Source organism: Esox lucius, chromosome 10 (genome assembly GCF_011004845.1).
Source record: "Esox lucius isolate fEsoLuc1 chromosome 10, fEsoLuc1.pri, whole genome shotgun sequence".
Taxonomy (NCBI): Eukaryota; Metazoa; Chordata; class Actinopteri; order Esociformes; family Esocidae; genus Esox; species Esox lucius.
In genome coordinates this window covers 28,948,962-29,192,754 of record NC_047578.1, presented here as the reverse complement: position 1 = coordinate 29,192,754, position 243,793 = coordinate 28,948,962, and the positions used below count along the sequence as shown (strand labels likewise).

The following is a 243,793-nucleotide window of genomic DNA, read 5'->3' as shown; positions in this document are numbered from 1 at the left end:
CTGTCAAACTGTTGTGAGCATTAAAGCAAGATATTGAATGTATGTGGCATAAGCTGAAACGGAAAGTTGCAAGTAGAAAACAGGAAATCTTATTTAGGTTGTTGCTGGGGTGGAAGAGTAGACTAAGCCTGTGTGTCAGACTAACAGGAAACAGAGGGGGACAGATTAATAACACACACATAGTCTGGGCAGGGGTGAATTAAGAATAGACAAGACAGAAACCACAAAGGGCAAGATGCACGTACACATACAAGGTAAAGAACATAACAGGACCAATGGCACACATGCTAGGCTACCACCACCCCCGCTTTTTAGGCGTATTGGTAGTATAAATAATACTTGTGTTACTGCTGAGGTTTAGACATTGTGGGGCGGCACTCTGTCTCCAGAAGCTTCTTTAATAAATGGATGATACGGAATTGGTAATTGACCTGACTCCTTTTCATCAAACCAACTCGGGGAAGTGTTAGACTTCCGACAATTTTGGGGGCTCGTCCGGGATGGAATAAGGAGAAGGAATTCGACTCAGTCCAGTTGACCTATACGGGACTCACAGGTTCCAGCACCGGTGCATCATAAAGGTAAGCAGAGCCTGTTATATCTAAATCTGCTTATTGGCTGTGAACTAAATTGTGAACCTGTGGACAATCAGTCGGGTGAACAGCACGAGGAGATAGGGACACCTCGAACATAACGGGTGAGTTAGCATCTCACACAACAGATAAACACTATTAAGGAAATAAATAAATAAGCAAATGTACTGACAGCCATAGGCAGGATGGACCCAACTCAGAAAGAAAAGGGACAGATAGAAGAAAAATTGTGACAGGTGTTAAGCGAGGCAGGGTCAAGGATGGATGAAAGGAGACCATTGCATGTCATTTTGTGGAATAAAGAAAGGGATTGTGCCAAGCATCGAGATAGAGTTAGGGACAAGAGGGAAAATGCAAATTTGGTCAAGAGAGGGAGATATAAAGATGAGGAGAAGGCTTGGGAAAAGGACAGAAAAGAATGGTGTATGTTAGCAGTGTGGTGTCAGGGAATAGAACATCTGAACAAGGAGAAAAAGGAGGAGAAACTTAGGGAGGAGAGGAAGGAAGGAGAGAGACCCCCCGCCGTATGAGAACGACTAGTGCACCACCAGTACCACTGTATCCAGTGCTGCGCTTAGAGGAGGAAACGTTGTGCCTAGACGCAGAGGATAACAGCGAGCCAGAAGCCCAGTCGACAGGAAAGAAAGAAAAGAGGAAGTTGAGTAGACCAACACAGTCAGAGATCGAGACAGACACAGAGGAGGAAGTGAAACCATTTAAGGCAAGGGCAGAGAGAGAGTGCGGGATGTATGAGAAGAGCAAGAAGACAAAGAAAATAGCGGGTAAAAGACAGGGAGGAAAACAGAGGGTAGATCTGGAGGAACAAGATGAGATGAAGGGAGCCAAGAGAAAGTCAGACAGCAGTAAAGGTTGGCTGGACGGGGATACGGGATCTGGGTCTGACGGGGAGGCGACGGTGAGAAGGACTAAAAGCAAAAAGAAAAGGGGAAACTGGGCACAAAAGAGAAGGATAGTGCTCACAGGGAAAGCAATAGGGAGATGGACTGACTCAGATGAAAACACCGACTCGGACAGTGGTAGAGACTTGGGGCAGGGAGTCGTAGATGTAGACCCTCAGCCGCGTTCGCCCCCACCAGAACAAAAACTACACAATGACGCAGTAGAATCGTCTCAAAAGACTGAAAATAAAATGTACACACGATCACAAGCAGAAAAAGGGGAAGGTAGCGGCGCTGGGTTACAGATGCCTCTCTTTAGAGTGGGAGGCGGTGAAGCACGGTATAAACCACTGGAGCTGGGAGACGTACTGGCAAATTACCCCCAATGGGACAGGGATGTGGACTATGGTTGGCACAATTTGACAAACTCACAGCCGGTCAAACATTCGCATTGGGGGACTGGAGGGCAGTAGCCGCCCGAGCCATGTCCGCCCAGGCTATGACTGAGATAGAAAAAGGGGCCGCCACTAGGCGGAACACTGACGACACTGGTCGGGCGCATAGCCGCAGCCTTGAGGGAACGATTCCCCTTACCAGCTGGGGCCCCGGTACCTAAGATACCCTGGGAAAAAATAGACAGTATCTGGAAGCATGTAAAGAGACATGGACCAAACATACAGGGCACCATCCGGGGAAGAGAGGTCTGCAGCAGGAGTGGTTTATAAGGGCGGTGTTAGAGGGACTTCCAGAGAAAATAAGAGGCAATGATTGCAAATCCTGACTTGCTGGGGAGTGAATCACACGTATGGGAAAGACATGTAGTGCATCATTTACAGAGGGCTAAAGATGAGGAGACAGAGAAAGACAAACAGATACAGGAACTGAGAGAGAACCTGTTGCGCTTACAGCTGGGTGAAGCCAAAGTGAGATTCAGGAGAACCTGACACACCCGATTTATACCCTGTTCCCCCATGGGCACCCCAACCTCACGGTGGCCGGGGGGCATTCACCGCGCCCTATCGACCAGGGACTCCGAGGGGAGGTTACGATAGGGGGAGGAGGCGGGGTAGAGGCAGAGGGGCTCCAGGACCCCAAGTCTCATACGGAGCCTGTTTTACATGTGGGGCCCGAACCACTGGTCCAGGGAGTGCCAACAGAATGCCGGAAGAGGCAGAGGATACCCAAACCAAGGGGCAGCGCCAGTCCCCAACCCACACGCCGTCCCACCACCAAGTGCGCTTGGCCAGTACTCACTCTCTTATGAGGGAGGGTGGGACCAGGAATGACAGTCCACAGGGAGGGGAGGGGACAGCAGGGGAAAAGGCAGACCCGATGCTGTCCCTGAACGTCGACGGGAAGGCGTTTCCCTTTTTAGTCGACACAGGTGCCACTTTTTCCACCATCACCGTACTTTCCTCCGCCAGATCCCCCTCATGTAACCCTATCGACAGGGCGACGATGAGTATAGAGAGGGGTTTGGGGATGCAGTGTGTGGGGACACGTGGCAGATTGGGTCTAAATTCAAATATGTAGGCCCTGAAGGGGTAGCGGCAGATGTACAGTTGACTAACGAGCAGGAACAGTGGTACATGATGGCAGAGGAGTCCGTCCCGCGTGTGTCACTGGCCCTGCATCCTAAACACCAAGCGAAAGACCTGGGGCCCATGGTTAATAGGGAGGTCGAATGCACTGATTAGACACCCACTCAGGCGCCAAACGTATGGTACTCACCCAGCTGTAAGACATATTGGTTAGCGGCACCAGGGAGCCATTAGCAAATGAACTTCGTGACATCTTATCTTTCACACATAGGGGGCAGCAATGGCGATACACGAGACTACCACAGGGGTTCGCGCTTTCCCCTGGCATATTCAACCAGGTACTGAGAGAAGCGCTGCAGGGATGCTCGCTGCCGACAGGGGTAACTTTGGTCCAATAGGTAGACGATCTGCTGCTCCAACGGCACCTGCATCCACGCCACAATGACGGTCCTCACAAGACTGGCTGAGAAAGGGTTCAAGGTGTCAAAAGAAAAGCTACAGTTGGTAGCAGGTCTCCTATCTGGGCAGAGTAATCTCACAGAAGGGAGTGGGGCTTTCACCAGCACACCGCACAACCATTCTCCACCATCCCAAACCCACTACTGCTCAGGAAATGCTGTAATTCCTGGGGCTCACGGGGTACAGCCGCAATTACATCCCAAACTACTCAGGGCTCACACAGCCTCTCAGAGCGCCTGTTAAAGAGCAGGGAATGCGTAAACTTAAAGCCACACTCAACTGGACTTGCCCGGCCGATCAGGCCTTCATTCTGCTGAAACGACAACTAGCGACCGCAGCCGATCTGGCATTTCCCGACTACACAAAACCCTTTTTTCTAGATGTCTCTGAAACAGGACAAGAAATGAACTGGGTCCTGTTTCAGAAAAAAAGGGGGAGATAGGAACATCCTCATGTACATAAGCAAAGGACTTGACAAAACCGAAAAAAGGCACCACACCTGCACACAGCACGCCGCGGGGGTGGCGAGACTCATTCAGAAATGTGCACATTTAGTGATGGGACATCAACTTCAGGTACTCACAACACAGTGTAGTGGCGTATGTAAACTCACAGATGTTCACCATGACTTCCCTCAGGCAACAACACCTAAGCAAAATTCTCGGGGCTCCAAATTTGACTTTCACACACAAGGGGATAAACATGGCAGACCGGATGGGGACGAGGCTGCCACCATGAGTGCGCGCAAGCGGTAGTGAGGGAGAGTAAGACACGAACTGATCTGGAGGCAGAACCCCTCCCAGGGGCAGAGGACCTCTTCACTGATGGGTGCTGTTTCAGACACGAACAAGATTGGCTGAGAGCGCCGTTTGCGGTAGTAAAACTAACACCAGAGGGTCTAGTCACAGTCAAAGCAGAGACTCCAAGGACTGCAGTCAGCCCAGAGAGCAGAAGTGAGAGCAGTGATAGAGGCACTCAGGCAGGCCAAGGGGAAGCGAGTAAACATCTACAAAGATTCGGCATATGCGGTAGGCGCGGCGCACGTGGAGCTAGGACAGTGGTTAAAAGCCGGGTTTAGAATAGCAGGGGACAAACCAATTAAACACGAGGCTGAGATAGCCGAGGCCCTGGAGCTGCCCGAAAAGGTAACAATCATAAAATGTAAGGGACACGATACTTCAAATAGCGTAGTGGCTCAGGGAAAGCAAGCGGCAGACACAGCAGCAAAACAGGCAGCAGGGTACACTCCGCGAGTGATAATGGTAAGTGCAGAAGAGGAAGTGGGGTTGGGAGAAGGCCCTGAGAGAGACGAGCTAGTGAGACATCAAAAGGGGGCGTCCCCACAGGAGAAAACAATTTGGCAACAGAGAGGAGCAAAAGAAACACGAGGGCTCTGGAGAGGGCCAGACGGTAGAGTAATACTTCCACCAGCCATGCGGGGAGACAAGTTTGCAGAGGCCCATGGGTTAGGACATATGGGGCAGGCGCAGATGCTAAGAAATCTGTGCCACTGGTGGCACCCATTTATGGTAGACATGGTACGCAACTACACTAAGACATGCACCATCTGCACACACCACAATCCAAAACCAACGATTAAACCTGAGATGGGGGCGTTCCCCATGATGACGAAACCTGGACAAGAGATAGTGATAGATTAAACGGACATGGGGGATCCAGTACGGGGTTGCCGGTATCTATTGGTGTGTGTGGATGTGTTCACAGGGTGGCCAGAGGCCTGGCCGGCAAGAAAGGAGGACAGCCAGACAGTAATCAAGTGTTTAATAAACCAGTACATTCCCAGACACGGCTTCCCAGAAAAAATAATGTCAGACAACAGGACTCACTTTAAGAATAGTGACTTACAGAAGGTAGAGAGCTTATTGGGCCTAAAACATGCTTTTGGCACAGTATACCACCCACAGTCCCAGGGAAGGGTAGAAAGGATTAACCAAAATTTTAAAAACAAGTTGGCTAAGAACCTACACCTGCTAGACCAGGACCTGCCCAAGGCGGAGTGGGTGCTGCTGAAGGTCATCAAGCGAAAGTGGTCGGAGCCAAGGTGGACGGGTCCTCATCAAGTGGTGGAGAGAACGAGCCATGCGGTCCGCCTGAGGGGCAAGAGAGACGTGGTACCATTGGAGCCAGTGCACACCAGCGCAGGAGCCAGGGAGGTCGCTGACAGACCTCATCCAGACCCGGAAGGGGGAGCTTGCTCTAGTGTGGACGGAAGGAGGACCAAAACCAGCCGGACCGGTGCCCAGAGTGGACCCCAGGATACTGCGGGACTACGAGCGAGAGAAGGAGACAATGGACAGCTCCAGGGGAATAGACTTTTAGGGGAAGGAACTGAAGAATACGATTAGCTATTTTGGAAGCATGCGTTTCAGATATTAGGAAGTGGATGAAAGAGAATTTCTTGCTCTTAAACTCAAATAAAACAGAAATGCTCCTTTTAGGACCCAAAAAACAGAGCGTTGCTAGCAGATCTCAAGAGTTGCTTATTTTCATCTTCGAAACATCGCAAAAATTTGAAACTTTCTATCAAAAACTGATGCAGAAAAATTAATCCACGCTTTCGTTACTTCTAGATTAGATTACTGCAATGCTCTTCTCTCGGGTTATCCAGACAAATTAATAAATAAACTTCAATTAGTGCTGCACACGGCTGCTAGAATCCTAACTAGAACAAAAAAATTTGAACACATTACTCCTGTCCTGGCGTCCTTACATTGGCTGCCTGTTAGGGTTAGGGCTGATTTTAAGGTTTTACTCTTAACCTATAAATCAATACATGGACTTGCTCCTACTTACCTTGCTGAAATGATCCAGCCATACATACCTACACGTAACCTAAGATCGCAAGATGCAGGCCTTTTAATTGTACCTAGAATTTCTGAACAAACAGTTGGCGGCAGGGCCTTTTCTCATAGAGCTCCAGTCCTGTGGAATGATCTGCCAATTAAGGTTAGAAATGCAAACTCAGTGCAAACTTTCAAGTGTCTACTAAAAACTCATCTCTACAGCACGGTTTATAATTAGGTGTAGCCTGGCCCGGGGGCGTGAAGGTGACCGGTAGGCTTGATACTGTCCACCCTTGCTGTCTTGCCAGCTGGGCTCTCGTCGCCACTGGGATGCCCTCCCTCCAATGCCTTTCGGGGGAAGAGTCACTGGCTTGTTGTTGACTCTCTGTTGCGCACTTGTGCAATTGGGCTGTACGCCGCTAGCAATACTCGGCCCTCATTCAGGGGGGTTGCGGTTGGTGGGTGTCCCTTTGGTTGATGCCTGGCAATGTAGTTGGATTGATTTCCTGCCTGTTGGGCCCTGTCCGGGGCCTCCCCCGGGTAGGGCCACAGTGTCACCGGACCCCCCCGTCTCAGTTCCAAGGTGTTACGCTGCTATATTATTTTGCTGGGGGATATGAGGGATGTACTACTAACTTTTCTCAGTTTCCTCCAGTTTTAAATTTTAGAAGGAGATGAGGTCCTGGTCCACACCTGCGGATTACCTGGTTTGGGGGGCCCGTTGCTGTCCCTGTCCTTGTCCACCTGGTCATACTTCTGACCTAGTCTAAATTCAAATAGACTCTGGATTTAGCCCAGAGAAATGTATTTATTATTCCAATTGGACTCTTAATATCTCACCCGGCACAGCCAGAAGAGGACTGGTCACCCCTCTGAGCCTGGGTCCTCTCTAGGTTTCTTCCTAAAGTTCGACCTTAGGGAGTTTTTCCTAGCCACTGAAATTCAACACTACTGTTGTTTGCTCCTTGGGGTTTAAGGCCGGGTGTCTCTGTAAAGCACTTTGTGACAACTGCTGTTGTAAAAAGGGCTTTATAAATAAATTTGATTGATTGATTGATTGAATACTGTAACAAAAGGGGGAATAGGACACCGAGTGGCTCCTACCATTCGTACCAAGATGATAGGGTTACAGAGAATGGTCTGGGGAGATGATGATAGAATGAAGTAGTACATGGGCGTTGGTGGAATAATGATAAGTGTTTTGTATGTTGCTACAGGTTTCCCAGGTTGGCATCGGGTCTCCACTCCCCCAGCGAAGAGGTTCGCGACCCCACCTGAGGACACCTGCTTGAGGAAATTTGGGGGCATTGATTTGGACTATGTCAAGGGGTCGCATACGAGCTTTCTGGGATAGACAACCCGCTGGAGGAATGGATAACCTCGATGTTCGGCCAGTGGAAAGGTTTGATTAATGTCTGTTCTTTTAACCAGAAGCTTGTAAACATGAAGTAACGTTTTTCAAGGGTGCCTGATTTACATGTGTTGTAAAAAACAGCAAAAAGTGGATATGGAATATTTTGTGACAAGGTTAAGAGTAAATTTCTTTTTATGTGTGTGTAGTTTTCAACCTGTTTTTTTATTATAAAGAAAGTCTCTGAGATTTTCTTTATAATTAGCCTAAATAATATGAGAGTAGTTTATTGTCTTGTCATTATGCAGCTATAATTTGGAATTGGTAAGCCTACAGCCTACTTTTTTACTTTACTTTAAACACATCACACTACAAATAAAATACGTAAAAAGTATTGGTATTGGCAATACCAGCCTGGGTATCACTTGGTATCGGATCGAATAGGAATTAAGTGGTATCGCACATCACTAACGTGTTCCTCAAACCTAGCATAGCATAGCAACCACTTTGAAACAACCATGTGTGGCTAACTTTGGGCTTGCATCATATTACAGTAGCTATTAGTACAGTAGCTATATAACCAACAGAATCACAACAAATTTATATATTGAATAATATATTTTTCAAAGTGAACCTACATAGTACAGTGCAATATAGCTAGTGTTGAAGTCTAACACTTCCCGAGTTGGTTTGTTGGAAAGGAGAATAAAACACCAGGAGTCAGGTCAATTACCGTACCGTGTATTCCGTTTATTACAGAAGCTTCTGGAGACAGAGTGTCGCCGTACAATGTCTGAAATGCAACAGTCACATCAGCATTATTTATACTTCAAACACACCTAAAAGTGGGGGGGTTGAATATGCCAAGTATGTGTGCCATTGGTCCAGTTTATGTTCTATACCTTATATGTGTAAATGCAGTACAAGCATCCTCTTGCCCTTTGTGGTTTCTGTCTTGTCTGTGAGACTGTGTGTGTGTCGTTAACCTGTTTCCTGTTTTTGTCAAAGACAGGCTGTCTGCTCTCCTAAGACTTCCTGTTTTCTGTTTTCAGTTTCCACTTATGATACAGACATCTAATATTTTGCTTCATTGGTCACAACAGTTCAACAACTTATTCAATCAATATATCTACAAAGCGTCATCTTTGCACTTTGTGGTTTCTGTCTTGTCTATTCTTAATTCAGCCCTGTCCAGAATGTGTGTGCTCAATGCTCACAACAGTTTAACAGCTTATACAGTCAATATATCCACAATTGCTTGTATTTAGCCAAGTTAGTCTGTGTCGCTTGTATACCATGAAGACTCTCCCCTTGCCATGATTTGTGTTTATTTTATCATTTAAATTGCTATTGCACCAGCTTTATTTAATTAATGTCCGTGGCGCACAGAGGCTGAAGGAGAGATGACCGCAAATCGGGCATAACACCACGGCGGGCGCAAGCCCTGGGGTAGTAGAGGCCAGATGCACGTCGGCATTAGCTGGCCGTAACGCACCGCCGTGTGCGTAGCACGACCGTGCTGCACCCATTAATTAAGCCGATCCTAATGTACACCGATAAAACTACGATGTCGCAAAAACTACAAGTTCACAAAATGAGCAAATACCACTCAAAAAGTTGATATAGTGTATTCTTTTTGAGTGCTATTTTACTTGATCTTAATACCGGTATCGGTTGTATGCTTGTTTCAAGCTTGTCTTACCTTACCAGTGCAGTACCGTAGGGTACTTCTACTAGCCAGAACTGAAATACCTGACTAACTAACCAGCCAGCTAATTACAAACTAATGAAATAAGTTTTTTTAATTAAATCAGCCATAACATAATTGTTATTGACAAAAGATTAAAGTCGAAACATCAATATCACGTTTTAATAATCCTTACCTTTTCAGGCTATCAAACAAATGCCAGCCTCCACATGGAAAACGGTAGTAGATCAGGTGGCAGTTGGATTTAAAAAATGTAGGTGTGGTTATTGTCAGTGTCAATATTACAGAAACACCCAGAATTAACAAAGTCACTGAGATGAATGTAGCACTTACAGTGTTGCCAACTTAGCGACTTTGTCGCTAGATTTAGCAACTTTTCAGACCCCCTTAGTGACTTTTTTTCAAAAAAAGCAACTAGCGACAAATCTAGCGACTTTTTGTGGTGTTATTGGAGGCTTTTTCTTACTCTTCTCAAAGAGCAGCGGGTGCTGCCGTGGGCTCCTCCCCCATCTGAAAGCACTCACAGGCGGCCCAGTCCTCGCACAGCAGTTCCTCCGAGCTGCAGTCAGAGCAGGAGATGTTAACTCCTCCGCGACCAGACTGAAAATGATTTGCACATGTGGGAAGCCCCTGCTGGCTTTTCCCGTCCATAATGTAAAATGTAAATGTTCTTTGTCTAAAATAAATCACTGCAATTTTCTTAATCCATGACCATGATGATATCTCCCCTTGTGTGTCGCTCTAAATGTTTATTTAGACTTTTGATTTTGACTTAAATAGCGCCCCCTTTTTTGATTTGTTCTTTTGCTCAGGTGATTATTTCTTATACATGGACATCATTTGTAAATACGCATGTATATTATTTTCCCCAACGAGAATTTTGTATGATAAATGGAAAAAAAAAATCCATTCATGTTAATGGGAAATTATGCATATTAGGCGATGACGTCATTTAGGACAGCCAATAGTGTCTTTCCTTACTGAGGAGTTGGCAACACTGAGCACTCACTGTGTTACTTTACAACCCTAATGTGTTATTGCAACACTGCGCCGGTCACTTCAACACTGACACTGTATTTTCAACACCTGTGATTTTGCTGTGTGTGCTAAGCATACCCAAGAAGACTCAAGGCTGTAATCGCTGCATAGGTGCTAAAATAAGTTACTGAGTTAAGGGGTGTGAATACTTAGTAAATGTTTCACATTTTTTATAATTTTTTTAAATAAAAATAAGCAAAAATATAGCCAGATAAAAAAATATATAGTATTTTGAACTAGCAGCAATCTGGGTAGTATTATTGAACATTTAGATATGGCAAGTATGGTAGTAAAATACATAAAAATGTAAAATAGCATACATTTTGAAAGAGTAGGATGGGGAGTATGAACAGTATGGTAGAAGTATTGAGTATTATAGATACATATGAGTGTAAATATGCTTATGAATGGTACATGCAAGGCAATATTCTAATGCCCATTAAAAGTACCTGAAAGGGCATCCGGAAAGTACATGTGTGTGATCAGTATGTTCGTGGATCAGTGTTGCTGGTTGAGGAGCCTTATGGCCTGAGAGAAAAAACAGTTTTTGAGTCTAGAGGTGCGTGCTCCAATGCTCTGGTAGCATCTATCAGACGGCAGCCTGGATGGCTGTGATCTTTGATAATGTTCCATGCTTTCCTCAGGCATTGTGTATGGTAGATGCCTTGCATGGAGGAGAGATGGAAGCCGATGATGTGCTCTGCATACTGTACCACCCTCTGGAGGGACTTGCGGTCAGCAGCAGAGCAGCTGTCGTACCAGGCAGTAATGCAGCCTGAGAGGATGCTTTCAGTGGTGCACCTGTAGAAGTTGGTGAGATTTCTTGAGCCTCCTCAGGAAGTATATTTCAGGGCTGCGTATGAATGAGGAGCAGGAGACGTGGAGTCGTTTAGAAACAACGTTTTATACATTTTAAATGCGGAAACACTGACTTGCTCTCACAAACGGTGAGACAATAACACACAAAGACAGGGGATGCAGAGGGAACGTATATACTGGGGGGAGTGAAGAGAATGAGGACCAGGTGCACTAAACAAGACAACAGGTGAAATGAATGAATGAGATGGGCGGTGGTGTTAGAAGACCAGTGACATCGACCTCTGGAGCCTGCCTGCTGTAGGGGGAGGAGAGCCAGCAGAGGGCGCAGTCGTCACAGTATAGTTGTTTTTGGGCAGTTTTCACTGCGGAGTTCGCTTGTCTGGACCAAGTAAGGTAATCTTTGATGAGAAATTTGAATATGGATTTATAGGTTGTTGTCCTGGCACTATGTAGCCAGGTTCTTTACCTCCTCTCTATAAGCGGTCTCATCATTGTCAGAGATGAGACCCAGGATGGTAGGAGCATCTGCAAATTTGAGGATGATGTTGGAGCTGTGTGTGGCCATGCAGTCATGCATGAACAGGGAGTACAGGAAGGGACTGAGTACACAGCCCTGTGGGGCACAAGTGCTCTGGGTCAGTGTAGAGGAGGTGAGGTTGCCCATTCTCACCACCTGGGGTCTGCCCACCAGGAAGTCCAGAATCCAATTTCAGAGGGAGGTGTTAAGTCCCATGGTCCTGAGCTTAGGAACAAGCTTGCCAGGCACAGTAGTGTTGAATGCAGAGCTGTAGTCCACAAACAGCATCCTTACATATGTGTTGCCTTTTTCCAAGTGGGAGAGGGCGGTGTGTGTTGTCAGGGCGATGGCAATGTCTATAGATCTGTTGGGGCGGTATGTAAATTGAAAGGGGTCCAAGATGTCAGGAAGGGTTGAGGAGATGAGAGTTCTGACCAGCTGTTTCGAAGCACTTCATGATGGTGGAGGGCAGCGCTACAGGGCAGTAATTGTTCAGGCAGGTGATGGATGGTTTCTTCGGTACAGGGACAATGGTTGTCTGTTTGAAACAGGAGGGGACTACAGACAGATAGGGAGAGGTTGAATATGGTGAAAACATTTGCTTGTTGGTCAGTGCACCCCTGTGGACACAGCCTGGACTTTTTTAATAAGTGACCTCACATCAGCCATGGTTAGGGAGACAGTGAAGTCGTCCAGGTCCTCAGAAAGCCTCACTGAAGGAATTGTGTTGATCACCTCAAACCGTGCATAGAAGGTGTTGAGCTCATCAGGGAGCGAGGCGGCGGTACGAGCAACATTGCTGTTTCTCCCTTTGTATTCTGTGATGTGTCGCAGTCCTCCCCAAAGGTGTCTGGGGTCAGAGCTATGGTAGTTTGACTCTAACTTCTCTTTTTCCATCCAGATGGGGTGAGAGTAGAAGCAGCCAGAATCGTCAGGCAGCAACTTGATCTGTAACACAACAAGGAGGACTTTGGATAGGGACAGCAACGAATCATTCAGGCCTGGTAGTCCTGAGGCGCAGTCCAAGGGCTCATGTCCTCATATGTTTAAACAAAACAGGACACAAGTAAGAGAGAGCATTCCTTGGATTCACAAGCAGACTGACCCAACTTCTCCCCAGCCACAATAATATAGCAGCGTAAAAACTGAGGGCGGAGACGAGGGTCTAGTGACACTAACCCCTGACAGGGCCCATCAAGCAGGAAGTAACTCCACCCACTGACAAAACTATGACCAACAAAATATTGACCAAACTGCTGAATCACCAGTTTGTTTTGGATATATGAATTAGAAGGAAATTGAACATTCTGGAATGTATGTGAGCAGAAGGGTCATTTCCATAAATAGCAATAAGTTTAACATTCCATTTAAAATTTGTTGATATAATATCACAAAAGTAAAGCAATATTTCCAATTACAAGTAGGCTACTGTTCTAAAGTTAAAATTATCACAGCACAATGGCTGCAAAACATATGAAAAAGCTCTCCTATATTGTCATCTGGGTTTAGAAGGGGGGCACGGAGAGGCCGGCACATGGGAAGGTGTCAAGGTGTGCACTGCCCACCCTGCACCCCCTTCCCACTCAGCCTTCCTGCACTCCTTTTTTCTCTGTTACTGTGACCCCAGTCTGTTTCCTGTTGTGTACGGTGGTTGCCAGTTAACAATGGCACACCTCCAATGGAGAGTTTTCTGAAATAGTGATTTCCCGAAGATGGACGGAGCACTCAGTGAATGGTGCTCAGCTTAGAGGGCTAACAGCCCCAAAGCCAGCACAAAGCTTAGACACAACACTGGCCAACTGCTCCCTAATGCAGCACTAACCACAACCTCCTCTAAACTGTGTCCAGGTTACCCTACATTTTGTTAGGGTGTTTACAGATCTTCCTTTCCTTGAGTACAGAGGATTTCCTTATCTTACTAGTATTGTGGAGGCACTGGCAATGTCCAACTGCTATACTGACGAGACATCTTCTTTAAACCCCCCCAAACCCCTGCCAAAAGCCCAGTCATTATGACTGGTAATTTCATCCGTGTTGGTCACTCTTATTTAATTCAAACAGGGTGCAATGGAATTCTAGAACAAATCCAGTCAAATGGAATAAGTCTAGAGAAGCCAGCTGGCCATTTAGTAACCAGATAGCATAATAGCATGATAATAGGTCTTTCCAGTATATTAAAAGCCAGAAAATGGAATAGAAAATACCAATTTGACAAAATGTTCCTCCACACATTTAACATTTCTGCAATGTAAGTGTTTCGGTACTCCACCGAGGGGATGGCTATCATCTTTGTGTCAAGACGTTTCAAATAGTGTTTAAAGTATCAAATACATGCATCAGTCGGCCCCTTTTTTTATTTTTCTCATTCACAACCTTACAAAAACAGACCTGACCTCGCAATAATAATTCTCAGTTTTCTGTAAAATCCCATTATGATAATTATTACACTCTTGTTTAATTTTCTCCAGTGCTCTTAGTCTCAACAGACCAAAGACTTGTGCCCTCTATGATCATCTTTCATTCTATTGAACGTAACTATTGAGTGGGCTTACAGTAGCTTGTGTATCATGCACTTACCTGTGTAAATTTTTCACAACATAGGCAGATAATTCTGCTTTTGATTGATTTGAATGTCAGTCTAAAAAACAATGTCATAATGTCAGACTGACAAAAACTAACAAGCATGTTATTAGGTGAAAAAGACCCCCAAGCTGAATCACAGCGCAACAAAGATAACCTTGACATCAACATCTCTCTAGTTATTGAGTTATGCTAGAAGTATTGCCATTTTCCAGGTAACAAAGGATAGGCATTTTTTTTCTACTACAGTACTAAAGTGAAAACATGGAGAAAAAAGCAGAGGTTTCCATACATTATAGAGCCATCGGACCATCACATTCATCATTGGGTTACAGACCCTCCACAGTGTTTCCATGTACACTCAATGGGGGAAATTGATAACACATTGTCTTCTTAGTGAACAGCTCAGGTTTCTTTGAATACACCTTTCTACATGATATTTTATGCTTGTGTAACAACCTCTCCAAAGATATAAAGCAGAATACACTGTTATTAATGCTTGAGCACATGAGATTTCAGTTTATCCAGTCATCCACTTCTATTTACTGTATATTCAGAATATATGATATATTTTCCTGCTTTTACCTGAAATGTGTACTCTAAAAATACTTCTAAAAATACTTACTAATTAGAATCAGTGTCAGAATTTTCCAGGATTAAGTCTTTCTCGCCACCGTGTGGTCAAAATGTATTCTCCATCTGCAGAAAATTGCATGCTGGGGCAGACTGGGGCTGGGGCGGTATGTTGCCTAGCGGTTAAGGCATCTGACCAAAACCACTTGATGAAATCCAGAGCAGACAAGGGGGAAAATTATTTGTTGGGTCCCTGAGCAATGCAGTTAACCCAAAGTTCTGCCTGCCTCTCAACGTGGCAGGTTCCTGCAAGTCTCCAATTTAACATGGGTTGGTTCAAATGCGGAAGTCAAATATCATATATAACATGTGTGCAAACAATTATCCCCTCTCCTGTTAACAAAAACTATTCAGAAGTGTTTCAAAGTTCTGTAAGAAAATCACAATGAAAATGCCACTTTTGTAGTTTCATGAGCTTTACAGAGAATCTTTAAACAATCATAATGCATTAAACAATATTTTATAAAATGTCAGTTTATTGACATATAATCAAAAGTAATACATTATAGTTATACTGTTATAAATTGCAGTCTGTGGCACAACATCCACAATAGATTAAACTTATATAGAATAACATCATACAAACACATTGTAATTGGGATCAAGTAAGCAACTTAGAAAATCCTTAATATTAAAGTGACACAACATGTCCATACCTCGTTTATAAAAAAACACAACAGCCCTGTCTGCCTCTTACAGCATTGCCATATACATTGGTCACAAAATCTGATCTATTCATTATTATTCAGGACATACAGGGAGGATTTACCTGAGCTCAGCACAAATGGGACCCAAAAATCTAGCAAGATTTCCTGTATAAAAACATACATCATTGTACAGACAAACAATTAAGGAAATAAGAATGATGATAGATATATTCCATTGTGTTTGGACTAACAATTTCTACCAATACAAACTCGCGTGGCAAGAATGATAAAACTCATTCCTCCAAATTATCAGGTATCCAGCAGTAAGAAAGTCAGTTTAAATTTCCAACAAATATATATGTTATTGTCAGAGGACGCAAAACCAATGCCTAAATAAAAAAAAAAATCTTTGAGTTTGAGAATATTGTATTATCAGTTCCCTCAAATGTAAGGACCCAAAGTGGCATAGTTTGAGACATGGATTAAGGTAAATTACGGTTACAACACAGAGTTATTTATAATGAGGACTAGCAGGCTTTACAGAAGCTCACAGACAATAACTAAAAAGAGAGGCTTGAATGTGTGAACACTTCTCAATTGTGCTGTGTTACAGACTATGTGGTCTCTTCAATTAATATTCTTACACAAAATATATAAATTCAAGCACCTTCAATGACCAATATGTCCATTTTCAAAAACCTTCAAGGCATTGATTTGTTTTTCTCAAATTCACAAACATTCAAGGATCTGTGGGAACGCTGTTAGAGGAAGTAGATCCCCTGTGATCAAACTCCTAGCTCAGGAGATTAGGCAAGTAAAAGACAGAACATACTAGCGGATCTATCTAATCCTGTGAATGACATCCAGAGCAATAAGAGATATTTACCAAAACAATCAAACAATGGCACAGAAAAGCAAACTGCCATGAATAGCAAACAGCAGCAAATATAAAGACATCCCTACGGCCTATCTTATAGAAATGTATTGAGCTGATTTATTAATGAATTCTACAAATGTATAGGGGAGTAGAGAATTACTAGTTTAGTATTGGGCTGATTGGAAAGGTACTGAACCTGTTTTCAGAAAAGTAGGAAGAATACAAGATATTTTAATGGTGTCATAATTAGGAGGGACAAGACAAACTTTCACTGATCTTGTGTTAGTGTCTTTTTGTCTCTATTTGCAAATATAATAAACTGTTCCTATGTTAAAGAGTATTTTCATCTGTCTTACCTACCTTAGAAACAGTACCAATCAGTGAATTTCTACTACACCTACTACATTGTATTCAAGGTTTTGAATCAACCGCTGACTCAAAACCACAGAGAGCTATTTTCATATTAGGAACAAATCATGAATGATATTCAAATACAATACTCAGCTTTTAGAAATGTAAAAGCTATTGTACAAAGGGAGGATATCTAAAGGCCATGTGCTGTTGTTCCTAGAAAACATGTTTTTTACATTTCACACTGTTGCAAAATGTACCAAATTTTGGTTTCTGCAAATTTTTCCTAGGTACAGTAAAGAGTCAGGACACAGTAGTAAAATGCTGCATGTGATTAATTTTGTATTTACAGTCCTTTGAAATCAGGACACAGAATTGTCAACCAAAAATTATATCGTCACAGTAGAATCTCTATTTAGTATAATAACAGTGAATTAAAAATATCCAGAACTTCATAGAAAAAGTTAAATGCAGAAGCTATAGTCATCAAGTTATAAAAAAAAGTGTGACTTGAAGCCAATCGGTTAGAGGTGTGTTAAAACAGAAGCCAAATTGACCCAGAGACTTCCTGTCAAAAGGTAATTTGTTTAGTTTTCACTCCTTTCTGTTGAGCCTTTTCAAGTATTCCCAAAACAGAGTGACATAAAGGCATGCACTACTCTTTAAATATTTTGCTGTTAGTGGCCCCTCAACATCTTTAAGCTCCCAGTCCATCCATGTTATTGTATTTGTTTTTAATAAACTGCCCAGGGACAGCGGTTTAGCCGGCTGGCTAAAACCGGCACTTTTACTGACATGTTGATTAATGTGCAGTGTACCTGTAAAAATGTAATCTCTGTGGGACAGTTTAATAAAACAGTTTTGAAAAGAGAGATTGGAAAAGAGATAGTGTAATAGAGCAGGGTCAAAGTGCAAGTAGGAAAGCACTTAAAAATGGCTCATGAGGACAGTTTGGAGTAGCTTGGTGGTGAGAACTTGCGTTTCAAGTATTTGATGATGTAGAGAGGAAGACAGCTGATCACGGTCATTGCAGTCACCTTCCACAGGAATGCCGGTGTCGTAATGAAGGCCAAATCTGTGAGGCAATAAAGAAAAAAACATTAGAAACATTAGAGCATACAATTTATGCACAAACATATGCTGGATGTATTATAGGACTTAGGTCTTGGGGTACCCTTTGTTTTGACTATTCAAACTACTGTGAGGTGATGATCATGGATGGAGCTTTGGTAGAGAGGTCTGGAAAGGCACACCAGGGATTGGAATGGGAAAACAAAAATGAAATAGCAGGCAGACATGACATGCTCCATTTGTCACATGAGGTAGGTCAGAAAAAAAAGCTCTCTGAAGGAACTCAAAAAAGGAAGAGCAGGCAAAGCGAGGTGAAAAACAAAGATTGCTCAATCAATTGATCGATCAACAGTGGCAAGGAAAGAGTTGAAAGGAGTCGGAAGAATAGGAAGGTAGGTGGTTTCATAATGCTGCACGTGCCCACCTACCCAGAAAAGCTCCAAAAGACACCCTGCCTATGCCTGTCCCAAGGCCACATACAGTTGCAAAATGAGAAGAAAAGCAATAGAGACAATGTGAGAAGAAAAAAAAAAACAGGGAGAAAAGGAATACAGAAGAGAGCGGGGGGTGGGGGGGGCAGACACAAGACAAAGCACAGATCTACAAAGTGTATTCAGGTTAAATCATAAATGCTTACTCAACAGACTAGAGTAAAACACAATTTTGGACAAAGGTAAACTGTTCATCAACATAAAAAATATTTTTACCCAACACTTATAAGCATGACAGCAAACACGGCATTCTACTTTTTATACAAACATATGTATTTTCTTTTTAGGGGACCCCGGCCCCATTTAGAGCATGTGCTTACCAAAGTACTCGTTGAGGAAGGCAAGTGAGGCCACGTAGCATCCCAGACTTAGGAACTCAGCTAGAACCATGAGCCAATGCCAGGTACGGATGTTGAGCGCCACCATGAGCAGCTCGGTCAGAATCAGAGCAGTGAAGGAGATAGCCACCACGTGCACAAACTCAGACTCAAACAACAGCAGGGCACCATACATCAGGATGCCACCTGGGGGCGCCACAGACAATGTTTTTATAAATCTTTTTACTTTCAGCAAATCTGATTGTAGTGAGACATGAGATACAGCCATAAATGGAATTAACTAGTAGATTAAGGCCTTTGCTTTAGAACGTTTACTATGAAACATTTTCATTAAGGATAGTAAGAATCAGAGGCAAGCATGGTATGTATACAGTGGAAGACAGAGGATGAGTGCAGAAAAACAGGACTTGTACCCCCATCACCAGGGGACTTGTGTGGTCTGGAACTTAAACTGCTAAGCCATACAGCTTTGATACATTTCTTAAAAGTCTGATCCCCAAATGCTTGCTGAAACTCTGCTATTCAAAGTATGTTCACTGAGACATCAGACTGGTCTGGCGCATCTATAAGGATTATCTATTAGGATTAAGGCAAACGGACACAATGTGTCCTAGTGTACGTATCTCAACCCACCCATGTAAACCTGTAGCTTGATTATCTCAACTAGTCAATGGGGGTGACTATTGTATTTTGATAGCCTTTCATTGAATCTTAACGTGCTGCAAATTGAGCTTAATAGCCTATAACTGATTGCATAATTGCCCTTTTCCATAGTGTGTATACAGTGCATTCCTGGGAGTTAAATTCTGTAATAAATTAAAACAGACGATCATGGCCTGAAATGTTTTGTCCCCTCTCATAACTCCCGTTATTCCACTGGACTTTGGTATTAGACCTTTAATTAAAAAAATGAAAGCTGTCAGGAAGTTACGCATCAGTAGGAACACAGACCTTTCTGAAATGCGCTACACGGCTTAGCGATTACAGAAATATCGATTTACTGGATGGACAAAAGCCTGCGTGTAACTGCGGATGACGCTCGAAACCTAAGCTACTGAGAAACGGGACTGCCTGAGACTAGCGGAGGGAGCCAGAGGGTCTAAAGTACTGCACAGAAAAAAATTATAAAATCCAAATCCATGCCTGGATAAACTGTCTGTAGTAAAAGTGGATTAACCCACTACATCCTGCGTTGTTTAGATTGCTTTTGGAAGAGCCGCCATACCATCCATATTGGAGAAAAAGTGTAAATGTCCGCCTGATCAACACCTGTTTGAATACACATGCGCTATTCAAACATTACTGTGCTAAAGAAATCTAACTTAGGAAAGCAACAGTCAGTTCTCTTACCTTGGTAAATACTGATTAGCACCCATATGAGGAATGTCTTAAAAGACAAGGAACGACCCTATGCATAGAGAACAAGAAAGAAAATTGCAAACATAAAATCCTGTTTCGAACTTTCGAAATTCACTTTAGCTACTACCACAAAGGCTAATGCAAATACCCCCAATATAAATCAATTTTCCACCTGTCTAGCATAAGATATGTCATCATTGTACCTTGGTGAGGTCTTTGTAAAGCTCAGGGTATAGTAGGGCCATCTCTGGCTTTACATCCTGGTCCAGCACCAGGGAAAACACAGGAAACATAGTGTAAATGGTAGAATACCTGAACAGAATGGAATAACAAAAAGAGTTCAAGAGTGAGGATTTCACCTTGTCAAAATAAAATGTATGCAAATTCTGTACGCTCAAAACAATGGAAACAGAGCCACCTACCCAACCATAAGGAAACCCTGGTACAAAGGGACTGATGCAAAGTAGAATATTGAGGAAAACACTGCCTGCAAAGACACAAAGTAGATTTAATTTGACTCCTGTGAAGCTCACTTAGTAAGATCATGGCACCTTTAAGGCCAATATGGTTCTGTAAATCGCTGCGGATTAGATTTAACACATTAGATTGAGCTCTTTCATATTTAGCTGTGCTAACGTCAGGTGTCTCTGTTACCTGCATGGTGGAGATGATCATGCCTCGGTGCATGACAAACTGTCCTAGGGCTGCCGAGCGCTTATAGCTGTTTCTGCCGTGCACCATGAGCAGACGGCCGATGTGTTTAAACTGTGTGATGGAGAAATCTGCAGCCAGGGACGCCTGCTTCCCTTCCTACATGGAGAGAGTATATGAGCAACATTTTATTTTAGGGACCAGATATCAGACTACTATGTCAATGCAATTACCGACTGCTAAGGAAAAAATATAATATGGTCACGTAACATTGCGTACTCAAACTATTAATTTTACTTATGTTGCTACTTGGGGTAGACAACTTCTGACTGGTACTGTATATAAAGTTGTGCTCATAAGTTTGCATACCATGGCAGAAATTGTGAAATGTTGGCATTGATTTAGAAAATATGACTGATCATGCAAAAAATGTATTATTATTATTAAGGATAGTGATTATATGAAGCCATTTATTATCACATAGTTGTTTGGCTCCTTTTTAAATCATAATGATAACAGAAATCACCCAAACGGCCCTGAGCAAAAGTTCACATACCCTTGAATGTTTGGCCTTGTTACAGACACACAAGGTGACACACACAGTGAAAATGGCAATTAAAGGTGAATTTCCCACACCTGTGGCTTTTTAAATTGCAATTAGTGTCTGTGTATAAATAGTCAATGAGTTTGTTAGCTCTCATGTGGATGCACTGAGCAGGCTAGATACTGAGCCATGGGGAGCAGAAAATAACTGTCAAAAGGCATGCATAACAAGTTAATGGAACTTTATAAAGATGGAAAAGGATATAACAAGATTTCCAAAGCCTTGCAAATGCCAGTCAGTACTGTTCAATCACTTAATAAGTGGAAAATTCAAGGATGTCTTGATACCAAGCCAAGGTCAGGCAGACCAAGAAAGATTTCAGCCAAAACTGCCAGAAGAATTGTTCAGGATAGAAAGAAAAACCCACAGGTAACCTCAGGAGAAATACAGGCTGCACTGGAAAAAGGTGGTGTGGTTGTTTCAAGGACCACAATACAATGATACTTGAACCAAAATTAGCTGCATGGTCAAGTTGCCAGAAACAAGCCTTTACTGCAACAATGCTACAAAAAAGCCTGGTTACAATATGCCCGACAACACCTTGACACACCTCACAGCTTCTGGCATATTGTAATTTGGAGTGATGAGACAAAAATATAGCTTTATGGTCACATCCATAAGCGCTATGTTTGGAGAAGGGTCAACAAGGCCTATAGTGAACAGAATACCATCCCCACTGTGAAGCTTGGTGGTGGCTCACTGATATTTTGGGGGTGTGTGAGCCCTAAAGGCACAGGGAATCTTGTGAAAATTGATGGCAAGATGAATGCAGCATGTTATCAGAAAATACTGGCAAACAATTTGCATTATTCTGCACGAAAGCTGCACATGGGACGTTCTTGGACTTTCCAGCACGACAATGACCCTAAGCTCAAGGCCAAGTTGACCCCCCAGTGGTTACAGCAGAAAAATGTGAAGGTTCTGGAGTGGCCATCAAAGTTTCCTGACATTAATATTATCGAAACACTCTGTGGAGATCTCTAATGTGCAACTCATGCAAGACAACCAAAGAATTTTGAGCACAACTGTACAATGGGTACAAGATAACGGGATATCTTGGGATACACTTCTATTTATAGTTGATATTATGGTGATACTGTAACTTTGTACATCTGAATGCAGGGAGACGAGTTTGAGTATAGTATAGTGCAGCTGTTTAGATTACAGTTAGGAGATGGTTCCATGTAGTCAGTATGGTCTTAATAGGTCTCTGTGGGACAGAAGAGTGATTTAGATTGTGTACCTTTCCTTCAATGCCGATGCCACAGTCTGCTGCCTGGATCATACTGACATCGTTACCTCCATCACCTTTGAGAGACCAGAGGATCAGACCACTTAATAACAACGAGCAGAATGCCAATAAGCCTTTTGCTTCAGGATTTGTTTTTAATGATTACCATCTTGTGGACTTATTATGAACCGTCTTATACTGGGTCTACCGGTCTGTGGTGGGTTTTTGTACAGTAACCATTTATCACAGCTATGTACAGTAACCATTTATCACAGCTATCATTAAATCAGCATACATATGTACATTATAAACCAGTTGGTCCGAATCCCTGAATGCTGATTGGCTGATAGCTGTGGTAGAACTAAAGAAATACCCTTGGAAGAGGAGTTGTGTTCAAACTTTAGACTGGTTCTGTATATATAAAAAAAATATTGTAGAAAGATGCCAATGAGAACTATTGAGGACTGCATATCTGTCGATATCCCCACATCTCTATCTATAAAAAATGTGGAATTCCCTATACACAGACCATTTTGGCATTTTGAAATTCATAAAAGGGCCGACAGTTTGTGTACGCATCTACCCCAGGTTGCACTAGGAGGGCTCACCTATGGCACATGTCCTGTTGTCCGTGTGCTGCTTGAGCAGGTGGACTATCTGGGCCTTCTGAGTGGGGGAGCAGCGGCAGCAGACCACCGCCGGACACTGACATGCCAGCTCCACAAACTCATGCTCATAGTATCGAAGACACACCTGTGGGATGAGAAGATATGTAATTTAGTGTCAAACACATTTTGCATAATGAAGCATAGTTACAATTAAGGCTGCCCAACCCTGTGTGGGTTTACTGTCCAACCTGAGTGTGACTAACCTTATGTAGATTTCCGTCCAGCTAATTATTATAATGAGAAGTCCTAGTACCTTAGCTCTCCACGAACAGGGTTGGCTAGCCCTGATCAAAGGTTTTGAAATGTTTTTAGTCGTATCAAAATTGTAACTGCTTTCTAGCTCTATTTGCTGTTTTTCTAGATTCAAACCCAGAACATGAGGGACTGTTTGGCAGCATCTACAGTAGGATCTCCTTTGAGAGGATTGAGAGAAGCATATTGTACTTTATTACCTCCAAAGAGTCTCCAGAGATGACCAGAGCACAGTCGTGTTTCCTTCTGAAGGCGTTGAGCTCCAGATGGGCCTCTCCTCTGTTGGAGACCTGCTCAAGAGCCAGGCAATATAATTAGTGGAAGGACATTTACAATACCATTTCCTAATCCCTTTAACATGCATCAAGGATTGTGATCTTCACATTAAAGTGCGAGGAGCGTACCGGTCGGAAGACATGAATATCTTGGCTTCTAGACACCAAATGGGAGCTTTTGGCGATACATGTGGCCGTCTCTAACTTATCCCCAGTCAGCATCCAAATCTGAAGAGAATGCCAAAAGAAAAAACAGAATCAACGCAGAATATCTGCAAAGTCATGGAAAAGACTAGCTCACAAATACAGTAGGTTAGAGACAGTGCCTTTTTTTCACAGCTTACATTTATACCTTAGAGGGGAAATCGTGATATAAACACAGCAAACAGAGAAGTATGTCCACAATTTCAGTAAAACCCCAATAGGATAGTGTTCACCTTGATGCCAGCATTTCTGAGGAGCTCAAGCGTGGGCCTCACGTCAGCCTGTAGCTGGTCCTCCACTCCTGTGAGACACAGCAGCTCCAACTCCCTCTCCAGACTCTCTACCACCGCTGACACCTTCATGGCCCGGTCGTGAATACTCAGCTTGGCTTGGTTGTACCGGTTCTATTAGGAAGAGTGGGGTAGAAGATAGTCAGCAAGGGAATGAGAGATGAGGAGGTAAGGCCACTTAAAGTTGGTTCATCAGTTAGTGGATTCAAATTCTTCAAACATTAAATACAAAAACACTTTGGTTGAAGTAACCAAAGATGTCTTCAGCTATGAAGAAGAAAAACAAATGTCTTATTCAACTGGATCAGATTACAGAAAAAGAACCATGCTCCACTCAGAAATGTGAAGCTTTCAATAAAGCTTTCCCACTTTTGACACCAATAGGGTCCTTTCTGACAATCCAGCTGGCAACTCTCCACATTCAAAGCAATGAAATTTGTTAAACACCTAACACTTAAAACACATAATAAAAGAGAGGGAGAAAGAAATACAGAGAAGCAAATAGTCATTGCAAGAGATTGAATCTCAACAAACCATGGCAGTGAATGTGGCATTTCAGTGTGGGGTGTAATCTTTCTGATGGGATATTAATGTGTTTAACTCTCTAAATATCAAATGCCAGTTCTCATTAGGGTAGTGATGTTAACCCAGGTGTCCTGGCTAAACTTCCAACCCGGCCATATTCCCATTATATTAATCTAATCATCATCATTCTTAGTGATAATGTGTGTGGTGTGGGTTCAGGCACCCAGGTACTGTAGGTACTACATATTGTTGTTAAGATGAGTTTACTCCAATAATATGGAAAGTGTCCTGAGCAACTAAGATAGTAGAAAGGCTCTACATCAAACAAATTCAGGAGAAGAATGAGACATTCAGCTTGGCATTAGATTAACACAATGTTTTCATTTGTACCTCAAAGTCTGTATACTGCTCCTCTGACAGGGACTTCTTGGCCACCACCAGCGTCCTCAGACCTTCTCGGGCCATATTTCCGCACTAACAAAAAAAAAAGATTTTTAATCAGTAATGACATTTGCAGGGATGACTATCTACTCAATCTATACTTAGGTCAGGCACAGCCATTACAGTATTACCATATTACAGAATGTTTCATTATAAAAATACACTTCAAATACACTTCAAATAATTAGAGAGAACAAACACGGCATAAAGTAGCTTAACCACACTGTATAGAGGACAAGCCCAAATAATTTAATCTAATACAATGTCAGATGAATGAGAACAAAGCGAACACTAGTGAACCAATAACAACTAAAATCAATGATGAATAATGCTGCCTGGGGGGAAAGTTTGGAGGACACAATCAAACCCACAGACGGCGGTTTATTTTTCTTATGAAACGCCAGCGATCTGAAACTGACGCGCTGATTGCTTATTGACATTGTACCCATATAACACTGCTGCTTGGACAGTCAGCAGGATATTACGATCAATGGAACATCATTAACACCATTGTTAGGAATATGACATGCCGCCTGGGTTCCCAGTAACACTCTACTCCCTCTGTAGTGTACTAGTTTTAACCAGGGCTTCAGTCTAAATGAAAAAAACAGCGATTTGGATTCTGGATGCTGAATGGATGAAATGTTCTGGATTAGCCAACACAGGCGAACAGAGTGCACTTGATAGGGACTAGGGTGCAATTGGGGACAACCATGCCTCCTAGGAAATGAATCCACTTTATCTAGGTCATTAATTAAATCAAAAACAGCCTCTAGTCCTAAATGACTCAATATTGCCAATACAATTATGAACATACAGCATTGCGCAGCCAGTCGTCAGTGGGCCTGTTGATCCTGTGATGAATGAATAGCCTGGTTAACAATAGAGGTAATTAGCCTGCGTGTTTCTTCGATTCAGTATATTCATATAACACCCGGTCAGGATGGAAATCTCACCTCCTCCTCCAGCCAATCGTTGTACTGCACAATACTCGCCATGGCAACGTCAGCACCCTTCATGTAAAATGTGATTTCACCGGAGGTCTCCTCCTAGAGCAAAATATGAATATTTTTGTTGAACTATGAAAGGCATTCTAATGCCATATCACGCCGACACAAAATCTGGATTCAAATACAATTTGAAATGTAACAAATATGGTTTGTGTTAGCATGCCCAGATGGGGTTTACATCCTTTTCAGTGTTCTATTAATTACAGGTGCTGGTTATAAAATTAGAATATCGTCAAAAAGTTGATTTATTTCAGTAATTCCATTCAAAAAGTGAAACTTGTATATTATATTCATTCACCTGTATATTCTGACAGGACCATTCAATTAAATTCACACAGCTTAATAATTTGAAATGGCAATACAATCCTATACATGTACTGCTGCAAGCATGTGTTTAAATCCAGCCCATTGCTCTTTTAGCAAACTCATATACATTTTTTCCAACTCAATCCAACTAAAGCATAAGGTCCCATAAACACTCCTAAAACCTACAATAATCCAGGTCTGAATAAAACAAACCAAGAATTGTTGTTGACTAAGTCCATACCCTAATGATGATGCCCATCCTCTTGCTCTCGGAGGTGAAGGGAAAGATCTGCAGAATGTAATAGGTGAGGATTTGTCCTGCCGGTGTCTTCAGCTGCAGGGAGGTCAGGTCCCTGTTAACTAGAGTCAGCCCGACACTCTCTGTCCATTGTACCAGGGCCACCTAGGAGAAGGTGACAGTCAGGTTGGGCACACACCTAGAATGGGAAAACCCATTCTTTTGCAACTCTCACTAGGGGCTAGCTGTTGTGTGTTGCTGTTGAGGGTTCAGAGGTCAACGTGGAGGGGGGGGGGGCGGTTCTGTGCTTGTGTTTAAAAGGTCAACCCAGTGTTCCATTTCCTGAACTCCTGGAATCAAAATGAAGGAAACCCACAGGAAAGTAACTGGACCATTGTGAAGTATTCTTCACAGCTGAGATGAGTCCAATGAGACAAAGTAGGAGGTTGTTGGCCTCATATTAACAAAAGGACTATTTACTATAACTCAATAGCTTTAATTATTGCACAATTAAAGGTCTTTGCAGACTATTGATTTGTACTGACGGTATTGGGTTTAAGAAGAGGCTATGCTTAGGATGTGCTTTATTAATATAAGCAATATGGTCAATACACATTAGTTAAGGGATGTATCAAAGCACTTCATGTTATGTTGTGCATAACAACACCCCTTAGCTGCAGTACATCAGCAGTCGGTGGACCCAAGGTGCCTTTTTGCAGTCATAACCTGGTTACTAATAATATTTGATAGGCATATTGTCATACCGGTTGTATACATTCGTATATACATACAGTAGCATGGCATTCAGCCAATCATTATTGGGGTTTATTACTTAGAACAGGTGATTTCTAAGTGAGGCATGCATCCCCAGGGGTGTGCCAGAGAGCTTTACGAGAGTTGTGCAAGAAATTGGAAAGCAGTCATCTATATTTAAAATATAGAGAATTATAACAAATAAAACAGTAAAGCCCAAGTCAAACTGTTCTCTAATAATGAAAACCAATCATATCAATGGGTTGATAAATGTTATATACACACACAACCGTTAAAAGGTTTGGGGTCACTTTTAAATTACCTTGTTTTCAATGGAAACATACATGAAATCAGTTTGAATAGGAGATATAGCAAAATTAATAGGACAGTCACTGACAAGTTTAGAAATAATGATTTTTAATTGAAATAATAATTGTGTTCTTCAAACTTTGCTTTGGTCAAAGAATCATTTGCAGCAATTACAGCCTTGCAGACCTTTGGATTCTAGTTGTCAATTTGTAGGGGTAATCTGAAGAGATTTCACAACCATGCTGAAGCACCTCCACAAATTGGATTGGCTTGATGAGAACTTCTTATGAACCTTACAGTCAAGCTGCTCTCAAAACAGTTGAATAGGGTTGAGATCTGGTGACTGTACTGGCCAATCCATTATAGACAAGACCAGCTGACTTCCCTAAATAGTTCTTGGAAAGTTTGGAGCTGTGCCTTGGGTCATTATCCTGTTGTAGGAGGAAATTGGCCCAGATCAAGCACTGTCCACAGGGTATGGCATGGTGCTGCAAAATGAATTGATAGCCTTCCTTCTTCAAGTGTACAAATCTCCCACTTCACCACCACCAAAGCACCCCCAGACCATCACACTGCATCCACCATACTTGACAGATTTGATTGTGACGTTGAGACTGGTGTTCTGAGGGTACTATTTAATGAAGCTTTGAGACGTTTGTTTCTCAAACTAGACAATCTAATGTATTTGTCCTCTTGCTCAGTTGTGCACCAGGGCCTCCCACTCCTCTTTCTATTCTAGTTAGAGCCAGTTTGCGCAGTTCTGTTAAGGGAGTAGTACACAGCGTTGTACGAGATCTTCAGTTTTTTGGCAAATTCTCACATTGGAATAGCCTTCATTTCTCAGAATGACTAGACTGACGAGTTTCAGTAGAAAGTTATTTGTTTCTGGACATTTTGAGCATGTAATCAAACCCCCAGTTGCTGATGCTCCAGATACTCAGCAAGTCTAAAGGCCAGTTTTATTGCTTCTTTAATGCTAACATAATTGCAAAAGGGTCAATCAATTAGCCTTTTAAAATGATGAACTTGGATTAGAAAACGCAACATGCCATTGGAACACAGGACTGATGGTTGCTAATAATGTGCCTCTGTATATATTCCATTAATCAGACGTTTCCAGCTACAGTAATGATTTACAACTTTAACAATGTCTACAGTATATTGTATTTCTGATCAATTTGATGCATTTTTATTGTCAAAAAACTTTTGAACATAAGGGTATATATTTTTCTGGTTTTGATACTGTCTGCACAGTGGAACACTGACATTTTCACTGGCTTGTAACATTACAGTTGCTGGCCTCTAGATAGTGCAAGGATATACAGTTCTCTTATCAGCAGCAGAGTTGGGGAGTAAAGGATTACAAGTAATCTGCGGATTACAGAAAAAACGTAACTGTAATCAATTAAATTAATCTCATCTCATCTTCATCCGCTTATCCGGTATCGGGTCGCGGGGACAGCAGCTCCAGCAGGGGACCCCAAAGTTCCCTTTCCCGAGCCACATTTGCCAGCTCTGACTGGGGGATCCCGAGGCATTCCCAGGCCAGTGTCGAAATATAATCTCTCCACCTAGTCCTGGGCCTACCCCGAGGTCTCCTCCCAGCTGGACGTGCCTCCCCAGGGAGACGTCCTGGGGGCATCCTTACCAGATGCCCGAACCACCTCAACTGGCTCCTTTCGATGCACCTTTCGATCAGTTAAATTACCAACTAAAATATTGTAATCAGATTACAGAGATATTTGAAAAATATATGATTACTTCATTTGAAAAAGAATAGGTGCGTGAAATCATTTTGACACCTTGCATGTTTGATTTTTTAAATGTTTTAAAAACAGTCATTTAACCGCGTGCCTCACGGTACATTCACACTATTCTCGATGGGAGCGATGGCTCAATTCATTTCAATGAGGGGAAGCTTGGCGAGCGAGTGGCTTGCGGGGCGATGCATGGGATCCGTGAGAGGCGAAGAAAAGGTTCAGATTTTTCAACTTCATGCAAATCAACCCGCACCTATCGCTGGGGACTCACCAATCACGGGATTTTGTATATGTGGTTGTGAAATTCTCTCCGTGCATTTAAGAGAATGAACGGAACAGATTTTGCAGTCTTTTTAAAAGATGGATGAAAAATTGAACAAGTTTTAGTAGCAGTGATGGGAGCTATACGATTGCACGCTATTTTCCTACAGAGACGCAAACAAAACAAAATGCAGCATGGAGACAGGTGGCCGATATAATTCTGGTGTCAATATTAGATACGTTAGCTGATTGGTGGCTACCTAATTGTAGCAATCTGGTTTGCTAGCTAGCATTGCAGGATGTAAGAATTACATCAATGAGGCATCAATTGAGTAGAGACATATACAATATATTTTTTTATTAAAATACGTTTTTATTCCAATTTTAACCATTGTAATAATCCGACGTTCCTTCATACTAATGTGCTATTCTCAAACCTTAATACACACCTTACTTGGTGTTCTGATGCTAGTTCGCCCACAGACAACCACAAGTAAGCTACAGGCGAAGCACAAATTTCGCAAATAGTGTGAATGCACAGTCAGTTGTGTGTGTGATCATCATGCGCGTAAATGTGGGCGCGCAGAAACAGATTAGTGACGGATGAAGCGCTAGTTTAATTTTCTCTGGTTTTGGTTGGTTGGATAGCTGGAAAAACACTAAGACAATATAAGTCCACCCATATAAAATGTGACTCAGTTATCTACTACACGCATCTTTCTCAGAACAATGATAGGCGATAGGCCTGGTGTTATATATTTTGAAAGTTTCAAGTTTTATTTGTCAAAGGCACCGAACAACACCGCAAGGAAGAGTTGCACCGAACAACTCAGAAAGGGATTGTTCAGAAGATTAGGCAACTATTTGTTAGATAGGTGTAACATGGCGCTGCCTTCAAGATAAAACATTCTAAGTAATTGATCACAATATTTGAGGAGAAAGGGTGTTGCGAAGCACTCTGCCAAAGGAAGATTATTTGCATTTGACGCAGCCACCTCAACTCTGTCCATACAGGTAAGCCATGTGATTCTGTTTGCTATGCATCTCAGAAAATTGTTGTTAACCCCCAAAAAAGAAAAAAATTCTCAATGAGCTTAAACATCTTAAATGTAATATAGCCTTTATACAAGAAAGCCACCTATCAGATTCTGAACATATGAAACTTAAAAGGTCAAGGCAAAGTATATTTTTCATCTCATGGTTTAGGGAGAAGACGTGGGGTGGCAATATTATTGCACAGTTCGCTGCAGTTTTGTTTACATTCAGAAATTACTGATAAAGAGGGGAGATTTATTTTGGTGAATGGGTCCATATGTGGTGTGACTGTCTCTATGCTGAATATCTACGCTCCAAATGAAAGCAATCCTACATTTCTTAAGAACATTTGTGAAATGATTATAGAAAAAGCTAAAGGAATCATTTTGATTGGAGGTGATTTTAACTGCATTTTGTCAAATAGTATGGATAAAAACCCACCATCTCTTGCCACGTCTTCAGGGGCAAGTAGGATTCTAAAGCAAATGATGGAAGACTTGGGTCTGATCGATGCATGGAGACATATACACCCAAGAGACCGGGATTACACATTTTACTCAAACCCACACTCCTCATATTCCAGGATTGATTATTTGTTTGTTGCTAAAAATGAATCTTACAGAGTCCTGGATTGTAAAATACATAGCATAACCTTAAGTGATCATGCCCCAGTAAGTTTGATTTGGGATTTGGGTAGATGTTATAGTCCAAGTCTATGGCGCCTAAATGTGTCACTTCTAAACGATAATGCATTTAAAGATCATATAAAGGCGGAATTGGCCCAATACCTTCACTTTAATGACACGAGTGAGACGTCACCAGTGATCTTGTGGGAGGCGTCTAAGGTAGTTTTGAGGGTAAAGATAATCTCATTTGCATCAACTAAGGCAAGACTTAGAGAAGCCAAACGTAAAGAACTTGAAGAAAAAATTAAACAGTTAGAACAGGGACATAAGAGTCAACTATCTACAAACAATTTAACTCAGCTTAATGAAGCCAGGAGAGCTTTGGGAGATCTGCTCACTGAACACAGAGAAATTTAAGATTCTTAAAACAGCGCTATTATGAGCATGGGAGTAGAGCTAGTAAATATTAGCATTCCAACTTAAAAAACAGATGAGCCTAACAGTTGTACAGAAAATTAAAAAAAACGACTCCGATAAACCCTTTCTGTATAAACCGGGTGAGATATCGGGAGCTTTTGCCACTTTCTATAAGAAATAGTACTCGAATATGGACATATGCACAGAATTTGAAAAAATGTATGCCTACTTAGATGGCATAAACCTGCCAAAGCTAGCAGAGGAAGATTCACAAGCTATAGATCGACCCATTACAAGAGAAGAAATTGTGGAAACAATTAAGGGGTTAAAAAACAGCAAATGTCCGGGCTCGGATGGATACTGTAACAAATTTTATAAAGCCTTTGTAGAAGACATAAGCCCTATGTTAGAGAAAGCTTATGCTTTTGCCCTTAGTATAGAACCCCTTGCACAATTAATAAGAGATAGCACAGATATTAGTGGTATTGAGGTGGAGTGGGACATGGAACATAGGTTGTCGCTATACGTAGACGATGTAATTGTGTATATCTCAGATCCCACAAAGACTATCCCAAATTTAATGAAATGTACTGAGACTTTTGGATTTTACACAGGTTACAAAGTAAATGTGACTAAGACAGAAGCACTCCCCATGAACAATTACGTTACCCCGCAGATAAAATCTGCTTTCTCATTTAGATGGCCCAGGGAGGGTATTAGATATTTGGGAATAAATATACCCCCTGACCTTAGCTTATATCAAAGTAACTACATAAAATTAATAGATAAAATTAAGCAAGATTTTAACCGCTGGAATACACTTCCCCTTAATTTAATAGGCAGGGTGGAAGCTGTTAGGATGGATTTTCTCCCAAGGCTCCTCTTTCTTTTTCAAACTCTACCAATATGGCAGGGTAGGTGACCCAGAGTCAGATATAAAGTCTTACAACTGACAAAAACTAAAGGGGGTCTAGGCGTACCCAACTTAAAGCATTACTGGTTAGCGTCCAAATTACGTGCAATGATAGTGTGGTTATCAGATGACACTAGTACAAGGTAGCTCAGTATAGAAAAAAGTTGCAGTCCGGATATGCCTTTGTCGGTGATCCCCTTTAATGGGATTAAGTCCACCAGAGATATTTTGGGAGAATGGTCGAACACAACTTGTGTAGCTTGGAAGGAAATAAAACAAATGTTTAAGTTAACAGGCGATCTCTCCGTTTTGAGTTCAATTATTTACATTAGAAATGTTCTTCCATTGAGACTTGAAGTAGGATTCAAAAACTGGAAACTTTTGAATCTTCATTATGTACACCAATTATTTAGTAAAAACATTCGATCAACTGAGAACAGGTTTTAAATTACCAAAAACGGTATCTACAATTGAGGAGTTTCATACTGAAGCACCCAAACTGGAATAGATTAATAAAAGCCCTCCCTTTTAGAACAATATTTTTAAAATTCAGGGTGGAGAACATGAGGAAACCAATAACCAATGTTTATAAAATCCTTGCTACAATGACAAAAGATAATTCATTTTATGTGAAAGACAAGTGGATTAGGGAGCTACGGCTCAAAATAAGTGAAGAAGTTTGGTTGGAGATATGTACTCAGGCTCACAAAGTCACGAACGCCAATTTGTGGAAGGAATTTCTATGGAAAATAACAGTTGGAGGGGGTGTGGAGAGACAAGGGCTACTCACTCTCATATTTTTTGGCAATGCCCAATGTTGGATAACTTTTGGAAATCCATATTTACATATATTAATAAAGTAATGAATGTTGAACTGATAAGAGATCCTCTGGTAGCAATTCTAGGGGTGAAACCGGTTGGGGTACACAGTAGGAAAAATATGTATTTATTACAGATATTACTGATAGCAGCAAAGAAAGCAATTACAATAAAGTGGCTTAAAAATGAGTCGCCAAACCAAGCTGACATGGCTAATAATTGAGAAATATTTACAATACGGAAAAAATTACATATTCGCTGAGATTACAGACGGAAGTTTTTGTTGAAAGATGGGCACCATTGATGACGGTGATGGAAGATCGTTAGAACTAACTCTGGTTATATTTCCATCCATCCATCATCTTCCGCTTATCCAGGGCTAGGTCGCGGGGGCAGCAGTCTAAGCAGGGATGCCCAGACTTCCCTCTCCCCAGACACTTCCTCTAGCTCTTCCGGGGGGACACCGAGGCGTTCCCAGGCCAGCCGGGAGACATAGTCCCTCCAGCGTCTCCTAGGTCTTCCCCGGGGTCTCCTCCCGGTGGGACGGGACCGGAACACCTTCCCAGGAAGGCGTTCCGGAGGCATCCGAGACAGATGCCCAAGCCACCTCAGCTGACCCCTCTCGATGTGGAGGAGCAGCGGCTCTACTCTGAACTCCTCCCGGGTGACCGAGCTTCTCACCCTATCTCTAAGGGATCGCCACCCTGAGGAGAAAGCTCATTTCGGCCGCCTGTTTCCGGGATCTTGTCCATAGGTGAGAGTAGGAACGTAGATTGACTGGTAAATCGAGAGCTTCACCTTGCGGCTCAGCTCTTTCTTCACCACGACAGACCGATACATCGACTGCATTACTGCAGAAGCTGCACCGATCCGTCTGTCAATCTCCCGTTCCATCCTTCCCTCACTTGTGAACAAGACCCCTAGATACTTAAACTCCTCCACTTGAAGCAGGCACTCTCCACCAACCTGAAGTGGCCAAGCCACCCTTTTCCGACTGAGGACCATGGCCTCGGATTTGGAGGTACTGATTTTCATCCCCACCGCTTCACACTCGGCTGCAAACCGTCCCAGTGCATGCTGAAGGTCCTGGTTAGAAGGGGCCAACACGACAACATCATCTGCAAAGGGCAGAGACGAAATTGTGTGGTCCCCAAACCTGACACCCTCCGGCCCCTGGCTGCGCCTAGAAATTCTGTCCATAAAAATTACGAACAGAACCGGCGACAAAGGGCAGCCCTGCCGGAGTCCAACATGCACTGGGAACAAGTCTGACTTACTGCCGGCAATGCGGACCAAGCTCCTGCTTCGATTGTACAGGGACCTGACAGCCCTTAGCAAAGGACCCAGGACCCCATATTCCCGAAGCACCCTCCACAAGATGCCGTGAGGGACACAGTCGAATGCCTTCTCCAAATCCACAAAACACATGTGGATTGGTTGGGCAAACTCCCATGAACCCTCCAACACCCCGTAGAGGGTATAGAGCTGGTCCAGTGTTCCACGGCCTGGACGAAAACCACACTGTTCCTACTGAATCCGAGGTTCTACTATCGGCCGTATTCTCCTCTCCAGAACCCTGGCATAGACTTTCCCGGGGAGGCTGAGAAGTGTGATCCCCCTATAGTTGGAACACACCCTCCGGTCCCCCTTCTTAAAAAGAGGGACCACCACCCCGGTCTGCCATCCCAGATGCACTGTCCCCGACCGCCACGCGATGTTGCACAGGCGTGTCAACCAAGACAGCCCCACAACATCCAGAGACTTGAGGTACTCAGGGCGGATCTCATCCACCCCCGGTGCCTTGCCACCGAGGAGTTTCTTGACCACCTCTGTGACTTCAGCTCGGGTAATGGACGAGTCCACCTCTGAGCCCTCCTCCTCTGCTTCCTCAATGGAAGACGTGACAGCGGGATTGAGGAGATCCTCGAAGTACTCCTTCCACCGCCCGACGACATCCTCAGTTGAGGTCAACACCTGCCCACCTCTTCTGTAAACAGCGTTGGTAGGGCACTGTTTCCCTCTCCTGAGGCGCCGGATGGTTTGCCAGAATCTCTTCGAGGCCAGCCGATAGTCCTTCTCCATGGACTCACCGAACTCCTCCCAGGCCCGAGTTTTTGCCTCCACAACCACCCGGGCTGCAGCCCGCTTGGCCTGTCGGTACCCGTCAGCTGCCTCAGGAGTCCCACAAGCCAACCAGGCCTGTTAGGACTCCTTCTTCAGCTTGACAGCATCCCTTACTTCCGGTGTCCACCACCGGGTTCGGGGATTGCCACCTCGACAGGCACCGGAGACCTTACGGCCACAGCTCCGAGCGGCCGCTTCGACAATGGCGGTGGAGAACATGGTCCACTCGGACTCAATATCTCCAGCCTCCCTCGGGATCCAGTCGAAGCTCTGCCGGAGGTGGGAGTTAAAGATCTCTCTGACAGGAGACTCGGCCAGACGTTCCCAGCAGACCCTTACAGTACGCTTGGGCCTGCCGAGTCTGTCCAGCTTCCTCCCCCGCCATCGGATCCAACTCACCACCAGGTGGTGATCAGTTGACAGCTCCGCCCTTTTCTTCACCCGAGTGTCCAAAACATACGGCCGCAGGTCAGATGAGATGATGACAAAGTCGATCATCGACCTGCGGCCTAGGGTGTCCTGGTGCCACGTGCACTGATGGACACCCTTATGCTTGAACATGGTGTTCGTTATGGACAAACTGTGACTAGCACAGAAGTCCTATAACTGAACACCGTTCGGGTTCAGATCAGGGGGGCCGTTCCTCCCAATCACGCTCCTGGTTATATTTGTCAGGGGAATTTGTATGCAACCCATGTTTAGTTTTAAGCTGTTATTTGTTTTGTTCATATTGTTTACTTTAAATTATGTTAATAATTTTTTATTTATTCTTTTCCTTGTACCTCTAGACATATTCTTCTGTGGACTTGATCATACACGTAAGAATATGTGAATGTTACAGTCCCCTGTAAAAGATACTGTTTCTGTGTGGAAGTAATTGCTGTAAAAGGAAATCTGAAGAATATTAAAAATAAAATAAAAAAAAGAAAATAACCAACAATTAACATGCAAAAGAAACCGCCTCCTATACAGCAGGAAGAAACCTTCTGTCTCCAACCCCCTGTTGTCCTAGACTAGGTTAGGACAATAGAATGTTAATTACTGTAACCTTGTAAAGATTTCAAATCTGTATGCAAGAATCTGTTGATCTGTGACCAAAAATGACCCCAAGGGGGGGCAGAGTTTAGAACATGTCCTTCCTCATTGGACAGCGAAGAAACCAACGAGATTCGTCCAACATGTCACCATGCCAACGAAGAGCCAATAAGGATGGTTTTTACTTATGAGAATGAAAAGTAACCGCCCTTGGGGCTAGAGGAATAAAACCGATTGAAAAACTTAGATCTGGGCGAATAGATGTGGAGACCTAAGGTTTAAAACAACTATTTACAGGCCCGCTGCAGCGTAATTCATGTATTTTGACTTTTTATTAATAAATCTTTGTTAAATCTTCATTCGGACCATAGCCTCTCCTTCTTCAGAGATTCTGATACATGTAAATTCTCTACATTACCATTGGCTGCTGACGACATTGACTTTAAGCTAAGAGTGCAGGTGTATAATCACAGTTAATTTCTTTCATTTACGTTTTGAAAATCGTTCGCTGGTTGCCCTATTAATCACAGGTTACCTTCTCGCGGGTAAAACTTACATGTGTGCGGGTGTTCACGATTGCTAACGTGCATATGCCTGCCTGGGGTTTCTGCAATGTTGGTGGTCATGGAGCAAAACATCAGACTATTGCAGATTGAGTGTACGCGCGAAAAGCTACGGATATCCTGATTTGTATACAATAATGTCAATACCCTTTTCGGGAAATTGCCATTTATTTTTCAACAGTGTTTTGAAGCAATAGAAAACATGAATACAACACAACAGAATAGGTTAACACATCCTTAGATTTTGGGTTATATTCAGATAAAAAGTCAGATTCTAAAAGAACAAGTGTAAGTGGATTAATTGTAATGATTGAATATCTGACGGACCTTGTGTGTGAAATGTAGAGATGTAGTCCAATTATTTTGAAGCAGAATGCAATGGTTTAGGAACCCTTTCCAAAGGGTACATAAGCCATAAGGTATAATGCAAATTCCATTTTTGGCCAGCTATGCAAACTCTAACATTGATTGATCCCACAAAAGGTGTTGAATTGGTTATAGGCAATTCCTATTTGTTTTCTAATGCTTTTCTAAAAGTAATTCAGAGTAATCAGATTAAGTTACTGAATTTGAGTAATCAAAAAATTACATTACTGATTACAAATGTGGACAGATAACTTGTAACTGTAACGGAATTCATTTAAATAGTAACCTACCTAACCCTGATCAGCAGGACTGATGATCAAAACATGTTATTACTGTATGTATAGCTTCAATATAGGGACCTTAGCAGTCGTACGGACCAAGATTTATCAGGAGGCAGGCAGGTCAGGGTAAATGGTTGATTAATTTACTCAGCGCTGGTGATGATAAATGCAGCCTACAATACTTAAATATTTACAAAGTTATTGTAGATGTCATACGCTCTGTATATAAACATTTTGCTTAAAAAGAAAATGCCTCAAAACTGAAAATTTGATTTTAAGAAAAAAATTACATTCGTACAAACTGGCAGGAGACAGAGCGCAATAGCGGAGAGTCATGGCTAGACCTTCTTAGCAATAAGCCAGTTCATTATTTTGCTGTTCACTGGCCTAGTACACAAACTGATTATTTAGCAACCAAGGATCAATGGCTTATATTTATTTTGTAATGCTGTTAATTTGTGAATTTAGTTGGGTCAGTTGGGAATCTCACAATTGACAGCACCAAGCTAATGATCAAATAGCTTATTGTTGATATGGATTTCAATGTAGTTTTCAATAAACAGCAGGCCATGCCTCTCGCAATGTTTAAAAAGCTGTTTGTATTTTTCGCATTTTGCATTTTGCACAGAAAACAGCCTCTACTTGACAGATCCTAACTAACAAAGCTAACAGTATCATAATAAACAAAGGCAACCTTTTGTTTGTGTGCGTGTACATGTTGATAACCTCAACCACAGCTTCATGAAACAACCTACATGTCCATGCTCACTGTGCCAAAAAGAAGTACTATTTGTGGTTTTAGAAACTGGTTATAAAACAGTGTGTTGAACAATCAGAGCATGCTTTTCATTTAACAGCAGAGTTCAGTATACTGTTGTGAGGCGGTGCTTCACTTTCCTTGATACAAATCAACATCCTGAATCATCCAGTGTAATATTGATAGATGGCTGCCTTAAAAATACTGTGGATACAATGCTCTACTGTAGACACATTATCTCTGGTGTTGACCGTGTTCATTCACAAACACAGGAGTGTTTTTCAGCTATTTCTTTCTCCCTTCTCTCCTAAGCAGGAACTCATGCTCCCCCACCCGCCCCTAAAGGAGCATTCAGCTGCACACGACTCAATACTCCATGGGACCATTTTCAATTTGCTCACTCAAAAAGGTTGTTATTATACTCCTAACCTACAAATTGGAACTTCCTGGTAATACCCCATTATTTCTTCTGAGGTCCTGCGCCAGAGCAGGCTATATTTGCTTAGCCCACATCTGAGGATCATTATCACAGGGTGCACGTTTGGCGTGTACATGAGCGGACACATGGACGCGCACACCCTGTACGCCTAGGTTATTATAGATGTTTTATACTGGTTTTATTTACCATTGATTTTTATTCGTAATTCCCCTTATCATTGCGATCTCAGACCTGATTATTTTCAGTTTAAGGTATTTCCGTAACTACGTTTCTTGTGACACCACTGTTTTAACAGCGGGGCAGTACAATAAGTTCACTGTACCAACACAAGCACACACACACAGTCTAGATCTAAAAGCTACCTCCTTTTAGAGGGGGAGAGATCTACCTTATCAGCTCCACGGGATCCGTGTCACATTTGAGTCAAGTGTATGTGCATTGTGTGTTACATAAATAATGTAAGAGACTACCCTTGACTACTTCACGGCACTGGCAGGCCATTTTCAAATACTCAATCAATAAGTTCAATAGCAGTTCCAACATATGTAGTGACCAACGCTGCAGCTTTGCCTTTAAAATTACCAGCAGCTAAATCTTTCATGATGACAATGGCTCTGTAACAGCTCAATTATTACACCACATCAATACCAACAAGAACTTGGGAATAAATGAAGAGCATTTGTCCAATCTGTCATTGATTTATAGTGGCTGGTATTCAAAAACACTGACCCCGTAATACTGAAGCTATCACATGGAAACATTTTGCGGTTTTATTTGGTTGCCTACTGTAAGGGACTTGTACAGTGGGGAGAACAAGTATTTGATACACTGCCGATTTTGCAGGTTTTCCTACTTACAAAGCATGTAGAAGTCTGTCATTTTTACCATAGGTACACTTCAACTGTGAGAGACAAAAATCCAGAAAATAACATTTTATGATTTTTAAATAATTAATATGCATTTTATTGCATGACATAAGTATTTGATGACCTACCAACCAGTAAGAATTCCGGCTCTCACAGACACTTAGTTTTTCTTTAAGAAGCACTCCTGTTCTCCACTCATTACTTGCATTAACTGCACCTGTTTGAACTCGTTACCTGTATAAAAGACACCTGTCCACACACTCAATCAAACAAACAGACAGACTCCAACCTCTTCACTATGGCCAAGACCAGAGAGCTGTGTAAGGACATCAGGGATGAAATTGTAGACCTGCACAAGGCTGGGATGGGCTACAGGACAATAGGCAAGCAGCTTCAAGATGATGGTCAATCTCCCTCGGTCAGGGGCTCCATGCAAGATCTCACCTCTAGGGGCATCAATGATAATGAGGAAGGTGAGGGATCAGCCCAGAACTACACGGCAGGACCTGGTCAATGACCTGAAGAGAACTGGGACCACAGTCCCAAAGAAAACCATTAGTAACACACCGTCATGGATTAAAATCCTGCAGCACACGCAAGGTCCCCCTGATCAAGCCAGCGCATGTCCAGACCCGTCTGAAGTTTGCCAATGACCATCTGGATGATCCAGAGGAGGAATGGGAGAAGGTCATGTGGTCTGATGACACAAAAATAAACTCCACACGATTTGTTTGGAGGAAGAAGAAGGATGAGTACAACCCCAAGAACACCACCCTGACTGTGAATCATGTAGGTGAAAACATAATTCTTTGGGGATGCTTTTCTGCAAAGGGGACTGGACGTCTGCACTGTATTGAGGGGAGGATGGATGGGGCCATGTATCGCAAGATCTTGGCCAATGACCTCCTTCCCTCAGTAAGAGCATTGAAGATGGGTCGTGGCTGGGTCTTCCAGCATGGCAACGACCCGAAACACACAGCCAGGGCAACTAAGGAATGGCTCCGTAAGAAGCATCTCAAGGTCCTGGAGTGGCCTAGGCAGTCTCCATACCTGAACACAATAGAAAGTCTTTGGAGGGAGCTGAAAGTCTGTATTGCCCAGCAACAGCCCCGAAACCTGAAGGATCTGGAGAAGGTCTGTATGGAGGAGTGGGCCAAAATCCCTGCTGCAGTGTGTGCAAACCTGGTCAAGAACTACAGGAAACGTATGATCTCTGTAATTGCAAACAAAGGTTTCTCTACCAAATATTAAGTTCTGCTTTTCTGATGTATCAAATACTTATGTCATGCAATAAAATGCAAATTAATTACTTAAAAATCTTACAATGTTATTTTCTAGATTTTTGTTATAGATTCCCTCACTCACAGTTGAAGAGTACCTATGATAAAAAATACAGACTTTTACATGCTTTGTAAGTGGGAAAACCTGCAAAATCGGCAGTGTATTAAATACTTGTTCTCCCCACTATATATGCAAGTTATAATACAAAAACTGCTTGCTCTTCTAAATGGAAATAACTTGGGGTATACAGATATCTGTATGAATCACATTGAACATTCTAAGAATATTTCCTTGGATGGTCCAAGATGGCACTGTATTCCCTACAGGTCAAAAGTAGTGCATAGTTTGCTGTCTGGGACGCTTACTGACTCTGACAGAGGGCCCTGTTCACAGCCTGTTTGGCCAGCGCTTTGGCTGACTCCTGACCTCTGGGCCGGCCAACTTCATCTCCCTGATGACGCCTCATTACATTAGTGGGGAGGCGGAGACTGCCAGACAATTAAATATGGCCCACGTAGTTCTATGCTGACTGGGCTCTGAGACTGCTGAGAGAGAGTAAGTGGGGGTAGAGGGGAGAGAGAAAATAAAAAAGCACAGAGTGAGAGGGAGAGTGAGGAGAGGTATAGGAGAGATAGAGACAGAAAGAGGGGGAGAGAGAGACAAAGGAGGGAGCTATGCAAGAGATACAGAGAAAAAGCAAGAGAGACAGAAAAGGTTTCTGAAAAATAATAGGGGGAGTAGGGGGAGGGGGAAACGAGGGATATACAGAATGAGAATGACATGAAAAAGAGATGGAGAGGAAATGAGAGAGGTAGATGAGGGTGGGTGGGGGGTAGCGATACTGAACAACCACAGACCCCATCTCATCGTCTCAGACAGAACATTTTATATTGATCAGTTGAAGCAGTGAGAGACAACCGATGGAGATAGAGCAAAGTGTGAAGGGAAATAAATAAATATACACATCAACGTGGAACAGGACAGACTAACATGAAGGCAATAAAAGACTACACAAAAAGAAAACCCCAGATGTATGTTTTGAAGGAGAAATAGCAGTATCATTACTGAACCGTACTGCACACTAAAATACACATTTTACTAAAATAATTCATACTGTATTACACTAAACATAGGCAATCACTGTATATAAATATTTACTGAAATATAAACTCTTATTCGTGAAAAGATCTGCCCTGCTCTGGATAAAAGCGCCTGCTAAATTACCAAAATGTAAAATGTATTGTAAAATGCTGTTTGGGAGGATGGCGCATTCATTTAGAAATAGGCTGAATTCTCAGAGAGAAGATTTGACCAGGGTTAGTGCTTGTCCCTAACTTAAACCCCAACCTTGACCCCTACCCTGTTTATAATGTAAACATCAACCTTGTTCCCATACCGTGTGTTACTTTAACACTTTACCGTTTTAAATGTAAACTTCAACTGAGTGACTTGAGTCGAAATGTAAGCTCCACTGAGTCAACCAATCACAATAATTGGAAGTTCTGACTCCAGTAAGTAAAACTCAACTACTATTGGCAAAGCCTAAACTATGTTAAATCCCTTTTAAGGCTGATTGTAGAAAATAAATGTTCTAGTCTACTCCATTTGAACAACTACCGCCTATGTGCACATTAACCTTAATGTTAATTGTTGCATTTCAAACTAACCCTTTCCAAGTCACAGGCAGCCCATAGTCCTGTACTATTGCGAGTGGTTGGGTTTCTCTTCTGTTTTCAAGCAGCCATTTTAACTCTGACCAGGCCAAAGTAATTACAACAGATCAAAATCAGATCAAAATTAACTATTGTTTAACTTTTCCAGCTGTACCCAATCAGAAGACTCAGAAATTGCAAAAAGTATTGAACTGTAGGTTTGGTGAAACACTGATCTAGGTGATGGGTTTGAAAGTTGCATAGCCCAATGTAAATTTTACAAAACAAAACTAGTGTGTTTCATGGATGAAAACCACTCCAACGGCTGTAAACACCAGGTACGACATGAACGATTAGCAGTCCTTTGTTATGTAGTGACTATCTGTTAAAACATAATTACGGCAAATTATTATCCACATCCATCTCTCCCCGTTCCCTGTCTATTTAATATTTATTAGGGATACTTTTTGATTTCTCTCATAACAGCAGCCATACTCCCATCCGTTAGGGCCTCTAAATTATGGGGTAAACAGTGCCTGATATTCATAAATGCATCAACTCTAGATTGACAGTGAAACAGAGGAAGTTGGCGCCCCAGGACTGTCATTTGGCTCAGTTTCACTCCAGATTCTTACTTCAATTAGAGCTATAAATTCCAAAGGACACAAACACTGTTGATTAAAATAGCTCAACAATCCAATTTTGTGACTAAGTTTACCATGGCGACCTGGAATGGCCATTTTGACAAACAACAAATTTAGTGTTGAGGACAGACATCAGAGAGGTCCTGTGTCATATTTAGTGGGTACTGAAAGGAATAAAACGGTTGTGAACCAGTCCAATAAGAAAAGTATGCTGTGGTATTCCACTGATAAATGTTTTGCTATGGGGTGCCTTATGAACACATCATTTTGATGCTGGAGCTGACCTCGTCAGGGCTAGAGGCCTGGTAGGTGCGGTTGTCATCGCTGAAGTCCTGGTCGGCTTCAGCGGCAGCAGACTCGGTCTCTCCGTTTACACCGCGGGACTCGTAGACAGGCGTGACATTGTGACACAGTGCGATGGCCTTCACCGCCTCGTGGATGCGGCTGCTGACACTCTTACGGACCTTGGGCGCTGCCGCCTTGGGGGCAGTGGTAGGCTTGGGCTTTCCTGGGAGGGCAGAGCCAGTGCCACTGTTGGAGTGCTGGGTTTGGGAGCTTGGCTGTGAAGACAATGTAAACCTTTTATTAATGTTAAAGGGAGTGTTGACATTAAATTATTTTAAAATATAGAATCCCAGATTTTCATGTTTGAATTAAGACCATTGCTAGAGTTGACAGGTGAAAACGAGCCCCTTTCAAATGCTGCAATCCATCTGTCAAATTTTACTAGGTGGCTGTTATCTACAGTATTTGCAAGCATGCAAAAAATCCTGACCAAACCATAACTGAGGTGTTAAAATACGCAGCAGTGAAGTGAGAGATTAAACCCTCCCTTTTCTTGGGGTACAATTCACTTGACACAGTTACAAGCTGAATGACAGGGTGGCAGGGAAATGCTGTTTTTCCATCTTTATCATGTCATATCAGGTTTTGGTGGGTTTTATGTCTTCTGTCCCTGACAACGCCCATCAATTCCTCTCAGAGGCATCTCACCGGGCAAGCACACTTGTGCCAGCTGGAATTGAGAGGGTTGAATTGGTCTACTAGAACATATGATTTTGCTGGAGATGGACTGCCAAATGACAACCCTTCAGCAAGTCTTCAACAGAGTTGTCGCTTCACAATACCACACAAAACTTCAAAGCTACCTGTATGTTTCATCTCGCTCCCATCTCTTTCAGATTACCCATAGCTGCGTTTACATCAGCCAAGCCTAAGAGTGCAGGCAGATTGTTCCATCCTAAGCACAGCTGTTTCAGAGATGGCCCAAGCCTGTCCCTTGTGCATTCAGATAGAAAACAACCACCTAAAGAGGGAAAGTTTTTTCCCCTGTACACCAGTATAGCGCCTACAGACTCAGCCTGAATTAACAATGAAAAAGGGCCAAGAAGGACAAATTGTCAAGAGATTTGTTGCACTTAGTGACTCTTTACGAGAAGTCGTGAACTCTCACGATCCCATGAAAGTCAGTAAAGCCAAGAAATCAATAGCTAATCATTCTACAGGTTTATTCCCCAGAACATCAGGATGGCGTTTGCATGCATTTCCTGAGGCTTTTTGAATTATAATAATAATAATACATGGGATTTATATAGCGCTTTTCAATGACCCAAAGACGCTTTACAAAAACAAGCAAAACAAAGAACACTGAGAAATAAAATATACAACAACAAAGGGGCTATGGGAAGGCTTGTTTAAACAGAAATGGCTTAAGGCGGAGTCGGAAGGTGTTAAGAGAGTCAGAGTCAAGGATGGATTGTGGCAGTGAGTTCCAGAGCCGGGGAGCAACCCTGGAAAATGCCCTATCACCAAAGCTCCGTAGCTTGGATCTGGGGATGATGAGGTGGCCTGCTGTACAAGAGCGGAGTGAGCGTGAAGGTTGATAGTGTTGAAGAAGGTCCGAGAGGTAGGGGGGAGCAAGTTTGTGGAGGGCTTTGTAAGTCAGGAGGAGTATTTTGTATTCAATGCGCTGTTTGACAGGGAGCCAGTGAAGCTCACAGAGGATGGGGGTGATGTGCTGCCAGGACTTTGAATGAGTAAGAAGCCTCGCAGCAGAGTTTTGAACCATTTGGAGCTTATGGAGGTATGAGGAGTTGATGCCGGACAAGAGGGAGTTACAATAGTCAAGACGGGAGGAGATGAATGCATGAATCAGAGTTTCAGCTGCAGGTGGGGGGAGGGAGGATTTGAGTTTTGCAATGTTACGAAGATGAAAGAAAGATGATTTGACAGTATGTTTAATGTGTTGCTCGAAACAGAGGGTGGAGTCAAGGATGACCCCAAGGTTGCGAGCACAGGGGGAAGGAGAAACTACAGTGTTGTCAATGGTGAGAGAGAATGTGCCAGTTTTACTAAGGGTGGATTTGGTGCCAATGAGAAGAAGTTCTGTTTTTTCACTGTTGAGTTTGAGGAAGTTGTGATGCATCCATTTTTTTATTTCAGAGAGACATGATTCAATATGGGCCAGAGGTGGGTTGGTGAGAGATTTGGTGCTGAGATAAATCTGTGTGTCATCAGCGTAGCAGTGGAAATTAAGGTTGAAGTGGCGGAGGATCTGACCAAGGGGGAGGATGTAAATAATGAAGAGTAAGGGACCCAGAACAGAGCCCTGGGGGACCCCCTGCGTGACTGTAGATATTTCAGATTTTTGGTGACTGAGGGAGATGTAATGGGTTCGATTTGTGAGGTAGGTTTGCAGCCAGGAGAGTGCGGTTCCCTCAACACCCAGACCCCTGAGCCTGGTGAGGAGGATCTGGTGGCTCACGGTGTCAAATGCGGCACTCAGATCCAGGAGAATCAGGATGTTGAGGGAACCAGCATCAGCAGAGATGAGGAGGTCATTGACAACTTTGAGTAGTGCAGTCTCTGTGCTGTGGAGTGGGCGGAAACCAGACTGGAGGGGTTCAAACAGGTCATTGTTAAGCAGGTGTTGTTGGAGTTGAGAGGCAACCGTCCTTTCCAGGGTTTTGGCAAGGAAGGGGAGGTTGGATATCGGGCGGAAATTGTTCAGGATGGTGGTATCTAGTCCAGGCTTCTTTAAGATGGGAGTGACAGCAGCAGTTTTATAGATGGACGGGACAATGCCATGGGTGAGGGATAGGTTAATGATGCGTGTGATGTAGGGACAGAGTGCAGGCAGGCAGGCTTTAATGAGAGAGGCTGGAATGGGATCAAGGGAACAGGAAGTTGTTTTGGACGAGAGTATAATTTTGGTGATATAGTCAGAGTCAATGGGGGAAAATGTATGAAGGTGAGTGCGAAGGACAGGCGGTGGACAGAGTGAGTAATCAGCGGTTGGAGAAAGGGAACAGGGAAACTGACCTAACAGTGATGCATTGATTTTTTTGATTTTGTCTTTGAAGAATGAAAGGAAAGTGCTGGCAGGGAGAGTATGTGAGGTATGGTTGTTATGGCGAGGCTGAAGTAGCTTGTTGACTGTTGAGAATAAGGTATGTGAGTTCATATTAGAGCTACTGATAATGTTGCAGAAGTAGGAGGACCGAGCAGTACTGAGGGCATCTCTGTATGTAGAGAAGTGATGTTTGTATGCTTCGGTGTGAATAGTGAGCCCCGTTGATCTAGCCAGGCGTTCCAGGCGTCTGCCAACCTGCTTCAGAGAACGGAGCTCAGGAGTAAACCAGGGAGATGAGGTGGTGAATGAAACATGCTTAGCTCTAAGTGGTGCCAGAGTGTTAAGGGAGGAAGAGAGAGCGCTGTTGAACTGATTTGCCAGATCATCAGGGTTGTTGGGAGCATGTTCCAGGGGTAGTGCAGAGCAAATGGCAGTGGAGAGATGGAGAGGGTCGACAGCTTTGATATTACGGAAGGAGATTAGACGCTTATCAGTGTTGTGGGGTATTTTGGAGGAGAAAGAAAAATGTAAAATCTTGTGATCAGACAGGGGGAAAACAGAAGGGGAAATATCTGAGAGGTTAAGGCCGACAGAGCAGACAAGGTCGAGTGTGTGGCCCTTAATGTGAGTGGGGAAATGGACGTGCTGGGTGAATTATGTGAACCATTTAGGAAAACAGAGAGTGTGAGTTCGACAGGTGGAGGAGGATCGCTCACCTGTGCGTACGACTGCAATATGTGGCTTTGGATCTCATCCATGGTGTCTGTTCCATAGGACACTGTCCCCAGGTGCAGCCGCTTGAAGATCATCTCATTCTGTGTCAGAGTGCCTACAGTTCACAAAGCAGAAATACATGTGACCAGCATTAGTTAAAGGCAAACGACAAGTTCACGAGCAAGTGTCTTTTCACAGGCACACAATTCCCACACTACCCAAAGAGACGTTTTCATGGATACGTGCATTATGTGTGGCAAGAGTGTGATGTGTAATTTTTAACAAGATGACCTCACCATTCTAATACAGACTTAGTCTTTCTTAAATTCTTAATCATTCTTAATTGTGACACTTAAGCTTATTAACTATCCTCCAATCTTCCAAGAACAAACACTTAAGGATATGGCAGTGGTCATCCTAGTAACTAAGTGGTTATTTTGAGATAGTGTAAAGCTGATGTTTGGCTTTGGCATGATAGCATAACTACCATGTACCGTCATGGGACCTGAATGTGTGGTTGTGGCTTATCTCTTAGCCCCCTAATTACATTATCCATATAGACTCCCAGTCCTTTCTGACCAACCCGACAAGGCATATAAAAGAGACTGAGCGTCCCAACTAAAAACAATTGAAAAAGGAGGCGGCTGGCCTCGTTTAATGGATGCTACTTGCCAGAATGTGTATTGATAGAGCATAAACCTGATTAGGGGGGAGACTACCGTCCAATAACATTATGGGGCCCGCAAGGTTATCCCATTCAAATGGATTGATTGTTTTTTTTGCTTTTTCCATGTGATCAACTGGGATAAATAGGTAAGGCTGCCTAATCTATTCCTACTCTGCCCAGTAAGACAAAGAGGTATGTCAAGGCCACCCCAAGAGTTTATCACTTTGAGACATGGGTTTGATTCCTGTAGAGGATGTTCATTTGTTGTAAAAGAATTGGAGGCCAAACAAATTTAGAATAACCAAAAGATAAATAAACTAATAAGGAAATCTCCAATGGCTATGTTGACCAATGGCTATGCTTTCCTCGTACCTGTTTTGTCTGTCAGCAGGTATACCAAGCGGCCCAGCTCTTCAGGGATAGTACTGGTCCGTACCACTGTGCCAGGGATGTTCTCATCTTTCATGATCATCCAACCATAGGCCGACTTCCCCATGTCCAGATTGACACGCAAACTGTGCATACAAATAACAGGCCAAGTTAAAGAGCGAGTAAAGCTAAAGACGTGTTAAGCAAATACAGTCAAATCAAAATCACAATGATTCAACTTCAAAATGTCAACCAAAAAAAGTTAATCCAACTTTGTACAATGACATGAATGTCATGCATCCATTAAAAGTGTGAGTCCATCTTGGGTGTAGGAGCAGTACCTGATTGGGATGATGTAGGAGAAGAGCACAATGAAGCGGAACAGGTTGCGGAACCAGGGGCCTACAAATCCCTGCAGCGCTACCATGACGACAGCCAGGACCACCTGAGCCAGAAATAGAGCTTTTGTGAGGCGGTTTAGCTCCAGGTCCAGGAGACCCACCTGTGGGGAAGAGAAAACTGGGGTCAGAGGTTGAAAGGTTAGGTCACGCTGAGTGCAGAGCCACAGGTTACAAAGACAGACTAGATAAGTGTGGTTAACTTTATGAATGCTTGGAGATTAAATACTGTCATGTATGTCTAGAGACAACAGGTGCTAGCCTATGCATGTACAGGGAGGGAAAACATTATTTGATCCCCTGCTGATTTTGTACATTTGCCTACTTACAAAGAAATGATCAGTCTATAATTTTAATGGTAGATTTATTTGAACTGTGAGAGACAGAATAACAACAAAAAAATCCAGAAAAACGCATGCGTCAACAATTTTATAAATTGATTTGCATTTTAATGAGTGAAATAAGTATTTGATCCCCTCTCAATCAGAAAGATTTCTGGCTCCCAGGTGTCTTTTATACAGGTAACAAACGAAGATTAGGAGCCCTCCCTTTAAGACTGTGCTCCTAATCTCTGTTTGTTACCTGTATAAGACACCTGTACACAGAAGCAATCAATCAGATTCTAAATTATCCACCATGGCCAAGACCAAAGAGCTGTCCAAGGATGTCAGGGACAAGATTGTAGACCAACACAAGGCGGGAATGGGTTACAAGACAGTTGGTGCGATAATTCACAAAAGGAAGAAACTCAAAACAACTGTCAATCTCCTTCGGTCTGGGGCTCAATGCAAGATCTCACCTCATGGAGTCGCAATGATCATGAGAACAGTGAGGAATCAGCCCAGAACTACACGGGAGGATCTTGTCAATGATCTCAAGGCAGCTGGGACCTTAATCACCAAGAAAAGAACTGGTAACACACTACGGCGTGAAGGACTGAAATCCTGCAGAGCCCGCAAGGTCCCCCTGCTCAAGAAAGCACATGTACAGGCCCGTCTGAAGTTTGCCAATGAACATCTGAATGATTCAGAAGAGAACTGGATGAAAGTGTTCTGGTCAGATGAGACCAAAAGCTCTTTGGCATCAATTCAAATCGCTGTGTTTGTAGGAGGAGGAATGCTGCCTATGAACCTAAGAACACCATCAAACATGGAGGTGGAAACATTATGCTTTGGCTGTGTTTTTCTGCTAAGGGGACAAGACAACTTCACAGCATCAAAGGGACGATGGACGGGGCCATGTACCATCAAATCTTGGGTGAGAACCTCCTTCCCCCAGCCAGGGCATTGAAAATGGGTCGTGGATGGGTATTCCAGCATGACAAGGACCCAAAACATACGGCCAAGACAACAAAGGAGCGGCTCAAGAAGAAGCACTTTAAGGTCCTGGAGTAGCCTAGCCAGTCTCCAGACCTTAATCCCATAGAAAATGAAAAGGTTCAAGTTGCCAAACGTCAGCCTCAAACCTTAATGACTTGGAGAAGATCTGCAAAGAGGAGTGGGACAAAATCCTGGTGGCCAACTACCAGGATTTTGCAAACCTGGTGGCCAACTACAAGAAACATCTGACCTCTGTGATTGCCAACAAGGGTTTTGCCACCAAGTACTAAGTCATGTTTTCCAGAGGGGTTGAATACTTATTTCACTCATTAAAATGCAAATCTATTTATAAAATGTTTTTCTCAATTTATTTGTTGTTATTCTGTCTCTCACAGTTCAAATAAACCAACCTTTAAAATAACAGACTGATAATTTTTTTGTCAGTGGTCAAACATACAAAATCAGCAGGGGATCAAATAATTTTTTCCTTCACTGTATAAACCCAACTTAGAAAACATATGAAGCTTCAAATTCTCACTTTCAAGTTTGTTTTTCCATTAATTTCCATGGCCAAGTTGTGCAGAATGTAAAATAACATAGGAATTGAAATTTGTGTTGGACAGTATTTGGAATTGACTATAGTAACAAACATTTTGAATTTTAAAGGTTACCCAGTGTTATTACATTGTAGGTTAATAATCAAAGGAAAGTCTCAACTGGGGTTTTTAAATCATGAAATATACTTTGTATGACTGCCAAACATCTCTGTTGAATGTCAAACTAGTTTGGTGGCACTTCCTGGTTAACCATAAACCTCCTTGAATACCACGAATAAGAGCATATTCCCAAATTGAAATGAGGTTTCCTTCAGAAAGTCTGAAATGTTGTTGTATTTTTCAAGTGCGTCGCTCAGCCAATGTGGGAAAATAAAAAAAAATAATTAAAAAAGAGGAGCCCTACCCCTTTCTGGCAGAGCTTGCAGCAAAGCCCCGAACACAGAGGTCTTTCATCTGCATATGGTGCTTACAAAAACAGCAAAACATAACATCTCCTAAATAAAGGAACTTGGTTTGAAAAGGGCTGGGGGTGAATTCCAGTGCTGCTAAGCCCCTACCAGACCCATTCCCCAGAGAACTGGGAGCACTGAGGGACCAGTGAGTGATTTATCAGCTGTAGTTAAACCCCAATGTAGAGGGGGGTTGAAATATCCTCCCTACATGGTTCATGCTTGAGCTATTGAGAAAAATAGGGGGTTTGGGTGGATAAAAATGAAGAAAAATTAAGACACAGTGCATGCCTGAAAAGCAAGGGATCCTCTTCTGCTCAGACAATGGACCGGCCAACATTTTCAGAGGCTCGTTGTGGATCAGATGAAGTCATTATTCATTCAAGGAGTGGGGTGGGAGGACTCAATTTCCTCAACCTAAAGATGCTATCATTGAATAAAAGTGCATATTTTCTCTCTATTCATTCTGGACCCATTAAAACTGAAAGGAATGATTTAATCTGGCTTCAGTGCTTGCATTTTCTGTGTTGGTGTGAAATTTGATAAAGAATTACTGCCTAGGGACATGCATAGTCATTAAGCGAAAACCAAAGTATCCTAACACTATGACCAAGGCTAAAAGGACATATTATATACGTATATTCAGTAACGTCCCACGTGATTGGACTTAAAAGTAAAGGGAAAAATCCCAATTTGCAGGGAAAGAATTTCAGCATTTATCATGGTGAGGGACTAAAAGAAACATACAAAGTTTTATTGACAAGTTTGAATGAGGAATATACAGAGGGGAAATTTCCCAAATGACATGTTGTTCTTCAAAGTCAGTATAACAACTCCAAGACAGAGAGTGAAGCATACACCTGACGTCCTGTCAGCAGCAGATCAAGTGCAGGCTTGTGTCACAACAGATTATATGATGCCAAAACCTTCTTTTGACTTTAGCCGTGCTATATCGACTTTCTACCCAGTCCTGGTTTCCATTATTGGCACTTCTGACATCATCCCCTTGAAATATTGAATTTCTCTCAGCCGGAGCTTACAAAAAAAAAACATTGGGCCTTGCTGTTCGAACGGCAACATCAGCTTTCTTATTAAAAGGTACTTGTGTCAAAAAATGTTTCACGGTGAGGAGTTGGTGTCAACCAACAAAAGGGTTTAATCGTGGAAGTGTCGTTGAGGCAATAAATCTTTTAAGTGAGATATCTGGATACAAGCCAGTGCAAGCAAGAGATATTTATTTCACTGTGACCATAAAAGTGCTAGACAGTGGAATCTTATCAATAGCCCTCTATCAGTTGACCCACATATCTAATCAGAATATCTTGGGGATGAAATATTTTATTTAGAAACACATTAATCTCCTCGTTCTGGGGACAAAAACACTTAATTGGGATTCTGCAGGATAAACGTTGTGCTGAAAATTTCATTTAAATCCTAAGTTGGTTCATTTCCCTCTAGGTTAATTAGCATGGCTTTGACCTTAAACATTGACAAGTCCAGCTTTATCTAGAAAAAATATGACCAAAAAACACTCCATTGTGATTGATTAGTGATTATAATGTAGCGCAATGGAGACTGGAGTTCTGGGGCTCAAATTGCTGTGCACATAACATAGTAATACAAAATATGAGCAATTTGTAGTAACTTAGTTCTGTTAATATTACCCATCCCCTGTGTCTCTCACACAAAAGAACACACAAATATTTCAAACTTCTTTCTGCCTGTGAGAAAAACAAAACAAATGCACCTTATTCTTGGGGGAGGATGTGTTTAGTACACTCCTGGTCTCCTTGCCTGTGTAGATCACCACCCCTATCACGGTGCCTGCCAAACAGAAGAAAGAAAGTAAAGTAATGCTGCTTGTTAACTGGACCACAAACGCATATTTAAGACTCATCTCTGTCAAGGAAGACAGACTGGGATGGGAAGTCGCACAATAATGCAGACCAGAGGGAGTGGAGCAATACGTTCTCTGCAGCCACTTAGCCCAATACACAGGGCTTTAATGCGTCAGGCTCCTGGGTCCTGGACCTTTCTACTGGAAGCAGCTCATAAAAGCTGATCGATACTGCACAATTATTATTAGCAAATTTATTAAGGCGGTCTTATTACAGAAGATGAATGGGCCATTAATAATAAATTAGCTTAACATTAGCAACGGCAAGCCTTTTTGACCCCCAGTATCGGCTAGTGCCGAACGCCATTTGGCATCATTAGCATGATCATTCTCCTCCGCAGCATCACCATCCAACCGAAGCATCAGTTCATCTGCTAGGTCGTCATCAAACTATACACAAGTCTAAAAAATTATGAATTACAGAATTTGCTTGTTTTAAATGGTTAATGAATTTGAAAAAGACAAACATGTGTTTGTATTGAAGGTCTCATCATACCAAAAACACTACTAAAAAAAGAATACATAGAACGATTATTTCTAAGAACACAGGCTATAGTATTTAAATTAGTTCATTAGGCCCTACAAATGTACAAAATGAAAATTACACAACACTTAAATGATTCAAAGATAAACCCATTAGAACTGAGTTTTCATTTAGATCTAATTTTGATGATGTACAAGCTGGATTAAGAGACATTATCGACTAGTCAAAGGATATACACAATCAAAGGATATACACATTAATAGCTTACATAGGCCTAAAGCATGGTTGCTTGATAAACACAATACATTTCAAAGAATGGACAACACATAGGGTACAGCCTATTCGTATAAATAAAATTGATAAAGTTGATCAAATTAATTTTATTTGTAGATTTTCTCCCAAAAGGGAACCGAGGCTTTTCGTCATGTCGAGGTGATTAATATAATGAGGAATCAAGTGAAATTATCTTGTTTAAGCATTATGCCCAAACATTGGCCACTTGCTGTCACTCTCTGGTGTTCGTCTAATGGCACACTGTTAATTATGAAGTGCTCTAGCTTTGACCAGACTCCTAATGTACCACCCCGGTCAAAAGTACTGAACGACAGAATGAATATAATGCCATGTGGGGAACAGATTAAACCAAACATTCACTGGGTGGCTGCTCAGGGAACCTGGCAGTTTCCTAAGCAAAACATGGCATCGCACTTTCCTCAGATTTCATCATCCATTGTCGGATTAAAATGGAGGAGTCTCTCGACCGGGCCGGCATGACTGACCCACCCTGGCCTCACTGCTCTCTCTGGGGAGTTTCACCCACTCAAACATGCCCTGGAGGTTTGTGATTAGTTGAGTCGATGGAGCTGATGTCCCTACATTCAAATCCCTCCATTTTAAATGTAATTCTATAAGTGTTATAGTAGGGTTAGTGTTAAGGTGGGTGTCAAGGTTTAGGGTTGAATGTAGGGACAAGAACTAACCCTTAAATTGTTTGCTTAGAGCAAGGCCATTCCAATTTGGTCCTGGAGGGCAGGTATAGATTTTTGCTTCTACCTAGTAGTTAATTGTATTCAAATGGTGTCCTGGGTCTGAATCAGTTCTTTATTATAAAGAAAGGATGAAAAACAAAAGTATTTCGGCACTTCCGGACAGAAGTTGAAGAGCACTGACTGAGCATGTTTCAAATGCAAGCTTCAGCCCCTTTTTAATGAGTCAAGCAATCACATTAACTTCTACCTTCAGCTCAGATGAACGCTGAAGTCCTGTTTGAGTAGGTGAAACTCCAATGTACCAGATTGACTGGGAAGCGTAGCTCTGCCGTGGACATTTCAAAGGCCTACTAGCCACTACATGGCTTAAAGCATTCCCTTACGAGCATGAGTCCAAGATGTTGATCTTCCATGATCTTCTTCTCCAATGATTACAAAGTTAACATAATGGGGCATCACATTTCCTACCTAGAGTCCTTCGTATAGAGGTAGTTAGTACTCTCATACATTGTCAAGCTTAATTCAGTTACTTTTCATGCCCAATATCTATCACCTCCATCCTTCTCTACAACGTGTGTTTGAATTTCCCATCCAGAGATCGACAAATGTAGAGTAAAAGAATGATCAAAGGATGATTTACAGTAGTCTACAAGCATTATGAAATTGACTATTTGATAAAATATAGAAAAGTAACTTGTTTTGTATGATGTGGGCTCATGCAATTTTGCATCTCGCTTGAACTTTTAACTTGAACTGCCTCACAGTCAGCACACATCTTTGGAGGTTTGTGTGAGCAGGACCGGCAAACACAACGGTTGCACTGCAAACAGTACTCATTGGTCGCCGTCGGTTCATTTCTTATTTTGTGTGAGTAGGCTCAGGCATTGGCAGTGGGGGCTCAATATTGGAATCACATGAAGACCTGCCATCTGACATGTCAATTTCGGGACCTATTTCTGATCCTCCAACTGACTCCATCTCATCTGAATTTTGTAGCATCTGCAATGCTGTCAGGGCGTCAAATCTTCAGGTTTAGTTACCCATTGTGATCTGAATGCTGTAAATTGTGTCTGTGTTGTGTCTGACTTGCTCAGAGAGTTCAGATTCTATATAGTTTCTACCCTCATCATCATTCTTCATCATTACACTTAAATCACATGCATCGGTGTGTCTGCGTTTCTTACTTTATTGCCCATTCATCCATTGATGTCATTGCGATTCTATTGCTATTCATTAGATTCGATTACATTTGGTTCTGGAGGTAGACATGAACAAGTAACAACTAAAAAAGAATGAAAACAACATGTTCCTCTTTCTGTCCTAATAAAACTGTTTTATAAAACCTTTTCAAGTGTTTCCTAATAAAACAGTAACATCTAATAATACGTTTGTTGGATGGGAATTTGTGATTGGTAAAAAACATCATTGGTATTTCGTTTCATGAATAATTATGTAGCCTAATGCATTTTTTAAATCTTAATAATGGCCTAATTAAGTTTTTGAATGGTCATGGAAATCTTGTAGGAGTTATTAGAAAAAGACAAGGTCAAAACGAATAGGCCATGTGTATGGCACGTCATTGCAGGTCTGTCCCGGGGGTTGTAGTGGGGACATCGAGATTATTTATACGCCACTGCATAGCTCTGGTTCCCTAGATTACTGGCATATAATATTTTTCGGTAACATTTAATTTAAAGGCCTTGTGCATAACGCATTATACAGCATTATACATGTACTCATAATGCAATATAATACAGTAATAATGAATTATAAGCATAGTTATTGACACTCGTAAAGACTCATGAAGATTTGTGATGTATACAAATACACATAATGCATTATATGTTTAATTATAATGAACTATAATGGACAGAAGCATAGTGCTTCACAATAACTGGGAAATAGAGCAAAACCTTGGTAATCAAAACTATGGTGAGCAAAACCGTGGCGTTACCAGCCACAGACAGAGACTAAATGCTATCCTTCTGACGAAAGTCGAGAAGAGTTTTGTGGTGGACCGTTGCCCTGGATATGAGGAAAAACTGAGTGCGTAGATCAGTGTGTGTGTGTGTGTGTGTGTGTATGTTGGGTAGACTCATTAGGTAGACTAAACGCAAACACCTAAACCCTATGTACCCCTGTATATCTGAGATGATCCAATACTTAATGTGAAGAGTTAAATCCAGCCTTCCCGAAATCAAGGTATATTAGTGGAATGTTTACACCTATTGAATCCTTGAAGACCTCCAAAGTGCATAGGGTGTAGGGCTTAGGGGTCTGTTTGGGATTGGGGGGTGAGTGAGTGACAGCGAAAGAAGAGTGAGTTACTATGAAGGGGAAAGGAGGTATGAGTTTGTGTGGTAAAAGGTCAGGCCAATGGGTAGACACTTTGCAGATCAGTGGTATGGAGAAGATGGCTGAGAGGGAGCATCAAACACTTACTCAGAGACAACTGTGCCATGTGGCACAGGAGATATTAATATGCTCAGACATTTCACCTGTGGTTTAATCGCCCATTTTTAAACACCAGGTCTACATAACACTTGCAACAGGGGATGCGAAACAGAAATACAGTTGACCCATCTTGGCCTTCAACAGTTTTTAGATAATTTACCATACAGCTTTACTTACCAGATGCCACAACAGTGCTGGCCCAAAGAGTGTTCTCTATATTCAAACTCTCATGGATCTGTGGGTCACTGTCTTCCTGCAAATAGGAAATGACAAAATTTTAACTCACTAATTCAACAATGCCAATGTTAGTTTAGGGTAATAGCTGACCACCCATACTCTAGAACACAGAGCTATTCATCACGGTTCATTTCCACAAGCACCTGGCATCATTGGTCTGAGTCACAAAGGCCTTCTGCCTTATCGATACTTTCACTAGATGAGGCGATATAGAGGCTCCTTTCTAACAGAATGAGGGGGAAGGATGCAGATGAGATTTCAGCTATGTTAGGCCCCCAGAGGGCTCTTTTTTTTTTTTAGAATGGTTGTGCCTTACCCCTTTTCCAAACCCACCCACCCAACCTTCTCCCATCTGATCTTTCTTAAAAAGTCGTATGAGGGGGAAAATACGTGTCAGGAGTGCCATTGCAGCGCTACAGTTTCAGCTCAAATTACCAGACTGATATGATAATTATGACAACCAAAAGACCACATCCTGTCAATCTGCTAAAAAAATAAGGGAAGCGGTGCATTAAAAAATAAAATGTCAGGTTGGTCGTATCACAACCGCTTTGACATTGACATAATTTCTCACGTTGGTTCTCAGAGTCCAACAGCAGAACATGGAAATACACACAAAGCACAATATACGTCTCAAGGAAAGAAAAGGATAAGCAACCCTCGTAAATAGGTAGGCATACTTAAGGGGGGGGTCTGTGGGAACGGCCGCTACTAAAAGTGCACGTTTATGCAAAAGGAAAGGCTGCAGAGCTGAGCGGAGTATGAATGAGTGGGAGGAAGTGCTCGCTCACTGAGTCTGGTGTGTGGCCAAGAGTGAAGGCGATACACAAAGCCCCTCTTTGTCGGGGCTGTCCTCTCTGTGGGGGCTGTGCTAATCTGCTATTAATAAAAGAAAATTGCCAGGGAGGGGACCGGTAGAGTAGTGAAGGGGAGGACCTGCTTGTGATGTCAGCACTCGGCACAGTGCCTCCTGGAGCTTCTGCTGCTGCTGCTCAAAGGAACTTCATTGGCGCCATTTGTCAATGTAGAATATCACTTAGCGTTAATCGGGCATCGTTTCGTCTTTACATTATGTTCCTCACCCATTGATTTAGACAGGAGGATGACAGCGAGCCACTTACTCTTGTGAAGTTTCCCTCAAAGCTATGGATGTCCAACTGGGGCTTCTGAGCATAGACGTAAGCGTTTATTGAGAACAGGTCCTGAGAGAAAAGGAGAAATTGCAGATATATGAAGGAAGAGTAGAACTTTCACTTCAGACTGATTTCCACTAACGATAGATAATCTAAAGGCACAACGTCTGAGGTGTTGGAAAATCAGTAATTTTACCAGAAATACCACAAGAGATAAAACATTGGTGAGCAGATGATCATGTCAGTGAGGAGGTGTGCATGTGTTAGTAAATTGTTAATGATATTAGTGATTAGCAGTCCACTAACGCTGGATAGCAGGTCTACTGCAGTTTGACAAGGATATCAGAATGTAAACTTGATGGAAATATGTGGTAGCCAGAATATTAATCACTCAAAAAAACAAAACAAGACAAAAATGACAGATTTATAACCTTGTTAAATTACATTAGGCTTCTTGTCAAAGATTTTAAGTAGACTAGTAGAACTTAGACCTAGTCTAAATTTTTGACTTAAGTAGATTTTAGTAAACTAAAACAACTATAAATTGCAGTAAATCCCAAAACTTTAAAAATGTAACACAGTAAACAAACATTTCAGACAAACACTTCTCTCCCTCTCCTCAAGTGCAAACCCTCTTGTATCAACCTCTATTTCAGCAGTGTGACCTGTGGCAGCCTGTGCCGCTTGCAGAACATAATTAATTAAATTATACAGCCAGGCTGCATCGAAGCATCAGGTACCCTCAGATGTGCTCACATAGCGCTCTTAGGGTGAGAAACTGACAGAGAGGTAAAGATTATCTTACTCATCCACAGTGGAGCACTTTTGACAGAAGTAGAAAGGCCTTCCACTGATGATACACAGCCAGGCACAATGTGCACAGTGTACGGGCAATATATTGTGATTTTTCAATAATCTGTAACTTAACTATAACTGTGACACAATAAGGCAAACTTATTTTGCCACTATGGGACAGTACCAAAATAGATCTATTGTTTCTGTTTTGTCTTGGCATAGTCTGCACATGTACAACTGCTCGATTCCCCATAATCTAAGAAACTTTTTTTGGTGGCCAGAATTCTGTACAACAATTTAAACTGGAAAGCTCTCAGAGACACATCACTAGTAGTTGTATATACTACTCCATACATTTGGTGCCATGGGATTGGAATAAAAAGATTTTCCCAAACGTTTTTAATATTGTATAGTGTCGCAGTCAGACTTTTTGTAGCAATAAGGAAGAGAAACATTTTATGTTAAGTCTGATTTAACCATCCATGCTCATGCGAGATTAATTGCTTTCTAGAGTTTTAATATTCTTTCTACATTTGTCTGGTATGGCTGCAATGAGTTGATTATACCTGCGATGGGCCTGTCTTACTAGTCTGCTTTGAATTCAGATATAATTTTGGTATAATGGACTGATTTGTGACTGATTCAAAGCTCTGATATTCATTAGTTTGAACTCACCCATTTCTTATTCATTATAAAAATATATGTTTGTTTTATTTGCTATGGCTTACCATTCCAGATAAAATCAAATATTATTTTTTCACAGGACTCTCCCGGTGTAGGGAGTGTCATATAAAAAATTGGGAACTGGGACAGTATGAGTGAGTTGACAAGGGTAACCTTGCCATAAATAGTTAGATCCAAGGATTTAATATGTGATCCATCTTTGTATTGAACCTGTCAAAGTTACAAGAAACAAAATTTTCAATATTTTTGGGAATATGTAGACTAAGGACATCCACATCCCTATTGGTCCATTTGATTGTAAGTCTACATGGAAGTGTAAAAGGAGTATCCTTTGATCCAGTAATAAACACTTTCTTTGGTTACTACATGATTCTGTATTATTTCATAGTTGTCATCACTATTATTATATAAAGACAATATATAAAAAGTACAACTAAAGAAATACCCTTGATTAAGGGTATATTAAGGTGATTAAGGTGTATCTAAAGTCCATATTTGTATCCTACATTAGTGATCTGGTTAAACAACAACAATACTGAAAGAGATTGTATTAGCCCTTGTGCAACATCAATTCAACTCACTCTTAATAAGACAGGAAACACAACTCCCTATCCAGTCAAGGGGGACGTGTTCTTCCTGTTCAAAGTCATTCATTCATAACACATGGGACCAATAAAGAGGTCCAACCGGCTCAATAGACCTCATCAAATTTACTAAACATGCATTGGTTAACAACTATACAGATCCGCTTGAAAAGTGTGCTAAAATTCTCTTGATGTTTCAATGATCTCACAGCCTACTATAAATAATTTGCTTACAGTAAGCAAGGAGGATGAGTTTAACAATATTATAAAGGGTAAAAAAAAAAAAAAAAAACACTACCATGATTAGCATTTTTCACCAGCAACAAAACCTTATCGGGTGACGCAATCATCCAGACGACTTGCTGAAACTTAAAGTAGTGATGGAAAAACAATCCTAAATGTTTAGTATCACCTAATCCCAGAGGAATAATCGACTGGAATACTAGGGTGTGCGGCTGTCACAGGAAATGTTTAACACAGCAGAGACATTTCTGGTGACACAAAACAGTTTCCATATTATAATGACATTTTCTCAGTTACAAAAGTCACCTGAAAACAGGTTTATTGCACATACCCCCAGAGCAGGAAGTCTTTGTGTGCAAACAACTGCAACTTTCAACTTCCAGTCGGTCTCTCCATCTAATTGGTCTGTCCTTATGAAACATGAACCTAGAAAATAATTAGTCATATTTAAATCAGTCTTAAATATTTTTTCGAGGATAAACTTACATAGGTTTAGGACAGCACCTCAGATAAAAGCAATGTATTAGTGAAACAAAATGCATACACTTCATAAGTTCTTATTGTAACAGTATTAAGCGTTAATACAGTTCATGACCAATACAGTATGGCTGCCTTCAACATGTGTGCACAACACAATATAGAGCTGTGAGAAAACTACTGAGCCGCCCACAGGAGCCCAATAAATGCTTAGCGGTCATGAACTGTATTGAGTCAAAGTAATATTCCATATTAATCCGACAGATGAGGGTGGCTATATGACAAGAGGGGCTAAAGGGCAGCTTCATTGTGGTCTAGGGGGGGCTTAAGTATGATGGAAAACATCGCTGAGGATGATTAATGTCTCCTTCCCCCCTGGCGGTATGGACTGCGCTCACCACAGAGGTGTTATGAGGGCATAAAGAGATCAGTGCTCCTTACGAGGGCATTGTGGTACACAGGAGATTGATGGAAGTGATGTCTGAAACCTTCATGTCTCCTGCTACCTCTCAGGGAGGAGTCTGAGATCTGATGGGACCATTGATTAATTGGTATTTACATCATCAGTCACTGGAGGAGTCCAGGGTTATCATTTACCCACCCCAGCCAATCAGCTGATGGTAGAGGACACAGGAGTCAGAACTTGCTCTGTTTTACAATACAGTAAAATCTGGTGTGGCTGATGTTGAGCATTGCCTCACATTTGTATTTAAAGGTGGAGGTAATGACTGTTCTGTTGCCTATAACTGCCAAATATGTACGATTTTGGTTAATACTACTTTGAGTATGCATTTGTATTAGGTGTGTACAGCATATTGACTAATCAGGGCCAAATCGTGCTACTTTAACTGTGAGAAAAAAGTAAAGTAGCAGGACAGGATGACTTAATTCTGCGTTTGAGTTTTGCATTTGAAAATTGAAATGCTAAATCCAATAAAATGAATCACCATACGAATAACTAGAAAAATATTTTTTTATAATCATGTATAAAATACAATATCTATACATTTTACACTTTCTTAAAAAAAGTAGTTTCCACATAAATGAGGCATAGGAGTAAAAAAAAAAAAAAAAAACTGTTGTAGAATGTGCCAAGTAAAGAACCAAAGTGTTGACAGTTTTTTTTAATTTCTTATTTTTCTGAGAAATTATTCATTTTGATCGTTTAAATACTGTTGATTAGAAGTGTCTGACGTCTTGATTTCAGCGTTTACATCAACAAATGTTGCATTTTCTAATAAAATGGAGACTTGATATTCACTGTATTTACATACATGGCCCTGCACACCTAATTGCAAGGTTAATTTTACCCAGATAATTGTGCATTTATTCCATGTGGTTATTAATATAAAAAAAAATTACCAAATACTTTTCTATTTACTTCAATCTGCAGTTTAGGAAATGGGCCATTAACGAAGCACATTTTGATAGATTAGAAAAAAATATTGACTATGAAACTTTGTAGTGGTAAGATAATGTTACACTTTATTATATAACTCAGGTAACATAGTTATGCAAGAACATAATACAGATGAGTTATTGTGCTTTGGGAGTATATGTCTTGCTTTTTCCATGAGAGCCCACTCACCAGCTTTCTCAGATGTCCTCAGAAATATCATATCTGCAGGGATCCTTTGATTCTGCAACAAAACATATGCACAGTATAGTTACATTAATACAGATGAGAAGAATTAAACAGTCCACCTAGGTCATTGACTGAGCACAGTATATGAGTGTCAAAATATTAGTGAGAGCAGTAACAGTAGTCCTGGGATATTCCTGAATAATTGTACAAGGTCACTTCCTTGACCAGGCAGTTAGAGTGATCCAGGCATATGAATCACACAGGGCTATGTGATACTCCAAGGCAAAGTGAATATAGACAACTACAACATAGCTCACACAAATAACCCAGAGACAAGATCTAAAGGAGACATACCTTTTCAACAATGATGAGGTCACCCACTTGTATGTCAGAACTCGTCACTTGAACTTTGCCTGAAAGAAAAAGAACAGATCCAACATGAGACTTTACTCTAAATGGATGGAAAGGGTGCGATTTCTAATGTTTATCTGTTAATGTATTCTTTATAGGCACTTCAACTGTTCATTGACTATTGTTTTTAAACACATACTGTTTGTTTAAACAGTGGTGAAATAAAAGGCATGTAGTGATCTTTGGTCCTTGAAAACAATGCTGAATCTTAAAACCACAGGCCTATTTTGCCTATCATATTCTTCTTTCTTTCACTGAATTTCCAAGAGATTTAGGGATGCACCGACACCACAAGTACTTATATTTGGGTATTTGCTGATACCGAGAACCGACACCAAGTACTCAAAGCTGCACAAGGTAGGATTTTTTTAGTAAGCCATGCAGTTAATTGATGCTAATTGTGGTGGAAGTAAACTTCATAAAAAATGTTATTCAGTTTAACACAAACTTGGCGTGATGTTAACGCATGACAACATTATCTAAGGTTGAGATGCAATTTTATGACAAGTTAGTGTGTCCCAATCGGTCCCAATACTGGCATAAAGTGTCCGAAATGCACTTTTTGTCTCACCTGCCAAGGTGACTGGTAGATGAAAAAAATGTACTGGCCAAAATATTTTCCTTTTCGTGTCATGAATACATTAATTTCAGTACATTTCATTGAGATAATAAGGTATTTTTTTAATACAAACATATTATTTCCAATGACAAATTAGTTGTTTCTGCTTTTAACTTTAGCATACTGGCCACACACACAACAACTCGTCACCACAGCCTCAGCATCATACTGTAGCAGCCTCATGAATCTCCAAACCTCCAATACTCACAAAACTTTATTTTTCTATGTGATGCTATAAACATGTTTTTTTTATGTATTGCGATAACGGCATCCCTTTACACCAGTCTCTCTTCCTTGTCAACTTAGAATCATTTGACAATACTTATTTAACATCATTCTCTACTAACCTAATTACTCTCCCTCAATTAATCATTCTTTAAAACTGTTCATGAATCGCGTCCCAAATGTATAACACAATCCCTCTCCGAACCTAATTAGCAAAAGCAAATTAACAATAACCTAAAAAAACTCAGATTATCTTTATATTAGAAAGGTTCTCTACATTAACTTACTTAAGCTCTAACCACTTCTGAATGTGCTTCACCTTATATTAATTACCTTATATAATGTATTATTTAAAAAGTAATTTGTTAAATTTATATTATACCCTACATAGTATTTCCTTTGAAAATATAAACAATATACACAACCCATCGCAGGCTTTTATCTTGGAGGCAAAACACGAAAATCTGAAGACTTCTTGTTGCTGCCGAATGTATGTAACGTTTCACCGCAGACTTTAATTTTGAAGTCAAAATACGAAAACCGGAGGTCTCATTGCTGCTGCCGCATCTCTAGCGCCGCCTGCATGAAGCTAATCTGTTGCTAACTGTTGCTATCGAGCTGTGAAGGTGCGAATACAGACACAGCGAGTTACTTTGTTCTTACCTAACTAGCTAGTTTGATACACTGAACGTTGTTTCTCTGCTCTGATGCCCGTGCAATAGTAAACTGTGCACGATTCATTGAATATTTTCATATTCGGCTCTTTTATCTTTTCTGCCCTCGGACTGTCTCTGGACATTTTATTTCGCTTCTCCAGTGTTGGAGTTAGCTGTTGTTGAGGTTCTGCAAAATGTTAGATGTTTTTGTGCTTATGCGCTGCTAGCATTAGCATACTAATTGAATTATGTGTTGTGTCGGTGCAGAGAGGATCGGGCGGCAGTCGAAGGCGGGGGCCTAGACGACCCGATCCCTGGACACGGAAACTAGCTCTAGGGACGTGGAATGTCACCTCGCTGGCGGGGAAGGAGCCTGAGATCTTGCGTGAGGTTGAGAGGTTCCGACTAGAGGTAGTCGGGATCACCTCTACGCACGGCTTGGGCTCTGGAACCACACTCCTTGAGAGAGGATGGACTCTTCACCACTCTGGAGTTGCCCATGGTGAGAGGCGGCGGGCTGGTGTGGGTTTGCTTATAGCTCCCCAGCTCTGCCACCATGTGTTGGAGTTTACCCCGGTGAACGAGAGGGTCGTTTCCCTGCGCCTACGGGTCAGGGATAGGTCTCTCACTGTTGTTTGTGCCTACGGGCCGAACGGCAGTGCAGAGTACCCGACCTTCTTGGAGTCTCTGGGAGGGGTGCTGGAAAGTGCTCCGACTGGGGACTCTATCGTTCTACTGGGGGACTTCAACGCCCACGTGGGCAACGACAGTGACACCTGAAGGGGTGTGATTGGGAGGAACGGCCCCCCTGATCTGAACCCGAGCGGTGTTCAGTTATTGGACTTCTGTGCTAGTCACAGTTTGTCCATAACGAACACCATGTTCAAGCATAAGGGTGTCCATCAGTGCACATGGCACCAGGACACCCTAGGCCGCAGGTCGATGATCGACTTTGTTGTCGTTTCATCTGACCTGCGGCCGTATGTCTTGGACACTCGGGTGAAGAGAGGGGCGGAGCTGTCAACTGATCACCACCTGGTGGTGAGTTGGATCCGATGGCGGGGGAGGAAGCTGGACAGACTCGGCAGGCCCAAGCGTACTGTAAGGGTCTGCTGGGAACGTCTGGCCGAGTCTCCTGTCAGAGAGATCTTTAACTCCCACCTCCGGCAGAGCTTCGACTGGATCCCGAGGGAGGCTGGAGATATTGAGTCCGAGTGGACCATGTTCTCCACCGCCATTGTCGAAGCGGCCGCTCTGAGCTGTGGCCGCAAGGTCTCCGGTGCCTGTCGAGGCGGCTCAGGAGAGGGAAACAGTGCCCTACCAACTCTGTTTACAGTAGAGGTGGGCAGCTGTTGACCTCAACTGGGGATGTCGTCGGGCGGTGGAAGGAGTACTTCGAGGATCTCCTCAATCCCGCAGTCACGTCTTCCATTGAGGAAGCAGAGGATGATGGCTCAGAGGTGGACTCGTCCATCACCCGGGCTGAAGTCACTGAGGTGGTTAAGAAACTCCTCGGTGGCAAGGCACCGGGGGTGGATGAGATCTGCCCTGAGCACCTCAAGTCTCTGGATGTTGTGGGGCTGTCTTGGTTGACACGCCTGTGCAACATCGCGTGGCGGTCGGGGACAGTGCCTTTGGGATGGCAGACCGGGGTGGTGGTCCCTCTTTTTAAGAAGGGGGACCGGAGGGTGTGTTCCAACTATAGGGGGATCACACTTCTCAGCCTCCCCGGGAAAGTCTATGCCAGGGTTCTGGAGAGGAGAATACGGCCGATAGTAGAACCTCGGATTCAGGAGGAACAGTGTGGTTTTCGTCCGGGCCGTGGAACACTGGACCAGCTCTATACCCTCTACGGCGTGTTGGAGGGTTCATGGGAGTTTGTCCAACCAGTCCACATGTGTTTTGTGGATTTGGAGAAGGCATTCGACTGTGTCCCTCGCAGAGTCCTGTGGAGGGTGCTTCGGGAATATGGGGTCCTGGGTCCTTTGCTAAGGGCTGTCAGGTCCCTATACGACCGAAGCAGGAGCTTGGTCCGCATTGCCAGCAGTAAGTCAGACTTGTTCCCAGTGCATGTTGGACTCCGGCAGGGCTGCCCTTTGTCACCGGTTCTGTTCATAATTTTTATGGACAGAATTTCTAGGCGCAGCCAGGGGCCGGAGGGTGTCAGGTTTGGGGACCACACAATTTCGTCTTTGCTCTTTGCGGATGTTGTCGTGTTGGCCCCTTCAGACCAGGACCTTCAGCATGCGCTGGGACGGTTTGCAGCCGAGTGTGAATCGGTGGGGATGAGAATCCGTACCTCCAAATCCGAGGCCATGGTCCTCAGTCGGAAAAGGGTGGCTTGCCCACTTCAGGTTGGTGGTGAGTGCTTGCCTCAAGTGGAGGAGTTTAAGTATCTAGGGATCTTGTTCACGAGTGAGGGAAGGATGGAACGGGAGATTGACAGATGGATCGGTGCAGCTTCTGCAGTAATGCAGTCGATGTATCGGTCTGTCGTGGTGAAGAAAGAGCTGAGCCTCAAGGCGAAGCTCTTGATTTACCGGTCAATCTACGTTCCTACTCTCACCTATGGTTATGAGCTTTGGGTCATGACCGAAAGGACAAGATCCCGGATACAGGCGGCCGAAATGAGCTTTCTCCGCAGGGTGGCTGGGCGATCCCTTAGAGATGAGAAGGGTGAGAAGCTCGGTCACCCGGGAGGAGCTTGGAGCAGAGCCGCTGCTCCTCCACATCGAGAGGGGTCAGCTGAGGTGGCTTGGGCATCTGTTTCGGGCATCTGTTCCTGGGAAGGTGTTCCGGTCCCGTCCCACCGGGAGGAGACCCCGGGGAAGACCTAGGACACGCTGAAGGGACTATGTCTCCCGGCTGGCCTGGGAACGCCTCGGTGTCCCCCCGGAAGAGCTGGAGGAAGTGTCTGGGGAGAGGGAAGTCTGGGCATCTCTGCTTAGACTGCCGGCCCCGGATGAAGCGGAAGAAGATGAATGAATGAATGAATGTTGTGTCCATACCTGCCAACACTCCCGTTTTTCTCGGGTTTCTCCCGTTTTTTAGCCGTATCTCCCAGACCCCTCCCGGGTTGTTATTTCTCCTGGGAAACTCCCGTAATTTGCATGGCCCAAACTCCTTTATAAATACCAATATGTTTGTTTTAATGTTGACCAGTTGCCAGATCTTGCATGAAAAGCATCCTATCCACACACCATAAACTTTTCAACACGTTAGTCACCTCAACCTGTAAACCTATAACCCAGTTGCGCAGTTGATCTCTGCGCAAGCTTCACGGAAAGTTCAGACCCGAAAGCGAGCGATAATAATGGCAGGTGAAGGCGTTGTTCCCGCAAATAAATAAAAATATGGCTGTAAATTTCAACAGTGTTGGACACAACAATTTACATGCATTTTACTGAGTCATATTGACAACCTCCACGCTTTTTGTAAGGTTTGCCGCATTTATTTTAATGTAGCGCACGGTGGTAAAAATGACATTACCCAGCAGAATAAAACACAGCGGCACCATCACACAGAAGAGGCAGACAAGGACACACGATTTCTTCCTTCATCATGAAAGGACAGACAGATCATGAATATTGCAAAGTAAATAATACTTACACCCCCCCCCCCCAAATCTACCGGACTTTGAAAACTAAATGTTGGCAGGTATGGGTGTGTCTAATAATGTTTGACCAAATTGCATGTAATCAATTAGTGTTTTCCCTTTCTTCGTCTTGACAATTTAGCAGAGCAGAGCTTGCACTTTACTTGTCATTGCTGAAATCTCCATCGTCTCGCTCTACCAATCAGTTCTATATTCTATACTTGCCTCCAGAGGCGACACAACCATTGAGTTTCACTTAATGTTTCATAGTAATATGCCGTTACCACGTCATATTTCTATGAATACAAGTACATGAGCCCGGTATCGGTGCATCCCCTAAAGAGATTGTTTACTTGCCCCACGCAAATATAAAACCATTCAGTTTTGATTCAAGGTCTGAGGTATTGACTAACACCAGATCACTCAAATATACATTCAATACCCCTTTTCAACTCTCTGGCTTGCTCACACTCATACATATACACAAACACACGTATACACAACCATCACATACACTAGGAGATCTTGGATCATAATGTCCTGGAGATTTTAAAATAAAAATATATGCAGTTACACCTAGACAATGGACTTTTCTTCCCTGTGTATGTTATTCTGTAATTGCATGGGGCAGGCCGATGTACAATGTGAATCATCATCTGAGCATCATGTGACCAATCAAAAGTGAGTAGAGAAGACAGAAATGTCTTCTAAGAGTTACAGCATTATCTTTAACAATAACGAAAAAAGAAAACATGTACCTCGCACTGTGAGCTTGCTGTAAAGTTGAGAGTTCATCTCCTTGTCCCTCTGGTACCGTCGGACCTCATCCACAGCCTCCCGCACCATTGTAACAGCCAACACAAAGCCCTGGGCGGCAGAAAAAAGCAAAACACATAGTTGACATTTATTACTCATCATAAGCACTGTAATACAAATCATACGAGTGTTAACAGAAAGGAAAGCACTTATCCCCCAAAAATTGTTTTACCAGAGGTGCCCAGTAGGTGTACAAGTAGCCTATTTTTAGGGCTGGCAGAAACTGGGAGCAGGCCACCACTAGAAAGTACAGGTTCAGGAAGAATTTAAACTGCTGGTAAAGAACCTGAGAAAAAGCAGAAAGAGGGCAATTTCAGCATTATGGATGGCCTCAAAGGAATTACTTAAAGGATAAAAGAAAATTTCAGTGTTAGATGGCCGATGGTCTTGTTTTCAAAAAACAGTTATGCCTGCATTGCATTATATTGAGAACAAAGCTTTTTCTTTTTAGATGTGAGGCCTAAAATAAAACATTTTGCGCTAATGGTGAAACAGCTAATTCAGTGGATTTCATGTAAATGAACATTAGGGGTACTTCAGGGGTTTTCTGGGCTGAGCAAAATTATTTTGGTTGGTTAGGAATGCCTAAACTAACTGATCACAGTGACAATAACAATAAAAAAAAATACTTATTGATGCATTATTTGACAAAATGTACACATTTGAGCCATTATGACAAAGAAAGAGGTATCAGCACAGTAAATTTGAAACAAGTGTGTCATTGGCAGCTTGTTGTAGTTACAACATGTTTTTTAAGAAAGAAATCTCCAACGAAGAGTTGATTTGCATATTATGTGGTGGGCTACTTGTGCGTGTTGAGTTTGTTTACATATGAGCAGTACCTGTAAGATAAAAACTTAACACATTTTTAAGTATTAATAACCATTAACATATCACAAGCACATGTCAGTGAAAAGTTTAGGAAGTGTCCAGAATATAAAATGTATTTATTTGTATTTTACAGGAAATGTTTTTAATGATCAGTTGCAATAATATGTACTTAAAATGTTTGCATATAATGAATTACATCAAAAAAAATTTTAATACTAAAAAATATCCCAAATATATATTTTTTAACACTAAATAAGTCATGGTTTGGTACGATTTCAGTACAGTGGAAAAAGACAAGCCAAACATAACATTTCTTTTAATTTATTACAAATCTTCAAACTTTGCCCACTCCCACTGTAGTTAAAGCTGCACTAGGGAGGATTTTTCAGTAAAATCTGTTATGCACTAATACCAGATAGAGAATGAAGTTCAGAATAATAATATGAAAAATACAATTACCCGTTCCAAAAACAAAGCGCTAACTCGGAGTGCAATGTTATTGTACCGAACCGAACGTCCTGTACTGAACGGCATGGTACGGATGCATGTACCGTTACACCCCTAGAGATGGGTATATTTGGTACATCCATGAGCTTGAAGTGTACAATTGTTTATTATGACCAGTCCTGACCGCATTGCCCATGCATAACCGGGGCTGACAAATTGTGTTTTCCAGAGATGCCATTCTGCACCCCACTGTTGTACTGTGCCGCTATATGCCTGTAAGATTGCATGATACTCACTAATCTCCTTTACCCACTCTCCAAGCTGTTTTACCCTAGCACAGAGATAACAATGTTTTTAGTGTGTTGCATCTTTCTTGGTACCCTAACCAGGGTTAACATTAGCCGCCAAATGCCTGCTTTTCGCCGGTTTCACGTGTTGTTGTTCAGCAGATGAAAATATCAACGGTGAAAATGTCCGGTGGGAAATATGCTAAATGAATAAATATATTAATAGCATATTAAATAGCCTAATATTGTGTGACCTATATGATCTGTTGCCAAGAAAACAGCAAGCCACCGCTCGCTCTTACAGTAAGATATTACTCAGTGTTTGGTCATGTGACCAAGCGTGGCGCGAGATTCAAAAGCCGCACACACTGGCAGCAACTCCAGCAGATGACTCCGAAATGTTGAAGACGAAGCAGACATCCCCGGGCCGGTTTAAAATGATGCAACTGATGCCAGAGGAAAGCATAGTTATTTGAAATAGCCTAGTTATTTGAAATAGTCCTCCTTACGTAGCAAAAAGTGTTTCAACATTTAATATGCAATGGGACACCATATACACTCCTCAAAAAAATTAAGGAAACACAATCATCACAGTATAACACCAAGTCATTTAAACTTCAGGGTTATACATCTGTCCAGTTAGGAAGCACAAACAATTGTGAATCAATGAAACCTGTTTTGGTGCAAGTAAAACTGAAAACAGGTGCACTGGAGAGGCAAAAGCTAGACATCCCCCAAAAAGGGAAGGGTTCTGCAGGTGACTGATTCTTCTCTAATTTTGCATTTTGCTAGTGTCCTTGTCACTAGCGGTACCTGTAGCCCATTCAGGTTGCACAGGCAGTCCATCTCCTCCAGGATGGCACATCCATATGTGCTGTCGCAAGAAGGTTTGATGTGTCTCCCAGTACAGTCTCAAGAGCATGGAGGAGATACCAGGAGACAGGCCGTTACACATGGAAAGCTGGACAGGGCTGTAGAAGAGAATCAATCAAGCAGCAGGACTGGTATCAACTCCTTTGTGCGAGGAGGAACAGGAGGCGCACTGCTAAAGCCCTACAAAATGACCTCCAGCGGGCTACTGGTGTGCATGTTTCTGGCCAAACTGTAAGAAACAAACTCCATGAGGTTGGCATGAGGGCCTGACATCCTCTAGTGGTACCTGTGCTCACAGCCTAGCACCATACTGCTTGACTGGCATTCGCCAGAGAACATCAGAATTGGCAGGCCCACCATTGGCGCACATTTTCTTCACAGATGAGAGCAGGTTCACACTGTGCACATATCCCATATGTTAAAGAGCCTGGAGACACCGTGGTGAATGTTATGCTGCTTGCGACATCATCCAGCATGACCGGTTTGGAAGTGAGTCAGTGATGGTTTGTAGAGGCATTTCCTTGGAGTGCCACACAGACCTCCATGTGCTGGCCAACGGTACCCAGACTGCAGTTAGGTACAAGGATGAAATCCTCAGACCCATGGTCAGATCTTGGTCTGTTGGTGCAGTGGGCCCTGTATTCCTCCATTGCAGGACAATGGCTGGACTCATGTGGCCCGATTGTGTAGGCAGTTCCTGGACGATGAAGGCATTGATGCCGCTGACTGGCCCTCACATTCCCCAAATCTGAACCCAATTCAGAACCTCTGGGACGTTATATATCGGTGCCACCACTACTGACTGTCCAGGAGCTCACTGATGCCCTGATGCAGGTCTGGGAGGAGACCTGCATCCAGGACACTATCCTCCGTCTCATCAGGAGCATGCCCAGATGTTGTCGGGAGTGCATACAGGCACGTGGGGGCCATACACACTACGGAGTCACATTATGAGTTGCCGTGATGAAATTCACACGTTATTTCAATTGTTTACTTTGACTTTCAGTTTGAGTTTGAATCCAGCCCTCAATCGGTTGGTGATTTTGGTTTCCATTGACCGTTGTAAATTCCCAACGAATTACACAGTGTACAGTAAAGATTTTGAACTTTACATATATTTCGTTCATCAAGACCTGATGTGTGATTTAAGTGTTCCCTTAATTTTTTTGAGCAGTGTATTTATATCCATACATTTTAATGAGCATTATCAAGTTAGGAAATATGTTTGGAAATAAACATATTGCAATATTAGTCCAAATATTTTATACACGCTTGAGTGTTTTTTCCTTTGGTCGATCATAGTTGATGCGACAAATAAGTGACTGAAATGCATTTATCTATTAAATAATCATGTTGCAAAATCAAGCTACATTATGGTGCACTGCAAAACAAATTTAAACTAGATTTAAACATAATGAGATTTAGAAGCAAACGAGTTTCAGTAAATGATCTGCGCCTGTAACTTTCCGCAGAGTTGTCAAACGCTCTGACATCCTATGGAAATGGACATAATTTGCATTGTATTTGTTGAGACGTTTCTAGCATTGGCCTCAAAATCCCTTTTCAGATTGGAAACATGAGGTTTGGTATCAAAATATGGTGTAAAAAGATTGTTACCTATAAAAATGATTGCAATCTGGCTCAAATAATTTTGATCAGGCAATAATGTAATATTTGCGACAGCCCTAGTTGTAGCCTACATGCTCAGTTTGCAAAGATTGGGAAGAGTCCATTTGGCTCATTAATTTAAATAAATTTAAACATTTGTTGGATCAGCGTTTGTGTTTTATTGCTGCTAAAATGTAGGCTTTTATATGGCTATTTAAAACATACAGCTCTGGAAAGAATTACGAGACCACTGCAAAATTATCAGTTTCTCTGTTTTTCTCAATTCATAGGTATGTGTTTGAGTAAAATGAACAGTTTTGTTTTATTCTATAAAAATACTGACAACATTACTCCCAAATTCCAATTAAAAATACTGTAATTTAGAGTATTTATTTGTAGAGAATAATAACTGTTCAAAATAAACAAAAAATCTGCATGTTTTCAGACCTCAAATAATGACAAGTAAATAAATGCATTTTTCAACAACAAAATACTGTTCTAACTTGGGAAGAGTTCAGAAATCAATATTTGGTGGAATAATCCTCTCCTGGTACACATATTCTATTAGCTCGGCTTTGTTTGATGGCTTGTGACCATCAATCTTCCTCTTGATCAAATTCCAGAGAATTTCAATGGGGTTCAGGTCTGGAGATTGGGCTGGTCATGACAGGTTCTTGATCTGGTGGTCCTCCATCCACACCTTGATTGACCTGGCTGTGTGGCATGGAGCATTGTCCTGCTGGAAAAAACTATTCTCAGAGTTGGGGAACATTTTCAGAGCAGAAGGAAGCAGGTGTTGTTCCAGGATAACCTTGTACTTGGCTTGATTCATGATTCCGTCACAAAGACAAATCTGTCCAATTCCAGCCTTGCATCCCCAGATCATCACTGATCCTCCACCAAATGTCACAGTAGGTGTGAGACACTGTGGCTTGTAGGCCTCTTGTGATGGTAAATTCAGTACAGAAGTACAGAGACAAAATTATCTTGGCATATTTAACAGTTTATTTGCAAATAGAGGGACGCGTCAAACGCTTACAAAAATAATAATCCAAGGACTCCCTGAAGTAGATACATGAACAGTTCGTATTTATTACAGTTAAAAGGGGTGTGGTAAGATGCTGCCCATATGTCTTGTCAATAAAACACATTCCTTAAGTTCTGTCAATACCTAGGGCTTCACACAAGGGGCAAGTTGTCCTACCCCACATGGGTAACCTCTTGAACTCTAAAGAGCTCTTACAGCATCCGGACAGACAATAGATGCCCTGAGGAGTTATACAGATGCGCAGATTAATGAGTAACCTTATAATCTACTGATACCAGCCAATGATGCCCCCTAGGCAAATATCAGATCCCCCTCTACTACATTCCTTTTCTCATCCAAACATGGGGACTCAGTACCTTTAACTAGCAACCCATTTATATATGTATAGGATCAGTTCAAGAATTTCTCTCCAGGTCTCGGTCTAACCAGTTGTTGGGCAAAGCTGAACATTGACTTGTCAGAGAGGATGAGCATTACTCCATTCCTCTATCATCCAATACCTATGTTCTTTTGCAAACTTCAGCCAGGCTTGTTTGCTTCTCATTGATGAAGGGCTTTTTTCTAGCTTTGCACGACTTCAGCCCTGCTCCTAGGAGCCTGTTTCGAACCATCCTCGCCAGGGCACTTCACCCCAGCTGCTGTTTGCCATTCTTTTTGTTGGTGACTTGATGTCATCCTACAGTTGTTGAGAGACATTCAATGAGTGAGTTGACTGTCATCTTGGTGAGTGGACAGTTTTCGCCCTTTGCCAGTCTGTAGCTTTGTTGACCTTGTTCTTATGAGCCGCCGTCTTTGAAATTTTCATGATGGAAGCAACCTGATGCTCACTGTAACCCTCTGCCAGTAAAGACAGAATTGAACCCTTCTTTTCCTCACTCACAGCTGTACTTTTCAACCTTTTTGCTGAATAGTTATTTTTTATTCAAATTACCTTTGAGGTACTACTTGCACTATTTTGCCATCCAATCAGTTCTATTGCAAGAAGATAGTGATGACCACAGCAGTGGTTTTTATACTTTTCCTTGTTAAATTAGATTTGGTTCAGGTAATCAGTACCTCATTACGGAAAATGAGGTGTGCCTGTTTTGGAATTTAAGAGACACTGGAATGGAATGGCTGCCATACATGTAGAGATGCTGATTCATGAAAAATTAGGAGTGGTCTCTTAATTTTTTCCATAGCTGTATGTCCGGTATCTGTTCTATGTGGCCAGAATTATGGAATTTTAATTATCATTATGGCCGTCAAAAACAAAAGTCTAGCGTAAACTCTGAACCCAATACATTGTTGTGCTTGATTAGTTTTGGAGGGTGGCAGTTTAAAATACTAGAACCATTACATCTTCCACGGACAATCACACCACATACAGATTCACTTAAGTCACTTTTTTACCCCATTCTAAAATTCAGGCAAGCAACGGCTGCAATTGACATTCATGAATGGTGTTGAGGTTCTAAACAACTGGCCACACAGTGTATTGAAATTGTATGCATCCTGAACTGAAGTCAATTATCAGATGACACCTCTCATAATTTGCCAAAAGGTAGACTTATAGGTTAAGCTAACATACAATCCTGTCTGTAAACTAACCCCAGGCACAAAGGTGAAGAAGTTGTACTTCTGGTTTTTGAAGCCATTGTTGGGGTATTTCTCCTCACACTTCTCCGGATGGCCAAGCCACACTGTCCGGGCCTTGAGCTCCTTCCTCCTCCGACATGTACGAGTCAAGCAGTCACAGCAGCTGAAGGACAGAAGAAAATAGATTTCAAATACATTTACAGTGAAAAGCATGCAACATTTATCAGAAATTATCCTTATACTTATTCGGTAAGTAAAATTACAGAACAAAAAGGTTTTCCAGCCAGGTAATCCATTAAAATGAAAGAGCAAGAATTACTTATCTTAAGAAATATAATTAGAAGTACATACACCCCAAACAAGGATTTTGTTTTCATAACTTTAACGAGAAGAAAAACCTAGATGACACGCTTTTATCAGAGAGCCTTTCTCAGGGCTGCCTATTAAAGGCCTGAAGTGTGAAGGCTATGGAAGAAAAAAAAACAGGTCTGGTGACCTACCAAAGGTAGCTGTGTAATGTTGACAGGTACATTTACCAATGAAGAAACCTCTAGCTATTGGTATAAGTCAGGTTTGCAAATTCAGTAGGGAAATGCAGTAAGGTTGCCAAAATTCTATTAACTATACAAACGTATTTGATAAATGTAAATGTGGTTATTCAAGGTAGAAATCTAATTGGACTAATTTGAAGGTTGTTATATTATTTTGGGTGGGGGCTCAAGAAATTGTTCCTCTAAAAGAATTGGGCGCATAGGAATTCTGTCAGAAAAATCATAGGTTCCCCAATGAAAATTAATACCTCTTCATTAAACAATTACATTTTTGTCTGCATGGTGCAGACTAATACAAATTCAGAAGTTCTCCCAGAGTAAACAAGGCCTCTCATCATCTATAGCACTTGTTGAAGAGAAATACTGTGGTGGTCCAGCCCACTTGGCTAATGAATGTCACTTAATTAGATCTACCAGGATGCTTAGACATAATTTTATAAAAGCTCTTCAGGTACTTTAAATGAATTCAAATGGTTAGAAGCTCTTCAGGGCAGATTCCCACCTGAATTTTCTGGCAGACAGTTTTCATTGTGAGCCCAGTCATGTCGCCACTTAAGACCCACAAATATGCAAAAAAATAATAATTGCACTGTAATAATTGCAAAGATTGCCTAACCTTCAGGTTTTTTGTGTGTTATAATTGGCACCTATAATTTTCTTTACTGCAATTTAAACTCCTGTGCCACCTCTGAAGGTCAAGTGCAAGCTTTTCTCGATAAGTTGACCTCCCTCTAACCCATCTGATGAACAGAATTTAATGGTAGAGCCAAATACTCCCACAATAAAGATTGTAATGTTTTTTTAAACCGCTCAAATATATTAACCTTTTCCCTGTATTTATGTTTGATTGGGTTTGCAATAAAGGTATGTTGCATGGTTGCTATGACTATGCATCCGAGTGATATGGGTTTTTGGTGGCAACAATGTGAATTAAATTTTTTTTGTATTTTCAAGAATGAATTGTGTTGCTATATATTATTGTAGATATTTTAATTATAGGGCAGGAAAAAGCCTGGTTTAAGGTTATTAGCTGCAAGCTTGAAGTTTCCTGATTTCCGATAAATACAACAAATGGCTAGATGGCTGATGTATCTTTCTAGACAGCTAACTAGCCATTGCTAATTAACAGTGCCCTATGCAGCATTTTCCATTTAAAATAACCAATAATAACCCATACCTAATATCAGTTAACATTAAAAAAAACATCTCTGGCAGAGTGTCAAGACTGACACTATTCTCAGTGCAATGGTTACAAGTAAAATGTAGAAGGCTGCGTCGTTCGTAGGTGTGTACTTCCTTGAAGGTGTGTGTGGTGTAAGCCAGTGACAAGCTTTGTTTGGGTTCATGTAGCCTTCACTGAATGTCCAAGAAACAAAAATATACAGAAGCCACGCAAGCATAAGACAAACTAGGGTACATTTTGCACTTGATGGTGAGAGCTGAAGTTTGTGTGAATTGTGATGCCGAGTTGGCTACCTTTCTAATTAGGATACATCACCTCATTTAGCTAGTTGGTTAGATAGTCAAGGAAATCCATGTGTAAGTTACAAGATTGATGATGACAGAGAAACAATTATACAACAAAGAAATCATTCAATGTTCTTGTTTATTCTATCTGTATCAGTGAAGATGTAGTGTAATGAGAAATGTCTGTTGAGGAAGATTGGAAGGGTAGTCAACGAAGAGGTGCGTCTTTCCTCGCCAAGTCTCCAACACACCCTTGGTGATGTTATTCAGGAGTCCTGCATAACATTTGCTTCTCTAAAGATCTGGCCCCACCAAATCTCTAACAGACCCTTGGTGATGTTAATCAGTGTCCTGGGCAACATTTGCTTCTCCAAAGATCTGGATCACCAGGTGTGGGCCATTAGCCCCACCCTCCTGTGCTCATCTGGAGACATGTGAAACACTGAGCAAACTGGAGTGGACATTTATCTGTAGTGTTTGGTTATTCCCTGTTTATTCCCTGCTTTATGGTTTAGGGTTATGGTTCAAACTTCACAAGAACATTGTAGAAATGATTGTCTTTGTCAGACAACAACTGGCAGCAACGCCCTGTCCATTCGATAATTTTGCATTGATTAAGTGGGACAGTTCCTGTCCTTTCTGTTCATTGTGTTTACCAAGGAAAAGTAATGCTAATGACAATTTGGAGGAGTGTTTTAGATGTAGGATTTTGGATAAATAGCCATGTCTCCAAAAATGTATGGCAGTTTGTCATCGTCAAAGAGACCTCCCGACATGTTGTGTTGTACTCATATTCAGGAGTCTATCTTTAACAGAAGCTCCTAGCACACCTTCGGGCTCTAATGTCTTAATAATTATAGTATAATTGGTAGACTGTTAGGCTATAAAGGAGGACGATGAATCGTGTTGATGTGTAAAAACAATTTTATTGTAACTTTATTACTTGATTGGAATAAATTGTATTACTTTGGAATTTAGATTACTGTGATATTGCTTGTTCATAATTTACTTTCTGTTAGACCCAGGTACACACGCCATTTTACTTTGTGGTTCGTGTTAAACGACCTACACAATATGATCGCTTATGATAACTGATTTAGGCACATACACATATGTAAATCGAAGTGACCAGACTGATCAACTCGAAGTTCCGGGTTGCTACACAGACCCTTGTCTTCTGGACTTGACTGATGAGGAGCATTGAGGATAACGTAGGCCGTGAAACATATGATCTTTAACATTTTTGGCTTGTGACGAAAGATTATCTACCTTCTCTAAGAACTTCCAGCACATCATGGTCATTTATGATTGCATATGTTTACATCTTTAAACATTTATATTTCATTTATCACTAAGGTTACGTTCCCTTGCACTAATTTCCCTAGACATCCCCCGGTAACCTTCTATTGGTAAAATTTCCAACCACTCTCCCTTTTACCCCCTTACTACAAAGATAACTTTTAGTAAGGTTTCTCCAAAGTCTTTGGTCGGGACAATAAGGCTAACAAGCTAAGTTGAGTCTGAGCAGAGATTCCATTTCTTGCGGGAAATGTGTTACAACCTGGTATTCTCTGCAAAATGTTAGGAAAAATGAACATGCATTGTGGGTTGTTTGATTAAACCTTATGCACAAGTGAATATTGCTCAGAAGAAGCAATTATATTGCTTTTTAGCAAAATATTGCCTTGTGCAAACTGGTTGAAGCGCGCATATTATTGTTCCAGCTAGCGCTAGCTAGCACGATTATGGTTTCATGTTCGCTAGATTGCCATGAACGAGTCTCTGAAATATGGAAATGCATCTAACGCAATAGATAGCCCAGATGATGTTTTGAATTATTTAGCTGTTTACTTTGTTAATTCTGTGTTCCGTTGTTATAGAATGAGCCCATCAACTTTAACACAATTTAAAACAAATGTCTGAGTTCATTGTTCACTGCTTCAGACTGGTCAGTATGCTCGTAGTTAGTAATGTCAATGTCAGATCCTAGTGTAGTTCTAGAACCGATATACAACTCAATACTGATAGGTGGCGTTAAGTTGCATAGTGCACCTTTAACGTTAGCCATTAAATGTAAATAACTGATGTGATGCATAGGGACGATAGACAATCTTAGTACTAATCGCAATGGAAATTACTCACTATTATGATATTGTGACAAAATTCCATAATTGTGAATCAGGGTAATTCTCACATGAGTGACATGAAAAAGTTCTGCCAGTCACTGGAGCTTCCCTGACTGCTTGTTTTATTTTACAAGTGGAGTGCACATCTCATCTCACATTGCACTACGCCACTAAGCATCGTCTGCAGTGTATGGTCAATGAAGCCAAATGGTAAATAGAAGAATATTATGAATTACAATTAAAATCTAAATACATTTCTTAAATGTCGTCATGAGTTGGGTTTGTATTTTAATGATATAAAAAATAAATACATTTTCCAATTCCTTTACAACAGTACTAGTCTAACCACGACACTTAGTAGTCTACAAAAAAGCTTCTGATCACGTCTCCACTTCCCGCTATATGCAAATACCTGTCCACTCAATTACCGCTGAAAATACCTGTAAGCAGTTGTTTAAGCTCAACAATGTTGAGCTGTGTAAGGACATCAGGGATAAAATTGTAGACATGCACAAGGCTGGGATGGGCTACAGGACAATAGGCAAGCAGCTTGGTGAGAAGGCAACAACTGTTGGTGCAATTATTAGAAAATGGGAGAAGTTCAAGATGATGGTCAATCTCCCTCGGTCTGGGGCTCCATGCAAGATCTCAGCTCGTGGGGTATCAATGATCATGAGAAAGGTGAGGGATCAGCCCAGAACTACACGGCAGGACCTGGTCAATGACCTGAAGAGAGCTGGGACCACAGTCTCAAAGAAAAAAACATTAGTAACACACAACGCCGTCATGGATTAAAATCCTGCAGCGCACGCAAGGTCCCTCTGCTCAAGCCAGCGCATGTCCAGGCCCATCTGAAGTTTGCCAATGACCATCTGGATGATCCAGAGGAGGAATGGGAGAAGGTCATGTTTGGAGGAAGAAGGATGAGTACAACCCCAAGAACACCATCCCAACCTTGAAGCATGGAGGTGGAAACCTCGTTCTTTGGGGATGTTTTTCTGCAAAGGGGACAAGACGACTGCACCATATTGAGGGGAGGATGGGTGGGGCCATGTATTGCGAGATCTTGACCAACAACCGCCTTCCCTCAGTAAGAGCATGGAAAATGGAGCGTGGCTGGGTCTTCCAGCATGACAACGACACGAAACACACAGCCAGGGCAACTAAGGAGTGGCTCCGTAAGAAGCATCTCATGGTCCTGGAGTGGCCTAGCCAGTCTCCAGAACTGAACCCAATAGAAAATCTTCAGAGGGAGCTAAAAGCCCGTATTGCCCAGCGACAGCCTCGAAACCTGAAGGATCTGGAGAAGGTCCGTATGGAGGAGTGGGCCAAAATCCCTGCTGCAGTGTGTGCAAACCTGGTCAAGAACTACAAGAAACGTATGATCTCTGTAATTGCAAACAAAGGTATCTGTACCAAATATTAAGTTTTTTATGATTTTCTGATGTATCAAATACTTATGTCATGCAATAAAATGCTAATTAATTACTTAAAGATCATACCATGTGATTTTCTGGATTTTTGTTTTAGATTCCGTTACTCACAGTTGAAGAGTACCTATGATAGAAATTACAGACTTCTTCATACTTTGTAAGTGGGAAAACCTGCAAAATCGGCTATGTATCAAATACTTGTTCTCCCCACTGTACATTATACATGCATCTCCTTCGATTATCTAATTATAATTTTGTTTATATTGTAGGCTAATTGTTAAAGCTTTCCAACTGAAAGTGACAGGAGAAGACAAATAAGCTAGAATATAATTTGCGCGGGCCAAAATAACATTGACTATCTGCATGATCTGCACAATATATGAGGCGCACTACATAACTGAATAAAGTTATTATGAAGAATCGACACATCAGATGGATAGCTAATAAGGCACATAAAATGCGCACAGAAGTGCATATCACACAGGTCAATAACGGTAAGAAATTACATCTATTTTCACAACTGATCTTCAGAGGAGTGACCTGAAAAAGATATTTCCAGTCACCAAAATGTTCCTGACTAGCGGTTTTATTTAACAGGTAGGGTGCATATCTCACTAATTGTATTGATTAGCCTCGATTTTATAAAAAAAAAAAAAATAATAACTTTTCCAAACTTTCCATTGCAAGAATGTAATCTTAAATACGAAAAGACCCATTATTTCCATGAGGCTATTATTAGTCTCTTCCCTGAGGATGCGCAAGAATAAATGTCTTACAACCTCGTGAATGTGCTTCACTGTCCGCCAAGAAAGTGTCCTGAGGTCGAGATCTTCTTGGGATCACAAAATAAATATCCCTGCCGAACTGTATCAGTGACATTTTTATCCTATACCCAAAACATCCATCTAAAATGTTGTAAAATCAATACACAATCTGACTGATATCTAAAGTCGGCCATATCCGATCCGAATGAGGGATAATGAGATGCATGCAGAAAAAATCTGTTAAACTGCAAATTAATGAAAATATGAATAGGATATATGTGTAATAATGTATCTCTTTCTAATTATATTTTTGTTTATATTGTAGGCTAATTGTTAAAGCTTTCATACTGAAAATGACAAGACGATAAAAAGCATATCATTTGCATGGGCCAAAATAACACTGTCAATCTGCATGATTTAGGCTTACTATAACATAGCTACTGAAGGTTGTATCCCGCAAAATGTTTGTCTATCTGGAACAAAACAATTTGTTTTGATTGTGACGAGAATCGAACGCGGGACCAATTGCTTGCAGGTCCACATCTCTAACCACTACGCTATTTAACAAGGCTGGCTCACTCAGTAAGAGACACTCAGTCTTCTTGGCCGGCTCCGATTACGTGGTCCGGCAAAAAGAAAGGATGTTACCCAATTTTTCAAAAAGGAAGTTGGGTGTAGTCCATGAATGGTGGAAATTAACATGCAAGTTTAGTCCATAGTGAAATAGGCCACATATTCAGCTTCAGGCTTAACAGCCCTGTCAGCCCATTCCCATAACCCAGCCCTACTCCCAAATGAAGGAGTTGAGCAGCATTGTGTTGAATTACATGTCAAGTTAATAACTGCAGGGGTTCCATGGGAATTTTTATATTATGAAGAAAAATGATTAAATCCTTTTCAATTATAAGAATTAAACAATAATTATTTTCCATATACTGATCATTATATGAAACAAACACAGCCTTTAGTCTGTACTGAATGCTGGACAGTTTCGTATAGGGGGTATCGGTCTTGAATTATATAGTGAATTCCACTGTATTGTATCTTGCTGATCCTTCTGTGCCCCTGGGTGGGGCCTGATGTGATGTATTTTCATGGGGCCCAAAAACCCTGGTGCTGCAACGACTGTGCCCTCTGCTGCCTCTCCTCCCCCTGCAGTCGGCAGGCTCCGGCGGTCAACGTCACCGGCCTTCTCACACCAACGCCCATCTCATCAGTTAATTTCACCTGTTGTCTTGTTTAGCGCAGCTGGTCCTCATTCACAATCATTCCCCCCGTATATATGTTCTCTCTGCTTCCCTGGTCTTTGTGTGTTGTTGTCTCACTGTTGTGAGCAATGTTTGCGCTTGCTGTCATTAAAGACGCTCCCTGACTCGACTCCACGTTTCCTGCTCCTCATTTTTTAAGCCTGACAGATTAACACACCGTAAACTAATGTGGAGCACAGAGGAGACGAAGGTGAGGCTGGTGTTGCGGATTTAGTGAAAGAACACAGAGCCACGCCGGCCAGCCTAGGTGCCGCGATGGACAGCGTCTTAAAAACAGTGCAGTACCTAGAGCTGACCAGCAGAGCCCAGCAACACCGGCCGTGTTGCGGCCACCCCAGGCTGTGCCGCCCAGTGTGAGGGCGATGCACATCCCGCTTCCCCACGATTATGACGGGACAGCGGACCGCTACCAGGGTTTCCTGCTGCAGGCCGACAATGCACTCAGGGCGATCCATCCTGCGCCGCCAGACGCCCAGAAGATCTCCTCGCTCATCTCCTGCCTCTCCAGGAAAGCCCTGTAGTGGGCCACCGGCGTATGGACCACCGAGGGTCCCATCCAGGGCAGCTACGCTGAGTTCATCCGCCACTTCCGAGCCGTGTTCGACCATCCACACTAGGGGAGAGAGACGTGTGAACGGCTTTTCCATCTGCAGCAGGGGACGAGATCGACGCTGGAGTTCGCACTGGAGGTCCGGACCCTGGCAGCGGGGTCTGGGTGGAACAAGTGAGCTCTCATCAACCACTACCGGTGCAGCCTCCGCAAGGAAGTCTGGAGGGAGTTGGCATGTCGGGACACGACCCTCTCCTTTGACCAGCTGGTGGACCTGTCTATCAGTCTCAACAATCTGCTGGCTGCCCGAGGACGTCCAGGAAGAGGCCCGCCCGTTCCACCCCAACAACTGGTCACCGCCGTCCCCGGGCAGAGGTCAGGGTGGACAGGTGTGGGGTGCCTCCGGAAAGAGACAAGGCCGTTCCGCTGCACCACACTACTCCTCCTTCCCTGAGTCGAGAGGCGCCAGGCACAGCACTTTCGCATCACCCCAAGTAGCTCATTCCCATTCACCCCTTGCCTCTCCCCTCTCCCTATGCACCGTTCCTGTTGAGTTCCCCGGTTTTCCGTTGCTTTCCCAGTGTAAGGTCCTGGTTGATTCGGGCGCTGCTGGGAATTTCATTGATAACATATTGATATACATGGCTACCCGCGCTGAGCATGTTTTGTTGGTGCGCAGAGTGCTTGTTAGACTGTTGGAGCATGACCTGTACATGAAGGCCGAAAAGTCCTTCCTGGGGTATTGTTTTTCTAGCACAGGTGTGGCTATGGAGGAGCATCACATTGACATTGTGCGTGATTGGCCGACCCGAGTACGGTTAAGGGACTGCAACAATTCTTAGGCTTCTCGAATTACTACCGGAGGTTTATCTGGGGCTTTAGCCAGGTCGCGGCTCCGATCACCTCCCTTCTGAAAGGTGGGGCGACCCGGTTGCGATGGACCGCGGAGGCGGAGCGGCCTTTGTGGAACTTAAACATAGTTTCACCACCGCTCTGGTCCTGGCCCATACCGACCCGTCGCTCCAGTTTATCGTGGAGGTGGACGCGTTCGACTGTGGGCTCTGTGCCGTCCTTTCCCCAGAGCCAGACGGAGTCGTAACACGTTTATTCTCGCAGAAGCACAGTGTGGCGGAGCAGAATTACGACGTGGGTGATCGCAAGCTATTGGCCATGGTTAGAGCCCTGTCAGTGTGGCGGCACTGGTAAGAGGGGGCCAAACCCCCTTTCCTCGTCTGGACGGACCACCGCAACCTGGAGGTCATGCGGGAAGCGAAGAGGCTGACCCCTCGCCAGGCAAGATGGGCTATGTTCTTCACCCGGTTTGTTTGTTGTTTTCACTCCTATATACAGGCCGGGGATCAAGAACGTCAGGGTAGACGCTCGTTAGCATGACTCGGAGGAGAGGCCAGTGGATGATGCTGCTGGCGTCGTGCATCGTGGCACTGGTGGTGTGGAAATTGGACGCGGACATCATTTGAGCGCAGCGTGACGAGCCCTCTCCACCCACATGCCCCGAGGGTCACGCGTATGTGCCGGCGTCTGTCCGTGACCGGCTCATCTACTGGGCCCATACATCTCCCTCCTCCGGTCATCCTAGTATCAGGCCCTGGCCGGTAAGTAGTGGTGGCCCGCCTTAGCTAAGGACGTGAGGGTGTATGTCTCATCCTGCTCGGTGTGCGCCCAGAGTAAGGCACCCCGACACCTGCCAATGGGTAAGTTGCACTCCTTGCCCATTCCACAACGACCATGGTCCCACCTTTCTATAGATTTCCTTACCGATCTCCCCCCTTCACAGGGCCATACCACCATCCTGGTCGTTGTGGACCGGTTCTCGAAGTCCTGCCGCCTCTTCCCTCTGACCGGCCTTTCCACTGCCCTACAGACCGCGGTTGCTCTGTTTTCACAAGTCTTCCAGCACTATTGGGTTCCCAGTTCATGTCCAGGGTTTGAAAAGCGTTCATGCAGCACATGGGGGTCTCATTTACCCTGACCTCGGGCTTCCATCCCCAGTCCAATGGGCAGGTGTGTAGGGTGTCAACCAGGAAGTGGGCAGGTTCCTTCAGTCGTACTGCCAGGACCAGCCGGGGGAGTGGGCGGAGTTCCTGCTATGGGCGGAATACACCCTGAACTCCCTCCACCATTCCTCCACGGGGATGTCGCCATTCCAGTGCGATCTGGGATACCAGCCGGTCCTGGCACCCTGGACCCAGAGCCAGACCGATATCCCTGCTGTAGATGACTGGTTCCGGCGGGCGGCAGGCACGTGGGAGGCTCGCTGTCCGCCGCCTGAAAACCTACGTTGACCGCCACTGCAGGGAGGCCCCAGTGGCTCTCGACCAGGGTCTTGCCCATCCGCCAGCCCTGCTGGAAGCTGAGCCTGTGGTTTGTGGGGCCCTTTAAAGTCCTGAGGAAGGTCAACTAGGTAACATATCGGTTGCACCTTCCCCCTGACTACCTTTTCAACCCCTTGTTTCATGTGTCTTTCCTCAGGCCGGTGGTGGCTGGTCCCCTTCTGGGGTGTGAGTTGCAGGAGGTCACATTTTGTGAACTAAAATCCATAGCTAGTCAGCTATCTAATTTCACCATATTATGGTTTATTTGTCAATTTGAACGTCTTTAGTGGGTGGTTCTACTGCTGAAAAAGCATCTACAGGTAGTTACGATATGAGCTCATTTAACCCATGCATGAATTCTTATTACTAATTGCAGATGGTCTCCAAACAACAAATTATTCATCCTGGTGTGTATATACAAATGCTGGTGATAGTAAATCACCAGCATCTGTATATACACATGGGTAACAAATTGGGTGAAAAACCTGAATAAATGAATGGAGGAACATAAATGCAGATGTTTATAAAGGCAATTAAGCAATTAACATCCTATTATGCTGTGACATATAAAAATGATGACCATGCCTAACTGACCTTGGATCAAGATAGAAAGATGAAAAGATGTACACCAATCAGCCATAACATTATGACCACTAAAAGGTGAAGTGAATAACACTGATAATTTTGTTATCATGGCAGTGGGTGGGATGTATTAGGCAGCAAGTGAACATTCTGTCCTCAAAGTTGATGTGTTAGAAGCAGGAAAAATGGGCAAGCGTAAGGATCTGAGCTACTTTGACATGGGTCAAATTGGGATGGCTAAACATGCAGCCCATGTTTACAAATCTGCCGTCAGGCAGAAGGTACAGTAGTATTCAGTCCAGAACAAACAGGCTACGGGACAGCTTCTTTCCTCAGGCTGTAAGGCTGCTCAATTCTGAAACCCCTCCACGTCACTTTAATACTGTTACTTTTTAACTTTTAACTACACTGTCGGGAGTAGGAAAACCAAGCATTACATTGCCATAATTTGTTATTGCAAATTACAAAAAAACCTTTTGAACCTTTGAACACTGAACCTTGTGGGGTGTTCCCGGTCTGCTGTGGTCAGTACCTATCAAAAGTGGTCCAAGGAAGGAAAAGCAGTGAACCGGAAACAGGGTCATGGGCTCATTGATGCACGTGGGGTGTGAAGGCTGGCCCATGTGGTCCGATCTAACAGATGAGTTACTGTAGTTCACGTTGCTGAAAAAGTTAATACTGTACTGATAGAAAGGTGTCAGAACACACAGTGTATCGCAGTTTGTTGTGTATGGGGCTGTGTAAGAAGAAGGTGGCCTGGTCTGATGAATCGTTTCCTTTTACATCACGTGGTTGGCCGGGTGTGTGTGCGCGTCGCTTACCCAGAGAACACATGGCACCAGAATGCACTATGGAAAGGACGCAACCTGGCGGAGGCAGTGTGATGCTTTGGGCAATGTTCTTCTGGGACACCTTGGGTCCTGCCATTCATGTGGATGTTACTTTGACACTCACCACCTACCTAAGCATTGTTGCAGACCATGGCAACATTATTCCCTGATGGCTTTCAGCAGGATAATGTGCCTGCCACAAAGCAAAAATGGTTCAGGAATGGTTTGAGGAACACAACTGAGTTCAAGGTGTTGATTTGGCCTCCAAATTCGCCAGATCTCAATCCAATTGAGCATCTGTGGGATGTGCTGGACAAACAGGTCCAATCCATGGAGGCCCCACCTCGCAACTTACAGAACTTAAAGGATCTGCCGCTAACATTTTGGTGCCATATACCACAGCACACCTTCAGAGGTTTAGTGGAGTCCATGCCTTGACAGGTCAGGGCTGTTTTGGCACCCTGATTGAGAGAACACTGCACATTTTCATTCCTTTCCAAAAAAGTTGAATAGGAAAGTTTTGAGTGAGGAACAGAAGCGTTCAATTTGCAGTGGTCTCTTAATTTTAACCCTTCTCTGTTCCTTACTCAAAACTTTCCCTTTTGACTTTTTTAGAAAGGAAAGAAAAAGTTGCAGTGGTCTCTTAATTTTCTCCGGAGCTGTATATAGAAGTATATAGTATATTGTAATGTTTTGACAATAAATACTGCGGCTATGGGCAGTAGAACACACATAGCTTAGAATTAAGTCTAGTTTAGCTAGGGCATTGTGGTTGCGATGGGGGATGGGTGTAAACACCACCAGCTCAGACTCCAATGCATGCAAGTTCAAATCATGAGAGATGCACAATGATTTTTCAGACCTTACCCCTAACCTTACCTTACCCACACTGAAAGCGTTATCTAACTTTAAAGAACTCCAATGCGTGCGAGTTTGAATCACAAAAGGGATATATTTTTCTTACTGTATGTACTGTTCATACATTAGCATGTGTTCATATGCAGGGACTTAAAATTAGCTATGTCATGTACAACCTGCAATGAGATCACATTGGCTTATAAGATAAAGAAATAATGATTCTACAAATGTTATACCAAGGGCTAGGTGTTAGAAAAGTTTTTGCCCAACTTGAAAGTGAATCAGCCGACTGCATGCAAACTAAACATAGCTGGCATCAATGCATTATTAGCATTTGTTTTATTTATATATGGTTTATAAAATCATGTAATGGTCATTTGCCATTTGAGCAATCAGGATCATGGTTAAACTATGAATTTTATTTTAATGAAGGAACATCAGATCCACACTAAGTGATAGAACAATCATGCGCAGATGAGGTATAAGGCTTTACATACATTATAACACACATCCAGGAATTCTGAAACATTGTTTTCGAGAACTGCAGACACAAAACATTAAAAATTATAGTCTTGGTGACACCTTGACATGCACTTTATTGTAAGAAATGTGCTATATAAATATTGGTTGACTTGAGAGCCTACTCAATATTCTGTTAAAAACAAAAAAACAGACTCTTAAATTGTCTGAACATGCTTGTGAATTAGTGTGTCTATATCATGTTGTATTATTGAAGGTTGTAATGGTTTAGATTAGAAGCTGCATTTATAGAGTACTTCCAAATAGCCTATTGTTAAAATGTACAGTACTAAAGTGTGAAGGGAACTAAACTCTGACACAAGGGGGGACAAGAGAAGGTCTGGCCTCATGGTGGTGTACACCGTCATGCTGATTGCTTTGGCATTTACACTCTTTAAGCACATTGGCAAAACACAAAACAAAATAAATCAACTTTGGGAGGAAAAAAAGAAATGTGTGCGTTGGCTTCTATGTAACCTCACTCCATGAGCCACAGTTCAGATTCATAAAACAGATTATTTGCTCAAATGAATACTATTTAAATAATAGGCCATTTAAATGAGCAGGGCTTATTCTGCGTGAATTATTTGTGGTTTATAATCCTCGGCTAAGCATACATAAAAATACTGGAAAGCATTAAACTAGTCAGCTGTAAAAAATCCGATTTGTTCATTAGGTAAAAGATCAATAGAGAGCTTAGGCTGGAGATGCAGCCCTGATAACCAAATGACTCTGAAAATGAAATATCTTATAAAATGCATCCTATATCAAATTCATACATAAACATTTCTAAAAGTTCTTTGTTTAGTATAAAAATATCCCTCTCCCATTTGTGAACAAACCCAATTACAGTTTGTTGACAAATATTTCAGTCCCACATATTATTTGGTAAATGGTATTTTAGGTAGAGGACAAATGAATCATTAGCCGGATAAGCTACGGTTTATTGTTTGACCTCAAAGTATTTTTGGACTGATGGTGCGCAACGAGGAACTCAACCAAAAACATCCCCTTCTGTTCACTTCATGCACAGCTACTAGTGCGTCAGAAATCCAAACTGAACCTCTCTGGCATAAAATACACACATTCAAATACAGAAATATTTTCCATCTCCCTCTTCTCACACAGGCACACAAACAGACACAGACACAAACAAAACTCACCACATCAATGAAACTCCAAAATTTAAACTTTTAATTAATCAGCTGCACTACACTACTCCCAGAACTTTGGTAATCTCCCTACCTATGGACCGATACAGACTATCTAGATGGAACATATACATCTGTAAATCAGTGTTTTTTAAATCTGTAAAACAGCCCATGGGTAAAACTGTTACAGTCAACTTGGGCTGCATGACATGGACAAATATTATATTGCATATTTTGCTTGACATTGCGGTTGTGATTTGACTTGCGATATGAGAAACAACAATTAACAGGTCCATTTGATGTGATATAGAGCACATCCTTGGCTAGGCTAAATAATGTGACTGGCTGTGTTATTTCTTCATGTCTCCGTGAGCACTTCTCATATGGAGTTATGCTTGCAAAAGAAGGGATTTGTGTGGTGCGACCGTACCTCTGCCTCAGCTCCAAAATAAAAATATTGAGTAAAATATTCAAAGTAGTGTTGGAAGTATTTTGTCTGTACATGTAAAAAATTATGAATACAGACGATCCACTTTTGGGAGTGTTTACGAATACAGTTAAGTAAAACATAAGTAGGCTCCCAAGGCAAACAGGTCCTAGGCGACGGGTCAGACTAAGAGCGGTTCAAAACCATTTAATGACGGAAAACATTTTGAGTACTGTGACGTCGCCCGGTATGGCACAGCCAGGGCCCCACCCTGGAGCCAGGCCCGGGGTTGGGGCTCGTATGAGAGCGCCTGGTGGCCGGGCCTTTACACATGGGGTCCGGCCGAGCTCAGCCAGAAGGAGCGATGTGGGGCCGCCTTCCCGTGGGCTCAACACCTGCAGGCAGTCGAAGGCGGGGGTCTCGACAACCCGATCCCTGGACACAGAAACTAGTTCTAAGGACAGAATTTCTAGGCGCAGCCAGGGGCCGGAGGGTGTCAGGTTTGGGGACCACACGATTTCATCTCTGGTCTTTGCAGATGATGTTGTCGTGTTGGCCCCTTCAAACCAGGACCTTCAGCATGCACTGGGACGGTTTGCAGCCGAGTGTGAAGCGGTGGGGATGAAAATCAGTACCTCTAAATCCGAGGCCATGGTCCTCAGTCGGAAAAGGGTGGCTTGCCCACTTCAGGTTGGTGGAGAGTGCCTGCCTCAAGTGGAGGAGTTTAAGTGTCTAGGGGTCTTGTTCACGAGTGAGGGAATGATGGAACGGGAGATTGACAGACAAATCGGTGCAGCTTCTGCAGTAATGCGGGCGATGTATCGGTCTGTTGTGGTGAAGAAAGAGCTGAGCCACAAGGCGAAGCTCACGATTTACCGGTCAATCTACGTTCCTACTCTCACCAATGGTCATGAGCTTTGGGTCATGAACGAAAGGACAATATCCCGGACACAGGCGGCCGAAATGAGCTTTCTCCGCAGGGGGTCAGCTGAGGTGGCTTGGGCATCTGTTCCGGATGCCTCCTGAACGCCTTCCCGGGAAGGTGTTCTGGGCCCGTCCCGCCGGGAGGAGACCCCGGGGAAGACCTAGGACACGCTGGAGGGACTATATCTCCCAGCTGGCCTGGGAACGCCTCGGTGTCCCCCCGGAAGAGCTGGAGGAAGTGTCTAGGGAGAGGGAAGTCTGGGCCTCTCTGCTTAGACTGGTGCCCCCGCGACCCGGCCCCGGATAAGCGGAAGAAGATGGATGGATTGATAAGTAGGCTACAGCATAAAACAAAGACTTTTAATAATTTCACCTCTCATTAGTTAAAAATTTTTTCAAGAGGGATGATCCACTTCTGAGAATGTTTATAGCCTGTAGGCTACATTTTTCTAAAGCATAAAGGGTAATTTCTTTGTTAGGCCATTTTCTTCAGTGCACTAGAGGCGGTTTCCAATTTTGCTACAGACAAATAAATCCAGCCCAAACCATTATTTACAGGTATGACTGGGCATATCTAGAGTTACATTTCATCTTTTCTAATATGGTCATTAAAATAGTCGTCCTGCACCCCGGTCACAAAACAGTTCCCTGCCCCTGATTAATCAGGATGGTTTGGCTGGTTTGGGCTGGGTTTGTGATGTATTTTTGGTTCCCTTCCAGACTTCTTTGCCATACATTATTCATACATTCAAGTCCCTATGGCGCTGTCTTAGGTGTAGAAATAAGTTTGTTGTGTTGCCGCGTCTTGTTCCAACGACCATCTTAAAGGTTTTGCATATTACATTAATTTGTGACATCTCTCTGGAACCCGAAATATTCCCAAACAACAGAAGATTGATTATTTTTCAGGACCAAATCATCCCAAGTCTCTATCACATTGTCCTCTGGGTTCATTTTCATCATCAATCCTCTTCCTCTCCCTAACAGCACACCCTATTCCACATAATTATTTCGCAGTATGCTCTATGCCATCTTCAACTGTTCTGAGTGGTTAACTTTTGCTGTTCAGTGTGCTTGCACAGGTAATACATAATCTCCCCGACCTGCAAGTGTTATTATGTTATAGGGTTGTGGCTATTACTTTCATTAGTTATAAGGCCATCAGGGAATTGGGATATTTTAAGAATACTTGGGATGAGGGACAGACGTAATCAGAACAATGTACTGTAAAGTTTTATTGACCAATTTGTGACATACAGCTGGACATTTGAATTGTAAATTTTCACTGTCTTAAAATAGCAAAACATAGGGGAAGACATAGGGAAAGAATGCTTGTAGATATATTTTGACAAAAATGTATTGTGCTGTTCACTTGTCAGTCTCCAATATTTTTAATAATCTGAATTACTATGTTTAAGTAGGCAAATGGATTCTAAAATCAAGTCCAATAAACTCTACAAATATGAATATAGTGAGGATGGCACCCCAGTACATTGTTTTTAAATTTAGTGTAAAAATTGCAGTTTTCTGCGGTTTAGAAATTGCATGTTCAAACCACAATTTTATTATGATTTTGATTAATCATACAACCCTATTGTCAATTTATAATGGCCCTTGGATCAATCCTTATCAACAAAAGAAATCAGATCAAATAAATCCTACATCAAGTGCCAAAATGCACTCTCATTCAATTATTTAAAATGTGAGAATTGTCACCCATTAAGTGCTGACAAACAAGATCACCCAACACACCACTGACAGCCATTCTGTCCGGTCTTTTGGCCCTTTCAACGCAGATCAGATTGCACTGCCTGATAAAGCAATGTGTAGCTTGTGCTAAACATAGCCTATAGGACACCAGCAGCTGCCTTGCTCTGCAATTACCCAAAACAGCTAATAGAAAGTGAAATGAGTTTGTAGCAGTTTTCTTTGAGTGATATCTTCAACCACGTCAGTGTACTAAATTTGTTTCAGTAAAAAGTAAGGATAAAATAGTAATTGAAATATAATTCCCAATATGGATGTACAAGCATTACATTGGTGTAAGCATCAGCTGTGTTAGCCAAACCTGGACGTAGCACAACAATTTCTGGTTCCCACCTACCTGCCACAGAGGATTTTCCAGCCCCCTATGAGGAACCAGCACAAGCCCCTCCGTCTCTGGTTGACCCTAGCACGGGGCAGAGTGTGGTAGTCACTCTCGTCGTTCTCAAAACCTTCCTCGGACATCATCAGTGGCATCTCGTCCAAGTTAGTGGGTTCATCTTCTAAAGAATATCTGGAAAAGAAGAACAGTGTACTGTTAACAAGCTAGTCGCAAGTTACTCAATGTCAAGCAAGCACCAATCTGAACAAACCTGTGAACAAATTGACAGAAGAGATCTAATAGCAAAAAAAAATTGTTAAATTCAACAGGAATTCATTAGAAAAATGTAGAACGTGAAGAGCAAAAATTAATGAGGCAAAACAAGGGCAGCAACTTCCAGACAGTTGTTTATCCAGACAACAACAAAGGCCTATCGGGTTGTTGGATCTGTATTGATTGCAACCTTACAGCAGGGTAACTTGAACATTTGTCAGTTGGTTTCAATGTTTCACTACCACTCTGATGAACAACACAGGCTAAATTCATTCATTTGCTGACACAATGCTCCTACTTTATTGCATTACAATGATTCTGTTGGGCCACATTTTTCAAAGGTCAAATAGAAGTCTAGAATCAAAATCCAGGCAGGTATGGACCACAGCGTATCAATGCATGTTAACTTTTTCTACTCTGAAAGCTTTTTTAAGAACACCAACCCAGAAACATTGCCAAATAAAGTTAGTGATTTCTACATTAAAAAAAAACTTTCATGATTATCCATTACCTGTCACTAACACACCTGAAATAGCTTTATTCAATATGGCAGAATTCAAGAATTCGTTAATTATTACAATTTTAGAATAGGATACCAACAGTGATAACATTTTTAACAATCAAATGTATTCATTTTTAGTTCTTGTCTACCTTTTGAATTATTAGGACATACAGCGGCGACATGATCTGTAAATGTGCCAGAACCAGCAATGCAACCCTCCCTATCATGAACGAATCTAGCTTACTTCTTATAGACAAATGTCAGAATTCATAATGATAACTAAACAGCCTTGTCCAAAAAAATAATCATGTTGCATGCAGATTTGTTTTGTCTTAATCAATGGTCCCATCAGGTAGACAGATTTTAAATGTGTCCTAGCCCATTCATGGAATACTGTACATGTTCCCATACTCACTAAAAGCTCTCTACAGCGGCATACCTTACAGAGTGCATTCATTTTATTAATTTGTTGTACCCTTGGGGTCTTGTCTTATTATTTAGAGCAGGTCTACTAAAGTACCCAGTACAAGAAAGCAGCCTCACAATCTTAGTTGACCAAACATTACAGAATAGATTTAATTACACATTGCATTTTGCATTCCCCCTGCCTTATCATTACATGGGTCTACAGCTCTCCACAGCCAAATTGTGGTGGATAGTACAATGATACTGGTTTGGTCCCATGATGTAATCATATTCACCAACACTAAACAGGAAAGTAGAATAGCCTCTCCCCTGATAAACTGTAAATGTAATGTTGTTGTCTGTGATTGTTACTGTATAGGAAAGCATAAGCTTTCCCATAAGTGGTGTATTTGTTAGTGGCATGAATGGCAACTACGGGTTGCTGCACCAGCAATGGGGGACAAAGCTAGAGGATTTAAAAGAACACAACGTACATGTTCAATACATATGGGAGTGTGAGTGGAATCAGCTTAAAAACACATCCGCAGATGTCAAAGCTTTCTTGAAGACCTTTGATGCTCCAGAGTGCCTTGATCCTCAGGATGCTCTTTTTGGCGGTCGTACCAACACAAGTCATTTGAAGTTTACGGCTCGAGAAGGGGAGACAATTCAGTATAACAATGTCTGTAGTCTTTACCCATTCTGCAACAAGACGAAGACTTATCAGATTAGGCATCCAGACAATCTTTCGAGATTTCAAACCGCTAGACACCTACTTTGGTATTGTTAAGGCTACGGTGTGTCCACCGAAAGGCCTTTATCACCCCGTTTTACCGCGCAGGGTCGGCGGTAAGCTGTTCTTTCCCTTGGGTAGATTATGTGCAGAGTCTGAAAACCAGGTAACTGATTGTTCACCTACTGATTCAGAAAGATCTTTAACTGGTACTTGGGTTTCTATTGAGCTGGTTAAAACTGTTGAGGAAGGTTATCGCATTGTGAAAATATTTGAAGGCTGGGATTTCATGAGAACATTCCTGAAGCGCAAGCAGGAAGCTAGCGGCTTCCCGCCATCTGTGGTTGACGATGAGGCTGAAGCCCAGTATATCTGTGAATATCATGAAAAGGAGGGTGTGCAGCTTGACAAGGAAAAAAATGTTGTAAACAGTGCTAGGCGATCTTTGGCTAAATTAGCAATGAATAGTCTTTGGGGTAAGAAGGGTGAGCGGAATAACCTTATCAACACAATGCAAATTACAGATCCGGAGGAGTTTAGCCACTACCTTTTTTCCAGTGAAATAGAAGTTGGTTATTTCTCTTTCATCACTGTTGCGATGGTACAGTGGCGTTACACAAAACAGACACCAATCAAACCACGTAACGGCAACATTTTTATTGCCTTGTTCACAACTGCTTACGCTAGACTCGAGTTGTATTCACTCTTGGAGAAGTTGGATAGACGTGTACTCTACACAGACACTGATTCCGTGATCTTTGTCACATGCCATGGGGATTGGGTGCCCCCACTGGGGCCATTCTTGGGTGACTTGACCGATGAGTTACCGGATGGTGACAGCATCGCTCAATTTTTAGTGGCGGGCCAGAGACATACGGTTACAAAACCGTTAAAGGTCTGACCTGTCCCAAAGCAAAAGGCATTACGCTCAACAGCTACAACACAACCATTGTTTACTTGGAGACGCTAGCTGGTTGACAACTTTGTACGGGGCGAGGGTGGTGATGATGATCACGTCCTTGCTAATGCAGACAATTACTAGAGATAAAAGAACATTCACATTGAAAAACCGAGTGGTGTCTAAGCATTTCAGAGTTGTGTACAACAAGCGTATACTGCTCCCTGATTACAGCACAAGGCCTTATGGCTACTAAACCACATTCTAGGATGGATAGCGGTTTTGACCCGTGACTTCAACACCCGTTCAGCTGTGTCATTAGTGGGCCCAGTAACTCAGGTAAAACATATTTTGTGAAGATGTTGTATAATGCTGACGTTGTTTTCTCCAAAGAAATTCAAAATATTGTGTGGGTTTATTCATGTTGGCAACCACTGTATGACGAAATGTTGAAGGTGAGGGAGATTGCTTTTATAGGACTACCAAAGTCCTTCTATAAAGTGTGATAACAACCTTTTTATTATTGACGATTTGATGAAAAGTGCATCAGAGAGTTTGGAGATGGAGAGTTTTCACACAATATTCACACCACCGTAACCTGGGTGCAATATACCTTGTCCAAAATACGTTTGTTAAAGGCAAATCTAGTAGAACTATTAACTTGAACACAAACTACCACATCTTGTTTAAAAACCCCAGCGACAATCAGCAGATTAGTATTTTAGCAGACAGACCGGGGTATATCTTTCTCGATTGTTCATGGAGAGTTTTAAAGATGCAACACATCCGCCTTTTGGTTATTTACTTCTCGACTTTAAAGCTACAACACCAGAAGACTACTCTCTGAGAACGGGGTTATTTTCAGGGGATTGGCCTGTCGTGTACGTTCCTAAGAAAGTTTGATTATGTCTAAACGCTGGGCAGAGGGGTGCCCAGGAGCAGGGTTGAAAAACACTGCATTAGAGGCTGACCTTGTTCAAAATGTGTAAATTAGTACAGAGTGGTCTACTGCTTTAGAAAATAAAGCACTAAAATGCAATACAATTTCCATAGTACCGATAATCGAACTATAGATTAGAATCTGCTTATTTGCAATATATAATCAAGCCTGCATAAGCAGAGCCGGCCTAGAAGAGCGAATGTCTCCTATTGACTGACTAACTGAGTGACAGACTACCCCTTGCTAAATAGCGTTGTGGTGACAGAAGCAGACTATGGCGCAAAAGGTCCCGAGTTTGACTCCAGTCACTGTCAGAACACATTATGCCTGAGGATTTGTTCACTGGCTACACGATTCTCATCTTTTCACTTGATGAAAAAGTCAGTTATCGTCACTTATATTCATAGTTATATATCAATGTCAATAATGAATAGCAAATAAGGTGTTAAAACAGCCAGTGGAACCTGAGGATTTGTTCTGGATAGACAAAAACTTCACTGGCTACATCCTTCAGTAGCTATGTTATAGGAAGCCTAAAATAAAACTTTTTACTGTTATATTGTGACTATTTCTAGTGGATTTTCAAATTATGTTCAGGATTTGTTCAGAATAGGCAAAAACTTTGCTAGCTACACGATTCTCTCGTCTTTTCACTTGACGAAAAAGTCAGTTGTCACCTATATTGATAGTTATTGTATCAAGGTCATTCACAAATGGCTAATAAGTTGTTAAAACGGCCAGTGGCAAAAGCCATAAAGTTCATAGATGCGTTTGTGATGGAGGTAAACTTAATATGAAACAGTCAGTTTAGCGCACTATTAGTAGTTAATATAGGACATATTGTCACTTTTTGATGATTGACTGACAGTAGGCGGGACATTTGGGTTGGGGGTGGGACTTCCGTTTTGGTAGGTGGGACTACCTGTGTGACGCATGTTCCGGGGTGGGACTACCGGTGTGACGCATGTTCCGGAGTGGGACTACCTGTGTGACGCATGTTCCGGGGTGGGACTACCGGTGTGACGCATGTTCCGGGGTGGGACTACCGGTGTGACGCATGTTCCGGGGTGGGACTACCGGTGTGACGCATGTTCCGGGGTGGGACTACCGGTGTGACGCATGTTCCGGGGTGGGACTACCGGTGTGACGCATGTTCCGGAGTGGGACTACCTGTGTGACGCATGTTCCGGGGTGGGACTACCGGTGTGACGCATGTTCCGGGGTGGGACTACCGGTGTGACGCATGTTCCGGGGTGGGACTACCGGTGTGACGCATGTTCCGGGGTGGGACTACCGGTGTGACGCATGTTCCGGGGTGGGACTACCGGTGTGACGCATGTTCCGGGGTGGGACTACCGGTGTGACGCATGTTCCGGGGTGGGACTACCGGTGTGACGTATGGTAAGGGTTGTAAATTCCTGTATGCATGTCTAGGGGGGATAAAATATGTTATGGGGGTGCGGTTTGTAATTTATGGTGGTTTTGATGTTTAACAATAGGGCGCCAGTGTTCAGGAATGTTGAATTCCTAAGGCACAAGATGTTATGATATGTAGTGTGATGTTTGCTGTTCAACAAAAGAGACTTCCGGGTTTTGCAGCATGAAATGAATTCAGATTTTTGTATGCCGTATTATAGACTTATGTTGTTTTAAGCAAAGATTAATGGCAATATTGAGATAGACATTTGCAAGGGTATGTATGCGGATGAGTTTGTCCTTAATAGTTTAAATAAATTTACACAATGTCGCTGCAAAGACGTGATAACTAACGATTTCAACACAGCCTGGGTTGGAAAACGTTTTGGACCTTCAGACATTGGTAAGTCTTAACATTTAGAAATCATCAGCTTTAACTACCTGTATCACTAGGTCTTCTGTTAACCCACTTTTTATTTCAGCATCACTGTCAGTTTGACTGTACGGTTGTGATTTTATGCAACGTTGTGGACAAATGCTTCTTGTGTAGGTGTAAACTTTCACAAACAATTTCAGTGGTGTTCTAAAATTTTATTAACATTATGACAGTCTCCATATAGCTGAATCTTTGTGGAGCGGGGTGACTTTGGAGACTATTACAACACCATAATGGCTTCAGTTACGGAACCCCCTACCTTGTGGCTGCACAGCGTCAGAGTTGGTTTTATAGTTACCCCCATTACACAATACTTGAAAGCTGAAGGTAATACATCTCTACAGTCAACTATGATGTATGTAAATGTATGTTTGAGTTAGAATAATATTTTAACCTGTAAGTGAATCATTATTTACACGTTTAGAGAAATGGAGAAAGATGGCGCTAACAGACCAGACACTGAACAACCATCAATTTCAATACATATCGAACAGATCGTACCTAACAGAAGTGCACATAGTGATACCTCCAAAGATAATACTCACAATATGGCGAAAAGACTCTGCATGTCGGCACCAGGGTCACCCCATCAAGAGGTACAAAACTGTCAATCTACAGATCACACAACAGCAAATCAATACATTGTTGCACAGCGATACAGACATTACTCCAAAGATGCAAAGTTTGTTAGCCTGAGATTATTAGCCCACATTTTTTGAACGATCTAGTTGACTCTCCTCCAAGCTCTCTGACGCATACTCATTACAACAACCCAGTTGATTTCAAAAGGTTCAGATCTTTAACACAGACTGGTTACGTCCCTTGGTTCTAATGTGTGTGAGCGTGCAATAGAGTGGGCGTGCAATAGAGTGGGCGGGTTGTTGGCTTGTGCGTGTCCCTCAGGTAGTATCCAGAGGTGCCTGATTGGAGTCCATTTCCTACCAGCATTCCAACACATCGATTAGCCCTCCCTTTCATCATTGAGTCCTCCTGGCACACTCTCTCAGCTGCCAATCAGTGTTGCCCAGCCGCTCTACAAAATGTCAACTGATTCCATGCCACGAGCGCTCTCTAGGTCTGTGTTCTGTGTAGTCTGTGCCGGAGTAGTCATTTGCACTCATATGTGGAGAGTGTTCCTTTGTGTGTTGCGGCTCCAAAGTATCCCTGGTCTGTATTTTGTAAATGTTAGTTAATATTTTTGTTACTTTTTTTCCCCTTTGTTATCCCAGGGGAAACGCGGAAGACATTTTGGGAGTGTCTAGTCAGATGCCCATGTATAGATGTCTACTGTTTAAAGACACTAGGTAAGACCTGGGTGGGCCACCCCCAGTTTTTGTTTAGTTAGGATTAGGGAGGAGAGATATTTTCTTTGGTTCCACCCAGCCCCTTTTCTCCTCTTTTTTTAGTTCTTCCTGTCCGTATGGTTAATAAACCAGTTTGAATGGCTCACTGTGGCCCATCGTCCCTTTTACTGCACCAGCTGCACTGCACCCTCCTAACCTCATTGAGAGCACCCACACCACAGGGTGTTATGGTTCACTCGAAAGAGCTTACATAACAACCGTGATGGTGATATTAGAGTGACACAACTTAACCAATTTGACAATGTGGAATTACGGCAGTCTGTAAATTATTTTGGTGATGATGATTTTGGTGCGTTTTATGCACGCATTATGTGAGGTTTGGATACTTTGATTGTTAGAGCTTCAGGCTTTGTACATGCTGGTTTAGCCTTAGATGTTTGTGTGACATTCACGGATATCGTCCAGTTTGAACAAATGACAGTGCCCGGATCATAAGCGGATATGTTATTCCGACTTTTGTTATCATAAAGATTTGAAGTTCCACAAAGGTGCAGGTTGTTGGGTTAGCAGGTGTGAGCACAATCTGGTAATCTGTGTTGATTGTGGTTATCAATATATCATTAATACCACCAACAATAAAGTTCACAAGTGTATGATCTGTCTGTTGAAATGAATCATCAATCATAAAACCCTCTTTGACGATTGAGACAATAGCCAATCCAGTGAACGATAAACACACTGCAAATTTTGTGTGTGCAATAAACTTTGATAGTGTTCAGCCAGAGATGCATGTGTCACTGCTTTTTTCCAAAAGTATAGGCAACCAAAATATACTGACTTCACCTTTATAGCACACAGCTCGAAAGGAACACCTTGTTAACAGTGGTATTGGCACAACACTTATTGCTAATTTTTACAGTCAGCACATTCAATCAGAGGCACATTGATTGTCATTGTTTCCTACCAATGAAGTTGGTGGCTTTGACATGTGCTATGGGTTTTAAGGATTCGTAAAAGGATACTTTCCTTACAAGTTTAACATCAAGGAGAATGAGAACTATGCTGGCCCCCAGCCAGAACCACATTACTACGGTGTGAATACCATGATGGCTAAAGAAAGAGTTTTTGCAAAGATACAAAATGGTTTCCACAGACAACTTTGTCATGAAGAACCGTTTAACGAGTTTCTCTTGAAAGAGGATATCGATATAACAGGGCCGATCATTTCTAATGTTGTACTACTCGCTGAATAGGCAGCCCATTTCATAAGTCCTTTGTTGTTATCTGTTGCCGGGTCTGTAACCTCCATGTGGTCTGTGGTGTCCTTGAAAAACCGGATGAAAATTGTGTCTTTATCCTGTTAGTTATGTGGCAGAAAAAGTCAATTTCAGCCTAAAATTATGTACCCAAATCTAAATGCTTGTAGCTCATGACCTGAATATAGTAGAAACATATTTGTGGTTCCATTTGAAAGGAGACACTCTGTAGTTTGTAGGAATTCTAAATGAATGCAGGGAAGTATAACACATTAGATTTGTCAGAAGATAACATTCGTAAAAAAACAAAATTCCTCATGTTTGAATTGGAGTGGGGAAGGCCAAACATGGATTATGAACCTGGAAGAACTTTCCACTTGATCCACTAGATGTCTGCAGGATCTGGGTAAAGTTTTATGGCCATTTGATGTAAAATTCAGTGATCTACATACTCATTTGGAAAGCAAGGCCAAATTAGGAATTTTCAAGTTCATACCTACACATAACAGTCCAAAGGTGATTAAAATAAGGGTTACACACTCCCAGCAATGTTATACATGATGGAAAATTAGCTTCCCTTCATATAGGTACTAACAGGAGGCGCGACAAGGAGGCGGATCCAATTATCTAACATCATATGTTAGATCACCACATATGATGTTAGATCATATGTGGTATCTATGCCTCCTTACACACATAGATAGTAACCAAACAGTTGGCAGGAGTAGAAAGGAAAAGGAATAGGAGAAAGAAGAGGGAGACTTCTGGGAAAGCTCTAAAATGGCCAGCCAGATGATGGCGTCACAGAGAGGGTCAATCTAGTTAGAGCTAAACTTTCTTACTTTAAATGAAAGTAAGACAGAGATTCTTGTGTGTGGACGAGGTAACTTGCTGGGTGATCCTCTTGGTACCTTAGGCCCTGTAGCCTCTTATAGTAGACCGTTTGTTAAGAACCTTGGTTTTATCTTTGATAGCCCCTTCAAACTCAATAAGCAAATTTATCTAGTAGTTAAATCTTGCTTCTTTCAGCTAAGACTTTTGGCAAAGGTTAAGGTCTATCTTCCTCTGAGGGATTTTAAGAAAGTTATCCATGCATTTATTACATCTCAGCTGGATTACTGTAATTCCTTGTACCTGGGGGTAGATGTGAAAACCCTAAATCTACTCCAGTTAGTACAAAATGCCACCGCTCGACTTTTAACCACTATAAGAAAACGGGAGCACATAATCTTGGCTTCACGTTCTGGAACTTTTTTAGGAATTTTTTTAGGAATTTTTAAGGATTAAAAATGGATTGGCCCCTTTATATCTATCTATCTGAACTTTTACATCGTCATTCTCCAGCCCGAGCACTGCTGAAGTATCACTTTCACAATTCAGAATGCTCTCTATAACAGCTCTGTAGGGGTATGTGTTGCTGCTCAGACTAATTAAACGAACACCCAAGGAGACATCTACTTGTGAAAATAGGGTGGCTATCGGGTAGTTGATAACACCAACACATGCTCCGGCATCGATATTAATTCTGTCCGGTTTAATGACTTTTACACGTAGGTACAGCAAAGTACTGCTCAGATCAATATAATCTTCACCATTTCCAGCAATAAAGAACTCCAGAGGTGCTGCATCTGATATTGCCGATAGGGTTGATATTTCAACAAATGTATTTTTCTCAATAGATATCTGTGTGAAAGAAACTGTGAATAAATCCAACTCACCAGACCTATGATGTGCCATCTTTCAGATTTTTGCTGATTTGAAAATCTGTAAACATTTTATAAATACAGTCTACATCCACAGCTTCATTACTCAGCAATCTTAACACACAAACATTTGTTTTATACATAAACACACATAACAGGTGACCAATTTTAAAGTCTTTGTTGTCAGCATTTAAAAATATAAAAAATGTATATATAAAGTTGTTTAGAGCATTTGTTTCAACACTGTTTGACACCAATTACGGCCAATCATCAGATGTGTTCCTGACCATTTCCATATGCTTGTTCAGATTATTAAAATGCTTTATACTGACATGGTGTTGGTTATTAAAAAGGTCTACAACCATCAAATCCACTTGACAGCTTTGTGCATCAACTGTTTGATCGCTAAAGCCACATAGAATTTTAGATACACGAAGTTACCCATCCTTAGACAGCAGTCTATTTGTTTTCATCGCACCAAGATTCAACTGCGTTGTATACAGTTTCTGCATTACATTTATCCATGTATTCATCCCTATTTTCACTCGGTCTCTGTGTGATGTATGGCTCCGACTTAGGTTTGTGCAGAAAGTTCTTAGCTGCCATGTGAACTTCGGTCAGCGGTGCTTGAAAACCAGATGCATTTAAAGCCTTGACCAGTACGTTTCAGTCCCGGTGATAAAACTGTCTCCAGAATGTCATCATAGTGGGTCTCAAAAAAATAATGGGGTGGATCGAGACAAGAATGTCTTCTCTGGGTCGGGTGCTCCACTTCACATCAGATGCATGCTTTGTGGAGATTGGCCGCAACGATGTGTTCCAGGATCAAAACCAAATGTTGCTTTGATGATCATTAAAACCTGCGGTGCAAGGCTTTTGTCCGTTTTGTGATTTCCTTGTCAGCATTTCAAAGGTATGATAGAGTAAGAGGTCCTAGCTGAGCACCAAGCCGGTCAATGGTAGTTTCTTGGTGGGTATAACGGTGGAAATCAAGCTGTAGGGTCCGGGGTACCATAGCAGGGTTCAGCGTTGTCATCCAAGGCGTTACACAGCCAGTCCTCAGCCTTGGATTCTTCAAACTCCGATTGGTTGTATTCTTGGGACATGTTTCGTAAAGTCGGCCGGCTGCTTGATAGTCACAGGCAGTCTGTCGGTTTTTATGCAGTGCTGAGGAATATGTTCGCTTAAGGCAGGGCTTCAGCCTAGTTTGAATGACCAACACCTGGGTTCTGTGTAGTTAAAATACACCGAACATGCCAGCCACCTACGGCGTTGTAAAAACATGAAAGGTACCACCCCCTGGTTATAGATTGGTTGTACATACTTAGAACTTGTCGTAACATCGATTGCCAGTGGGATTAAACATTCCAGAACCCTGGCGCCCTTTTGTTGAACATTAAACAACACACTACATATCATAACATCTTATGCCATGGGAATTTAACATTCCTGAATCCTGGAGCCCTATTGTTAAACATCAAAGCCACCATAAATTACAAACCGAACACCCCCAACACCATTTTTCATCCACCCAGACATGCATACATCATACAGGAATTTACAACCCCTCCCATACATCACAGAGGAAGTCCCACCCAGAACATAAGTCACACCGGAAGTCCCACCCAGAACATAAGTCACACCGGAAGTCTCACCCCTGCATACGTCAGACAGGAAGTCAATCATCCAAAAGTGAAACAATATGTCCAATGTTAACTACTAATGCTTGACAACATATTCAAACTCAGCATAATGTTAATGCGTGACAAAATTATCTAATGTTGAAATGCTATACCAACTCCCCACAGATATATAGCTCTGTGGTGTAGTGGTTAAAGACACAGCTTCTTGTGGGGGGAAACCCGGGTTCGAATCCAGGGTGGACAACCACGATCATTGCTTTTTACTGCAGGCCGGCAGAACTAGACTTGTCTGGTTTCTTGTTTAAAAAACACCAGGGCCTCTAAATATGAACACAAACATATATAAAATAAATCAAATTTGATTCATGCAGTTTAAGAAATTATCAATATAGTTTGTCACTAGTGAAATAAATGTGTATCAGATTTGTAAATGAAAAACATTGTTTGCTGCTTCCAGCTATTAGGAATTATTCACTATTTCTGTTTTAATTGGTTTGCTAGTGACAGTAGCTAAATAGTTTAATCATTGCAATGTGGCTCCTTTATACGAAACATATTTCATGTCATCCACAGTTAGCTTTTCTCTATCAATAAATTGTCATTCATTGGGACCATGCAATTTCTGAAATTGGGACCATGCAATTTCTTATTGTTGCGTATGTAATCAGTTTCTTTGCTAGCAGCATTTGATGGCCAGAAGAAAAAAATCGTTAAGTTACATTTCCCTTTGTACATATTGACTAAATACTCTGGCTGAAAGTACTATTATATTTTTTTCACAATTGCCAAAACATTAAATGTTTCTATGAACATTATACAAAGTTTCTGACTGAAGTCCTTTTGCTCTAACTAAAAAGCATTGGGGGAAAAATACAGTCCAAACATTTTGTTCTGTGATATTTTTATGTTGTTGCCAAACCTTGTATTACTTTTCCCATAGGTATTATAATTATCTATATCCTGATGAAAGGATCATAATACATTTTCTACTTTAAAGGCTGCAACAGGCACCCATTTTCACATAGGCACTGAAATATTGACTTTTGCTCCAGACCTCTACAGACTCACCATTTTGACTTGCTGTAGTTCGATAAAAAATTCCCTGATTAAAAATTCCTGTTAAATAAAAACCTCAATATCCGTAATAACATAAAACATCAAGTATCACAATAATATTGCATTCTGGCATTTGTGATTGTGTTCTCCCAGTCAATTCCCAACCTTAATAATAACAAAACAAGCTGTAATTAAGCTTTTATTACTACCTCAAAATACGCAAATATTACTAAAACAATAATTTAAGATGTAATTGTGCTGTTGTTTGAATCTGTAAAATACAACAGCATTACATTCAGCTGCAGGCCTAAAGGGTTTTAGTGCAAAGTTCAAGGCCAACCTGTCATCTACAGTAGCATTTAAAAGCATTTTCAGCTTTAAAGAGCAGTTTAATATGCCATGGGAGAAGCTACTACCCATCTTAATGTTCTTGCTCAATGGAATAGTCCAACATTTCCATCAAAAATATTGTAAATGCGCACAAATAACATAGCATGCCAAAACTGTATCATGGAACTAATTCTGTATGGAAAGGCACTGATGGTGACATTGTGGACTTGCCTACTTGGAAAAGATTGGTAATTATTAAATGTAGGCACATCGTAAGCTTTGTTATTATATTCATTAAAAAAAAAAATCTATAACAGATATTTTCACAACCTCACAAAATGCTGAATACCTAGGGCTGGGCGATAAATCAATATACAGTGGGAGAACAAGTATTTGATACACTGCAGATTTTGCCGGTTTTCCCACTTACAAAGCATGTAGAAGTCTGTAATTTTTATCATAATCTAAAACAAAAATCCTTAACAAATCAAATTGTATGATTATTAAGTAATTAAATTGGCATTTTATTGCATTTATTGGATGCCCCACAAGGGGAGATCATGTATGGAGCCCCAGACCGAGGGAGATTGAACGTCATCTTGAACCTCTTCCATTTTCGAATAATTGCGTCAACAGTTGTTGCCTTCTCACCAAGCTGCTTGCCTATTGTCCTGTAGCCCATTCGAGCCTTGTGCAGGTCTACAATTTTATCCCTGATGTCTTTACACAGCTTTCTGGTCTTGGCCATTGTGGGGAGGTTGGAGTCATTTTGATTGAGTGTGCGGACAGGTGTCTTTTATACAGGTTACGAGTTCAAACAGGTGCAGTTAATACAGGTAATGAGTGGAGAACAGGAGGGCTTCTTAAAGAAAAACTAACAGGTCTGTGAGAAACGGAATTCTTACTAGTTGGTGGGTGATCTAATACTCATGCAAATGTATTATTTAAAAATCATACAATGTGATTCAGATTCCATCACTCACAGTTGAAGTGTACCTATGATAAAAATTACAGACCTCTACATGCTTTGTAAGTAGGAAAACCTGCAACATCGGCAGTGTATCAAATACTTGTTCTCCCGTCTGTCGGTCTTAAAAAATACACAATTTCAATGATAAACATGTAACCAATAATTATAAAATCCTAATTTTGTGGAGTAAAAACTTGAAATGGTGGAAGATCAATGAAAGAAACTTCCCCAGAATAAGCCATCTGGCAAAGTGGTCTCTTTGCATTCCTACCACCAGTTCGCCTTTTAGAGCAAATCTTTAGCACAGCTGGCAACATTGTTACCTGCCACAGGTCGGCCTTAAAACCAAAGGCAGTGGACAGACTAGTCTTTCTTGCCCGAAACCTCTAGTGCAATATGCAGGAGGAGTTAGTGGAATAATTTATTTTGTGTTCTACCTCATGTCCTATAATGTTAAAAACTAGCAATGGCTGTGATTCAAACCACACACCACACAGTTTTTTAATTGCCTTATTGAATTGGTTATGTTTAATATTCTGTGAATTGCACTAAAATAATCTCAGAGGTTAACCACCTTTGGGACAAGTAAATGTTTTTGGGATGTGCTAGATTACTTAATTCAAGTCAATAACTATTGAAAATTCAAATTTGCTCCGTATATCGTGATAATTATCAATACTGAATGATTTGAGAAAAATGATAGTGATAAATGTTTCTGCCATATCACCCAGCCCTATGAATACCCAAGGCTTGAAAGACTGACAAAGACTTGTCAAAGATGACAATGAGTAAAAGTACGAAATAACATGTTTGCAGTTCAAACCACCCACAGCTAATCAAAGTGCCTCAAAAAGCAATCAGGTTGCTGTCCCAAGCCTAGATTTACCAATGCTTCTTTTCTATCAGCATCTCATCTGAGGAGCCAGCACCTCAATCAATGGAGAGGTATTTATGAAGCTGCGTCTTGAAACCGCATACCATAGAGCAGGGGTCGGCAGGTAACTTTGGCCGCGGGCCAATTTTTTTTTTAGCCAGTACATGGCGGGCCAGCTACACAGAGTAGGCCTATGGATTCAAATTAAATCTCTAGTCTAAAAAAAAACTAAAATTAAATTAAAATAAAAAAATATAGTAAGCTACAATATTTACTGTGATGTGAATAATACATTTGTAGCTTACAATATTTTGACAGTGATCGGCTTCTTTTGAACAAGGGGCCTTTAATTCCATGTCACCCACCTCATCACATGATATGTGTTGTATATGTGTTGTTACAAATAATTAGCGTGCAGAGTGAAGTTAGCTAGGATAAAATGTCTTTGTCCAAAAATCTTAAGAGGAAAGTTGATGACGAAAATAGAGTATTTAAAGAGGAATGGAAAGAGTTTTGCGTTCATTTTACCGGATTTCAAAAATGCAAAGCCAGTGTGTCTGATTTGCAAAGAAGTTGTCGCTGTTTGCAAAGAATATAACATAAGACGGCACCACGAGACAAAGCATGGAAGCTTCAAGGCTGCATATCCACTTCAATCAGAGGCAAGAAAGCGCAAAATTGAAGCGCTGGCACAAGGTTATGCTCAGGGCAGCAGGATCCTAATGCGGAGTTTCACATCGCAACAAAAAGCGACAAGTGCGTCTCTCAAAGCGTCTTGGTTGCTCGCACGAAACAACAGGCCTTTCACCGACGCAGAGCTTTTTAAAGAAGTCATGGTTGCAGTGTTGGAGGAATTGGCTGTCAACAAGTCCATGGATGGAATCATTGCCTCTGTCAAACAGGTGCCCCTTTCTGCAAGGACCGCTACCCGCCGCATAGAGGCGTTGTCTGATGCTGTGCAGGGAGTCGTTATCAGTGATCTCAAAAGACTAATTACTTCTCCTTAGCGGTAGACGAGAGCACTGACAACACAGATGTTGCACAGATGTTGCACAGATGTTGCCCAGATGTGTGTCTTTGTCAGGTATTTTGATGGGAAGCAGTTTAGGGAAGATTTGCTGTCTCTTATTCCTTTGGAGGGGAACACCACTGGAGATATTATATTCACTGAACTGTCAAAAGTGTTTGAACGGCATTCATTGTCATTTGAGAAAGTCAACCTACTCGTGACAGACGGGGCTCCTGCTATGGTGGGTAAACACAGAGGTTTGGTGAGCAGGTTGAAAGAGATCGCCCCCCAAATGCATGGGCTGCATTGTCTTATCCACCAGAGTGTACTTTGTGCAAAGCTCAGTGGTGAGCTGAAGGCAGTTATGGATAAAGTAATGCGTGTCATCAATTTTGTCAGGGGTACATCAAGCACCCAGCACCGGCTTTTCCGGCAGCTTGTGGCAGATTCAGAGGAGGCCACCCACGACGATCTGCTGCTGCACAATGATGTGCGCTGGCTAAGCAAGGGCAAAGCGTTAGACCGCTTCTGTGCGCTACTGGGTGAGGTGAAGGCATTCCTTATATCTAGCAAGAGTAAGACAGCAGCAGATCACCTTGTCTTTCTGGAGGATGAGAAGTTCATGTCCAATGTTGCATTTTTAACTGACATATTTGGCCATTTAAACAATCTTAACATGCAGCTACAGGGAAAAGACAAAACCATCGTGGACATGGTTGAAAGGCTCCAAGCATTCACCGTCAAGCTGGGGTTGTTAGAGTCCGACATATCAACTGGCAGGCTTCTACATTTTAGTACACTAAAAACACAGGCAAGACGAGTGACTGGACTGATGGGAGACTTCATCAAGCAACTCCGAGCCAACTTCTCTTCTAGGTTGGAGGACTTTTCCGTCCCGAATGAAGTAATTGCTTTTGTGCGTGACCCTCTCACAACCCGACCTAGCGGAGAATTCTCCACCCTGGTCAAAACAATCCTCCCATCATTGGATGAGGCTAAATTTGAGATGGAGTTAATTGATTTCCAAACAACCTCTCTGATCAAAGATGCATTCAGATCTGCAGAGTCCCTGAGTGCCTTTTGGGTGGCATGCTCAGAGGAGTACAGCACAATCAAGAACCTTGCGTTGTATGTGTTGACAATGTTCCCTTCCACCTATACCTGCGAGTCTGCCTTCTCATCAATGAATGCAATAAAGACGTATGAGAGGAATCGACTGACACACACAAACCTTGAGAACTGCCTGCGGATATCAGTAACAAATGTAACACCAGACATCCGAAGCATTGTAGCGAATGAAAGAGGGCAGTTTTCACATTAAGTGAGTACCTTATCAATAGCAACTTATATTTTATTGTCAGATTGCAGTTTGAATGTCACTAAAATGGTTCTGAAATATTATTCTTCATGTCGTTTCAGGTGGCTAGACCTCTGTAGCCTACCTGGACCACCCGTTGTGTTGTCCGTAATCCATGTTCTATCCATATTTATTCCGAAGTTTTGTTTCTGTTCATGTGTGTCGCGCCGTGGCCAAAATATGTGCTACTGTTAAGCTGTTGTTGCCACACTTAGGCTACGACGCTACGTGTCTTATTCGACCACATTTTTTTTTTTGTATTAGTATCCAATCTTTCGTCAAGCAACATTTCAGATTACATTAAAAATTGCTACAAAAAAATGTTTGTTCTGCAGTTTTTTTTGTCTGTATGCGCCCGCAGTAGGCATAGCCTATATTCGTGTAATCATGTGTATCATTTTTAATTGTTTAAAATAAAAATAAGATGATAAAATTATTTCCTGAACTAAAAGGAAAAAACCCAGAATAACTCGTTCATTTATTTTTCACTTTTTATTATTTAAATTTAGTTTTTTTCGTTTTTCTTTATTTAAATTCTGTTTTGTCTTTATTTAAACTTTATTTTTCTATAGGCCTATTTAAATTTAGTTTTTAAATTTTTCTTTATATAGCTATATTCCGTTTTGTCTTTATTTAAATTTAATTTTTCTTGTCCATAGTTGTTTCTTTTTATTAAAATTTGTTTCTTATTTATTTAAATCTACCATTTCATTTACCCGTTTCAGTAATTTGTTAGTCAGAAAAATAATAGATTACCTTATTAAACGTATTGCTTAAGAAGTTAACAGACGCGCCACAGTTAACAGTGCAAGCGGTAAGCAGATTTTTGATCTGAGCACACAATCAGAAAATGGGAAAACGATTAGTTCAGGAAATAAATAATGGAGAGTCCTTTTTCATTTTTTTATTTTTGGTTTTAACAAAATAAAAACGATTGAAGGAATGATACACAGGGCCTATTTGTAAACCGTTATTGTGAAATTAAAATAGGCTGATAAAAAAAAAAAAAAAAAAAAAACCGGACTTCCAAAATAATCTGGCGGGCCAGAAAATATTACTGGCGGGCCAGTCTTGGCCCGCGGGCCGCCTGTTGCCGACCCCTGCCATAGAGAGTAAAGGCCAAATCAAACGACACACATACTCACATATATGCGGCAGACGGAATGAATGAGTATGAGGGGTGATTTGTGCATTTAATAGGCCTAGGGAAGCTACTGATATGACTCACCGAGTCAATTAACGCCTGAACAGCGCCTTAAAATAACATCTTAAATTAACACAGTCCATCAATGGAGATGCGTTTTTTCTTACAGACGACATGCCCACAACACACAAACACGACACGAACACGCGACGCCAATGTTAAGATGACACGTAAATGGCCTACAGACTATGGAAGGTCAAGTGAGTCAAAAACATTTGTTTGTGAAGGCATAACCGTTATTTTTTGCTCAGAGTAATGGGACAGGTTCAAAGTTCAAACCCATGCCTCAGCAGTACATGTGCACTGGAGGAAGTGGCCTAGACTGCAGGAGCATCTTCGGCCACACAGTCTGGGGAGGTAGCAGATCCAGTGGAGTAACAACCCTTACACTTCTTAACCTAGTCATAGTAAAAAGCAGTGAATAAAGTAAAGTACTCTGGAAGTACTTTTACCACCTCTAGTTAAAAGGCTACAGTAACCTGTGTTCTATACACAAGCATCTTATTGTATTGCATCTCCCTTGACTTTTACATTGCGGTCCGAGACAACTTCAGTATTGGTTGTTTGTTATTTTTGTGTGTTATCAATCCAACAGGCAACTTTACAGAGACACTCCTTCATTAAGACTACAAGCTGTTGGCTTTCACTGACTTAAAGTATCGTATAAATGTTTGCACATTGTTTAGGAATGACAATTTTGATGATGGCAAAAACATAACATTTTAACTTTGGTATGTATAGAAATGTTTAATGGTGAACGAGTGCCATTTTCTTGCCACTAAATTACTTTTTCAAGTGTTTTTTCCTCAGATTTAGAGAGAACATATACCCTCTTGCCATGAAGACCCTCTTTTCTCTTGACATCTGAAGATGTACAGCCGACAGAATTAAGTCTCAGGATAAAGATGCCAAAAGGTTGTTCTTACATATCAACACATGGGAACTGCTTCTAATGTGTTTAATATTCAGGAGCAATGCACAGAGAGAGCTGGCCCCTATTTCAGGAATACTTTATTCTGGAACTGTTTACTTGACAATATTAAGAATTGTATTAACATCTCAAAACAGTATAACAACAAGACACTGCCTTGACTATTTACATCATAGACCCCTATGCCTGTTAGTTGATTCTAATGATTTCATTATGTTCCAATGCCCATAGTTGTGAAGACAGTGTTGATTCTGTGTGGCCCATGCATTCCTGCTAAAAATCAGAAGTAGTTGTGTGGGTCATTAAATACACTGTCATGAGATTTAAGTGAGCGGTCTCTTGTTTGGAAAAGATTGGGAAATGGAAGAGCTTCTCTGGTTCAATGTCACTGAGAAGAAACCTCTGCAAAGTTGTTGTTCACCATTCAATGGGCCAATGACTCATGTATGTCCGGTAAGTTGGCTTGTGTGATGATCCTCCTGACTTGTAGAATAATGTATATGAAAATGTTTGCCCAGGGTTCTGTCCTTCAACCCCAGAGATGTGTGAGGAAGCCTAATAGATCCATAATTGGATGCGACATGGTCTCTGTAAACGCAGGCAACATATATTTATGTAATTGATTAATTAGGTGCCATTTCTATACCTAAGGAATATTTGTTGTTGTTAATAAGTGTTGTTTGTAATACATTTGAAAATGAAATGCATGCGTGTGATTTGAGAATACTTACTTTAGAACAATGCGTTGGAGATGATGTACTGTACACTAACAGCTGAGTCAGACCAACTAAACTGGGATGTCAAACATGGCACAAACTGATAGCAAGAGAGTACAGATAGGGACAACATTAGGGAAGAGAGGTCACGTGACTGTCAGGGAAAAAACTTGCTTCACTGAATTCTAAAACAAGCTGCTTTTTGCTGGATGTTTAGTTACCAGGGCATACACACAACCATGTTCCCTAAAACCATATAACATGGGTACTATTGCAACCACAAAGTAAACCAAAATAAAGCCACTGTGAGGTACTTGGCTTCACAACTAAGGCATAACCGTTATCTAGCTAGCTAAAGCCAGCTTTACCTAGTTCATGAATGTAACAGACACTAAATTTAACACAGAAAGTTCTGCACAACACCTAAAACCAGTGTATGCATTTGACACAGCCTGTTAGCATTCAAGTAAGAGCAAATTAGACAATCTAGCTACTTGATTATAAAAAGATTACAGCTACTTACAGTAACCATCAAGCTAGCGAGCTAACCAGTTGTAGTTAGAAAAAAGTTGCTGCCGTTTAATTTAGAGATTCAGAGTGAAAACGTAATTTTAGCTTCCTTAGACATTACTAACACCGCATCTAGCTAGTAATACACAGCACTAAAACAATCTTATTACATGGTGTAAGCCAAAGTCATAAGAAAATGTCCAACGTACTTACAGATAGTGCAGTTTAGCCAGCAGTTTTACTTGGTGTTGTTCTCCTAAGCGGTTGAAATCTAGCCATGTGATTGATGCAAAATCCAAATAAGGTATTGAAACCAAACAGACGTTAATAACCGCGTTAAGTGCTACTAAAAGCCGTAAATTACGGCGCTTACTGACACCAACAACCGCGTCCCAAACGCCGTGTAGAACAGGAAAACAGCGTTTTGGACAGCGACATGAGTGAGTGAAGACGCCGTAAATGACGGCGCTTATCGTAGCACTTGGACGGCGCCACAAACGCCATTTTACAACAGCGAAAATGTCGTTTTGGACGACGGTTTACTGGGGGAACGGCGTATTTTGCGTGTCGTCATGTCACTTGGCCTTCCATACCGCAACGGCGTCAGTGCGCTTAAAATTAGAAACCAAGTATTTTTTTATCTCGCGTATACGCGCGTATCTCTTGCTCAAATTAGCTGAGATATATATAGCACAGAAAATACTGAGTGTGCCCTAAAAAGTAAGGAAATAGCTTGGCGTGAATTTTCTTCATGACTCCCCCGGTCATCTCATTTATTTTTGGTTGCATATGTAGTTAGTAAATTTGAGCTAGCTTGTGTGCATTCATCAGCTAGCTTGATAGTAGTAGCCATTTCAAGTAGAAAGTATAAATGTAAGAATCCAATCAGTACAATAGGCTGTAGTTGAGCTTTTATATTAATACATTGAAGACAATTTAGTTAACATTACCCCTGTTGAAAGCTAACTAATCATCAAGTTATTTTTGTATTACAAATAGTCAAACACTCACTTTTACCCACAGCGCTTGACTTCGGATAAAATAATTGTAGGAACGGATAAATCGCACATTGGACTGTTATTGAAAATGTACATGTTAATACTGCATGCCCTGAAAAGGGAACCGGAACGCTGTTTGCCTAGAGTTAAAAGGCACAAGTCAACCACTGCTTATCCATTATAAATACTTTTCACCACGAATTCCAACAAGTTCCTAGCAAGGTGTCAATATAGCTAAATAAACTAAGAAGAACGTTTGCAGAAGTGGCGCGCCTAATGTGAATTGACCACTTAAAAATTACGTGTGCAATAATGACGCCGTTGACGTTCGCCTGTCGTGTGACATTCTGCAGTGCACATACAGCACTTTCAGCTTAGCTGGTCTTGGAGAAGCAATGCAAGCAAACTACAGGGGTTGTAGCTCTTTTTAAAAGAATCTGATTGAGATACAGATGTGAACGGTCTATAATGAACATTGGGGTTCATGAGCAAGGACATCAATCGTCTAGTCACTCACTTCATTCACTTCCTACTATATGACTCACTGTGACACTCACCCAATCCAAACCACGAGACCGGGTAAAAACGGAAAACACTTTGCCTCAGTATTTTTAACACTGGGGAACATGGAATTATGAGCATTATACACTAATATAGCCAACCGTGAAAAAAATAACCAGCATTTTACAAGCAATGAGCAAGTTCTTGAAATACTCCATTTATTGCGCTTGATAGACACAGCTGTTCTGTTTCGCAAAGGGATCCTACATTTTAGCTAGTAATTTATTAAATTAAAAAAGCTTCGTTGAATTACTGAGTAGGGCAATTGTCAAAACAGCTTACTAGCTATTTACTGTGGCTATGAAACAAGCTTAATTCTTTGTGACTACCATTAGAAACACCCTACGTTACATGTACCCTGTTATTGCGAGAGGCTAGCTCGAGACACATAACCACCATTACTACAACGTACACAAACTACTTATATACAAAAAAGATATACCTTCCCGTTAGACAAAAGCTGAACTTCTTTGTATCATACCTGTAACATCTTGCAGCGTTGTAATGAGCTATTTTCTTCGAGTTCTTTCTCACCGTGTTTAACGGGATGCTGTCAGCCATCTTGGCTGGATTGTACACATCATGACGTCACTGTCAGTAGCACGACGTTGACTGAGTAAAAGGTAATACGGATAAAAGTAGCTGAATTTATGATTTCTCATTAACGTCAGTTCGTTTCGTGCAATGCTTAAACAAATCGCTAGTAGCTGCCAGTAGAAGTCATGGAAAAAGCACCCCTTCTCATACATTGCCAAGTAGTCTTGCGGTCTTCACATATGGACCAAATCTTTTTTACAACAGTATTAGCCTGCATTGGATACACTATATCTAGATACCGTAAGCAACATTGTAAATTTTCAATCGATAAATACCCCAAAACGTTTAATAACAATATACACAAAAACATTTAGCAAACTTCCTTGGCTTTTTTCACATTTTATTGTGTTACAAAATTTTATTTTAAAGGATTTAAGTAGGAGTTTTTGCCACTGATCAACACAGAATCGTTCCATAATGACAAAGTCAAAAATACAGTCTGAAACATTTTCTAAATTAATGACAAATACAAAACAGAAAATAACTGATTGCATTCATTATTCAAACTGGGTTTGGTGTTTTGAGAAGAAAATGTAGGGGGTATTTCAGATAGCAGGGTTAACATACTCTGAGTTTATATCAAAGCTGTGTGGACTGACACTGAGCTGTCAAACTCAGAGATGATGGTTTCATAAGAGGTGGTAACGAATAGTTAAATCAACTCTGATTTAAGTTAACCCTAAGTAAAGCAAGTGCACTAGGAGATAAAAAGCCCTAAACAATGGAACACAGATAACATGATTCACCATGGCAACAGGAAAAACAATGCTTGAACCCCTTACTTCTCCCTAGTGGAGTTGGAAATATTAATGAATGCATATGCAGAATATGAATATTCAAGAAAACAAGCAATACAGTTGCAGCAGCAAAATGATATAAGCTTTTGTGGAAGAAGATTGCTGACCAAGTCAATGCATGAGTATTAATTGAAAAGTTTAATCTTGAGTGTTCCACTCATTAAACCTTGATATAATGTGTGTGTGTGTGTGTGTGGGTGTAATATTTATGCAGTTGCAACCCAACAGTCAAAAAATAAATAAATACATATACTTTAACAGGAAAAGCATAATTTCAGTACAAGCAATTATGATGTTGTTTAGCCTGCCTTACAGAATGAAATAGCCTTCAGTGGCTACATTCATCATGTTATAATTAAGTAGTAAGTGAAATGTTCTAAACAAAAGGGCCTACATAAGAGGTTTGTCATTCAAATTAATGATATATGGTACATTCATGCTTTTGCCAGTGTTAGCTCAGTGATGCCCACCCATTCATCCTAGATACAAATTGGCGCACATATTTTCTTGTAGTGGTACTATTCATTGTTGGCCATTGCAGGGACGCCTTGTCGGTCACCAGTGAGGTGCCACCCAGGAGGTAGTAGCGAAGCCTGTCTCTGGGTTGCAGCCACCATTTCACCAGGCGGTGCAATTGGCCAACCAGGCCGCCACCAGATGAAGTCCCAGCCATGCCAGAATCTCCTCTTTGAGCCGGGTGTAATTGTGGGCCTCCCAAAGAGGTTAGGCATAGTAGGAATGCTGGGTCTCTCCTGGTCAGGAACGGCCTCAAAATGCAAGCCCACTCTGCTGGCTTCCAGGGATGCTGATGGGATTAGCACCTGGTCCATCACCAGTGTGAAGTGCAGCACCAGGATGTAGTAGCCCCAGGTTGTAGACGTCGTGTAGCCTCTTGAAGTCATTACAGATCCGGAGAGAGCCATCGGCTTTTGTATCACTACAATTGGATTGGATAATGGGCTGAGGGAGTCTTTGATAATGTGAAGTTCCCTCATTTTGGCAACCACTGCTTTTTGGTGTGTTTAAGGGATTATGTAAGGGTGCAGGCAGACCACATCTGCACAGAGCCAGGGGTTGTGGTCCTCTAGCACCATTATTCCTGAAGCTGGGCAAAAACAGTGGAGAAGGACAAGAACATGTCCACCAGCTCCCAAAGTTCCTGCTTTTGATGAGGGATGAAGTCCTATCACATAGTCTCTTCTTCCCGGGCGATGGCAGTGAGAGCACTGATTGATTGATAAAATTTACTAGTCAGATTACTTGATTGTCAGGCAGTCCCACTTCTAGCCCAGCCCTAATCTCTCAATTCTCCCTCTAAGTCACTAGCAGGGATGCAGTTTGTCAAGAGTTGCCCACCTCAGCCCAGCAATCTTGAATATTCTTACTACTATTCTCTGCCAATCTTGGCATGTTCTCCCTTCTCTCTGAAAACATCCAACATTCTCCAAGTACTTGCTCTTCACTGGACCTCTGTGTCCAGTGTGCCCTCCCTCAACGGGAGTGAGACACTGATAGGATGCCCTCCATAAGTATTGGGATGTCACCTTTTATTTTAGTCAGTTTCAACACATTTGACCAAATATGAATAACAGCACAGTGTTTTATGTGAGCATATACACTAAACAAAATTATAAACACAACTCTTTGGTTTTTGCCCCCATATTAATTATCTCGGCAAAGGAGAAGTGCTCACTAACACAGATTTAGACAGATTTGTGAACAATATTTGAGATAAATAGGCCTTTTGTGTACATAGAGAAAGTCTTAGATCTTTGAGTTCAGCTCATGATAAATGGGGGCAAAAACAAAAGTTTTGCGCTTATAATTTTGTTCAGTGTATATTGGGATATTTGGCTCACAGGTGTTTCTGGTTGATCTAGGGGCCACAAACACAAAACATGTTAAGGCTAAATGTAGCTTCCAGTTAGCTTATTTAGGAGAAACCCTTAAAAGAAATGGGTATGTCAGTCCTAATTTTAGGACTCATACATTTTTGGTCTGAGTGTATTTCATAAAGCATTTCAGATCTGTGAAAAGTTAGGGGCAGTCAAGAGGACTCCTAATTCAATAAGAGAAATCACAAACAATCCTAAAATGGCTGCTGCCGGCAATCCGCCCTCATAATCACGTCAACATTTCTGAAACATTTTATGATACTGAGCTTTTAAAAAGTTGTCATCTAAATTATAGTAGAGCTAATTAGGGATGCAGTCACTTCACCAACAAACAGGAATAACCCAATGGAGATTAAGTTGCAACAACTCTACGCAACTTGACCACAGGGAAAATGCAGCTATGCATCACAAACTACATGTATCTCAATCATCTGTCAACAGAATAATACGTCAAACAATAAATGCCCTCTCCAGACCTCACATCGTCTAACAAATCATACAGTTTCCTCTTGATGTTCGCCAATTACAAAGAATCAAAGCCAACTTCATAGCTGGACCACCCAGTCTAGTTGGAGCTATAGATGGGACACTTAATTGCCCAAATTATCGCATCATCAAAAGATGAAAAGGCATTTGTTTACGAGCTGCCAGACATGTCTGAGCCTGACAATTAGCTGAAGATATACTTGACTAGTCAGTATATAATTCTTGGTTTCATGTTTAATCAGTGACAGTCAATCTTTATTTTAATATGGCAACATGACACCTACAGCATTGCTATGATGAATTCACTGAGATCTGAGCTTGTTCATGGAGCACAATATCATCCATAGCAACGGGTCAACCCAGCCCTTTCTCTTAGCTTAATATTTCTCCCCATTCAAAAAACGTAGTAAAAGTTGGTCTTAGCAGCTTTGTGAATAGATTTTAAGAGGAAACTCTTAGCTAGAAACCGACTGCTGTTTGGGAGGCTTTAAAGTGGTAGGATGAAATGTTTTGTGAATACAGCCCCAGGTGTTTTCTGAAAGAAAATAATATATCAATTAGAACTATAGTTTTGTCTGAAGAACAAGTCAGTTTAAAGAGCATGTGTATCCAGATTAACAGATCTGGAATAAGAGGACCTAAAAACGTAATTTTTTAGGACATTTGGTGAAGACACATAGAAAAGTCCTTTAAATCCACTTATTAACAGTGAGATGTCTGGAACGAAATCTCCATTATTCTATCTAGGAGTCCTTGGTATTTTGGATAGGACAATGACGTGTGGACGGAATCCAACAGTTGGGCATAGCCAATTTAACAGTTTGGAATGTCCTGAAAAAGAAACAAAATGCTAGTGTCTTTAGCAATCGGCAAAAGCCATGTCGGCCAGCAAAACAACAGCAGTTGATGACAGTAGAATGATAAGAGTTTTGAAAAACAACCATAAAATAAGTGAAATTCAATCAATCAATAAAATGTATTTATAAAGCTCCTTTTACTTCAGCAATTGTTACCAAGTACTTTTACAAAACACCCAGTCCGAAACCCCAAGGAGCAAGCAACAACAATGTTGTGAAATCACCAACAATCTCTTGAATGCTGGTCAAGAAATGTTTCAAGGCAGATGACATCGGCAGCAGGATTACAAAGGCTAGACTACAAGATGCAAACCTCTGATCTGTACCAAAATCGGAAAGGCCAGATTTGAATTAGTTAAAAAGATTAGATTAGATTCAACTTTATTGTTATTGAACAGTGCAAGTGCAGTGCAACAAACTGCAGTTTGCGTCTAACCAGAAGTGCAAATAGAGGAGTGCAGAAAAATTTACATATGGCAATTTTAAATGTGCAGTGGAATATTCACAAATTTACAGAAAATGTACAGGTATTAAGTGTAATGTATGTACAAGTGAGAGAAATAGTAGTGGCAATTCTAAATGACATTCTGAATTTGCAAACGAGGCAAATGGAAGTAGTAAGGTAGCATGTGCAAATGAAATGCAGGGATAGCAGCAGTGAGGATCCCGAGGTAGACTTGTGTGTAACAATTGAAAATGCAAGTACAGTGGCGGGAGAAAGTTGATTTTCTGAATGCAGTGTGTTGGAGGATTTATTTAGAAAATGAATACAAGGTTCCAGTAAGGGCTAGACAGGAGACTTGGTTAAAATCCAGAAACAATGTCGGTAACAGGAAATCCAGGAAAAATGGCTAAGGTATAAAACAACAAAGGCTGGGTAAAGTCAAGAACAAGGAGGCTAAAGTATTTTACATGGGGAAATCTAGGTAGGCTAATATGTGTTTTTGTTGGAAAACTGCAAACAATACCTCTGAGAACTGAGAATGGGCACTTAATAAATAGGTGCGCAAAACGAGGAACAGGTGGATTCAATAACACAAATTAAACCAAAACAAGCATACAAAACCTATAATGTCAGAAACTATGGAAAAATAACCAACCCGTAAAGATCTTCAAACAAACAAAAACAAAATGTCACTTAATGAATAAACAAATCCCCAAAATAACAGGTACAAACAAAATTATAACAAAGACACAATCCCATTCAAGACCTCACACATATAAATAAAAAATGTTTAATTAATAATACATAGATATAAAAACAAGTAGTCCATCATAAAATAAAAGTAAGATTGCACCTCAGGTGAAGTCAGACAAAATTGCATTGTTACTGTTTAGCTTCTGTAGAGTGCAGAACGTCTTCATAAAAAATGGAGGCGGGGTGGAGTTAGGTGGTTTTGCTGACAGTTTAGGATCCAATGGAGTTATGAGGTTCAGTTACAAGTTTTTAAAACCCACAGACAGACGTGAGGGGTGACCAATAGCGTTGATTTAGGGTTAAAAATGAAAAAGAAAAAATATGGAGTTACGAGGTTTCCGCCCAACAGCGACAATGTTTCTGCCCAACAGCGATGTAATCCGTTGCAGTTACAAGTTATCTGTCCTCATTTGAAATCAGTAACGTAACTTTTTGATACTCAAACTCAGTAACGTAATCTGAAAAAATAACTTTTAGATTACTTTAATATTAAGTGGCATTAGAAGGCAAATAGGAATAGCCTATTGAACACCTTTTGCGGGATCAATCAGTGTTAATGTTTACATAGCTGGCCAAAAACTGAATTAGAATTATACTTCATGGGTTATGTACAGTGCCTATGGAAAGGGTTTCTAAACAATAGCTGTCTACTCCAATATGATTGGGCTATATCTCTACATTACATGCTAAAAGTCTGTCAGATATTCAGTCATTCCAATTAATCCAAAAACCATTGATCTTCCAGAATCTGACTTTTCATCTAAACATAACCCAAAATCAAAGGCTGTGTTAGCCTATTCTGTTATTTGCATTTCATTTATGTTTTTTATTTATTCAAAACAACATTGATCAAGAAATCAGGCCATCCTAGTTAAGCCGGCCTGCAATTAAAAGTGAAACATTTTGCTGGATTCGAACCCAGGTCACCCACATAAGAGGGAGTGTCTATAAGCACTATGCCACAGTGCTATGCATTTGCCCATGGTTGGTATACACATGAACATCATGCCAAGATTGAACATTTCGCTAGACAAGCATTGTGTTAAACTGATTAACGTTTCTTATTAAGTTTACCTCCACCACAAATAGCATCTATGAACTGTATGACTTTTGCCACTGGCCATTTTAAAAGCTTATTAGCCATTTGTGAATCACATTGATACAATAACTATCAATATAAGTGACGATAACTGACTTTTTTGTCAAGTGAGAAGACAAAAGAATCGTGTAGCCAGTGATTATTTCTGGTTGATATTACGGCCAGTGGCAAAAGTCATACAGTTCATAGAGACTTTATACTTTATATACATGCACTGTTATGTGTGAGCATTCCTGTAAAAGTGACTACTGTGGCATTTCAAAAAAATGGCCAGAGGGGCTGCCATTCTTTAAGGGATATTTTGTATTCAAGCTGCCTAGAACATCGTCATACATTCTATGGCAAGGATACCTGAAAGCTGATTATCTTGTCAATACACAGTGCTCACCACAAGTGTTAAAATTTTGTTTTTTGCTTTAAAAAGTAATAGAAAAATCATCATGTGTGTTTTGTAAATTGTCAAACAGCATTTGGATTAAAAGAGAGCGCAGGTGGGACTTATCTTTTTTTTAAAGGATGGATCCTTCCTTTTGAGAGCCTTGTTGAGCTCTGGGGGAAACTCACAGAGAAAGAAAACAGCTGGGCATGGTTGCCCCACACATGGCTGTTGATGTCCTTCATCTCATCTCATCTTCATCCGCTTATCCGGTATCAGGTCGTGGGGGCAGCAGCTCCAGCAGGGGACCCCAAACTTCCCTTTCCCGAACAACATTTGCCAGCTCTCACTGGGGGATCCCGAGGCGTTCCCAGGCCAGTGTGGAAATATAATCTCTCCACCTAGTCCTGGGCCTACCCCGAGGTCTCCTCCCAGCTGGACGTGCCTGGAACATTTCCCTAGGGAAACGTCCTGGGGGCATCCTTACCAGATGCCCAAACCACCTCAACTGGCTCCTTTCGATGCAAAGGAGCAGCGGCTCTACTCCGAGTTCCTCACGGATGGCTCAGCTTCTCACCCTATCCCTAAGGGAGAAGCCAGCCACCCTTCTGAGAAAACCCATTTCAGCTGCTTGTACTCGCGATCTTGTTCTGTCGGTCATGACCCAGCCTTCATGACCATAGGTGAGGGTAGGAACGAAAATTGACCGGTATATCGAGAGCTTTGCCTTCTGGCTCAGCTCTCTTTTCGTCACAACGGTGCGGTAAAACGAATGCAATACCGCCCCCTCTGCTCCGATTCTCCGGCCAATCTCCCGCTCCATTGTCCCCTCACTCGCAAACAAGACCCAGAGATACTTGAACTCCTTTACTTGGAGTGCCTCCTCCGGGTAGGGAATGAGGAGTTACCCCATCAGTTTCCTGCTGAGAACCATGGCCTCAGGTTTAGAGGTGCTAATACTCATCCCAACCGCTTCGCACTCGGCTGCGAACCGCTCCAGTGCTGAAGATCATAGACCGATGATGCCATCAGGACCACATCATCCGCAAAAAGCAGCGATGAGATCCCCAGCCCACCGAACTGCAACCCCTCCCCACCCCGACTACGCCTCGATATCCTGTCCATAAAACTTACAAACAGGATTTGTGACAAAGCGCAGCCCTGGCAGAGGCCAACCCCCACCTGGGACTTACTACAGAGAAACCGAACACAGCTCCCACTTTGGACGTACAGGGTTTGGATAGCCCTCACAAGGGACCTCCTCACCCCATACTCCCGCAGCACCTCCCACAGTATCTCTCGGGGGACCCGGTCATACGCCTTCTCCAAATCCACAAAACACATGTAGACTGGATGGGCATATTCCCAGGCCCCCTCCAGGATCCTTGCAAGAGTAAAGAGCTGGTCGTTTGTTCCGCGACCAGGACGGAATCCGCATTGTTCCTCTTCAATCTGAGGTTCGACTATCTGCTGAACCCTCCTTTCCAGTACCTTTGAGTAGACTTTCCCAGGGAGGCTGAGAAGTGTGATACCCCTGTAATTGGCACACACCCTCTGGTCCCCCTTTTTGAACAGGGGAACCAACACCCCGGTCCGCCACTCCTTAGGCACTTTCCTCGACTCCCAGGCAATGTTGAATAGGCGAGTCATCCAAGACATCCCCTCCACACCCAAAGCTTTCAACATTTCTGGACGGATCTCGTCAATCCCCAGTGTGACTTCTGCCATGGAGATTGATGATGCGTCCCCATCAGCCTCCAGCTCTGCCTCCACTATAGAGGGCGTGTTAGTGGGATTTAGGAGTTCCTCAAAGTGTTCCTTCCATCGCCCAATTACCTCCTCTGTTGAGGTCAACAGTATCCCATCCTTACTGTACACAGCTTGGATAGTTCCCTGTTTTCCCCTCCTGAGGTGGCGGACGTTTTTCCAGAAACACCTTGGTGCCGACCGAAAGTCCTTCTCCATGGCTTCCCCAAACTCCTCTCACACCCGCTGTTTTGCCTCTTTCACAGCAGAGGTCGCAGCCCTTCGGATCTGTCGGTACACTACAACCGTCTCTGGAGTCCTCCGGGATAACATATCCCGGAAGGCCTCCTTCTTCAGTCGGACGGCTTCCCTGACCACCGGTGTCCACCAGGGTGTTTGAGGGTTACCGCCCCTTGATGCACCTAAGACCTTTAGACCACAGCTCCCCGCCGCAGCTTCAGCAATGGAGGCTTTGAACATCGACCACTCAGGTTCAATGCCCCCAACCTCCACAGGGATGTCAGAAAAGCTCTGCCGGAGGTGTGAGTTGAAGATCTTTCAGACGGGGGCCTCCTCCAGACGTTCTCAGTTCACCTGCACTACCCGTTTGGGTTTTCCCGGTCTGTCCAGAGTCTTCCCCCACCCCCTGACCCAACTCACCACCAGATGGTGATCAGTTGACAGCTCCGCCCCTCTCTTAACCCGAGTGTCCAAAACATGCAGTCTCAGGTCCGATGACACGATCACAAAATCATTCATCGACCTTCGGCCTAGGGTGCCACGTACACTTATGAGCATCCTTATGAGCATCCTTATGAGCAGGGTAACTCCTCCTCTTCCTCATTTGTGTTGATGTCCTTGTCTGTTTAAAAAAAAGTTACATATTTTTTAAACATTTGACATCATTACTTTTTTCTTCCATTTTAAGACCACTGTACTTACTCATGGGGCTTGAACCTCATAGGGCACTTGAGCTTCCTGTCTGTGGATAGGGATACCCTTTATTAATTTTAGATATCCCAGAGTTCAGCCTTGACTGTAAAGGATTGTTTAATGTCAGAAATGTTTTATATTTGTGCTTTGAATTTTTTAAAGATATTTTATATTGACTTTTATTTTGAAAGCAGCTTTGTTGCCTACTGAATTTGGCGCAGATATACAGCTCTGGAAAAAATTAAGAGACCACTCATAATTTTTCTTAAATCAGCATCTCTACATGTATGGCAGCCATTCCATTACAGTTTCTGTTAAATTCCAACACACGCACACCTCATTTTACTTAATGAGGTACTGATTAGGTGATTACCAGAACCAAATCTAATTTTATGAGGAAAAGTAAAAACCACTGCTGTAGTCATCACTATCCTCTTGCAATAGGACCAACTGGATGGCAGAAACAGTGCAAGTAGTACCTCAAAGGTTATTTGAATAAAAAAATAACTATTCAGCATGACAAAAGAGTTGAGCTTTGAGTGAGGAAAAGAATGATTCATTTCTGGCTTTACTGGCAGAGGGATACATTGAGCGCCAGGTTGCTTCCAACCTGAAAATGTCAAAGGCGGCAGTTCATAAGAACAAGGTCAAACAACAGACATTGGGGACAACAAAGCTACTGACTGGCAGAGGGAGAAAACGACTGACCGAGATGACCGTTAACTCATTCAAATGTCACTCAACAACCGTAGGATGACATCAAGTGACCAACAAAAAGATTGGCAAACAGCAGCTGGGGTGAAGTGCACAGTGAGGACGGTTTGAAACAAGTTCCTAGGGGCAGGGCTAAAGTCGTGCAAAGCAAAAAAAAAGCCCTTCATCAATGAGAAGAGCAAACAAGAGCCAGTTGGTAGTTTACAAAAGTCCATAAGGATTAGACCGTAGAGGAGTGGAGTAAGGTCATCTTCTCTGACGAGTCAAATTTTCAGCTTTTCCCACCTGATTGTCTAATGGTTAGACGGAGATCTGGAGAGGCCTACAAGCCACAGTGTCTCACATTCACTGTGAAATTTGGTGGAGGATCGGTGATGATTTGGGGATGCTTCATCAAGGCTGGAATCGGAAAGCTTTGTCTTTGTGAAGGACGCATGAATCAAGCCAATGTCAGTTTCGATATGGGCCTTACAGGCCCAGCAAAGTCTCTCCATCAATTTGCTGTTCTGCAATACAGATGGAAAACACAATCTTTTTAAAAGGTACAATACATTTTTTATTCATTCATTATTTACATCCCCCTCCATGAACTGCCACCTTAACGTGGTGGAGGGGTTTGAGTACCGAGTGACCCTAGGAGCTATGTTGTCTGGGGCTATATGCCCCTGGTAGGGTCTCCCAAGGCAAACAGGTCCTAGGCAACGGGTCAGACTAAGAGCGGTTCAAAACACCCCTTAATGATGAAAAAATTTTTGAGTTCCGTGACGTCGCCCGGTATGGCACAGCTGGGGCCCCACCCTGGAGCCAGGCCAGGGGTTGGGGCTCGCACGCGAACGCCTGGTGGCCAGGCCTTTCTCCCTGGGGCCCGGCCGGGCATAGCCCGAAGGAGCGACGTGGGGCTGCCTTCCCGTGGGCTCACCACCCACAGGAGGGACCATAAGGGGTCGGTGCGGAGAGGATCGGGCGGCAGTCGAAGGCATGGGCCTAGACAACCCGATCCCTGGACACGGAAACTAGCTCTACGGACGTGGAACGTCACCTCGCTAGCGGGGAAGGAGCCTGAGATCGTGCGTGAGGTTGAGAGGTTCCGACTAGAGGTAGTCGGGATCACCTCTACGTACGGCTTGGGCTCTGGAACCACACTCCTTGAGAGAGGATGGACTCTTCACCACTCTGGAGTTGCCCATGGTGAGAGGCGGCGGGCTGGTGTGGGTTTGCTTATAGCTCCCCAGCTCTGCCGCCATGTGTTGGAGTTTACCCCAGTGAACGAGAGGGTCGTTTCCCTGCACCTACGGGTCTGGGATAGGTCTCTCACTGTTGTTTGTGCCTACGGGCCGAACGGCAGTGCAGAGTACCCGACCTACTTGGAGTCTCTGGGAGGGGTGCTGGAAAGTGCTCCGACTGGGGACTATATCGTTCTACTGGGGGACTTCAACGCCCACGTGGGCAACGACAGTGACACCTGGAGGGGCGTGATTGGAAGGAACGGCCCCCCTGATCTGAACCCGAGCGGTGTTCAGTTATTGGACTTCTGTGCTAGTCACAGTTTGTCCATAACGAACACCATGTTCGAGCATAAGGGTGTCCATCAGTGCACGTGGCACCAGGACACCCTAGGCCGCAGGTCGATGATCGACTTTGTTGTCGTTTCATCTGACCTGCGGCCGTATGTCTTGGACACTCGGGTGAAGAGAGGGGCAGAGCTGGACAGACTCGGCAGGCCAAAGCATACAGTAAGGGTCTGCTGGGAACGTCTGGCCAAGTCTCCTGTCAGAGAGATCTTTAACTCCCACCTCCGGCAGAGCTTCGACTGGATCCCGAGGGAGGCTGGAGATATTGAGTCCGTGTGGACCATGTTCTCCACCGCCATTGTCGAAGCGGCCGTTCGGAGCTGTGGCCATAAGGTCTCCGGTGCCTGTCGAGGCGGCAATCCCCGAACCCGGTGGTGGACACCGGAAGTAAGGGATGCCGTCAAGCTGAAGAAGGAGTCCTATCAGGCCTGGTTGGCTTGTGAGACTCCTGAGGCAGCTGACGGGTACCGACAGGCCAAGCGGACTGCTGCCCGGGTGGTTGTGGAGGCAAAAACTCGGGCCTGGGAGGAGTTCGGTGAGGCCATGGAGTAGGACTATCGGCTGGCCTCGAAGAGATTCTGGCAAACCGTCCGGCGCCTCAGGAGAGGGAAACAGTGCCCTACAAACGCTGTTTACAGTAGAGGTGTGCAGCTGTTGACCTCAACTGGGGATGTCGTCGGGCGGTGGAAGGAGTACTTCGAGGATCTCCTCAATCCCGCCGTCACGTCTTCCATTGAGGAAGCAGAGGATGAGGGCTCAGAGGTGGACTCGTCCATCACCCAGGCTGAAGTCACTGAGGTGGTCAAGAAACTCCTCGGTGGCAAGGCACCGGGGGTGGATGAGATCTGCCCTGAGTACCTCAAGTCTCTGGATGTTGTGGGGCTGTCTTGGTTGACACGCCTGTGCAACATCACGTGGTGGTCGGGGACAGTGCCTCTGGGATGGCAGACCGGGGTGGTGGTCCCTCTTTTTAAGAAGGGTGACCAGAGGGTGTGTTCCAACTATAGGGGGATCACACTTCTCAGCCTCCCCGGGAAAGTCTATGCCAGGGTTCTGGAGAGGAGAATACGGCCGATGGTAGAACCTCGGATTCAGGAGGAACAGTGTGGTTTTCGTCCAGGCCGTGGAACACTGGGCCAGCTCTATACCCTCTACGGGGTGTTGGAGGGTTCATGGGAGTTTTCCCAACCAGTCCACATGTGTTTTGTGGATTTGGAGAAGGCATTTGACTGTGTCCCTCGTGGCATCCTGTGGAGAGTGCTTCGGGAATATGGAGTCCTGGGTCCTTTGCTAAGGGCTGTCAGGTCCCTGTACGACCGAAGCAGGAGCTTGATCCGCATTGCCGGCAGCAAGTCAGACTTGTTCCCAGTGCATGTTGGACTCCGGCAGGGCTGCCCTTTGTCGCCAGTTCTGTTCGTAATTTTTATGGACAGAATTTCTAGGCGCAGCCAGGGGCCGGAGGGTGTCAGGTTTGGGGACCACACGATTTCGTCTCTGCTCTTTGCGGATGATGTTGTCGTGTTGGCCCCTTCAAACCAGGGCCTTCAGCATGCACTGGGACGGTTTGCAGCCAAGTGTGAAGCGGTGGGGATGAAAATCAGTACCTCCAAATCCGAGGCCATGGTCCTCAGTTGGAAAAGGGTGGCTTGCCCACTTCAGGTTGGTGGAGAGTGCCTGCCTCAAGTGGAGGAGTTTAAGTATCTAGGGGTCTTATTCACGAGTGAGGGAAGGATGGAACGGGAGATTAACAGACGGATCGGTGCAGCTTCTGCAGTAATGCAGTCGATGTATCGATCTGTCGTGGTGAAGATTTACTGGTCAATCTACGTTCCTACTCTCACCTATGGTCATGAGCTTTGGGTCATGACCGAAAGGACAAGATCCCGGATACAGGCGGCCGAAATGAGCTTTCTCCGTAGGTTGGCTGGGCGATCCCTTAGAGATAGGGTGAGAAGCTCGGTCACCCGGGAGGAGCTCAGAGTAGAGCCGCTGCTCCTCCACATCGAGAGGGGTCAGCTGAGGTGGCTTGGGCATCTGTTTCGGATGCCTCCGGAACGCCTTCCTGGGAAGGTGTTCCGGTCCCGTCCCACCGGGAGGAGACCCCGGGGAAGACCTAGGACACGCTGGAGGGACTTTGTCTCCCGGCTGGCCTGGGAACGCCTCAGTGTCCCCCCAGAAGAGCTGGAGGAAGTGTCTGGGGAGAGGGAAGTCTGGGCATCCCTGCTTAGACTGCTGCCCCCACAACCCGGCCCCGGATAAGTGGAAGATGATGGATGGATGGATGGCATTTCCAAATCTTCAATTACCCACTTTTCTACCATTGTTTTCTGTGAATAAAGGAGCATACACACAAATTTGTTGCACATCATTTCATTGAATGACTATTACTATAACTAAGTGGCACTATATATTGTGGTGAGCTTGCAAGAAAGAATTGCAGCATTAGACACAGACTGGTATTTTATGCAATTCCTGTGTTCCTTACACCGCACAACCCCAGGAAAAGTCATACTTCATTATACAATTCAACAAGGAACATGAACTCCGGCCATGTAAGGCTCGGTCATGGTTACCACATTTTTATTTACTTGCACTGTCCCAATCCCCTGAACACAAACAACATGACTTCAATAACCACATTTATTAACTAGAATAACTAAACATGAACACTGTAGGTGTAGGACGGCCCTTAGGACGGCTACAATATTTTTGGACCAAGTCTTAGTAACTCGATCTTTTATCTCTTAACAGTGCTGCTGAACAGACATCCCATTCACTATTCCTCTCTGACTTAGCTGAACTACTCACCATTGTTGCATCACTCCCCTCTCGCCTTCTCCTGCTTGGCGACATGAATATTCACTTTGACTCACCTAGCCCCAAACTTACCTACGATTTCATCGCTGTCCTGGATTGTTTTAATTGTATCCAACATGTTAATATCAAAGGTCTCATACTTGATCTCGTCTGCTCCGTTGGCCTTACCATTACCCATATAACTCTATCTTCATTTCCGTTGTCTGACCACAAGAACATTTCTCATTTTCTTCCACGTACCACACAACACTGACAAGCGTGTAATCTCCTTCCGTAACATCAAAACTGTTGACCCTCTCCAATTATCAGACGCCATCTGCTCTGATCTTCCGATTGATTCCACCCTCAAATCACCTGAAGAACAAGCTAACTATCTCAACACTGCTATGTCTGTCTCCTTCAACTCTCTGGCACCACTAAAAACTTTCTTTCATCTCCTCATCCCCCTGGTTTACACCTGAGCTCTGAACCATGAAGCAAGTTGGTAGTCGCCTTGAATGCTGAGTGAGAAAATCGGGGCTCACTGTTCACACTGAGCCTACAAATACTACCTTTCAGCTTACAGAGACTCCCTCAGTGCTGCTAGGTCCTCCTACATCTCAAACAAAATCAACAGCTCCTGTATGGACTCCTGGACCCTTTTCTCTACTGCCAGCAAACTACTTCAGTCTTGCAACGACTCACTCTCTAGCCCCTCCATTAAACTTGCCAACTCTTTTTTGCAGTTTTTAAAAGATAAAATAACAACAATAAACTCCTCACTATCTAATAAGTCAACCACAGCCCCCCACTACTGTTAACCTCCATATTTTTCCACCTTCTGCTCAGGACTCTCACCTCTCCTCATTCAGTCCGATTGATTCCCCTTACATCACAAAACGCATAATGACATCCAAAAATACAACCTGCTCTCTCGATCATCTTCCCACAGTCCTGCTTAAAGCCTCCTCATCTGCTCTCTGTCCACACATCACAAGCATACCTCTCCCTCACCAACGCAATGTCCCCTCCTGCTACAAAGCTGCTGCATCCTAAAGAAACCTTGACTAGACAACACCATCCTTAACAATTTCCGCCCCATCTCCAACCTCCCCTTCCTGGCAAAAACTATTGAAAGAATTGTTGCCTCACAGCTCCAAGCCAGCTCTAAGCCTAAAAAATTATCTATATGAGCCTCTTCAGTCTGGTTTCCGGCCAATCCATATCCCAGAAATTGCACTCCTCAAAGTCTTTAATGACCTTCTCCTCTGCTGATGCCGGTTCCCTCAACATCCTGATTCTCCTCGACCTGAGTGCTGCCTTTGACACCGTTAACTACCAGATTCTGCTCACCGGGCTCAAGGGGCTGGGTGGTGGAGGAACTGCACTCGCCTGGCTCAATTCATATCTCACTAACCAAACCCATTTCATCCAACTCGAAGGCCTAAACTCAGATTCAGCCACAGTCACTCAAGGTGTCCCCCAGGGCCCAGTACTTGGTCCCCTACACTTCATCATCTACATCCTTCCCCTTGGTCAAATCCTCAGTGATTTCAACCTTAACTTCCACTGTTATGCTGATGATACACAAATATATCTAGCCACCAAGTCTCTCAGCAACCCACCTCTGACCCATATTGAATCCTGCCTGACTGCAATAAAAGGACAACTTCCTCAAACTAAACAGCGACAAAACAGAACTCATACTCATTGGAACCAAATCCACCCTCAACAAAACTGTCACTTTCAATCTCAGCATCAATGACACCGTTGTTTCTCCATCCCCCCACGCATGTAACCTTGGCATCATTCTGGACTCTCCTTTGATCTGCACGTCAAACAGACTGTAAAATCTTAATTCTTCCATCTTCGAAACATCGCCAACCTCAGACCTTCCCTCTCCCGTCCTGCTGCTGAAACCCTAATCCATGCATTCATAACCTCACATCTTGACTACTGCACCTCCCTACTTACCGGCATCAAATCTACACCCCCCACCCATAAGCTCCAAATGGTTCAAAACTCTGCACCAAGTCCCGGCAGCATGTCACCCCATCCTCTGTGAGTTACCAAAGTCTTGCAAAAATGGCAAATCCACGGACTGTGCTCTGGAGAAGGAAGGTCAGTGACCAAAATAAATGTGCTTTCAGAGGTACATGTCTTCTTGATAAGAAATTATAATAAAGTGAATATATGAATTGTAATAGTTGTATAGATACAATGGGGAGAACAAGTATTTGATACACTGCCGATTTTGGTATTTCTACTTACAAAGCATGTAGAGGTCTGTCATTTTTATCATAGGTACACTTCAACTGTGAGAGACGGAATCTAAAACAAAAATCCAGAAAACCACATTGAATGATATTTAAGTAATTAATTTGCATTTTATTGCATGACACAAGTATTTGATCACTTACTAACCAGTAAGAATTCCGGCTCTCACAGACCAGTTAGTTTTTCTTTAAGAAGCACTCCTGTTCTCCACTCATTACCTGTGTTAACTGCACCTGTTTGAACTCGTTACCTGTATAAAAGACACCTGTCCACACACTCAATCAAACAGACTCCAACCTCTCCACAATGGCCAAGACCAGAGAGCTGTGTAAGGACATCAGGGATAAAATTGTAGACCTGCACAAGGCTGGGATGGGCTACAGGACAATAGGCAAGCAGCTTGGTGAGAAGGCAACAACTGTTGGCGCAATTATTAGAAAATGGAAGTAGTTCAAGATGACGGTCAATCTCCCTCGGTCTGGGGCTCCATGCAAGATCTCACCTCGTGGGACATCAATGATCATGAGGAAGGTGAGGGATCAGCCCAGAACTACACAGCAGGACCTGGTCAATGACCTGAAGAGAGCTGGGACCACAGTCTCAAAGAAAACCATTAGTAACACACTACGCAGTCATGGATTAAAATCATTCAGCACACCCAATGTCCCCCTGCTCAAGCCAGCGCATGTCCAGGCCCGTCTGAAGTTTGTCAATGACCATCTTGATGATCCCGAGGAGTAATGGGAGAAGGTCATTTGGTCTGATGAGACAAAAATAGAGCATTTTGGTCTAAACTCCACTCGCCGTGTTTGGAGGAAGAAGAAGGATGAGTACAACCCCAAGAACACCATCCCAACTGTGAAGCATGGAGGTGGAAACATCATTCTTTGGGGATGCTTTTCTGCAAAGGGGGACAGGACGACTGCACCGTATTGAGGGGAGGATGGATGGGGCCATGTATCGCAAGATCTTGGCCAACAACCTCCTTCCCTCAGTAAGAGCATTGAAGATGAGTCGTGGCTGGGTCTTCCAGCATGACAATGACCCGAAACACACAGCCAGGGCAACTAAGGGGTGGCTCCGTCAGAAGCATCTCAAGGTCCTGGAGTGGCATAGCCAGTCTCCAGACCTGAACCCAATAGAAAATCTTTGGAGGGAGCTGAAAGTCTGTATTGCCCAGCGACAGCCCCGAAACCTGAAGGATCTGGAGAAGGTCTGAATGGAGGAGTGGACCAAAATCCCTGCTGCAGTGTGTGCAAACCTGGTCAAGAACTACAGGAAACGTATGATCTCTGTAATTGCAAAGGATTCTGTACCAAATATTAAGTTCTGCTTTTCTGATGTATCAAATATACTTAAGTCATGCAATAAAATGCTAATTAATTACTTAAAAACCATACTTACTCCACTGATTTTGTGGATTTCGTCACTCACAGTTGAAGAGTACCTATGATAAAAATTACACACATCTACATGCTTTGTAAGTGGGAAAACCTGCAAAATCGGCAGTGTATCAAATACTCCCCACTGTACATATATTTTTGCTTTTAAAATATAGTGTACCTTTGAGAGGGTAGGTAACACACCACACTTGTTTGTAGATCTCCATCTCATATAGACAATGAGCTAAATATGTATTGCAAAGATGGATATGCAATTGTTTTTAGAGGTACCTGGATAGGAACTTACAATAGGAACTTGTTGTAAAACTCATCTATATATCAAAAATTAAGATAAATAATGGGGAAAATGAGAGTTGTAAATTTATTAGGACAGGTAAAGGAACATAGCAAACTTTTTTGTATATCTCTAGCTGATATGGGTTTTGAGATATTAGAAAATTGCAGTTTAGAATGAGAAATTAAAGTAGAAGGAAAAACACCAATTATAAGGGGGGAATTTGGACAAGGAACATAAGTGACGATAGTATACATTGATTTAGAGCAAATATGTATGTTGGATAATATCATCATCTGTAAAGTGATTTAGGTTTAGACTGTTTGAGTTTAGTATAAACAAATAACATATTTTATTTAATTGTAAATATGGAGAAAAAAATTAAAGTTGACACAAAGAAAGAAAATGTCTAAAGAATGATTTCTGCCGAATGCACTTTCAAGACGGTCCCTTTAGCTTCATCCACATAATACTCCTCCTTTGAAAATGACGCAAAATCGTTGTTTAAAAACGGAACGAAACCAACAATCCAAAGAGTGTACCTTTCTCTCTACCTCCACCTGATTCCATATACATCGATTTTACCTTTTTAGGACATTTATGGGGAAAGCTATTAAGAAGCAAACTCTGAATATCAAAAATCTTCAGCTTAGAATCTATATCTTTCATACAATACTAATCAAAGAAAGCCAATGGGTTTTCTTGGTCTCTAAATATTCTTGATTTTGTAAGAGAACCTCTCACTATACCTGCACCAAGCTCCACGGGATATTCTGAGAATGGTGACGCCATTTTCAATACAGATTTGTTTGGTCAGTAAGTGATGCTTGCATACGTGTCCATCTGTTATCTCGAATATAACATGCTCAGGAGCAGGTTAGGTGTGCAGCACATGTTACCATGGCGATGTAACCCGGTAGCCAGTGAACCACCATTGTGACACTGACAACCCAAGTTAGTTCGCTTGCAAGTTAGTTCGCTCTGCAATAAATGTTTTAAGATAATGTAAAACAAAAATAATCTAATAGATATTCCCCATGTAGACTCCTCATATTCACTTTAGACGATTTCAATACTATTCCCCACCATAAACCATCCTAGACTACCATAAACCATCTTGGATCAGTTTTCATATTTAAGGGAAGTGGAAGAGGGGAGAATTTGTGTTATTGTTTACATTAAGTCTTGTAAATGCTAGAGGCATCATTCTATACAGTGCCCTTTTTAGCTCGGTCACAATCGATTGGGAGTGTCTTCAGGTCTCCCAACAAATGTGCAATTGGATTCAAGTCTTGGCTGTGGCTGGGCCACTCTAGGACCTTCACAAACTTTTCTTGAAGCCATTCTAGTGTTGTTTTGGCAGTGTGCTTTGGGTTGTTAACCAAAAATCAAAACAGCAGCTTTTTTGTTTAAATTAACACCCTGGTTGACAGATTGCCTCCAATGGTATCTACTATTAGTGTAGCATGTTTGATACTTTCATCAAGACAAAGCACTATTATTTAATGTTTCCAATGGACAATTTAATTATATTGTTTTCCCCCTTACTGATCCTATGATCCTGTTGCTGTCGAGCTCCCATAACATGATGCTGCCACGTCAATACCTAAATACTGTGTTTTATTGTATTTGACCCAGACCTGTGGTTCTGAAAGTTCATTTCTTTTGCATATTTACTAACAGTAAAGCTTAAAAGACAGTATTACTTAATGGATGCATTTGATAGATTTTTGTACCCTTTTTTCCACTTTTGTCCATTAATGTTAATTTGATAGTCTTACTGTGACAGCAGCATATTATGGTTTTTATTGACATGGAATGAGGTGTCTTTCAAGATCTAAAAGGATATGAAAGGAACTAACGTGATGTAAAAAGTGAGAGGAAAAACTACCCAAGTATTTAAAACCTAACCCTTTGTTGGAGTCAAATTTTTCAATGTGAAAATGATACCAACAGCTCCAAAATCAGAGACTTATATATTAAAGTGAAAATATTGCTGTTCATTTAATATTGTAAACCAAAAATACATTAATCGTAAGAATACTCTTGATTATAACAATTTTGTTTACATTGGTTTCAATGAATTTGGAACATTTTATAAAATTGTAGTTTGTGTTTGTGTTCATTATGTTTTGACATTAAGTCTAAAACATCCTACAATATAGGAAGACAGCACAAGAGCTGTGTGGACTGTTACTGTGCCCTGTATTTATTTAGGCATGAAATATTGTGAACTACATGATATACATTCATCAGAAATTTCTGTCTGTTTTGCTTGAATGAGAGGTCAGAAACAGTCTTTTTAGGCCATCCTGCCCAAATGCGCTAGAAAAATAGCGTCTTTGTACTCTTCATGCAGAAAAGAGGCAAATTTCTCTGGTACAAAGTGTGATCATACTATTATAAGGAATAGTATTTAGGAAGACAGAATACATCTAATTAATTTATGAAATTATTCTCTATCCTTAGGATTGCATAATTTGTTTACATGATCTCAAACCTATTCAATTGTAAGAGGCAGTAAAGAGAACAAACACATTTTGTTTTTGTCCTAATCAACTGTTGTGTTCCTTCCAGGATGGTAAGTAAATGAATGACACTTTTGTAACTTCTAGCACACCATTTGGAAATATGTGAGACCTTATGAAAAAATGTGTGTTTTCACTAGCTAGCAGCATTTGGGCAATTGATTATTGATTATATGGTTATTCTCTTTCCATGTGTATATTACACTTTCCCCTTTTTCTGTAATATTGCATGTGTCTAGTAAGCACCACAAAATGCATCATGGAAAAAGTCAAACAATTTGTTATTGTTGGTGTATTAACTGTAAAATAAAACTATAATGAATTGCTATAGTTCTATCAATTAATAAAACATTTTCATCAGTATATAATACAATATAGAAACAAATAAATCAATCAATCATTTATTCTCTACATTGTTTGGATAATCTATTAATATAATCTACGAATCAGTTTATTTCAATTGATCCCAATCTCTTTATTTTCTTCAAATGACATAGAAAAGTGTCTGTGAACTCCAAGGTCCATAGCTGTCTTTTCCAGAGTGGTCATTGATGGGCTTCCCCTTGTGCTGACTCTGTCCATGCCTGCTGTCATGGCATGAAGCTGTGGAATTTCCCTGTTCTGGATTACTGAGATCTCATTGTTCTTAATTGCCAGACCATTGGTAATAGCTGCTGCATAGCGGTTCCAGAACCCTGGGTCCAAATTCATAGCCCTTGCCGTCAGGTCCTTCTGAAACATCTCCCCAAATCTCATCGCAGCCTCCCCACCCAGCAAGGCCATAGGGTTCTCCACTGATAAACGCCTGCCTCTTCTGGCTGGTGCGTTGTTCCACATGTGAGTGCCCATATGCACCTTAATGAGGGAGAGGGGGAAGAAATAAAACAAATCCATTACAGTTATTCATAGTTTTCTACAATTATTTCATCAACAGGTACTGAGTATTTTCTGTGAATAGGTAACAAATAAAGTAATTTCAATCCATAAGAATTGTGCCCATTTAGTACCTTCAGGTTTCCCTTAGTAGTGAATGCCCTGCCACAGATGGAGCAGCCAAATGGTTTCTCGCCGGTGTGTGTCCGCTCATGGATTTGTAGGGCACTGGCTGAAGAGAAGTTCTTTCCACATGAGTGGCAGTTGTGCTGCTTGGTGGTTCGTCGAGGTTGAGATGGCCCAAGCAAAGAGGCAATACCTGGACTCACCAGAGTAAATGGATTTTGCGGCCCCTCGTTGAAGTTCATTGGATGATGATTGTGCCCATTCATTTCAGATTTGATCATGCTCGGCGCAGTGCTGGTAACAAGGGCAGGAATGCTTTGGCTGGTACCTAAAAAAATTGATAAAGGGATGTTTTAAAGTTTAAACCCCCAGGAGTTGATAGTCTCACCCGCGAGACAGCTTGGGTGTTATTATGGTAGAAGCTTCCTGTTCTTTCACTGCATTGGACAGGCTCTTTCAAATCCGCAGAAGTACATGTACTGAAATGCATATTAATAGGAAAAGCAGTGTTTGATCAGAGTATGAAGATACAGTAAAGACAAAATACAGATTTATTTTTTTACATCAGCATTTCCGCTACAAACAACTAAGCTGAATTCTCAGAAAGCAGAAAGTGGCAGATATAAGGTAATGTTTTGGGCTGAGACTTTCACAAGTTGTGGGACATAAGAACGCATTCTGTGAAATACTTTTTTCCAAAGTTTAAAAGTGAAAAAAGTCAGAACTACAAAGTAATATACATGATATACTCTCTAGTTGCGTTTCAGAAATGGGCTGTTCTGAAATACAACGCACACAAAATGCAGAATCTAGAGATGTGGTCAAACATTGCTAGAATAAAAGAAAAATATTGTAACTCTAGGATTTCGTAAATGCACTTCATGTATATACAGCTCCGGAAAAAATTAAGAGACTACTGCACCTTTTTCTTTCCTTTCCAAAAACGTTGAAAAGGAAGGTTTTGAGTGAGGAACAGAAGGGTTAAAATTAAGAGACCACTGCAAATTGAACGGTTCTGTTCCTCACTCAAAACTTTCCTTTTCAATGTTTCTGGAAATGAAAGAAAGAGGTGCAGTGGTCTCTTAATTTTTTCCGGAGCTGTAGATTCTTGATCTGTTGAGAGATCAAAATGTTACGTACGGTATGGATTTTTCAATGCATTTGTATGCACCACTGAGGTAAAGACACATTTTACCTGTAATTTCAAATAATTTAAATGTAGTACATTGAAAGTACATACAATCGCTAAGGATCCACGATATAATCTTAAAACAATGACAGAGAGTAGAAATTGCAAATGTAGGGACATGCTTTTGTACATATGAACATATTTTTCATCATTGTAGTGATGTATATAATTTAATTTCATATGGTTATCTTACCACGTTCTATACTCTGGAATAACATACTGTAAGGTCTCTCTTGTTTCACACACTGCCTGTTAGGTGACATCCCTCTCAGATCCAGTGCAACTCCATTTTCCAACACTGGATTTGAGGTGGGTGAATCAGATTGCTCCTTCTTCACTGAGGCTGTGATCTCTTGGGACACTCCACTGTGTGAGGATTTGCTAAGGTGAGTGTAGATTTTTTCTGGTGACACCGAGACATGCATGAACCTGGATGATTCAGAAACTGATGTTCTGCCAGCTGCATTGTGGTTCTGTCCATCACCCACAGAGTAGTGGATACCAGCACTGCTTTCACTGTCCATTAACCCATTCATCATTGTTTTCAGCCCAAAGGAGTGCTTTAGGTAAACAGTGGAGTCAATCTTTTTCATTTGGTTCTCCAGTGCAGCAATACTTGAGACAACAGCCTCTGAGTTTGTTGGAGAACTAGTGACATTTTTCAAGTGTTTGCCTGGACATACAACCTCATCCATACTTTCTGTCATTTCTTCTCCATCATTATTCTCTTCCTTGTCGATAGAGTTGTCATCCATCTGTTCATTGTCATAGCTACTCAGGCTATCAAAGTTCTTCTTCTCAAAGGAGAGATCTTTGTCCAGGTCCTGGAGGGGGTCCATTGACGGTGAGTTTGAGATCTGACCCCCCATATGCATGCGGATGTGCTGCTGTAAGACTACAGCATTGGTGAACTTCTTCTGGCAGATGGGACATGAATGTTGAACCCTGAGAGGAGGGTTTGCTCTGTGGACACCAACATGTGTTTTCAGGTTGCCTTTGGTGGTGAAAGCCCTGCCACACACCTTACATTTAAAGGGTCTCTCTCCAGTGTGAATGCGGTAGTGCATTTTTAGTGCACTCTGGCAGCTGAGCACACGGTGACAGAGGACACATTGGTTAGGGCCCCTTATTTTCTTGTCGATGTTTTCTACTAGTTGCTGAAGCTTTGAGGTCTCTGATGTTTGTATACAGGCCAGGAGACCACCAAATTGAAATTTGTCATTAAATGGGTCAGAGGGTATTGACAGTGGTGAGGAGTTGGAGACAGGAGATGTGGGAGCACTGGGCTCTGGTGTGGATGTAGTCATCAAGGCTATCCGTGTTGCCACATTAACTGGACTTGCCCTGTGTCTACTCATGCAGTTTTGGGGCAAGTTAATTTCCTTTGCTTTTAAGACATGGGGAGCTTCTTGCTCAAAATTAGACTGTGGAGACTTTGAAGCAGTTGAAATGTTAGGTTCATTTCCTGTAGTGTTTGGTGATAAAGACACACATTTTCTTGAGCCTGGGGAGGGCCTACAGGGAGATTTAATGGATGGTGTGAAACTTAGAGATTCACTTGAGCTTCCCATACTAGTGAGAGTGGAGGAAACCTGAAGACCCATTGAAGTTGGTACAGTTGCTAAAACAGGCTTACTATCCAGCCAAGTGGCACCTGTTTTTTCTGTTGGTAATGACATTCCATAAGGAATACCAGAGCTCGTTGGCACACTGTCTAAGTATTCCGGCACTGGATAAGGGTTCATCTGAACATGGGGATACTTTTCTTTGTGTCTCTGGAAATGGACTTTAAGGTTCCCTTTCGTGGAGAAGCGATTTCCGCAGATGTTGCACTTGAAGGGTCTCTCCCCAGTGTGAGAGCGCAGGTGAATCTGTAGTGCGCTGTCGCTGCCAAACACTTTGGCACAGAACCTACACTTATGCTTGAAGAAGGGCTCCTCAGGGCAGGGCTTGGTACCAAACATGGTCACCTTGGGCAGCTTACCCTGCTTCATCAGGGCAGAGAGCGGGTCAAGGGCCTTAGTGGTCGCTGCAATACTGGCCAAGGGGTTGGGGAAGATGACACTGCTCTGAGAGCTCTGAGGTAGAAATGGCTGACTGGATGGTGAGCTGAGGAGACTGTTGCTCTGACCATACATGGTCAGTGGGCTGGAAGATGTCAGGGTCTGAGTACAGCTACCACTTGGGTGTGAGTGTGAACCTGTGTAGGAAGGCAGCAATGAAGACACATTGCTGCAGCTAGTAGGGGGAGGGGCAGAGTTTGGCTCAGAGTGAGCGGAGGTACATCTAACGTCTCTTATATGAGCCTGTCCATATGAAGTTTGTGAGGACAGTGTGTGTGACCTTTCAAGCACAGACTCCACAGACACAGAAGCTTGCCCATTGATTGAAGAGGGTATGGTCCCAGACAGTGGTAAGACTGTGGGAGGAATGAAGACTTGAGAGGGGAAAGGGTTGTTTGCCAAGGAGGATAGGGCCCTGGAGACTGGGTTCAGTGCTGTTTGTGTAGGTTGTCGGTTCATAACGGCCACTTGGCTACGGATATGTTCAATAAGTTGCAACTGGTGGACCTGTTGCTGCTGGAGAGCTAGTAGATGCTCCAGGATCACAGGAATGACCGTTGTTGCTGCCTTACCAACTGACCCACTACTGTGTAGGCTCTGGGAGAATTGCGCCACAGCTACACGAGTACTGTGAAGAATCTCCAGGGTCACATTTGTGCTGGTGACAGCGGACAACTGAGATGAAGGGACGGTTGCTGTTGATTTCAGGGGATTCTGGTGGCTTGGGGACTTTTTTTGTTTGTTGTGGTGTTGTTGCATTACCTCCATGGACTCATCCTCCCTCTCTCCAATGTTCATCTTCTCGAACATGTCTGTGCTGTCGATATCATTATTGTTTACATGCTCTATGCGCTCAAATCCTCTGTCTGCAGACTGAAAGTCTTCTGAGTCACTTGGGGCCAGACTGTGGGCCAGGCTGGGGGTTGGGGAGAATCCAGCTGGGGATCCCTTAGGTCCAGCCATCCTTTCATCTTTCTTCATGAAAAGGACTCGAGGTGAGTCCTCACTGCAGATTCTCTGGTGCTCATATATTTCGGCCCAGCTGAAGAACTCACCACAGCACTTTTCACACACATGCGTTTCCTCACTACCACTGTGGCTCTCCTCCTCGTCCAGTCCCTCCAGTAAAGCTGCATGGAAAACAGAAATACATTTAAAAATTTGATTTCCAAAGCAGAATTATCAAATACCTTTTCACAACACTTGATCATATTACGGTAAGCCAGGGAAACATGCGACACTATGTCTGTGACCATATAATATAAATATTTCATAAAACATTTCACATAATGTTATACATTTACTTGAAATTACTCCATTGGAGACTGTATTTATACAGTTATACAATAGCTATTTAAGGAAAAACTATACAACCCTTTTATGTTTCTTGAAAAATATATGCCAACTTTGAATTTGATGCCAGCAACACGTTTGAGAAAATCACATAACTAACCAGGGCCCGGTTTCCCGATAGCGTAGCATTTACGACCTTAAGTGGGATTTTGTTACGACAGACTTATGCATGTTTCCCAAACCACCACGTAGCTCGCTCTTTATGAAGTGCATCGTAAGTGCCATGTTACGGCCGTTTGGAATGGAATTAGGCCATCTTTGGGGCATGGAACGGGATAATGCCATGAATACGTTTTCAAATATAGCCCATTGCATTTCGATGTATTCAACTACTACTTCGGCATGAATAAGAAAATGTAAAACTCGAAGATGTAGAGAAATGTAAGGTGGACTAAACTATTATTTGCAACCAATTGGGGTTGACTTCAGCCAATCAAAATCATATCTCCAGAAATTGATCGCATGACATCCAATTATCAGTTCCTCTGGTAGCTATATAGAATTTAAGTCACATAGCAATCAACACATGACTGGTTAATTGGGAATACAAAAGCATCGTGAGAAAAATGTATTCTAATTGTTTGGAATACAAATGGAGCAAGAGAAAACATTCTGACATGTTCTTTAATGTTGTTCTTGACGAGGTAGAGGTACCAGCACCTATCCATCAAATAATAGACTCATGAACAGTTAATTTTGAACACTTTTTCTTAATTAGCCTATTTCTTGGTTTTCGTAAGTTTTTCTTTATCCTCAGTTGACCAATTGCATTCAATCAATGTATTTATAAAGCCTTTTTTACATCAGCAGTTGTCACAAAGTGCCTTTACAAAACACCCGGCCTTAAACCCCAAGGAGCAAACAAGAGTAGTGTTGAATTTCAGTGGCTAAGAAAAACTCCCTAAGAAGGCCGAAATTTAGGAAGAAACCTAGAGAGGACCCAGGCTCAGAGGGGTCACCAGTCCACTTCTGGCTGTGCCTGGTGAACATATTAAGAGTACAAATTGTAATAATTAATAAATGTATGTGGGCTGAGTCCAGAGTCTATTTAAACTTAGTCCAGGTCGGAAGCATGACCAGATGGACAAGGACAGGGACAACACTGGGGAGGGGGGAGGTGTCAGCACAGTGGCAGCTGAAATTGGACAGGGACAGCAAAGGGTATTTCAAGCCCGGTATTCCTCAGGTGTGGGCCAAGACCTCACGTCATCCTAAGTTTAAAACGGGGGAGGCCCCGGACAGGGCCCAACAGGCAGGAAATCAATTCACCCACATTGCCAAGCAACTACCAAGGGACCCCCACCATCTGCTACCACCCTGAATGTGGGCCTAGTATTGCCAGCAGAGTACAGCCCAATTGCACAAGTGCGCAACAGAGAGACAACAACAAGCCAGTGAATCTATCCCCGAATGGCATTAGAGGGAGGGCATCCCAGTGGCGATGAGAGTCCACCTGGCAAGACAGCAAGGGTGGACAGTATCAAGCCTTTCTTGTTACCTTCATGCCCCTGGGCCAGACTACACTTAATCATAGACCATGCTGTAGAGATGAGTCTTTAGTAGACACTTGAAAGTTTGCACTGAGTTTGCATTTCTAACCTTAACTGGCAAATCATTCCACAGTAGTGGATCTCTATAAGACAAGGCCCTGCCTCCGGCTGTTTGTTTAGAAATTCTAGGTACAATTAAAAGGCCGGCATCTTGCGATCTAAGTTTACATGTAGGTATGTATGGCTGGATCATTTCAGCGAGGTAAGTAGGAGCAAGTCCATGTATTGACTTTATTGGTTAACAACAAAACATTAAAATCAGCCCTAACCCTAACAGGCAGCCAGTGTAAAGAGGCTAATACTGGAGTAATGTGTTACATTTTTTTTATTCTAGTTAGGATTCTAGCAGCCGTGTGCAGCACTAACTGAAGTTTATTGATTTATCAGGGTAACCGGAAAGAAGAGCATTGCAGTAATCTAATCTAGAAGTAACAAAAGCATGGATTAGATTTTCTGCATCAGTTTTTGATAGAAAGTTTCAGATTTTTTGAAGATGAAAATAAGCAACTCTAGAGACATGTTCATCAAAGGAGAGGTCAAGGTCAAGTGTAACGCAGATGTTTCTTACAGTTTTTTGGGATACGACAATGTAGTCGTTGAGGTTCATAGTGAGATCTGCCAACAAAGCTCTTTGTTTCTTATGTCCTAAAACAAGCATTTCTGTTTTTCTTGAGTTTAAAAGCAAGAAGTTCTCTGTCATCCACTTCCTAATATCTGAAACGCATGCTTCCAAAGTTGCTAATTTTGGGGCTTCTCCATGCTTCATTGAAATATATAACTTTGTGTCATCAGCATAACAGTTAAAATTTACATTGTGATTCCGGATTATATCACCCAGAGGCAGCATATACAGTGAGACCAATAATGGGCCCAGAATCGAGCCTTTAGGAACACCAAAACATACCTTTGCTTTGTCAGAGGATATGCCATCCATACATATGAAAAATAAGATTTAAACCCGGCTTGAACATATCCATGTAGCCCAATATGGGTTTCCAGTCTCTCTAAGAGAAAGGAGTGATCAGTAGTGTCAAAAGCAGCACTAAGATCAAGAAGCAACAGGATGAATGCGGAACCTTTGTCTAAGGCCATTAGAAGGTCATTGGTTACCTTCACGAGTGCAGTCTCAGTACTATGATGGGGTCTTAAACCGGACTGGAGCGTTTCATAAATGATGTTTGTTTTCAGGGAGGCATTCAGTTATTGGGAAACAAATGTTTCTAAGATTTTTGAAAATACACTATAAATTTGATTGATTGATTGAATATGGGGATAAATGATGGCCATGCATTCTGTTTTTTTTTTTGCATTTTACGCAGCCCCAACTTTTTGGGAAACTTTTTTTATATTTTATTTATTGAGACCTAAGATGGAATTGATTAAAATATGCCATAGCAATGGTTATGCAGTATCTTTATTAATAATATTAAGAGGTTACACCCTTGCCAACATGCTTAAAGCACACATGTAAGGAGGATTGCCCTGATTGTAGCATAGTTGTTGCACTGATTATGTAGTACCCAAGACCAGACCGTAAGTTAATTTCACCATGGGAGGAATACTTATCGCGTAAAAAGTACAACACAGGTTTGAGTGAATTGAGACTCAAGACACATTTTGCAAGGACCATGTATGGACCATGAAAAAAAGATTTACAAGCAACATTACAAGAGCAAACAAATACCTCATCTAGGAGGTCCTCAACAAGTTGCAGAGAGTTCCGCAGAGTGCACTCCCTACATTGGGTGCAAAAGAACTGAACACAAATGTACCTAATTCTGTTGTAATCAGTGGGACCTCTACAGTTAGCCATCTTTTTGATTGAGTGTGGCGATCAGCGTTTCCAGAATATAACAATCATGTATAGTACATACGGCAGATGTTCATATATTTTATTCAAGAGGGCTTTATAAACAAAGTTGAGCTGTTGGAGAATTTGGTTGCATTTATCATGATTGTGATTAATTACTGAATTTATTAATATTCTTAACAAATTATCAACAGAGCACCACCAGGGTTTTGTTGAACTAGACAACTTGAAACATACATAACTTGCGCACCTTAAGATGCATTCAATATGAATAAAATACAAGCATTTACTTGAAGTCTGTAGGTGGGCTGTCTGGGATGGCATGACTTGTAGATGTAATGTCTGTTATGGTAACATCTGTAAAAAGTTGCTCAGAGAAACTTGATTGGAAAACCTCCTATCTTCATACATGGTCTATACTTTATCTACGTTTGGCCAAGATTTTTGTTGATTGAAGCTCAGATAAAGAAAAACATTTTGTGACCTTGTGCCTTTTGTTCTGGCCTTGCAAGAATTTGGAGAATATGTGTTGGGAGGAGCCGTACACAGCAACCTCACTCGATTTCAAACAGATTTTGGTTGTTCTTATGTTTTTAAATCTGGACAGAAAAGGTGTCAAGTGACATGGCATCTGAAATGGCATCTGGTTTCATCAATTTGACGTGGGAACCCCCTTCCTTTATTAACACTTTATTTATATGGGCAGTGCCCAGATAAAAGTTTATCGGGCATTGATCCCCACATGGCCAACTTTGGCCCACATCTGTTTCTCGGATTTGAGTGCAGAGAGAGTTAGACTTCAGTGAACAAGACATTTATCTCTGATTTGTGATGTAAATTAAAGGGTTTGTTAGTGCCAGTCATGTCATTCTGTCTCTCTATGTATCCTGTTTTCTTGTGATTGTAAATTTAGCAATAGTAGAATGTTATTTAATTGTTTGTTCATTATTCCAGGGGAGGATGTTACAATACATTGATCTTCAAGGACTGAGATGCCTAACCTTCTGTCTGGTATAGGATGCAATGATGTGCACTGAACCTGTTGTCCATAAAAAAAAAAGATAAGTGCCCTGTAGTATATTACATCTAATGGTTGACTGAATTATTTGACTTCTGCTACGAAATGAGAGGCATTACAATCCAATATACATGCATTTATACATATTCAGATACATTTTTATGTGGATTTGAGAAAAAGAAATATATTTAGGCCTTCTTTTTTTAACTTCCATTAAGAGTTGAATTTTGGTTAACTGAGGCAATAGCAGAAACCTCAGTGTAATTTGCATACAGTTATGCTGTAGGTAAAAGTGATTTAAAGAGATCAATATTGTATTCATTACATGGTAAAGGATTTAAAATTGACCCCTGTGGGACTCCTTTTATAGTAAGGTGAAACCAGACCTAATGTTAAACCCGAAAAGGCACATTGTTTTCTATGTGTCAGGTAATTTCAGAACTAATCATACCTAATCCATGCCTTTGAAGACAGTGTTTGAATTAACAATCTTTGTAAAATATGACAAGAAAACACAATGATGTTGCTTAATAATTTACCCAGTTTAATAGATACCAGTTAATAGATATCCAATAACTATTCCAGTTATAAGATACACAATTAATCTGTCATTTTGTATAGTATCCTGAGAGAAATGCCAGTAGATGTAACAAGTCTAGAAAGCTTGAGACGTATTATTAAGCAAATTCTAAATGCGCTGAAATCAATAAAGCTTCTGATGAAGCTTAGAATATTTTAGGAAACCGGGCCATTGCCATGGCATCTGCTCAAGCTGTGTGTGTTTAGGAGGCAGATGACTAAACCACATGGGTAATGTTGGATTGAAAGTTACAGCATAAATTACACTATTGCTGTGTTTACACAGGCAGCAACATTCAGATCTTTTCTCATTAATTGATCGTTTAACCAATCACATCAACAGTGAAAAGATCTGATTTGTTTTGTCAAAAGACCATATTAGTGGGAAAAATATGTCAGACTTGGACTGCCTGACTAAATGTGCAGCCTAAATTGATTCCTATTCAGTGTAGTGAAGAAGATGACTAAAAGCTTGTTTCCCCTTAAAAACATACATTGGTAAACATATTGTAATCCATTTTTGTTATTTTATTCTTTTTTTTAAATGAATTCACTGAAGGTTCAAAAAACAAAGACTTAGAGCTATAATTTGTTTGTGTGCTCTTTTAAATAATGGCAAACAAACAACTTTCAACAGACCTTGTAATGTTGCTCCTATTGTTTGCAATAATGGCACTGATTTTGATATTCAAATAATATCTTATATTTTGTGTGTGTGTCCAAGAATATCTGGAGTATTGTGTGGTCAATACATTATCACAACAATTACCCTAATAATAGCCATTCAGCACACAGAGTGTAAACCACATACAAAACATTTCAGTAGAGAATCAGTGTCATCTATGTGGGTGGTCTCAAGACCCCAATGAAAAGTCACTTAACAAACAGAACCATTTTGCCATGATTCTGTGAGAATTAGGATTTTATAAACATATTTAAAATAATGTTCTAATTTATAATGAAAACACTTCTTTTTCACAGTTGAATGTGGAAAGTTGGACCTGGATCAGAAAGCTACCTCAAGAATATTTAAAAACTCATTTTTTAAACTTACTGGTAACATACACAATGTACGATTAAAGCACATGAACAGATAATAACCAAAATATCAGTGTTCCAATTGTTTACTGTGGAGAGAAAAAATTATAATATTGATATTAATTTTAAAAGTACCAAAACACTAAGATCAAATCAAAGATCAAGATGCCCAGCATTGATTCCTCTTGACAATGTTGCCTATAAGCTTCAGAGTTCAAAGGCATAGATGTACTAATTGCATTATGATCCTGACATACAGCACTGGCCCTTTGCTTGGTGTGGGGGACAAAGGTTAAGTCAGCAGGCTCAATCAAAGCACACCCCAAGTCTGATGAGGGGGCCTTGTTTACATTGAATGAAATCAAATTTTTTCAGGGTTTTTCTCACAAAATGTGCTAATGCCAAATTTTCCGTATTAGTCAGAAATACAACCAAACACATATACTCTAGAAAATAAGTGGTTCGACTAGCAACACTGAATAACTAATGAATTCAACATATAATATTTGACATTGGCTGGAAAAATAATATAAATGTTTTACTGAAACACATATTTTTTAATATATGCTGGATAGTAGGATTAATCTTAATTGAGATCAATCCATTTTAATTTGGGTCTTTGGACTAAACTATTTGACTTCTAAACATTCAAACCTTGTGTCAAACCTTGTGTCAAACCTTATGCTACAACCCCTAACACAATTAAATGTATACAACTGGGGCACACATTCCAGTACATAAAAATAATAATAATCATAATATATATATATATATATATATATTATATATTAGATTTGACCTTAGCTGGTTTTAATAAGGATTGCAATCAAAACCTAAATACACATTCACTTCTTGTCTAGGTTATCATGAAATGTATGTTTCTGTTAATCATATAGGTCTAAGTATTTTGAAAACTTAATATTACAATTAATATGGAATATGATATTCATTACAATTATAAGAACAAGAGAAACCTCCACCGATGCAGCAAAATCAGATTTTAGCCTATTATTGGTAGTTGAATAGAGAATACTGTTTCTAGTTATTAAAAGAAGTAACACTTATGATAAAAAAAACTTATATTTAAAATAACAACGAATATTTCTAAATGGAAAATACACGTTTCAACAAGTACCAATTTTAGGATGCAGAGAAACAACAATGTGTTGTGCAGAGAAAACTAAAATTCATATTTGAGAACTGCTTCCCCAGGCTTGCCATCTTTAAATATTAGCATTTCTTGTATTGCATGTGTTTATAGTATTTAATGGCTACCTACTTTAATTGTGTTGATAATCTAATTGCCCTACAGATTACAAAATATAAATTTTGACTTAACACCCTTATCGTAGGAAGACAACAAAAATAGGGCTTTCATTTTAGGTAAATTATGAACAATCAATGAAGGCATAGATATTTTTATTGTCGGTGCAAGAATACAAAAATCTTAAAAATGTTTCCACCAGACTTATAGCTGGGACCTAGCTCTTTCATAACGTAGGCCCATCTATCTGAACAATTCCTCAGTAAAACGCCAAACTAAGTCAAAATCACAGTAACTAGTATGTAGTTTATTAATTGAAATTATACCGTTAAATAGAACTCTTATTAGGTCAACAAAGAGTGGTTGGTGCTCTGTAAAACATCTTCCTTTTCAAAATTCTGTTCATGTAACCATTTTTAATATTCCTTCACACTAAAAGTATCACGAACTCACGAAAGTGTGCTTCGAAATCAGTCACTCTCCAGAACTATTTTGTACTTAAAACATTGCATTTACCCATGCCAATTTACATTATTTATTCTTAGGCAACCACTGTCTTTGAAATTGGTATAAGACAGGATAGGTTTAAATAAAGTTGACAGACTGCCCCATTTATGTCGGTCCTATTTGCAAACATTTGGTATGTAAAATAAATAGTAATATACTATTAAGAATTTAAAACATGTATGCTTATATAAATTTTTTAGGAAGCGTTATAATAAGTATTTAATTTAACTTAATATGTGTAGTAGTTTGGAAACCACACGTGTCTAAGAAAAAGGAAGCATATAACCTAGACAACGTGTATCCATATACAAATCAATGATGGCATAAAAGTGTTTGTATTTCACATACCATGTTGTGAAGCGACATCAGTGTGCAGTTCTTCTTCGTCCGACTTGAGATGTTGAGGCTTTGCTTGTTTGCGACGGGACATGTTGTCAGTTTCGTGAAAGTTGCTCCTGCTGCCTTTTGCTGATACATCCGCAGCCAACAAATAGTAACAGTCAGAGAGTGGGGTCAGTGAAATAAGGGATATTAGATGGTGTTACCCATGTGCAGATTGCGCATGTCGGTGTAATTTTGATGGAGGATAATGCTTGACGACTTTTTGTGGCTTTCGATGAGGGATTGGCCAAGGTCCACACTATATGGAAATTAGGAATGGGTTGTGATAATTACGCGATATGCCTACTTTCTATTCACCTGCCTTTCCGGACAGTGCACCCTCCTACCATGATAGACCATTTGCTCGCTCGCTTCCCACGGCCTAAAACAATTCTCCTCTGGGCAGATTTGTTTTTACCCGCCATACGTTTGTATATATTATTCGCCATCAGTTTTCTTTTTTCCAACCAGTATCTGAGTTTAATTAGTTCTCCTCATTATCACACGTCTTTTCTTTCAATATGTCCCTTATTTTGGAGATCTACAAGTGGATAAGCTCCGAATCGGAAAAGCAAAGCCACATGCCATTATCTTCGTCGTCTTCTATGTCTCATCAAGCCCAGCAGAGGAGAGGGAAAGTGAGAAAAAACATATGCAGGAAGGAAGTCTGGGTCAAGTGCCCAAACAGAAGCCAGGGGTCGTGATCCATTCGTTATCTTTGAATTATCGCGTATAAATCTAATGTCATGCATTAAAGTAAGGTTCCAAAAGAACAAACGTTGGGGAAAAATCTCAAGTGCAATACCCGTTCCAAGGAGCGAGTTATTAGTCTTGCTAGCAGCAGCTGTCCTTCCGAGAACCCTCGCCTTTAGTCCATTATGAGAAAGCCTTACAGCCGACAGAGTTAGGCAACCGCTAGGATGCCACAGAAGGTGTTGGAACCGTTACTTCAGTCTCAACGACCTCCCACAGCGGATTTTTAAATTGGTTTATGGCGACACTGTACTAATACGTTATTTGTTCCAACAATTTTGTGACTTGTGAAAACTACTTATATGGCTTATGTATAATTATATGTCATATGGCATATGTAATTGTTGAGGTTTGACATTAATAATAATAATCTTAAATCATCCAGTCTGAGATACTTCAGAATTTGACAGTGTTTTAAATCTATCGAGTGTGCGTATTTGTTGGACCTCTTACTAGCTATTGTTAAAAATGCTGTAACTACTGTACTGTATGTTTCATTTAAAGACGTGACATGCCTGGATAGGGGAAAAGTCAGCGGTAGGTAATTACAAGAACTATACAACAGCCTTCTATTGATCTTGTCGTCTCCCCTGTTATAGAGAGATAAGAAGACCCACTCCATGAGGAACATAATTTATTTTGACCTATCAGTTTTCTACAGACTTAGCCAGTGGTTGTGAGCTTGCTTTTCTCAAAAGTAGCCCCACTTAATGTAATATAGATTTTTTTTATAGCCAGCTTGGCATACAAAAATCTAACTACCCACTTGACCAAGATCTTCCCCATCAGTTGTACAACTAGAAGGTGGAACACTAATTTGCTTCTGCACATTATGTTTTCAAGTCAGTACTGTAGAATTACCAAAGTGAAGAAAAAAGCAAACATTTTCATTAAAAGTATTAGTTGTTTATTCTGTGTAAGTCATTCAGTCCTATTGGATAGTGCATGCATATACTGTAGTAAGAGGTGGAAGCGTTTCTTTCCCTTGTATCAATAAGACTTGTAGTAATCCATTCAATCTTCTGCAATTATTTATCAAGTTAAGCTGCTGTAGATTGTTTACAGTGGGGAACAGTTTGACTATCAATTTTGGGAAGTGAATGCCAAAAACATGATTTAAAACAAACCATATGGGAAAGTATTCCTGGGACAAACATGTTTACCAAATGTTAGTGTACATTTTATCAGAGCAAAAAGCTGGTTTCAAGGTAAACAACGTCTTGGAGGCCCATTCACCAGTGCTTTGTTTATGATTATCTGTGCATTGATTATACAGTATATTTGTTACTAGACAAATGGATGAACAGATTCACCCCTTTCTATGATGATCATTGGTGACCATTGATGAAGATATGACATCCTGTGAACACTGACACCATCTATGTCTAAAGACTCTGATCAGCATGACAGCAACCACTAAAATGCTGAGCTTGACAATATGGGTTGGATAACAGATGACTATGACCAGCAGACCTTGTGAGGGCTATACCAGGAAGACAAATTGCAAAAAATATTTTGGGATACTTTCAAATACATTTGAAGAAACAAATCTTTTGACTTGCCACTGAGCAACATCTTAGGTTTCTAGGCATTAACCATATATGACACAGCTTACATTAACTTGTCCCTGTATAGTAACAAAGTAATTACTATTGTAGCAGAAGAACACTAACATGTTATATACTATATCAGTTTGGTACTAGATCGAATGTTGGGCAAGATTTCTATACAAACTGCCTGGCACACTACAACACAACAAAAAAAAAATGGATAAAGAAAGAATGAAATGCATACTAAGGGTCTGTTTCTTTGTATAATCACAAAAAATGATTTATTTCTTGAAAATGATAATAAAACACATGTTGGATCAATACTGTGGGGCCTTGCTGCTGTGGCCTGATAACACAATCAATACAATACAGGGTATTTGGATTTTAATTAATACGTGACAGCCTTTAAACAATGAAATACGATCTCAGACCTGCTTAAAATAAGATCTGTGCCTTTAGTTCACCAAATATGTCCTCAATATGTGTAATAGCTAATCAGATGTAGTTGGGATCTGTGTAAAGATTTAGTGAAACAAGAGTCAGCATGCACATATGAGCATATGTGCAGAACTGTGCTTTTTTAGCTCAGCCTTTAATATATTACAGGATGTATATATAATTTTTGTTTTTTCGTTTTCCTCAACAGAATAGTAATGTTATTTCATACTGCAGTTACGGGATGCCTTCACTGCAACAAAGATGAACAAGGAAAAACTACAAAGGTAAGCTCTTCAAGAACCCAATATATAATTAAGTTAATAATACAGCTCAAACTGAGGCAAGAAATCTGAAAAAAATTATTCAACTCCTTTTGAAACTACAATAAATAGGTGCAGGTAACTCATCACAAAACACAAAGAAAACAGTGTGAAAAATCAAAAGGGAATGGAAGGAATGCACAGAAAGTTGTGACAGACAGACATCTTTGAGTTTGAGACAAGACTGTTAGGTTATGTAGACCTGGACAGGAAATGTCTGATCCCCCCCCACTCTCTCTCTCTCTCCCCCCTCTCACACCCATTGCTTTTATCTGGCACTGTGTTACCGTATTGATTTTTTTTATCTTCAATGCTGGATAAGAGAACAGAAGGCTAAGGGTGCCAGAGTAAATGGAGAACTTTCTTCCAGATTACTGCTATTCTCCAGTTTATTGCCTCCTGTCGTTCATGGTTTCACATGATGTCCATTGTGTCAGGATTGCCTTCCAGAAATAAATGAGCTGGATGACGATACCACTGGCCTGGGATAAAGGAGAAGAGCTAGGCTTTGATAGAAACTATAACACTAGAAAGAGAAGTTGAAAATCAAATCTACTTTCTTCCTCTGACATTGGACATGACTGTTGTATATAGTTGCTCTGACTCTGAGCAGAACAATCCAGGGATTTTATTGATTGATATAAAAATGTTTTCACAGAATCATCAATTAATTGTCAATTCATCACAATTCCAGAAACATTTATGTCGCTACGCATTCCTTATAAACAACATAATTGTGTATGAATTCTTGGTGTAATAAATGTACCTAAAGTGAGTTAATACTGCTGTAGATGTCTTTATACATACATTCATAAAGCCTTTATAACAACTAAATAATACATACAATTTCTCATGAACTCATCAGTAGTATAATTGTTAGAGTAAAAGATACAGCCAGTCATTATAGGTATTATTGCTGTTAATCCTGTTGTCATAAACTATAATCTGCAAATTACACTCTGCATGACCCTTTGTGTCGTATGTTATTACTTGCTGCAGTACATACGTAACCTGTATACCAAAGGTTCCATCACTGCTTATATAACACATTTTGTGTCTCATTATTACATTGAATAGAGTGACTGACATCATAAGCATGCCATATGCCATTATAGCTTAATTAGACAGCTTAATTAAGTGAAACGGCATACATTTGATGTTCAACCAAATGCTTATACACTCACCTAAAGGATTATTAGGAACACCATACTAATACTGTGTTTGACCCCCTTTCGCCTTCAGAACTGCCTTTATTCTACATGGCATTGATTCAACAAGGTGCTGAAAGCATTCTTTAGAAATGTTGGCCCATATTGATAGGATAGCATCTTGCAGTTGATGGAGATTTGTGGGATGCACATCCAGGGCACGAAGCTCCCGTTCCACCACATCCTAAAGATGCTCTATTGGGTTGAGATCTGGTGACTGTGGGGGCCATTTCAGTACAGTGAACTCATTGTCATGTTCAAGAAACCAATTTGAAATGATTCAAGCTTTGTTACATGGTGCATTATCCTGCTGGAAGTAGCCATCAGAGGATGGGTACATGGTGGTCATAAAGGGATGGACATGGTCAGAAACAATGCTCAGGTAGGCCGTGGCATTTAAACGATGCCCAATTGGCACTAAGGGGCCTAAAGTGTGCCAAGAAAACATCCCCCACATCATTACACCACCACCACCAGCCTGCACTGTGGTAACAAGGCATGATGGATCCATGTTCTCATTCTGTTTACGCCAAATTCTGACTCTACCATTTGAATGTCTCAACAGAAATCGAGACTCATCAGACCAGGCAACATTCTTCCAGTCTTCAACTGTCCAATTTTGGTGAGTTCGTGCATATTGTAGCCTCTTTTTCCTATTTGTAGTGGAGATGAGTGGTACCCGGTGGGGTCTTCTGCTGTTGTAGCCCATCCGCCTCAAGGTTGTGCGTGTTGTGGCTTCACAAATGCTTTGCTGCATACCTCGGTTGTAACGAGTGGTTATTTCAGTCAAAGTTGCTCTTCTATCAGCTTGAATCAGTCGGCCCATTCTCCTCTGACCTCTAGCATCAACAAGGCATTTTCGCCCACAGGACTGCTGCATACTGGATGTTTTTCCCTTTTCACACCATTCTTTGTAAACCCTAGAAATGGTTGTGCGTGAAAATCCCAGTAACTGAGCAGATTGTGAAATACTCAGACCGGCCCGTCTGGCACCAACAACCATGCCTCGCTCAAAATTGCTTAAATCACCTTTCTTTCCCATTCTGACATTCAGTTTGGAGTTCAGGATATTGTCTTGACCAGGACCACACCCCTAAATGCATTGAAGCAACTGCCATGTGATTGGTTGATTAGATAATTGCATTAATGAGAAATTGAACAGGTGTTCCTAATAATCCTTTAGGTGAGTGTATATTATGCAACAAGATGACAGTGTTGCAAAACTATTCAGGATCATGAGGAAACATGCACAAATGGGTGCATAGATACAATAATCTTACTTGTACAATTTGGTCCACATCCAAATGTAAAAAAAGTTTTGAAAAAATGATTTGATATAACAGGATGTATTCAAAGCTCTGAGCGCGATTGACTCGCAGGTGCGTCAATGAAAAACATTTTTATTCGCTGCTCCATAACCATAGACGTTAGATGCTTCATTCTTCTTCCACGTGAAAGGGGATATTCTGCTGCAAATAATAACCGCTCGTTTGTGTATGTTCGTAAACCAGAAGCCTCGCAATTGTGATCACAAAACCTATACTCCTTCAGGATTTCAGCAGCAGTCCTAACTAATTATACTTGATCTTATTCTGTTGTTTAGAAGTCTACAATGCATAAACCAATCACAGACTGTGGTAAATCAACCAATGTGAAGGTTATCCATGTCACCCCCCTCCCCAAAAGAGAGAGAAAGAGTGAGCGAGCGTGCCAAGGGGAGAGGCGCCTGTCACACTTACCTTGTTCCCAATAAAGTCATTATGCAATTGGATTGCATTGAAGAAGCATTCATTTGCCACAAGCAATTGTTTTGAGAAAAAATAAATGGCCAAACGCATATTAACGCGAATAAATGATTATGGAGAGCGAGGATAGTGAAAATGGGTCTGAACATTCAGACGGAATCAACCTATTTGTAAAATAGGGTAAGTGTAGCCTAAATGCTATTCTATGATAATGTTTATTATTATTTTGCATTGTTTTAATGGAATTACTAGGCCTATATGGTAACTTGATATAACGGTACGGTAGCCAGTGGTCAAATGTGCACCTATGCTGTGTTGTGTAGAGTGTCACCTGTGGATATAACCATCCAAAGGAAGACTGGACACATCCCTGTTCTAATCTCCACCCCTTCCAGATATGGCACATGTAGGGAATTCCAAAGGAAATAAAGGCACCCACTATTCAAGACACACCATAAAAAATACAAATAAATCCTGAGTTCAAAAAATAAGGGACTGCCATCTAGTGGTAGCTTTTGGAAATACAATATAACAGAATGTTTTCAGAGTTTTAGAAAAAAAAAATGATGTGGATGAGAGTAAAAGAAAAATGCCATGTTCATTTTATTATTTTATGAATTCAAAACCATTCAACTTGTCGTTATTCTGAACCCCTGGGGGTATCCAAATGTAATGTAAAACAGGCTACCTATTATATTTTACTTATCCTTTTCAATATAAAACCAAAATATGTGCGCTTGCGTTTTTTCATTTTTCTGACTATTTCTTAGTGTCACTAAGTGTCTCAAAAAATGTGTTTTCAATACACCCTTAGGTGTATAGCTTAGGGTCTGCAGAATCCCAGAATATTAAGCACTATACTACTACTACTATAAAGGATGACCATTTTAGAAGCCAAAATGTCAAGATAGTGACACATTTTAAAACCCTAGCTCAGGAAGATAGATATGTCATGAAACATATTTTGAACAACTTATTACAACCCATATTGACACTAATTTACTTGAAACCCTGTACATTTTCATGCTTTAGTGTTTTAAATTTGTCTTTTAAAATATTAGTTTTATTCTTTGTTATGTTAGTAAAACATTTCATGTATATTTTTTGCTGACAAGTGCTCTAAATCCTATGCACTGTAAAGTGACTCTCAAAGTATTTCCCTTGGACTTTGACTTATGTCAAAGTGAAAAATAAAATCTACAAATTGTGTTAAATTCTCAATATTAGTGGAGGGCGCTGCACATTCATAGAGTAAAGACTTACCTCACCCTAATTCCAGCCCAGAAACTACTGCAACTGTTTGTTGGACCAACATGTGCCACCAGACCCATACAATACACAAAACCTTGCTGCATGTCCAGTGTTCAACCTTACCAAGTTATCCCCGGTCATCCCATCGAAGCTCTCATCTCGTTGAAGCTTACAACCACCAGGTTCTCTGATCATATTAGACAAAATAGAGCTTTTTGGACATAAACACTAAAGGTAGGTTTGGAGTTTAATGTAGAAAATAGAGATAGTCATGCAGAAAAAAAACTACTACCAGTATTTACCTGTGGGGGAAGATATGTGATTTGCAGATATGTTTTGCTCAAATACAAATGAGATCTTCCAGCAGAGCAGACAGAGTAGGTAGAGGTTGAGGTATTGGCATATATGTTAAATGAAACCTAGACATCAGTGTCCATTTCAACCTCAGTCCCACAACAGTGTAAATGATTAGTTCTAAATGTGGTCTGTGGTCCTTGGTCATAATGCACTATTAACACTAGCGGGAGTTTATCGGCCACCTTCAGCTCTGGTATCTGCTCTATGCAATTTGTTTGAGTTAACGTCTAATTATGTAAACTCTGAATTATAGATTATCAGAGATCTCAATCTGGATTGGTTGATGCCAGAATCGATTAAACTAAAAGACATTTGTAACAAACAAAATCTTGCTCAACTAATAACTACACCTACCCATCCTAATACAAAAAACCTGGAAAAATCTACATTAACATTGTCTAATAGTGCTAATAGTCTCTAACAAATACACCTCACAAATATATAACAATTGGGTTATTTGCAAATGATATCAGTGACCACTGCCCAATTGCATCTAAGAAACTAGGTTAAAATACACTGAACCCTGTATAATTCTAAAGAGAAACTATAAACACTTCTCAGAGGAAGCCATTATTCATGAAAAATGTTATCCACAAACTGGGTAGGGTAAAAGAATGAAATAATCCTTGGTTCTCCTCTGATTAGATTTTTTCCCCCTGCAAAACAATCAAGCATGGGCCTTGGTGAGGAAAACTGGTGAAACAGCTGACTGGCTGCTTTTTAGGCAATTGAGAAAGAATTGACTAGAGGAATAAAAAAGGAAATCTAGGTATTTTTCTAAATTCTGTAAAACCGATAACTTGCTTAAACGAGAAAACACCTCAACATCCCTGCTGAAGCAAATTACATCGGAGTCTGTGATCATCAGTGACTGAAATTAAATTTCTTTTTTAAAGGACAATATGATCCTGATCCTATTGCTTCAACCCCTCAGAACCCAGCTGATGGGGAAAACAGTAAGCCAGAAGATGAAGTCTGATCTGCACTTAGCCATCGCCTAACAATTTCTTAGAATCTATCTGGATCCATATTTATTCAAGTGTGCTGCACCTATCATTGCTAGTGCAGTGACGTACATCTTCAAACAAACACTAGTCGTAGGAAAGATTCCTATAGCTTGGAAAACAACTTTTGTTTTATCAAGTTACTTTTGCACCCCTAACGTTAGTTACTTATTATCTTCACAGAAAATTTTTACATTTCGTTGCTCTTTAGCCAACATTTAATCAATGCTGGCAAACTTTAAGCAAGCTATTGATCCTGCCTGGTGCCAGGCCCAACAGATGCAGGTTCAGGCTCAGCAGCCCTGTCATCCCATCCCTATACGCCTGAACCAGCCCTACTCCCAACTGAAGGAGGTGAGCAGCATTGTGTTGAATGACATGTCGGTTGGCATAATTGCAGGGGGGGGTCCATGGGTTAAAAAATTATTATGATACGAAGAAAAATGATTCAATCCTTTTCAATAAGAAAACTGTGCTGCTCCGCAGCCCAAAACCCTGGGCACCCACTTCGTTACAGCAGTTAAGTCCAATCACCACCTGTTTTAAAGTGACAGTAACCAAAGAAAAAAGTTATACAACGAAAATGCATCCCATGCCTATACAATCAATCATAGTCTCCTACCATTGTAGTAAAATGTGAGAAAGTACGATAAAAATAATTGGACAACAATTTACACCCAGTATTTTGCAGGGACGTCACTAGAAAATCATGGATGGGGGGGCTAAGCCTCGTATTGGGAGGTCTGGGCATACTCCACAAAACATGTTTTTAGAGTAAAAACGGGTGTAAAATCTATCAAAATAAGGTCATTTTTGGTCAGGGTTGGCTAAAAGTATACATGTCTCAGTTTGTGTTAGACACTGATCTAATATGATCTAAATAAAGAATTGAAAGTCCACTCTTTCTTCACCCATCCAACACCAACTAAGATTACAATTAAGGCTGTACTTTTGTCAGCTACAGTTCACAGTAAATGAACATCTGCATAAAGTATACAGTGGGGAGAAGGTTTGATAACCTGAAAAATCTAAAGTTTCCCACTTATAAAACATATAGAAGTCTGTAATTTTTATCATAGGTACTCTTCAACTGTGAGTGACGGAATCAAAAAAAAAATATCCAGAAAATCACATTGTATGATTTTCTTGTACTTCATTTGCATTTTATTGCATTACATAAGTATTTGATACATTAGAAAAGCAGAACTTAATATTTACAGAAACCTTTGTTTGCAATTACAGAGATCTTGCGTTTCCTGTAGTTTTTGACCAGGTTTGCACACACTGCAGCAATTCATCTTGGAATAAAGTCATACATATTTTTATCATAATTAAAAAAAGAAACATTTAACAACCAGACCTCCCTTCCTCTGAACAGAATAGGTTGCAATACGTTAACTTCAAACCTATGTGAAACGCACTGTTTTGCAACTGTGTTCCTGATGATTTTTAGTGACATACCAATGTTAGCTATCATGTCATTAATGGGAAATTAATATTTTCAGTAGTTCGTTAGTGTTGTCGCAAAATAATATGATCCCCTATTATCGGCCACCTTACTATTTTGTTGAATTACATTATATATCTTTTTTTATTTGTATTACAAATGACAGATCTAAGTATCTGGTACCAGGTACAATCCTAAACTTTGGCCAGTGAAAAAGCGAGGTGTGTAGAGCTGAGTCAAGCTTGTACCATGCAGTGGAAAAGCGCCATGAGTCTTCTCTGAAGTGCCTTCCGGTAAAGAAACAAGAAACCACCCAAGCCTAATTCAGCCGGCCCGCAATAAAAAGCATTGATCCACTACGCCACCAACTTCTACAACTGCCAAGTGTTGGTATAGCCTCTTTACATTATATAATTCTGTCATGCATCACGTGAAGTTTGAATATTTCTTTAGACACCACTAACATTTCTTATGAAGTTTTCCTCCACCAAATACCATCTATGAACTGTATGGCTTTTGCCACTGGCAAATTCATAACAATTGAGCAATTTCTAGCGTGACTGAAGATTAACTTTTTCCTACCAAAGCTATTTCATTTCATGGCACAAAAACATTTGTTTTTCTTTCATTTGTGAATTACATTGATACAATAACTAAAAGGTGATGATAACGGACTTTCTCGTCAAGTGAAAATACAAGAAAATCGTGGAAATACCAGCTCTTTTACTGCACAAGGGGTTTTGATAAAGCCTATATTATTACCCCCAAAAGAGTGCACATCAGAAACAGAAAAATCTAAACTCCACCAGAAACAGTTGCAATATAAGTGTAAAGAGTTTTAGTTTAGGCTTACCATAATGTAGCTACTGAAACTTGTATGTAGCCAGCTAAATGTTTGTCTATCCTTCCTGACCCAAAAAGCATGCACGGATCCGTACCTTGAAAATCTACCAGGAACAGTCGCAACATAACCGTAAACAGTTTTATTTTAGGCTTACTATAATGTAGATACGAGGGTTATAGCCAGTGAAGTTTCTGTCTATCCGGAACAAATCTAAATGCATACTTAGTTTTGACTGTGAGGAGATTCGGTCGCAGAACCAATAACTTGCAGGTCCGCTTCTCTAACCACTACGCTGTTTAACAAGGTCGGTCAGTCAGTCGATAAGACACATTTGCTCTTCTAGGCAGGTGTTATGAAGAATTCAGTGACCGTGCAAATTCAGTGTGCCTGTCAAATTCAAGTGCGCATGCGCTGCTATCGAATATTTCTTTCTGTTAATGTGTGATATCTCGTGCACTTGTTGCTCCTCGCTCCAGAAATTGCAATTCTGCGTCCATATATATATATATATTTTTTTAAGTATATTGTGTTGGTTAACATATGTGTGTAGTACTGTATTGTTGCAATGACAAATGCCATGTTTGCGTTAGCTAACACAGCCAGTCAAAGGAACTGTGATCTTATAGTTTGCCAATTCAATTTGACAGACTTCTCTTAATATTAACAAGCTATCCATATGGAAAATATGTGTTTTAAACATCCCAGATAGCAATGAGTCGACGGACCGGAGGCGGTCCTCCAAAGACAGTAGAAGCGTCAGAATGTCTAAATCGCAAACACGTTTGCCAGCTTTCCGCCGGCAGACGCTTTTTAAAAGCGGCAGTCGCACTCCTACCGCCTGTGTTCTGCGGCCGGCCCGTGGTCCAAACGCCTTTCCACCGCCGTTATACAAAAGGTTTTCGAGCGATCTGCCGCTTTTATATATATATTTAATATTTATAGCATGCAGTTTATCGAGAATAATGATTGATCAAACCAGACAAATTTCCATTTGGTGTTTTAATTCCACATTTCAAAGTACAGTAACTGTCATTCAAACAAGATGTGTCAGATCACTGAAATAAATAATAGGCAGAAAAAAATAAACATAAATACACACAGAACATGCAGGTTTCCAATAAAATGTTGGTTAAAAAAAAAACAGCCATACAAGCAAATTATAACACAAACACAATCATTGTTAATAATATAGAGGTCAGCTCTGGGATGAAAATAATTACCAGTAAACATAACAAGTAATGAGGATATTTGGTACCAAAGAATGTGCAGGATACCAAATAAAACGAGGTAGAACATCACATTTTCAAGCCATTGAGTAAAGCTCTAGAGTAGAATATTCCATTATAATGGCATTGCTGACCTGGAGCACAATATTTACACCATGCTGCATTAAGATGTGTCTCTTGTATCTGTGATAAACAAAACTTGATATACATATATGTAAGAAGTTAATGTTTCATATAGGATCTGTCTCAATCATTGTGAAAGCTTTCACCAATCTATCTAAATTACGTTCAGTATAAGCCTAGAATAACATGTTCCAATTGAAACAGATATGTGGTTGTCATTACTGTCAGATATGAAACAACATGCTTCCTACCTATAACGCTCAGAGACAGTACAACCTTTGAGCAATAACAAGATGTTCCAGTATGCAATAACAACTAGAGATAACCAAGAGGAAAAGGACATGTGTGTTATGACTACTGAACGCTGTGCTTCTAAATAAAAACGAGTCCACCCATGGAGAAGGGTGAGTGGCTGAGTTGAATCCTACAGGCAGGCTCGTTCCTGGCTCAGTGGAGATCAACGGCTCTCTCCCTTCTGCAGAAGTGACTTCTAAAACGTCTTTCTGACTCTTGGTGTGGTTCTTTCTCATTAGACAAATTAGACTATATAGAAGTTTGGTGAACTGAACCCAACATTAACTGGTGCCGAAACCCGGGATCCGATACCTGCCCGTCGGGGCGACGGAGGAACAACAGGTCATTAACACTGTCGACGGCCCCGCCGACCTTCACGGAGGGGGACCACCTAGGTGTTGATCCGCGGCCGTCCCGAGGGACAGTGAAGGATCCCGTCGAACCAGGACCTCACCGGGAGACAGAAAAACGGTAAAAGTTTTCGTTATCTTTTAGAAAAAAGTAGTGAGTCGTGTGGAAACCACTAAGAAACTGTATTCGTGGGTTAGATAAAAAGCGTGTCAGGGATACGTTGTCTAGGTCTGGGACCTGGTGGGGAAATCAGGGATTTCTAGCCAACCTAAACGCTCTCTACGGTCGTGGGTTAGATTAAAAATGTGTCAGGGATACGTTGTCTAGGTCTGGGACCTGGTGGGGAAATCAGGGATTTCTAGCCAACCTAAACGACAGTCGTGGGTTAGATTAAAAACGTGTCAGGGATACGTTGTCTAGGTCTGGGACCTGGTGGGGAATCGGGGATTTCCAACCAACCTAAACGCTGAAATCTGGGATTTTCGTGGAGAGACAGTAAATGGTGGATTCGATAGGATTCACTATAAACAAGATAAGAACCTTTTATTGATTTCAAGTTAAAATTAGAAGGGACGTCCCAGGTAAGTAAATGCAAATATAGTATTATAAAATGGGGCTATGTAATGAGAAAACGTTAACAACAGATGAAAAATACATGCGCAATAATCACCCGGGTGCCATTACGTACATAGGAGAATGGAAAAAACGTTTTGATTTTTCAGGCAACTTTAAATTAGAAGAACTGCAGTTCATTAGGCGAAATTTGCAAAGTAAGGAAATTTTAAGCAAGGGGAGAAGACGGGAAAAAATCCAAGCCCAATTAATGGCAATAGCTGTGTGGATAGAACAAGCAAAGAAGAGGGAACAATACAGGGAGGAGAAGAAGAAGCGGAAAGCAGAAAAAGCATTGGTGGGGTTGGCCAACATCAAGCCTGATGAAGAAACAGGAAGTAGAGCAACACAACGAGTGCCAGGGCCCCCTCCCCAAGGTGCCGATGGGGCGGGCCCTGGAGAAGAAAAAGAGGATGTTCCAGCCCAACCAACCTCACAGACACCCATGGGAGAGGAGCAAAAGGAGGGGCGAAAGAGATTAGTCACCAGATACCAGAAAAAGAATAGGAGGGGAAAAGAAGAGTCGGAGGATGAAGAGAGTGGGGAAGAAACTGGGGCACTCTTACCCAAACCCCAAAAGAAAGGGATATATCCATGCCTGACTGAATTGGCAGGGGCCTATCCCTTAGTCCAGGTGGCAAACCCACACTATGGTCTAGATGGTGACATGGATAGAACCATCCAGGTGTTCCGCCCATGGACTGATGCTGAATGCATTGAGGCATGTAAGGGGCTGGGAAACGTGACTGATGACCCAGAAGCTTGGGGAAACAACCTGAAGTCGTATGGACTGAATGGGAGGGAAGTGGAAAGAGCGTGTAAAGCTTCCCTGGGACACAACTGGGCCCGAGTGAGGGGAACCTTCGAGGGGATGGGACCAAACAGACTGCCAACATCACAAGGTGATCAACTGAATGCGCAAGTAGAAGGCATATGTGCGAGAGCCACCGCCCTCTGGAGACCCAGACTAGACTATGGGAAAATACATAGCACACGTCAGAAAGAAGGGGAAGACCCATACGAATTCAGAACAAGGCTCGAGGAGGTATTCCGAGTCCACAGTGGACTGGTAAACGACGGAGGGGACAATGGACCTTACCAGGTAAATTTAAGACAACATCTGATGAGCAACATGCGTCCATGTGTCCGGGATTTTATCACTAAACACTGTGTTGGACACCGTACGCTGAATACACCCCAACTACTAGAGTGGGCCTCACATGCCGAACAGGTCCAGAAGAAAAAGGCAGGGAAGGGTGGGGTCATGGCAGTGGCCTCAGCCCTAGCCGCGCTAACTACTGAAGAAGGGGAAGAAGGGGAAGTGTATTATCAACAGAGACAAAAGAGGGATCGAGGCCCGGGGAACCAAAGAGGAGACAATAAAGGAGAGGGACAACAACAAGATGACAGATGCTATAACTGTGGAAAAAGGGGACATTACGCAAGGGATTGCACAGCACCGCTGAGACCACGAAGACAAAACCGGAATAGGGGTCGGGATGGACGGGAAGAGAGGCGATCCCCGCATGAACAGGGACGCGAAACCCCGTACAACCCTGACTACCAGGACTGACGCCAGGATGTAGAGGAAAGCAGGGGAGATGCCTCGCAACATCAAGAGGGACCACTAGAAATTTTAGATTTAACCCAAATAGGTATGGCACATAGTGATGATAAACCCTATTATACATTAACAATAGGGCCTCAAGAGACCCCTGTTAAATTCCTCTGTGATTCGGGCGCAGACAGGTCTGTACTCAGGGATAAGGTCCCAGGAATAACACCAGGAAATAAATTGATCACAGTTATAGCCGCAGGTGGCCAACATTCAGTACTACGATACTCAAAGGAAACCACATTCGTGGATGAGGACAGAGAAAGACATGAAGGGATATTTGTACTGAGCCCCCAGTGTCCAGTAAACCTCCTGGGGCGAGACCTGATGACAAAGATGAAAATATGCCTCATTGTGACCGAACAGGGGATGGTACCAAGAAAGGAGGGACGGCTGGATGACATTCTCCTATTGGAGGGATCAGGAACGCCCACGAAATTTTATACACTGGACCTGGTAGATCAGGGACCTGGGTCAGTCACCACCACCCTGAAAGAACGGACCAAAGACAACCCAGGGGAAGAACAGAACGAATGGCCCTTACATGTCACCATTCGTTTTGGGGACCAGTATGATGACCAAGAACATTTCAAACAACGATTTCTCCGATCTCCACCACAAAAGGTTCAACAGAGATATCTATACTCAACCCAAAAGGGAGCAACATGGGCGTCAGCTAACTTGAGTAGGGAAATGGACGCACTGAGGAGAATGCCATTTGGAAATGTGCCCCATGTGTCACTCAAGAAGACATACAATCTCACCTGGAAAGTTGTCGGACTTGTGGCGGGAAGAGCTGAACAAATTCCGGAAACCTGCTGGAAATTCATGGGGCCCAGGCAACAAATAACCGACACCCCAGGGAGTTGGATAAAACGGATTGTTCTGAATTGGACTACGACAGCTACCACAACAAGCCACATAATGGAATGACAAAGTCCTTGTATCTTATATTCAGCTGAAGATTTTCCTGGGGTCCCTACCACGCTGTGGGCCAAGTCTAAAACTGATGTGGGACTAATGACAATGGCCAAACCAGTAGAAATAACACCCAAATCATCTTACAGACCTAGGATACGGCAATACCCCCTGAAGCCAGATGCAATTGCAGGAATCGCACCAGTAATCTCGGACATGGTAAAAGCTACTGTACTGGTGGAAGACCCAACATGTGAATGCAATACACCCATTTTCCCAGTAAAAAAGGCAGATTCAGGAGCATGGAGGCTGGTGCAAGACCTGAGAGGTGTGAATGCAGCAGTAAAATCAAGAGCCCCGTGCGTCCCCGACCCACATACATTGTTAAACAGTTTGAAACCCCACCAAAAGTTTTTCACCGTGGTGGATTTGAGTAACGCTTTCTTCTCCATTCCATTGCATCCTGATGCCAGACATTGGTTTGGTTTCACCTTTAATGGGAAGAAATACACCTACACCCGACTTCCCCAAGGCTACTGTGAAAGCCCTACTATCTTCTCCCAAGAAATTGAAGCATGTTTGAGCTTACATGATACCAAACCAACCTCCCAGATCCTAGTTTATGTCGATGATATACTACTAGCCAGTCCATCAGAACAGGAGAACAAGGAAGAAGCCATCAAGCTATTAAAACATTTAGCCAACACGGGAAATAAAGCCTCACTGAAGAAAGTGCAGTTTTGTCAAGAGGAAGTGGTATTTTTAGGACATCAAATCTCACACAAAGGGAAACAACTCACAAATGCCCGGAAAGTGGCCGTGCAGAATTGCCCAAAGCCAAACACCAAGAAACACATGATGGCCTTTTTGGGACTGACCAATTACTGCCGCTCATGGATTCCAAACTATGCGAAGATCACCCAACCATTACTGGAACTCATCTACACCACAGAAATGGCAATGAAAGATAACATCATCTGGAATCCAGAAGGCACCGAAGCTTTCGAAATATTGAAGAACCAGATAGCATCGGCAGGAGTACTGGCCGTACCGGACTATGCAAAATTGTTCATCCAAACAGTGGACTATAAAGGCAAGTTCATGACTTCGGTCCTGCTCCAATCATTCGGCACAAAACTAAGACCTGTAGCTTTCTACTCCAAAAGACTGGATCCAGTGGCGGCAGCCTTACCACCCTGTGTAGGCGCAGTTTGTGCTGCGGCCTTGGCAATCCAAGCCTCAGCCGAAGTGGTGTTATTCCACCCACTTACTCTCCGAGTCCCTCATGCCGTCGATATGTTAATAACGTGCACCAAGATGTCATTCATGTCACCAGCTCGACACTTGGCAGTATCAGCTATACTGTTGTCCCAACCACATCTGACTATTGAGCGATGCACTACTTTGAACCCGGCCACCCTTTTACCGACACCTGAAGATGGAGACCCGCATGAGTGCATGGAACGAACTGAGAAGTGCTGCAAGCCGAGACCAGATTTGAAAGATGTAGCCCTGCCTGGAGCAGACCAGGTTTTTGTGGATGGGTCTGCGTCCAAATCAGAAACAGGAAAGAACCGAGTGGGATATGCAGTAGTTACACTAGAAAAGACGCTAAAGGCTGAACGACTTCCATCAAATCTCTCGGCACAGGCAGCAGAGATTATTGCATTAACGGAAGCATGCATCTTATATGCAGGAAAAGAGGTATCCATCTACACTGACAGCCAGTATGCCCATTCAACCCTACACGTCTACGCTGCACAGTGGGCAAGAAGAGGCATGACCACCTCCACTGGCAGACCCGTGGAACATGCGGAGTTACTCATAAAGCTGTTAGTAACTATACAGCTTCCAAAAGCATTGGCCGTGGTAAAATGTAAGGCACACACGAAGGGGACAGATGATGTAAGCAAGGGGAATGCATTGGCCGACGCTGCAGCGAAATTGGCAGCCCTGACACACCCGATCATGATCAGCATGGTGGGACAGCACACCACTGGAGAACATCGGATGGTAGGACGGCAGATAGGGAGGGGTGATTCAGGTGTGGTCTACATGACTGAACCCTTACAAGACCGGATACAAGAACCAGAGTATGATGAGACCCACGTCATCAAGATTGAACCAAAGGAGGCGGGAACACTGTTCACCTCTATGTCGGCCCTGACACTGAACACTCAAATCAATCCCCTCATACCAATTGAAGTATTGAAGGATATGCAACAGCATGCATCAATAGTGGAAAAAGAACGATGGGAACGGGATGGTGCCGCAAAGAACGATGGAGGGATATACACTGTAGGGGACAAACCCTGACTGCCAAGAAACCTGTTCGCTCTGGCTGCAAGATTGAGCCATGGTCCCTGCCATGTCTCAACAGGAGGGATGGAACTAATAATGCGTTCCACGCATCTCCAGGACTAAACTCTTATTTAAAAAAATTTTGTAGACAGTGTTTGATTTGCTGTAGGCACAACCCTCAAGGTAACATAAGGCCAAAACGGGGCAGATGTCCTAGCGGTACTTACCCTTTTGAAATCATACACATGGACTTCATAGAATTAACAAGTAGCACAAATAAATACAAATACTGTCTAGTGTTAATAGATACGTTCTCCAAATGGGTAGAGATAGTACCAGCTAAGAAAGCAGACGCATTGACAGTAGCCAAAGCCATCCGTAAAGAAATTGTTCCAAATCATGGTATCCCGAGAGTAATCTGGAGTGATAATGGGACTCATTTTGTAAACGAAATCATACAGAACATGAGTCAACATTTAGGAATTACATTAAAAAATCACTGTTCATACCACCCCCAAAGTGCAGGGTTGGTCGAGCGTACGAACGGGACTATCAAGCTAAGGCTTAGGAAAACCATGGAACAAACAAATAGAACATGGCCGGAATGTCTGCCGTTAGTCAAAATGTACATGAGAATAGTACCAAACACAATGGGCCTGACACCTTTCGAGATAGTAAATGGGAGACCTTTCAGATTACCTTTGTGGGAGGGGGAACCATGGCAGGAGAATGAGGGGGAATTGGACCCATTGACAGGATGGATGTGCAAAATGTTTAGAGAAAAGAGTGTGCAAAATGCCAGTAACTTGCCAGTCTCCTTGTCTTCTCTTCCACAGGCTCTCCTGAAACCGGGTGACGAAATCCTGATAAAGGTCATCAAAAGGAAGTCCTGGGCGACACCCAAGTGGGAAGGACCGTTCCGAGTACTCATTACCACCCCAACTGCGGTAAAAATCGCAGAACGAAGCACCTGGATACATCAGTCCCAGTGCAAGAAGTTGACACCAGACGCTGCCCTTGAGTAAGTGGGAAGACGGACGGTATCAAAACCCTTGTCCGCCGAAGAAACCAACAGACACTCACTCACCAGCCACAGGGAAAAACCACAGGGAATCAAGAGGAATGATGACATCATTATACGCTGCCACCTTCCTCTTGGTGATCGGGACATCAGGAACCTGGGGAAAGCCATGGTATACCCCTGCAAACATGCCCCTCGGATGGGTGGACGGAGAATGCCCAGCGCCAGGGAATGCCATTGTGCCAGTATAGTGTGCGCCGCAAGGAAATGGGCCAACCACCTTTACTGTACCAATGTTGAGTTTGAAGAATTGGGGAGCATCACAACTGGGGTCGTATTACGTGGGGCATGACTGGTATTCTCTAAATTGTGACACCACGGGGTATTGGGCAAACGATTGGGAACAAGTCCATATGCATACGGCCTACCCCAACCACAAAAACCAAACAGAGGCTTGGGAAGTGGCTAAAGAAACAAAGCAGGTGATGAAGGTATTATCGGGTCTCACCATCCAGGACAATGTTTTGAACATGCAGATAGTGCCAGTGACCGTAGGCTGCATAGACCTTTACCTTAGACCGGACGTTTCAGGGAAGGACCCATGGTTCCCCATTACGGTATGTATAACCACCACCAAAATAGAGGCCATGGTACGGTCCAGCGATCCATATCTGAAACCCGAGATAAAACAACAGATGAAGGTTGAGAAAACTTCCGGGGGAACTGAGTCAATTAAGAATGAGGGAAAAGACCTATTCGGAAACTGGCTAGACCAAGAAACCGACCCCGAGCATCCTTTTTCCTCAAATGTGTGGTACAGGTACGCCACCTGGGTAGCCCGACAGACCCATAAGGGCCGGTGCTATGTGTGCTCGTACATTCCACAGTCAGTAGCACAACCCAGAGTATTTGCTACCCCTATGGTGGATGCCGAGGCTAAAATGGTAATAAAAGCAGTGCTGCGGTCAGACAACACCACCACAAAATACCCGTTAATAACTATGCCAGAACAAGTTGTCAGCCTCCATGCAACCATGAATACTAGAAACCTTGTGATCTGTAACAACCACTCTCATTGCCATGCCCAGTGTGTGAATTTCACCGGCCCGAATCTCGGAATGGGAGGGATTCCAGAACAAGAGTGTGCGACCATAACCCAAGCCCAAACAGACCAGATGTTGGATCAAGTATGGTGGATGTGCGGATGGAAAGTGCATGCCGCCGTGCCAAGGTTACGGATCTGGAATGTGTGCCCCAGTAACAGTATCAGACCATACCTACATCCTCTACCAAGAACCAGACATTCCTAAGAAACATACTAGGAAATGCCGGAGCCTGACTTTCATCCCTCATGATTCGATATGGGGATCAGATGTACCACCGGAATTCAAACACCACACGACGGGAGCTAAAATAATTCTAGCCCTTTTTCCATGGGCAGGCACAGCAAAGAATGCACTCAGGTTGGAAACTGTGGATTATCGCCTTCAAGCTTTCATTAATGCAACAGTCATGGGACTGAAAGGTGTGCAGAAGGAACTAGTGGCACTTCGACTAACCACCCTCCAGAATCGAATGGCCCTGGACATGTTAATGGCCAAGGAGGGTGGGGTCTGTGCCATGATAGGGGAGACGTGCTGCACTTACATACCGGCAGAAAGTAATTCCACCCTTGCAGAAGCTCTAACCACAATGACCAACCTGCAAGCGGCAATGAATGCTGACTACCACCCTCCTGAGGGTTGGTTGGACTGGTTCACATCAGGGTCATGGGCTATGGTATTGTTAAATGTTTGGCCCCGTTAGGGATTATGCTGGTTGTTTGTATGTTTGTTTTCTGCTGCTGTATTCCCATCATTCAAGTTATGGTTAAGAGCACTATGACTGGGGCTATGATCCAGTATGCAGAGATACATTACCAACAACTCAATGGACAAGAAATGTATGACAGACCGTATGACGATGTTTAGACTGTGTAAAAATTTAAATAACCAGACGGTGCCTGACCAAAATTAGGGTGGTCGCTCCTTCCGAGGGCCGGAGGAGGAATTTTTGCCCATATGCTTTCGGGTTTTCGCCTCCCCCAGAGTGCTGTCTGGTGCATTTCTATCCTGTTTTCCTTTTATGAAGGTTGCACTGAAAACCTTAACCCAGAGAGGTGCATCATCTGATTTCAATGGGAACAACAGGAGGGAAATGTAAGAAGTTAATGTTTCATATAGGATCTGTCTCAATCATTGTGAAAGCTTTCACCAATCTATCTAAATTACGTTCAGTATAAGCCTAGAATAACATGTTCCAATTGAAACAGATATGTGGTTGTCATTACTGTCAGATATGAAACAACATGCTTCCTACCTATAACGCTCAGAGACAGTACAACCTTTGAGCAATAACAAGATGTTCCAGTATGCAATAACAACTAGAGATAACCAAGAGGAAAAGGACATGTGTGTTATGACTACTGAACGCTGTGCTTCTAAATAAAAACGAGTCCACCCATGGAGAAGGGTGAGTGGCTGAGTTGAATCCTACAGGCAGGCTCGTTCCTGGCTCAGTGGAGATCAACGGCTCTCTCCCTTCTGCAGAAGTGACTTCTAAAACGTCTTTCTGACTCTTGGTGTGGTTCTTTCTCATTAGACAAATTAGACTATATAGAAGTTTGGTGAACTGAACCCAACAATATATAAAAATACAGAGGTAAAAACAGTAGTAGAACAGACCATTATAACTGCAATGCTGACCTGTGGCACAAGGATTTACAAGCTATATTTAACAATAGAATAACAGTTAAGCACTGTAATGGAATGAAAAATGCTGATGTTAAAAACAGAGTAAGTAGAATATTTGGTACCAGGTACTGTGCAATATCAAGTATCAGAGGTACGAAATAGTATTTCCAAGCTATTATTAATTGAATAACAGTTAAGCATAGTGATGAAATGAAAGTAGAATGTTGGTACTAGTTAATGCGCAATATCAAGTAACAGGTATGAAATAGGATTTACAAACTATAATAGAATCGTTAAGATGGAATGAAATAAGCCAATACTAAAGTTAATACAAAAAAAACAGGGTGGGTTTGGTGAGTGTAGTCTGGCACTTCTGGCTTCTTGATGTTACTGACTGCAGGATAAAGAAAGTGTTCCAGTTCAGGGATGCTGGGGTGTCAGTAGTCAGCCTAGGTTTAAGGGGTTGGCTGTGGGTCCTTCTCAGCTGGGCGTCTTTTTCCTCCTTCACAGTCTGATGCTCCTTTCAGGTAACGTGTAACGTTAACCTGGACCGCCTCATCAGTGGCATCCTGGGTTGCCGGGTTCTTCCGGAGGGCCCCTGTAGAAAATACAGATCTGTCATTACATTTGAATGGCATAAGGCATAAGGGCATCTACTTAAAAAAATTACTTTGAACAATGGTCTTCAGGAACAGGTCTCTAAAACAGGTTTTATCCCCTATACCAGTCCAGGTTGTATTAACGGCAAGGTTATTAGAGAAAATACTCTGAAGCATTCTCCACACTGTTGTCTTCAGGTCCCTCCCACATTTGATAGCCAAAAACCGAAGCTGAAAATCCAAAAATGTGTTAAATTACATTTCTCGCAAGCTTCTCATACATAAATATAAAATGTGACAGGCTGTGGATTTAGACTGTAGAATATACAGTGTACAAACTTAATTTGACTTTTTAGATTACCCTACGGCCTTATAAACGAAAGCAACACACTTACAAACGTTCCTGGAGCTCTTTATCCTCCCTCAAAATGCTGTCAAGAAACACCAAATCTTCCTGGGTGTCTAGGGGGAGTAACATCCCCTGGCAGGGATAGCTCTCCAACAGACACATTGGCACTGAAATGTTGCAGCATAGTGTCCATTTTGTTTTCCATGCTACGCACAACATCGCCAAACTCTCCAAGACGTCGCAGCACTAGGGTCTGATCTGCACCTACAGGGGTTCCCAGAATAAAATAATAAAGTAGTCAGTCCTGGTCCCTCAATTACTAAACAATGACATTTATACCTAGGTCTAATACACGTACATGTGGACCCAGTGGGAATTAAATCAACAACCACAGGTGTTGTTTGCAAGTTGTACCTGATTGCCCAGTGTGAGCAAACATCTTCAGCATTGTCCCAAATAGCTTCACCTGCTCTTGAAGCGAGCCGCTGTCACCCGAAGCTACAAAATGAAAGGCATATGGTCATTCTGAACCTACATTACACACAAAAAAGTAAAATTAAAGAAAGAGTGCATGTTCTCACCTGCTCGTGCATGGCTCCCCTCCCTCAGGGCATGGCTCCCCTCCCTCAGGGCTTGGTTCTCCTCCCTCAGGGCTTGGTTCTCCTCCCTCAGGGCTTGGTTCTCCTCCCTCAGGGCTTGGTTCTCCTCCCTCAGGGCTTGGTTCTCCTCCCTCAGGGCTTGGTTCTCCTCCCTCAGGGCTTGGTTTTCGTTCTGGAAAACTAAAGGCACTATTTTCAAAACTGTTAAAAAACTGGACATTAGGACATAGGCCTAGAATATACCTTCATTGCTGAAAACTTCATGCTGTACATGCGATGCCAGGAGAGTCCAAGGGCCAATAACGGAGCGATGACTTTCTCCTATTGATAATCATTGACGTAAAAATATGTTTGAAGTTATTGCATACATGTAATGAATTGGACTTAAATGTAACAGTTTAGCGCAACGTATTACATACCTCCAGCCTTTTCACCCATTTGCTGCCAGGGTACATTTTCTGCTGGGGGTGTAAAGTTTAGTACTTGACGAACTGGGGGAAAAAACATAACAGCTTTAATTTCACTGCAGAGATTGCATATTCAGTAATGAAACAATAATTGAACTGTGCAAAGCTAATGATATGTACAACACACCTCCACACCTTTTATCCAGAAAGTCAAGTGCCCTAAAGAAAAACAGATTATGGATAAAAGGATTCCTAATCTTAAATAGAAGCCATAGTTTCCAAGACAAAAAACATCACAAATAACATCACTTACTTGTACTCAAACTCTTGGCTCTGAAGTGGAGTCTGGATTACTGGGGAGAAACCTGGTTCTGAGAAAGAGGGAACAGAAATTTTAAAATCTAACAAAGTGTACAGTTTAGTTACAGGATCACAAATTAAGCATCACAGCAATACATTTTACATACCAACTCTGAAGTCTACAGATGGCTCAACATTTTCCTGGTTTTCTGGAATCAATGCAACTTCTGTAGAATGTAGTGATTCAAGTGAATGTCCTGTTTGTCCCTCTCAACTCTTTTCATTATTATTTTCCTTTTGGCCCAGTAACTAAACATTGTGACTAACAATGTATTTACCTTTAAAACCAAAACGATTGACCAACAGTAGGTCTCTTGGGTGAAGATTATCGGTTATGCTCTGGCCAAGGTATCTGCAACAAATTGTTAACGTTAGGAATATACAGTAGCTATGCTGTGGGGGGGAAACATTATCAGCCAAATGTGGAACAGTGAAATTGTTAAAAATAAAATGTATTCATTGGGTGTTGTGATTCAAGTGAACACAGAATGTTCCTCAAACATAAAACGTACAGCAGTTCAGAGAATTAGAAATCACAATCGCCTTAAATCCAGTACAGTAGCAACACAGCACAAAACATGCTAGCCACAGTGTGTACTGTAACAAAGGCAAAACAGCATGTGCTAGCTAACACTTACTCTAGCTACTGGACTAGCAGCATACTTGTTCAGGCAAACAAAATAATTTAAACAACATATATACATCGTTATTTTTGTAAGAAAGACTAAGTTTAAATTTTAGCTTTTGCTACCTATTATAGCTCGTTAAAATTCAACATGTACTAACAACATTGCGTTAACAAGGCTACTTTAGCTAGTTAGGCCAGAACAAAGATGACTACACATTTTAAATATATAAACTAAAAACAATGTCAACATAATATTGCGTTACACAAAAAGGAAACATGTACTTACTTAAACGATGGTAGTCGATGACTTTGCTAGCTAGCAGACTGTAACTCGCGATTGAGCGACGAACTGATGCGAATATGTCCAAACCAACATGGCCGGTCGATTTTGAGAGTGGCCTATTTAAAAGCGTCTTGCCGCCGAAGGACCGCGGTCCTTTAGACCCAGGCAACCGCCAGAGAAAATGAAGCAGTCAAAAAATCTTGCAAGAAATGGGAGTGACGTATTCGGCGGCAAACGTTTCATCCCCGCCAGCAGGACTCACCTATAGCCGACAGCTAAGGGCCGGCGGCAAAAAGAAGCCTTGCGGATATTTTTTGCTATCTGGGATATTATTTCTATACATTTGATAAATGTATGTCAAAGTGTTGCAATTGGATTCCTTAAACATATTTCAAAAAAACGTATTACTATAAATGCATGGCTGTATTACGAACACGCAACTTTCCGCTCTCCTTTCTGACGCTCTACACACACTGCTCCAAACAAGGATAAGCTAGTAGTGGTTTTACCAAGGTCGCTACAATATGTAAGAATATCTTGCTGACTGCAAGATTAAACACATTTTGTAAATGTATTGCTAAAAGGTATTGAAACAGCTAAAAGTGATGTTATCAATATGTCAGTAATTAACATTTTGAAAGTGTGGTTGTATATTCAGGTTTGCTGTGAAGTGATATCAAGTATAACTTTTGGACATATGTCTGCACAGGAGATGTCCTCACAATCTGACAGATTTGGAGTGCTTTTGCAAAGAAGAGTGGGCAAATATTGCCACAACAAGATGTGCCATGCTAATAGACTCCTACCCAAAAAGACTGAGTGCTGTAATAAAATCAAAAGGTGCTTCAACAAATTATGTGCACACTTATGCAACCAGGTTATTGTGAGTTTTTATTTTTCATTTTTTCCCCCTTGAAGATTTCAGTTTTTTTTTCAATTGAATTGTTCACATTATAGGTCACATTAAAAGTGGAAAAGGTTTTGACATGATTTTGTTAGGTCCTCTCAACGCCCCAGCACCACTGCGCCCTCACAGCGTAGTGGAACTGAACGCAGCTCTCAGTCAAGGTCACAATTACCAGAATTCTAAACACCTGCGTCTCATTGCCTCCTCCTATTTAAGCCAGTCCTCCACCCCCACTTGGTTGTGAGGTATTGTTCGTAGTGGACCTGCCAAGCATTCGCATAGCGCTCTTCCTTGTTTTTGATTCCCAGCCTGTTCCCCTCTCCTTTCCCGGCCCCGTCCCTGTTTGTCTCCGTATATAGAAGCCTGCCTTCTGACCTGCCTGCCTGCCCCTGGATTCTCCGACCTGCCTGCTCCTGCCTGTACTGTCGCCTTCGTGGACTGATCACCCAGTATCGTATCTGACTGCCTGACCCTGGATTCTCCTACTCGCCTGCTCCTGCCTGTACTGTTGTCTTCGCAGTTTGATCATCCGTTTACCGAGCCTGTCCGCCTGTCTCTCTCGTTCTGCTTGTGCCTTATCCCTTGTGCTTTCGCAAAATAAATCGACAGTTGAGTTCCGCAACTGGAACCACAAACCCCTGGTCCTGTTGTTCATTACAGATTTATCTCATTTGTCTCATTCTTTTACAACACAAAAACCTGGCATTTTAACAGGGGTGTGTATACTTTTTATATCCACTGTAAATTGACCAAAGTCAAATACAGCACCTACATTTTCCAAATATTTTCAATGTGTTTAATTCATTCTGGATAATATTTTCATATTACGCCAAGCACCGGCAAAATGTGTGCCTCAGTGTCAATGAAATTACATAGTACCTAAACATAGTACCTAAAGTCATAGAGTTAATTATCCTCTCCCTCACCATCATATATAATAGGTTTAATTCAATGTGGATAATATCTTCATTCATTAAAGAAGGACACACCATTTCTGCCAGGCACCCTCGAAATCTGTGTCCCCCAGTCAGAGGGCTTGCTTGGTGTGACTTATGGAATATCCGGATTGGAGTCTATAGGTAGCTAGGACACGTTTTTCCTGAAATGTGAGTATGTTTATTACTGTAATAATATTTGACTGTATCACAAATGGGTAATACAATGCCAAGCGTGTTTTTGACTTCAGGCAACTAACTTAACCCTTGTGCCCTCCTCAAATTTACTACCCTCTGGACAAAAATGTCCTTGTACAATAAACTGATATATAATATTTATACATGAATATTTTTTTCAGAATGTGTCAGAAGGGGGCATAAGGGTTAAGTACAGTTAGTTATGTCTGCCTACATCTAGTTAGCTAGCCAGCTAGTAGGCTACTGTAGCTTGACTAAAGTAATGAAGGTATCTAACCAGATGACGCAACTGACTAGATAACTGTATGTTGTTGACTTTCACAGCTGCATTCGGTTCATTCAGTATGACTTTTGCACATCGTGCTAACATTAGTGGTTATAAAAGGAAAACTGTATACATGTGTTAGTCCTTAGAATGTGTGTAAGTACAGAGTACTTAAAAATTTACATGTCATTTTCATGTGATTCAGAGCAAGTTTTTGGCTAAATAATGTGATTGGCTCTATTATTTCTCGGCGAGTGCACTTTTCACGTAATTTGAAAATGTCACTGACCTGCTTTTTCAAGAGGGCTGGTCCGCTTTTGTAAATGTTTATAGCTGTAGGCAACGTTTCTCTAAAGCAAAGGATTATTTTGTTAAGCCATTTTCTTCTGTGTTCTATAGGTTATTTTTTCGATTTTGCTATAAACTAATAAATAAAAAATGACCTGCTGTTGATCAATTCATTGGTATGACTACATATTTAGAGTTAAATTACGTATTTACTAATATGCACATAAAAATAGGAAATCCCACCACCCCTGATTATTGATGATTGTTTGGCTGGTCTGGGCTGGGTTTGCAGTGTATTTTGGGGATTTGTGAAGAGACTTCTTTGCCACACATTTTTCATGCAAGTCCCAATGGCGCTGTCTCATGTGTTGAAATACGTTGGTTGTGATGCCGCCTGTTGTTCTAACCACCCTCTTACAGGTTTTGCATATTAGGCAGGATTCATTGGTGACATCTCTTTGGAACCTGAAATATTCCCATATTCCCAATATTTTCTGCAACATATCATCCCTGGTCTCTATTAGGCCTACATTGACATCTGGGTTCATTTTCTTAGTCGATCCTCTTCCTCTCCCTAACAGCATGTCCTAGCATCAATGACGGGGAGAGCGAGAGGCTCAGCTGGAAAGCAACATGCCTCTCACAAGGCCTTACCTTGTGCCTTTTTTATGGCAGTTATTTGTCATTGGAGACACTGTTAAAAGAATGCACTAATCTTTTGCAGTGCGTTCCACACCGCTTCGATGTTTCTGACTGGTTTGAATTTGCTATGCCTGCAGCTAATATTGTCTCCCGACACACATGTGTTATTACTTTATAGTTGTGGCTATTACTTTCGTTAGTTATAGAACCATCACGGATTTGGGATATTTTAAGAATACTTTTAATAATTGGGAGGAGTGAGAGGCATGATCAGAACAATGTATTGAATTAGTTTGATTGACCGATTTGAAATACAGATGGACATTTGAATTGTAATTTTTTTTTCTTAAAATAGCTAAAGGTCAGAGTAGAAGTGTTGTATGAGTGCTTGTAGATACTGTAGACTGGTCTGTGTACCCCGTGGCCAACTGTTACAGAACCTTAAATTTTTTTACGGGTCGTTATCCATTTTCTGTTATTCTAAGGAGAAATCGGCGGTTTTCACTCCTCGTTCGTCAATTTGGATATCAAATCAAATGTATTTATAAAGCCCTTTTTACAACAGCAGTTGTCACAAAGTGCTGTACAGAGACACCCGGCCTTAAACCCCAAGGAGCAAACAACAGTAGTGTTGAATTTCAGTGGCTAGGAAAAACTGCCAAAGTCGAATTTTAGGAAGAAACCTAGAGAGGACCCAGGCTCAGAGGGGTGACCAGTCCTCTTCTGGCTGTGCCGGGTGAGATATTAAGAGTCCAATTGGAATAATAAATACATTTCTCTGGGCTAAATCCAGAGTCTATTTGATTTTAGACTTTGGTCAGAAGTATGACCAGGTGGACAAGGACAGGGACAGCAACGGGCCCCCCAAACCAGGTAATCCGCAGGTGTGGACCAGGACCTCATCTCCTCCTAAAATTTAAAACTGGAGGAGACTGACAAAAGTTAGTAGTGCATTCCTCATATCCCCCAGCACAATAATATAGCAGCGTAACACCTTGGAACTTAGACGGGGGGATCCGGTGACACTATGGTCCTACCCGGGGGAAGCCCCGGACAGGGCCCAACAGGCAGGAAATCAATCCACCCACATTGCCAGGCATCAACCAAAGGGACACCCACCATATAGATATCAAAAACAAGAGCAGTAAAAGTAGCCAGGTTTTTCCGAATGGGTAGCATTTAATTATTTTGGTTTGAGGGCAACAAGATCGCTATCATTAACGTTAGTGTTGTGGAAATACTTAATAGGTGCTAGGGTTGCACGATATTGGAAATAACTGACATTGCAATATTTTTTCTGCGATATACACTCACTTAAAGGATTATTAGGAACACCATACTAATACTGTGTTTGACCCCCTTTCGCCTTCAGAACTGCCTTAATTCTACGTGGCATTGATTCAACAAGGTGCTGAAAGCATTCTTTAGAAATGTTGGCCCATATTGATAGGATAGCATCTTGCAGTTGATGGAGATTTGTGGGATGCACATCCAGGGCACGAAGCTCCCGTTCCACCACATCCCAAAGATGCTCTATTGGGTGAGATCTGGTGACTGTGGGGGCCATTTCAGTACAGTGAACTCATTGTCATGTTCAAGAAACCAATTTGAAATAATTCAAACTTTGTGACATGGTGCATTATCCTGCTGTAAGTAGCCATCAGAGGATGGGTACATGGTGGCCATAAAGGGATGGACATGGTCAGAAACAATGCTCAGGTAGGACGTGGCATTTAAACGATGCCCAATTGGCACTAAAGGGCCTAATGTGTGCCAAGAAAACATCCCCCACTCCATTACACCACCACCAGCAGCCTGCACTGTGGTAACAAGGCATCTCATTCTGTTTACGCCAAATTCTGACTCTACCATCTGAATGTCTCAACAGAAATCGAGACTCCAATTTTGGTGAGCAAGTGCAAATTGTAGCCTCTTTTTCCTATTTGTAGTTTTTCCCTTTTCACACCATTCTTTGTACACCCTAGAAAATCCCAGTAACTGAGCAGATTGTGAAATACTCAGACCGGCCCGTCTGGCACCAACAACCATGCCACGCGCAAAATTGCTTAAATCACCTTTCTTCCCCATGCTGACATTCAGTTTGGAGTTCAGGAGATTGTCTTGACCAGGACCACAACCCTAAATGCGTTGAAGCAACTGCCATGTGATTGGTTGATTAGATAATTGCATTAATGAGAAATTGAACAGGTGTTCCTAATAATCCTTTAGGTGAGTGTATATATACAGTGGGGAGAACAAGTATTTGATACACTGCTGATTTTGCAGGATTTCCTACTTACAAAGCATGTAGAGGTCTGTAATTTTTATCAAAGTTACACTTCAACTGTGAGAGACTGAACGTAAAATGAAAATCCAGAAAATCACATAGTATGAATTTTAAATAATTAATTTGCATTTTATTGCATGACATAACTGCACCTGTTTGAACTCATTACCTGTATAAAAGACACCTGTCCACACACTCAATCTAACAGACTCCAACCTCTCCACAATGGCCAAGACCAGAGAGCTGTGTAAAGACATCAGGGATAAAATTGTAGACCTGCACAAGGCTGAGATGGGCTGGGCTACAGGACAATAGGCAAGCAGCTTTGTGAAAAGGCAACAACTGTTGGCGCAATTATTAGAAAATGGAAGAAGTTCAAGATGACGGTCAATCTCCCTCGGTTTGGGGGTCCATGCAAGATCTCACTTCGTGGGGCCTCAATAATCATGAGGAAGGTGAGGGATCAGCCCAGAACTACACGGCAGGACCTGGTCAGTGACCTGAAGAGAGCTGGGACCACAGTCTCAAAGAAAACCATTAGTAACATACTACGCCGTCATGGATTAAAATCCTGCAGCGCATGCATGGTCCCCCTGCTCAAGCCAGCGCATGTCCAGGCCCGTCTGAAGTTTGCCAATGACCATCTGAATGATCCAGAGGAATGGGAGAAGGTCATGTGGTCTGATGAGACAAAAATAGAGCTTTTTGGTCTAAACTCCACTCGCCGTGTTTGGAGGAAGAAGAAGAATGAGTACAACCCCAAGAACACCATCCCAACCGTGAAGCATAGAGATGGAAACATCATTCTTTGAGGATGCTTTTCTGCAAAGGGGACAGGACGACTGCACCGTATTGAGGGGATGATGGATGGGGCTTCTGCTGTTGTAGCCCATCCGCATCAAGGTTGTGCGTGTTGTGGCTTCACAAATGCTTTGCTGCATACCTTGGTTATAACGAGTGGTTATTTCAGTCAAAGTTGCTCTTCTATCAGCTTGAATCAGTCTGCCCATTCTCCTCTGACCTCTAGCATCAACAAGGCATTTTCGCCCCCATAGGACTGCCGCATACTGGATGTTTTTCCCACACTCAAAATTGCTTAAATCACCTTTCTTTCCCATTCTGACATTCAGTTTGGAGTTCAGGAGATTGTCTTGACCAGGACCACACCCGTAAATGCATTGAAGCAACTGCCATGTGATTGGTTGATTAGATAATTGCATTAATGAGAAATTGAACAGGTGTTCCTAATAATCCTTTAGGTAAGTGTATATTACATTATGAAAAAACAGGGGATGTCTTTAGAAAGAGCTTTGGCTATCAACCTGACGGTCTGTATCCTTAATTCTTCCCCAGCCTCATCCTGTAAATTAAAATTCATGAAAATTATGAATTTTTTATTTATTTCAGAACAGGTTGCTAGTTAATAATATGTAACAGTAATAGTATAGCAATAGCAATAGTAGTAAAATAGAATGCGCAATTGGGCATAACTTACCAACTGCAAGATGCAGTCTGTGGCCAAAGCACTGCAATCTGGTCCACTTGTTCAGTTGCAGCCTTCACCATGTTCGCGGCATTGTCTGTTGTAATACAGACTAGACGACTCTCATCTAGGCCCCAATCAGCTAAAGCTTCTCTCATCCCTGTTGCGATGTTCTCACTTGTATGATCCTCTGGGAAAATGCAGTTTGCAAACAGTGACTTTTCAGGTGGAAGTCCTCATAAATAAAGTGTACGGTCAGACTTATGTAGGGCTCCGTTGTCCGGCTGGACCACTAGTCTGTTGTTGTTGTATAATATTCCACTTGTGACAGCTCTGTTTCAACTTGTTTCTTGCATTTTTTGTACAGCTTTGGGATGGCAACTTGAGAAAAATAGTTGCTTGATGTCATTACATACCGCTTGTCAAGCAAACTGATCATGTTTTTAAAACCCTCTTTGTTAATTGGTACCATGTCTTTGGCAACGTGAAAGGTTATTGAATCTGTGATTTTTCTCTGCCATTAGGAATCTTTCTTGTATGGTGTTTTTGCTTTGGACGGCATTGAGATGCTTTGCACTCATCACACGAAGATTAAATTATCAAACAAGTGGTCGTATTGCCTCGTGTTGTGGCAACAATTGCAAGGCACTCTTTTTGGTCAACATCATCCTGTCTGTAGCCGAAATATTTCCATATAATTGATGATGCATTTCTTTTTGCAACCAAATGTTCTATTTCTGCCTGTTCCTCGCTCATCATTTCGTCACACGCAAGCAGAGCCTGCATGTCAACCACGTGCAGCAGCAACAAACTCCATGTTTAAAATAATAATAATTATTATTATTATTTTTATAATAATTAACTTTGTATCCAATAACCCCTTAAATCTGAGTAAATTATGCAAATAATTACAAAAAATGTCAGATTTATTATTTGGTTCAATAAATAGCAATTATCTAGGTTAATAAGAGATTCCAAATGCATGTGTATGGGCAAGTTGGCTTCCAGTGTCTCAACTCAACAAAAACAGTGGCAAACATTCATTCAGCCACCAATAAACAAAAACACACTAATATCTCCCAGCCTACCTCCAACATACCACAATACAAAGAGACACCAAAAAGAAATACCAACTAACCCCCATATATAGTCAGCGCCACACAACTGACATCAACACCTCAACAATTCGACAGGAACACCAGCTATAATATAAATCAGTTCCTCTCAGACAACACAGAACATGCATCCAAGTCACCAACGAGCATAATTTATACACTTACTCATTATTTACATCACACAGGTTAGCAGTTTCATAAACTAAGACACACAGCTACACAATCTTAAAACATAACGTACCTTGGGAACTTGGACCTAGTTCTACCCAGCCCGCTTGCTCTGCCTTTCACCCACACTCCCGTCTGAACTCCCACCATCCATCTATATCGCTCCATGCCAAACCCTGCAATGTTTTGCCCGCGACCAAAACGTAAAAGTACCAATACCTTACCCCCTCCATCGGTTCCACCCACTTGGCTACACTATCAGACAGATATAATGCTAGTTTTCCATTTGAAAAAATATATATTGTAGACCAGGGGTTCTCAACCTTTTGCAAGCTGGGCCCCCCCAAAGCTGGTTCATTGCAATTGGGGCCCCCCTTCCCGGCGCCACCCCCACTACACCACCTTGCATAGATAGATAGATAGATAAATAAATAGCCCCCTGGGCTATTATTTTTAGGCCCACACATTATTATTACTATCATCAGTAGCGGTATGTAGGCCTATTATCATTACTAGGCTCTTGTTATAATTGGCACTAGCACCAGACTTCTAATGTGAGCTTGCAGGCATTATTATTATTATTATTATGAGTAGTAGGCCTATTATCATTACTAGGCTATTGCTATATAATTATGATGTTACATGCTTTATTGTTGGCATTATTATTATTATCATAATCAGTAGGCCTATTATCATTACTAGGCTATTGCTATAATTGGGAATTGGCACCAGACCTCTGATATGAATGTATGCTCTATTATTGTTATTTCTACTAGGCCTAATAGTAGGCATATCATCTGCATTTTTTACAGAAGCTTGCAGGTAGGCGATGTTAATGTGAGACCTGAGCCTGCTTTGCCTAGCAAAGATCCTCAATTCTTGGCGCAATGTCTGATAAATATAGCCTCAAATCATCCTCGATTTTTGCCCGATTGCGGTATTTCCTTTTGAGTGCAGTCATTTTTGAGAATCCTGCCTCATACAAATATGTTGACGTGAAAGGGAGGAGAATCTTCAAGGCGACGTCACAGAGTTGAGGGTATTCCTGCATCAATGCTGCCCAGAATGACGAAGGAGGGCAGGAGGTAAAGAGTTCCTTCAACCTACTGTCACTCTTCAGCTCAATAAGCTGTTCCTGCATATCAATTGACAGCTTGTTTGCTGTGCACACAAATGGATCTCGAACCCACGCAAAAGCGCGATAATCCTCATTAAAGTACGTTGCAAATTGTTCTCTCATTGCTGACAGGTGCTCAGACGCTGACTGAAATAGAGAGGAGAAATCGTGTTACGTGCCGGCATCAGTGATAATGTCGCAGTTCCCTCGACTGATGCGGCCATTCCAGAGGTCAAGTTTTTGTGTGAAGGTGTCCACTCTGTCTGCAAGGAGCAAAATATGAGTTTTTCGGCCTTGCAAAGACAGGCTGAGGCCATTCAAGCGGTCAAATATATCGACCAAATAGGACAGAGACGCAAGCCACATAGTGTCATCCAGATGCTTCGCCAGATCTGATTTGATTTCTGTCAAAAAACACTTCACCTCCTCTCGCAGCTCATACAACCGCTGTAACACCCGCCCCCTGGATAGCCAGCGAACTTCAGTGTGCAGAAGCAGCTGTTCGTGCCCTGACCACATCTCCTGGCAAAAGACCCCAAACAAGCGAAAGTTTAGCGGCCGTGATTTGATGAGATTTATCATTTTCACGGATTGGTTCAGCACAGAGTCAAAGAGAACTGGCATTTTTTTAAGCAGCAAGCTCTTCGCGATGGACAATGCAATGTGTCCATTTCACAAGTGGAGCTACTTGCTGAATGCGAGCAGCTAGGCCACGCTCATGGCCCGTCATTGCCCGCGCACCATCTGTGCATAAGCCAACGCATCAGTCCCAAGTCAAACCATTTTCACAGAGAAAAATATCAAGGACATTGAAGATGGCATCTTCTGTAGTGTGCGACTGAAGAGGCTGGCAAAACAGGACATCCTCCTCAATCGCCTTGTCCCGCAGATACCTGACATAGGTGAGGAGCTGTGCCTGCCCAGCAATATCAGTGGATTTGTCCAGCTGCAGCACGTAGTAAGGACTTGTGGATACGCTGAATGTATAAGCTGACAAACTGTTGTGAGCATTGAAGCAAAATGTTGAATGTCTGTAGCTGAAAACTAAGCTGAAACTAAAAGTTGCAAGTAGAAAACATAAAATCTCATTTAGGCTGTTACTGGAGTGGAACAGTAGACTAAGCCTGTGTGTCAGACTAACAGGAAACAGAGGGGGACAGATTAACAACACACACACATAGTCTGGGAAGGGGTGAATTAAGAATAGACAAGACAGAAACCACAAAGGGCAAGATGATGGTTGGGCTGCACGAACACATATAAGGTAAAGAACATGAACTGGATCAATGGCACAAATGCTTGGCTACCTCCACCCCCCCGCTTTTTAGGCGTGTTGGTGGTATAAATAATACTTGTGTTACTACTGATCTTTAGACATTGTGGGGCGGCACTCTGTCTCCAGAAGATTCTGTAATAAACGGAATATATGGTATTGGAAATGACCTGACTCCTGGTGTGTTATTCTCCTTTCCATCAAACCAACTCAGGGAAATGTTAGACTTCAATAATTTTGGGGGCTCGCCCAGGATTGAATTAAGGAGAAGGAATTTGATCCGGTCCAGTTAACCTACACGGGATTCACAGGTTCCAGCGCCGGCGCATCACAAAGGTAAGCAGAGCCTGTTATATCTAAATCTACTTATTGGCTGTGAACTAAATTGTGAACCTGTGGAGATCGTATTGGGATCTCCACAGGTCCTCCTTAAATTTAGGTCAGGGCAGCGGGTTGTGAGTTAGAGTCTCACTGTCAGTCGGGTTAGAGACCCGGTAATCGTTCCGGGGTTGACTACCCCCCACCCCTCTCGACGGGGAGGTGGTAAGTTGCGAGTAAGAGTCTCAGCAACCAGTTGGGTGTGACCATCCATAGTCGACATCCGCGATACCGCGGACAGTGCTCATTTGCATGAATATTTTGAAAAATAGATTCGCCATAATCGTCCGATTCCAATGGTATATTATTTGTAGCCACTTTCCTGAAGCGTTCCGTGTATAATTGGGGTTGTCCGTGTATAATATGGGTTGTATAGTTATATAGTTTGGGTTGCTATGAGAACTTTTCACCAGGCAACGACATTGCCAATGCATCTTAGAAAGGCTCATGTGTACACTAGAATAGATATTACAAGCGTGTACATCACTATATATGATGTTTTGAACCATAAAACATCATTTGTATTATATATAAGATATAAAAATAAATATTTAGTCAAAATAGTATGGGGATGTTCTTGAGTTTTTGGGAAGAAGTTGGTAATTTTTCTGAGTTTATAAAATATATAAGTCCAAACGTAACTAGCGATATAGTGCTGTCGTTTTGAGTCATTACATGCAAAAAGAAGTGCTATACATTCAATCTTATTTATTTCATAATGTTTTATTTCTAGGTAGAAGAACCACATTTTTGGGGGGTGCCTACATTTTTTACCTTCTATTATATAATTATTTCATTATTTTCAACCCAATTACAGTGTAATTTGATAGTAAAGGCATGAAAGTATGAGGAAATACCATTGACACAAAATCTCATAATGCTTTAAAAAAAAAATCTTGATGCTGAATGGCAGAAATGTTTTCAGAAAAATTTTTTTTGCCTTTCAAACAGATGAGTTTTATAAATAGTGACCCAGAAGTCTGTTTTTATGTGTTTTTATTGTAGCCAGAGGGGTTGGTATTACCAGGATACATCATAATAGGTTGTATCTGTTACAGAAATGAATCTAGGACCCAAAATGTCCCAGTAGTGAAATCCGGCCGAAAGCCCCATAGGCTACCAAGGGTTAAAGCCCGAGGACTTAGGGGCACCTCGAAATATTTAGTGTAAATTACAGTCGTTTAGAATGTTTAGAATGGACGGGGAGTTTGAGAGAGAATTGGACGATAATGGGTGGGGTCCAGGTACCGGGGGACGGAAGAAATTGGGGATACAGGTGGCAAATGTGGTGACAGCCGTAGGCAGAATGGACCCAACTCAGAAAGAAAAGGGACAGATAGAAGAGAAATTGCGACAAGTGTTGAGTGAGGCAGGACTAAGGATGGATGAAAGGAGACCATTACATGTGATTTTGTGGGATAAAGAGAAGGATTGTGCCAAGAATCAAGATAGAGTTAGGGACAAGAGGGAAACAGTACATTTGGTCAAGAAAAGGAGATGTAAAGATGAAGAGAAGGTATGGGAAAAGGACAGAAAAGAATGGTGTAAGTTAGCAGTGTGGTGTCAGGGAGTAGAACATTTGAACAAGGAGAAAAAGGAAGGGAAACTTAGGGAGGATAGGAAGGAAGGAGAGACAGAACCCCCACCTTATGAGAGGTGTCGCCTAGTGCACCGCCCGCACCACTGTATCCAGTGTTGCGCATAGAGGAGGGAGCGTTGTGCCTAGATGTAGAGGAGAAAAGCGAGCCGGTAGTTCAGTCGACAGGAAAGAAAGAAAAGAGGAAGTTGGGTAGAAAGGCAAAGTCAGAGAGCGAGACAGACACTGAGGAGGAAGTGAAACCGTTTAAGGCAAGAGCAGAGAGAGAGTACGGGAGGTATGAGGAGAGGCGTAAGAAAGTGAAGAAACTAGGAGAGAAAAAACAGAATGAGGTGGAAAGAGCCAGGAAGAAGAAGTCAGGCAGTGGCAAAGGCTGGTTAGGCGAGGACACAGGGTCTGGGTCTGATGGGAGTGACACCGCGAGAAAGACCAAAAACAAGAAGAAAAAGGGAAATTCACACAAGGGACGGGTGGTACTCACAGGGAAAGCAGTAGGGAGATGGACTGACTCAGACGAAGACAGCGACTCAGACAGTAGTAGAGACTGGGGGAGGGAGATGTAGATGCAGAACCTCTACCGCGTTCGCCCCCACCAGAACAAAAACTACACCATGATGCAGTAGAATCGGCTCAAAAGACTAATAATAAAATGTATACGTGATCACAAGCAGAAAAAGGGGAAGGTAGCAGCGCTGGGTTTCAGCTGCCTCTCTTTAGAGTGGGAGGCAGCGAACCACAGTATAAACCACTGGGGCTGGGAGACGTACAGGCGCTGGTAGATAAATTGCCCACGATGGGAGAGGGAGGTGGTCTATGGTTGCCGCAATTTGACAAACTCCCAGCCGGTCAAACGTTGGCATTGGGGGACTGGAGGGCAGTAGCCGCCCGAGCCATGTCCGCCCAGGCTATGACTGAGATAGAAAAAGGGGCCGCCACCCTGACGACACCCCTTTCAGTCAGGTGGTCGGGCGCATAGCCACAGCCTTGAGGGAACAATTCCCCTTGCCGGCTGGGGCCCCGGTACCCATGTTACCTTGGGAAAAAGACCAACACCCTAGACAGTATCTAGAAGCATGTAAAGAAACATGGACCAAACACACAGGGCACCACCCGGGGAAGGGAGGTCTGCAGCAGGAGTGGTTTAGAAGGGCGGTCTTAGTGGGACTTCCAGAGAAAATAAAAGAGGCAATGATGGCAAATCCTGACTTGCCGGGCAGTGAATCACACGTATGGCAAAGACACATAGTGAATCATTTACAGAGGGCTAAAGATGAGAAGACAGAGAAAGAGAAACAGGTAGAGGAACTGAAAGAGAAACTGCTGCACTTACAGCTGGGAGAGGCCAAAGCGAAAGTAAAAGAAAAGAGAAAGAGGCATAGACAGATGGCAGCCCTAGGCTTGGGAGAACCTGACACCCGATTTATACCCTGTTCCCCCATGGGCACCCCAACCTCAAGGTGGCATTCACCGCGCCCTATCGACCAGGGACTCCAAAGGGAGGTTACGGTAGGGGGAGGGGGCGGGGTAGAGGCAGAGGGCCCCCAGGAGCCCAAGTCCCATACGGAGGCTGTTTTACGTGTGGGGCCCAAACCAAAGGTCAAGGAAGTGCCCACAGAACGCCGGAATAGGCAGAGGATACCCAAATCCAGGGGCAGCTCCAGTCCCCAACCCACACACCGTCCCACCACCTAGTGCGCCTGGCCAGTACCCACTCTCTTATGAGGGAGGGTGGGACCAGGAATGACGGTCCACAGGGAGGGGAGGGGACAGCGGGGGAAAGGCAGACCCGATGCTGACCCTGAACATCGACGGGAGAGAAACACACCAGTGAACTTATTGGGAAGAGACTTACTAATAAAACTGGGGGCTACTATTTTATGTTCTCCAGATGGACTAACTGTCACGTTACCGGACGGGACGTCGGCAGTGTGCGGACCTGAGACCACACGCAAAGGGCACTACCTGGTACAACCGGTGAAGGGTGAAATAACGGAGATATACTGGGGACTATTGATACCGGAAAAGCCGGACAAACAGGGTATTTTGTCACAGTACTTCAAGTGGAGGCCGTGGATCTCCCTCCTCGAGCCGTACTTTCCTCCGCCAGATCCCCCTCATGTAACCTTATTTTATGATCGACAGGGCGACGAGGTGTATAGAGAGGGGTTTGGGGATGCAGTGTGTGGGGACACGTGGCAGGTCGGGTCTAAATTCATATATGTAGGCACTGAAGGGGTAGCAGCAGATGTACAGTTGACTGACGAGCAGGAACAGTGGTACATGATGGCGGAGGAGTCCGTCCCGCATGTGTCACTGGCCCTGCATCCAAAACACCAAGCAAAAGACCTGGGGCCCATGGTTAAAAGGGCGTTTGAATGCACTGATTGGACACTCACTCAGGCGTCAAACGTATGGTACTCACCCAGCTGTAAGACATATCGGTTAGAGGCACCAGGGACCGATTGGGTATATTTAGAGTGAACGGAGATAACCCGGGATCATGGGAGGGAAAAGATGGATCACCCTGCAGCCACAGGCAAGACTCAATGAGTTGCCGGACTCACTGTGGTCCAAGGGCCCCACGGACGTGGGGCTCACCGATTGCCCACCAGTCACCTTTAAAATCAGACTGGGAGAGCCCATATGGCTGCCCCAATATCCACACAAACCAGAGGCAGAGGAAGGGTTAGATGTGACATTGAATGGTTTGTGGCCCACAGGGGTGTTGGAGGAGTCGTGTTCCGCGTGGAACACACCTATCCTCCCAGTCGAAAAAAAAGGGACAGGGAAATACCGTATGGCCCATGATCTCAGAGCCATTAACGACATTTTACTCACACCCACCATACTGGTACCTAACCCGTATGTAGCACTCACTAATTTGACCCCCGATCAAAAATGGTTCACCTGCATTGACCTGACTAATGCTTTTTTCTGTCTCCCATTAGCAGATGAACTTCGTGACATCTTCTCTTTCACACATAGGGGTCGGCAATGGCGATACACGAGACTACCACAGGGGTTAGCGCTTTCCCCTGGCATATTCAACCAGGTACTGAGAGAAGCGCTGCAGGGATGCTCGCTGCCGACAGGGGTAACTTTGGTCCAATAGGTAGACGATCTGCTGCTGGCGGCCCCGACGGCGGCCGCCTGCATCCACGCCACAATGACGGTCCTCACCAGACTGGCTGAGAAAGGGTTCAAGGTGTCGAAAGAAAAGCTACAGTTGGTAAGAACACAGGTCCCTTTCTGGGCAGAGTAATCATGCAGGAGAGAGCGGGGCTTTCACCAGCACACCGCACAACCATTCTCCACAATCCCAAACCCACTACTGTTCAGGAAATTCTATCATTCCTGGGGCTCACAGGGTATAGTCGCAATTACATCCCAAACTACTCAGGGCTCACAGAGCCACTTAGAGCACCCACTTAGAGCGATTCGGAATACGCGGTAGGCGGCGCACGTGGAGCTAGGACAGTGGTTAAAAGCCGGGTTTAGAACAGCAGGGGACAAACCGATTAAAGACGAGGCTGAGATGAGAGAGCTAGCCGAGGCCCTGGAGCTGCCCGAAAAGGTAGCAATCATAAAATGTTAGGGACACGATACCTCAAATAGCGTAGTGCCTCAGGGAAATCAAGCGGCAGACACAGCAGCAAAACAGGCAGCAGGGTACACTCCGCGAGTGATGATGGTAAGAGCAGAAGAGGAAGTGGGGTGGGGAGAAGGCCCTGAGAGAGACGAGCTAGTGAGACATCAAAAGGCGGCATCCCCACAAGAGAAAACAATTTGGTGACAGAGAGGAGCAACAGAGACGCGAGGGCTCTGGAGAGGGCCAGATGGTAGAGTAATACTTCCACCAGACAGGCGGGGCGATCAATTTGCAGAAGCCCATGGGTTAGGACATGTGGGGCCGGCGCAGATGCTAAGAAATCTGTGTCACTGGTGGCACCCGTTCATGGTAGACATGGTACGCAACTACACTAAGACATGCACCATCTGCACACACCACAATCCAAAACCGACGATTAAACCTGAGATGGGGGCGTTCCCCATGACGACGAGACCTGGACAAGAGATAGTGATAGATGACACGGACATGGGGGATCCAGTACGGGGTTGCCGGTACCTGTTGGTGTGTGTGGATGTGTTCACAGGGTGGCCAGAGGCCTGGCCGGCAAGAAAGGAGGACAGCCAGACAGTAATCAAGTGTTTAATAAACCAGTACATTCCCAGACACGGCTTCCCAGAGAAAATCAGGTCAGACAGCGGGACTCACTTTAAGAACAGTGACTTACAGAAGGTAGAGAGCTTACTGGGCCTAAAACATGCTTTTGGCACAGTATACCACAGTCCCAGGGAAGGTTAGAAAGGATGAACCAAAATTAAAAAAACAAGTTGGCTAAGATATGTGCACAGACCAAATTTAACTGGGTGGATGCACTGCCACTGGCACTCATGACGATTTGATGCTCGTTAAATCAGTCCACCGGGTACACCAAATACGAGCTGCTGACGGGGAGACAGTTTCCAGGACCAGCCGCGGGGCCTGCAGTCCTAGAAAGGGAAAAATGGCCCAAAGATCACAGAGTGTATTTTGATGAATTGCGAGCTCTCGTTTCAGAATTCACCAACAGAGTCAAAGAAAGGAAGAACCTGAACCCGCTGGACCAGGACCTACCCAAGGTGGAGTGGGTGCTGCTGAACGTCATCAAGCGAAAGTGGTCGGAGCCAAGGTGGACGGGTCCTCATCAGGTGGTGGAGAGAACGAGCCATGCGGTCCGCCTGAGGGACAAGGGAGAGACGTGGTACCATTGGAGCCAGTGCACACCAGCGCAGGAGCCAGGGAGGTCACTGACGGACCTCATCCAAACCGAGAAGGAGGAGCTTGCCCCAGTGTGGACGGAAGGAGGACCAAAACCAGCCGGACCGGTGCCTGGAGCGGACCCCAGGATACTGCGGGACTACGAGCGAGAGAAGGAGACAAAGGACAGCGCCAGGGAATAGACTCTTAGAGGAAGGAACTGAAGAATACTGTAACAAAAGGGGGTTTAGGACACAGAGTGGCTCCTACCACTCGTACCAAGATGACAGGGTTACAGAGAAAGGTGATAGTAGAATGAAATGGTATATGGGCATTGGTGGAATAATGGTGTGTGTTGTGTGTTGTTACAGGTTTCCCAGGTTGGCATCGGGTCTTCATTCCCCCAGCGAAGAGGTTCGCGACCCCACCTGAGGACACCTGCTTGAGGAAATTTGGGGGCATTGAATTGGACTATGTCAAGGGGTCGCATACGAGCATTCTGGGATAGACAACCCGCTGGAGGAATGGATGACCTCGATGTTTGGCCATTGGAAAGGTTTGATAATGTCTGTTCTTTTATCTCTTGCTACATTTTGTGCTATAATGGTGACTTGTGGGTGTTGTTGTATCCCATGTATAAGAGGGCTTGCCATAAGAGTGATCTCTACAGCCATCGAGAAGGTTCCAGGAACCACCACCAGGGATGCTGATGCCTCTACTGGAACAGCACGACCCGGGGGAACTGGAGCTTGGAGAATTGGGGTGATCTCTCTGGGAAGAGATCAAATGGGGAAATTGTGGATACACTGAATGTATAAGCTGTTAAACTGTTGTGAGCATTGAAGCAAAATGTTAAATGTCTGTAGCATAAGCTGAGCCTGAAAGTTGCAAGTAGAAAACAGGACATCTTATTTAGGCTGTTGCTGGGGTGGAAGAGTAGACTAAGCTTGTGTGTCAGACTAACAAGAAGTAGAGGGGGACAGATTAACAACACACACACATAGTCTGGGCAGGGGTGAATTAATAATAGACAAGACAGAAACCACAAAAGGCAAGATGATGGTTGGGCTGCACTTATACATATAAGGTAAAGAACATGAACTGGACCAATGGCACACATGCTTGGCTACCTCCACCCCCCGCTTTTTAGGCGTATTGGTAGTATAAATAATACTTGTGTGACTGCTGATCTTTGGACATAGTGCGGCGACACTCTGTCTCCAGAAGCTTCTGTAATAAACGGAATATACGGTATTGGAATTGACCTGACTCCTGGTGTGTTATTCTCCTTTCCATCAAACCAACTCGGGGAAGTGTTAGACTTCAACACTCCTCAGTCCCCAGACGTTTGCAGTCTGTTATAAAAAGAGGAGGGGATGCGACACTGTGGTAAACATGGCCTTGCCCCAACTTTTTTGAGATGTGTTGATGCCATGAAATTTAAAATCAACTTGTTTTTCCCTTAAAGTGATAAATGTTCTCATTTTAAACATTTGATATGTCATCTATGTTGTATTCTGAATAAAATATAGAAATTGGAAACTTCCACATCATTGCATTCTGTTTATATTCACAATTGTACAGTGTCCCAACTTTTTTGGAATCGGGGTTTGTAGGAAAGCCTGCAAAATCAGCAGTATATCAAATACTTGTTCTCCCCAATGTACGTACTCGTTCTGAAAAAAAGTGGTATCGGTTCATCTAGTGCTTTTCAATAAGACAGTTTTGTAACCAGTAAATTGGAATTAATATAGAATATTATTGATTTAATCATGTAATCCACTGATTTCACTTCAGGTAAATGTAACTAATCAATAATCATCTTCTTCTACAAAGATGTGCACTGGTTACATTAATCAACCTCTGGATCAAGAGGTCAGCTTTGGAGATACATAAGGCCAACAAATCAAGTGAATCTAATCCCTATGTAGTGCACTATTGTGCAGAGCCATCTGGGCAAAAGTAGTGCATGTGTAACAACCATAATGACTCTTTCCATTCTGAGTCTTTCTGACGCCCTTTCTCTATACATGTGTTACAGGTCATTTTATAGATAAAGGGTGCCATTTTGCATTCTAAAAAGTGTAGAATTTCTTAATTCTCTTAAATATGTAATTAAGTGCTTCTGAACTGATCCACAAAGAAAGACAAATATCTTAATTAACCATAGGGATTAAAAGAGTTCCCTTATAATATCTTTGAGAAAAAAAGTTCTGGTTGTGGTTGGCTGCTCTTTGTGTCTCTCTCATGCTGAAGACCTCAAGGCTGTCTTATGATTAAGCCAATAGGAAGAGGGTCTCTTGTCCAAGGAAAAGGTAAGAATATATAAGCTCTATGTTTGTGGTGCTGATTTGTATAACTGATTTGATTGTATATTGGTAAGTGGCCGCGCTTTTTCCCCCACCTGTATAGCCTTAACCTCCCGCAATTGTGTGCCTTCACTGCACTGACATATTGGAGTATGCACTTCCTCAGATGTAAATATATCAATTACGTTACTGTAATGAAGAGAAGGAACAACAGTCATTGCGCGGACCGGGTTGAAGTTATAGGTTGGATATTCAACATACAATCGGCTAACCGTCCTGCTGCTGAAACTACTATCGTAAAGACTGCCGTGATCCACCGGTTTGGTCTTGTAGCACTGACTTGTCCCATACAAAAAATAAATGTATTTAAAATATATTCTCAAATACATTTGGTAAATATATGTCAACATTTTTGAAATTGGCCGCGTAAATATATTTGTAAAAATTTATTTAATGCATTTTTAAAAAGCATGTCTAAATATACCTTTAGGTGGTGTCTTGAACCTGCAACCTTACATTCTATAGCTTAGTAGGCTAACCACTACTCCAAACAGGAGTAGGTTGATTGGGGAGGCAAGTAGTGGTATTACCAAGTTTACCTTAGTACGTTAGACTATTTGTGACTAAGATTAAATGTATTTTGGAGATGTACACATCTATAAAATGTGTTTCAAACCTAAATGTGATATAATCAATACGTCGGTAATTACATTTCATCTTTTTGAAAAATGCATTTTAATACGGGCTTCAAAATACGTTTTGTAATGTATTTTCTATAATTGCAAAAATATATTTATTTTCCATATGGGGTGAGTTGCCCCCTGGTCTGAAAAGTCTTCTTTAGTCTTACATATTTGTCGCTCATCAGCTTCCACCTTTTCTAGCAAGTTGCTGGCTCTTCGCACAGAATTTCTCCTGTACTATCAAAATGTCATCGATTTGAGCAATGCCTCCAGACTTCCTTGTTGTTTCGTCTTTGTTGATACAGGAAGTCAAATTTGGCCGGAATTCCGTACTCTCTGTAAAATCTTCCCTCCGCCATCCAACCAATCATTGCTTGTGCGGCTCTGCAGTTTACGTAAGCGTAGCTACATGCTTTTAGATTTTTGAGCTGGTGCACGTAGCCTACACGGACTGTCTGTGCGGGCCTGTGCGGCTCTCTGCCCTGTTCGCGAATCCTACGCAGACGCATTTGACATTGAAGTAGAAATCAGCCAAATAAGTCTAAGTTGCATATTTATGAAATATTAGATTTTGCAGATTAATAGAAACCTAAATGTCCTAGTAGTTACCCAATGCTAGAAAACAAACATGCTAGGAGCAAAATAAATACTCTGTGTTAAAAAATATAGACCTTGAAAGGCTTAAATTCTTATTGGACAACCATTCTTACAGTATTTCCTAAACATTTCAATGCTGTACTAAAGAAAAATATCTATGTGAACTTCTCAGTAGCAGAAGACACAGTTGGGCTTGGGCTATACATCTGTGAGTTTTTAAACAAAGGTTTGTTTGTGTGCCTCAATCACTTGTGCTCATGAAAGCAGACACTTACTTGAAAACCTTTTTTTCTGGAAAACACTCTAAACCTACATCCTGGTATAAATTGGCAAAAAGCAATACAGACCTGATTGTGTGTGGAGGAGATGCAGGACGCATACAAATAGCAAACCCCTCTGAAATGTCCCCTTCCTTACATGGCTCAGTGGCTAATGTACAATAAATCAACAAAAGAGGGCTTTAATACGACCACTGAGAAGTTTAAAAGGTACTGTTATTTAATCTTTTTACAGTATTTAATTGGAAGGTTTCCTTGAAACATAACACCCTGCTTCCAAACGACTTTACCCAAATCTAAGAGATTGATAAGAATTTCCTCCCCCCCTTCAAGTATTTCTCAACTGTCTCACTGTGTCTTTTACAAGAGAGCAAGTTTTTACCGAGGGAGAATAAAGTTACAAGTGTATGGCATTTTCTTGAGGGAGAATGAAATTGGAGGCTCTTTGGAATGGATAAGATACAGGCTGGGAAAAAGGGAAGTTGGCAGTGGTGCCGGGTATACAGCGCTATAGCCGCTGCACCAGGTGTCCACTTAATTCAAATGATACTATTATTCATAGAGACAGAGGCAGAGAATTGAAACACCCCCAAAATAATTTGCAATTGAATACAGATATAATCCTGGAAATATAAGTCTCCATTAAGGCTATCCCATTTAGCAAACAAGGCTTCCTTTGTACAACATGTTGTGTGTATAAATCAAGAGGCTGAGAAAAAAAATGGGGTTAAAGAAAAACACCCTCTCTGAGATGAGAACTGAGAATGTCACTTTCTCATGCTATCAGAATAATTATAGAACACAAGAACATATTTGGGAATAGTAACATATTTGAATTACATTCTTTAGCATCAAATAAATGCATATTTGAATATCAATAAAAAAATGAATTTGATTGTGTTTTGTTCCAGTTAGCTAAATTATTTAATGAAGTATTTTTTATTAGTTTTATTTTTACCAAGTATGTTGACTGAGAAGACCATTGATGGGGAAAAATATCAGCCTTTTCTCCAATCAATTACATTTCATATAGAATGCTATAAGCAAAACTGTGGATCTAGAGAGTATTCACATTTTCCCCTTATCCCATTTCTCACTCCTGATCTCCAGATGACAAAAACCTTAACCATCAAAACAAATGACACAAATTCCTAAGCAGAATTTAATTAACCATGCCCAGTTTTAGTCTGCAACCAAGGACAAAGCCAACTTCTTTGAGCACAGTTTAGGTAAGGAGGCAAGGGGTATGAGGGCGGATGGTTGAGGGACTGAGGTGTTCCACTGTTCCTTCCTAGAATGAGACTGTAATCCCCTCTATCCCAACATACAGTACAGAGCGTGATGATACAGAGAAATAAAGTCACTCTAACATCACTAGATCAATTCAGTCTCAAAGAGAAATGTTTAATAGGTGCAATGCTTCAATGATTCCAAATAACAGACACATAGACGTCTGATCCCCTGGCCCAGTAATTGAATGGTGGAAGGTATTAAATAAAAGAGGGGGGAAAGATGAGGGACATACATGGGGATGTGTTGCAGGAGTGAAACTTCTTAGTCTAGTTCAGACTCCAATCTAAACTAGACTACATGGAACTAAATTGGCAATGTGGGCAAGCAGTTAGAGCACCTGACTTGCAAAGAAAAGTGGCTAAATCGAGTCCCCAAGCCATCAAGGGAAAAAGTATGTCCCTGAGCAAGGCAGATAAGCCTCATGGTTCCCAGGTTGTTGCAAAAAAATTACATACATTATTCTAATACTCCAAAATACTGCAAAAATAAAATCCTTACTGGTTACAGCATTTAAGTTGTTAATTGTTTATAGAACAAAACACTAAAAACAAATAATCTGAAATGTTTTAGCTATTCCATGTTACTAGTTACCTCAGAATCAGCTGGGGATGATGAGGTGGACATACAAAAATCTTAGCCATTTGCAAGGAGCTGCCAAAGGGATGACTGTTACGTTCTGTCCTCCCCAGGAGGGGAGTGGGAGCCACGCCACTGCACAAGGACGCCCTGCAGCCAGCAAAAGGGTATGGGGTCGTAGTGCGAGTAAGGACACAACACACAGAAGTACCGTACAAAGCAGGCTTTTATTTAGCCACGGTAATAATATCAGGGAGATGAGGAGAACTGGCAGTACCAAATCAAAGAAAGAAACAAACAGCCTCCCACCCCCTTACCTGTCCTAACTCCCACCCAAAACACAGAAGCTAATCTGGCACACTGTCAGGGCGCCCTACCCAAACTTACAGTAGGTGGCCCAGCCAGGTGTAACTAGTGTGCCTAGACAGGGGAGTTACCCTACGTGCAGGGATGTAGACTCCGGAGCAGGGCTAAACTACTCCTCACTCCCTGTAGAAACAAGAGGAAATAACAGTGTTAGACAACGTACCAGTTGTACAAACAAAAGTTCAACCACAACCCAGCCAACACGTTTATGTGGGGCCCACATGGGTTACAAATGGGCGACAGGGGTACAGAGTGGGCATGGGCTCAAAATGGGCTTCTTATCTGGGGCCCACTTGGGTCAACTGAGTAAGTCCAACATGGGCAAACCCAGTTGGGCTCCCTTTGTGGGGCCTAGGTGGTTCACTAATGGGAAATGAGTGCATGGGTTGAAAATGGGCTACACTTGGGGACTAATTCAGTTTTACAGTTTACTAATTCAGGAAGTGCAAACAGTCAAACCCAATTTTTTTTTTACAGATGCACCTTTGAAATTGCTTGTACCTATACAAATGCCAACACAATTGCAATTTTAACAAATTTTCGGCCAATTAAAAGGATCAAGACCCTGCAGATACTGTCACAGTGGTGCAGTCAAAAGTATGCACACTTTTACTCACAATATAATTTAAACAGTTACAAAAAGACACCTAAAGGTACAGACACTACAACGGTGACACAAAAAAAAGAAAAACCTTTGCATGATAGATCTCGCGAGATTTCATTCAACACTTCCCATTCCCCTCGCCCTTTTCGCGCTCGCGAGGCCGCGACACCATTCACTCTCTCAGTCTCACTCACACTCTGCTGTAATTTTCGGGAGGAGATTTGGAAGATTCTCGCTGTCTTTGTAGTCAAGGCTAAGTCAAGGTAAGAAAGTTACATTTCACAATATAAATGTTAATTAAAATACATTGTTTTCAAAACACGATGTTGACCAAAAGCTTCTTGTCACTTTAGAATTTCGAATTCCCCCAAATCGCGCCATATTTTCCCTTATTTCTGGCGCCATTTTTGAATTTGTATAAGATCGATGTGCACATCAAACAGCCAAAATGAAAGCACTTCCTTATTAATTTTTCGAATGCAATTACAAGACAAGCCTGTTTAATCGTGTCTGCTCCCGATTATTTTGTGATCACAGAACAAAGCCATACAGCGACCATTTCAGCAGCTAGCTGTTGTTTTAAAAGTGTGCGCATTTAATGAAAAAATCCCCTTCTCAAATGTAAATTTTTTTATAAATCTTTAACAAATGTCTATTTCATCACAGAACATTCGAGATTCAAGAAGCTTTAACACCATCTCCGCGGCCTGTTCTATTTTTTCCTTTTTTTATTTAAAGTTAGTGCTAATTCAATTAACAAATGGCACAAAATATACCGAATTAACGTTACACTTTAGAATACTGTTCCAATTCCTTCCTAATTTATGCATTATGAACTCATATAGTAGTTCTCTTAGTAGTTATCTGGGAGGTATGAAAAACATAGCAGTTATTGATTAGTTATAGAACTACCACATTCAACTGAGTGCTATTACTATTTCATTAATCAGAGTTCCTTGTTAGTTAATATTAGTAGAATGTTAATAGTGTGTTACTTATTTGTTCCTGTGTAGTTATTCATTGATGATGGAAGAGTATTCTAAAGTTTTACTAAAAATATTATTATAACACTTCTTTGTTTACAGTTATGCCACCATATTGTTCATCAGTGTTTCAAAGGAACTAGTCAGCATTTTATTTGAGGGTCCACACACATAATGAAGTCATTGATAGATAATGCTTAGTTAGTGATGACTACTGTTTTCAGTTACAGCACTTCCAGAAGATATTGTTTTCCCCCTGAGGACGCTCTTGGAGGTTGCTGCAATGAAGCAGAAATTGGCAGACCCCACCTTCCACAAACAAGTGGTATGTTCTAATATGACCATTTAGCAGATTTACTGGGCTGATCGTTAATGTTTTTGCACATACAATACTATACAAAAGTCTTAGGCCACCACAAGCTTAGTTGTTTTAGCAAAGTATTAATTACCACCCACATTTATTTTTCAGTTTCTTTATTAAGATGCAGAAAGTACAGGAAATATGTGCAGAAAGTACAGGAAATATGTACACAAAATAATAACAAAAAGGCTTCTTCAGGCAAAAGTCAGTATTTTGTGTAATCTCTCTTTGCACTGAGCACATCTCACACCTCTTTTGGGGGGACTGCCCTTAGGTTTTTTGAAGTAATTGTCTGACATATTTTACCTCGGCTGCTTTCTGCACTTCCCAAAGTTCATCTTTAGATTTAGGCCGTATTCAAAAATGTTCTGTCTAGGTGACCCCATACTGCCTCTATAAATTCAGGAAAGCTGTTTTTCTCTTCAAATATGATTATACTGTATTAGCAGTGTACTTGGAATCGTTATCATGCTAAAAAAAATAAAAACATTCCCAATATGGCACTTTCCAGAAGGAATGGCATTATAAATTAAAACCTGTCTGTACTTTTCCACATTCATGATCCCAACAATTGCTCAAGTGTAAGGGGAGATCACACTAAATACTTCCCACAATTAGCATATGGTCATTATATCATTTCTAAAACAAAAATAATGGTGGCGTAAGACGTTTGCACAGTACTGTAGCTTTTTTGCTAATAACTTAAGTACAAGTATAAAACATCTGTTAGAGAGGCAACTGCATGTATTATGGGAGTGTTCCCTGGGAATTATGAAAAATAGAGTTGTATTTAGGGACTCGATACACTATACAAATAGTAGATTACTACTTCCGATGATAATCAGAATTAATTCCCATTATGATAATCTTATTTTTCTTTAGGTTGGCGTGGTGGCAGAAATTGGAGGAAGAACATTGGATGAAGCCACCAGAAGAATGATGGCCTTCCTTTTAGACCACTCCCTATCAAGAGAGTACAATTTTGTAGGCTGCCACAGAAAGCGAGAGTTTCGGGGCTCAAACTGTTTGAGGTTGTATATGGTATGTTTACTCGCTGTTTAACATATTAATGTGCAAACAAAGGTTATTTTGTAGAGTTGAGTTCTTCATAAATCAATTTAATTGTATGCAATTAATTGTCCATACCTGGATAGAGAATACCCTTAATTATGACAATATGGACCAGGTATACTGCCAATTCAGTGATAAGTAACTGTTAATTAGTGGTGTAGCAATCACACAACTCATGGTTTATAATAAATAATAAAGTTAAATCATTATTAAATACAAGTGAGGTACTACAAATAATATAAGTAAAAATACACTAGTTACAAGCAAAGGTAAATACAATAGAACAAAAGTTACACATTTAAATTAAATTAACTGTAGTTTTCAGGTACAGAACCAGTCCCTTGTTTGTTTGTGTTGTGTTTGACAGAATATTATATCCGATACCATTATTGTATTACCTGAAAAATTACATGGTGGAGATTTCTGCTTTGTTGCAAGGGCTCAAATGAGGAATTTATCTCACTCTTTATCTATTTTACAGGAAGCTTGAAAAAAATGCCCTTACAAACCAGATTACTAGAAGAGATGCTGAAAAGGCAGTGTCAAAGTGGCTAATTGGTGCCAGGGACAGGAGGAAGGAGGAAACCGTACAGCGAGGGCACGTGGTGGAGAGCAAGATGGGTAAAAGTCATTATCATTAAAACTGCAGTTAAAAAGTGTTTAGCCTACTTATATTTGTGTAAAACACAACATTGTGCTTTTGTCAAACTTTAAACTTTTGTAGGCTAACCTACAACTGTCACCCAACCAAAATCACAAACACACACACAGTTCAGTGGTTCTGGAGATTTATCTGAATGACTCATAAACAAAAAATGTTGAAAATGTGAAAATAAAACAAAGTGGTTCTGAAAGGTTTTTTTTAGGAAGAAAAATCTATGAGCCATATCTCTTCGCACTTGCACCTCAAGACCCAAAGTATAGAATAGCTCTAGGTGTTCTTATAAGACATTTACTGTCAGATGTGTGTCTGCTATATGTACTGACTGCATATGTGCATCATAGTTATTTATTTATATTAACATAAAATGTGGACAGTCTGATTCAGCCATGGCAAACTAAGTATTGTGGTCACTACCAAAACATGCAGTCACTACCGTAACATGGGATGTTTCGTCAAAAATTAAGTATATTGAATTATCAACTAAGATGTTATGATAGTGTTTGGTTCAATGCATATTCAAACTAATGAATCCTTAACTTTGAAATTAGTACGATAAACTTTATGCCTTCTACAAAGAAAGATTGGGTTCAAAATACAACAATTCTCATAAATTACACTAAAAATATTATACAAATTATAATCTTCATTTATTTATCCTGTAAAAATATTTTTAAAAAATAGAAAAAATATATATTTATAAGGTAGATGTAAACAAAATCGTAATAGGTCATAATAAGCTTTCTTAATAAATTATTTAATATTGTGTTTCGGTAGTGACAAATTTGGGGAGAAGGAAAATATTCCAGCATTATCTGAAAATACAAAATGAGAATTAACTGCACAATTACTAGAAAAGCATACCTTGGATATTATACAATTTGCATATATGAAAAAATTGTGGGAAAAAAAAATTCAAGATGTTTCCAACTCTGACTTTGCACCAATTCTGTAGAATGGCCCATATAGACTCAGCAGTCTTACCTCGATCCATTGACAGTTTGCAGCTTCCCCCCACCACCTATTCTCCACACTTCTAGTCCTAACCACTTATATGCGGGGGGGAGTACTCTGGGTTCGGGCTGAATTCAGAGCTTGGAGTCCTCCTCCGAAAAGCACGGCAAATATGCATTAAACCTTAACCCCTCTAATTGTATGTAAGTGTGAACTCGTGAAAAGTGGTAAAAGTTGGTCAAAATGTAAATTTTGTGCCTCCAATATGTGCAGTGCTGGGGGTGTTCTGGGACAGGTTTGAAAACCCCTTATCTACATAAACTTGATTTGGAGCACCAAAAGTCTAACCTGACACATCTGTTTGAACTGTGAAAAGGAATTGCAAAAGTAGAAAAATGGTTGATTTATTTATTTTCTCTTTTCAAAGGGCCGTTGGGAGAGCAAAAACAGAGGACTGAGATTCTGCACTTTTGTTTTTGTATGTGAAATATAGAGTTTTCTGACAGAGGACTGTAAAACTGCACTTTTGTTTTGTTTGTGAAATATAAAGTTTGTCAAAAGCCTTCACTTTTGATACTTGTCTGTTAATACACATATGTTAATAAATATTCTGTTAATAAAGTAAAGCTTGAAGTAATGTTTTCTGTTCATTGCTTACATATAATGTTTGTATTTAGGGGTTTACTGTAAAATAAGGTAACCCAAAAAGAAAAATATGGTAGCCCATATATACACCCGTTGTGGCCCATAAGAGCCCTAGATAAGACCTATCTGGGTCCCATCATCAACCCATGTGGGCAGACTCCTGTAGTCCCTATATGGGGACTACCTAGGCTACCCATATGGGCCCGATATGGAGCCCATCAAGAGCCCATCATCAACCCATCTGGGCTAACACATGTGGGGCCTCCATGGAAACTGCGGCCAAAATTAGCTGGGTCCCAGTTGGGTAGCCCAGGTGGGCCCCGGATATCAGCCCATTTGCAGCCCGTTTGGGCCCCACATGGGTGTGTTGGCTGGGAAACAACCACAAACAATTCAACCACACACACAGCTCTCACTCCAAACCACGCAAAATTCACTTAACTACACCCACAACTATCCTAACAACAAACCAGAAACCACATACACAACCTTACGCATGGAGAGTGAGAGAGAGAATGACCAAAAACCAGAAGTACATATACTGCTCAAAAATGCATGATGGGACAGATGGTGAGTGGAAACAGCTGAACCGGGTAACGGGGTAGGCGGAGTCATTGATGAGCTTGATTGAAGAATATTGTCACCTGTACTGAGAAGACACATACATAGAACACTACAGGGATTTTGAACAGGGGACGTAACACGCCCACCACAAAAAGACACAACGAATAGTTCGTGTCACCCATCTGTACACAATGTTCCCTGTAAACAATCACTCCGGCAGCGGAAGTCTCACCAGACTCGCGAGAGCGCGTCAGCAACGACGTTGTTGGAACCCTTAATATGGTGGATAGTTAGGTTGTATCCCTGCACAATCAACGCCCACCGCATCAACCGCCTGTTGCTGTTGTACATCCTGCTGAGGAAAATTAGAGGATTATGATCGGTGTAAACAACCACAGGTAAGGCACTAGACCCAACATACACTTCAAATAATTGTAACGCTAACAGTAGTGCCAACGTCTCTTGCTCGACTGTAGAATAACGTGTCTGACAGGGTGTGAATTTCTTAGAATAGAAACAAACGGGCCTATCGATCCCTTCATCATCCTCCTGTATCAGAACTGCCCCTGCACCCATACTACTGGCATCGACTTCCAGCTTGAACGGCTTGCTGGGATCGGGTGCTGCTAAAACCGGGGAGGAACAGAGAAGAGCCTTAGCTGACTCAAACGCCTGTTGACACTCTGCAGACCACGTAAACTGTACCTTCGGGCTCAGTAATGAGGTGAGAGGAGCTATTACGGTAGAGAAATTCTTACAGAATGTACGGTAATAACCAACCATACCAACAAATCGCCGCAGCTGGCGTCTGGTGGTTGGCACAGGGTATGAAACAATAGCTTCCACTTTCCTAGCTATGGGACGTACCTCGCCCCTACCTACTTCCTTCCCTAAGTAGGTCACTGTTGCCTTGCCGAAATCACATTTCGCTAAATTCAGCGTTAGGGAGGCTGCTGCTAAGCGACGGAACACATCCGCTAACGTGGCTACATGCTCTTCCCACGACGAAGAGTGTACCACGATGTCATCTAAGTAGGCCGTACATTTGGGCACATCTGTTAACACCATGTTGACTAAGCGCTGGAAGGTGGCTGGGGCATTGCGCATTCCAAACGCCATTACGGTATACTGCAGGAAATCGTCTGGCGTTACAAAGGCGGAAATATCAGAAGCGCGGGCAGACAACGGCACCTGCCAATATCCCTTCAGCATATCTAATTTGCTGACATAAACCGCTGAACCAATGGTGTCAACGCAATCGTCAATTCTGGGCATAGGATATGAATCAGGTACAGTAATAGCATTTACTCGCCTATAATCCGTACACAACCTAGATGTACCGTCTGGTTTGGGTACCAAAATACAGGGAGAGCTCCACGGACTATGGCTAGGTATAGCCATGTTGTTTTTAGTTAGATACTCAGTTTCCTTCCGCATTACCTCTCTTTTTCGGGCGTTAACACGGTAGGGGTGCATTCTGATGGGCGACGCATTTCCTACGTCAATGTCATGCTCCAACACTGTTGTGCGACTGGGAACATCCTGAAAGAGACTGGGAAACGAATGAATAAGGTGAATGAGTTCTTCCTGTTTCTTGTTGTCTAAATGCACCATTATAGACGGCAACACATTTCTGAATTGTTTAACCTTTCACTGATCCTTATACCAGACTGTTCTTTTAAACCGTCCTCCATGTCATCCTCAGGGCAGACCTCTGCCACCAGCATCCCAGCTACCGGACCTGGAACACCACATGGGCTGGACTTTGTTGGGCTAACAGGTTTGTTAACATTTACGGTGCGGTATTCTTTGAGCATATTAACATGGCATAAGCTGTGAGGGCGCCTCCTCTCAGGGGTTCTTATGATGTAATTTGTTTCACTTATGCATTTTTCCACAGTGTATGGACCACAATAATGAGCTGACAAAGACGAACCTGGCACCGGTAACAACCCTAGTACCTGATCTCCAGGGACAAACACATGTTTCACAGCCTTTTTGTCATGCCTTATTTTCATCCGTTTCTGGGTGCTGGATAGAGACTCCTTAGCTAGTTCACATGCTTTATGCAACCTTTCACGGGTCTTGGTCACATAGTCCAAAACATTACTCACTGTACTCTGCGTTGAACTCAGCATTTGTTCCTTTAACACAAGTAATGGTCCTCGCACTGTATGGCCGAATATGAGGTCGTTAGGGCTGAACCCCAGGGATTCCTGAGTTGCTTCCCTAATGGCAAACAGTACAAACGGAACCCCCTCGTCCCAGTCTGACTGTGTAGACAAACAATATTTCCTTAACATGCCTTTCAGCGTTTGGTGCCATCTCTCTAAGGCTCCCTGACTTTCAGGGTGGTAGGCACTGGACTTCTGGTGTGTTATTGCCAAGGACCTCAACACTGACGCAAACAAAGAGGATGTGAAATTGGACCCCTGGTCCGACTGTAACACCCTAGGCAATCCGAACGTGGTAAAGAACTTAATGAGTACTTTAATCACTGCTTTTGCTGTTATCTTTCGGAGAGGGATAGCCTCTGGGTACCTGGTCGCACAACACATGATAGTCAGCAGAAACTGGTTTCCTGCTCTAGTTTTTGGGAGCGGGCCAACACAGTCTATGATTATCCTGTCAAACGGTTCCCCCACCACCGGTATGGGATGTAGCGGCGCACGGGGAACCCTCTGGTTAGGCTTTCCTGCTAGCTGACATGTCTTGCATGCATTGCAATGCTTAATCACATCCGACTTCAGACCAGGCCAGAAGAAGTGCCTGAGGACACGGTCGTATGTTTTTCTGATGCCCAGGTGCCCTGCCCACGTATAATCGTGAGCCAGTGACAACACCTGCTGACGGAACGGTGTGGGCAAAACAACCTGGTAAACACATTCACTGTCACTATCAGTATTGCTAGCAGTCCATTTCCTTAGCAACAGTCCGTTCTCTAAACCGTACGCGGCATTGGACCCACTACTAGTACTTTTGCCTACCGCATCAAAACACTTTTGAAGGCTCTTGTCATTTTGTTGACACGTAATTACTTTGGACGCTGTGATAGTGTCCACTAAGCCACTTAACTCCGACTCACTTCCCTCAGGTTTACTCTCAAGTGTGGGTGGAGGAGACTGCTCTCCTTTCGGCAACTGAACCGGGACTCTAACAGGTTCGTACAATGACGATACATCCAACACATCATCCATTTTCTTTGCCTGTGCGCGGGTCACAACACATGCAGGGAACACTGATTTGTTTGTCTCTGGCTCAGTATAGGTGGGATCGGGTTTCTCTAAAACCTCCAGAACTGGGACGACCTTGCCCCCAGCTATGTCGTTGCCCAACAAAAATGACACCCCGTCAACTGGCAACTTTTGGACCACCCCTACACGGAACCGGCCAGACACAACAGACGACGAAAGGTACACCCAGTGCAATGGCACTGATATTGTACCCATTTCAACCCCTGACAATAACACATGTGACCCACAATAAGACTTCTCAGACCAAGGCAACACTGTAGACACAATGACAGACTGAGCTGCCCCTGTATCACGTAACACAGTTATTGGTTGTTGGCCTGTTCTTTCCACATTCAGGGAAACCCAACCCTCAGTAATAAAAGGGCTGTACACAGCATCAGGCTCTTTTGAGCACACAAAACCAACGCTCTTAGGTGGAGACGGAGGGGTTTTTGACTTAGCCTTTAGCACTGGACACTCGGCTATCAGGTGACCTGGGTGATGACAATAGAAACAAACCCTCTCAGTCCTACTAAGAGACGGGGCAGAGGAACCTCTGGTTCCACGAGGGGTCCTGGACACCTGTGACATACCAGACCTGGTCTCTGGATTAGGTGGGCCAAACACTGTTTTGTGGGTCAGAGCATATTCATCAGCCATTACAGCTGCTTGTTTTAATGTGGCTACTTTCTGTTCATTTAGGTGTACTACGATCCTATCTGGCAGGTGGTTTTTGAAGTCTTCTAGCAGTATCATTTCTCTAATGGCAGCGTAGGTGGAGACTTTACTAGCTGCACACCAGCGATCAAACAGGGTCTCTTTCTCCCTAGCAAACTCCATAAATGTTTTGCCAGTGCCTTTTTTATAGTGACGGAAGCGCTGCCTATACGCCTCCGGCACCAGCTCATACGCCCTCAACACAGCAGCTTTCACCACCTCGTAATCCTCGCTCTCTTCCAGGGACAGAGACGCCACCACCTCCTGTGCCTTCCCTGTCAGCCTACACTGGAGCAGCAAAGGCCAGACCTCCTTAGGCCAGCGAAGAGCCCCTGCTACTCTCTCAAAAGCGGAGAAGTAGGAATCCACTTCTGCTTCTCTGAATGGAGGAACGACAGCTATGTTTCTCCCAACATCAAAAGGCCCCTCTCTACCCACTGGTGAGGAGGGAGCTACTCCAGCAGCCAGCTCAAGCTGCCGTATCTGTATTTTAGTTCCATCCTTCTGATTTCTCTGCTGGTCTCCACCTCCAGCTTCTGGATATCTAACTTTCTCAGTGCTAAGTCATAATCCTGATTTTGTTTCTCTGTTTTGTCTCTTAGGTCAGCTTCAAGGCGGGCCAGCCGAAGCCTAAGCCTAGCGGTCTCCCCCGAGCCCTCAGGCTCAAAAGGAGATGGCTCGAACTTGGGTAGGGTCAAAGGCGCCCGAGTCGCCACCCCCACACCGCCCTCCGGCCGTGCAGGCGAGAGACCTGTCAGCACCTCATGCCCTTCCCCAGCTTCCTCAGCTGCCTCTTGCTCCTCAACCTCTTCCTCCTCGACTTCCTCATCCTCATCCTGTGAGGGAACTACACCTTGAGACAATAAATGCAGTGAAATGACTGCAACTATTTCTGCCTTGAGTGAGTGCTTGGAGACTGGGATGTTATAGTGAGCCGTGACAAACCCTCAAGAGTAGGGTCCGCAATAAAAAGGTCCACCGCCACAGACGCCATCTTACACGGCACCGAGAACACACCACTACAGCACTAACAGGGAAACACTGGTAACAAATCAAAGACACTAGACAACCAGGAACGCGTATACAAAACACCAAAGCCAGAACTAGTCCCTACTCACACTCGTACACCACACCACAGTCGCTGACCACAGGTACGCCCGAGCAGCGGGCGCAGATCCCGGACGAGCCCCCACTTGTTACGTTCTGTCCTCCCCAGGAGGGGAGTGGGAGCCACGCCACTGCACAAGGATGCCCTGCAGCCAGCAAAAGGGTATGGGGTCGTAGTGCGAGTAAGGACACAACACACAGAAGTACCGTACAAAGCAGGCTTTTATTTAGCCACGGTAATAATATCAGGGAGATGAGGAGAACTGGCGGTACCAAATCAAAGAAAGAAACAAACAGCCTCCCACCCCCTTACCTGTCCTAACTCCCACCCAAAACACAGAAGCTAATCTGGCACACTGTCAGGGCGCCCTACCCAAACTTACAGTAGGTGGCCCAGCCAGGTGTAACTAGTGTGCCTAGACAGGGGAGTTACCCTACGTGCAGGGATGTAGACTCCGGAGCAGGGCTAAACTACTCCTCACTCCCTGTAGAAACAAGAGGAAATAACAGTGTTAGACAACGTACCAGTTGTACAAACAAAAGTTCAACCACAAACAACCACAAACAATTCAACCACACACACAGCTCTCACTCCAAACCACGCAAAATTCACTTAACTACACCCACAACTATCCTAACAACAAACCAGAAACCACATACACAACCTTACGCATGGAGAGTGAGAGAGAGAATGACCAAAAACCAGAAGTACATATACTGCTCAAAAATGCATGATGGGACAGATGGTGAGTGGAAACAGCTGAACCGGGTAACGGGGTAGGCGGAGTCATTGATGAGCTTGATTGAAGAATATTGTCACCTGTACTGAGAAGACACATACATAGAACACTACAGGGATTTTGAACAGGGGACGTAACAATGACATATACACTTGCTCAATCAGTAAGACACTGTGTGATGGTTGGAAGATTTAGGCAATCCTTTTATTTATTACTTCTGTTCTTAAATTAATTCAGGAATTGTATTATTTAAATATAGAGAAAAATCTTACAAAGGAGAGAAATAAAATAAACGATTTAATGTGGTATGACAAAGGTCATAAAAATATTAGAAACAAAGTTAACTTGTAAGGCATGAGCAAGGGTTGGGGCATGAGGGTTTGTGGCACTGTTTGTATGTGTTTGAAACCCTGTTGTGTGTGGAGACCATGTAGAACCAAATGGTTTAGGGTCCTCACCCATCCCCACCCAATAAAGAGGCTACTTGCAGAAAAAATCCTTTATAGGCTGCTTTTTTTTTCTTCGTCAGAAGATTACATTTCTTCACCACATTTTGGAATGACAAAATGGGGGATAGCTATGGGGTTTTGGATGGGGCTGTGTGAATGAAGCAATGACAGAGGGGCCAGGACAGCAGTCAGTGGCGGACTTAAACAAACTTTCTCAAGCAGAAATATTAAATATTTTTCAAGAAAATAAAGAAGAGGGGAAAAAAGAAGCCAATCACCCATGTCATGCCCCCTCCTTAAAGGTACACTTCAGTTTGTTTGTTAAGAATGGGAGAAGTAAATATAAATTCATCTTCATATGACTGTTCTGGCTAGCCACATTTCAACATGTAATGGAAGGCAATGTTTTGCAGAAAAAAGAGGCAGAGAGATTTTCATCCCTAGGGTTATGAAATGACCTTGACAATGTTTCTTGACCTTTGTGTTTGTGGGCTGACTGGTTGGACAGATTTAATCAGTCCTCAAGTTCTCTAAGTTTTGATTTTAAATGTCCTTAAAATATAATAAGGCTTGTTTACTTTTCATAGATTTGTTTTATGGAGATTGTTATAAATAAAGAAATAAAAAATAATTAATGTTATAATTTTTATTAATATCCATCCATCATCGTCCGCTTCTCCGGGGCCAGGTCACGGGGGCAGCAGTCTAAGCAGAGATGCCCAGACTTCCCTCTCCCCAGACACTTCCTCCAGCTCTTCCGGGGGGACACCGAGGCGTTCCCAGGCCAGCCAGGAGACATAGTCCCTCCAGCATGTCCTAGGTCTTCCCCGGGGTCTCCTCCCGATGGGATGGGACCGGAACACCTTCCCAGGAAGGCGTTCCGGAGGCATCCGAAACAGATGCCCAAGCCACCTCAGCTGACCCCTCTCGATGTGGAGGAGCAGTGGCTCTACTCTGAGCTCCTCCCGGGTGACCGAGCTTCTCACCCATCTCTAAGGGATCGCCCAGCCACCCTGCGGAGAACGCTCATTTCGGCTGCCTGTATCCGGGATCTTGTCCTTTCGGTCATGACCCAAAGCTCATGACCATAGGTGAGATTAGGAACGTAGATTGACCGGTAAATCGAGAGCTTCGCCTTGAGGCTCAGCTCTTTCTTCACCACGACAGACCGATACATCGACCGCATTACTGCAGAAACTGCACGGATCCGTCTGTCAATCTCTCGTTCCATCCTTCCCTCACTAGTGAACAAGACCCCTAGATACTTAAACTCCTCCACTTGAGGCAGGCACTCTCCACCAACCTGAAGTGGGCAAACCACCCTTTTCCAACTGAGGACCAAGGCCTCGGATTTGGAGGTACTGATTCTCATCCCCACCGCTTCACACTTGGCTGCAAACCGTCCCAGTGCATGCTGAAGGTCCTGGTTTGAAGGGGCCAACACGACAACATCATCCGCAAAAAGCAGAGACGAAATCGTGTGGTCCCCAAACCTAACACCCTCCGGCCCCTGGCTGCGTCTAGAAATTCTGTCCATAAAAATTACGAACAGAACCGGTGACAAAGGGCAGCCCTGCCGGAGTCCAACATGCACAGGGAACAAGTCTGACTTACTGCCGGCAATGCGGACCAAGCTCCTTCTTGGTCCGGTCGTACAGGGATCTGACAGCCCTTTGCAAAGGACCCAGGACCCCATATTCCCGAAGCACTCTCCACAGGATGCCGCGAGGGACATCTCCAAATCCACAAAACAGTGTTCCACGGCCCGGACGAAAACTACACTGTTCCTCCTGAATCCGAGGTTCTACTATCGGCCGTATTCTCCTCTCCAGAACCCTGGCATAGACTTTCCCGGGGAGGCTGAGAAGTGTGATCCCTCTATAGTTAGAACACACCCTCCGGTCCCCCTTCTTAAAAAGAGGGACCACCACCCCGGTCTGCCATCCCAGAGGCACTGTCCCCAACTGCCACGCGATGTTGCACAGGCGTGTCAACCAAGACAGCCCCACAACATCCAGGTACTCAGGGCAGATCTCATCCACCCCCGGTGCCTGGCCACCGAGGGGGTTTCTTGACCACCTCTGTGACTTCAGTCAGGGTGATGGACGAGTCCACCTTTGAGCCCTCATCCTCTGCTTCCTCAATGGAAGGCGTGACAGCGGGATTGAGGAGATCCTCGAAGTACTCCTTCCACCGCCCGACGACATCCCCAGTTGAGGTCAACAGCTGCCCACCTCTACTGTAAACAGCGTTGGTAGGGCACTGTTTCCCTCTCCTGAGGCGCCGGACGGTTTGCCAGAATCTCTTCGAGGCCAGCCGATAGTCCTTCTCCATGGCCTCACCGAACTCCTCCCAGGCCCGAGTTTTTGCCTCCACAACCACCCGGGCTGCAGTCTGCTTGGCCTGTCGGTACCCGTCAGCTGCCTCAGGAGACCCACAAGCCAACCAGGCCTGATAGGACTCCTTCAGCTTGACGGCATCCCTTACTTCCGGTGTCCACCACTGGGTTCGGGGATTGCCGCCTTGACAGGCACCGGAGACCTTACGGCCTCAGATCCGAGCAGCCGCTTTGACAATGGCGGTGGAGAACATGTGCCACGTGCACTGATGGACACCCTTATGCTTGAACATGGTGTTCGTTATGGACATACTGTGACTAGCACAGAAGTCCAATAACTACACACCGCTCAGGTTCAGATCAGGGGGGCCGTTCCTCCTAATCACGCCCCTCCAGGTGTCACTGTCGTTGCCCACATGGGCGTTGAAGTCCCCAAGTAGAACGATAGAGTCCCCAGTCGGAGCACTTTCCAGCGCCCCTCCCAGAGACTCCAAGAAGGTCGGGTACTCTGCACTGCCGTTCGGCCCGTAGGCACAAGCAACAGTGAGAGACCTATCCCGACCCGTAGGCGCAGGGAAACGACCCTCTCGTTCACCGGGGTAAACTCCAGCACATGGCGGCAGAGCTGGGGAGCTATAAGCAAACCCACACCAGCCTGCCGCCTCTCACCATGGGCAACTCCAGAGTGGTGAAGATTTCATCCTCTCTCAAGGAGTGTGGTTCCAGAGCCCAAGCCGTGCGTAGAGGTGATCCCGACTACCTCTAGTCAGAACCTCTCAACCTCACGCACGATCTCAGGCTCCTTCCCCTCCAGCGAGGTGACGTTCCACGTCCCTAGAGCTAGTTTCCGTGTCCAGGGATCGGGTTGTCTAGGCCCCCGCCTTCCACTGCTGCCTGATCCTCTCCTCACCGGCCCCTTATGGTCCCTCCTGTGGGTGGTGAGCCCACGGGAAGGTGGCCCTATGTCGCTCCTTTGGGCTGAGCCTGGCCAGACCCCATGGGGAAAGGCCCGGCCACCAGGCGCTCACGTACAAGCCCCAACCCCGGGCCTGGCTCCAGGGTGGGGCTTCGGCTGCGCCATACCGGGCGACGTCACGGAACTCTTAATTGTTTTCGTCATTAAGGGGGTTTTGAACCGCTATTAGTCTGACCCGTCGCCTAGGACCTGTTTGCCTTGGGAGACCCTACCAGGGGCATATAGCCCCAGACAACATAGCTCCTAGGGTCACTCGGGTACTCAAACCCCTCCACCACGTTAAGGTGGCAGTTCATGGAGGGGTTTTATTAATATGTCCATGAAAATGTTTCTATTACATAATACATACAAGAAAAAAACATGAAATTTTAGGTTAAATTGCAAAACATTTGTGTATGGGTCTGTGTTACTGGCTTGTTTTGTATGTGTGTGTGTAGTTCCAGCATGCAGACTTTTATTTGCCAGTTGTTGATTGTGCTAATGCTGTGCATTCCCAACACTTAATAGGGTCAAAAATCTTATCCACTACTTATGGCCTACATCATGGCATTCAGCATTATTGGCCACAATACCAATATTGTGGTACAAAAATTACCTGGAGTTATACTCTTGGCATCTGGCTACCTAGTGCAAGGCACTGAGTGAAAGCATCTGTGTGGGCCTATTACCATCCCCTGCCAGAATAAGCCTGGAACGGCACCTGGAATTAGTCCAAGGAATTGGTGGCTAGACTATTAACTGGACAAAATGGTTTTCAAAGAAGGTTTATACCCATACTGTACATGTTTATCCTCCTCCCTCACCAGATCAGAACATATGGTTGCCGGACACATGGTCAACTAAAACCTTAACCTAAAATTTTAGGGCAAAAACAATGATACGTTTTATCCATTATCTTTCCTTCCATTGTCAAATGTCGCTATACATTCATATGATTCTGCAGTATTACTCAAAACCATTAACTGAAACATTTTGAATTGTAATTTATAATCCTTGTTAAGCAAACCAAAACACATTATGTGATTTTGTTTAGAAAATTTCCTTAAGTTGACATTTCCCCAAAAAGGAAACAGAAAATGAATCCAGTTGTTGGTATGAGGGTGTGTCCTTCCTTTGTTGTTCCACTTGCCAAACACACACAGGGGGAAAGCACGCACACAGTACAATTCTCATTGGCGGTGACAAACAAACACTGTATATATATACCTGTGCCTAAAACACTGCAATTTGTAATGGACAAAATATCTTACTAGATGAGAATAAAATGTAATGTAAAATGTGGGTAGGAGCCTTAGTAAGAGAAAAATAATATTTATGCCCCAAAACGTATTCATGTGACAGCTGACTTTAGTCAGAGTGGGCAACGAGATCATTCTTGTATTGGCACAGTGGTACTCCTCAGGCCTGTGCAAAATGTAACTGTGTGAATGGTTTGTCTGGCTAATGGCTGCGTGTCAGCTTGTTCATCTGTGTCACACCACTGGCCAAGCCATGCTCCCAACTGTGTGAGGGAAGTACAGCTGGGGGGGGCATGGATTGATTCCCTCTCATATGCCCTCTCCCCGCCATCCCCTACCCCTCCAATTGGCATATGGCAGGGCATTGTTCTTGACTGCTGAGCCAGAAGTGATGCAATTTGTTGGCATGTTCTGTCATTTCTGAAACTACCAAAAGGGCCCCAAAGAAAACGACAACAGACATGGAAGTGCAGCCAGCTTCTCAGCAGCGCTCTGGAATATCTTGCCAAACCCGTTTCGGAAAATAAAGAAAAACATTTTGATTACAGAGATTTTAATTTTCTAACGTTAATAATAGAAAAAAGAAAAAAATTATGCCACATTTTCATTTCCTATTTGAATATCTACTTATACAATGGAATAAATCTTGTTAATATCAGGGAGACTTGCTTCTGTGATTTGAATATTTTGTCATAGTTGTGTACATACTCTGATTTAGAAAATAAATGTTTCTGAATTTCAGAAAGGCCTCTTAAAGGTTATTGAAATTGCAATAATATTGACTTATGACAGTCTACTTCCTCAATTGCAAATGTACTGCTACAGCATGGGTTTGCATCTGGAAAACTATTCTTTCAACAAAAACATTCTATAGTTCCCCACTTTCCAATTTGTTCTATCACATATCCTGGGCTTGACACAAGGGACATGTTGTCCTCCCCCATCTGGGTATTCTTCTCAACCCTTGAGGGGGACTTAAAGCATCTGGACAACCTACAGATAGGCAGATGATTAAACCTATAATCTACTGTTACCAATCAAGAATGCCCCCTAGGACAAATACCAGATCCCCTCTCCCACACTCCTCTATTTCTCTAAACACTGGGACTCAGTCCTTTAATCAGTAAGAATGCATCAGGTTTCAGAAATTTCCCTAACAGGACTGGGAACTGCTGGCAGTGAAGAAGGTTTTGGAGGAATGGTGGCACTGGTAGGAGCAGGCCAACCACCCATTCCTGGTTTTCACTGACCATCGGAACCTAGACTGCATATGGACAGTGAAGAGATTCAACCTACGCCAAGCCACGTGGGCCTTATTCTTCTCCAGTTTTGACTAATAGTTTTAACCAATATTTACTTCTGTAACTCCAGTTCTATGAGTGGAGCATCACCAATAGGGGCTTTGCTCCCTGAATGGTTGCGACGAAGTCCTCAGTCCCCGCCATAGCAACCTGTCCCTTTCAGTAGGCCTGTAATGGCTCGTCTATCAGCCCCGATCGAGCCATTCGCCTGCGTCAACGTCCCGTGACGGTAAGGAATCGGCCATGGCGTCTCCACCATCATCTGTGCCGCTTTCGCAAATCATAGGGCTCCTGGGCCGAATGAGGCTATCAGAATGAGCGACAGCCCCTCCGCCCTCTCCCGAGAAAGGACAGGAAGAACACACTGGAGAGGGGGGAACGTGTATAGCAGCACTCTCGGCCATGGCCGGTGCACCAATGCGTTCATGCCCAGTGGGGGTCTGTCCTGTGTGTGTAGAGAACTACAGAGGACAGTGTGCATCCTCCCAGAACATGAACAGATCCACATCGGCTACCAAAACGTCTCCAAATCTCTACGACAATGTCGGGATGAAGGCGCCATTCGTTGTCTCGGGGACCATCCTGAGACAATAAGTCTGTGCCCACATTGAGTTTCCTGCGAATGTGGAGTGCCCTCAGCGACCTCATGTGCATGTAAACCCATTCCCAAATCTGCTCCGCCAACAGATGGAGAGTCAGAGACCTGTCTGTTGATGTATGCAATTGGTGTACGATTGTCTGACCACACCACTCCAGTCAGTTGATGTTGTGTGTGATGGTAATTCAATCAACAGGAATTCTTAAAGGGGTAAGTACAGAGACAAAATTCTCTTGGCATAATCAGCAGTTTATTTGCAAATAGAGAGATGTGTCAAAAGCTTACAAAATAACCCTCTGAGGAATCTCTGAGGAAAATACATGAACAGTCCGTATTTATTAAGTTAAAAGGTAAGTAAGTTAAGTTACTGCCCAGATGTCCTATGTCAATAATACACATTCCCTTTGTTCTGTCAATACCTAGGTTTTAACCAAGGGGCAGGCTGTCCTCCTCCACATTAAACCAAGGACATTTTCAACTCTAACTCTATTTTCAACATAACAATCCATCCTCTTGATACCAAATCAAACAATTACTCATTAGGATGTAGACTGCAAAAAATCAGTACTCTTTAACAACATGACCCTGTTGATATCCTTAAGTCTGAAAATGTCTAAAACCTTGTTTGCATGAGTCTGGAAAATTACCTCTTATAACTTTAAAATCACATGTGTTCATTACACAGGACTGTAAAATAGTACAGCAAAATGTTTAATGTTAAAATCACTGGTCAAAGGAAGTAATTTCAGGTGACATATAAGGTGGGGAGAACAAGTATTTGATAAACAGCCGATTTTGCAGGTTTTCCCACTTACAAAGCATGTAGAAGACTGTAATTTTTATCATAGGTACTCTTCAACTGTGAGTTCGGAAGCTACAAAAATCCAGAAAATCACATTTTATGATTTTTAAGCAATTAATTTGCTTTTTATTACATGACATAAGTATTTGATATATCAGAAAAGCAGAACTTAATATCTGGTACAGAAACCTTTGTTTGCATTTACAGAGATCATACATTTCCGGTAGTTCTTGACCAGGTTTGCACACACTGCAGCAGGGATTTTGGGCCACTCCTCCATACAGACCTTCTCCAGACCCTTCAGGTTTCGGGGCTGTCGCTGGGCAATACGGACTTTCAGCTCCCTCCAAAGATTTTCTATTGGGTTGAGGTCTGTAGCCTGGCTAGGCCACTCCAGGACGTTGAGATGCTTCTTACGGAGCCACTCCTTAGTTGCCCTGGCTGTGTGTTTCGGGTCATCATGCTGGAAGACCCAGCCTTGTCCCATCTTCAATGCTCTTACTGAGGGAAGGAGGTTGTTGGCCAAGATCTCGCCATACATTGCCCCATCCATCATCCCTTCAATACGGTGCAGTCGTCCTGTCCCCTTTGCAGAAAAGCATCCTCAAAGAATGATGTTTCCACCTCTATGCCTCATGGTTGGGATGGTGTTCTTGGGGTTGTACTCATTCTTCTTCTTCCTCCAAATACGGCGAGTGGAATTTAGACCAAAAAGCTCTATTTTTGTCTCATCAGAAGCTGCACCGATCCGTCTGTCAATCTCCCGTTCCATACTTCCCTCACTCGTGAACAAGACCCCTAGATACTTAAACTCCTCCACTTGAGACAACCCGACTGAGGACAAATGACAATGAACTGAATAAAATCTAAACAAATTATTTCAAATAGTGCAAGATGCATACAAAAAAAACATGCATTATACAGCAAGAAAACAAAAATAAACATGTGCAATTTAATTGAAATAAAACATTTACAAAATCTAATAGTGCAAGAAAATTACAGTATTTGAATGTGAAAGTACAAAATAAACATAATACAATACAAAATAAACAAGGGCTAGAATGGCAGTAATATACATAAGTATGACCTGGCAACAATTGATTGTTATTGAATATCATAGATACTGTGCAATAACCTTATGAATGGTGGCATAACATTACAACTACAGTCAGAATTAATTAACATTCACACAGAGCTATAAATATATTAAGAGGATAATGCAATCATATATATAACACTGTACACAGCAGCAGTAAAAATAAAAATACAGTACTGCAGCTTAGCAGCAATATTGGTTTTGCTGGAGATGTAATTTATATTCACGGCAGGTCCCTTGTACCGCCGTGACATCTCCCACCTGCACGGTCAGCTGCCCCTTTCTGGTACCTGGTTCTGGACAGCCTCATCAGTGGCATCCCAGTTGGAAAGATTCGTAATTCCTGTAATACAGTAATCAGATATTGTACTTAAATGGTCTGACATGATTTTGAGAATTGCATGACATTCAAGACAAATGAAATGATTCATGAAGACAACATGCTAGCGCAACTATAGTCTTGTTTTTACCTGATTGTAGAGACAGCTGTGCCCTCGGCTTGACATTCTTTTCAGTCAGACGTTTATCAAAAGCTAAAAAGTACAATGAAATGTCAATAGCTTAATAGTGAAATAAACAAAACTGCCATATACATGTAATTTCAGAAAGGCTGTACAGTATTGCATTTCAGTAAAGGGCTCACGTTCAGACAAATGCAGTTTCATTAAGACACGATGCTAGCGTAACTATAGTATTGTTTTTACCTGATTGTAGAGCCAGCTGTGCCCTCAGCTCGACCTTCTCTTAAGTCAGCCACGTAATTAATTGCAATAAAATGCTAATTAATTACTAAAAATCATACAATGTGATTTGCTGGATTTTTGATTTACATTCCGTCACTCACAGTTGAAGAGTACCTATGATAAAAATTACAGACTTGTAGAATCATACATGCTATGTTAATGGGAAAACCTGCAAAATCAGCAGTGTATCAAATACTTGTTCTCCCCACTGGAGGTAGCTGGCTCTCCGATCACACCACCTGAAAAATGCGCACACAGGCAAGCTAGAAGACTGCTACGTGCCAAAGGCCAGGCTCATTTTGGCATTACAGGTGCTGGTCATAAAATTTGAATATCATCAAAAAGTTTATTTATTTCAGTAATTCCAATCAAAAAGTGAAACTTGTATAATGTATACATTAATTCCACACAGACTGATATATTTCAAGTGTTTTTTGTTTTACATTTTTATGATTATAACTGACAACTAATGAAAACCCCAAATTCAGTATCTCAGAAAATGTGAATATTGTGAAAAGGTTCAGTATTAAAGACACCTGGTGCCACACTCTCATCAGCTAATTAACCTGCAAAGGCCTTTAAATGGTCCCTCAGTTTAGTTCTGTAGGCAACACAATCATGGGGAAGACTGCTGACTTGACATGTCCAAAAGAAGACCATTGACACCTTGCACAAGGAGGGCAAGACACAAAAGGTCATAGCTAAAGAGGCTGGCTGTTCACAGAGCTCTGTGTCCAAGCACATTCATGTGGAAGTGAAGGGAAGGAAAAAATGTGGTAGAAAAAAGTGTACAAGCAATAGCGATAACCGCACCCTGGAGAGGATTGTGAAACAAAACCCATACAAAAATGTGGGGGAGATTCACAAAGAGTGGACTGCAGCTGGAGTCAGTGCTTCACCAACCACCACGCAAGCCATGGGTTTCAGCTGTCGCATTCTTTGTATCAAGCCACTCTCGAACAAGATACAGCGTCAGAAGCGTCTCGCCTGGGCTAAAGACAAAAAGGACTGGACTGCTGCTGAGTTATGTTCTCTGATTAAAGTACATTTTGCATTTCCTTTGGAAATCAACGTCCCAGAGTCTGGAGGAAGAGAGGAGGATCAAGGATCAAGGTAACTGTATTATCCCCAAGGGCCAATTTAGATTGCAGCCAGCAGTAACAACATACATATCAACAATGAACACAAACCACAAGAACTTTAAATTAAATTAAACAAGATTTACATTTACAGGGCGATATTAACAATAGTGATCACAGTTGGGATAAATTACCTTTTTAATCTGTTTGTTCTACATCGCGGCACACTGTATCTACGCCCAGATGGCAGCATCATAAATTCATCCCACAAGGGATGACTATGATCAGCCAGGATGGCTCTCACTTTCTTCAAGGTTCTGACCTTATACAGGTCATGTAGGTAATTTAAGGGTCTGCCAACAATTTTGCTGCACACCTTAACAATACCTTGCATGCAATTTTTCTGTTTAATAGACAGTGACCCATGCCAACAGATAAAAGAAAAAGTGAGAACAGAATAAAACAAGAATAAAACATTTCCACAAAAACAGTGTCAACATTAAAACTCCGGAGCTTACGAAGAAAGTGCATGCGCTGATGTGCTTTATTACACACAGCATCAACCTGGGACTCAAAGCACAGTTTACTGTCAATTACAGTCCCAATATATTTGTACTGCTGTACTAGTTCAAGTGACTGGTTGTCCAGCAAAACAGGGGAAATAACAGTGTGATTTCTTTTAAAATCAATGCACATTTCTTTCGTGGCGCCGTTCATACTGGCTTTGACATTCATTTGTGTATAAAACAAATAAAAGGGGAGAGGACACAACCCTGTGGAGACCCAGTAGAAGTAAAAAGTTAATCTGATAGGACACTGAATCCAGAGAGGCCCAGAATCCACGTTGCTTGAAGTCCAGTGTAAAGTTTCCACAGTCATCTGCTGGTGTTGGTCCACTGTGTTTTCTGAGGTTCAAGGTCAACGCAGCCGTGTACCAGGAAGTTTTAGAGCACTTCATGCTTCCTGCTGCTGACCAAATTTATGGAGATGCAGATTTCATTTTCCAACAGGACTTGGCACCTGCACACAGTGCCAAAACTACCAGTACCTGGTTTAAGGTACCTGGTATCCCTGTTCTTAATTGGCCAGCAAACTTGCCTGACCTTAACCCTATAGAAAATCTATGGGGTATTGTGAAGAGGAAGATGTGATACGCCAGACCCAACAATGCAGAAGAGCTGAAGGCCACTATCAGAGCAACCTGGGCTCTCATAACACCTGAGCAGTGCCACAGACTGATCGACTCCATGTCACGCCGCATTGCTGCAGTAATTCAGGCAAAAGGAGCCCCAACTAGGTATTGAGTGCTGTACATGCTCATACTTTTCATGTTCATACTTTTCAGTTGGCCAACATTTCTCAAAATAATTTTTTTGTATTGGTCTTAAGTAATATTAAAATTTTCTGAGATACTGAATTTGGGATTTTCATTAGTTGTCAGTTATAATCATCACAATTAAAATAAATATACATTTGAAATATATCAGTCTGTGTAATGAATTAATATAATATACAAGTTTCACTTTTTGAATGGAATTACTGAAATAAATCAACTTTTTGATGATATTCAAATTTTATGACCAGCATGTACCATGTACTGTATGACCAGTACATGGTCTGCCGCACATGTGGTATTTCACGATGTGAAACTTGTCTGCTAAAGTTTGTTTATCATACAAAGTCAGATACAGTTGACTCAGAGACAGGAAGGTAATAAAAATTTGAACTTTTGGTCAGATTGGTGAATCATCTTGTTCAACCATCTTTGATCGCAGATATTTGGTCCCAGAATTCAGTGGAATGAAAACAAAAATGGCTGCGCACATAAACGGTAATTACCCAACCAAGCTCAACATAACCTTCATAAAGGGGTTTTTCACTGATTGTATTTGTCCATTACTAAACATAATCGGAATTCATTATTTTTCACCATCTTTAGTGAAATAGTGAATAATCATGTAAATAAAAGCATTATTAACTCAAACCATGCTGGTTAGCATGTTTTATTGATAAGATGGAGTGATCCTCTGGAAAATAACATTCCTCAGGAAAATGGTTGGTGGTTGTCAACCAAAGGGACAACCACCAACCCCAACCAACATGAATGAGGGGAGAGTATTGCCAGCAGAGTACAGCCCAATTGCACAAGTGTGCAAAAGAGAGACAACAACAAGCCAGTGACTCTACCCCTGAGAGGCATTGGAGGGAGGGCATCCGAGTGGCGATGAGAGCCCACCTGGCAAGACAGCAAGGGTGGACAGTATCAAGCCTTTCTGGTCACCTTCACGCCCCTGGGCCAGGCTACACCTAATCATAGACCGTGCTGTATAGATGAGTCTTTAGTAGACACTTGAGAGTTTGCATTTCTAACCTTAATTGGTAAATCATTCCACAGTAGTGGAGCTCTATGAGAAAAGGCCCTGCCTCCGACTGTTTGTTTAGAGATTCTAGGTACAATTAAAAGGCCTAAATCTTGCAGTTACATGTAGGTATGTATGGCTAGATCATTTCAGCGAGGTAAGTAGGAGCAAGTCCATGTATTGATTTACAGGTTAACAATAAAACCTTAAAATCTGACCTAATCCTAACAGGCAGCCAGTGTAAAGAGGCTAGTACAGGAGTAATGTGTTCACATTTTCTTGTTCTAGTTAGGATTCTAGCAGCCGTGTGCAGCACTAATTGAAGTTTATTGATTTGTCAGGGTAGGCGGGAAGTAGGGCATTGCAGTAATCTAGTCTAGAAGTAACAAAAGCATGGATTAGTTTTTCTGCATCAGTTTTTGATAAAAGATTTCTGATTTTTGCAATGTTTCGAAGATGAAAATAAGCAACTCTTGAGACATATTTTATATGTTCATCAAAGGAGAGGTCAGGGTCAAGGGTAACGCTGAGGTTTCTTACAATGTTTTGGGATATGACCATGCAGCCGTTGAGGTTCACAGTGAGATCTGCTAACAAAGCTCTTTGTTTCTAGGGTCTTAAAACAAGCATTTCTGGTTTTCTTGAATTTAAAAGCCAGAAGTTCTTTGTCATCAACTTCCTAATATCTGAAACGCATGCTTCCAAAGTAGCTAAGTTTGGGGCTTCTCTATGCTTCATTGAAATATACACTCACCTAAAGGATTATTAGGAACACCATACTAATACTGTGTTTGACCCCCTTTCGCCTTCAGAACTGCCTTAATTCTATGTGGCATTGATTCAACAAAGTGCTGAAAGCATTCTTTAGAAATGTTGGCCCATATTGATAGGATAGCATCTTGCAGTTGATGGAGATTTGTGGGATGCACATCCAGGGCACGAAGCTCCCGTTCCACCACATCCCAAAGATGCTCTATTGGGTTGAGATCTGGTGACTGTGGGGGGCCATTTCAGTGAACTCATTGTCATGTTCAAGAAACCAATTTGAAATAATTCGAGCTTTGTGACATGGTGCATTATCCTGCTGGAAGTAGCCATCAGAGGATGGGTACATGGTGGTCATAAAGGGATGGACATGGTCAGAAACAATGCTCAGGTAGGACGTGGCATTTAAACAATGCCCAATTGGCACTAAGGGGCTTAAAGTGACATCCCCCACACCATTACACCACCACCACCAGCCTGCACAGTGGTAACGAGGCATGATGGATCCATGTTCTCATTCTGTTTACGCTAAATTCTGACTCTACCATCTGAATGTCTCAACAGAAATCGAGACATCAGACCAGGCAACATTCTTCCAGTCTTCAACTGTCCAATTTTGGTGAGCTCGTGCAAATTGTAGCCTCTTTTTCCTATTTGTAGTGGAGATGAGTGGTACCCGGTGGGGTCTTCTGCTGTTGTAGCCCACCCGCCTCAAGGTTATGCGTGTTGTGGCTTCACAAATGCTTTGCTGCATACCTCGGTTGTAACGAGTGGTTATTTCAGTCAAAGTTGCTCTTCTATCAGCTTGAATCAGTCGGCCCATTCTCCTCTGACCTCTAGCATCAACAAGGCATTTTCGCCCACAGGACTGCCGCATACTGGATGTTTTTCCCTTTTCACACCATTCTTTGTAAACCCTAGAAATGGTTGTCCGTGAAAATCCCAGTAACTGAGCAGATTGTGAAATACTCAGACCGGCCCGTCTGGCACCAACAACCATGCCTCGCTCAAAATTGCTTAAATCACCTTTCTTTCCCATTCTGCCATTCAGTTTGGAGTTCAGGAGATTGTCTTGACCAGGACCACACCCCTAAATGCATTGAAGCAACTGCCATGTGATTGGTTGATTAGATAATTGCATTAATGAGAAATTGAACAGGTGTTCCTAATAATCCTTTAGGTGAGTGTATAACTGTGTGTCATCAGGATAACAGTGAAAGTTGACATTGTGATTCTGGATTACATCACCCAGAGGCAGCATATACAGTGGGGAGAACAAGTATTTGATACACTGCCAATTTTTTTCTACTGCGAGTGAAGGAATCTAAATAAAAAATTCAGAAAATCACATTGTATGATTTTTAAGTAATTAATTTGCATTTTATTGCATGACATAAGTATTTGATACATCAGATAAGCAGAACTTAATATTTGGTACAGAAACCTTTGTTTGCAATCATAGAGATCATACTTTTCCTGTAGTTCTTGACCAGGTTTGCCCACACTGCTGCAGGGATTTTGGCCCACTCCATACAGACCTTCTTCAGATCCTTCAGGTTTCAGAGCTGTCACTGGGCAATACGGACTTTCAGCTCCCTCCAAAGATTTTCTATTGGGTTCAGGTCTGGAGACTGGCTAGGCCACTCCAGGTCCTTGAGATGCTTCTTACGGAGCCACTCCTTAGTTACCCTGGCTGTGTGTTTCGGGCCGTTGTCATGCTGGAAGACCCAGCAACGATCCATCTTCAATGCTCTTACTGGGGGAAGGAGGTTGTTGGCCAAGATCTGTCGTTACACAGCTCTCTGATCTTGGCCATTGTGGAGAGGTTGGAGTCTGTTTGATTGAGTGTGTGGACAGGTGTCTTTTATACAGGTAACGAGTTCAAACAGGTGCAGTTAATACAGGTAATGAGTTGAGAACAGGAGGGCTTCTTAAAGAAAAAGTAACAGGTCTGTGAGAGACGGAATTCTTACTGGTTGGTAGGTGATCAAATACTTATGTCATGCAATAAAATGCAAATTAATTATTTAAAAATCATACAATGTGATTTTCTGGATTTTTGTTTTAGATTCCATCTGTGACAGTTGAAGTGTACCTATGATAAAAATGACAGACCTCTACATGCTTTGTAAGTAGGAAAACCTGCAATATCATCAGTGTATCAAATACTTGTTCTCCCCACTGTATAGTGAGAACAATAATGAGCCCAGAACCGAGCCTTGAGGAACACCAAAACATACCTTTGAGGATATGCCATCCACACAAACAAACTGCTATCTTTCAGATAAATAAAGATTTAAACCAGGTTAGAACATGTCCACGTAGCCCAATATGGGTTTCCAGTCTCTCTAACAGAAGTAACAGAAGAATCGGGTCTAGCTGAAAATTTGTGGATTACGAACTCATTACAAAATGAGTGAATGTGTTGCGCAATATGGTACCAAAAAATTCAAATGTCCCCATTGACACCTGGTCAGGGAGGTTCAGGACATTCTCAGGACAACTGAGATTTTGGGTACCATACATTTTTAAGGAGGAGTCAGTTATTAGTTTTCTAATGGTGATGATCTTTTCATCAAAGTAGTTCATGTATTCATTACAGTTAAAGTGAAGACCCACTTCACTTGTTGAGCGTTGCTTTTTTGTTAACTTTCGAAGATACATTTTGGATTGTTTTTGTTCATCTCAATCAGGTTGGAGAAATAAGCTGATCGAGCAAATTAGTGATTTTCGGTATTGTAGTGTACTGTCTATCCAGGCTAGTCTGAATACTTCCAACTTGGTGGAGCGCCACATTCGATCCAATTTTCTGGAGGCTTGCTTGAGTGCTCTAGTATTGTCTGTGTACCAGGGAGCAAGATTCTTGTTGCATATTTCTTTTGTTTTTAGTGGTGCAAAGTTATCTAAAGTATTTTGCAGTGTTGAGTTTTGATCCTCGATTTGATCGTTTGCGGATTTATCTACGCTGTCGTTGATGAGCAAAATTTATAGTACGGCTTTTGAAACTCATTGTTTGTAAATATATTAAGACAGTGATCCGATAATCCAGGATTTTTGGGGGAAATCTACAATATCTATTTCTCATGACAGGTCTACATCTAAGGTGTGATTGTGGCATTGTGTTGGACCAGGGGCAGGCAGGTAGGTCGGAATTCCGGGTGATCAGTCCGCGAGGGCAACAATACAGGCAGGGTTAGGCGGGAGGAGAATCCAAGGGGCAGGTAGACAGGTCAGGACGCAAGTTTCTGGATAGGACGGGAATGGGAAGGAAGAGAACAACAGGCTGGGAGTCAAAAGGCAAATACAGTGCGCAATACAAAGGCTTGGCAGGTCCACTACAAACAATACCTCACACTGGAGTGGAGGCAGAGCACAGGCTAAATAGAGAGATAAACAGGGCACAGGTGTTCAGTATTCTGGTGATTGGGATTTGGATTGCTGGGTGCGTTCATGCGTGTCGGGAAGTGAAAGTGTAACAGTGGCAGGTGAGGAGCGTGACGGGGAGGAGCTAGATCCGGAGTGACGCGAGAACCTCACACATTGAGTCAGTTATGGCTTCAAATGCATTTTGAGGAGGATCATTAGACTTTTCCACATGAATATTGAAATCCCCTAAAATTTGAATACTATATGCCATGACTACAAGGTTAGACAAGAATTCTGGAAACTCATTGAGGAACATAGTGTATGGTGCGCGGGGCCTGTAAATAGTAGCAATGTAAAACGATATATCAGCCTGGTTAACTTTCATGAGTAAAATTTCAAAAGAATGAAAATCAGTGATGTGTTTGAGAGTAAATTTATATATACTGTCATAATTATTAGCAACACCCCTTCCTTTTCGGGATGCATGGGGGATATGATTACTAGTATAGCTAGGAGAAGAGGCCTCATTTAGGGCAGTGAATTCATCAGGCTTTAGCCACGTTTCACAAAAGCCAATGACATCTAGTTTATGATCAGAGAATAATTAATTCACTGCAACTGCCTTTGGAGCAAGGGATCTAACATTTAGGAGTCCCGTTTTGAGATGCGAGGTGATTCAGTCATTTTTATTTGTGACCGAGGTGGAGGAAGGCTTACTCTACCCTATTTAACATTTCTCAGCCTGGAACGAGTAACAGTGGTAATAGGTAAAACTGTACTAACAACTCTGGCTATGCTATTGACAGACACCACTGTGCTAGCAGGCTGGCTAACAGCTTGCGGCCTGACCTGCACCCTATCTCATGGTGAGGCTATAGGAGCGAGACTCCTGTTAATGTTCTTAGATAAAAGAAGAGCACAACTCCAGCTAGGAAGCAGTCTGTCGCTCCTCAGCAGATCAGGCCTGGCCCTATTTCTGGGAGAGTCCCAAAAAGAGAACCAGTTGTCTACAAACTCTACCTCCTGCGATGGGCAGAACTCAGTTTTCAGCCTTGTAGGAGATGTCTCTATATATGTGCAAAACCACGCCTCCTCACATGTTCATTGGTCAATAGCATCCATGTTTTTTGACATATTGGTCTGGCTGAGATAACTTTTGAAGACCATGGTCCCTAGATTCCAAATATCAAAGTATGTGAAGATTTGGTGCCAGAGGAGTTAATGTTTTAGTGTTTTTCATAAAATCCAAAATGATGGACTTTATGGGTCCCAATGGCAAAAATGTTCATCATGAGGACATTTTCAAGACTCTAGGTCACAAGGGGTGGGCGCCGTGAGCTTGCAAAAAAGTGCCACTTTGGTGGTGTTATGGAAATTTTTAACTAAGATACATTTGAGACATTTCTGTCTTTCCATTGGCTGGTATGTAGATCTTAACTTTGATTGTGACACACGTCTGTATAATATCAGAGGATTATCAGGTACTTTGACCATGTTCTCCTGCCTAGACAAAGAAGGGTGTCAGTCCTTTTGTTCCTCAGGAATGTGGTCCTTGGGGGGAAGTAGGAGCAATTGGCTTGTTTAGGTAAACGCAACAGTAAACATTATGGCAGGAAGGATAAGGTGGGGGGACAGCCCGCCCTTTGGGTAAAAACGTATGTAACACGAGACAGATGGGCAACAACTTACTACACCCCTTTTAACTGTAATAAATATGGACTGTTCATGTATTAAGTTAGAGACTCCTCGGACGATTATGTTTGTAAGCGTTTGACGCGTCTCTCTTATTTGCAAATAATTAATAAAACTGTTAAACTGTGCCAAGATAATTTTGTCTCTGTATTTCCTTCTTTGAGTTGCTTTGGCTGGTGTAACAAAGATGTGCATTACATTTCTTGCACAAAACCTTTGGTTTGCCTGTGCCCCCAAGAACTCTGCACCTTTGTTGTCACTCATGACTGGCCAGTGTGATGTGCAGTCCAAGTGGACATGTGCACATTTGCCTCGATTGCACATTTAGAACGCCTTTTAGAATTACCATTTGTAGCCGCATAACTATTTATCCCACTTGTAACATGCAATATACTTAATACTTGTAAATGTTTATGCCTTCCTATTTGCCTTTATTGTACATTAGATTTCCCATCTGTGCTGCATTTGCCTTCATTTCACATCTATACATTCCACTTGTAACCTACATATACATAATACTTGTACATTTTCTGCCCTCTTCTATTTGCATTTCTGGTTAGATGCAAACTGCATTTTGTTGTACTTTACTTGTACTTGTTCAATGACAATAAAGTTGAATCCAATCTAATCTAACCTAAAATCTGAAATTGGGATTGAGGCATTGAGTCCCTAGATTTTCTTCTTCTCTGTGTAGTCTTGAGAGAGCCCACTACTAAGACTCTCTTCTGCTCCAAGTCCTTGCTGCTCTACATACAGCTTCATGTTCTTGTTCATATTCATGTAGAGGTCCCTGCATTTCATGCAAACACAACCAAAATAAAAACAGCTTAGAATGAATGAAAGTACATATAGGAAGGAATGGCCCTAACAGCCTGATTAGGATCCTTACTTCCTCCATAGAATAATTTAATGTCAATTTTCTGTGAAGATCCATTGATATGATGACAATGAACAAGGTTATAATATTACATAGAATTACATGTAATATATGGAGCATGCATTTGTAACGGGTACCATAGCAACTGCACCGTGGAGAACATATTGATTCCTGTAAACCAGGAGAGAAACGAGGAGACAGTGTATCAGGTTCGAGCTCTTGGCAGTAATTTATTTTCTGAATTTTCTTCATCATGGGGTCCTGGGTCCTTTGCTAAGGGCTGTCAGGTCCCTGTACAACCGAAGCAGGAGCTTGGTCCGCATTGCCGGCAGTAAGTCAGACTTGTTCCCAGTGCATGTTGGACTCCGGCAGGGCTGCCCTTTGTCACCGGTTCTGTTCGTAATTTTTATGGACAGAATTTCTAGGCGCAGCCAGGGGCCGGAGGGTGTCAGGTTTGGGGACCACACAATTTCGTCTCTGCTCTTTGCAGATGATGTTGTCGTGTTGGCCCCTTCTAACCAGGACCTTCAGCATGCACTGGGACGGTTTGCAGCCGAGTGTGAAGCAGTGGGGATGAAAATCAGTACCTCCAAATCCGAGGCCATGGTCCTCAGTCGGAAAAGGGTGGCTTGCCCACTTCAGGTTGACCCCACCTCAGCTGACCCCTCTCGATGTGGAGGAGCAGCGGCTCTACTCTGAGCTCCTCCCGGGTGACCAAGCTTCTCACCCTATCTCTAAGGGATCGCCCGGCCACCCTGCGGAGAAAGCTCATTTCGGCCGCCTGTATCCGGGATCTTGTCCTTTCGGTCATGACCCAAAGCTCATGACCATAGGTGAGAGTAGGCACGTAGATTGACTGGTAAATCGAGAGCTTCGCCTTGCGGCTCAGCTCTTTCTTCACCACGACAGACCGATACATCGACTGCATTACTGCAGAAGCTGCACCGATCACTAAAACAGTCCACTCATATCCCACATACATTTCAGCACGGCTAAATTCTACCTCTGAGGTGTTTTCGTACATTTACCCACCTGTAAACCAGGAGAGAAACGAGGAGACAATGTATCAGGTTCGAGCTCTCGGCAGTAATGAGAAACTCACAACTCACGCAGCTACAGTAAACCCGTCACCCGACCCTGCCCCTGCTGGCTCGGAGCAATCACTACACAATTAACTTTGAAGCAGAAAAATCACAAAAATAAAACCCTTGGGATACTTATTTTTTTCTTTTTTAAAAAAAATTCTATAACTTGTGCTCAAATAAAAGACAAAAATTGTGAATATTCTAAAAACACAAATACGACACGTTTGTGGTCGTCACACATTGCTCCATGAAAAGTAGCCCTTGCTGCATAACGTCGCCCTGAGCCAACACCAATAAAAAAAAACAATTATGTATTAAAAACAAAATACTGCCAAAACGTATTGAACATGCTTCTCTAGACATTCATACATACAGATGCATTTTTTATTTCCTTATTATATTAATTTATTAACCTGTTGATCACACCATGTCCCCACAAGGTTGCTTTTCATAAAAGCATGTCCCGCCTCCAAATAGTGCGTGATGGACACTGAATCATTGGATTCTTCTTGAACATGTTTACAAGCATTGTGATTGTTAGAAATCATTTTTAAAATTTGATGAGGGTATAGGTTTCCAATGTATGAAGCCTTAGCTTGACGCTCTAAAAATTCCCCTCGTCCAGATCCACATAAATAAATCCACAGGACCACTCGTTGAACTTCAACTATTTACTTTGACATAAGCAGTCATTAATACACAGATATGGCCAATTTCTTAATCATTAATATTAGGGAGAATCACGAGAAAGGTCAAAAAACTGCCCGCACATCACATCCCCAAAAACTCTCCTCGCGAGAGTATCAAAGAAAATTAAAGGTGAGTACTAGGACACAACAATAGCAATATCCTATTCCCAGAAGTAACAAATGTAAAATAAATGAGATTATAGGCATTCTAAATAATCCACATATTTTAGTGTGAGGAATAAAACAATTAAGTTACTACATACTGTAAACATGAACTGTAAATACATTAACCTGTAAATACTGTAAATATTCCTTCCGATTCCGAATAAACAAATTAACAGTGTAGTTACTATTGTTTAACTTACATAATTGAATCACAATTAGTCAAATATTCACATTCTAGTTGGAGACTGCATTTAGGCCCCTACAGAGGGTATGGGGGTTAAAAACGTTTTGTGTTGCCTGAGGGTAGATGGTTTTAACTATTAGGCTGTATTTTTTGAACTTTTTGAGCTACAGACACGAAACCAACATTGTTACCCCATTCACTGCATGAAAAGGCCCGTTTTGGAGTTTGTCCCTACAAGCAAAGATCTTTGTAATGGTGAGAGAGTCACAATATAAAACGATTTTAACCAGTCGTAAGAAGTCAGCTCTTGACATTTCTGGAAACTCCTCAAACTTGGCACATGCAAATTAGTTCTTAGCACTTGTCTTTTGTCCTCACTCTAATTTCAAAAGTTTACACTCAGCAGGCAACCAAAAGATAAAAAGCATTATAAAAGTTTTGTACTTTTGGACAAAATGCAGTATAGAAATAGTTCATTGAGTTGTTATTTTTAAAATGTTGCATAATTGTATATAATATAATTTAAATCCAATATTTGTATCCATTTTAAGATACTGAAATATATTTAGTACATTATATGGTTTTAAAATAATTTTTAAAGTGCAACAAATGTGGTTCCAAAATAATATTTTTATTGTTTACAAGCGTGTGGCTGTTTACCATGACAACAAAGGAAAAATAACAAAGGAGTCATTGAATAAAAGCCTTAATAAGAAGGTTGGTTGATTCACAAGAAGTTTGATGTTATATTGCAAAGTTTAAGAAACAATGTCAGCTTAACAATAGCAAGATCCTTGTTTGGATATAATAATGTAAACAAAGGAACTACCACACACAGTCTGCGTAATAACAACTTTTTCTATGTACACAAAAGGCCTATTTCTCTCAGATTTTGTTAAAAAATCTGTCAGAATCAGTGTTAGTGAGCACTTCTTTGCCGAGATAATCCATCCATCTCAGGTGTGGCATATCAAAATGCTGATTAGACAACATGATTATTGCACAGGTGTGCCTTATGCTGGCCACAATAAAAGGCGACTCTAAAATGTGCAGTTTCACTGTATTGGGGAGGTCCGGGGGGTCTGAAAACCAGTCAGTATCTGGTGTGACCACCATTTGCCTCATGAAGGTTGTTGATTGTGGCCTGTGGAATGTTGGTCCACTCCTCTTCAATGGCTGTGTGAAGTTGCTGGATATTGGCAGGACCATGTTTTACAATGAAGACGTTTTTTGCAGTTGCACAGGCCTGGCCACCAGTGGAGATTCTCACTGCTACTGTGTGTCGTGCCTGGGACCTGCGCACACTCATGTGGGACTTACCAACCCTCCTGACAGCGCCAGCTGTGCCAACTAGGTCAGCAGAGTGGCAGCAGAAATCTTGATCTGCAACACAACCAGGAGGACTTTGGACAGGGACAGCAACAAGTCTTTCAAGCTTGGTACTCCAGAGGTGTGGGCCAAGACCTCATGTCCTCCTAAGTATAAAACAAAGCAGGAGACAGGGAAAATGTATCAAATGCATTCCTTAGATATAAATTATTTATAGTGGAGAAGGAGAACTGACCCTACTCCCCCGGCACAATAATATACCAGTGTAAGACCTTGGGGCTGAGACAGGGGGGTCCAGTGACACTGTGGCCCTATCCGATGGAGGCTCTGGACAGGTGCCTCTTCCACCGCCTAGAGAGAAGTCCAAGATGTCCTACGGTTCTCATTGACTGAATCCTTCAAAGCCGTCGATGCCCCCGCCCCGAAGGTCCAAGGATTAACGTTTTTCGACGAGGGTTACTGGGACGCCCCCCTCTCTGCGAGAGTTCGGGTTCGTTCTTACCTTCCTTTCACTAAGATGGTGGGTAGCCATTAGCGGCGCCATCCCTCCCTTGGAACCTGTGCAGGCTGCACACTTTCTACCGTCGTGGGGCTGGCTGGGAAAGAAGCCCCTCTTTCCCTCCCCCAAGGACAGGCTTTCTGCCCTGTTTTTTATAAAGCGTACGTTTAAGCAGCGTAATCTATGGCAGCGTCTAACAACGTTGCTATTCTAGCTTCGGCTACCACCGAGATTTTGGAGCGTGCTTCAACCCTTACTTCACACGAGATTGTGGACTCCATGAAAGCTATACTGCACCTCACACAGGCTCAGACCATCTGCTCTGGACGGACCATGACATCTGTCGTCGCCAGTCACAGGCACTTGTGGCTTTCTCTCTCATCTCTCAAAGACTCAGAGCGGAATCCACTACTGAACGCACCTTTATCTTAGACGGGACTCTTCAGTGACGCGGATAAAAAGGAGCTGGGACCCCATCTTCCCCTCGCTAGACACAGCTCTCCTGCTTCCTCCGAGGTACGGTCTTCTCGTCCTCCTCAGCGCCCTGGAGCATCAGCCAGACGGCATCAGAGACGTCAGGCTATATCTACTGCTCCTGCCACCGCCTCTGTCCCTCCTGAAAGGCGGGATCCTCCTCCTGCTGCGCCCCAGCCCGCCCCAAAACCTTGTTCCCGGACTACGGGTCCCAGATTTGCCGTCCCGTGGCCTGCTAATAATCCTAGACAAATGTGACTAGGCGTGGAGTCGGCCGGGTACTGCAATTTTAAGCGCCTTCATCTGCAATTTTAAATAATGTTTCTTCAGAACGCTACTTTTATGGTGTAAGTTGTGCTTCTGTATATTCTCAGGCAGTGTCTGAGTCTGTGAACAACCCTTTGCCTTCAGTTAGGGTCAGTTTGCCTCTTGTTACCACTTATGCGAAAGATACTTCTCTGCCTCTCCATAGTGTGGTTCCTTTGGATATGAGCAGTAGCGTCTGTGAGCGAGACTCCCCTCACATTCACACTGAAAAACGTAGGGACTTAGTCAGATCTTTGTGCTCTCGTACCCTGCGAGTAGGGTTAGAGAATGTAAATATATATGTATCCTTTTCATGAGCTACCAAGGCTTCCCGGGATGTTATAGACCTAACTATTCCAGCCTGTCTTCCCACTCGCTCAGGTAGATTAAGACGGGCAGCGTCTTCAGTGATTAGCACAGCGCCGCTGCCAGCTTCCCCTGTACTTGCCCTCCGTGACAACAGTTTAGAGTGCTCTCACCAACGTCGCCATGACAACGCTTGTGTGATAGCAGCTAAGGTCCTGTATATGCAGATGCCTCATGCATAGTGGATCTTCACCTACTAACAGTATGAGTGCCTCTACTGTTATGAGCTGCTGTGGTCTAGTGGGTAGTGTTGCCCACTCTTGTTTTGGAGATTGGGGTTCACGTCCCGACTGTGACTCTTTTTCTGCTGCCTGTCGATCCTCCCCCTCTATGGACCGCGTCTCTCCCTTCTCGGGCGAGACGGGTTGGGGTAGGGGCGGAAGAAGATTAAGAGATTTTTCTGCTGAACACCCCTCAACTTCATGCTCGTCCTCTCTCAGAGCGCTATTGGGAGTGGCGTCATCATTGTACACTGACACCTTGGCTCGATCGAACCATTCGCTTATTTGTTTTGCTATGGTTACTGCGGTTGCAATATCTCGAGTTTGGTAAGGGATATTTTCATACTTTTTTCTGATTCTTGTAGGTAGAAGTAGATGTACATTTAGGTTAAACTGATTTAGGTTAATACCTCCCATTGGAGCTGCTTTTGAAAAGTAGTGAATAAATCCTGTTGTCATGGTTACTCTAGTTGAAGTAGCTGAGTTTGGTAAGAGATATTTTTGTATTTTTTTCTGATTTAAATAGCAGAGAAGCAGAGGAATATATACAATAATTGTAGTTTTTCTCTGCCTTGCTTGGAAACTGGGTTAAACCTCAGCTGTTTAGGAAATATTGCAAAAAAATCAGGTTGCTATGGTTACTCCGGTTGCAGTATCTCAAGTTCGGTAAGAGATTTTTTAAAAAGCTGCAGTAGTTACACATTTTTTAAAGCCAGCTTAATAGATATAATAGGGGTTCCTGGAGGTTCCTAGTAGGTTGACGTGTTACAGTTAACATATTAGACAGGTTTACTTTATGGGTTGCATGCTCACGGTTCCTTCTATTTCTAATCAACACAGGAATAGAGATACTGGGTCCTAGCTTGTACTTTAAACAGGCAGCATTGCTATTTTCACATTACCGAGTATGTTCTGTGCTCTGTGGAAATAAAGGACAAGGTTGTTAACGATGTGGAAGTTGTCTAAGCAATTGTTTTAGACGGGGGGAGGAGTGGAACATAGGGAAAGATGAGCTCTGCTCTCTTTGGTTAGAACTAGCTCCCTGATAGTGATCATATGAAGCCATTTATTATCACATAGTTGTTTGGCTCCTTTTTATATAATAATGATAACAGAAATCACCCAAATGGCCCTGATCGATAGTTGAGATACCCTTGAATGTTTGGCCTTGTTAGAAAAGGTGACACACACAAATTAAAATGGCAATTAAAGGTGAATTTCCCACACCTGTGGCTTTTTAAATTGCAATTAGTGTTGAAAAAGGTGAAGGTACTGGAGTGCCCATCACAGTCTCCTGACCTTAATATCATCGAGCCACTCTGGGGAGATCTCAAACGTGCGGTTCATGCAAGACGAACCAAGACTTTGCATGACCAGGAGGCATTTTGCCAAGACAAATGGACAGCAATACTGCCTGTAAGAATTCAGGGCCTCATAGACAACTATTACAAAAGACTGCACACTATCATTGATGCTAAAGTATCAATACACAGTATTAAGAACTAAGGGTATGCAGACTTTTGAACAAGGGTCATTCCATTTTGTTTCATTGCCACGTTTTCTTTTATGATTGTGACATTCTGTTATAACCTACAGTTGAATATGAATCCCATAAGAAATCAAATAAATGTTTTGTTTTCTTTAAAAATTGTACATATTACCAATTCTCCAAGGGTATGCAAACTTTTGAGCACAATTGTAATAGCTCAATGACAGTAGTGAATGGAGGATGGCATCAGGCATTCTCAAAGCAAAGTTTATATTTTTGGATACATTTCTTTAGGAAACATTGAATCTTATGACAATAAAACATATATCATTATATTTATTGTAACAAGGATACTCCAGTATGTAATTATTCATTTGCATTCATGGGGATTTAATAAATAGAGTATTTTGTACAATCATACTGACACATGATGTCAAACAAAGGTTCATAACCATTTTTTAAAATTATAATAATAAAAGCAATATTAATAACTATACAGTATATTTTATGTTATGGTTTCCTCTCTGAGAAATAATCCTTAGTTTCTGATGACTTGGAGACATATTAATTTAGAAGTTCAATGACGGGCCATAATTTGGTAGTGGTGGCAAAGAGGATGGTTGTTAAAACACGTTGCTGAAAAAAGCAGAACGGAGAAGCAGGGTAATGTCACATGATTGATGGATCTTTTTGTGCAATTAAGTAACAGTATCAAATCAATGGTAAGGACACTGACATTCATGTACTGTAGAAGTCAGCAGAGATCACTACAGTATAGTTCATGTATTTAACTTTAACACTTTGAATATTAGGGAATGTCATTCTAAAAATACTGCAAAGGAACTGAGGTGTTCACATATTTCCTTGAGGTTTGGTGTGAAGGACATTGTGAGGGGACATTGACACAAGCTACAGTAGGAGGGATACAAACAGAAATACAAACACATTATATTAAGGGTTACTCTTGATAAAAAGATCCAATATTCCAGTTTGTTTTAAACTTAAAGCATCACGGGAACCCTTCTCAAATAACCTGAGAGCCAGAAGTGCACTGAGTGTTCTGCAGTAGATATAATTCTATCTCTGATTAGATGTGTGATAAAAAGTGGCCACTAATACTTGCCAAATAAAAAGTACATACACTTCTAACAAACTAAAGATGTAGGTGGACCATGATGTTGGTATACTATCACTCTGTACTTACACACATTCTAAGGACTAACACATGCATACAATTTTCCTTTCATAACCACTAACGTTAGCACGATATGCAAGACTCATACTGAATGAACCGAATTCAGCTGTGCAAATCAACAACATACTGTTACCTAGTCAGTTGTGTCGTCGGGTTTAGATACCTTCACAACAGTAACAACCAGCAGGCAATGAAGCATTTAGGCATTAGGTAAAAATACTTGTGTGAAAATTGCAAGGAAACAGTGTACCCTCGCATAGAATATCCTTCTGAGCTGCAAAATATAATTAAGTGATATAGGTCAAGATATTCTTTAAATATTAGTCTGGCATGTGCTATTTAATAGCTGTGTTCTGTCCATACTATTTATGATGGCTGTATGCGGCCTGGAACTTCTGTAGTAATTACTCAACATTTCATTTAGTTATTCAGTATTCAGTATCCGGATAAGCGGAAGAAGATGGTATGGTATGGTATGGTATTCAGTATTTTAAAAATTCTCATTTTACAGCAACAACCCAATGGGCTCAGCCATCTGTGAGGAACTCGGAGTAGAGCTGCTGCTCTTTTGCGTCGAAAGGAGCCAGTTGAGGTGGTTCGGGCATCTGGTAAGGATGCCCCCAAGACGTCTCCCTAGGGAGGTGTTCCAGGCACGTCCAGCTGGGAGGAGACCTCGGGTAGGCCCAGGACTAGGTGGAGAGATTATATTTCGACACTGGCCTGGGAATGCCTCGGGATCCCCCAGTGAGAGCTGGCAAATGTGGCTTGGCTGCCACCGCGACCCGATACCGGATAAGGGAATGAAGATGAGATGAACCCAGTGGGGAAAAATGAAGACCCACAAAGCAACGCTGTTTTGAGTATTTATGTAGGCCTACACAATAATGAAATGTCCATAAGTTTAATTGATTTTTATTACACATTAATATTATGCACAAACAAAGAACAGTTACACACATGAAAATCAGCATTCACTATGCATGCATGAAGAAAATACTTTTAAATTGAAATGTTGCACGATACCTACCGTTTTTTGGGAGGATGCGATGAAAACTCCAGATCGTGATGCAGTATTTTAGAATTGTTAAATCAATCAATCATTCAAATGTATTTATAAAGCCATTTTTACAACAGCAGTTGTCACAAAGTGCTTTACAGAGACAACTGGCCTAAAACCCCAAGGAGCGAACAGTAGTGTTGGATTTCAGTGGCGAGGAAAAACTCCCGAAGAAGGACGAATTTTAGGAAGAAACCTAGAGGACCCAGGCTCAGAGGGGTGACCAGTCCTCTTCTGGCTGTGCCGGGTGAGATATTAAGAGTCCAATTGGAATAATAAATACATTTCTCTGGGCTAAATCCAGAGTCTATTTGGTTCTAGACTAGGTCAAAAGTATGACCAGATGGACAAGGACAGGGACAGCAACGGGCTCCCAAAACCAGGTACTCCGCAGTTGTGGACCAGGACCTCATCTCCTCCTAAAATGTAAAACTGGAGGAGACTGAGAAAAGTTAGAAGTGCATTCCTCATATCCCCCAGCACAATAATATAGCAGCGTAACTCCTTGGAACTGAGACAGGTGGGTCCGGCGACACTGTGGCCCTACCCGGGGGAGGCCCCGGACAGGGCCCAACAGGCAGGAAATCAATCCACCCACATTGCCAGGCATCAACCAAAGAGACACTCACCAACCGCAACCCCCCTGAATGAGGGCCGAGTATTGCCAGCAGCATACAGCCCAATTGCACAAGTGCGCAACAGAGAGACAACAACAAGCCAGTGACTCTTCCCCCGAAAGGCATTGGAGGGAGGGCATCCCAGTGGCGACGAGAGCCCACCTGGCAAGACAGCAAGGGTGGACAGTATCAAGCCTACTGGTCACCTTCACGCCCCCGGGCCAGGCTACACCTAATTATAAACCGTGCTGTAGAGATGAGTTAAAACTTAAACTAGATTTGTACAAGCAAAAAATTTGTCTGTCATCGTAACAGGGAGTTTGTACGTTCACAGATCTAATTTCACACTTACATTTCAGGTTTTGCGTATTACTTGTTTTTACGATTATACCAATTTACGGATGTATATTCTTACAATCCCAACAATACGTACGCTTAACCTTTTGGCAGATATCTAACTCCATACATTATAATGAGCACTATGCTAGCAGGCCACATATTTCTTTGGTGCTACCATATAAAATAAAAAACACAATGCTAAATAAACACAACACATTTAACAACAGAGCTCACTTAGAAAACTGACCTGAGTCACCCACAATCTCCACCATCCTTCAATCCTTTTTGCGCTTGTCCCGCCCTAAAATTTGCTTTTCCTCTATGGCATCACATCAGTCTCAAAACTCACACAAATTATTTAACGGCCATAATACCATGTGATGGCCTAAGTAAAGCTGTGGAAAGTAAACATTTTATTTGTTAATTTCTCTTTCACTGAAATGATGCATTTTAATCCTAGCAAAAATAAGTACAAAATCTTGTTAACAATGCAATCACTTTTCATTTAAACATTTACAAACAGTAACTCAGAATAAAATTAAAAGAGCTGTCACAATAGGTGTTGTAGTGATGTGTTGCTTGAACAAGGAACCAGGTGCAGGCAGGGGTAGTCGGTGTGGATTCTTTAATTGACAAGAAATAAACAAACACCGAGCACAAAGCACACAAAGCAAAGGGCTGACTAAAGCAGCAAAAAACGACAATATGAAATGGCACAAGTACTTACAATAACGGCAACACACACACACACACACACACACACACACACACACACACACACACACACACACACACACACACACACACACACACACACACACACACACACACACACACACACACACACACACACACACACGACAAGAACAATGAGCCACAATGTGGGGAGCAGAGGGGAAACATATATACACATACAAACTATTAAAATTGGGACCTGGTGTGAAGGGTTGAAAACATGTGACAGTCCGGGATGTGTTCGTGAGATATGGGAACTTGAGAATATATGGCACGGTGGCGCTGCCGCTCACCGCACCATGACAAGAGCAAAATACTTGGTGTAACATTTTTTTGCTTGAATTACAGCCATGTGTTTCTTTGAGTACATCTGTACCAGTGATGCAGTGGTAAAAAAAAGGTGGGTGAACAACGAATTTCTCCAGATAATTTTGATGCAAACAAATCATTAATCAATATAATTGAAAATACATTTTTAAACAGTATGAATGAATTGCATTTGATGCAAGTCTAAAAGGAAGTTTAACCCATACTACGATGTAGTAATACTGTACATTAGGGTGATAGCTTATAGGAGTCTTACAGGTTGTCATCAATGGGAATTTGGACCAGTATCAGAAGAAACTAGATTGTCAAGAGCCAGAAGATTGAATGTCAATAAAGAGAATACCACACTGGAATGAAAGTTTGAACAAAATGTATTAAATACAGATGAACGATTTATACATACACATAAAACAGGCAGTAAAAATAACAAACTAAAATAATAAAGTCTGCGCATAAAATAAACCCTCTTCAGTTCCTGAGCTTTGTTTTTCCTTGTTTCCGCTTGCCTTGATTGACAAGAGTTCAGTTTTTTTTCAACCATTGGGGCCCTTGTTAATTTGTGTCATTGTCCTACCATAACCATGAATGAAAAGGATCCTGAGCAATTTCTCTAAAGTCAGAATCACAATCGGATTAGCTCGCCACCCAGCCGACTGGACTGGGAATCTACCCGGAATCTCTGGGATCTGATTGTGTCTGGAACAGGTGGACCCGTATCCCTCAGTGGAATGGACCTCGGCAGAGCGACGCTTCATCCCTTTACCAAAACCTGACCGATAAATAAGGTCAGATCATTTCTCTCAATTACCATTTAGTAATTAAATAAATTGCAACAGGCTACTATTAGAATTAAATGAGTTAATATTTCCATAATTAAATATAAAAATCACAGTTTTCTTCTCTCAGGTATCAAAAGTACATTAACATAGACAACCTTTATAAAAAATACATTCTAATTCAGGTTTTATGGAACCTTAGTAGCAGTAGCACTGTCATATCTAAAACTGCATTAATTGGATGTAAACATTCATGAAACTGTATTATTTCCCCACAACTTCAGCTACAGTATTGTAACTTAGAGGCATTAAGACATTTGCGTGCTTGTTTATCCCTCCCTGCAACGGTAACAGTAAAAATAATTCTGTAGCAGAACAATTACGACTCCCCGTCTGTTGGGAGAGGATGGCACCGAGCCCACAGTCGGACGCGTCCATATCCACGATGAATTCTAGATCACAACGTTACACTGTAGGCCCTGAC

General features: G+C 42.2%; 4 protein-coding genes and 2 long non-coding RNA genes across 13 annotated transcripts; 3 read left to right on the top strand and 3 right to left on the bottom strand.

The window, feature by feature from the left end:
• Nucleotides 1-17,134: 17,134 nt before the first annotated feature.
• On the bottom strand, nucleotides 17,135-116,578 carry atp9b (ATPase phospholipid transporting 9B). Of its 7 annotated transcripts, XM_020045149.2 has the most exons (32): nucleotides 114,602-114,661; nucleotides 113,894-113,978; nucleotides 100,071-100,137; nucleotides 93,941-94,114; nucleotides 76,066-76,216; nucleotides 69,554-69,667; nucleotides 69,324-69,432; nucleotides 63,414-63,472; nucleotides 63,063-63,114; nucleotides 61,329-61,423; nucleotides 58,680-58,760; nucleotides 57,499-57,574; nucleotides 53,245-53,321; nucleotides 49,116-49,276; nucleotides 48,778-48,920; nucleotides 47,741-47,853; nucleotides 43,957-44,232; nucleotides 26,775-26,936; nucleotides 26,174-26,266; nucleotides 25,167-25,250; nucleotides 24,195-24,365; nucleotides 23,887-23,985; nucleotides 23,683-23,772; nucleotides 23,171-23,315; nucleotides 22,575-22,639; nucleotides 20,731-20,886; nucleotides 20,499-20,563; nucleotides 20,280-20,388; nucleotides 20,068-20,125; nucleotides 18,700-18,903; nucleotides 18,317-18,349; nucleotides 17,135-17,892 (listed from the first exon to the last, which is right to left on the bottom strand). In XM_020045149.2, the coding sequence occupies exons 3-32, from the start codon at nucleotides 100,091-100,093 to the stop codon at nucleotides 17,756-17,758; spliced, it is 3,375 nt and encodes a 1,124-aa protein (XP_019900708.1). In that variant the 5' UTR covers nucleotides 100,094-100,137; nucleotides 113,894-113,978; nucleotides 114,602-114,661; the 3' UTR covers nucleotides 17,135-17,755. The 7 variants fall into 7 exon arrangements, 6 of the variants coding, with proteins under 6 accessions (XP_019900708.1, XP_019900707.1, XP_010904469.1 ...); XM_020045148.2 differs by lacking the exons at nucleotides 113,894-113,978; nucleotides 114,602-114,661 and adding an exon at nucleotides 116,429-116,516; XM_010906167.3 differs by lacking the exons at nucleotides 100,071-100,137; nucleotides 113,894-113,978; nucleotides 114,602-114,661 and adding an exon at nucleotides 116,390-116,578.
• On the top strand, nucleotides 109,474-111,118 carry LOC117594972 (zinc finger BED domain-containing protein 5-like). Its single transcript, XM_034294731.1, has 2 exons — nucleotides 109,474-110,991; nucleotides 111,090-111,118. Exon 1 carries the CDS (start codon nucleotides 109,696-109,698, stop codon nucleotides 110,989-110,991), a length of 1,296 nt encoding a protein of 431 aa, XP_034150622.1. The 5' UTR covers nucleotides 109,474-109,695; the 3' UTR covers nucleotides 111,090-111,118.
• A 20,579-nt stretch (nucleotides 116,579-137,157) lies between the features above and the next one.
• Nucleotides 137,158-151,563, bottom strand: sall3b (spalt-like transcription factor 3b). Of its 2 annotated transcripts, none has more exons than XM_020045147.2 (4): nucleotides 151,213-151,563; nucleotides 139,876-142,875; nucleotides 138,502-138,821; nucleotides 137,158-138,349 (listed from the first exon to the last, which is right to left on the bottom strand). In XM_020045147.2, the coding sequence occupies exons 1-4, from the start codon at nucleotides 151,292-151,294 to the stop codon at nucleotides 137,951-137,953; spliced, it is 3,801 nt and encodes a 1,266-aa protein (XP_019900706.2). In that variant the 5' UTR covers nucleotides 151,295-151,563; the 3' UTR covers nucleotides 137,158-137,950. The 2 variants fall into 2 exon arrangements, with proteins under 2 accessions (XP_019900706.2, XP_012988448.1); XM_013132994.3 differs by having other exon boundaries at nucleotides 142,801-142,875.
• Nucleotides 142,010-156,107, top strand: LOC109615580. The gene is made up of 4 exons (XR_002196577.2): nucleotides 142,010-142,095; nucleotides 142,618-142,740; nucleotides 154,195-154,270; nucleotides 156,080-156,107. It is a non-coding gene; the product is annotated as an uncharacterized LOC109615580 (long non-coding RNA).
• Nucleotides 156,108-173,853: 17,746 nt separating this feature from the next.
• LOC117594988 lies at nucleotides 173,854-174,798 on the bottom strand. Its single transcript, XR_004576283.1, has 3 exons — nucleotides 174,718-174,798; nucleotides 174,350-174,567; nucleotides 173,854-173,953 (listed from the first exon to the last, which is right to left on the bottom strand). It is a non-coding gene; the product is annotated as an uncharacterized LOC117594988 (long non-coding RNA).
• Nucleotides 174,799-208,211: 33,413 nt separating this feature from the next.
• On the top strand, nucleotides 208,212-210,869 carry LOC114839996. Its single transcript, XM_029122934.2, has 5 exons — nucleotides 208,212-208,256; nucleotides 208,338-208,448; nucleotides 208,730-208,804; nucleotides 210,173-210,369; nucleotides 210,532-210,869. Exons 1-5 carry the CDS (start codon nucleotides 208,212-208,214, stop codon nucleotides 210,785-210,787), a joined length of 684 nt encoding a protein of 227 aa, XP_028978767.1. The 3' UTR covers nucleotides 210,788-210,869.
• Nucleotides 210,870-243,793: the final 32,924 nt, after the last annotated feature.

Excerpts from the sequence above, each read along its gene's own strand:
- LOC117594972 (XM_034294731.1), top strand. The coding sequence starts at position 109,696 with ATGTTGCACAGATGTTGCACAGATGTTGCCCAGATGTGTGTCTTTGTC.
- atp9b (XM_010906167.3), bottom strand. The coding sequence starts at position 116,508 with ATGGCTGACAGCATCCCGTTAAACACGGTGAGAAAGAACTCGAAGAAA. Across the intron at positions 57,575-58,679 it reads TTGAGGGAAACTTCACAAGA|GAAGACAGTGACCCACAGAT; the intron begins GTAAGTGGCTCG and ends TCCTATTTGCAG. Across the intron at positions 25,251-26,173 it reads ACGATTGGCTGGAGGAGGAG|TGCGGAAATATGGCCCGAGA; the intron begins GTGAGATTTCCA and ends TTTTTTTGTTAG.
- sall3b (XM_020045147.2), bottom strand. The coding sequence starts at position 151,294 with ATGTCCCGTCGCAAACAAGCAAAGCCTCAACATCTCAAGTCGGACGAA. Across the intron at positions 138,822-139,875 it reads ATTCCAGAGTATAGAACGTG|GTACCAGCCAAAGCATTCCT; the intron begins GTAAGATAACCA and ends CAATTTTTTTAG. Across the intron at positions 138,350-138,501 it reads CTACTAAGGGAAACCTGAAG|GTGCATATGGGCACTCACAT; the intron begins GTACTAAATGGG and ends TCCCTCATTAAG.
- LOC114839996 (XM_029122934.2), top strand. The coding sequence starts at position 208,212 with ATGGCAAACAGTACAAACGGAACCCCCTCGTCCCAGTCTGACTGT. Across the intron at positions 208,805-210,172 it reads TGCCCTGCCCACGTATAATC|GGACAGAGACGCCACCACCT; the intron begins GTGAGCCAGTGA and ends GCTCTCTTCCAG. Across the intron at positions 210,370-210,531 it reads AGGCCCCTCTCTACCCACTG|GTCAGCTTCAAGGCGGGCCA; the intron begins GTGAGGAGGGAG and ends TTTGTCTCTTAG.